Here is a 204266-nt window from a genome sequence, read left to right on the forward strand (position 1 = left end):
TCCTCATATGAAAGTTGTCCAACCAATACTGGAAAAGTTTGCTTATAAATTACATTGATAGACCAGTGGATGTGTTTTATGTGGCTGAGGATTGGGAAGTAAAACCCCAACTTTACCTCAAATCACTGGAAGAAAGCAGTAAACTTTTAATGTGAGATTGTTAGCTAAGACAGAAAGCCTAGCTATTATTTTCTAGTTGCCTTACAGTGAAAAGTGTTGTCTACTTGTTAGAGTCTGAGTTTCTTTAACTAAACAGAAGTTAACTTGTTTAATTTGCTATCTATGGTAGAGTTTCCAGGACATGGTTTACATACATTGTAATTTCATGGTAAACCTTCAGAGAATGATAAATTGGGCTCTTTCTTCTGATTGCTTTATATGCACAACATTGTTTTGGCCAAATTCTTTAGTCATAATTACGATGCTGCTAGGTTCTGTAAGTAAATGCAATCTCCTTCTGTCTCCCTAAATAGACAAGATGGGCAGTGTTACATGGAAAATATGGTTTCTTTGGCAGTTCACTTATTTATGTATACTTTATTGTATAGAGCATTGGAAGATATTGAAAATACATCTTTACATGTTGCTCCTTAAGCGACCTTTAAATCCCAAATTCTGTTCTTCACATCACTATGGTTGGCAAATGCTGTAAGTGCAATGATTGACTCTGGCATGATAATCACGTTATATTCAGAATAATGGAGTTGCTGGGAAATGTGTCACATACACAGCAGAGTTCCCAGGATAAACCTCCTGCTAAAGCATGGCTGATGTTTGTCCTTGTGGCCTTTTGAAAAGTGGAAACTCTGATTTTTGTGTTTCATGAATCTACCTGTATTTCTCACTTGCAGATGAAGATTTTTAATGTTTGAGTTTACTGTGGTTATGGGGTGGAGGGAGGGACATGTGCATGCTGGGTTTTGCCACTAATCCTTGGAAATCCTTTAGTGCCTTAAGGAGGCAGAGGGGTAACAGGCCCTAGGATTACAGAAATTTGTTCAAACCTCTTTCCTGCTTTAGAAAAATTCCTTTAAAATATATTGTGCCTTTGGCTCTAAATATATTGCATTAGAAATCAGTAGCCATGGGATTATGTAGAAATGCTAGGAAAGAGTATACTATTTCATGTATAGGATATCATCTAAAAATATAGCTAACTTAAATTCTACCATTGGGATCCATGCATACTAAGAATGTTGCAAGTTACAGTTAAAGCTAGAAAAAAAAAAAAGGGAAAAAAAAGGAAAAAGTTTAAATATACTGGATTAAATGCTTGTATCATTGAAGTGACTGGCAAATTTCCATGAGCTTTCCTGGGACCAAGATTTCATGCTTGCTTCTACTTGGCTTAAGAAATTCTCACATGTGATAGATATGTGGGCATCATGTTCTCTTTAATGTTATAGGGGAGGAAAAGAGAGATTAGTAGTTTTGGAGACCTGCCTTGATTTGGAGTTGCTGGGATCTGTGGTATTAATCTCTGTTCACTATTGTTTCTCTGTGTAACATCGACTCTTGCTTTGGGAATATGAATATGCAAATGTAAATTCCAATGTGAGAGGTTACTGTGCAGTGTGCACTAACTGATGCCAAACAACTACATTTCTCTACGCTCTGAACTGTGGTCTTTTTGAAAAAGTGGGAAAATGTAACTAACAGATGAAAACCACTCCAGTGCCAAAAAAGCCTGCATGAGGCAATTCATGTATCACTTACTGATGGTCCTAAGCAGCTCTTAGGAAAAGTTGAATAAGCTTTTAACTCATGAGTGAATTTTATCTTCTAGGAATTAAGAACAATTTGTTGGTACAAAGCTAAATTAAAAAAAAAGAAAAAAAAAAAGAAAAAAAAAAAAAGAAAAGAAAATGAAGGCCTGGAAATCAGACTGGTGGTGGTCTTCTGTTTTGCTACCTGTGATGACAACCAAGTTTTAAAGAATTTGTAAATAGTTAAAAGAAAATCATTATGTGGCTCGCAGTATGTAAGACAAGGCCCAGCATGGAACAGATTTTTATAGCTTATTTATAAATTATGCTTCTGTCTTTTGGAACTTGAAAAAGGAAACCGTGTAAATTAAATAAGGAGTGAAGACTTACTGCACACATTTGTTGACTGAAACAAAAATATTTCCCCACCTCCTGAGGTATTTATGAGTAATCTGGGATGAATAATGTATGGAGCTCTAGTGCTGTACAACTATGTAACACTTCTGCACAGCCAACAGAGGAGTGGTAACCAGAAGTCATGACGAGCAGTTGTAAGGGCCACAAATTTGGATCCATTTGAAGAGGTACCAAAGAATGCACAAAAAAGCTGGGATTGATGATGTGATACTTATTAAGCAGGTGTAGCAGTTGACAGGGGAGGGAGGGGTGTTTGTAAATAAATGCAAAAAGTTTAAACTTTGACCCATGACCACCCTGTCACTGGGTGTCACATTAGTTTTGACTATGTGAGAAACTTCAATAGTATAAAAGAGGCCACTCATATTTTAACTGTTCCATTAAAACCTTCTGGATAACTCTTCAGCAAAGATTTCCACTCTAAGACATTTGCCATTGATATCAACTGTACATATGTATTATTATTCAGTGTAACTAGGCGGATACAGAATTGTAATGAAGTCACAAAGTCTACTTGATGATCACAGATTTGTAACTCTCACAAATTATGTAAGATATGTTGACATTTTATCTTGTTAACAAGATGTATTTTTCTATGTTAGCTAAATGTATAATTTGTATAATTTTGTATATTAAATGTATGCATATTTTAAATTAAAAACATTATAATTTTATTATTTTCACTTTTAAGTGGTGACAGAGCTTCTGAAATACAGTTTTATTCAACTGTATCCATGGATAGCAACCTGGGAAGTCTCAGTTTTGAGGAAGGGGCCACATGGTCTTTTAACAGGGTAAGGAAATTGTTACACCTGAGCACTTGCTCCTCTTGGTAAAGGAGCTGCCATTCAGCTTCTGCTGACTTAGTGGAATTAATATGAGTTGGCAGAATAGTATGGGCTGTATCACTGCTCATGAAGTGGGTAACCTGAGCCATCCCCAGCTTGTAGCTGTGGTTTGGATTGACAGTTCAAATCACCAATACATGGGATGAGGTTTTGTGGGGGGAGGAGGACACTGCTGGCAGAGATACAGCAGTCCCACAGAGCAGAGAGAGAGGCTGACTCAGTGACTTGGCAACTCCAGTCACTCCTCTGGAAGAAGGAGAACTCGTGCTTCTCACATGCATTCCCTTTGGACCCTGAGTGTCTTTTTTTGTCTGATGATTCTGTTGTAAAATGCATAATAGCAAAAAATAGGTGCAAAATGTACACTGCACATTCTCCAAGGCCCCGCACCAGGGAAGTGCTGTTCTAGCTCGCTGTTAGAAGAAGAGCTCAGCTACAACCAAAGCCAAGCAGGTATGTGACACCCTTCTTGTAGGGCTTTTGTACAGCAAGATGTTGTAGGTTTTGTTGTGTGAAGCAAGTGTGCGCCTAGATTTTCTGCTATCACTCATTTAGACTATTTGGAATAAAGGTCCTATATAGGAAGAGGATGCACTTTCAATCATGTTCAGTCCTCTTTTCATCAAGCAATGTCAAAACAGGATGAGATGCACTGTCTGCAAAAGAATATATCAAAGTAATATATTTCTCCAAAGTTCCATACTTGTTTTTAGGCAAACTCACAGGATGCCAAGGTATCAGGATGCAATTAGGTTTGCTTCTGTACCACCTAAACCTGCAACTTTATCTCTTACTGAACAAAAGAACAGTATGCATCTGATGACTGAGAATAGTTTTTAGTAAACGAAGGGCTAGGGTATGAAAAATCCCCAAAACATTTAATTCTAAAGCATTGATCTGACATGCTCTCTGAGTCTTGTGGTCTCCTTATGTATCAGAATTAATATGAATCTCCTGGCTTAATACTTTAAAAAATAGCATTATTCTATTTTTATTTTAAAAAACCTGAGTATTCTGGAAACCTGAACTGTGTTATCTAACTAGATCCCAAGATGGATAGAGTCCATATTTCTTAGCTTTATTGATGATAAACAAAAGATGCTCTTTATTTAACAGATGTATGCAACATACTAAACCTACTATGGGACCTTCAGAAGTTTTTATTCTGGAAATAATCTCTTGATTGCAAAGAAATAACTCATAAAAACAATATTTTTCCAATACTTGCAAAAACAGGCAGGTCACACATCACACTCCATGTACCACCTGTATATTTCACTAACTGACAGGGTTTGGTCCTGTGGTGGAAAAAATTGACTTTTTTTCCCCCAACATGATCAATAAATCTCAATGTTACCATCAGGGAAAAAAAAAATCAATATTTGCCCACACAAGAGAAGACTTTAAGGAAGCAACAAAGCAATATCCTACAAGCTATACTTAGGTTTTTTCACATGCACCAGTGAAACCTCCATATGATATTAACGTGTTAATGTGGAAATAGGTTTTATTAAGTGAGCTGTATTATCTTGGGCAATATATGCTCAGAAATGTCAGTTAACTAAAATCAGTGTGCTGATCACTAATAATTAATGAAATTTTTACTATCTTACTAACTCCCCTCCTGTGAACAACACCAACAGTGCTGAAAGCATCCACAGCATTTAAGACAGCAGGTCCCACTGGATTATAAATGCAGAAAAGAAAGATGTTTTCCTTGGATGTATTTTGGCATTGCCCAGGTATGCCACATCAGTGCTTTTTCACATGGTTTGGGTCCATGGAGAAAGATGGTTATCTGGACTAATTTCTGAATAAATCCCAGGGCCCTCTCTTTTTACCCTCCTACTTTTCCTGATTTTGCAATTAGTAACTTGCAAGTTTTCTCGTGCTGGGACCACCAGGTGTGCCCGTGGACCAAAGACATCAGAGCAGTGTGGCTGGGCTTGTATTCAAACAGCTCATTGTGCATGAGCAGTAAACAGGCCTGGAGATTGATCCACTGCTTCAAATTTGCTTAGTCACCTAATTAATCCCAGACCAGTTGTTACAATATATTATTTCAGAGCAACAGAAAATGTCCCTTATGTAACCACTGGCGCAGTCAAGGCCTGTGACAATTGCCGGAGACCGGCTGTGTGTGCAGAGAGGAGTGTCCAAGGACTTGTGAGTGATTCGGTGGATGATCTCGGGCACCAAATCTCCGGATGATTGTAAGGCAGGGCTGTAAAGATGGACTTTCTGAAGCGGGCTGTACAGAGAGCTGAGGGGAGCACACTCTCCACTCCTCTTGCCCTTGGTTTTGGGAACTTGGATCCCTCACAGTGAAAAACTCTGCCTGGTTCGTCTCTCTGCCGAGGCCGAGTCAGGCAAGCCCCATGCGGGCCGGGAGGCTGCCGGGGTGCTGAAGGGACAGCTCCGGGCGGCTCTCCGCTCTCTGAGGGGCTCCGGCGGGCCACGCCCGGCTCCGCTCCCGCCTCCCGGGGACACCGGGGCCCGCACAGCCCTGCCCGTGGCGGGGCCGCGGCTGAGGCAGCGCTCGGCGCGATCACTTCCGTGTCAGGCCCGGGCCCCGCTGCCCACAGCCCCCGCCTGCAGCCCCCGGCCCGTACCCCCGCCTGTAGCCTGTAGGCCCCCGCCCGTAGCTCCCTGCCTGTGGCCCCCTGCCCGCAGCCCCCTGCCCGTATCCCCCCGCCCGCAGCCCCCCGCCTGCAGCCCCCCGCCCGTACCCCCGCCTGTAGCCTGTAGCCCCCCGCCCGTAGCTCCCTGCCCGTGGCCCCCCGCCTGCAGCCCCCGGCCCCGCGGCGAGCAAAGGCTGGGGCGCCCTGTCCGCCGCCGCAGCGGGGAGCGGAGCCGGGGGCGGCGGGGCGGAGCGGAGCGGCCGCCACCCCCGCGGGCACCAGCTGCTGCGGCAGCGCCGGCCCCTGCCCAGGCCGGGGCTGGTTCTGCTTCCTCCCACGCTCCCCTCGCCCTTCTCCCCGCCGCTCCCCCTGCGGCCGCGGCCCGACCCCGCTGTACCGGGGGCTGCCGCGCCCCCGCCCCGCCCGGGCCCCGCCGCAGCCTCTCCCGCCGAGGGGGCGGGGGCAACGTCAGTGAGCAAAGTGGGAGAAACTCCCTCCGGCTCGCCCGCGGGGGCTGGGGAGGTTTGGAGCTTTTCTCTCTTTCTTTTTTCCTCTCTTTTTCTTTTCGCCTCCGCTTTATTCCGGCCCCGAAGGCACCAGCTGCGGTGCCCGGAGCCCGCCCGGCCGCAGGGCAGGACCCCCGGCCCGGCCCCGGCCTGTGCCCGCGGGCCCCCTCCCCGCCCCCTCCCCTGCCTCCCGCCCCCCGCATCATTCCATACCGGGAGCTGTGCACTGCGGTCCCTGCTCGGGAATCGCTGCTGCTCTTCCCATTCGTCAGGGGCTTTCCAATCACCTGCCTCTGCCACCCTCTCCGCTCCGCTCTTTGTACTTTATTTTCACGTGCTCTTTACTAACACGGCTATTTTTAAATCCCGCTCGGATTTATTTCTCTCCCTTTCTTTAATTCTTTATCTCTTATTTTCCTCTTCTTTTTTCCCCCTTTTTTCTTTTTTCTTTTTTTTTTTTTTTTTTTTTTTTTTCGGGGGGGTGAGTGGGGGGAGGGAGGTTAACGTTTGCAGTTCCCTAAGGGAAAGATCCCACCAGCCAACCCAGCTCCGCCACTGCTGCATCCATCCGTTCATTTTTATGGTCACTAACAGCCTATCCCGATAGCGGAAGGTGCAGAGAAGTGGGAGGCAGGGAGAGAGATAGAGAGAGAGAGAGATCCGGACAGCGAGAATGGCCGATAGAAAGAGGAACTGGAATAAAGAAGATGACCTGCCTGTGTATCTAGCTAGGCCGGGCACGACAGCCCAGACACCGCGGCAGAAATACGGGGGAATGTTCGCCTCCGTGGAGGGGGCCTATGAGAACAAAACCATCGACTTCGACGCCTACAGCGTGGGGAAGAAGGGGTCCCGGACCCCGCGGAGCGGCAGCCGGCACGACATGCTGGACGGAGGGGACAACTACAGCGAGACCGCCAGCGACATCAGCGAGATCTCCGGCTCCGTCATCAGCTCCCCGGGAGACCGGGAGGACAAGACCCCGGGCGTGGAGATCAAATACCCCATGGGAAAGGAGCTGCTGCAGGGCCAGGACAATGGACAGGTGAGCGGGGCCCGGCCAGGGGGGAGGGAGGGAGGGAGGGAGGGAGGGAGCCGCCGCCCCCGCTCGCTGGGCGAGCCCGGCCGAGATTGCTGTGCCGAGCCGAGCCGTGCTGTGCTGTGCTGTGCCGAGCCGAGCCGTGCTGTGCTGTGCTGTGCCGAGCCGAGCCGTGCTGTGCTGTGCTGTGCCGAGCCCGGCCGAGATTGCTGTGCCGAGCCGAGCCGAGCTGTGCCGTGCCGAGCCGAGATTGCTGTACCGAGCCGAGCTGTGCCGTGCCGAGCCGAGATTGCTGTACCGAGCCGAGCTGTGCCGTGCCGAGCCGAGATTGCTGTACCGAGCCGAGCTGTGCCGTGCCGCAGAGCCCCGCTCGCCCGCGCAGGGGGCTGGGGGCCGCCTTGGCGGGGGAGTTTGGGCACGGCAGGTCGGGGAGGCGCGGCCCCCTCCTCCTGGGCACGCTGATGCTCCGGGAAGAGCCCGGCTGGCCCCTAAACTACCTCACTTGGCAGAGCTTAGCGGGGGCGGGAGGGGGCGACCCCAGAAATGGTTTTCTTTGTAAGTGATGGCGATGAGTTTTCTCCGTTCCCTTTCCTGCCCGTGCCGGGTGAATGGGGGGCAGCTCGGGTCCCCCAGCGCCCCGGCCGGCCCCCGGAACAAAGCCGGGGCCGCTGCCCTCCCGAGCTCGCCGGGGAAACTCCGCGGAGCCTGTCCCAGGCACAGCCCCAGGATCTGCCCCGACCCCCGCCCTGACTCTGCCCCGGCTCCCTGTGCGCCTGCATTGTCTCCCCGGCAGGGAGCGCGGGAGGCCGGAGCATCGGCCGAAACCTCTGCCCCGGGGGCCCCTTCGCTGGACCTGCCGCCTGGACTCATATTTTTTAGGCTCAAGAAGAAGTGAGCCGGTGGGCTGGCCGGGCCCTGGCGGCTGTGTATCTCCATCTTAGCCCTGTCGGTGGTATTCAGGCTGGAGGCAGACCCGGGGGGCTGGCTCTCATGGGATCCCGGGCTGTCATTGATTGCCCCTTAGAAAAAATGCGGCCTTGCAGTGATGCCTCTGCATGGATACACCCTGTTCCTTTTGCACCCAGCCTGGAGCCTCTGTAGCTTGTCTGCACTCTGCTCTTTCCACAGGCTGAACTGAGAGTTTCCACTCTCTTCACCCCTTTTCAATTTGAGCATGAATGGGATGCTGGTTTGCTCTGGCCTAGGGATTTCGTGCAGGTGTCACATGGCCTCCCATGGGTGTTTGCTGTGGTGGGACACTGGAGTGAGCAGGCAGGGCTTGGTGGGACACTGTGCTTGGGATGCTGCTGTTTTCTCTGCAACAACTCCAGGGTTGCTTTCAGAGGGTGCCAGCTACAATGCAATTTTCTCTTTTCTAGCTCACCTGAACTCCTGAGTTTTTTTGATCAGGACTCTGGGGCAGTGGGAGGGCCCAGCACACCCTATCTTCTAGCACATCCATGGTGCTGCCTCCCCATTTTCCCTGCTTCTTAATTCAGCCTGGGACTCAGGGTAGTGAGCACACACTGCACACTACCTCTCTAGATCCCACTGTGCTTGCAAAGTTGACCAAAGCGAGGTGAGGATAAGGTAAAGCAGGGGCAAAGCAGGCAAGATTTGGCCACTGGCTTAGGAAGGTGCACTGTAAGCAGCAGGTGCCACATGTGACCCCTGTGCAGTAGCATCCAGGGTTTTTTACAAGCTTTAAACAATGATTTCTGGGAAGATGTGTCAGGGATGTGGCCTGGGTGCTTAATGTCTTGTATCTATGTGTGTTTCACAGGGGTGGGTGTGCTAAGAGCCCCAAAGGGCTCGTCCTTGGGGAGATGAACTTGGGCACAGCTTTGCAGTGCCTTTTACCCTCAAGCACCATGGGTGGAGGGAGGCATTCTGTGAGACAGAGAAAAGACAGAAAGGTTTCAACTGCTTTAACGCTCCAGCAGCTGCTGATACAGCATCTACCTGGCCTGGCCTGGCTGTGTTATCCCCCATGACCTCCACGGGCACAGGACAGAACAGGTGCGTGACAATGGGGCAGTGACAAGGAGGGCAGAGAAGGACAGTGCTGTTGGGGTCAGAGGTGTTGGTGAGGACAGAGCAGGCAGTGCCATCAGGGACAGGGACATCAGGGGCAGGGCAAGGCAATGCCATCAGGATCAGTGCTACGGGGACAGCACAGGGCAGTTGCCATCGGGGCAGTGCTATGGGAACAGTGCTATAGGGACAGCACAGAGCACTGCCATCAGGCTTCATGCCTGAGAACGGGGCAGGCAGTGCCATTGCCGTGAGCAGCACAGCAGGACCCGCCGCCGGGGGTTTTATCCCGCGTCCCCACCCTGCGGCAGCCCACGCGTGGGATCCCGCCGGTGACCTCGGCGTGCGAGCGGGCGGCGGCGGAGCTGCCGGGGCGGCGTTTCCCAGCGCTGCTGCGGGAGGGAGGGAGGGAGGCTCCGGCTGGATTGATGGGCTGTGAAGGGGGGCTAGGCGGAGGGGTGGGGGACAGGAGGGAAGGAAACGCTTCCTGGGTTGCGCTGAGCGAATCCTGCTCCGACCTGCAGCCGGGAGGGCGCTGCTGCCGCCGGCAGAGGCAGCGCTCGCCGACCCCCCCGGGAGCCGCGTCCCCGTTTGATTGCAGCCGGAAAAAAAAAGGTGCCGGGTTTGCCGGGCTCCCCTTCCTCCGGGCGACGGAACTTGGCCCCCATTCCACCGCTCCGCCGGGTCGCCCCCGCCCCGCCCCATCACCCGACCGGGCTTCGTGTTATTATTCGTCTCAGCACCGCCGGTGTTGTTCCGCCGGGCTCGGCTCGCTCCTCGGGTTCTTTGCGTGCTCCCGGCGCTAGGGAGAGCCGACATGTCTTACCAGGGCAAGAAGAGCATCCCCCACATCACGGTAAGCGGCCCCGGGCGCTGCCCGCGCTCCTTTGTTGGCGGGCGGGGAAGGGCGAGCTGCGGGCGCGGTGCCGGGGCCGGGGGCAGCCCCCGGGCTGCGGGGCCGGGGCTCCGGGAGCGGCGGGGAAGGGCGCCGCCCCCGTCCTCCTCCCGCTGGAGCTCTGCGCGAGGGCTGATTTAATTTCATTTTAAATTTTCATTGTTGTATTTTTATTATTTTTTTAATTTATTTTCTTGTTATTGTATTCTGCCTCCCCTTGCTCGCCCTTGCCCAGCCGGGGCTCGGCGCTGTGCTGGCTCCAGCCGGGGCGGGGAGGGGAGGGAGGGCCGGCCGGGGGCTCGTCCTGGCGCTGCCGGGCCCGGGGGTACCGCCCTCCCCAGGAGCCGGGCCCGGGGCGGCTCGGCCGCCGGGCGAGGCAGAACAAAAGAGGGAGGGGACCACCGCAGCACAACGTGCCCCCGCCACCGCCCCCCGCAGCGGCCAGGGGCAGCGCAGCCTCGGCCGGGCAGGGGGAGGCACGGGCTGCGGAGAAATGGGAGGTGGGCGAGCGTGGGCGTCGGGGGAAGCGTGGAGAATCAAAGAGCGCCATGATGCCAGCGCCAGCACCTCTGCGCGCTATTAATACAGCAGGCGTGGTGGGAATCAGAAGTCAAAGAGTTAATCATAACCATCCTCTTCCTATCGGTGCCTGTCTCCCGCTAGATGCTTTTGTAGCCGAGCAGAGCTACAATAGGGTGCGCTTTCCGTGCCGGAAAGAAAGGACCTGGGTCGCTTGATACAGTATCTGCTTTCCCTTAATAACACGACCTAGGGATATAGGGGCTGGGATAAAGAACAGGCAGGGCTGGCGGATTGAGGTGTGATGGGGAAACCGCACCCGGAGCTGCTCACACGGCAGAGGCTTTGCCCAGCGCCCGTGCTGGTCTCCAGGTTGTTGCTCTCCTCTTGCGGGGCTGGATCAGTGGATGATGGGGCCACAGCTGCTGTGTCACCTGGGGCAGAGAGGAGCGGGATGAGCTCCAAGACTGCTTTGGGTTCGTGGAGCTTTCCCTGGAAGGCTGGCACGGTGCGACGCGGGGCAAGTTTCGGTGGCTGAAGGAGCGGCTGCCTGGTGGGTGTGGCACCTTCCTGAGCAAAGCCGGTGTTGAACGGCATTAGTGGAGCCGGTGTGACAAAGCTTGTAAGCTTCTCACGGTTTTCTCCGTGTACAGTAAAAGCATCCTTTGGTCAAAATATTTGATCAAGAGGGGAACAATCTCCTTCTAAAAGCTGAGTTTTATGATACCAAAGTGCTGCATTTATGCAGGTTTCCACTATCAACAGGCAGCAGTGCCTGGTGGCCAAGGCTGAGGTGCTGCAGTGGCTACCTGGATGCTGCAGTGCTCCTCTTGCCTTGTTCCTCAATGCGTTGTGTGACTTACTCAGGGCATGTCTGGGTTGGGGGAGGCCTCGGTTACCCTCTGGGTGAGTGTCAGGTGCTTTGTGCATGGCTCAGTCTTCATTTGAAGCTGGAGTGTAACAGGGTCCCACCCATAGCTCGTTCTTTGCTCTCCAGTTTGGAGTAGAATGAGAAACTGGAAGACTTACAAGTCTCTGCCTTAGAATCAACAGTTCCTTTTAATTTCATCACTTCTCACAAAATTTCTTCTCTGTGCTGGGGAGAGGATTGCTGTGAAAAGGAAAGCCCAAACCTCAGCCTTTTCTCTTTGAAATGGAAGTACTGAAGCTTCTATAAATGAATATTCATTAACATTACTGTTGAGTTTTGTTACCAAATCAAAGGCATAAATTAACATTAGTGAAGTTGGCAGGCATCAGAGCTGGACTGGTTTTTTTTTTTTTACACTTTTGGCCCTTCTTCTCCTCCAGCAAAAGCAAATCAGGCACTTTGTGTCAGACCTTGTACACACTGCCTGTCCCACAAGAACCCACAGGATCTATCTGTGTGCATCTTCTGAAGCCCCATTCCAGTGTGGTAAATTGGATACTTCATCTGGCCACTAAGGAAATACATTGTAGCTTCAAGTTTTCTGGGCTGTAAGGAAATGTGATAGCTCTGTAGAAGTATACAACAACAGTGATGATGAAATAATATAAACATGTCATTTGTTACTGTTCTTAACATTTCCCCCCAGTCACACGCCTGCTTTTTGGAGCTACACCAGCTCCTGGGTTCATTGGAGAAGTGAGAAACTAATTTCTGACAGTGTCCTGGGTGCTGATACTTTGCTGTGGATTTTCCAGTACCAAGCCTGTGTTCCTTGTATGCTGTCCTGAGCACACAAGAACAACACCCAGCAGCAGCATCCAGCCACAGGCACTGCAGTCAGCAGTCAGCACCTGGCCAAAACTTCCCTCTGGGATCAGATCTGCAGCATCAGGAACTGTGAAGGAAGAGGCAGCAGCTGGTTTCACCTCTGATTGGTGTAGAAGCAGATACCACTCTTGAGAGGACAGCCCTGTGGTGTCCTATCTGGGTTCCTGCTTTTGGTGCATGTGGGCATAACTTCTTCCTTGTGCTTAGTCTATGCCTCATCTCCTGACTCCTTCAGGCAGCAGAGGCTGACCAATAGCCCCTGCACTTCTTTTCCCCAAAGCAGCTTTATTCCTGCTTTCCCTTCTCCCACTGCTCATGGTAAAGACACTGCTGCACACAGCCCTCTTTGGCACTGAGCATCTCCCTGCTCTCATTTACTGATCTGCATATGGTGTGGGTTTTTTTTGTTTCATCTGCCTTTTTTCCCCTTTCCATTTCAGCTTGTGAAAATACATGATTCTTGCATTTTATCTCATTTGTGGCTGTCCTGCTGCCTGTTACGCTTCCCATGCAGCATCCAGGCTTGCTGTTAGTGGAGCATCAGCACTGCACCAGTGTAAGGTGTCATTCAGTTGTGAGTCAGACTGGAGAAACTGGGCCCTTTTGTGTAACTACTGTGGGAGGGGAAGGACCTCTGTATTTGAAGCACCAGACCAGTGGGGATGTATAAAAGAAATGCATTTAACCAGTAAGCGTAAGCATTTCAGTCACGTCTTCTGCACTGTGTTGAAGTCCTTGGCCAGGTGGGTCTCAAACCACTGATTCAGGAGTGTTAGCTGGGGATAGAGCAGGGTGTGCATAATGTAAGGGAGGCCAAGAGTGCAGGAGCACTTTTCTCAGCCTTTGTAGTATGGACAGCCACCACATCCATTGCCGAGGTGTTTTTCTGCATGAGGTGGCAATCTTTTGTGCTTCGGTTGTGCAGGATGTTCTCATGCAGACCAGATTTTCCAGGATATACCCCCCAGCCCATTGCTTTTAACATCACTGTTATACTCCTCTTGTGCAGCATATTACAGAATGGAGGATCAATGGAGATGATGACAGGGAAATACCTGGTACAAATTATTTTGGCTTCTGTGTTTTGGTAGCGGTTGGCAGTTTTCAAGCAAGGCCTGAGCTTAGATGAACTCAAAATTGTAGCAGGGTTTAAAAAAGGCATGTGGCATGTTAAATGCCTGTGACAGGACGTGTTTGCTCCAGCAGCAACTGCAACCATTAAAACATCATCTGTGTGAGCTCAGTGAAGGGGAGGTGTGAACACAATTCTACTGAGCAAAGGCAGAATAGCTAGTCACCAAAGCAAATGCAAGGAGGCATTTGGGAGAGGAAAATGGTGCCTGAATCCCTTGGAAAAAAAAAGGGAATCATCTTTCTGGGTATGGTCCAAGGGTTGGCATATGAGTGGGGAAAGGCACTGCTGGTCCTGAGCTGACAGACTGTAAGGCACAGGGAGACAGAGAGCACACATTTGTGTTACAGAGGAAGGATCTCACTACTGAGCATAACAAGAAAAGAGAAGAGAAGATCTGGCACAACATGAGAAAAAAAAAAACCAAAAAAACCCAAAAAAAAACAGATGCAGAAAAATGGAGAGACTGAAGAAATTCAGAGGAGTGGGCACAGAGAATAATTTTACTTGTTACCTTTAGAATTGGTATGAAGAGAGATGAGAAGCAAGTAGGCTTCAGTTGAAGCCTACTTGGAGAGAGAAAATACTTAGAGAGAGAAAAAGTACATTCATCTGAATGTTTGCTGTGTGACACACTGGTTCAGGATGAAAACTTTCTGTTTGGTCTGAACAAAGTGCTGGGGTAAATGTGTGGTGTTCTGGTGTGAGACAACAGCAGTGTGAGAGCTTCCAGCCAATTAATTTTGGATGCCAGGGAGGACATATCCTACAGATGCAGGACATGGTGAGTACCTGGAATGGTGGACCAAAGTCCTTCTCTAGGTTTGGATCTATTCTATATCTCCCCTGACTATGCTTTTTTTACCACCCACCTTTGTTTAACACAGTGTATGAAGCTACCCTCAAATTGCTCTGTCAGTTGGCAGAAGTGTTTGAAAAGCCTGCTGAGTTCTGGGCATGGGAACACTGCCTCGTTACTGTTCTGCTCTTGGTGCAAGAATTTGGCTGATTTGGACAATGCTTTTTGTCCTGTTTTAAAACACCAAGGCTTGGGACTTCTGGATGCCCTCTTACTCTTGAACATTTGCTTAATCATCAAAATTACATGTTCCCATATGTGTGTGTTTAACAGACTTGTCCCCTCTCAGTTTACTCATCTGTCAGTAAACGAATTCACGTTGTGTAGAGGACTGGACTTCAGCCTGGTAACTCTGGAGATGCTTTAGCTGCTTCAGTATGAGTTTTTGGACTTCCAGCCACCACTTCCATTATTCTGTGACGCATCTTTTCCTTTCTTTTTTTCTATAGGAGAAAAAGTGGCCACTTTTCCATATGTCAGTTCCATATGGTGACTTAAATTACGTTCAGAGTAAGTCCTTCTGGGGACATTTCTGTGGAGATTGAAACCTTTGGCAGAGGGACAGAAGGAAGGGTTTGGGGCAGTGATTCCTTTAACTGCCACAGCAAGTTCATCAGTCAGTGCCCTCAGCAGAGCATCAGTGTTTTCAGCATCATAGCTGGTGCCACCACAGAGAACTGAGCTGTGCTTTGCTGGAAGCTGGGCAGGTTTGGAAAGGGGACAGTGGCTGTCTGGGAAGACATCTGATGCAGTGAGGTGCTTGTCTGAATCTTCTTGCAGGTGCTGAGAGCAACCACTGCCAATGAACCACTTTTGTGATGAGAGATCAGCATCTGTTGTCTGCTTTGCTGCCATTTCTTTCAGAATCAAGAATTATTTGAGTGGTAAAAGTGTGAAACTTCCATTTTCCTTTGAAGGAGCCATCAGAGGCTACTGGCTTGTGAAGCACTTGGGAGTTAGTTGAGATAAACTTGGTTTTTGTACATATGAGAGAGATGAATGCTTTTGTATGTATGAGAAAGAAGGAATAGAGATGAGCAAAAAAAAAAAATTTGCAGGTTTCTAGTCTTGCTGTGTGGTGGTGGAGATGGTGGCCAAAGATGGTCGCCTTGTCCCCTGAAGCAGAGATAGTTTGGGTTTGTTTGCTTGTCACAAGACAAGTTTTCATCTGTAGTGCATGTCCTAATGAGTTTTAAGATGTGAGCTATTGTTTATGGATAATAAATGTTCCTACTGACTTCAGTGGAGTCTACAGTCAGTGTAAAATCTCCTGTGTGTAATAGTGAGGACCCAGGCAGGTGCAGGTGGCTGGCTAGAGGAGTAGGCAGTGCTGAGTGAAGAGGCTGTGGAAGGGGAACCAAGGCTGATACCATGTGGGGTGAGGCAGCAGGCAGAAAAAAGTAGATGCAATATGACAGCAAAAAGTGTCTGAGTGCAAACAACGCAAATGGTATTCACTTTATTCAGTTGATCATGAATTATCATTGCTAACATGATCTTAAAGGCATTTTCTACTATTCTGTTTCCTTTGCATCCACCTGCTCTGTCAGAGAAGGGATTCCATATGGTCTTAGTCGGATTTAGACTCTGGTACCAAGTCAGATATGTCCCAGTAACTGATGCAAGTTTCTGATTAGAACTTAGATAAAACACATGTTCAGTTCAGTGGCCCAGAGAAGTCAGCCATGCTGTAAATGACTGTTATTTTCTTCCCAGGTTTAAGCTTTCCTATGAATGGCTTGCTGGGATTTTGAGATCCCCTTTAATTGACATAACCTGCATGTAACCCAAGGGATGGGTGTAGCAACATACGGTACAATGGTTTCTACCCTCCAGTCCCTACTTAGCTGAAACCCCTGCTGATGCCAATGAATATTGTCATCAATAAGATGTTTGTTGTGCTGCCTTCTAAAAGCAAAGCAAAGATGACATTTACAGTGAAGAAATCCCCATGGAGTTGGTAGCTGTAGGAGTAGCCCCTTTAGAGTGGGTGATTAAGCAATGAAACTGCCAGCTGAATAGGAAGACAGGTCTCAAAAGGGGAAACAAAAGACCATCAGATCTTTTAAATGAATAAAGATGAATGAATACGTTGGCTATGGACCAAGATACAGCATTACTACAGTCAGCATAATCCTTCCTAAATTAATTGCCATATAGTAGAGTGCATCTGTTAAGAAAAGAACCTTAAAAGCAGGATTCTCCATTAGTGGCCTATTGGAAATGATGCCTCAAGGATGGAGTGTTTTACAAGAAATTCCCAGAGTTGATTCAGGATTCACCCTAGCTAAAAGCCACTTCCTATGGAGGGTAATCTAGATGTGAAATTTAAAAGGAGGGATGCCGCTGATTAAAAGCAGATCTTCTATAAGCAGGCAGTACTTCATGAAATCCCATTTACAGCTCTTTGATCATTATGAAATGATTTTAAGCAAACATTCCTCCTGGGAAGGATATCTTTGTTCTTTTGCCATTAAGTTTAAAATGTCCCTTATTTGTAAGTACTTTGCTAAAAGTGAGGTAATTTATTGTATCACAGCTGGATCTGAATCTGACCAGCTCTGACAGAAGACAACCAAATACATCCAAACACACACAAAAAGATAAAATCTCTTGTATATTGTGGGAAATAAGTCTGCAAGAAGGAGCTCATGGAAGCACAGAGGAGCTCTGAGTGTCTCCTTCCACTGTTTGCCAGTGGGTCTTCAGCCTTTGAGAAGTGGCTTCTTTGCAAAGAGTCTTCTTGTGGAGATTTAGATAATCAAGAAGAACACAAATATCAGACTTTGTTTCTTGTACCTTCCCTCTAAACTGAATTCTGTGTCTTTTGTAACTCTCAGTGGACTTTTTAAAACCTTAGTAACAAAGAATTCTGCCTCTAATATGCTAAAAAAGTAATGTCTTGACTGCAAGTGTGATAACAGCTTAATGCCTTTTTATGTCTATTGCATTTGATCTGATGTCTTTTAAACCACATGCCTTTATAGAATAAGAACTGAAATGCAGGTGGATTTAGAATGTAAACTATTTTCGAATGGCTATTTAGCATAAAATCCTTAGTCATCTTCAGGGCTCTTGACTAATCTGGGTTTTAAAGAAAACAGCCATTGTTGGTCTGGAGAGGTAAGGACAATGCTATATTCTACTAAGTCCTTACAATTACACAGAGGGTGAAATCACTGCTGAGTGTTTCCTCATCCTCTAGGCGTGGAAAATCTGGATTTGAGTGTTGTAAAGACTTTTTTGATTGGCAAAAGCTGCAATACAGCAATTATAAAGGTCCAAACCAAGAATTAAGCAGCACAGCACTTAGACCTGTATGCTAGATAGGTTATCTGAAGTTAATTGTATATTAATGGTAAAGCAAACTGTCAAGAGTTAAAAATATATGATTTACTTGATTTAGAGATGAAGATGTAATAGGAAAACGTTCCATTTTTGGAAGAAAAACAAAAATGTAATAGCATATATTGGGATTGCAGTCTGGACAGATGCTGGTATTTGATGAAAACACTATTCTTGGTATCTCCTGGAATCTTTTTGTATGGCTGGAATACATAATGGCTTTAATTTTATTTTTTTTAAACTCCATCTTGCATCACAGAAGTGTAGTTTTCTCTGCAAGGTTCCTGCAGGTGCAGTGCATAGGTATGGATGCTGTAGAGAAGTGTGTGGTTTCTGTAACTAGTGCTGCATTGTATTTTGACACACTGCACCAATTTGAAATAATGTTTAGTAAATCTTATGGCAGTTTTATTTTTTCCGTTACTGTGTTTTAGTAGTCCCAAGAAGCAGATTTGAGAATTGCATGTCTAAAAGCTATTTGAATTTTGTTGTGTATTTTTAGATACCTCTAGCTCTGAGGGAAGTGGGTGAATGGGAGAAGGCTAATTTTAAATTTCTTTGCAACCGTTCTTGCTCTAACATTTGGTTTGTAATTTCGAATAATCCAGAGCAAAGCGATTTTCCGCTCAAGGGAATTTGGTTTCGTTTGTATTTGCACAGAGCCCTGTGCAGGACTGGGGACCATGGCAGGGTTCAGGCTCGTGGTCCTGAAGGTTGGTTCAGATGCTGCTTCTCTCTGCTGGCCTTTTGCCATTGGTGGCATGAAAATGTGGACACGCTCCACAAGACCTGAGCCAAGCTGATTCAAAGCCCAGCAAAACAGGCAGTTTGTACCAAGTGTGCCAGTCACCAGCTTACAGATGTTTCGTGTTGCTCTTGCTGTAGTGGAAACAATGGTTGTGAGGGAGCGACAGCCGCCGCCTCCAGTCTGAGCATCAGGCCCCTCCTCCTGCAGCAAACGAGCCGAGTTTGTGGCATCTCCTTCTGCTGCCGTGAAAATTGCTGTCATGTCACAGACTAAGCTCTGCAGCTTTGCTGCCAGGTTAAGCAGGAGAAGCTAGACTGTGATTAGGAAAAGATCCCCGAGGAAGCAGTGTGCAGGGTTTGAAGGTGAAGGGCTGGAGTAATGGGAGCGGCTGTATCACACCAGGCAGTGGGCTGAGCTGAGAGGTGCCGGAGCGCCTGTAAAATGGAGCTGCAGGGGAAACAGCAGATATGCATCGTGGCTGAGCTGCTGCTGTGTCATGGCCAGGCACAGAACTCAGAGGCAAACAGCATTGCAGCAACGCTGTTGCATCATTGCAATAGTGATGGGTGGAGAATAAACACCTTGGCTCCCACACCCTGCAGTGACTGCAGAGCATGGATTTACCGTGTGCTTTCTGCATCTCCCATGTCAGTGAGAGCAGGGTTTTTAGCTCTTGCATCTTGGCATCTCTGTTCAATGTAATACTCCCTCTCTGTTTTGCCATGTTCTTGCTGTCTGTCCTTGGCAACCTGGAGGGAGGAGAGGGTCCTGGCAGCTTCTTTTGGATTGCACTGGGAAGAGGTGGGCTGGCAGCTTGTGCCAGGAAGAGCACTGAAGGGTTGTATGGAGCCCTTGGAGCTCAGCAGGCAGGGCACCACTGCCTGAGACACCTGTCAGCTGAATAGGAAAGTGGCAGCCAGCCTAGAAAGGCTGACAGTGTTGCCACCACCTGAGCTGAGTGATGAGCCCATTGCTGTTTGCATTGTGAGAGCACCTGAGGGTCAGTGCCTGGCTGAGGGTACCTCTGAGAGCTGGGTATTATTCCTCATGGAGATTACAGCTGGGAAGGAGAAATACAGGCCAGCACTACTGGGATTAGTGCAGGAACTTCAGGTCACTCCTCCCTTCATTCACTGCTTTCCCCAGGGCACTGCAGAGTCTGTCTCTCCTCCAGCCTGAAACAGGGAGAAGAGGACTCTGGTCCCTAGTTTACCTGGACATCTGTCACTTGGTAAGAAAATTGACAGCAGTCTGCCTGACATCATGTCCCTGGTAAATAATAAATGGCCCCTTGTCACGCACAGCCTTCTGCATGGCCAAGGAGGCTAACCCACTTCACAGAGCCTGTGTGTGTCAGATTTCTGTCCATGATTTCACTGCAGCAAAGACCAGTGACCTAAACCAGTGCAGGATCACCCAGGCTCCAGTAACTGTTCCTGCAGACTGTGCTTAGGCTGTAGCAGGGAATGGATACTCCATGTGGACCAACCATTTGTATGAAATTTTGTTTCATGAAGAATACAACAAATTGCTTGTCAGTATTAATCTGTGCCTCCTTTATAGTAATTTATTTTTGTGTAATTTTCCCAGCCTTTTAATGGAAGTGCATCTCTGTGATCTGTGCATAGAGGTGCTGCTGCTTTGGCTAAGGACAAGCCAGCCCTGGTCTGGAGCAGGGTGTTTGAGGCAGTGCTGGTTTGCTTGGGCACAGTGTGCTGCTGAGGGGCACCCAGACCTCACTTGGGCTGTTGGTGCCCATTGACACCATCTGTCTCAAGGTGCTCTGCTTTGCAGCAATCTTTAATGTGTCCTACACTTGACAGATCAAACTGGTTGGGAGATGTTCCAACAAAACTCTTTTTCTTCTGAATTTGCTGATATGCTGGAATGGAAGTGTGTTAGAGAAGTTTCCACATCTCTCAGATTCTGATGAAAGGTGGGCAAGGCTCCACAGCACTGCTCCCAGTAGTCTGGCAGTCTACCTTGGGTTGTGTGGCTTTTTGGCAGCCTAGTCTTCCATGACTTCCTATATGCAGCTGGAGAACCTTAGACTCAGGTGCAGGGCTGCTCTTGCAACAATTCTGAATTGTTTGTATTTTCTTCTGAGGTGTAAAGAATAAAAATTTTGAAAATCTCCATGAAGTGCATATTTTATTCTCTACCAAAATTTCTTACACCCTCCAAAATTCTGAACAAGGCAAGACTTTGTAGCTGAATGTTCAGTAATCCTTTACAGACTGAGGTCTAATTTAATGTCTGGCTCCATAATTGAGTTCTTTCTTAAGACTGCGTTTGTATTTTTTTTAGATTAGCTTCTTCTAATACCTAATTTTGTTACTTACATATGTATATCTATATGTAAAACCATATAAAATCCTTATGTCTACAGTTATTTTTCTGGATCTGAGCTTCAACTTTTAGTCTGTTTTATTTTCCTTGTCTGTGACATTTGTTTCTACTTACTATGCATCTTCTCCTGTTTTAAAAGAAATGAAATGTAGAACTTCTTGATGAGGGTGCAGATTTTTTGACTCCTTAGCAGTGACAGATGCAGTGCTCTGGAAACACTGCCTGCCTGTATCAGTAAGCTCATGCCTCTTGTAATTGGACAGTATTAATGTTTAGGAAGGTAACTCAATGAGCTTAAAAAGAGGTACAAGATGGTGGTTCCTGCAGGTCAGCAGGCAGTGTAGTAAATCATCATAGTGAGGAGGTGCAACTGCCAGCACGTGACAGAATAACTTATTACTATTCTGGCTGCTGATTCACAAGTCCTGCTGCAATTACAAGTGACAGGAGAGAGGCTGGGGAGAAAACAGGGCGCCTGCGCTGGCGAATTCCAGATGGAGGACTTGCATTCATCTCCCTTCTCTAATGAGAGGGTAACAATGTCTGAGGCAGGTCCTGGGGACATATGCCATCATAGTTCTGTGCCTTGGTTCCCCCCCAAGGTCCTGTTGCTACTGCAGCACATGGAGAAGAGCTTCAAACCTGCTGAGTACATACTCTTTATAGTTTATATGCCCGAGTCGTGCTGTAATTACAGCAGGAATTGAATCTTAAGTGGCATAAAACATGGACAAACTGGAGGGTCTGAGTTATTTTTCTAGTGAGCCAAGGAAATAATTTGTAATAAATGGCTATTCTTATGTATGAGTGGGAAGAATGGCTCTGACTGCTTTAAGAGTTTTCCAGCATTTAGAGTCACTTGGCAAAATTCTTTCCAAAAGTGTTACGTACTTGTCTTGGTTTAACCCCAGGTGGCAACTTGGTCCCACACAACCACTTGCTCAATTCTCCCCCACCCCACTCCACCCCACCCCACCCCACTGTGGGATGGGGAAGAGAATTGGAAGGGTAAAAGTGAAAAAAACTTGTGGGTTGAGGTGAAAACACTTTGATAATGGAAATAGAATAATCATAATAATAGTAATGGTAATAATGCAATTGGTAGGAAAATAAAAAAGAGAGATTAATAAAACCAAAAAAGGACAGGTGGTCCACAATACAGTTGGTCACCACCCACTTATTGATGCCCAGCCAGTCCCCAAGCAGTACTCCCCCCATCAACCTCCCTATGAATTTTATTGCTGAGCATGATGCCATATGGTATGGAGCATCCCTTGGGTCAGTTGGGGTCAGCTGTCTCAGCTATCCCCTCTCCCAATTCCTTGTGTTTACCCAGCCTCTTTCCTGGTGATAAGAAAAGACATTCACTCTCTAAGCTCTGTGCAGCAATAGCTAAAACGTCCTTGTGTTATCAGCACTGTTTCCAGCACAAATCCAAACAGCCCCATACAAGTTGTTGTGAGGAAGATTAACTACCCCAGCTAAAGCCAGAAGAGCACTGAAGCTACAGACTTGCCCTGTATTTGGGTGGGTGGTGAGGGGCTGGCATTTCCAGAATGACTTCTTCAGTGGGAGAGTTTAAATACTGGTTCTTGGGAATATGCACTGGTAAAATTTGCTTTCTATAAAATGTAGTTTTTGAGAACAGAATGTAACTATTTAAATAGAGAAGAATATAAGCAGAGAATTGTTGTGAACTCTTGTAGACTTGGTATTTTGAACAGTCCTTCTTGGGGAAAAAAAGTTTGCTTCGTGGCACCTTAGAAAATACTGGAGGTGGTGACTCTTGGTGCTCTTTGTGTGATGTTTCAGGTGAACCAAACTTTGGAGGCTGCTTTCTGTTCTCATTCATGCAGTGAGTGAGATATGACATGGGCAGTCTCAGCACTGAGTGCCCCTAATACATCAACAGCCTTTGGCCTGCAGAAATCACAAATTGGTTACAATTAATTCTTGATGGCCACTGGAAACTCTGTTCAGCTGTGGGTCTGTACCACAGTACAGGAGACACCAGCTATGGGCCACATTCCTTGGCTGCTGTGCAGGAGTTGCTCCTGATGAGCTGATGTTACAGGAGCTTCCCTGGTGAGGAATTTCTAGGTGACAGGTCTAAGCAACCTCTTATGACCTTGTTCCTCCCCATTCAAAGCTTTGTTACTTTTCCAGGGGTGCCAGGGGTGCCAAGTGAGCTCAGCTTGGCCATTGCAGTGCTGGGAAGTTTCTTCTGGGGCTTCTCTTTCCCTTTTGGCCCTTATGTAATGAGGTGGTAAAAGGGGATGTAGTGGCATTTCAAGTGTTTCCATGTGCAGTAATTTTGCTTTGAGCAAAACGAGCTGTGATGACAATGAGGTCTTGTGTTCCAAAAGTCAGGAGTAAACAGTCAGTGAAACTGTCCTGGCCACTGTCTGTGTACCCACATGAACCTGCCTTTATATAGAGTAGTGTTTGATATTCATGGCTTTCTTTATAATATGAGCATATTTGTTACCATAAATACATCATTATGTTTATTTATTTTGACAAATGTACATTTTTCTTTTTTTTCCTCCAGAGTGACCGACTACTCATTAAAGGTGGAAGAATTATCAATGATGACCACTCCTTCTATGCAGATCTATACCTTGAAGATGGACTTATAAAGTTGGTTTTATAAAATATTGCTTTTTTTGCATGCGTGTTAGCATAGACCACTGTGATTTCTTGATCATGCTGACCTGAAATCTTTTGTGGACAGAATCTCAGTTACCTCTAAATGTGAGGCTGTAGTTGAAGAGTGTTTAATTATTAAATTCTGCCATTTTGTTTTCACTAAGATTAGATGAGTAGAACATTTCTTTGCTGTAAATTGAAGATACTTGCTTTTTGAACAGTTTAATCACAGTTTGTGTTTGAATAGTTAAGGCAAGTGGGCACTTTCAAAAAAAAGAAGTAATGGTAAGGACAATGGAAATCTTTTGAGTCCATGAATGTCAGAAGGCTCTCTATAGCTTTTTCCCCTGTACATAGTCAGTGCAATTGCAGTCATGCTCTTAAGGATTGTAGGGCACAGAAATCTGAAATATGCCATGTTGCATGGTGCAGATGAGGGCCTGCTACTTTTCATTTGCCTGTTGATTAATGCTGAACCACAGCATGTTCTGTTCCTATAATGTTGTTATGCATTGTCACACAATTGGAAAGAAAGTCCTGATTTATCAGGCTATAAAATACAGGAAGTGGGAAAGTACTTCTAGGTGAAAAACTTGAAACGTGTCACTGATAGCCTGGGAAACTGTAACAGAGATGTGTGTCCATGTGCTCTGCTGGTCCTGTCTTGGCTTAGTGGAGATGAGGGTCTCTAAGGTTTCCAAAGTGTGTATGAACACTCTGATTAATGTGCACAAGGATCAAAGCCTTTTTCATGGTTGCTAAACATTTTCACTAGTGGCCTAAGAAGCTGGGTCTCCAGAGACTACAATTTGATGCACAGAAATGTAATTATGGTTATCTGGTAAATAATTAATTGCCTACTTGTTTTTAGAGCTCTTTAAGAATATAACATCAGATTAAAAGTCCGATTATTTATATATCTGTGACTGCTTATGTTATTATGATTCAGGTTATTATAACAGAAAAAAATCTGAATACTTTCATCCATGGACTATGCGGTTTACTTTTTAATACTTCACTCTGCCTTTCCATTTGTAGTGTTACTTGCATTGCAGAAATGGCAAAAGTGGAGAGGACACAAAATTTTGAACATGTATCTATTTTTAAAGCAACAGTTAACCAAGTTGTGCTCTCTTTGATGGGTGTTTTTGTTGAGTTTTTCTGTGGTTTTGTTAGTTAAGATGCAAATCTTCTGGTGACACTTGTAAGCATCAGAATCATTTAAACAACTAAATGCATGAGACGCTGAGAGCCTGAAACTGCTGTGAATTTTTGGCTTTGATTCCAGAAATGCAGTGGTAGTTAGTAGGCAGGTTAGCAATGCCAAGCTTTCACCTGCCCTTGTTAAGTAGGTAGACTCCCTCTGAAATCCGTGTGTGGATCTGTACCTCCAGGAAGTATCTCAGCTGTCCAAGTTAATTAGGATTAATAATGAACAGACAGACAAGATCTTATTTTTAAGAGGCATTTATCATTGCCTAAGGAGGCAAGTTCTCTATTTAGCACCCTGAGTTATGCCTGGCTCCCTAGATTTTGATGACCCAAGATTTTTCTTTGTAAAATGTGCAAGAAGTCCTGCTCTGAAATAATTTGTGAGGGCAGCCTGCTGTGAGATGAGGTTGAGTCCTTACTGTGTTCAAATGATAAATTTTTCAGCCTAAGAAAGCGCAGGGTTTTTTTGATCTCAGTTTCTTCAGGTGGAACTGCCCATTGTGTCTGAATATTTAACATAATTGTTAAACGTGGCTCAAGCTTGTTTGGAGTTGGACCTTGAAACTCAGGCATCCACATTTCAGTTGATGCTATAACTTTCCAGCTGCAGATCCTGCTGATAATACAGAATTCTAATACAGAATGGAGCAGACACCAACCCACTTGGCCCAGAATAGGCAATAGTGTCCTGGTTTTACCGGGCTATAAAAGATCTGGGTTATTTTTCTCACTCTGAAATGAAAACTGATTGGAAAAGAGAGGGTTGGGCTTCTCTTGCAGGCTAATGAGAAGATTTGGGTCTTTTAATGCTTTAAATGCAGATCTTTCTGCAGAGAGGAAAGCAGATGTAATCTTGAGTGTGTTTAAAGATCAGCTGTAGTTTGGAGGATGGTAGATGTTTCTTCCTGCCAATCAATGCTCAAACTGGCTCCCTAGGTACAAGGAGCAGCAGTGAATGTGGATTTTTCCTACCTGAAACTTAAGCCCTGCATGCTCAGATGGCAGCTGAGAGGCAGTTCTCCAGTATCTAAATAGTATTTTAAATATTTGGTAATTTAAATTGGCATATAAATAATATATTTTGCCTACATCTCTCCTGCCTCTGTTATCACATGAGGAAGTGAGCCCTGTGCTAAGTGACAGGTCATGGTCTGGTGCTTGCTGTACTCTGCTCCATCCCTGCCAAGGGGAAGGGCTGGAGGAATGAACAAATGGCAACATCTCCAGACCTGGGCAAGTGATGAGTCAAGTTAGGGCGAACCTCAGGTGCCTAAAATAGGTCTGGGCTTGATGACCACAGAAGCACCACCACAGAGTTCTGGGGGAGGTTTTCAGCTTCCTTGGATGAAACTTAGGAAGAGCTGAAGCCTCCTTCTCTCATGCTTTAATCAGCTCATGTACAACAGAATTTACCAGCTTGTTCAACTGAAAATGGCAGACAGCATCAGCTTTCTGTGGGTCTGAGTTTTCTGGTTGCTGATATATGAGGAAACCAGTGCAGTCATTGGTACAGTGTCTAGAATGCAGTTAGCTGCACTGTTGTATTTTTACACCCACAGGTAATTGAACCCCATTCTTACTCACATACACTTTGCATTAATGAGTGAGCAATTCAGGAATCCTGTCACATTATCTCCTACTCTCTGTTCTACTTAGTCAGAATAAAAATAACCTTGAGCACCAGTGAAGATCAGACTTCTTCCAGCCTTAATCTTGATGCCAGGGCGAGAGATGAGACAGGTTTCTGACAGGTAGTAGTGCAGGATCATCCACAAAGGCTGTTTGGTCCCATGTCACTTCAACATGGATGATTTCAGCTGAATAAGATGTTACTGAACCATGCATTGAAAATAATGGGCATTGAGTCATCAAAAAACTTCAGTATATAGTTGGCACACTTTCGCTTTGTTAGTACATGTGTCTTCTTGAAGAGGAAACTGGTAGATACTGATTGTGGAAGAAAATAAAAATTGCTGGTTTTTTTTTTTTTTGTGAAAGTCTTCATCAATACTATTCTCAGAAGGTGCATTAGTCCTTAAAGTGCAGTTGCTCCTTGGACATACTCAAAGGAGATGGATCACAGTCAACTTTTTTTTCCCATTTCAATTTCTTAGCCACATAAATGCTCTACAGAGGTGGAGGGTTGTTCTGATTAAAATTTTGGGGATAGATTTGACTAATGAAAATTAGTGCAATACCATTACTACACATGGAGCTGCCTAACTTTATGCAGGCATTGAATCTGCTTATGGGTGCAATGCCTTATGTTATGCCTTTGTGAGGCATATTTTAAAACAGAGAAGCTGCTTGCAACTTTTGCTTGTGCAATTGGATGTGCTGGGCAGCTGCTGGTTTTTGCATCCACATTGGTTCCCTGTTTGTCAGAGTGTTGTTTCCACTGTGCAGCTGCACACAGGTTGTGACAGGCTGCCAGTGCTGCACATGTTGATGACTCTTAGGTGCCAGACGTGGAGGTGCCAACTCCCATGAGTAAGCCCTCCTGGATTTGTTCAGTGCTGGGCAGCTGTGACCCCATCCCAGGATGCCCATGAGGAGTTTGCCCATGGAATGTCGGTGCTTCTCTCCAGCCAGAGCCCAGGGCAACAAGGTATACAGGTTGCTGGAGGTGGCATTTTTACATAGCATATGAAGCAAATTCTTGACCTCCTGGGGCTATTTATTAACTCTGTCAGTTTGGCCAGATTCCAATGTGAATAATTATCCCTGTTCTTTTTATTTTTCCCACTGGTTTTAATGAACAGTTATATTCATTTCTGGTTCTACCTTATCACAGTCGGGTGTTAATCAATCACTGTGTTTTGAGCTGTAGGTGGGAGCTGCATTTTAATATAGGGAAACAGATTCAGCAGCTCAGATGTCTGAGGTATTTATTTAGCTGTGGATAAATGTTCTTTTATCCAGATGAAACTCTGTGTCTGTAATATGAGATAAACTGAGTGAACTTTAACTACCTTACAGTTACCTCTAAGCCCAAATATATTGTGGTGTAACAGTGCAGAGACATGGCTTCCACACAGACCCATACCTCTCCCTGTTTGGCCCCATACTAAGTAGACAATAAAAATGTAGTGTGGCTTTAAAAGTTAAAGTTTAATTTATTTGTAGTTGATTCCATGAATAATAAAAAGTATTTTGATCATAAGTATCTGGAGTTTGATATTGGCATGGGGGAAAAATTAATATTTTTAATAGTGAAAAGAAATATCCTGCTTTGAAGACCTGAAGGGAAAAAGATGGCAACAGCTAATTATAATTTTTCCACACAGTTATGCAGAATGTTTCACTGACTTTTAACTTCAAGAGGAGGATGAAGAATATGGGACATGGTAGATTAAACATGTTTAGGTCTCTTAGATATGTATTTCTGTATCTTAGGTTATTTAGATTTCTTTTTAAGGATAAATTTGCATTGCGTGATGACAAAGTAATTATAAAATTTTCTGATACGCCTTTTGCTTCTGCCATATATTTACAATTCCAGCTTGTTCCCATATTTGATCTATGTTTTCCTATTTTCATTTAAGAACTTAATATACAAAACTGGAGCCCCCAAGAGAGCATTAAGTGTACATAATTTGAATTGTTTAAAGATAGAAATCATATAAAAAAATAATCAATTTTTAATGCTGGTGCATTACAGCTCCTTTATTGGCCACTAGAGCCATGCAAAGCAAACAGAGCTCATGGCTCAGTGAGGCAGCTCTCCTCTGCTCTGTTCTGCTGTGCTGGGCAGGACAGAGGGACTGTGTGCTTGAGCTTCACCTTGCCTTTGGGGACCCACCTCCTTCTGTATGGGCTCCCTCTCCCCTACATGCCTTAAATAGCTTTGTCCTCTGTGCTCGTTCAAATAAAGTAATACTGGCTTTCCTTGCTGTCCAGGCAAATAGGAGAGAATCTGATTGTCCCTGGAGGAGTCAAGACCATAGAGGCTAATGGGCGCATGGTTATTCCTGGGGGAATAGATGTCAACACTTATCTGCAAAAGCCCTACCAAGGGATGACTGCTGTTGATGACTTCTATCAAGGCACAAAAGCAGCGCTAGCAGGGGGCACCACCATGATCAGTGAGTACCAGCAGTGCTACCCCTTCCCATGCCAGGCTGAAGCCTGTGTAGTGTGTGTGGGCATAGCTGCCTGAGGCTTCATTGTGATTTTCTGAGATTTTCTGCAATGAATCTCCAAATTTTTGGGCACTCTGTTTGAGATCCATTCATCATTGTAACCCAGGGTTGGTCTGAAAATGAACCTGCCCTCAGAAAGAAATATCAGCATGGGGAATTGTCTCTTGGATTTTTCTCTGAAATACAGAGCAAGCACTGAGGGATAATGTATATGCTTTTGGGATTTTTGGAAAATTGCATAGGTAGTGCTGTAAGTATATGGCACAGAAAATCTGACAAAGATTTGTTGTTCCCACCTACTGCCATTTCAAGGGCTTTGGAAATAACAAGATGCTGATTTATGAACTTGGGTTTGGCAGCAGGAATTGAGGTAGTTCTTAACCAGAGGTGTCCTGGAGGAACATCTTTGTTGGTGAAAGAAAGAAATGTTTCTAGTTGTTAAAGACCCTTCTTCTGTCTATAGATGGTGGGACAAGATTTCTCTCTTTCTTTCTGGCCATGACTTGACTTTGGCTAGATGTTGTAAGGCAATTGTTCAGGTAACATAAATTGTCTTAGCTTCTTTGTGGAGAGGAGCTTCCCAGTGGAGTTTGACTCACACTGAATTGGTTTTTGGTGTTATTTGTTACTTATGTTCAGCAGCAGCCATCAGCTGAATGACTCTTTGGCCACTGGCACAAAATGCACTGCTGTTCATTCCTTTTGTTAATAGTTTTTACTGTCTGTGTTCTTCAGTTGAGTATTCCTGTGCAGAGTTAGGCTTGCAAATGGCACTGGTAAGCCCATCTTGATTTGTTTCCATACTGACTTTTGACCTAGCCCTGCAGAGAGAGGTCAGGCCAAGGGTTTACATGCATAAGCAGTCATGTCTTTATGTCCTCCGTGGATGGTGTGGTACCATCAGAGGCAGAAAGCCTTGAGACAGGGGAGAGGCAGGGCATTCAATGTACCATATAGTGTGACTAAGTGTTTGTGCACAATGTCACCCTGTTCAAACCTTTGGCTGTATTCCCAGTTTTGGCTGCTGAGAAAACATTGAACATCTGCACTGATGTATTGGTAGAGCAGCGTGGGTCAGTTCAGTGACTATGAGGCACTGGGTTAATTACTGTGCTTACTGTGAAATACATAGAAATGGACACATCAGACAAGAAACACAGTGAACTACAGAACCTATGGTCTCTTACAATACAGTAAGGGAAAAGACAAATGTTTCCTAAGCTGTGGGTAGTTTGGCTCCCACTTTGTGTGTCTATTGATGCTGCACCACGCAGGTTGCCAGACTCATCTTTAGTATAGACTGTTCACCAAGTCTGCTGCACCTTGGGCAGTAGGACCTGGCTGACACCCCAGAGTCACAGTCAGCACACAGACTGCATCCAAGGGGGCTGTTTTGGCTAAGGTGCTGGAAGACTGCTCACTTCAGGGAAATCTGAGCAGTGTCCTGCTAACAGGCACTCCATCTGTTTTTCAGTTGATCATGTGCTTCCAGAACCTGGATCAAGTTTACTGACCTCCTTTGAGAAGTGGCATGAGGCAGCTGATACCAAATCCTGTTGTGATTATGCTCTCCATGTGGACATCACCAGCTGGTATGATGGGATTCGAGAAGAGCTGGAAGTACTCGTGCAAGACAAAGGTTAGTGAGTGAAATGTAGTAGTATTTTTTGGTTTTATTGAAATCTATGGAGGTGAAATTCTGAAATATTTTAATGCATAAGCACTGGCTATGCTGGTCAAGGTTCTTCACTACCTTGAACTTGTTGCTGTGTAAAATGGACCTTAAACTTTGTGTATGTATACGACTTTGTCCAGTATAGGCATGGAAGATTAAGATGCTTACGTTGCCATAAAGAAGTGTACCACTTTATCTTTGCTTGTATATGTGGAAGTAGGCTCAGATATTGCATAGGTAGGGTTTTTTTGAAGGTAAAACTCAAAGATGAGTATTTAGGATAATCGGCCCGATCACCTTAGATCCTCTCTTTAATGAATGGAACAAAAATACCCATTTCAAAGTAGTGGTTCAGATTTTAATTGGACTGAAATCTTTGAATCAGCTGCCTCAAATTAAATCCAAATATGAAGAGACCATGGGGCTGTAAAAATATAACTACAGGCTAGATCTCATTTCTCAGCAGTGACTTGGAATAAACTTGCTGAGACTTGATTTTGTAAATAAAACATGCCTGTATTTTTAAAACGGATTCCAGTTACTAGAAAAGGAGATGCTAAAGTTAGGTGCCTAATATTGAAAAAATGCCCTGATTTTTTCAAGTGTTTCTCTCTAGTGGCTTTCCCTGAAGTTACTAGAAGATGCCTTGTTTCAACACTTGCAAAAAAAGGTCACTTATTTAGGAAACTAAGACACTTCCATGGGTTTGAGTCTGCTCAATTAACAGGCCTGCTGTCATGTGAGATGCTAGAGATTACCCTACCTGGACTTCAGCTACCAATTCAGAGTAGCACAGGTGAAACCTCTTCCAAATGCATTTCCACACATGCAGGCTCAATGTGTCAGTCTCATATATGGAGGGCATCTTGGTGGCACCAGACACCTCTGTGTGAGCAATGGCATCTAGCCTTCAGAGGAGCCTAGCTTAGATCTTGTTCCTTGAAATTGTGGCTGACAGCATGTATTTTCTTTTGAGTCATATATTTTCATGTGTTTTTCATTTTCAATTTTCTTTGAAAATATATGGATAATAATTAGAGAATATTTTCTAAAATGGCATATGGTTTCCAGAGGCAAAACAAAACGACTCTTCTGTTGGGAAGCCTAAGTGATATGTGTATGCAGCATCCTTTGTAATGTGTAAGGCTAGTGTTGTTAGATGTGAAAGGTTCTTGTTAGAGGAAGGTACTATCAAAGTAGAAAAAAAAAAGCACAATGCTATTTTTTGAGTGAGCAGTTGTTTGCTGAGATGCCATGGAGGTGCAGTCACCTGTGTGAGTTTATTCCATGTCACAGAATGCTAACAGTACATGTTCTGTACAACCAGATTTCAGACAACAAAACACTTCCATCAGCAAGACTGCACATAATTAGAGAAACTGCATCTGGTCTTATATAGGTCTCTAGTATAAGTGATTTTTACAGGGTGATGACATCTGTCATCAGGTTGTCCTAAATCTGTGCTGTCTCCCTGCTATCAGCATTAACATGAATCTGCTGCTGTTCATTAGCTGACTGTACTCTCAGACAAGTATACTGTACCTTCTTTCAAAGGTTAGATATTATTTTCCAGAGCTCCTAGACCACAGATGGCTCAGCACTCCCAAATTTGCCTGAGGGTTTACATTAAAAGCCTGGTCCAGAGAGTTAGGTTAATAGTTTTCCCAACTATTGAAATGTGAGTTTTCTATATAAACCTGCCTTTGAGTCATCAGGAGAAGCAGAAATCTGTTCATTGGTTCCTGGACTGAGATTTATGATGGAGCCTTGGTGGCCGCCTCAGTGGCGAGAGCATTAGGAGGTCACCTTTGTTCCCATGTGTGTCTCAGGCAGGCAGTGTGAGTTACTCTCATGTGTTAGGAGACACAGGGTAAGGGCAAGTATGAATGTACAAGCACAATAGGAAATAATTCAGCGTGGCAAGAGCTTTCAAATTAACGGGTAATATTTCCTGATAATTGGAAACATTTAAGCCAGCTGGTGCAAATAGACTTGATGTCAGTGGAGTGACCCTGGTTTTCATCAGCTGGGAATCTGGATTGAATTGGTTCTCTGCTGATTGTGGGTGAGTTAGCTGAGTGACAGGGCTCAGCTCATTGTGTGTCAGTGCTACATGTGCCTAATGCAATCAGCATGAGTAACAGGGAAGCTCACAGAGTGGTTGTTGTGGTGCCTTGTCATGAGGTGTAATTGAACAATTAATTGGTTTTAAATCAATACAAAGTTAGTTAAAGGAGACACAGGCTTTGGCATGGCCTGAAGGTTTTGTAGAGCCAAATATTGATTATAAACACTCAGGCTTGTAGCATTTCAGCAGCTATTTTGGGATTGAGCTTCTTCAGTTATATGCAAAGAAGCAAGAGCCTGAAATTGCTGACAGGGACCTCACTGATTCCTTTGGCTTTGTCACTGTTTAAAAAACCCTGTAGTCCTGCCTAAAATTTGGACAGGATTTTGTTGAGTAGCCCTGGTGTGAGAGCAAGTAGGACATTAACAAGAATGTAGTGTGAACAGATGTTAAGCATTAAGGTCAATAGGCCATGGGCCAGGGCTTTTGAAAAGCTGCATAATTCCAATGAGTAGGTCAAGGAACCAGGCCAGGGCAAGGAGTCTAATCTTGGATACCTGTATATGTAAATTTGTGTTATTTATCTTGGTATCTGGTATAGGTGCTCTCTTTGCAAGGTGAGATTGTTCACACCATCTCTTCTCTTAGCTCTGAAGGCAGGCCCTGAAATGCTCTTCTGCTGTGTGTGTATCTGGTGGCAGCTGAGGATTTGAATGTGTGTTTGCATTGAAGAATCTGCTTCTGCACTGTGATAAGGAGCAGGCTTGAGATCCCATGGCAGGATCCCTACTGGGATCCCTTCTGCTCCCATTAATTACAGGGAAAACATTAAACAGAGTGAGAGCAAAACTCAGTCATTTTATCAAAGTCAGAAGAGGGCCTCAGAAGATAGCAAGGCAATGAAAGAGAAAGGATGAAAATATGTATTACTTGGGTCTATGTATGCCTCCTACCGACAGTACTCAGAGAAAGCTGCCTTACCTCCTGCAGGACTGTGATGAAATGAATTCCCTTTGGCTAGAGCCTGGTGGATAAGGGAGAGCAATAGGTGACCCTGCTCTTGGTTCACAGAGAAATGTGTCTGAGGGGTCAGCCCTGTGCCATCCCTGAGGCCATTCAGCATGGCCTGGCCCAGGCGTAACACATCCTCCTTGCTTTGTGTGTGCATGGGAACCCCACACAAAGGTGGCCCCTGGGTGCAGCTGACACATGGGTGGGTTTGTGGGGAGAAAACTGATCTTTGCTGTGAGGCAGGCAGGATGGGTGTGCTGGGGGCTGCTGTCAGCAGTCACAGGGAGACTCAAGGGTGAGGCTGGAGACACCAGCCTCAGGGAAGGCTCAGCCAAGCTTCGGTTTTAAAATAGGAATGTACTGAGGACTTTGAAATTGTAATGAGGAATAGATGGAGGGATTACAGTTAGTAAATGCTGTATGTGTTTTCTGAGAACATGATAAATAGGAAAAAAAGGAAGAAAGGATGGGCTTACAGGCTGACAGGGTTCCATGTTTCAGGCAGGATTTGCTTGGTGTGGAAGTCGAGAAGGAGGGGCCAGCTCCTGCTTTGTGCTTGTCTCTGAGCTGCCTGAACTTAGCAGGAAGACATTATACCAGGGATTATTTCAATATTTTATCCTGGGGTATTTTAGATCTGTAATTGTAAGTAAACTAATTCTGTGTGTGTGTGTGAGCAGTCATACCCTCTACATGAGGATGTATTTGCTCATTCTAGACTCATGAAGGAGTTTTAATTTCATCAGAGAGCTTTATTCATTTTGTGTAAACAACATGAATAACATGAACAGATCTTTTTCTTCTTGCCCCAGGAAGCACAGTTTTCATCACAGCCGTTTTGGAATGCAGCATACACAGCTTAGGTTGCTTAGAATTTACTTGTTTTTTAAGCTGGAAAACTATGATACTGGTCTTTGCACCAAACTGGGGATCATGCCAGTAGACTGAAGAGTAAGACAAATATATACACTAATATGAATTCATATGTACAGAGATTATGAAGACAAGGAATTTGTAAGTAAGGCATTTGAAGTCGTCCTGTAAGAATACAAAGCTATGTAAATAACCAAATCTTTGAAATAAATAGCAACATTTTTTGGGATTTGAATACTGGGGGTTCTTGACTGCTGACACTAGTATTTCTTATGGATTTCTGAAATTTGAAACTGTCGTCTTTTTTGGTTTTTTTATGACTGCCATCATAAATTCTTCCATCTTTGGAAGGCAGAAGGAGAAGTGTGGTGAGCTGCGTATAAAACTGGTTTCAGGCTTTGTTTCCACTCTTTCCCAGTGTCTACCATCAGCTAATCTTAGTGCTTTGGAATGTAAGGTCAAGAAAAAGCAAGTCTGTATGCACATTCAGATACACATTTCCTACACCTTCTCAGCACTTTGGGGGAACCTAACCAGAAGTTTTATCTACCAAAAAGCACAATTTAGATCAAGCTGAAATGTTTTCCTGATTAGCTAAGGAAACCTAAAAAGAAAAACACTAATTCACAGAACCTTACACAAGGTTTTTTAAACTCCATAAACTTTACATGCTTGCTTTAGCCACCATGGCTAGTCTGATTTGGCTACAAGCAATCCTCTTTGCAGTGGTGGCTGGGTTACTCCAGGGATGAACAGGCTACCCACAGCATCCAAAAAATTCCCCCAGAGAAGAGGGCATCCAGGCTTCTAGTCCTGGCAGCTGTAATGCAGCTGTGAAGCCATGCTTGATTTTTGGCAATCACTACTGAAAAGCCTCGTCCAGACATACTCTTTTACTTTTCCTGAAGTTTTTGTTCAAATACAATTTAAGAATACACTTACATGGCAACACCTTTGAATTTTGTCTTGGAACAGGTGTGAACTCTTTTCAAGTCTACATGGCGTACAAAGATCTCTACCAAATGTCCGACAGCCAGGTATTGCTCTGAATGCTTTTCATTGCTGTGATCTCTCTCTCTTTCCTCATCTCCCAACACTTGAGTTGCTGAGGTTGAATCCCAGAGAAACATTCTCACTGGCCTGATTGGCACTGGGAGAAATGTGCAATGGTGGTTTACTCTCTGGAGGGTCAGTGCTGAGCTGTGTAGAGCACCTGCAGATGTTTCTTCAGGTGTATGACATTTGCCTTCCGTAGAGGTCTTCTGGTATTGCCCAACAGTCAGCTCTGTTCAGGATTTCACTCATTTTATTTTGCAGTAACCTTTTGAGGACTTTATGTCAGAGAGGGAGAAAAAGATGAAGCACTTGAGGCAGTGGCAGTTCTGATGTTTCAAGAGTTTTGTGGTTGCTGTAAGCAGCTAAATGGAGTTGCTGTTTGGGGGAGGTGGCCTTTTCTCATTAGGGCTGAGATAACAATGAGCTTGTTTGTCCAGAGCTCATTACAGATTCCAGACTCTTCAGCTTTCCCATTCATACATATCAGGCCACTGTAAAGGGACAATGGCATCTGTTAGTAATAATAATGTTTGCTTATTCAGTTGATAAAATGTTTCTTTCTTACTTATTCCCAGAGCTACAGCTCTTGGTCTCTTAAATAACTGTTGTTACACCTCCAATACATGTGGTTTTAATTGGAATTTTAGACATAATAATTTATAAATATTCTCAGAGAGGCAGTGCCTGTTAAATTCAACTCTCTGTTGGAATTGCCAAGAGGAATACATCAAAATGTTTAATGTGTGGCTGGACTAATGGCTGTTACCTTGTTTAAATGTCCCTGTTGCAAGCTGTATATTGCAGTTCATCCAATGCTGCCTGAAGTGCCCTAGTTCAAAAGTAGATGCTGAAGGACCATTGTCTTCCATATTTAATCTGTGTTTGAAAACTGGGATCCCATGTTACTGAAATGTGGTTTTGAAAAAGGGACACATAAGCTGAATACCTTTTTGAAAGGAAACTGCATTTCAGTATATGTGTGCTCAGAAATTACCAGTAAAAGCAAAAGGATCAACTTACTGCCCTTTATGGATGGATGCTGAATCTTAGAAAGCAATTAAAAAACCAAGGATGCTCTAGAGAAAATATTTCAACTTTTAATATCAGAATTAAAGATGTTGCTGAAAGCTCAACAATGACAGCTCTAAGAAGATGGAGCAGAATGCCTACACTTCAGAAAAGAGATGTTCTAGTCATACTAAACATGTCTGTAGTACATGGCAATAATTCTATTTTACATTTGCTAAAACTACAGAAAAGAGGGCCACTAAACTCAGCCCTGTGTGGGAGGGCATGAGGAGGGGGCCCTGCAGTGCAGGGACTGAGGATGACTCTGTGTCTTAGGGAAATCCAGCCCTGCTTGGGGCTGTTGACCCTGTCTTGGTGTAGCTGGTGTGTACGTGGGTGAGTAAGTCAACACCAATCAGTGAAGCTCAAGTTCTGTGTAGAAAACAGATCATTTACTATTCACCAATATGATTACCAGCATAGAAGGTACAAAACTGAGGTGAAGAGGGAGGTCTGAGTGTTAAGTAACGTGTTTTCCTTATTCAGCAGTGTTTCCTTCTTTGTACTACCTACAGCTTTATGAAGCCTTTACCTTTCTAAAGAGTCTTGGAGCTGTTATCCTGGTCCATGCTGAAAATGGAGACTTAATAGCTCAGGTGAGTGAACCATTGTTTGTGCTTCAATTTGTGAGATGGTAGGTATAAGAGAGAAGAATTTTAATAGGCCAGTCAGAGAATGGGTAGGAAGAAGGGAATTCCCTGGAAAGAGCCTTAATTGAGCCTGATGCCCTGCACATTGCTGGTATAAAGCCTGGGATAAGAGAATGGGGGTCCTTTTGCATTAATTGGCAGAGCATTCTTGAGACAGGGCAATGATGGCTCCTTGCCTTGGCAGTAGGTGAGGACTAGATAAGGGGGGCAGAAGAAAGCAAGATTTCTTCTGAATCCAGCAGATACAAGTGAAGCAGAACAATGTAAATCCTTGTTCACAGATTTTGGGTACAAAAAGAGGATCTGAAAGTTTTATACTAAAGTCTTTTGCTGCAGCTATCAGCATAAGCAACACAGTTAGTTTGGAGCAAGTATTAAAGTTCACAGACCTATTTATTTTTGAGAATATTCTTATAAATCTCTGATGTTTGAGAATAAGAACTACTGTGATCTTGTAGACATTTCAAAAATGTGTGTTTAAGTATAATCCATGCTCTTAGAAGATGCATCTCAGAACTGAGAAGCTGGGCTTAAGTTCAGAATGTTCCATTAAAGCACCCGGGATTTCCAGTGCAGTCCTTGCAGGTCAGGTGCCCTGGGAGCTGCTGTCCTCCCACTGGACTGATGGCTCTGATCACTGCCAAACACATGGAAACATGGGAAGAGGAAACCCAAGGACAGCAGTTGATAGTAAACCTCCCACTGGTCTTTCACAGGCCAGGGTTCCTCTCTAAAACAGAAGGGGCATGTTTGGGTGGGGGTTGTTTTGATGCTGCATGTGTGACAGATGAATCTTTGAAGGCTGTTGCAGAGATGTCTCACTCCTCTGATCCCTTGTATGTGCATTGAGCCCCTCTAGGTCGGTGAGGCTCTGAGTGAGCCATCTGATTTATCTGCTGAGCTGCTTATCTGCTGGCTTATCTACTAAGGACTGGGCTGCAGAGCTGACAAGGAAATTACAGCAGCTAAAGCTGTCTTTGAGATCTGGACAAGGCAATCCACCTTGTCTCACATCTATGAAGAACCTCAAGGGAATGTTTGAGTTGTTGGGCAGTGTCTAAGAACTCTTGCCTTGAGTGTATTTTGTTTTGCCCTCTGTGGGAAAAATATATTTCCATCTGCCTGGTTAGAATTACCCCCTTTGAGGTCTGTCTTTCACTTTTAACTCTGAGTTTGACCAAAATAAGAACCGGGGTCAAAAGTTACTAGTAAGGAGTCAGCAGGCACATGCAATGCAGTTGTGTCCTTCCCCCACTGAAACTAGGTGACAACCCTCATTTGAATTCAGGAGAGGAAAAAAGCTGATTCTTCATGAAGTTTAGCATGAATAAAAACTACTAAATACATAATTTATGGTTTTAATACAACATAAAATATCCAGTAGAATTAAAATGACTAATGATAAGCATGATTAAGTCAATATTACTGTAGGAAAGGCAAAATAAAACGAATCAAATGGCATCTGTGGTGTTTTGATACATTGCCCATTAAATTCAAGGCACACTCATAGTATTGCATTTTGAAAGAAATCTGTTTCAGTTACATTTTTCTCTGATCAGCCTTAATATACAGCCATTGAATATGAACAAATAGGACAGAAAAACTATTAGGAAAAGAGGAAGTGGTAATTAAATGTAAGTTATGTTATGCAGCAACATACTTGTTCATCGTTGCTGTGTTCCATAAAATCAGTCTTTCTCTATGCTTTTATTTAGAAGAATTATTTGGATAATGAAAACAAAGCTGCCTGCACATATTTTCTTAGGACCATCCTGTGTGAAAATACAAATTTGATCTTGACAAATAAATATTCTAATTAATTAGCACTATTAAGTCAACTTACAGGGAGTAATTTATCATATGATCTGATTTTAGTAAATGCAAATCTTTCAAAATACTTTGTGTATCTATTCTGTACCAACTTGCTATTTTTTACATGATTGTAGCTTCATTTTATTGCTGTATTTTAATTATCTGAAATCTTTAACTTGCACTGTTCAGAGACGGTGCATTAATGATCCAGAACAGCTGTTTTTAAGAATACCTATGAAACTTTTTGTTTTTCTAACCAAAATATTCTTACACAGTCAGATTAATACACTCCTGTTAATGCCTCTTCAGCCTTGATTGACTGCAGCAAAGGCTAAAGTATATATGAATGTTAACTTACTCAGTTTTACTGGATTGTGTTGGTAATGTGTGAGCTTTTCACCCTCAGGGACTTGGGATCAGATATTTATTAGTTGACACATTCAAATATGTTCAGTAACTTCATCCTGGTCTCTAGGGGACATTTGTCTGTGTCACAGAGCCATTACACCGTTGAGCTGGGCTCATTAGAGCCCTGTGGCAGGCCAGGGCCAGAGATACAGCAGCAGCTCTGGTCCCACTTCTGCACTGCTCTCAGGCCTGGACCAACCTCACATGAAAAGAGGTTGACCACCAGTTTCTGTAAAAAAGGAAATTTATTCCAATAACATTGCTTGACCTTAAATTAAGTGAAGTTTTTGTCTATTAAAAAAAAAAAAAACAAACCTCACTGCTACAAAGCTGGATAGCACAGATTTTTTTTTTCTGACAAACCCCCATTGGTCCTGAGATGGGCTCTTTGATGAGGACATGGTGCCCTTGCAACTGGAGGTCACTGTTTTGTTTTATAAAAGTATATATATGTGTATATATATATATATAAGTTTTATAAAATTTTAGTGATTCACTGTGTAGGAAGAAAGCATTACAGAAAACTGAAAGTGTCAGCAATGCTGAAAATTTAAGAAGGTGCTTTGTGGATTGCAACCAGAAAGGAACTTGAGCAAGTAAATAGGAATGGCAGGCTGGAAGTGCCCTTAATTACCATTTAGTGTAGTGGTTGAAGGCCACTCCCTGAGCTGATGTCGTGGTGTCAAGTAAGACTTTCTGGAGGGCAGAGGAGGTTTCTGATGGTGCAGCCAAATGGCTTGGGGCACAAATATGCTCAGTCACACAACAGAGACCCCTGCTGGCTGTGCTGGTGTGATGTGGGACCAGTTTAGAGCCAGTGTTTCAGTGTTCAGTGGGCTTTGAAGCTGTATTTACACTGACACTGAAAAGGGCAGTCAGGCCATGTGGCTGTTCATCTCCCTGAAGATTCTGGGTGCACAGGCCTCATCCTGGAGCTGGGTCAGCATTTATCTCTTACTTTGCAGGAACAAAAGCGTATTCTGGAGATGGGAATCACTGGACCTGAGGGACATGCCCTGAGCAGGCCAGAAGAGGTAAGAGACTGTGCTCATTTTGTCATTTGTAGATGTATTTTGTCAATCACATGCTTGTCAGAGCTTGGCTTCTGTATGTGCAGACAATGGATGGGTGCATAAGGAAAGGCAGACATCTGCTTCTCCCACTGCCTTTTCCAGTATTAATCGAAGTCTGAAAAGTCCAGGTCATTTCAACTTGCTTGTTTGCCTGGAAAGCCCTTTGGATGCTGCAGCAGGTGCATTCCCTTAGTCCAGGGATAAGCATATCCTTGTGCACTCAGGAGTCTCAGCTCCTCTTGCCCCAGGCACAGGTGTCCATGTATTTTTTAAGTGTGACCTTTGTGTTTTGATTTGTGGTGACAAAAAAATAGGCTTATCAGGCTAAAAATCAGCAGCGCAGCTTGAGAGTTAGTCCTCTGAGTAACTGCATTTATTAAAATGCTTTGGCTGAAAACCTCCTATAAGATGCCTGTCCATATCTATATTGTGAATATGCATACACCCACATATAGATCTACTTTCATGCTGGCAGTGTTAGAAATGCAGGCTGTAGAGATGCAAACACATGAGAATGGAAAGATGCTGTGTGGCAGCTTGTTTTATGCAACTCCCTTATAATAAAATCTGGGCTCTGGTGCGGATCGTCTCAGGCATCTGGAAAGGGTTTATTTAATGCCAAGGAAAATGTGGAGACGTGAGAATGTCCCCTAAAATACACAGCTCAGACCATTAATGGGATGTGGAGGGCGGTAGTGTGAAGTGACTGCTTTCCTAGAAGACTAAAGAGATGAGATCCTGGGGATTTGAGGCTGAACTTGAAGAGGCTGTTGTGGTTTGCAGATCTTTATTTAACTTCTCCCCAAGGCAAAAGGAATCAGTTTAATTGGTCACATTCTTCTATTGAATTGTTTATATACTTTTTCATTTTGCTGTTCTTCTAAAATTATTCTAAAAGGATTGAGTTGTTTCCCCTTAATGAGAACAGGGGCCTAAGGAAAATCTGCATTTGCAGTTTCCAGAAAGGAATTTTGCTCAGCTCTAGTGCTGCAGTGCAGAGGCCATGCCTCCTTTCCTGCTCTCTAAAGGTGCATTTGGGGTTTCCAGAGCAAATGTTTTGATACAGGTCCTAGCACAAGCTGAAGCAGTCTGATTTAAGGAAAAACATTTTACAAAACTGTAAAGAATTAAGCCATGTGGTTTTGGAAGGTCTAAGTTGCTCAACTTTTCTCGCAAAACTCTTGCATAGAAATTTCTGTACCACTGAGTCACTATTTTCAGTTACAACAGGGTTTTTCATATTAAAATGCCAATACTGTGAGTCCATCTGGGAAGGATCTGGTATAAAACTGATGGCTGGGGAAAGGAGTCTCCAGAGCTGCTGGGAAACACTGCTCCTCCATCTGAAGATGCTTGCTTTGTGTGCCTACATCCCAGATGGCTCTCTGGGAGGAGATGGCTTTTACGCTTGCTGACAGAGGGGACTTACTGGGCACTGCTTCAAAGGCTTCTGTGGATTATGGGCTGAATTCACTCCATAGTGCTGAAGTTGCTGTTTGAGAATTCTTTACATTCACTGTCACCATTATGTAAAGATTAGTGTAAGCTGCCATGGGGAGCTCAGAGGTTGTCTTTGAGCAGGGGCAAAATTTTCTTGCTTTGTTGTCCTTTCAGCTGGAGGGTAGGAGTCTGAAACAGGAAGGTGGGAGGAAGGTAAGGAGGAGCTGCATCAACTGCTTGGACCTGACTTTTTCTGGGGTGCAGGGACCCAGGGAGCTGTGTTTGTGCTGGGGCAGCTGTACCCTGCTAGTGAGTACAGCCTGGCTGTGGTTACTGCTAGTGCCAAGTGTTTGAGGTTGAGTTAGCTCCCTGTTTCTCAGCACTCTGACTCTCTCTATGGAAAAAGCAGAATCAAGCCCTGAAGAGTTGTTGCTGAACAGTTAGAAATATGGTGCAGTCCACCCACTGATTTTTTCTTCAGACTGCATTTGCAGTTAACTTTTCCCTCCTTGTTTTGCTCAGCTTGAAGCAGAAGCAGTATTCCGTGCCATCACGATTGCCAGTCGAATAAACTGCCCAGTGTACATCACCAAGGTGATGAGTAAGAGTGCAGCTGATATCATTGCACTGGCCAGGAAGAGAGGTAAGTGACTTACTTCCTTTGCTCCCCCAAACTCTTTTGGTTTTTTTTGTTGAATAGAAGCTCAGTGAAAAAACCTGTACATGGTCACCCAAATGACAGGCTGCAGGGAGAGGTTACGAAAGAATGGTAGCACCATCACAGACTAAATATTTATGGCTGGGAAGGATGAGGGGACTCCCCACAAACTGTCCTCTTGAAGACTGAATTGTAACTCTTCTGTATCCTGTTTTCCCTGTTACTTTTCCTTTAGACTGCTATATCTTTTTCATGGGAGGGAGATACTTTATTCCTAATGGCACATCCTCCATGCCAGTATTTCAGGTTGTCACCCTCTGAGATGTGGTTTGGGCAGTGACCCTGCTGTTAGAGATGTGTGGAGCTTGCTCCTGGCCTTGCTGCTGAAAGCTGACTCCCTCTGGTGTGCACTGCAGGTTGGCCCTGCTTGCTGGGGCCATGGTGGGACCCAGGTTACAAAGCACCCAAAAGGGCCTTGGGAGCCTGCAGGCAGCTGCTTCCAAAGCTGTGTTTGCAAGCCAGGACTGTTCTGCTGGTTGGGACTACTCATGAGCAATATGGAAAAGCCAAAGAGCAAATTATTGTCTTGATGTTTGTATTCTTGGGGACTTGAAGTGTGGTGCGAGGGACCATATGCTCCTATCTGCTGGTGCTGTGCCCAACCTGAGAGTGGTAAAAAGGCATCTGCCTGCTGGAGTGATCCACCATCCAGTGAGCTCTGAACTGCAGCAACAGAGAGAACATGGCCGTGATTAAAACAGTACCAATTAAAAGCAGGTCTGAACTGTCTCCTTCTGGATTAGAAAGAAAGATTTGTAAATAGGCTGATCAAAAGCCTGTAGAGCTCAGAGAGACTCCTGATTAATTTTTTATCATACAGACAAAGCCAGGGCTGTTTAATTTCCTGGGAGCTGCACTAGGCATGTAGCACTGCCTGAATTATACATGGTTGCATGCAGCAAGCAGTGTCACGTGCTGAAGAGAGAGTGAGTTGTAACTAGTTCCTGTATATCCTTGCTTTCTCCAAGGTCCCCTTGTTTTTGGAGAACCGATCACTGCCAGCCTGGGGACAGATGGGACACATTACTGGAGCAAAAACTGGGCCAAGGCTGCAGCTTTTGTGACCTCACCACCTCTGAGCCCTGACCCTACCACTCCAGACCACTTAAATTCGCTCTTAGCATGGTAAGACTTCATTTTTATTTTTTTTTACAGGATGATGCTGAGGCAAGTGCAAAAGCCATATGGCATGAAGCATCTAGGGATCAGCCTGGTTTCCTTTAGACCAGTCTCATACATGAAACAGCAGAGAAGGGACATAGAAAACCTTAGTTAGGATAGTTCTATCCTTATACTTAGGCTGTCAGTCAAGTGAGCAGTCATGGACATTCCAGTTGCTGGTTGGCTTGATAGAGAGGCAGTTGCTGGCTATTCAGGAATTAGTTCTTTTTCTTTCTGCTTTTCAAGTGATTCCTGGTTTTATAACTAGATTGTCAGGACTTCAAACTGGCCTTCTCCCGAGTTTTCAGTTTTCTTTAACTGAATTGTTGATATATGATAGGATGGCATCCTCACTGTCCAGCATAAACAAAAGCCTGGTGGTTAAATCCCCATCTTTGAGAACAGACTCAATTTTAAGCCCCAGTCATATTTGACAAGCACAGCTCCTGAAATCAGGCCTGTTCCTGAATGCAGAGATACCTAGAACCATAAAAATTTCTTAGAGCAATTTTTGTCAAAGCTGATGCTGGGCTCTTAGCTGTGAGTTCTGAAAATTAGCTTGTCCTAAACTAACTTGTGCTTGTAGCAGAGTTTGGTGGGTTTATCTCCTGCATATTGAAAAATTCTGACTTGGTAGTTTGCCTTCATCTGGGAGGGACCAAAATCATACAAGTTTCCTTGTCCAATTCTTGCAGGCTTCTTATTTTAGCTTGCCTTGTGTCTTTATGGGCTCTGGGGTTCTCCAGCTGGAAGAAGGCAAAGATAAGTGGTACGTGTAGAGCAGGTGTGTCAGGGGAAACAGGCCAGAGTGGATTACAAAGGAGACTGTGAGGGACTTGGGTGGAGACAGCTGGAGACTGAAGACCAGGATAGGGATGTGAGCTGACTGCCTTCAGGTTGGCAGGGAGAGTTTAATCACTAGGCAGGTGAAAGGAATGTGGACAAAAAAAGAAGTGTCTTTCACATACAGAAAAGAAGGCAATGCCAGAAACCCAGACTGTAAATCCATCTCTGAAAGTATTTCCTGCCTGTAGCCAACTGGGTCTTCTTCAGCTTAAGCAAAAGACCATCTGCTCTAAAATGATATAGAAATTCACAGCTGAAGCCCCAGCAGGACAGATTGCTAGGGCTGGAGTGAGGAACCCAACTTAACATTCATATCCTTATTTACCTCCATGTGGTGGCACCCACCTCACCTCCTGCCTCCCCTTTCTGGGGTTTCCAGTCCCCTAGACAGAGCAGTGAAATTTGAACCTTGAAAGTGACCATGTTTAGAGAAGCTGCCTGGGAGGTGGGTGGGCACACACATATGACAGGAAGGTGCCACCAGTCAGTGCCACATCTCCCCTTGCACACGATGGGTCAGGTTGTGCAGCCCACCAGAGCCCACCAGGCTTTAACTCACCTGCTCTAAAGATGCTGCATTTGAGCTCTGAGTTATATGTGGCTCTGGTAAGAATATGCAGCATTTCTCTTCTGACAGTCTGATGGCAAAAATGTTCTTTCCATAACTGAGATTTTTTGTTCTAAATAAGAGCTTAGAAAAAAAATTACTTTCTTGGTCTGATTCATCACTATCAGTAAATGGTGATGTTCACTGTGTAAGGCTCTTAGCCAGCACATATAAATGTGTATGAAAATGTTTGACTCCTTACTCTGTTAGAGTGGCTATATATGCTTTCTAGAAGAGAGTCCCAAAATAATAGTATGTGGGTCAAAGCAGATTAGATAAAATAGCAAGAACATTTTTAGAATTGGAATCCAAATAATGACTTTTTTAAACTAACATCAGAAATAAAAACTGAGGACTTACAGAAGTTTTCATTATTCTCCAAGCATGCAAAAATGGCTTTTTTTTTCTAGTGGCTTAAAATCCTAGATCTTAAATGACAGCAGCTTAGCCTGCTTTCAGTTTTAATACTTCAAATCTATACTGTGAAACTAAAAAGAACTGTATACTTTATCATTCTGCTCTGCATTCATAGGGAATTTTATGCAAGGATGATGGTAAAGACAGTATTTCACGTTTGTATTGCACTGTTGATTTGGATATCAGTATTTTACATTCATTAAAAAATCCCTACAACATCTTCCTTTGCAAGCATGCAGCATACTGCTTGTGCTCTTTTTCACAGAAAAGCAGTTGATTTTCCACTGAAAAGCTGAACGAGTAAAACTCCATCGTGTCTCATGGGATTTGCAGATTGAATTTGCCTCATGAGATTAGGTCCTTGTGTCATCTGTGGGCCATGCACTTGAGTTAGCTTTGATCTTGCAGGGTGTGCTGCTGCATTACTGCAGCTGTGATGTGCCACCTCTTGTGAACCAGAGATGTGAGATCTTGGTGCTACACAGAAGATGTAACTTGCCATGAAAGCTTTGTTTAAGAGGAATAATAAGGTGACAGTGTATTGATCTGGCATTTATTTAATGATGATCTCTTCCTGTCTCTCAGGTTTTTAGCTGATGTGATGCTTTTCCCCCATTTGACAGTAAGAGTACCCGTGGGTTAACCAGGGATGGGAAGCTCTCAAGTGACACGCTTCATTTTCAGAAGTCTTCTATTGATTTGACTGGGGAGTGCAGTTCGTATCAGTAATGGCATTAAATGTCAGAGGAAAGGGGATGTGGAGTTACAAAAGCAAGCCCTTCTTGTCTTTCAGGTGTAGGAATCTGTAGTGTGGTGTTAGAAGCACAGCATAACCTCAGGGAAGCAGGCAGTGATACAGGGCCTGGCTGTGACAGTCAGGTTTTCATGGTTATATCAGTGTGCAGAAAGGACAGACACCACAGGAAGCTTTGCTGTTTAGAAGAGCATCAAAAAGGGAAAAAATGGCATTGCAACCTTCTGACTTTATTGTTGTGTTAAAACAAATGAACGTTCAACTGATGAAATTGGCTTAATCCTATGGAGTAACACTAGGCAGTCATTAATAATCAGGAGCAGCTAAAGCATAGTGGCCTTGTCTGTACTGAATTCATGGGTTTGGCTTCTGCTAAAACTGGATGAATGGCTTGTGAGCATGGTGGAGAACCAGAAAAGAGGCCAAAGACTCTTCTCTGTCAGTAATCATTAGGGCTGGACGCCTCGAAAATGGCATTAGAATTACTATGTGTGACACTTTTTTCTTTTGTACTTGGATATTTTTTAGCTTGTTCGATCTACATTTGTGGACCAGAATCATTCAGTTGTTTCAGAGCTGGAATTTACATTATCAGTTAAAGAAAAGGATGACAGGCTCTTGGGGACTTATGGAGTGATGGAAGAGAAATCATAGTGAGTTCTAATGTGCTTGCCTCCTGTAAGCCTAATCAAGAGCTAAAAATATCACATTTCCTGTGGATATTCGAGAACCTTCTTTTTTGTCTTTCTATTTTTGCAAGATTCTGCATATTGATTATGTTCTTCCTCTTATTTCCAGGAGCAGCTGTGATCCAGTTCTGCTCTCTGCCAAAAAAAAAATTTTTTCTAGGCTGAAAAACCCAACCTCTTAAATAAAAGCGTTATAAATGGTAGTTCTTTTTGCATTTTTCTCCATGCCTTTTTCTGTGTGAGACCCTTAAGTTAGATAAATCCAGAGCATGTGTTTGACTTGCACTATGCCTTTTGCTGTTTAATTAGAAAACTACCTTTTAAAAAGCTTTTTTTATTTTCTTGGTTCTGTTTTGGAAGGTCAGATGAGAAGTATTCATGTAAGTTTTGCAAGAAAAATACATGTGCAGGAGAGAAATGCAGGGGAACACGTTTGTAGCTCATGACTTTGCACTGTGAAATTTGCCATACTTTTTTAATGTGGTTGTGAATTAATTTATCTTGAGAGTGGCAGACATTTCATACAAGCTTCCGATCATTTCCTTAATCCTGGAGTAATCCTTTGTCCTGGTTAGTGGGCTTTTGCCTGATCTCTGTCCATAAGCAGCCTGGAACCGGAGGGGGCTGTAATCCAGGAGTTCAGGGTGCTCCTGGGGGAAAGTGGAGATGTCCAGTGCCATTGTTGCTCTCAGTGATCTGTAGCCAGCCTGGAAAGGCTGCTGGCATGATTTACAGCCTGTGCCTCTGGTGTCTTGAAAGGCTTGGAAGGTCCATTCACAGCCTGTCTGAGACCAAGGTCACCTTGGTGATGCCTGGTCTAAACCTTCTGTGTGTTAACTCCACAGTGGGGACCTGCAGGTGACGGGAAGTGGACATTGCCCCTATAGCACTGCACAGAAAGCCATTGGAAAGGACAACTTCACTATGATTCCTGAAGGGGTCAATGGCATTGAGGAAAGGATGACTGTTGTCTGGGACAAGGCTGTAGTAAGTAATTACTTACTTTTATAGACTAAAAGGAAATTGAGTGTTGGCTGAATATTGAAAGCCAAGAGATTCTTGGCCATTGCTTAAGTGACTTTCTGCTATATTTCTTAGAACTCCCTGAGAGAATGCTACTGTGAGGTGAATTGCTTATTTCAAAACCTCTTCCAGTTTTTTAAACTCAGGGCTGTGTTTCATTTCTGACACTGAAATAGTGTTGTGCTTTATTAGAGCTGAGGCTTCCCAGATTCCATTGCTCTATTTTCCGTTTGTGTCAGAGCGGATGTTCCGAGAGATGTGGTATCTGGAGCAATTTAATGGTTTTGAAGTGGACCTCATATAAACGTGATGAATGGATTGTTTGAATTTGGGAAGTGTCTCATCGTTTTTGAAAATTACAAATGGATGGCAGCTGAGCCTGAGGCTAAATGATGAAATGCTTTGAAGGAGAGCATTGCACGTAATTCATACTGGCATACTTTGCAGTGGAGTGCCGGTATAAGTCAGGAATTTTTTGATGGTTCCATGGATTTGAATGTATAATGATATCCTCCCTCTATTGTCTATCTCCATATGCACACCCTGCACTCTCATACACAATCACTGCATTGTGCTGGAATGCACATTGCAGACTGGGAAGTGGCAGTATTTACAGTGCTCTGATGAGCACTTCTCCCAGACTGTATTTCATAACCACTTTATTCAGGGACAGCTATTGAGATTCCAAGCACAGAAGCAGCTTCAGATACCTGCCATGTAGGAGCAAAGTAGGGAAGCAAGCAAAGAACAGCCAGCTGCTGGTATTTTTGTTACTCCCTCAGTGGAAAGGAACTCAGTGAGGGGCTGCCACATGGGATTTACAGGTGGTAACATTCAGTCCTGCACCAATGAGTAGCTTATTTTTCAGAAACCTTCTATTTTACCAGGCACTAAATAAGTGTTTTTTTAATATTAAAAGGCTTTTGTTCTTCCTTAGAACTTGTTCTTGCTCATTGCCAAGGAAGACCCCAAAATACTCTAAAGAAGTCAAAATGCTATTATGTACAGTTGCAATTACCATCACTGCTTGTATGCCAAGTTCTATTGGTGATGACATTTCTCTAGGCAAGGATTTTATAATTGGTTGTATTACTTAGATGTATAGATCTGACAATAATGATAATAGAATTGACTTAATTTGCAAGAAATATTCCCAAAAGTGTTGGAATCTTGATCTTTTGTTACATCTTGTAACAATCATATAAATTTCTCTGATTTAAAATTGCTTAAATATTTAAATAAAAATTACTAGGACTAACAACAAAACACCTAGGCCTCAGTGTGTAGAGAAAGGGATCCCAGATAGCCGAGCACCTTGGTGGTGCTCAAGGTGCACCAAGGTTTCACTGGCTGTCCTTGGCAATACGTGGAGTAACATACTCATTTATTTGAAACTTCTGGGTAAAGAGCTGTATACAAAGTCCTGTGTGATTCAATCTCTGTTTCATTCAACATTACCATATCTATAAAGGAATGCCTTCCAATATCTCCCTGACCTTTCAGTGCTCTGAATAGCAAATCCTCATTTCATAAGGGTGTTTTGCTCAAATCACATTGTTTTTTAGGCCACAGGCAAGATGGACGAGAGCCAGTTTGTAGCTGTCACCAGCACCAATGCTGCCAAAATCTTTAATCTGTATCCAAGGAAAGGCCGGATTGCTGTAGGATCCGATGCTGATGTTGTCATTTGGGACCCTGATAAGGTGAAGACTATAACAGCCAAAAGCCATAAATCGGTAAGGTGGAAATGAAAACCAGCAAGAAAAAAGAAATGTCACTTGTTTTTCAGCTGTTGACCTAAATCATGTGAACACCAATAGTGCAGGATACAGAGGAGTGGGGTAACTGCCTCCTCCTGTATTGAAATGGGTAAATGTTTCAGGACATGAGAGTATTGCAGACTTGAGTGTTGGAACCATTGTGATCAGGAAGGATTTCTTTTCTCTCTGCATATACCTTTGCATTATTTAATTTTTTCATGCTTGTGGCAGACCTGTAAACAGATGTGAATCAGCAGCTCTGCAGCTGAGGTTAATAAGGCTGTGAGGATATATTTAAAACCAGCTTTTTTTTTTTTTTTTTTTTCTTACCTAAAAAACACCTGAAATTATAAATATCAGGATTAAATTAACAATATTTTAAACTATGACAGATGATTAAGTGCTTTGATAATACAAATGTTTTGATAATGTTTTGAAGCTCTAATCAGCTGAGTGGATGGAATTTTCTGTTTAATTCCAGAGCTTTGTCACATATATCTTTGCCCTCAGTGCAGAGTGCCAGTGACTGACAGTTGCTTTCATTTTCACTCTGCTGGGTATTACCTTATATGTTGTCTATCCCAAAGTTATTTTACTGTTTAGTGCTTTAGCACTTTGTATTGGGGAATTCTTCCAAAAGTTTTACTGAAAATCCAGTATTGCATTTTTATATTAAAAAGACCAAAACATTTGTAAAGCTTTAAAAAGTAAATTTGGGTGATTCAGTTTCTCTGTCTTGGGATCTCTCTGTATTTTCAAGAAAGTTATAACCACCTGCCCTGTCATTCCTATTTAGATTCAGACCTTCCTGGGCTTTTCTGGGCTTTTTCAGACAGAAGTATATCTGCTGGCCTCTTTGAAATTTGCTTACAGAATCACAGCAGATGCACAGAGGGACCATGTCCTCTGGGTATCCAGCAGCTGAGTCACAATTTTTCTTCATATTAGGGCTATCATTCTTCTAAATGCTCTGATGAGACACAGCAAGCTTTCAAAAACAAGTGAAATCCTTGATGGAAAACGAAAAAAAGGAAATGGCTCAACCAGGAAAGCCTGATCAGAAAAATCCTTTAATTTCATATCAAAATGCATTGCTTTTCCTTCATACAAAACAATTTTATACACTTCTTAATGTCAGTTGTCTAAAACTATGACTACAAATGTACATGTTGTAAGTTACTAATGGAAAGAGGTCTTACAGTGAATATATGGGTTGATCCTCAGGCCATTGAGTACAACATCTTTGAAGGAATGGAGTGCCATGGTGCCCCACTTGTGGTCATAAGCCAAGGGAAGATTGTGTTTGAAGATGGAAATCTGCACGTAAATAAAGGCATGGGCCGCTTCATCCCACGCAAACCTTTCCCTGAATATCTTTACCAGCGCATTAAAATCAGGAATAAGGTAATGTCAGATCCTATTTAATCTTCTTTGTAGCCAAACCCTCTTGGAAGCACAGTAGCAACTGTTTTTAATATTGTTTTGCTATTATGAGTCCATATCAGACAGACTGTGTATGACTTGTTCAAAAGACAACCACGAAGCTGGTTGCAGTTGTGAACTCATCTAACTTAGTATTAACACTGTGAGCTTCACCAGGTAGAACATATAATTGTCAGTTGGCATAACTGCCTTATGTCCAGCAATGCCTTATGTCAAGGCTTGTGAAGAGAGGTGGAATAGTGATAGAATTTACTTTCAGTTAAAATTCAGGAGAAGAGAAAGCTTCTTGTGAGGGGGAGTTAGGCAGAATAAAAACAGAATTTTAAATTGCATACTGAACTGCTACACTGCAGAGAAGAAAAGCATGTCAGCCAGAGATTCTCATTATATTGGGCATTTCTGAACTGTTGTTAGTGCATTTGCTGGGCTGTGTATTAGCAGCATTAATGGCTCAGAAAAATTGTCTCTATTGTTTAATAAAAAGCTTGGGAAATGACCAAGATTAAGGCTGGGTCCCCTCTGGTTTTGAATTATATCAGTGCTTATCTGTTGAAAAAAAATTGGCTGGACACTAATTTGGAGTTGTTTGGAAATTACTTCTTGTCACTGAGCAGGAAAGTCACTATGTGTGCACAGGTAATGAGAAAAATGGACTAACCCTCATGTTTTCTTCAGCCAAGCATATACCATAGGCTGTGATAGTGGCAGCTGAAATTAAGCCTAGAAGCAAGTTGATAGTTTTTTATTTTTCATCATTCATTATACAAATTCAATCAAGATGCAGAAGAAAAGACATTGTAAAAAGCAAATGCACCTGCGAAATTTTGCACTTTAGAAACAAGTATCACAGATTAGTGTCTTGTAGCAGGAGTTTGAACAAAATTACCTGGGCTAAGTAACCTGTGTCTTGCAAGTGGGCCTAGATTTTGGGAGACCTTTGATCCTTGGGCAAGGTCTGCAGACAAAGGGACTGATATTTTTGCTCCTGCAGCTCCCTCTGCTGCCTGCAGAGAGGGAGAGCAGATTCATGCCCACATTTCTTTTTCCCACTATCAAATTTGATCCACTGGAAATACTTAGAAAAATCATTGATGGTTTTATCAGCTGCTGTATGAACATGCCAGTGCACAACAGAGGAATATAGAAAAACTTGTCAAGCACGGGACTGCAAAACTTAACTGGCGCAGGTTGGCAGTATAAACTTATCCCTGGAGCAGGGATAGCAGTATAAATTCGTGCCTTTGTGTGTCTGGAAGATGGATTCATTGCTGTGGTTGACAGCTGCTCGCTTCTGGGCATTAGTTTTGGCTCTCCCTGCAAGACAGTGGTTCTTCTGAGCCTCATGTCCCTGTCATCAAAAGAAAGGGAAATGCACTGATTGCTTTGAGAGCTGGATCAAACCTCTGTGAGTAGAGTACAGTATTTTAATTTCACTTTTAACCTGTTGGGGAAATTTTTCTGAAACCATAATTGTGTAAGACACAGATTTCTGATCTTTTTGATGAGCTTTGCATTCTGCAATTTAATGGCTCCATGCTCTCTGTAAAAACTGGAACTGTTCTTATTAAAATATTATTTCCTGGATTCCTATGATTTCAAGGCCAGTGAAGTTGTTTTGCTTGTCTTTTCTAATATTTCCTGCAAGGACCATACAGGAAAAAAAATCTAGAGACTTCAAACTGATATCAGAGCTCAAATGACAGATGCATTATTGACAAATATTGTAAGATAGATCCCCTGCCACAGTCCAGTGTATAATCACTTTTCTAGTTGATGACAGGAAGTAGAACCTTTTGAATTTTAATTTAAAAATTGCCACTGCTTTTCAATGAGTTCTAAGAAAGAGAATGAGATCTTTGAAGAGGAGGAGCAGAGGCAATACAGGTAGGAGAGAAATTGCTGCAGTTGGTAGAGTGAGTATCAATTGTGCTACAACACAAGTGTGACTCAGCAGCTGAATGGGGAGAGAAGAGGTGATTGTGACAGATCTCATGTAAAATAAACAGGTCATACCTGTTCTTTTGAATCCTACTTCTCCCCTTTGATTGTGAAGGAAGCCTCATAAGAAACTCTTTTGTAATTTTTATATATATAGAAATGGAGAGAGCAAGCTTTATAATTTCCTTTATATATAAAGCAAACTGCACTTTATATATAAAGTACAGCTGTGTTGTTAATTCAGCCAGTGCAGTGCAGAATATAGCTCTGTGCTCACTGTTCTCTTCCTGCAGTGATTATTAGGCAGTATTATTTGAGCATTCAGTGTCTGGATTTTTACTCTCCTCTTGTTTTAGGTGGGAGGACTGCAAGGAGTCTCCAGAGGAATGTATGATGGACCTGTGTATGAAATCCCAGCTACGCCAAAATATGCAACTCCTGCACCCTCAACTAAATCCTCCCCTGCCAAAAACCAGCCCCCACCAATCAGAAACCTCCATCAATCCAATTTCAGCTTATCAGGTAAGTCAGCCTAACTAATGAAAAACCTTTTAAAGCCAAGAGTATGGATTACTGGTGATAAATTTCAATTATAATTATTTCTTTAGTCAAATATAAAAGGACTGTATATTTTCATATACATGCATATACTTACATATATTTAAGTATAGACATGCTTTTATGCATTCATTGCCTAGGGATATTTTACATATTGCCAAATATTCAAGGTGTTTGCAATCTGAATTTTTCTTTGTGTCAATCTTCTAATATTATTTACCTGGTCCATTGCAATTAGTTGAGTTCTCTGGTTGATGTGACTGAAGCCCCTTGATGGTGTGCAGAGCTGATGGGACTTGGGTGTGGTGCAACCTGTGAGTGTCAGACATCTCACAGGCTGTTTCACCAGCAACTGCTGGACAGGGAAACCTCAACTGTCCTTGTCCATGGTCATAAACCATGTGCAGAAGTTATTAATAAGCAGATTGGAGTATTTCTTATCCTTTGCTCTTGGTTCCCAAAACATTTTCCATGGTACATAGGAAACAGATTGGAAAATCATCCTTTGGGGTTGCTGGAAATACTTCTTGTAATCTGAAGACAATTACAAGTGTGTCAAATCCTTATTCTTCAAAAGTCTACAGCCCCAGTGGTGAATAATGCATTCATATGATGTTATGAAAGTCATTGGATTTTCTCCCTTGTGGGAGCTGATGGTGGAATTTTCCTACTTTACAGACCCTCTCTTTAGAAACTAAATGAAACTTGTGTAAAAATGTCCTAGGAGATCAAATACTTTAAAAACCCTTCTAATGAGGTGAGGTATATTTTTGCCCATACACTTGGGGCCATGGTGAGCATATACATATATATATATATATATATATATATATATATATATATATATATATATATCAAAGCTATACCAAACAAAAATTGCTTAGAAAGTCCACTTAGTAGTAATAACCAATAATTGGGATTTTAATAAGCATCTGAAGCTGAGGTTTCACAGTGCACTGCTGGATCTGGGTACTACCAAGGCATTTAGTGGTACAAATTTGATCTGAATGAGGCAAACACAAAATTAAGCAGAAGCAGAGACTATGGTAACATTTTAAATGACCCCAGGCATTTATTACATTGCCTTTAGGAAACTGAGTGTGATCAGGCAATATTTAGCCTGTCAGAAGGCTTGCTGTCCCCTAAAGCTTAACCTTTCAGCATTTAAAATGCAGTCTGAAGTTTGCATCAGCTCAGTGCACATTTCCTCATGGATTTATGATTGCTAACATCAGATTTACTGAACTGTTGCTCCATGGCCTCAGTAGGGACATATATTCTAAGTCAGTGAGGCAGGTTTGTAAAGTTGACTCTGCATATATGTGTTTTGGGATATTTTTTGTAGTTAGTAATACTTTCTGAAAGGTCTGATCTCACAAAGGGAACCCAGTCTGTAGGCTGTCATCAGCTCTTCAAGTAAGTGGAAAATGGTGGGTGACCATTATTCTGATCCTAAACATTTAATCCCACACTTCTCATTGAAGACAGAAATGTGCCTTGAAGGTCTGTTCTGCACTCCAGTCAGGCTCAAGAGAAACCAGCTGATGGTGGTGTGAGGGAGGCATAGCCAGGTAAAACCTCACTCCCGTTCAATCCCTTACAAAGCATTGTTTCCTCATTTTCTGTTGTTGCAGGAGCTCAGATTGATGACAACAACCCACGCCGTACCGGCCACCGCATCGTGGCACCTCCCGGTGGGCGCTCTAATATTACCAGTCTTGGCTGAAAAATGATGATGGACAGAAACACAAGGATGAAGGATCATGGGAATAATGTCCATTCCCTTCAATATCTGTGTTACTGAGCCCACAGTTTTATTTGGTACTAACAGAAATAAAAAACAAAATGTCTTTTTTTTTTCTTTTTTTTTTCTTTTTTTCTTCTTTTTTTTTTTTGTATAGAAAGAGGTGATAATAGTGTGGTGTGTTTGCTTGGAACTACTTGCCTCACAATTGTGCTTTCATGCCATAGTCACCTTAAAGCATGGTGCTTCCATTGCCCCTTTAGTGACTACCGGTTTTAGCTTTGTCTCGTAACTGGATGATGGTTCCTTTGCACCTTTTCGCTGTATTAGAGTAGTTAATGCATGTTACTGAGTTATTTATGCAAGTTGCATTCTGTGAGTGAGTCCCTTTAGAACACATTGCCAACAACTGACTAGACACAATGCCAAGATTAATGTCTGTATTTGAGAAACAGCACCAAAAACACTAATGAAGGAAGAAAATGGCCATCTGGAAAGTAAGCAGTAGAGTAGTATAGGCAGCTTCTGTTTAATCTTTAATTTATTATAAGCCCAAGAAGCACTTCTCTCAAGACACAGAAACTCATCGGGACACGTAATGACAAATGGTCTCCATAGCACCTGTTTGTTCCCACTCAGTACATTCCAAGTCTGTGTCCTTCTTGTTTCCATTTTAGACAGAGCCATAATTTTTACATACCAATGCCATTGCCACCCCTGCAGGGATTTCTCCACCTGGGCAGTAGTGCTCTCCTTCTGCATGAGATTTTTGGTACTTACAGATAATCCAAGTTGCTGTCGGATTTTTAAAGTTTTTTGTACAAATTTTTTCCTTTGTAATCACATGCATTTTTACTTACTCTACCGTATCAAGATCTACTAGTCGTGGTTCAATTTCTGAATTCAAAGCTTGTGAAATAAAGGAAATTAATTGATGGGTAAGCGTCTTCCTCTGCTTTCCAGTGCTGTGACTCAATGACTGAAAATTTGGAATGGAGGAACTAGAGAGAAATTGTCTTTCAGGTTGACATCATGCAGTAGAAGGAACCTCCTTAGATCACAAGTGTTGATAAGTGTATAGGTGTGCATATGCATACTATAGCATTATATAGTCTTATTAAACAGTGCTCACAGTAAAAATTGTACTTACTATTGACTAAAATGCACTTAATAATGGTTGGATTCAATCTTAGAGTTCTTTTCCAACCTTAACAAGTCTGTGATTCTGTGATATTGCCTCAGTTTTGCCCTAATGAGACACAAATTAACTTTCTCCCAAAGACCTTCAGATCTACATCTTATTCATCTAAAGGGGTAATTCATTACCATCATCTTCATCTGCAGTACAGAACCAGTACCCAGTGCTGCAGTTTGACCTAAGCTATATTTTACTTCATTTTGATTTTCTCTGCTGACTGAGCTGTGTCCAGGCATGGCAGGAAAAGAACATGCTGCAGGTAAGGTGAGGGAAGTGGACTTGAATTCTCTGAGAGTGAAGGAAGTATTTTTCCTTGTCTTTCTGATTCTCTCACAAACTGTTCAAAGAAACCTTATCTCCTGTCACTTTTTGCTTGTCTGATGGTGTTGCAGATGCTGTGGGAGGTGTGGGCTGCAGTGGAAGTGGGGTGCTATGAGATCAGCAGGTCAACAAACACCTTCCCTTGTGCTACTTTGCCTTTATTCACTCTACAAAGCTGCAGCAGGAAAAGTCTTGCAGCAGTGGATGCCACTGGAGTGGTTTTATCAGCTGCACTGCTTGACCACTAAACACCCATCCATCCCACTCATGCAGCAGCAATGTGTGGTGGCACAGCTTGTGTGGTGCATGCCAGGTGCATGTGAGGTATAAAAGTTTTGGGAAGTAGCCTACCTGAAGCCTGTCATTCTGAAACTAGTATATTGTCACCTCCAGCTTGCCTGGGAAAGGAACTGCTACCCTGGAAAAATCCATTTTGGTCAGCTTGGTCTGAAGCCTGGCAGCAGAGCTGGTCTGAAGAGCCAGCTTTTCCTTTGGCTTTGAGCTGAACTGCAGAAACATTGCAATGCAGTCTGCAGTGAACTGAATTGGTTGCTCCCAAAAAAAAGAGGAAAATAAGGCTTTTCAGGAGCAATCCCTTCTGCTAAGAGTTCAAATTCATGTTTCCTATTGCCTGGAGAATGCCCTCATCCTCAGGCTTCCTTGCTTGTTTTGTGGTTCAGATATTTTATATGATATGAATTAAAATAAATTGCTCACTTGGTGGTTCAGGTTTTTTATGGGAAGTAAAATAACAGTAGCAGAGAAGCCTGAGGACAGTGTGCCCTGGAATAACCTACAGCCTAGCAGGTAAGGCAACCCTGAAATGCCAAGTCTCCATCTGCCTTGTCCTATTCCAACCCATTTGCTATGAGTGCTGACAGCCAGCAACAGTTGCAGTGATATAACCCTGACAGTAGAAATACAGCTGGTTTCTGAAGCTATGCGGCAAATTTGACAGCATGAAAATTTTGGAACTGCTGGTTACAATCTTCTTACTGCATCTCTTGCATGGTTTTTTGCAAGTAGCAATGGTTGCTCACCTCCAAATAAACTTTCACTCAATGTATGACTCAGGCTTGTCACACTTGAGGTAGCAGAAATGATCACTGTGTAACTCATGTTGAGATTCCACTTTTCCTGCACACTTCACAGCATCTTAAACCAAAACCCCTTTGCCTACAAGGTGGTCAAAGATTCACTGTTAACATGCATTTATTTTTCTCAGTGAAGTGTCTGTGAATAAATACATGTGGGTGTTTTGAGAGGAATTTTATAGTTCAGTGCTCCTGTGTGAACAAGACTCTGCCTGTCAGGTCAATGTGACTCTCCTGTAATGATTCCAAGAAGAAGTAGCCTAAGCCCCTGCAGCCTGGCTGCTCCTGCCATGGCACTGCTGAGGGGCAGCCTGCAGCAAGCCCATGGATCCTGAGCTGTGCCACCCCAGGTGAGGTGAAGGATGCCTCACCTGGATGGTTACTGTGATTCCATCAGAGATGGCATGTGCCATTGCTCATGGACAGCAAAACAAAGCAAGGTAAGGGGTGCTTCTCTTACCACCTGGAGTCTCTTTCATAGCAATGTCCGTGCCCCTATATCACTAACCTGTCCTTAAAAACTAAAACACTACCAGTAAAGAAAATAGGGATTAGCTGGTGATCCTGAGTGCATCCTGCAGAATAGGAAACTGCACTTGAGTTTGCTCCCTTGCAGGAACACCAGGCTGGGAGATGATGTGAACTTGGTGAGGAGCTGCTGTTACCTCATCTACAGCTGGAAGCAGTGCAGAGCTTTCAGGCTTTCTGAATAGCCAAACTTCTAAAAACCTGCAGCAGGCTATGACCTTTCAATACCTGATGTAGCTCTAATGATGTAAAACTGCTCTTCCCTATTGCTATTTGCACTAGTCTGCTTAAAATTAGTTCCTATGACCTGCCTGAGAACTATCTTTGTTAATCAAGTGATGCGAAAGGGAACGCTGGATCCATGAATTGTTTTCTGAGTGCATTTTGGACCAGTTTGTCTCATGTTACAGTTTGCTACCAGAGCAACGCAGTTACATGTTTAAATTCCAGTGTTTATAGCAAAGCCTGTTAATTATGATGCTAAGACTGTACCAAAACTGACAGCTGTCCCAGCCTCTAAGTGTTTTTCTTGGCAATATCCTGGTCTTTGTCCTCAAGAACTAAAATCTCAGACTAGACCAGGTCAGATGACCATCTGCTCTGGGTTTCAGCAGCCAACAACACAAGCTTGAAGGAGGTCAGAAGAGCAAGCATATAAACCTAATCCTCCTCGAAGTGTTTGCTTAATTTCCTATGTTTTGTAATTTCTTGAGAAGCAGCAGCATCTTTGTACGCTGTAGCTTCCAGTGAATTTGTTTGCCCTACACTTGCTAAGGTGCATTTAAACCCACGTGAAATCCTGCCACTAAAGGCTTCCTGGAGCAAGGAAATGCACAACTTAATGCACAATGGCAAAGTGTTGATCTGGTCCTCTTGGCACCAGCTATTTCTTGCTATTTAGACCTGGAATGGTTCTCAAAGACCTCACATGGCAACAAGCCTTACAGACCCAAGGGAGTGACAAGCAGAATTCACTAGCTTGCCTTGATTTCATCTTCTTGACACATTTCCTTTGTCCAAGGAAAACTCTTTGTGGTAAAAAATATCTACACAGATATTCACCCATCTGTGTATCTAAATATACAACAGCACTAATAACACTGTAGGTGTTACATTTAAAAAAAATTAAATATTAGAAATACCATAAATCTGCATGATAGAGAAAACTGCATAATAGAACATCAGTCTGGAATAACAGTGATTTAATTCAAGTTGTATCTTAATCCTGTTTAATTGTCAAGGATCTCTAGGTACAAAAAACAAAAAACAAAAAACAAAAACAAAAACAAAAAAAAAATCAAGCTCAACAGAACACTGGATTCTGCATTTTTTATATTTCAAGTCAGGAAGTGTCCATGACTTCAGTGCTTGCACCTGAATTTTCACCTCCCTTAAAAAATCAGAGATGTCTGAATGCACCATGCTCTGTTCCTAATTTTCTTCCCTCTGCACTTACTACTTAAGCTACCAGTCCTTGTTCATCTACTCCTGGTAAAAAAGTAAATCTCACTCATCTAAACAAACTGACTTTAGGACAGTCATTCATCATGGTTGTGATGAACTTTTCCACAAACTTTCCAGATAAATTTCAATGATGGCAGTGAGAGCCATTGGGAGGGGGATGTATGGGAGATGGAATAATGTTACCCTCAATGTTTAAAAATTGGAAGAAAAAACCATGACATTTTCCCCTAAACTTCTGCAGTGTTTTTTTATATGTACCTGTAAAGCATGATCAAACCTCCATGTTATCCTTTCCAGAATAAAGAGGGTGATTTATAGATTTACACTATAAACTGAGTGTTTTGAGCTGTGACTGGTGCCTAGGTATCCCATTTTCCCCTAGTTCGAGTCTGTGATTCTCTAACATAATATGAAAGTTCAACAGTATTAACTGCAAAGCAACTGCTCTGAGCTTTGTTTGGCATTTTCTGCACTTTTTTCTTGGTCCAGTTAAACCCTGTCTTGTTCAATATCTGCCTCACTGACAGACAGTGATGGCAAGTGTCACACAAGGCCCATCTGCACATGGCATCAAACAGGAACTCGGTGTCTCCATGGGGAAACTCAAGGGGACCAAAGGCACTAACGAGGACAAGAGTAGCGGGTGTTTTGACAGGATAATGTTAATGTGACTGCGGGAGAAAAGAGAGGTCTGCAGAAACTCCATCCCAGGACAGTGAGGCAGATGGAAGGTTGGGGCACTCGGGGATCACACGGAGCACAGGGACGCTCCTTGGCGGAGCTCCCTGCCCGCCTCCGCCAGCGAGGGGATGGGAACACCGCGAGATGCCCGGGAGAGGGCACTGCTGCCCTGCTTTTGGGACAATCTCAACTTTCTTCTTTCTTATGCACAGAAAAAGCCATTTCAAGGCGGTCTGGCCAAAGCACAGCACAGGGAAGAGCCCGCTCGGGTGATTCTGCTGCACCCTGAGTGTGGCAGGAGCTACTGCTGCCCTGAGGGGTTCAGGGAATCATCAGCTCTAATGGTGACAGCTCCCTGTGTACAGAGAGCACTGCAGAGTGAAACCTGTGCAATCCAACACGAATACATTGCTTCTGTTACCAAAAAACCCCAAACTTACCCAACCCAACAAAAATACCACAAACAAACAAACAAACAAACAAACAAACAAACAACCCACCAAAAAAACCCACAAGAACCCCTCCCCAACAAATAAACAACAAACCAAAAAAAAAAAAAAAAAGCAAACAAAAAGAACAAGTCCCCAGCTAAAATGTCTATACTGGGAAGGCAGAGATACCATAGAGCTGAAGTGCTGAAACACCAGAATTAAATGCTTGAAAGGGTACAATTTAGAATTTTTTTTAAACAACTGAGATGAAAATGAACCATTTAACACACATGTGTAACAGGCCTGGTGAACTCATTTGTAAGGCAGCACTTTTGTCTGAGGCAAACTGTGTAACTCATGTAGTACTTTCCATCCTCCACAAAAGGACAACCTTTTCATTCAACAAAATATATGTTTATTTTTTAAAAAGGCAGAATACTCCCACTTCATGAAAGCTGTAGGATTGCTTAAGTGGGGCAATTTATTACACAATACAGGTGCTCTGTACAGCCAGTAAGAATTAACTGTTTTGCATAACAAGAATTTCCCATAGGAAAGATAATCAGCATAGCAAAGTACATTGGAAACAAAAGGGTGCACTTAACGGAAGAAGAGTAGAAACTTTAATATGAAAAGGGAAAGAGTAAACCAGTTTTCCCTCATTTTCTCTAAAAGTAACAATTTGAATTCTAAGACAAAGGCAGAGAAATACATATATAAAAATCTCTGTACAAATTTTAAAAAGCATGCATGAGACTGGAAGCACAAAAATTTAACAAAAGAGAGACCAAATGTCATCTTTTGATGTACCAGTACCATCTGAAGCCTGTTTACATATTCTCTACACTTTTATCTCTTTTTCTTAGGCCAAAGTAACATTCAAAAAAAGACTCAATATACTACACCTCGGGCTCAAAAGTAAACAGTACATCACTATTGTGATGAAGCCTTACTGAGGTACACTGACCTGGGCCCGGCGTGCATCCGTTCTCCTACAAGTGCACTTTCCTCAGGTTTATTCCATATCTAAAACTGTCTCCCCAGCATATTACTCAAGCAATCTCAAAGAGCTTGTATTAAAGACTTCCTTGTTCCCCCTTACCAAAACCAAGAAGGGATGCTTTATTAACAGCTAAAGGAAGTTGGGATTGATTCTAGATCTGCAGCTAAAAAAGATTTATGGGTTATTATTGATTTTCTTTGTTGTTCCTCAGCAAAGCAGCTCAGTAAGTACCTATAGCTGTTGAGATTCCCCAGAAGAATGTCCTGGTACACTGTGTTCAGACAGCTCAGACAAAGGCTTTTACTACCTGCTGCCTTTCTTTTTTAACATCTTTGAGTTTTTCCTTGGTTCAGTCTCCCCTTCATGTGAACTCTTTGACGTCTCTCTGAAAGAATAAATAAGAAAAAGAAAACAAAATTGCAGACAGTTTTTAAAATGTTGTACTTCCCTCTTAAACTAAATTAATTTTGGTAAAAGAAAGGCACTTGCTATATAACTAGTGCACTCACTGGTTTCAGCTGCCTCTCTTGAGGCTGCCAAAACAAAGTTGCAAAAACATAAACGTTCCTTTGTTGGGTCCCTGTTCCCTACACACGTATCCCTTGTTGGCTGTGGGAAAGGAGTGTGTGAAAAGGGTTGATGCCATCAGGGAAAGGAGCCATCTCCTCAAGTCAGTCCCAGGCTGAGGTCACTCAGGGGATAAATACTTTTCCCCAAAGGCCTGTGGCTCCTGAGAACCGACTGTTTGCTTTGCCTGTCAGCAGGATTTTCTCTGCTCAATATATCAAGCCACAGCGACCAGCTGGCTGGTTTGATCTGCCCGTAGTAATCAGCTGGCATCTTTCAGGTTTGTAGCCATTTCTTCTCCTCTAGTTAGCACCCAGCATAAGCCTACTGAAACATCTATCAAGAAAATCAAGAAATTGTTAGAGCTGCTACCCTCATCAGCCAAAGACTGAGGCTTGCCTTTATTCCTGAAATAAAGGTGGAAGTTGAAAGCCTAAATACGACAGACCATATTTTGGTTGCTACATTTCAGCCTAGTTCCATTGAATTCACTTGTCTCTGCTGATTTATGCTGTCTGTGACTCAGGTTTAAATAAAACTAAAGGAAATTTGGAAGCAGTATTTCTCATTTCTCTACCTTTAATCAAAGCCATTTAAAGAATACACAGCAGTACAGACATGCAAATACAGATGAATTTCCAAACTTTAAAAAAATTATGGGGTAAAAAATGTTAAGTACAAGTGAGAAATAAATATTAAGGAAGCTCAGCTAGTGCAGGTATTATGCTTTGAGTTTGATTGACATACCTCCTTAAGAAGTAGATTTTGCAGTTTTTATATTAAAAAAAAAGGATTTTTTTCTAAATAGCTTTTCACATACCATATTTCTAGTTTCTAACATACCTGCATAACCCAGAAGTTATTCCAAGCTCTTGAATACATTCACGAGAATCATCTTTTTCTGCTGGTTCGGTTGACTGGAAGGTCTGTCTTTTGGAATTTGCTTTTTCACCTGAATTGCCAAATGCAGTGGATTAAAAAAAAAAAAAAAATCACATATAGTAGAGCATGTTTGGTTTTGATTAACCTAAAGGAAAAAATTACACTCCATCACTTCATACATACCTACATACCTATTATTATTGTTCCAAGGAAATCACTCCACTTTACATTAGCCCAGCATTTTCATCATTGGTTAGTTCTCACACAGCAGACTGTGAACTGCCACACTTACTGAACACTAAAGTAAGTTTCCAGGTGGTGCAACAGTTGAAAGCCCTATGATGTATTTTCTTAGCAAGTAACTGAAAATGGCTTTTTATTACCACCAAACAGAAAAAAAGCCAGTTCATATTTTTGATTGATTTGAATCAGAAAAACATGATGTCAAAAATTCACTGCTTTTAGGGCCCTGGGCTAAGCTTCCGCATGTGTTCACGCAGTCACAGTGCCTACCAAGGCAAACAATTCTGCACATCTGAGGGACAACAGCTGGGGAGAGACACTTCAAAACCGTGCAGGTGAGTGAGCTGCTTTTCTTTTTCAGGCACCCATCTTGCCTTTCAGCATCTTTCAAATGTAATGCCATGTTTCATTCTGATAATGACAGGAAGATTGCACAGCTGAAAGGATGACACTTGTACACTGCATCTGAAATGTGGACTAGGAAATACGACTGCTATTCTAAAAATTTGTCCCTAAGTATCTCTTGAAGAATGAAATAGTATAATTTGTTAAAACTACAGTAAATTAATAAAAAATAGATCAAGTTTCCTGATTAAGTGGCATTGTACTTTTGAGAACATGTGTGGGAGGCAATTCTTCCATTCTACCAGAATGAAAGCTGGGTGATTCAACTCCGCTGTTCTCCCATGGATTCAGCAATTGAGGTGAACAGTTTCTAAAGGACATGACAAAGACATGAAAAATGTTTTAGTTTCAGCAGGGCAAAGCCTTACCTCAGTGGGCACAATGTAATCTATCAGTTAAAGGCTGCTCTGGAGTGAGGAAAGGTGACACTTGTTTGTGGCTGTGCTGCTGAAGAACTGGGTGACCTTGATAGGTTTTTCTACATCCCAGTTAGGGAAATGGCACTGATGAAAAATCTCTCCTGAAACTCCAATGTGTTATACTGCAAAATCTGCACAGATTTTGTAATTATATGTTGGGGGTTTTTTAACAATTCAGGATAGTACCAACCTCCTGGCTTACTCCTTTTGGAAGGCTTCTTCTTCACAGTCAGTGGAACTCGGGTCAGCGCAGCCAACTCACTCATAAAGTCCTGCTCTGCTTCCTGCATGCAAGGACAAAGCAGCAATCACTCAACACAACACAGCTCACTTCTGGGTTATGTTATTACAAATGGCACAACAAAACAGACAGGTCACTGCAGAAACACAGGAAACAATATTGGAACAATCAGGGAAGTGTTCCTACAAGACAGTGATGAATCTCAGCACTGATTTCAATAGGGTAGCAAAGAGACCCTTAAAATCTGTCCCATGTTTTCCCATTGAATGCTTCAGATCCAGGAACCATTTTACCCTGATTTACCCTTAGCTGATTCTCCAACTCAGTTTCTAGGCACTGCAATCCCAGCAGCTTCTGTTTCAGAGACTCCAGACGAATTTGTTGCTGCAGTTCAAACTGAGCCAAAATCTTGTTTTGCTGTAGCACTACCCTGGTCAAGAGAAATGTAAATGTATAGATGTTGTTCAGTGCAAGGGAGGAATACAATCCTGTCAAAATCTATTTAGAAGATTTTGTAGAAAGAAAGGCTCATTAACAGCCCAGCCAGCTTCTGCTGGGACAGAAAATTTCGTGGTAGATTTTTTGAATTTACTTATTTTAATAACATGCCTTGTCTGTCCATAGGATGTAAAGTCCTTTTGGAAGTAGGAATTACAGGAGTTCGTAGTGTCCATGCCTGGACTTTGGGAGCTGGAATTCAGCTCTAAAGTTGAAGCCTGCTTTCAATACCATTGCATGTTCTAGGGTCAGTTTTACTGTCTGCTTGCCAAAAGGTCAAGCTGTTCAAAGATCAGGTGTGAGGATAAGGTATTAAGAATTAGGCATTTCATACTTCATACTTTCTGGTACTTTCATACTTCAGTACCAGACTGAGCCATCAACATGGTAATTCAAAACTTGGCAACTGAAAGCATTAACAACTGTATTCTTCATTTGCTTTACTTTTATGGTTAAGGATTATTACTAATACAGTACAAACTAAATGGCTGCAACTTTGCTGCATCTGTATTTCTTCTGTTTTCTTGCCTGATCTACCTTAAAGCAATGCTGCCAATCACCCACCAAATTCCTCAGGGAAGGAGGTAACACAAATTGTTTCTGACATTTACATTTAATGAAGCTGCTATTATAATGGTTACTGCTTACAGAGGTTACCTTTCAACATATACTTTTTGAACTCACACTCCTAACCTTGCACCAAGCGCAAAAAGAAATAAAAAAATTAAAACAATGTCCAGTTCATAAGATTTAGACAAATTAATGTAAACTTTGTAATTAATTTACAATGGACTACACCATAAATGAAAACATAATGGCAATAGGAAAATGGGTTTGATTACTGATGATTATGAGATTAGCTTAGATGCTGCATAGTTACATTCTTCAATACCAGACTTCTGCTTGTCTGAAGGCAAAATTCATTGTATTTTGTTTTAAGATATTAGAATAGATTACAGGAGGAAAAAAGAATGAGACAACAGATAGAAGTGAATTTGTGTATTCCAGAATAAATTATAAATTTGATAATGAATAGCTAACAGATCTTTTATGAAACCCTTTATTACATAAATCCATTTCTTTACTAACTCAAACAGGGATGAAAAAGTGGGCAATGATATCTTTCAATTTATAAGAAACAGAACGTCTAAAGAAAGATTTAACCTCTTTACAATGTCAAAATTGCAGCTGTTGTATTTTTCTGGATAATAAACTAAGAGTAAAGACATAAAATGATTATGAAAATGTATCATGTACATGACAAGCCATAGAGCTTTTTATAACAACTTACTTCTGTGCTTTTGCTGTGCTTTTCATCTAGACTTTTAAGTTTCATTAAATCAGCAATTAACTAAACATGATTTTTATTTGACTAACATTTGAGGGATTCCACTCTAAATTTAGTGCAAGTAATCTTGATTTTTCAAGGCATTCACTGAAGCCTTCTTTCTATTCTGAGTATTTTTTGGGCTTCAAACATTTTCTCTTCATTATGGTGTATGTTTTCTCCACAGCAAACTAACACTTTTGATGTTCAAAGTATAAAGGATGGAATGTAATGAATTACATTCAGCATTGGTTCCCATCCTACATTTATGTTAAATTTCTTTTAAAATTTGGCCTGTTTTTTGGCACTATATTTCATTCTCTCTTTTCAAAGTGCCTTAGTATAGTTCTCCAATCTGTAACTAATGACCATCAAAAAGTTTATTAAATAAGTAATTTTCTGAGATCAAAAGGCAGACATCAATTGGCAATAGGTATTTCTTTTCCATCAAAGACAAGTATAAAATGCAAACTCAAGACATTTATTCAGCTAGACATTTATGTAGATCTGCAACCACTCACAAAGTTTAAAAAGACAGCAATGCTGCTGCCTGGTCTAACCTTTGGTGGACCGTGGATGACACATTTAGGAGGCCTTTGGTGTGTTTTTCTATCAATGCCAGTTCATTCTCTTTATTCTTCAGTTTGATCCTTTCATTTCTTTCTGCTGAAATAATGTCTTTGAAAATTTTTAATTCAAAATTAAAAACACTGAGTTGTGACAACCTTCATCACAAATGAATCCTGATTCTAGGTAGTCTTTCCAAATTTACTGCTCCTTAGGGATATCAAGTACTTCTTATACACTCTGCCTCACACTGTGATCTGCTGCAAAGACATAATTTGTACATCATTAAGCTGAGATAGGAATGTCACTGAATTCCTGTTTACCTAATTCTCCCACTAGCCTAACTGATTAACATGGAATTCAAAGCAGAAATTTTCTAAAAAACCTTGACGGCTTAAGCGAGAACTGAAATACCTAAGCAAAAAATGCAATATAAAGAAAACCCTCCACTCAGAGGTGACTTATTCCTGAGAATACCCAGCTTCACAAGATGTCCACTCAACTGAGAGGAAACTATTCTGGTTACTTTTGCATATGCTCACACTCCGTGACTGAGTGTTTACTTGCTGACCAGGCTCCTGACTGTTGCCCCTGAAGTCCTGCCGGGCAGCAAGGCTTGGGCACATCTGACAGACAGGACCTTGCACCACTCTTTTTAAATTATACAAGAGGGAGATGGATGGGTTAGTAACAGATGAGGAAATGTAACCTTTGTCTGGGGAGCATCCAACATTTTCTGAACACTCAGAGAGGATGACAGGCACCCTTCCTACTAACTGCACCATCAGGAAGCAGTTACTGAATGTACTCTGGGCTGGGCTGGCCGTGCCAAGGGAGGTACTCTCCACTTTGCTCTTGTGGCTGTGCCAGGCAGACTAAATTCAGATTTACTAGGCCAAGGGATGCCAGAAGAAGCAAAATCCTCTAGCCTTACATTAAGCACAGTCACTGGGAGACAGAATTGTCATATGTACCTTGTAAGGATTTCAGGTGCTGAAGCTTTTTTCCTTCATAGCCTTCTGTGATTTTTCCTAATTGCTGGTAGTAGTTTTGCACCAGTCTATTGATATTATTGCTGGTCCCATACACACTTTCAACAGCAGATTCCACCAGTTTCTCCTGTATCACACAGTACAAGTCACAAATCATTTTCCAAGCCTAAAACTGTTTTGATCTGTTTAAAAAAACTCCTTACCTAATTTGGTACGTGCACACAAAATTGTGAATTTAAAATATGGCTTTAAAAATAGGACAGAATGAGATACTGAAAACCATGCAACATTTCAACATGAAAAATTGCAGCAAAATCTTTCTAATTTGCCTCATCTCCATCTGGGAAGGGGTAATTTCCCCATCCATTCAATCTCTACAGCCCATTTTAACAGTCAAGCCAACTGCCAGCAAAGCCAGCTAATCTATGTGTAGCTCCATTGTGTAGCTTTCCATTACACAGAAAATCCAAATATTTATTTTGGAAAAAAAATTATTAATCTATGATGTAAGTTTTAATTTTATTTAATTATTTATCTATGAATTAATATTAAGCTGTCAGTATACAAACACTATTAATTAACCACAAACTATTTATCAGTAGATAACCATCTCCATTTCTTTCTTCTTTTTGTTATTCTCTGCCATCAAGAGTTTGACAACTTTTTTCCTGTTCCAGTGTTTGACTTAATAAACCTGTTTTGGCTGCTGTAGCAAATACTGAACTGCTACATAAGTTTTAGCTTGTAAATACTTTGCAAATTATGCTCAGTTTTAACACAAGTCCTAAAGGTCTTCTTCTGATACTTCTAGGCATAGGTTAATGCATACATTAAATTGCCTTCCATCTGTGCAAGGTAGCCTTTGTTTTGTTTGGAAAACTGCTATTGACCATTTCCATACCTTGAAGTCCTGTCCATCATCTGAACTCTTTTTTTCAGCTTCCCCTCGGGCATACTGCAGCAGTGTCTGCCCAATCACCTGCTCCATGTGCTGCTGAAGAAACTGAAGAGCTTCTTGGATTTCTGTGACTAGCTGCTGGTGAAATTCTAAATGAATTTCTTGTGTTTCTTCCTCAAGCTTCTCCTCCTCCTCACGAATGTGGGACTCCTGGTAATCAGACAATAAGACAGCACTGCCACTTAAATATGTTAATAATTTAGCCAGCTTCACTTTGAAACAAAGTCCTGCATCCATTCAGAATGTTACAGTTTTAGTAATTACAATAATATAATTTACAGAGGAAGTTTGTACAGTCATTTAACACATTTGTCTTTGCAAGAGAGTTATAGCCTCTGTCATGGTATGTACAGTAAAAGTTGTGTCCTGTCGTATTTGTCACTTCTAAGTGATGTATTCACATGTATGTGAAATATCCTGAGTCCAGTGAAGGATAACCATGGATGCCTTGATAAATTGCACAGGACCAAGGCAAGCACAGTTATACACCAGGAATACTTGCACAGTTTGTGTGGTCTACCTGAGGAAAAACTTGGTTTGTTGGTACTTGGGAGTACCAATGCCCTTGGGACAGGTCACGAAGGTGTGTAATAACACCTGAAAAGCATTTGCACAACATCCGCTGGTGCTGAGGTCTAAAGCTTCTCTTATTATCTTATTATATTTCTTAATTTTGAACCTGCCATCTGGTAGCATTGCTAGATGCTCTCTTCTTTCTTTAGAAACATGTGAAAAATGGTTCTCTATTCACATATTTCATGCCAGTTTTAAAACCTGTGATATTCCAGAAGACACCTATTTTTTAGGTTAAAGTATTTAAGTCCTTTTGAGGTCTTTGGACTGTTCTTGCCTCCATTTTTGTGCATGAAAAGTGCACACTTTTAATCTAAGCTCTCTTATATTATACAATGAACAGTAGTATCTGCTTACCAGCATAGCCTGTTCTGTCATCCTTAAATGTAGCAGTCTGACATAGATGGCCTTCTATTCTGTTGTTGATGTCTTTCTGACATTTATATACTCAGTTAAGGCTAAATAACATTAAAATATTCTGGGAGATGTGATAGTACCTATTTGATGCCTTCTTGGAAATAAGAAATGCAAGCAGAAAGAAACATTCATCTGTAGAAATATTCTTATTAATGCTGGGTTGTTTTGACGTGTTATATTTATAACAAAGACATATGTTTTTGAGGTTTTTGAGAAAGCTGGAATGACATTAAACTGTTTCTAATTTTTTTAGAGACTCAGTGTCGTGTGATTATGCCCAAGTAGGATTCATTAGTCATTCTAATGACTAATGAAATCAATGGATAGACATGACATTCTCCACCAGTATAAAACTGGCCCAAGCAAAAATTAAGTTTGAGTAAAAAACCCCAAATGTCTAAAACAACCCAGTATGTCTAAAAATCTGGTTGAGTGCCTGTAAATTAACCTCTTCCTGAACTCCTTATAGATTGGTTCTAGTTTTGGAGGTTGTTGGTAACATGTTTTTTCTCTCTTGACTTTTCCCAATTCCACAGCTGTGCCCTATATTTTCAGCAGTAAGAATCTTACACATGTAGTTTTAGGCACTTCCTTGTGAGATGGGTTTTAGCTGGACTTGGAAAGAGGCTGTAATGGAGAGAGGCCAAAAGAACACTAATACCTGAGAACATTTCATTTGCATTAGGGAACCCAGTGATTACATCAAATAATGTCTCCATGTTACCTAAGTGAGAGGAAGTAGTGGAAAGCAAGAGGAACGCAATGATGCGCATTTGTATTTTATTATTTCAATTTTAATATAATAATAAATATAATTATTTAAAATATAATTATTTTAATTTATTTTTAAAAAAATTCTATTTAATTTCTTCTGAAGGTTAATGAGGTTTACAGATTTTCAAACTTAAAAGAAACTGCTTTAATTGATGTTTTTCAAATATGAAAACAGCAGGACATGGATTTTCCTCATTCCTCATTCCTCTTCCACATTAAAGGGGTACAGAATTTTACCTCTCAGCTAATTACACAGTGCCCTGGATTGTAGTGTAGGATGTACACAAAGTATTTATTCTATCACCATCTTCATGAACTGTTAAAACCAAGTGGGGCAGTGCTCTAGTTTTGGGCTCTTCTGCTAATGGCCCATCAACACCTTGCCCGTGACTCACAGGTAACTCCCTCCAGGAGTTTCCTCTGTTTTAATGGGTCAACAAGGACCCACTTCACACTCATCATCCCATTGTGAGATGCTCCGCCCAGGAGGAGGAGCCAAGCATTCTCACCTGGGTATAAGCTGGTACTTGGAACAGTGCAAGGAGCCCTTACCTACTGGATTCCCAGAGGACCAGAGCTACCAGACCTTTCTACAGGATCACTGCTTCAGGAAGGGTGCCTCACCTGGACTGCTTCCACCATCCTGCTCAGGTTGTATTCTGACTCTGTCAGTGGTCCTTTGGGTTATTGCATTTATTTTATTTTATTTTATTTTTACCTTTTTACCTTTCTTCTTATTAAATTGTATCTCTGACTTGGAGCCTCTCACTCGTTTTGCTTTCAAACCACAACACACAGCAACAGCATGGAACATAGAGCTGCAAAGTGTTTGATGGCTTCAAGTCATATGTGCAGCAGCAGAGGGTTGGGCTGAGCTATCACTGACACCTGCTGGGAGGGTTGTCTAAGGGTGAAATATGAAATGTGGTGCTGTTCTACATAAATATCCCATGTAGGTAATTAAATAACCGACAACACTTAATAAATCAACACTAAAAACCAGTCATGTTTTTAGTGATGTGAAAGTGACCTATGGGAACATCATATCTAAAAATCCTTAAAACTTTCTTTTGCCTTGACCTACAGTAACCAGATAATTTGGGAGGATTGGGAATGGATGCTTATTTCTTATGGAGAGAGAGAGAGAAAAAAGAATGAAAAATTGTGACAGTATAGAAGAACTTGCTTGGTGTGGTACGAATAAGAATTTCTCCTAATGCTCCAGCAAGAACTTCTCAAGTGCATATTATGATCCCCAGCAGAATTAGTAGAGTTTCTCTTACCCTGAAGCAGCAGTTTTGCAGAAGTCCTTTATATGTGTTGGCATCTTTGCCTTCTTGCATTAATATTTTTATATAAATAAATTGCTAAATAAGCTTGCTAGGATAACACATATCACAGATGGCTATACACTCAATAAAATTTAAGGGATTTTAAAATTCTGCCCAAATTACAACAGGCACACTCAGAGACCTCCTATGCCAGCACTGTGCATATTTTTGACAGAGGACATTTTTCTTTCTCCTTGGAGCTTGAACTTTTTTTGTGGTTTGGATCTGCCGTAGCTACTTCTAATGCAAATATCACAGCATATGAGACCTCTGGACACAACCCACCCAGACACTGTACCTACCACTGCCTTCTGTAACTGCCACTGGTCCTCATCTTGGCACAGGGAGGATCCCTTCTGCAGAGTATGTTGCTCTCTCAGCTCCTGGAGTGAGCTCTTTTTCCTGGCCAGCCGCATGCGCGCCAGGGCTGCCATTCCCACTCTTCGGAAGGTTCCCCTTCTGAGCACTGAACACAGGAGAAGTCGGTGCTTTTGCAATATATACCTAACAGACCTGTAAAAAGGACCATCAAAAATCCATCAGTGAAGCTGCTTGCTGGTTTGGTATATCTGTGTTCAGCAAAGTCATTGCTTAAACGTGACAAGAGTTATTCTTCACTCTGTGCAATGTCTGTTTGTACAAAGCGTGCTTTGGAAAGCTGCTCAGGCATAAACAATGGCTAGTGCTGTGTTACACTTCTAGTTCTGCCACGCTGAACTTAAATTAAAATGAAAACAGAAACAGAATACGTTGCTAAAATAAAATATTTATATATTATCTAAAAAAAAATCTATAAAGAATCTTTATATATAATATATTATATATATATAATAAAACATGCATATGTTGCTGGAATTAACATTTTATCTTGCAGAAAATGCAACTCCACTGTGACATAGGAAGTGCCGAGAGAGGCTGGTTCAAGACTGGGAACCACAGCCAATACTCACAAAGCACACCAGTGACAAATCATATAAGACTATTTTTTCTAATTTCCAGGAGTCATGATGTGTCTATTTTTTTTAATTTGCTTTTGATACTCTGACAAAAGTCTGGAGCAATTGCCTCTTTGTCTGAAGCTGCTAATAATCCCTCAACACTGCTTTCCACAAGGTAACGTACACAAGTTTTTATTTGAGCAGGCATCAGTGAAGTTTTACTCCACTGATCAAACTGTGCTTACTCATCACTGAGGAATCCTAGTCTGCTTACGACACCTTGAATTATCTTCTCTTGTTTCTCAGACAGGTGCTTTTGCATCACAGCAGACAGAGCATATTCCGTTATCCAGAGCTAAAAGTGGGGAAAAGAATTACAAATATAAGATATGCTGATTTCCGCCAGTCACTGCATAAAGAAACATCAGTTTATTTTGCTAAAAAATCATCCCTTGCTTTCAAAAACAAACTCATGCTGAATTAAAATTATTCTACTTACTAATATTTTTTTCAATTATCAAAATCTTAAACAAAACACACTGGAAAGAAGAGCTTTGCATTTGTTTGGATCAGCCCTGAGCTGCATCCCCTACAGATTTTTTTGTTTCAGCAACAGAGGAACAAGAAAAAAAAACAATATGGCCAAAATACTGCATTGACTCTTATCAGCAAGTTACAGTAGGCTTTTTATTTGTTTTTTTTTCTTTTCACTAATAGAGAATGTAGTTTTTATTTTCACTGAACAAAATAAAGATATCATCTTCCATCATACTTCTGCCCTAGTAAACAGTGCTAATAGTTGGAAATGGAGATTACGTGATTAGGTAAGCATATGGACTGTACGTTTACAGCTCCTTCGCAGTGATATTTATATTGAAGAATTTAATCTTTAAATGAATTTTGATGGACTTGCCATTAGACTGTAAACTTGAAGATATGGTGTTGGGAAAGATGAATCAGGGGAACCTTATAAATATGATTGTTTAGCAAAAGATTCTGAAAATATGAAACCTGTAATCAAAATGAAAGCGTACTTTGAGTTGTAGGATACCAAGTCTTAGTTGCTGTATAACCTGAAGACAATAGCCTAGCCAGCTGAAGGAGAATCCCTTTTGATTGAACAAGACCTTTCTGCTGGCTAAGGGATCCAAAGGTCAATGTAGCAAAACAGAAAAGTCTAAAGAGTAGTTTTTAGAGTTTAAAATATAACACATGGTAATGTAGTAGTTCTTATAGGCTGTGTGTAGATTCTATAGGGTTTTGTGTCTTGTATTGGTTGGTCACTGTAAATTAGAATATTCATCACAAAAGGAGATATAATGTATTGTAACCTGGACCTCGTGCTCTTGGTTTTCCTCTTCGCCCTGTCCCCTCTTCTCTTCTCTCTTCCCCCTGCACTCTGACCCCTGCCACGTTTCTCTAGCTCTCTCCCCTCTTCTTGCCAGCTTACCCTCTTGCTCTCTCTCTCGTTCTCTCTCTGGGACTTCCTTTCAGCCGAGGCTGGTGGCTGAAGGGAAGACCCTTTCTACCCACGACCCTTGCAATAAAACCACGTATTCTAGAATATCTCAAGTTTGCAGAATACCTTGTCCCTGTAAGTCACGGATGCTTCTACATATGGATTTAAGATTTTGTTTAGTACAGTGCCAGTATTTAAGGAATAGTAAGTCATAAGCTAAAATATTTGCAAGGCTTCAACTCTTACTGTTAGATGAAGAGTATATTTTAGGCTACTGACAGCTAAATAAAAGCAGGTTACCTGCGGATGTATCTAAAACCCTAAATTAAATATAATACCCAGGGTGTCTGACAGTTTCACTTTGTGTTCCAGCATCACTCAGAACACGAGGGACTAAATTTTCAATTACGGCAGACAGGTTGGTTTCACTAGATCAGTATGTCCAGCAAGGGACTAGATGTTGTCCTGGTTGCAGGAGGGGTGAAGCTTAGTGCAGTGTGGGCACATCCAAGTTGTTATTCTATGCCACCCACACCATAAATGTGGGGATGGTTCTGGGGTGAAAATGAGCACACCCCTCACAAAAGGGCATCATTTTGCCTCTCTCTTTCCAGCAGGAAGGTGTCAGCATCAGCCCCTGCAGATCCAGCCCCCATCAGCAGCCCTACTCCCCATCCTGTTTTCTCCAGAACACAGGACTAGGTGCTGAAAGGACAGCAGCAACAATGCTCATCAACAGCAGGACTGAACCAACAGAGCCAGTGCAGAGGCTGCCATGGGGGAAGGACTGGTGGGATTGAACCCAGTCCAGCTGAAGGGACCCCCACTGACAACAGCTGAGCTGAGCCTGGACCAGCTGAGCTGAGCTGAAAGGAGGTGGCAGAATGGTTGGAAAAGTGGCAGTGACCTGCAGGACCAGCGCAGTGGGGCGGAAGAAACACCCCATAGACACCTGTGCAGAACTGAGCCCAGCAGAACAGTGGCACAGCCTGACTCAGGGGATTTATTTATCACTGGCTTTCATTGTTTCAGGCTGAGGAATGTGGGAAATGTTAGCCATAGGAGTTCTCTTGCCATCCTGCCTTTGTTCATGATGGCCACATGGGCAGTGAGTGGGAATGGTCCTGCATTTGTCTGGGGAAGCCAAGTGGACACAACCTACAGGGAGCATCAGCCATATGTTTGTTTATTCCCAGTGCTGAACTCCTTTTTGCTGGATAAAACACCTTTTTGCATACCTTTGCTATTAATAGTGCTTTTGTTATAGTGCATTTCTTACTCCATGGCTTTATGCTTTCAGAAAGTTGTTATCCTCCCTAACCGGAACAGGTGGGGGAAGGGGAGTGGCTCATTTGCAGTTTAATTTCCATTTGGTGCTAAAACCAGCACAAATGTATAATTGCACAATTGTTGTTAGAAATTAGGAGTAGTACTGGGCCTCTCTGCTGGATGAGTTTTTTCATTGGGAAGCAGTGATCTGGTCAGGAGAGAGGCTTTCTCTGTGAGCACAGAATGAACTCCCCTGGGAAGTGCAGAGAACATCAGAAACTTTGTCATCTTTGGCTTCAAAATAAAAATGTATTTCTTTCATGGCTAGTGCCTTCTCTGTAGAATACCTACTCTGTAGAATAGTGAAACATCTAACTGACCATTCTCCATGTAGAAAACCTTACCAAAACGTATGTTCCTGAGCAGGTTGCCTGACAAGGATGGGCAGGCAGTCAACAACAAGTGACAGATGGGAAGAGTGCAGCTGAGCATGAGAAGCACAGCCCAGAAGACTGCATGGCACTGGAGACCCACTAGGCTGCTCCCGGCAAGAGCCTCAGATGTACCTGTGTAGCCAGATCTCAACTGATCTGAGTCTAGGTAAGTCTGATAATCACAGAGGACAGCTGAGCACAGTATCTTCTCTGATTGCATGCTGCAAGCATCAAATTAAGGTCTATCAGGTCTCCAGGTGTCATCATGACAGATGGCAAAGACTTGCTTGAAGTAATAATTGTTATCAGCATTTCCCTTTAGCAGCTCTGTGGATATAGCCCCCAGTGTTTCACACCTCTGCACACGCCTTGTAGATCCATCACATTGTGTACTTTAATGTCTCTTTCAGCAGTTAAAAGTCTGAAAACGACCTTTTTACTTTCTGGAAGTAATTTTATTTCCAATGAGAGATTGGCTGTGGTTCAGATGTGGGTTTCCATCATTTTTGGAGACCTGATTATTTACTGAGAAGTTGCTCTTGAAGGGCAAGTCAAACAGCATGAGGGTATATATTACCAAGAGACAGAACACAGGAGATGATATCTGAATTACAATTGGAATGCTAAATGATATAATAATGCAGCCAAGAACCCAAAATATAGCACCTCACTTGTTATCAGTATATCCTATCCAAAAGTATATCCTATCACTGTCAGTGATAACAATGACAGTGCATCTTGTAGTTGTTCTGTTTATGAAGAAGCAGCCTAGTTCTGTAGTAGTGAAGAGCTCCTTCTAAAGAATGAGTCACCTTTTCCATTAAGAGTGCATTTGAGCTAATCCATATGCAGAATTTTCAAAATGTTTCTGCGCTTCCCTGAGACCAATGGGAAACTGAGAATACAGCAAAAATTCCTCCAGCACACAGTTATTAAACTGGATAGTAAAAGTACCTCAGTCGTGTAAGCAGATAGAGAAGAAGAGGAAAGGAGGGGGGAATTATAACACATTTATGATGAGAGGATAAATTAGTAAGGTTGAGAATTAGACCAAATACTAAATCAGTGTCTCAAAAAGGCCATTAGGAAGATGATTAAGATAGAAAGGATCAGCTGGAATAAACAGGATATTGTATGTTTAATTGGAAACAACACCTAGACAGCTTACCAGGATGGGCTAACAGAGCTGGGTATTTTCCACCTCCAAAATACATGAAGACCTCATACAGAGAGGCAGAAATGGGACAGCAAAGATTCTCTGAAATGTTGAGAGTGCTGGCTCGTGGCTGAAAACCAGCAAAACAGAGACAACTACTTCTTCAGGCCAGGTGACAAGGTCAGGCTTTGTGCTTGCACCAATACTCCAATGTTGGGTCAACTCACCAGGCATGTCTCCAAGCTTTCCTGTTCTTGGGAGCAGCCTTACTTTGCTCAAAGACAGGTCATATGGAGAGGACAAACATGCTGCTGCACAGACTTAGCTGCTGGAACAGAGCTCAGGCTCTCTGATCCTTGAGTTCAACCAGTAAAACCAGCGACAAAAGTATGGTAAATGGGGAGTAAAACTCTAAAGGATGTCTGGCTTCTTGAAGTGTTACTCCAATCACTATGAAAAAATAAACCAGAGAAAGTGATAAAATGCACACCATGTCAAAACTGGTAGGCAGCTGCCAGTTCAGCTTTCTGGGTGCCAAGCCAGATGGGAATGGATGGAAATCTGATCCCATTTTTATTCTGTAGGCTTTCAAATATTTTGCTTCTTGGTCACAAGTCCATTATAAGATCTTCTGAAGCACTGCTGAAGTTAAGTATTACTCTCTGGCAATAAAGCTGAGGAATATGCCTCTCCTTTCTGTTTTGACATCTTTAGGACAGATTATTCAGGGAATGAAAGGAAAGGGATTTCTCTGTCTCAGCCTGTAGATGGGGTGCAATGCACACTGACTGCCAAGTGAGAGAGACTCAGCCTGCTGCAGGAGGCTGCTCTCTGAAACTGCTCTTGACAGAAATCAAGGGACTATGTGGGAAAACGCTCAAATTTTTTTTTTCATTAGTCATTTATTTCCAATTCCCTCACTCATATCCTCAAGCCTACAAGGCAAAGTTATACATGAAACTGACTTTTTTCTTTTCAGTTGTAAAAGTGATTCTTTTCACCCAAAGGACATCATATTCCAGACACGTATAAATGCTAGGAAAGATCATCTAAAAAAAGATGGTTCAAGTAAAAGGGAAAAATGTCTTTTAGAGCCACTTTGAAAAGCACATATAAATACCCTGGTGAAAAGTCTTCTGGTGTTAAGACGTCCCAAGACTGTAAAACAGGTGACTGTGTAACACTTAGCATAGCACATTTATCAACAGGCAAATGAAAAACATATCTTCTGCTGCAAAATGCCTGACAATTTAAGTGGCCTATCAATATAACTGTTGATTTACCTTTTGTCAAACTCAGAACTCTAACATCTGTGGGATCTCCCAAATGACATAATCACTTGGCACAAGTGTCCAATATCTCTTCTTAAGGTAGAAGCCTTAAGAAGTGTTCCTTTTTGTAGAATGCAAGTGTCAGCTTATTGCTTAGATGTTCATGCTGCTGTTTTATAGTAGGAAAGGGACAAGAAATGCACTTTGCATTTGAATATAATATAATGGGTTGTGATATTTTTCAGACTGATGAAAATTTGCCAGCCTAGCTTTGGTGGAATAGCTATCTCCCTGCATGCTCTCTTTGGAGATAAAGCAGATTTCTTTCCAGTTCAAATCCTTTCCAAAAAGCCATAAGCATTAAGTTAAAAAAGGTACTTAGTCTCCTGCACAGAATATTGTCTTGAGGAATCATAAGATGAATTTCTCACTAAGAGAAACTATTATCTCTTTTTAGAATTTATCCTGCAGAATCGCTTGTCCTTAGGACAACTCTGTCTGCCATTAAGGAAATTTTTGTATTGAATAAAGCCCAGCTGCAGTGCTGGTGAGCCAGAGACCAATGAGAGAGCTCTATCATTGCTAATTCCTCTGTAGCTCTATACCTCAGTAATTACCGTTAATGATGTCAGCAAACACTTTTTCTTTTTTTTTTTTTTTCCAGCTAGTAAGTCATCTGCTTTACATTATGCATGCTAGGGTACACAAAGTGATGGAAAGTCAATTTTTTAATTTAAATAATCTATGCTTGAGCATGACCAGAACATCTGAATTCACATACAATGAATCCACCACACAGTGCTGCCCAAAGACCTATTATCTAGCAGCTGAGTGCTGGAGATGAACTAATCCTTTAAACCCTTTGAGAAAAGTTCCCAGAGTATAGTTTCTCCACTCAACAGTGTGCCCAATGATAGCAACAGAGGAATGTATAAACAGCATTTTTGGACCAAAACATCAGACTTGAGACATCCCCCCTCTGTGGTGAGTCTCTTATTTGTTAAATGCATCCTCTCTAGCCCTGAACAATAGCTAAGGTTCAGTGAGACACTGAAGGCCACAGCAGAGGTGCCCTAATGTGCACTCTGATATGACATTACTCATAAGTTGCACACCAGAACCTCCTGCTTCTCCTGCTTCATAAAAAACCACATTTTTATGACAGTGTTGTGCTTCTCTGTATTTTTTTAATACTACCATGTAGCTTAGGGCTCTGTGTGCTATGAGATATGCTCCAGGTCATGCACATACAAGGACAGGGAACTTGTACACCCTTGATGAATGTGAAAATGAACAGCAAGGTTTAAACTTGACAAGTCAGCAAGTCAGGTATTCAATTTAATCCTTGATAAAAAGGGGCAAAAAAAAAAATTGCGGTTGGACATTGTTTCATTAATCACCAAAGGTACAGGTATGCCAAAATCAAACACTAAATGCCAGCCAACAGTCCTGGAAAATACAAATATAACTAAGCATGTGAGTAGACCCACTGGCATCACTGGTTGGTCCCAAGCACAATTTAGTTTAGTTTGCTAAGTTTGCTAGATGGCCTTGTGACACCAAAGCAGAAAAACAGAATTGTTTCTCAAAACAGGTCAGTTACAATAAAGGACATATAAAAGATCAGGGAGGTGCACGTTACATAACTCCAGATTAGGGAATATATAGAAGAAAAAAAAACAAAAGGGAAATGCCTCAGATTTTTCAATGAAAACTTTTACTTTTGTATTTCCAAGGGTGTTCTAAACCCTCTGGTTAGCAAACAACTCTACCAGATTTAGTAGGAAGCCCAGAGTTTCCTGAATCACTGTTTTACAGTAGAATCCTAAATACAGGTAGGTGAAAAAGTTGAACACCTTAACACAACTTACAATAATTAGGGACTTGCTCAGCACCTCATTAACAATGAACTGGATTGTCTGGGCACTTTGGAGAATGAGGGCAAGAGAAAATATGATTCTGCCAGGGTTAAAGAAATATGCCAACCTTTTATTTAAGAAGCTCCAACTACTCTACACATTGCAGCACACACTTAACATTTAGGAAAGGACACACCTTTGAATAGAGAAGGTCTTTCTTTGACTAAGCTGTGTTAGAAGCAGTGTTAACAGAGACACAGCACTGCATGAATAAACTGAAGGTATATTTGAGCCCCAGTCTGATGCCAAAAACACTTGTCTCAGCATTTGCACTTGTCTTCTCCTCTGGTGTCAATGCCCCCTATGGTGGGCACACAGAGCAGGAAAGCTGGATGTGTGTTTTTTCCCCTTCTCAGAGCAGAGTAAATTTATAAAAGTACGTATCATATCTTTCCAGTTATTATAGTATTAATGCATAAAAATTAGTAAGAAATATTTATCATTGCATGGCTTCCTTGCCTGTAAACTGTATTTATACATACCCTCTCCAAACAGACCCAGTGAAGGTTTTTTTAACTGTTTCTGTAGATGCCAAGAGTTGAGGACATCAGAGAGCAGCCTTGCCAGAAAGTGTTTATGCACTGACAAAGCTGTCAAACACTGTGGACAGATGTTCAGTAATTACTCTCTGACTCGTCTATGCAAGCCTACATGCACAGCATATATATTCACTCCATGCTGCAGGTAAAACTGCTCCTCCTCAGCCTAGAGCTGTGTCTGGACCAGGCTATATATTTATACACTAGACATTCTCCACAGTAAGTATCTTGATAATTTTTTTTCTGTATCCCATTTTTTAGACACTGAGATCTCAAAACGTAACATGGATCTTACTTCTTTTTCTTGCAATAGCTGTTCCTGGAAAAGCTTCCAGCATCTCTGACGGTGGTTCTCCCATTTCTCCAGCTGAGGGAGCAAACTCTCCTGCCATTCCTCTTTCAGAAGTTCACATTCTCTTAAAGAGAGGCTGGTCACCACAGGAAGGGTCTGAAGAAACAGCTCCGTCACCAACTCTGCTAAAGCATTGGAAGCCTTAGAGTACAGCTCCTAACAGAGGGACAGAGAGAAACAGGTGACAAAGTGAACCTCCAGCCCTTCGGCGTTGCTTCCCTGCATGTTCCATGATTGATGCAAGTGAGGGAACCATGTGAATACACTGGGCTGGTGACCAAATCCTACAGCTAAAATCCAATGCCACTAAGGCTTGATTTAAAAAGATCAGGTTTTGTAGATGGAACAACTTAAATGTTTTAGTTCAAGCAACACAAGACATTTCAAATGCGACACTGGCAGGAGTATGTGAGACCCTGTGCCCTAACTGTTGCTCACATGTGACTGCAGTAGAAAAGAATATCTTTTTTTACTGGCTATGGTGATGTGTTATAAAAACACCTATTTTGAAAGTTGCTGTGGAAACAGTCCAGCCAGAGGCACATTTTCTCAGGTGCTGATATAAAATGAATGAAGAAAGTGGGAAGAGTTAAAAGGGATGGTATGGCTTTTAGCTAGACAAAAGTAACATTAGTAATGTCAGTACTTCAAAGTATGACACTTTTTAATGCCTGAAGAACAGAATTGTTCAAATTCATTCTGATGCAGAATAGTTTCAAGCCTAGGAAAGCAAACATCTTGCAGTGGTTTTAAGGAAACTAGTCCCACATGAACAGTTTTAATTGCTGAGGCTGCTTCACTCACAAGAAGTGTTTGGGTGATTTAGTCAGATGGCATCCAAGTTAAAAACTCTGTTCTTGTTTCACTGTCAAATACACAGTGGTGATAGGAGCTGTGTTGGCAAACTTGGGGCCATTTGAGATAATTCCTGGGGAGAAGGAGTGGGGACAGGTAGCTTTTCCAGCTGAAAAGGGAACAAAACGACACTGGAAAGTCACATGGACACTGCAGTATTTCTGCAGGAAGATGAGCTATTTTTGTGTGGGCTCTGCATGATTCTACCAGTCCAAAAAGCTTTACTGCCTAGCTGGGCTTGCTTTCATTGTAACCAGCGTTAACCCTCTTTAAAACACATACATCACTTTCTTTTCTTTAAAATACTGATAATATTTTAAAAACTCTTTTAAGAATACCTGTTAAAAGAACAAATCAGGTCTTCTAGATGCTGCCTTCCTTTAAATACAGGTTTAATTACAATTTTCTAGATGATAAAAATCTAGAACTTCTCACTAGAAACACAGGGATATTTATCTAGATGTCAAATATACTTGTCTGCAGCTAATAGACAACAAAATTTCTACTGGAATTTGGGAGGGCATACACTGCTATAATGTACTATTATGTAAGAGCTCATTCCAACTGCTAGATATTGAACTATTAAAAAAAAAAAAAAAAAACAAAAAACCCAACCAAAAAAAAAAACAAAAAAAAAAACCCTAAAAAATAAGAATTTAAACACTCCACAAACCCCAGAAGATAATGTTAAAGTGCAAGGACATGGACTCAGAAATAAAGACCAGAATTTAGGCTGAATGTGAAATATAGTTCTGTGCCCCCATAATGATGCACTTGGGGTTCATCTAATGTTTCCACAGCACCTTTATCTGTTCCATGTTTAGGTTTATAAATACCCTTTCTACTGATTGATTTCTGAAAAATATTTTAATATTTCTCATTTATTGTAAAATATACAAGCTGTGCACTGAGTACTAAATTATTATTTTCCTCCTATGATCCCTCTAGGATGCTAATCACCATATTAATTAGCTGTTTCACAAACAATAAATAGCTTAACAGCTCCCTGCAGTAACCTCTTCTTATGGATAAAATTGAGGCACAACACTGCAAAACATGCTCACTACATCTTTAAGATGAGCTGTCTCGGCTCTTTCCACTCTCTTACCTGTTTAAATAAGGCAGGATTTTCAGAATCCAGCTCCCACTGGCTTTCTTTAATCTCAAAGTATTTTGAATTCTTGAAAATTGGACCACAGCTTTTTGAAAATGAGTACTGGGCATAAGTATGAGAATTAGTAGTCAAAGACTCAACATAATATCTAACTTCCGATAATACTTTTCCCATTTCTAGTGATTGCTCATAATCTAGATATGACAGTATCACTAATGGACACAGGTGCATCCTGTGCTGAAGGATTATTGCTCCTACTCCTTAATTATTATAGTTACAAGCTCCTGTTACAACAAGAGGCCTGATTTATACCATCCTAATCATCTGTGCTCTTGTGGGCCTGGCTTAGCTCAGCAAAAGCAAGGCCAAATGGTTTGCCTGCATTCCCTCTTCCGCTGTTATTTTAAAATCCGAGAGTGTAAGTTCTCAGATTTAACATAAACTCAAAGTTACTGCATTTCTAATCTACACATCACATAGAACATTTAATGAATAGTGGCTCTATCTCTGTAGACCATCTCTCCTCTGAGCTTTAGCAGCCTTTCAGGACATTTTAATTCTCCTGCCTCTACTGGGTGTTCAGTGATATAAGCATTTCTATTGGGCCTGAAGTAGTTCAGGAGTCTAGAGGAGTCTGTGGCATTTCTACCGCAGCAGATAAGATCTCAGGCAGGGTGTTAAGGAATTATATTCTTAAACAATGGCAGCTAAATCCCTTTTGAACACGTTTTGCTGTGGAACTGATAGCATTTCCCTGGCATGCTCACAGCTCTGTGTTATTATTTGCTATGGAATATTTTGCACAGAACAAAAATACAGCATTTTGTTCCTTGTTGTCAATGCCATTTTGTTCTGCTTGTACTCCCTGCACCTTCAAATTATACTGTATGATTACCTTTGGAATATCACAGTGGGGACAGTTACTGAAGAAAAATGTGATTAGTTCCTGTTCCCACAAAATTCCTTATCTATATAATCTTATTAATGTGATGATCACACGGACATCAGAGCCCAGGCAGTCCTTGCATGCCAGACCTAAGAGGACAGCATGCTGTACCCAGAGGCCATACCACAGGGACAACACAAGGCCATGCTGTTGAATGCAGCACTTGAAAAAATGTGGCGGAATGTCCTTTCAAAATTTGAGAGAGGAAATACTAAGTCTACATTTAGGAAAGACTGCAGATGTGATTGAATTCTACCAAGTGACTCAAGCTAAGAAAATAGTTCAAAACTATTTGTAGTCTAAGGAATGTACTTGATTTCAAACTGCAATAAAGTCTGTCTGTGAGCAGGACTGGCACACTTTGTATTATAAAAGTTATTTTCCACAAGAAAGGAAAGAAAAATAAGTACTGCTTCCAGGATCTTATTTTTGGACTACAGCCTTTACAAATATTTTTTACATGCTTCCTGATATGCCATCTCTTGTTTTCTAGGTTTTGACTTAATGAAATTTATTCAAATTGATTCCATTAATAGAATAGCTGATTGTAGTATTGAATGAACCTGTTTGTAGTACCTGGCAGTCAATCTCAAAGCTTTTCAAAAAATCCCAAGAGAAATACATCAAGCATAAAGAAATACCATGGGGTATACACGGAAAGAAAATAGGCTTAGATTAAAATGCTGAGCGCATCTGAGTTTTAAACAAGGCAGTAAATATATAATTTTGTCAAAAAACAGGGGAAATACATAGCTTATCAGATTTCACTCAAATAACAATATTAATTCTCTTCCCTAAACCTAAATGATTAAAAGGTTCCTACATATAGATGAGTGAATAATGAAATTGTGAAGCAGGGAAACGTATTTAGAAAGACTGGTTGTAGTTTATTTTACATGCCAGCCACTGAAAAGTAAATATTATCTCAAGGAAGGAACTGCACAGCTATTTGTTAACTTGTGATAGAACATTTTATTAAAGGAATTGAAGTAACTCATCAAAGCTGCAGAACACTGCTGCATGTGCCTCCAGAAGCTCAGTGGCTGGGACACTTGGTTAGGAGGTAAGAGATTCATCTCCCAACCCATATTGTATCTTACCAAGGATAGAGATTCAATGCTCAGATCATACATCCCATAGATACAGCAAAAATTCTGGGACACTGGACACACACACCTCTGGCCAATAGAAGATACTTCACACACACTCAGAAGATAAACTCACTCAAAATCGGGAAAGGCTGATTGCATGTACTTCTAGGTGAAGAATTCTGGAAAGTCAATTGGAAAACGAAAATCACACCTGTTTTTAGGCATCCTAACATCAATAAAGCACAGTGACATTGAAGTCATCCTTAGCACAAGTTAATAAAAAAGCCCCACTGCTTGATTTTCATACATTTAAAATGGAGGTTTACTGAAATTTCAGTCTTGCCCCCTGATTGGTTTTTGATTTATTCAGGAGGCAGTTTCAATCTTGTCTTTCGGTACTATTTTTTAGAAATGTGTCTTTGTGGATAAAGTTATGTGTCCTTCATGAGCTCTAAATACTAACCAATTTTGAATCTCTACAGTGGTAAAATACATTTTCTTATGCAGTAAGGCAAGAGGAAAACTTCAGAATGAAGTCTACCTCATCAGACATCTTGTATCAGCTTTGACTGAAGCAACCAAAACAAATCTAATAGAGCCCAAACCCAGAGTTAGAATAGGCTCCCATGGTATGAGTTCACAGATTTAATCTGTTACATGATGCTGTATTTTTGGAGTAAGTCACAGGGCAAAAAATTCAAAAGTGAGCCTTTGAGGTGGAGGTCTCTTAATAGGGATTTCCACCTGAGACAAGGTGAGTGATTAACCTTAAAAAGATGCCAAATCTTGGTACTCAAAAATGCAGTCCAGCATCCCATACTATATCTCAGGTTAACAAAATTACATAAGGAAAGTAATGAAAGATTAAGTCCCTGAGAATCTGTACTTTTTGTCAAAAAATATTTCCCCCTTTTTATTAACAAAGTAAAAAATCAAATACTTTTTCTCAAACTTTATGCCTACCCATCCATAAAACGCCTACTGCCTTGCCCATTGAAAACACTCATGACTTAATAGCTTTTAGTCTAAATCCTTGTGCATTTCATTCCTGCGTCAAGCCAAATGAAATAAGATTCTGGCGAACTGCTATCAGCAAAGGGGAATTATAAATTACAATAAATTGTGTTTTTATGGTTTTGAAATAAAGGCTGAGGAAAAAGACCTATCTTACCACGTACTGTGTAATTCCTAGCTGTTAAGTGATTTCCTTTGTGCAATCTGCATGTCTGTTTTCTTAATAATGAACTGTTATCCCCCAACCTCTTCAGTTCTCCTTTCCCTACTGGAAAAAATGGGTTGTTCACACAACAAAAAGAGGGAACAACAACAAAAGGAGGGAAAATATTAAAGGTTGGTGAGTATCTGATATGTTAAACTTGAGACAGATTTTAGATAACCATTCATCTGTTCAAGAGAAACAGAGCTGGATGTATTGGGGCAGGGAGTGGGGTGGATGATGTGTTATTGTTGCCATGTAATAGAAAAGTATGGTAAAAACAGCACAAAATCCCTTGTATACAGGATAACTCTGCAGACTCTGTTCATGAAAATATTAGGCTGATCCATTCAATTAGCTTTGCACGATTTTTCCCTCAGTTATGATATACTGTGATAATCAAAATCATTCACCCCCATTCTTCAACACACATTTCAAAATTTAGTATGGAGCCTGTGTCTATACACAGACTATTCACTTACAGCACACTATTTTAATCCACTAGTGTGGCAGAAAAGTCCTACACTATTCTCCAAATATAACTCATTCATTCACTTCAGGCATCAACAGATTCCATTGACCTTGGTTAAATAATTTTAATTGATTTATTCATGCGTACACAAAACAAACCTACTCAATTGTTCTATACAAACACAGTCAGCTTCCAGATCATTGGATTTTTACATATTTATTCACCAATTTGGATAATTCTTCCATTTACTGTAGCAGTACAGACTTCCCTAGTGCTAGAGAGTTATATAAATCTATCTTGATCTGTTTAAAAGGCGAAAAATGAAAAAATGGAAAAGGCATATAAATTTGATAAGGGCTTAGAAGAACACTGCAAGAACAAGCTAAGGATCTTCCACAAGGGAGTGTCACTTACAGGTCAGTGACACCTTTTCTTCTGTCCCCAGAATACTCACTGGTTCCCTGTTCAGTCACATGGTGACCTCTTCCTTATATTTTAATATCACCTTTTTTCATTGAGATCATGTTTTGCCTTCTTCATTTGCAAGGCAAATGACTAACAGTTAAGCTTCAGGGAGTGCAGATCTGAAAAGGCAACACCAAGCTTCGCAGTGTTTACAGAAGTCCCAAACTAGCTGGTTGTACAAAGGACTATGGTCCAAACCCAGTGGGGACATAGGTGTTGTAGCAAAGAGCTGACTGCTGCCATGTGAGGCTTGCTGGTACCCAGCTTGTTAATGCCTGCTTGTTTAATTCTACTTGAGCTGCAGTCACACAACTGCACTGTGGAGGATCTCAAATCCCAGTCATCTTCCCACTGCTACCTTGCCTTCCCCATCAGTAGCAGCAGCTTCTTTGACAAACCTGGAGCAGCTAAATGAAGATGAAGTCCTGCTGCCCAGGGAAAGGCTTGTGATGCACTTCTGCTCTGGATGTGTGGTGGAGCAGAGAGAGAAGCAAAGGTATTATGTTTGTGAGATGAACCTCCGTTCTTTAACAACAAGTCTACTTTTGCTTTTATTCCCCTGATTATAGAAAACATGTAACCACTGCACCGTCCTCAGCTGTAGAAGTCAGAACAGCCCCATTTACCTTCAGTGGGGCTATGCTCATTTGTATTATCTCTTCTTTCTAGCTTACAAAGTATATTCAAAAGCAGCCTCCTCTCCTAAAACAGTTCATAGGATCTGTATTTGGGGTTAAGGGGAGAAAGTGCAGCTGTTCACTATATTAAATATCACAGTAAAAATGTTTTATTACAGAAAAAAGTTAGAAATTAAGATTTGTGAACCTTTATTTAACAGATGCCAGTTGGATCACAATACGTGCAGTTTTTGATGTCTGGCAATATTTGGGTATTGCCATAGGGAGAGCAGCTGTAATATGGAATGTAATGGCCTAGAGCTGGGTGAACTGGCAGAGCTCAGGGTTGTGCCGTTCTCCTGGCAACCTGGCAATTCTAGAAAAACTTAATTTACCCAAATCAATTTTTCTTTAGTAGGAAAGAAAACTTAGCTTAGAACTGGAAGAAATAGGATTTTCAGTCTGGTCTTAGTGTTACTAAAGCAGAGTACACAATAAAGGAAAGCAATATAATTTCACAAATGAGGTGGAATTGTGTAAGATTAAAAAAAAAAAAAATTGCTTAGTCTCCAGACTTCATATGAATTGAGGAAGGAGATGGAGAGTTAGTAACTCTGGATGATGAACTGAGCACAGCAATATCAGCAAACATGTTGACTTTTCTACTACATAGCTTTGTACATTTAATCTACTCTGATTCACTGGTATATCCTTCCAAGCAAACCCTTCCTGTCTCCAAAGCAGTAATTTTTCTCAAATTGTCTGTTGGTTGCACTATTACATAAAACCACAGCAAAACTATTTGTTCTAAATAGAATGGCTTTTTCTTTTTATCAAATGCATTTGAGAAAGTACATGTTGACTACTGCTAATTAAGATTGTACAGGTGTATTATCCTTATGTGATAGGGACCACAAGCTTCTTCAACATCCTGATCTGGCCATAATTAATCATGACAAGGATCCTGTTGAGCTGAAAGTGATTAGTTCCAGCCTAATTAAAGGTCACTACCTACTATGGTTTTGAACTTCACTAGATAGATCATTTTATCGTATTTTTTCTGCATAGACAGAAAATAATTAAAGATGATGCAAAAGCATGAAGCACCTAGAATTTTCCAAATCAATAACAAAAAGAATTGTAGAGTATTATTTACACCAGAGATCTGAACCTATTTCAGGGAACTAACTACAGCAACAAAAATTTCTCTGTGAGAAATGAATGAAAAGACTGCATTTGGAGATGTAGTGAAGTTCACTTAGAATAGCATCATTCAGCAACAGTGCAGGAGAGACAATTACTCCACATAAATTAAATCTCCCTCCTGGTGGTAATGACAGACATTGTATGCTCTCAACGTTACTGTAACCTTGTCAGCCACCTGGGCAGCATGTTTTGGCAGACCATGCAGGGGTTTTCTGAAGTTATGTGAAGTTAGGCAACATAGTGCTTTGGGAAGATAACAGAAAAGGCAAGCTAATATGGAAGACTGTCCTGCCTCCATCTTCTGCTTTGTTAGCCTATCTTTCTGGAGCTGATCCTTGCTGCAATCCCCCAATCTTCCCCAAGGCCTGACATTGCAGTGGGGTTAGGTGATCTTCAAAATGAATTTAGCAAATGACATTTATCATTAGAAGTGGCACCTTGTAGAGATCAGTGACAGCCTCTGTGCTCTCACAGTCATCCTCCTCCTCCAGATCCCACTGTGCTTGCCAGTGTTTCTCCATCAGCTCATGGTAAGCCTAAAAGAAACATAGTAGGTATATTTAAATAGCTGAAAAGATCTTAATGGTTTCTTGTGATCCTTCTCTTTTCTTCCTCAATGCTCTTCCCATTTATCACTACAACAGTTATTGTTTACCTGGAACCATGAATCAGAGGGAAATGAAACTTGCCTTACCACCTTAATTCCTTAGCCTTGGCAATATGGGGTTAAATGATGCGTACATACTACTACAAAACGTGAAATGATCTGATTTGAAATCTGCTTTCCAATGTATGAATATCATTACATCATAGCCATTACTATGAGGTGCAGAACAGCCATCTGACATCATCATGAGATACCTGAGTTACAGCCAGGTATCACACTGTACAGGGCTTTTGCACTGGGGTTGGTCACCATGTCCCATGGTGGTTCCTAAAAGGCTGATCTTCTGACTTGGTCCTTGGTCACAGTTTTAACAAGTATGCAATTTTTTTCTTCAAGTGAGGACTGTGACTGTGGACATGTTGGCAGGCTCATGGAATATTATATTTCACAGACAAAGACTACCTCAATCTACAGACTAATGAGTAGCATTATACATAAATATTCCATATTTGGATTTAATCTGCCAAGTACTCCCTTTCACTCCCATGGTAAATACAGGTTTCTTCATTAGGTATGTCAATAGAGCTCTTCTAAAGAAGACCAAAGTGCCCATAAACTCTTCATCATTCTTGTAGAGGTAGACTTGAAAGTTCACACATCTCATGGAGTCATACTTTATGACAGAATTTGAGAAGTTAACTGGTATAACTTCTATGTCCCACCACAGGTAGGCAGAGCCAGACTGAACTATTGTAACTGGCACTTTATGGTTTGTGTTCTTCATTGATCATTCCTGTATTCCCTGCCAGTAAAGGATAAAATTAAAATGCTCCTTTTCCAACAGAAACATAGATGAAGGAGAAAAAATGATACAGCAACTCTAATCTTTACTATACATCCCATTCTATTTTTAAAAAAAATCGGATCTGCAGCAACTCAATCATTACCACCCTACTTGTGTTCAGAACAATCTGATGTGAATAAAGTTTATAGCAAAATCCGCCATCATAATTGGCAACCACTTAAAATTCAGTAGAAAGGTCAGTTACTGGCAAGGCTGCTACCACGGTGGTGTGAGCCCCTTGATGAGATGAAGGGGGAAAGGCAGAGAAAAGAAGTGTTTTTGATGGGTACAGCTCTGGGCTCATGGTGAGGCTTTGGAATCAATTCCTTTACTGGTGGGCTGGCTGTGAAATCATGAAACGAACTTAAAACAGCTCCTCAGTGCCAAGTGGATTGTTCTCACAAAATAATTACTGGACTATTTAAGCAAAACCATGGGAGCTGCAGGTACGGATTTTTCTTATTCTTCGAAGAGTTTCTGCACTTAAGACCCCATCTGTTCTGGGACAAAAACACTCTCCCACTGTGCTGCAGAAAGGCTTACATTTCTGACTTTCATAATTTGTACACAGGCACTTCATAATCCTAAACCTCATCTGTCTTCTGTCCTGCAGCATGAAATGCAAGTTGCCCCTCCCTGCTCAGCCTGTCAGAAAGCTGTTGAGTAGACTTAGTTAAACTCTAGACTAATGATCTGCTCATAAGAACAGAGCATCTCTTGCACAAAGCTGTGTGACTCTACCTTTGTAGGGAAGGGGTCTTAATGCAAAATTTTTAAACTTTGTTCAATGAATCTGGGATACTGGGTATGTCCAAGGGTGTCCAATGATGTGTAAAAGGAAAATACATTCACAAGTGCACATGGGCTACAAAAATGTGTGACAGAATTATTTGTCTCAAGTTATGAAAAGCTAAAGATGTAAAAAGTGCTCCAGTTGTTTTGAAGTGAGGTATTGCCAGGTAGGTGTGCATACAGGAACAGTAACTGCATTATCCAATTCATACAATATAATTAAAGAATATGGCCCTGCAGTGCAAAATTGCAGTATTAAGATCAATAAATTTTGACAGCTTGCTGCAGTTTGAATCTGGGTTTCTCATACAGTAATTTTATCTAAGTTATTAGATTTCATCAAAAGTTTAATGTTGCTGGATGTAACCACTTTTACCTTAAATTATTTCTTTTCATGAAAATTGAGGATTGATTTTTTTTTTAATTCTTAATAACTTGGGATTGCAGTTCTCAGCAGTTACTCAAATTTTGCAGCTCTCAGCATTTGCAGCTAAGAACTCTGATTTTGTATATTTATTTCAAACAATAATAACAAATCTCTATAGAAAATATGACCATGAAAACATTACACTGGCCATTGTATAACATATTAAATTATCAATTGCAAACCTTCTCTAAGGCATTCTGCCAGGGATCATAATTAGTTTTTCCTCTACTTCTCAGAAATTTGGTAAGTCTTTTGAGCCTCAGTAACCCCACTCACAGAAAAGCAATTAGATCTGTGCAGACTGTTTGCTTCTGTAATGCAGGCTGGACACTTTACCTCCAGATATTTCCTGTCTTGAAGCAAACACACAGTATCTGAGTAAAAGATGTTTTCAACAAAACATGCAGTTTTGCATTAACCCCACTGGAATTCTGCTCCAATGCAACAACACCGAGACTGCAGGAGAAGCTATGGCAATGGGGGTTCTCACCCTGTCTACCTGTGCTACTGAACAGGATTCTCATGAAGACACAAAATTCCCAATTTCACGGAACTGGGAGAAATCTGCAATACATTTGGCCTTTTAAAAGCTAATAGAACAGGAAAAATAAACTTTTACTTATTCACCTTGAGAAAATTATGAACATCTTTAGTAAGAAAAGTTTTCCTAAGAAGACTCTCTTGTTCAGCTTCCCGTCTGCATTTGAACTCTTCCTTTTTCTTTGCACGGCACTCCAGCCGTTTCCAGATCAGGTCTTTACTTTGTTGCATACATTCTGGAACATAAACCACAAACAATTAGGCACCACAACTCCACAGGGAGAAAGCAGCATCTGCTACTGTCACACAACATAAGCTCACCGAAATCTGTTAGTGAGTGAAATAGACAAGTAATCACCATGCAAGATTTGAAATTTGCTTCTTATCCCGCTGGCCTTTTTAGATGTGAACTTCTAGATTGTTACATGGCACTCAGAGCTGTCAGGTTTTTGGACTGCTACCATCCTGCACCCTCCCTTTCGCTGGTGCTGCTGTTTATGTGAAGGCAGCGTGTTAGTTCAAGAAACAGATTCCCCCATGCAGCATCCCAAACCTCTCCCTCCTGCTTCAGGAAGGTCAGTAAGTGGCTCATTACCTAATTGCAAATATGCAAATGCTGCTGCAAGGACAGGGGCAGCAACATATGGTGGGGAGAAAAGGTCTAAAGCAGTGCTAGTTCAGATTAGCTTGAACTGGCATGCAGCCATACATACCAGACTTATAAAGTGACTCATCCAAGAACCTGCAGTAAAAGTTGTCAAGGTCCCTCCAATTTCTTGCTACTAATGTGAACTATTTGGGACTAAGTTCCTCCCCTCTTCATTCCCTCTGTAGCTCCAATTGATATATAAATTCCTGAGTCTATTTGCATCCTGGGCTGCTGAGTGCAATTGGTGCTTTAAATGTTCTGCCACTTCATGTCTCATTGCCTGTCCACCTAAGAAGAATTTTATTCATTTCCCTCAGTTGCCCTACCCCAGAGCAGTACTTCACTCCTGACACAAACAACTAAAGAGGAATGCAAAAGAAGTTACCTGTGGCTGCTGTTCTGCCACTATATCAAGCTGCTTTAACTACAAGAAATTATTTTGTAGAGAAACAAAAGGAAGACAGTACTGCAGCACCAAGAATGTTATTTATTCTCCATGCTAATATACTGTGCTTATCCATACGCTGATGATGCACTGACAGAACACTTGAAAGTGCACCAAAAGCCCAGGAAAGCCTGTAATGAAAATATCCCTCAAATAAATGTAGCAGTGTTTTATTTTTAAACACTATTGATTCTTTGCTACTTCCTTGTATTCTAGGAGCAGTCTTGCTGGTTTTATGCTCTGTTTGTCAATTATAGGTACAGTTTAACTTTTATATTTAGGAGCTCATAAGAAAGGTCAACATAAGACTCAATTGGAATAAATCCTCCACTCCAGATAATTTTCTTTTAAAGCACTTTTCATTTCCATCTAAAACCAGGAGGTTGATAATGTTCTTCTGCACAGGATGTACTATAATATGCAGCTATATATAACTATAAACATCTACTTTGCATAAAATAAAGGTCTTGACAGAGGTATTTTTGCTTTAGAACAAGTGAAAATTGACAAAAAGAAGGAAAAATCACCCAGAGACACCTATTTATGCTTAAAGAATGTTAGTGGCTGAACCTATGCAAAAACAATGAACTAGGCATAGACAATTCTAGAAGCAAACATCCATGAACGAAACTATATCACAATATACATGTATTCGTGAACATCAGCAAACTGGGCACACAGCTGGATGTTCTGAAAGAGGATCAAGTCTGCAGCACTTTCTGTGATGAAACAACTGGCTCAGCAGATGACAGGAGAGTGGTGGATATTGGCTGCCTTGACTTCAGGTAGGTTTTCAATGCAGTCTCTTGACAGATCCTCACAGAGAAGAGGATGGATGAGCAGGCAGTGAGATGGACTGCCAACCTGCTCCAAGTCCACCTGGAAGCCAGCACCTACTGGTGTACCCCAGTGGTCAATACTGAGTGCAATCCTACTCAGTAGCTTCATTAATAACCTGAATGATGGAGCAGAGTGCAAATTTAGCAAGCCTGCAATGGTCACAAAAATGGAAGGAGTGGCTGATACAACACACGTACTTCCATCCATAGGGCACTTGATGAGCTGGAGAAATGGGCTGATGCAAATCTCCTGAAGTTTAACAATGGGAGGTGCAAAGTGCTGCACCTGGGGAGGAACAACGCTGGGGACACACACGTGCTGGGGACTGCCCAGCTGGAAAGCAGCTTGGCAGGAAAGGACCTAGGGGTTCTGGGGGACACCAGGTTGAAAATAAGCCAGGGAGGAGATCCCTTCCCTCTGTTTAGCTCTGGTTAGGCCACACCTTGAGTGCTGTGTCCAATTCTGGACTCCACAGCCAAGTACAAGAGAGACATGGAGATACTGAAGAGAATTCAACAAAGGGCCACAAAGATGATGAATGGACTGGAGCATCTCTCCAGTGAGAGGAAGTTGAGAGACCTGGGACTCTTCAGCCTGGAGAAGAGAAGGCTCAGGGGGGATCTGAGCATGTATATAAACACCTGGAGAGTGGGTACAAAGCAGGCAGAGTCACTCTGTTCTGTTGTGCCCAACGAAAGGACCAGAGGCAGCTGCCAGAAACTGAAACACTGGAGGTTCCTTTTACCATGAGGATGACTGAGCACTGGAATGGGTGGCCCAGGTGGAGTATCCATTCATGGAGATAGAAGCTGTCTGGGCAACCAACAGTAGCTCAACCTGCTTGAGCAGACAGGTAGACCATACAACCTCCAGAAGTTCTTTCCACCTTAACCATTTTGTGATTCTGTGAATTTATGACTTTGAGATAAGGCACAAATTATCACCACCAAGCCCAAAGTGAGTGAGCGGCACTGCAGCAAGAACATACTGCAACAAGACTGCATTCATTCTGACTATTCAGTTCACTGAACTCTAAACCTAATGCCATTTTGCTACAACAATTTTCTTTAAATGTGTCCAAAAGTAGCAGAAATGGTTCTGCAAATTGTGTTGAAGTAGTTCTCATTATTTTCCTTCTGGCTAAACGTTTACCGTAATTTTCTGTGAGTGCTGATGGGAGGCACTGAGCCCTGAAACAGAACCTATCAGAGAAGCTGGCGCTACATTTCTCAACATTGGGCATTAGGTAACATACAAAATGACACAAGGAGAACCTTAAATCAGTGGGTCAGTCAGCTTAGACTTTATTATAATTGTGTACTTTTTAGATAGGCAATATGAAGAGGTGTAAAAGGAATAGGAAAATACTTCATTTTAAAGGTAGCTTAGCCTGACATAATAAAAGAGAGATTTATAGGAGGCTCATAAGCTTTAACATTATCCTTTCAAAACAGTGATAGCACAACTGCTTCTGGCATTACATGCTAGCAGGAAATCCTATGACACTGTCTTATGTCAGCCAATATCACCAGCAATGCCAAGTGTGTGAACAGTAAATGGAGAAATATCACAAATACTTGTAGCAAGTGCGATTCTTCTATATTCAAATTAATGGAATTAGATTATGTGAACTGTAGAGTAAGTACGTAGTATGTCTGGAACAAGACATACAAGGCCTAAAGTCAAAGCTCCCCTTCCAAACATACATCCTCCAGAATACAACTAATCCTGGCCAATGCATTAGTTATCTTTTTAAAACAGATATATATATATGGCTGGAGCTGTGATTTTTTTATTCTTTAAAACAATGAGAACTCATGTAAGGCTTGAGCTCCAGTCTAAGTACTCACCATTACTGTAATGTGCCAGCTGTTCCCAGAAGGCCTTGTGCAGATCTGTTAGAAGTTCTTCCTTTTGTCGAACTGAAAGATTATTCTTGACAGTTAAGTGGTCCAGAATATTTGACACAGTATTTAATCTACACTTACACTCTTCTGGTATAGAGGACTTCAGTGAATCGATCATTTTCACCATAAGCTCCCAGTTGAATAACCTTTCCTGAATGTCCTAAACCAAACAAAAAATCCTGTTTAGAAACCAAGAACGTGTCTTTGGTTGTGCTTTCCTTTCACTGAACTATTGATTCCCAAACCACGAAGAAAGCCACTGAGGCTTCTCATAACCATGTGAATAACCATCTTCATGTACTTAAATATTGCTGAAAGTCTTGATCAGTGCAGGCTAGTAGTAGGTTTATTGCATGTTCAGCTGCAAGAGCTAATCTAAAATTATGGGTGTTTTTCATGATTTGTAGCTGTCAAGAAGAAAGACATTAAGTCTGGAAAAGATAATAACAGCCTTACAGAACAAACTTAAATATTCAAGGAGGATAGGTGGACAGAAGACAACATGGAAGTCCTGGAGCTCTTTTCAAGATACTATATGGCACATCAGCACAGGTCTCATTTTGAAATGAGGACACATAGCTGATTCTGATAATGCTGTGATCCTTCAAATACATGGTCAGACAGAGTTCAATACACATACTAAAAATTAGTATAATTGCCTATGGCCTAGCAGCTTTCATTGCACTATTAAAGAAGCAGCCCATGTTTACAGTAGGGAAAGATTTCCTGGGTGAAAGTGCCACTGCTTTAAATAATGCTGCAAGGTTAGAAAGAGTTCGACAATGCTGTGCCAAGTTAACAGCTGGACTCAATCTCAAGAGTCTTTTCCAAACCAAATGATTCTGTGATTCTCTGACCTACTGTAATTAATAGAGCTGTACCTACAATGACCTCTACAATCAGATTTCAGCATCATAGTAGTGACTTCAGGCAGGAGTATCTCCTGTATCTGTATCCAGATATCTTATCTGCAGTCTGCCCATCTGAAGGAACTTACTGTACAGTGGCCCAGTTTGGGTCTAGTGCAACAAGCAGCAAAGACTTTTTTCATACCTGGCCAGCTTAGTCTACTTAGCTGCTCCAATGCAAAACTAACAAGCTAATAATTACTGTATCTGTTTATACATCAAATTACTAATAAATGCAGTGATTCCAACTGTATGTTAATCTATAAATTACATGTAACTCTTTCAGTATGTCCTGTGCAAAAAACAATAAAGGATCTGTTAGATTTAACGCAACATAAAGCACAGTGCTGATGCATTTATGAACAGAGTTTTCCCTCTTCAGACCATATCCCTAAGACCCTGTAAGAATTTTCAATTCCAATTAAAGTCATTGAACACACAGAATCACCCTCAAATTTACACTAGGATTTGTCAGTCAAAGCGGAATAAATATTTTGAAAAAAAAAGAAGTTTTGTAATGCCCACAGTAATAATTCTCCATCAACTAGATCTAGTGTTCTCGCTCTTGTTTCACCAGCTGCTTTAACAATACTTTTTCCTTATATGACTACCTAAATGGTATTCTGAGAATTGGAACTCAAGTGCAGAGAGTTCACCCTCTTGTGAATCTTCCTAAACTGTAATTGAGCTCTTTGCAATAAAGCTCAAAGAGACAACTGGATTAAGTAGTCTACATCACTCCTGAGGCAGGACTGACAGATTCTGTGCATTGACATAATTCTTTCTCTTCATATTGACTAAATCTGTCTCAACTTTTATTTCCTTTTTACTTTACCATCGCCTGCAAGTCTTGAGATTCACTTAACAAGCTTTCTACTGCAATCATCTTCTCAGTCAGATCCATCATTATCTTTGTTGCTTTGGCACTTGAGCATTTTGATTGGTCCAAAAAATCCTGCTGGGCTTTGTCAGTCTGCTTCCAGAAGGCTTCCATCTGTGAATATGAATCAAAAAACAACCCATGTTCCCTCATTAATCATCTGGTATTTCATTAGAGAAAGAGGCATATATAGGAGTCTACTGAAATACAAGTCACTGGGATTACAGACAGCTCTTAGTATTAGTTATATTGAACAATTTGCAAAGCTAGAGAGACTATTATATATTTTCTATATTTAAAAAAATATATATATATAATACATTGGTGGTGGCACATAACCAGTTGGTCAGACCTGACCTTTTAAAATAACTGCAGTCATTCTTTTTAACTAGCTAAGAATTTGTTAAATCTCTACACATTGCATCTATAAGAGCCTATAATGTTTTTAATGATATTGATCACATAAAAAGACCTAGAAGATAAACTGCATCCCTTTTATACTGGGAATTTTATTTAGCTGTAGGAGCAGGTATTCTAGTCAAACACCATTTTTACAAAGAAAAAAACAAAACTGAAAATTACTACTGTTTTACACCATCAAAGCCTCTCACAGCTAGATGCTACATAAGCACTTTAGTGGCTGGAATTAAGCACTTTATGCAGTGTCAGCACACTGTATGTGGCAATTCTGATAGATTACTGTATGGAAAATCCCTAGTTTTAGATTCTGGTTCCACAAACACGACTGCACACAACTGCCAATATGCTGTGCTCTGTGGGATTACTCATATACATAAAGGTAAAAAATGCATCTATCATCAAGATTTTTATTCAGTATCCATAAGTTTTTTGGGGAAAAAAAGTGATTATGGCATCTGTAAGTATGGCAAAAACCCCTTTATATTCTCAGGAGAAGAGTGGATTAGTTCAACGTACTGATCTATACAAATCTGCATAAAGGGAAATTATTTTCAATACGATGAAAAGCATCTGTAGGCACAAGAGTGACAGACCCACTGAAGGATGATTGCTGCTGGTGAATAAATGCCTCATGTTTCTCAGCACGGCTGCCAGCAATTGTTTTTACGTGACTAACTCTGGAAAACTCTAAACAATCATTTTTCCACTGAGCAAAGTTAAAGTGCAAAAGAAACTTGACACAGATGTTCCAATGTTACCAGGATTTCCACTAAAAAGTGAAGTGCTCAGGGAACCAAAAGAAAGCTGAGAAAATTCCCAGTGAAGCATTTAAGCACCAGACATTAAAAAATGTAACTCCTGTATGAAAAAGACCCAAGGCTGAGGTGATGGGCTGTTTGGTCCAGGGGTGAAGTGCCTCAGTCAATCAGCACAGGCAGCTCACAGAGGTGTCACTCTATCATTTTCATCAACAATCAATTTGCTCAAACTTCAAAAACAGGACTAGGAAGAATATTACTCAGTTTACTGCAAAATAAGACATAGAATGTTCTTAACCTCCAGTTTTCTAGTCTGAAAGCTATACTGACACCATGAACCTACTTTAGAGTAAAAAAAAGAAAATCTTTACTTTGAAAATTAAATGCTTGCTATCAAATTGTATTTTCACATCAAAAAAAGTAAATATATTCTCACGTGGAAAGTTGCTAAAGAAAAGTGCTTTGCTAAAGTAAATGCACAAAACATACTAAAACACTGCCCAGCAACTATATTGTTAATTATATTCTTAGTAACTATATTCTTAGTACTTTCAGCTAAAAAAAAAAATTGTAGTCTTTTATTACTCTCTTACTCAGTTATGGGGATTGATAAAAGCAAGGTGTTAGGATAACATTCCTAAAAGTCAGGCTATACATAGGCTTGAAATAAATCTTATCATCAGACAAGCACTAGACTTTGTTTACCAGCTTTCTCAGCTGATAAAACAGTAGTGTTTTACAAAAAACATTAAAAATGTTTTATCTATAAAAACATATTGACACCCAAAGGTAGTTGGAAATATTTTGCTGAGGCAAAGTAAAAATATTTTTATGACTTGTACACACATAATATACTAACTGTGGACTACTCAACAAAACCATTGCACTTAAGAACTCCCCACCAAAAGAATAATATTAAAATAATTTTTTTTAAAAAGTTAGAAAGTTACATTATCTATTACGTGCTCAGAATATTCCCTTTCCCTCCTTTCTATGTCTTCTAGAGTCTGGAACTCTGAATTATGGGCTCCTGACATTTCAGTATTTTGGAGTCTAGAGTCAAGTTGCTTCTGTAATTCTTCAAAATCCTGCGGGGAAAAAAAATCAAGTGATTTATTAAACAGAAAAACAGACATAACTTCTAAATTTGGGATTGAATCTGTATGTCAGTTCTGGCTCATGGGTAAGGAAGTTTTCAGGAAGTTCTGTCTCTTGGTAATGCACCTTCTGTAGCAAGCAAGGAGATCTCCAGATATATGGTAGCTCTGAACTAAACTTAATACAAATACATACATTTCCACTAGGATGTGAGTACAGTCAAGACCTTCATCCGTCTCCACTTAATTCAAGTCTTAGTAAACACTGTTTCATGAGCTTTTATACTAATAACCCTTGGAAATTTATCTAGGAATATTTTTATTTTAGTGCATGTGCCTCATCTTGACAGGCTGCATAATTACATGAGGTTTTACAGCTTTTCAGTCCTTTAGAAAGTAGGGTGATTTTTTTCTAAAAGCTGATGTTGCTGACTAATATTAGTCTGCTGCCACTGCTTAGTAAGTTGATACTGAAAAGGGCAATTCTTCCTTTGCTACAATATGGCTTGCATAGCAAGCACTGACTTCTAATACCACCCTCTTTTGGCTGTCAATGCATTAACTTGATATCCTTATGCCTTAAAGAAATGTAAGTAGAGTTTGACAAGCTTCACTAACAATTTCATCAAAATCCCATGAATTTTTATGATGCAGAATTAAAAGAGGAAAACGCTGTCTGCTATAAACCATGTAACACTTCTGCTTATTGCCAATATCTCTTTTACATGGTGGTCATAACCAGCCTTGTTCCTTGTAAGATATCCCACCTCTAAGACTGTCAGGTTTACAAGATCTTTCTCTCCATCATATAGCACACAGAAACCCCATACTGGCACTTAAACAACTGGAGTTCTCTGGCAATTATTGCATCTAGTTATTCAGATTTAGTCCTTGTGTTGCAGCAGCATGAGGACACCAATCCCATCAAACTCCCCTGAGGATTAGGTTTTATCAGGAAATATGACTATTCTAGATTAGCTCTGTTTATAATTTGAAGTCATTACCAGAAGACCACCAGTAAAAGGATTTTGCACATCCAATCTCACTTTTCATCTAGTAAATACAAGATTTAATACTAAACATGAGGATTTAAGGCAAAAGAGTGCTTTAAGGCAAAATACATAGGGTACAACTACAGAGATTCCTTACAGTAATTCACAGATTGTGAGACTACACAAAGTATTCAACGACTAGAGCTCATGAGGTGATAGACTAATGCCTAGATGTGAAATTCCATCTACAGGTAAGAAAAGCATAATCAGTACCATCATAAGGCTGCTCTCAGTACAAACATTCAAGATTTGGACTGGCAGGGCACTGGATAACCTTATGTAAAACAAAACTTCCTACAGAAGGCTGGCCCAGACAATCTCAAGATGTGCTTCTCAATCCAGATTTTTCTGTGACTCTAAACTGGAAAGTGGAACCAATAGCTCTCCTATTTTCTATAGTTTTGTAAAGCTTTTTGTTCCATCTAATAACCTCAAAAATAGTACTGTGACTCTACCTGAAATGCACATTGACTGTCAATGTATGTCTTCCAGTTCAGAAATGGCATATGGACTTACATGCAAGTACATGAAAGCAAAAAGGATGATGAGGAAAATAAGTATATTTTCCCCTGAGGAAAGCCTTGAGCTTCATACTGCTACTTTATTTCCTGCTATTTTATTCTCAGCAATGATACCTGTGACCAAACAAAGCCCCTGATAATTAGAAATTATTAAATCTGAGTGAATAAGGCTCAAAATGTTCTGTTTGCTTAAATGGATTCAACTACAAAATATTTTATCTTTAACAGATTACACAGATCACTTCATACAGCAACAAAGAGGAAAAGCATACAAGGTAATGGAGAAAATCAACTAACAAGAGAGTTTCTTTGCATTTTCTTCAGAAATGGATTACAAATGACATTTCTGTTTAAAAGGAGTAGGTGAAATGGCCTGCTGTGGTAATAAGGTTAACTCTTATTTTGTCTGGTCTTAAATACTAACCAACAAAACCACTTACATTTTCCTGACTTTGAAGGATCTTCTTCAACAAACCATCAGTAATCTTCTTTTTACGATGGAAGTCTGTGAGGTATATCTTGAAAACATGACTAAACATCTGTTTAAAAGGAAGAAAACAAAACCCAGGTTAAGTGCCTGTTCATCACTGTAAGAAAATCTCTGTGATAACTTTTGCTGACTTAAATCAATTAGGGAGATTATAGCAAGTCATAAGCGAAACAACAGATAAATTAACAGGTAAATCACCAGCGACTCTCCAGTACTTCCACCGTGAAAAATTCTTTGGTTTTAGCTACAGTGAAATACTGGAAGATAGTGTTACACATAATCTCATATATCCTTGTAAACAGACAGACACATTTGAAACTATTTGTGACTGGAGAAAATGCAGATCACTTGAAAATACAAAGTCCATATTTCTAAAGTTTAATGAAGCCCTAAACAGGAAGATATTAACTATTTGAAAGATACTAAAGACTCATTACTCTGACTTCAACTGTAGTCGGCTACATGATACATCAAACATTTTTATATACAATGCAAGAGAAACTATTTCAAGTTCCATCTAGCTTGTCTTGCAAGAAAAATACTTATTTTCCATTTGTGTGTCTTTTTTTTTTTTCTTAATACTGTAATACTAGTGTCTTCAAAAAGATGGTTTTGAATTTTTTTAACACTGGGAAAACTCTTCCCTCTTGCCTCAATTAGAGTTTCAGTGTAAGGTTAATTCACTTCATTACTAACTGCTGCAGCATTTTCCATTTATTGTGGAAATAAAAATACGTGAAATTTAACAGACACCTGCCTGTTCCTCATAATCTTGAAAACAAGCTGACACAGAACTTGCCTGCCTAAAACATATAAAAACATAAATTAATGCATATATACATATAGAAACAGTTATTGAAGCCAATATTGAAGCCAATATGTCAGGTCACCAAAATCTGGAAAATATATTATAATTAGAGCTCAATGGAAGAGAAAACCATATAGAGTCATGTTTCAGATCTCACTAGCAAATGTTTTGGACAGGAGTTTATCAAGTTTTGAACGCACTACCAAGATACCATATACAGTAAAAAGGAAAAAAAGGGTTCAGGAGAAGACAGAAAGAAAAGGATATATTTCCTTACACCTGATGCCAAGAAAGACTGAAATCAGAGAAAGAAGACCAGGAAATGAAGAAATTATTCTCAGACTGATTTATTTTTTCCCTTTTTTTCCTTCTAGCAAAAATATAAAGCTATTTAAATATTCAGTGAAAGGTCAAAGCCATTTGTGGTGATTTCTGGTGGGCTACAAAGCATGTTAAATGCCCAATTTCTCTGTGTTTCTGTGATTACATCACTATGTTGCTACTTACCTTCCTCTAGAAATTGATGATTGACATCAAGTTCAACCTTCTATAATCAAGCTAAACCTCCTTCTGGAATCTGATCACAAGTTTCCTTTCTCATCTAACTAGCTGTAAATAATCCATCAGATGAGAAATTGCTTCCCAGATTTACTTTCCTGTTTCTTCCTTTGGGTTGTGTAGAAATTTTTTCAGAAAATCTCACCCTTGGAAATATGCTCAGTGGATTTAGTAAATTATAACAGAAATTACCAATTTGTTTAAACAGAGCCTGAGAAAAGAGGAAAGAGCTATAGACTTTATGTCCAGATTCATATTTACTGAGCTAAAACTCAGTAGCAGTAACGGTGCTCTACTCATCATAGCTAGTCACCACAAACGATCATTCCTGAGTATCTTGTGGCTTTAATTGTACTTTTTTTCCTTTTCTTTTTATTTTCTTTGTCAGTTTTCAATGCTGTGATCTGATGTAGGTAATTATCTATGTTTTAAATGGTACCTTAATCCCTCAGTCGTACAAAATCACAACTATTGTACTTATCACAATGGTACTGATTCAGTTAAACTGAATTTTCAAATTTATTCCAAAAGCTTTAAGTCTTTGGAGTTACAACACACAAACAAGTAAGTTTGTCCTCAAGACAAACTCATCTATTAAATAACTTATTACCTCTTTTTATGAGCCTCAAGTGCTGTATGTTAGTCTCTGGAGTAATGTTTAAAATCAAATTTTTGTACTTGCTATATTGGTATTTCACAGACCAGTATATTTCATTATACTTTACTTCTTTAGAAAGGAGATATATATGCAGAGTAGGAGGGAAAAAAAAGACAATAATGTGGAAATGCAACTCTGCTACACTACATCCCATCTAGCCAGCTGTTTATGTTATTTCCTAAACTGATATTCAACTAAGATTGACAAAACAATGAGCTATAAATGAGATAAAAGTACCTACCACATGTTTTTCTTTTCTGAGTTCAGTATCAAGAAGCCTGAGATCTTTTAAAGTAAGACTGCAAAGGCAGAGCTTAACATCAAAACTAAAACAAAGATAAAAAATGCATTATTAGCAATCTAAATAATGGCTACACAAAAAGACAACATAACAACATAAGTTTCATTTAACCACTAAATTCTCCTAAAAACACTGCCCCAAAACAGAAATGAAGTTGCTTTATTTCTACATTGCCTCTTTTTCAGAAAAGATTTCTGTATGCAGAAGTAAACAAAACAAAGTAGTGTTTTTAATAAAGTTCGCATTGCAGTTTCCTCTAGAAAAAGACAAGGTAAACTTCTGCATGAATGGATACAACCAGGGAAAACACGGCTTTAAATTCAAACAGTCATAGTAAGAGTGTTTTGTAACCATTCTTCATTGCTAGAACCTACCCTTCCCAGTCCCCCTGACACAAATATGATTTTCTTATTCTTGCTAAGTGCAGAGAGTGCAGACACATATATTCATCTAGGGGTACCTCGCCATGGTGCAGCTGAAAGGAAATCAGGATGACAGTCCATTTCAATTACCTCTACCTGCTCATCAGCAGTGTCAGGGAAGAACTGTTTTCCCAGAGTAAGACATGAGTAGTTCCCATTAAAAGAGCGAGAACACACCTCCGAGTGCTCTCAAGGCGCCTGCAGTGTGAGATGGCATTGCACAGTGCAGAGGTTCCATCCCCAGCACAGGTGAAATCAGCACACGAGACATAACAAAGACATCTCCTTATGCTAACAGTGATATACCTTTTATGAGACAGCTTTGGCCAGTTCTGATTCCTGAAATTTCACAAAGAACAGGATGACTGCCTTAATGTGTCAAGGAAGTGTATTCATGTGTGCTTAATTTAATTAAAGTGCTTAATGTATTAATCTCCCCAACAACGTTTTTAGGGTTATAGGCAGATAACCCTGTCCTGATGTGGCAACTGTGTGCAATCATGCCCGGCCTTTCACCTTTAGTGACTGTCCTAAAAAACACAGGAAATGATAAAACAAGGGCAAGGTTACTGCTTACCTCTCACATGTCAGCACTTCAGGGAAGCTGGCCACCTTTAGGAAGGCTCGAGCCTGAAATCTGTCATCGCTTGTTGTGGAATGTATTGTTGTGGAGGAACTACAGTCCTCTTTGTCTCCCTGGCTCAGGGATCCCAGGCTGCCTGACATAGATGTCTCCACCACTTGATTAGGCAGACCTGCCTGCTTTGGATTCTCATGCAAAGATGGATTGGATGAGCCATCCGCCAAAGGCTATAAGTCAAAGGAAATTCACAAGGTCAATTAATACAACACAATAAGGAGACGAACATCACATCAATTTTCAGTGTTTACTTTTAAGAGAAAAGCCAAACAGTATACACAGCAAAAGTGTTTCCATATACATGACGGGCTTTTGCATTGCCCAGGAAAGCATTCTTCTGCTGTAGTTGGCTTCTTGGTGCATGCTTTCTCTCTTCCTTTTAGATCCTTGTGGTGTTTTTCTTATGGCTCCTTAGACAGATCCAATTTCCATTAATGTTAAGGGGAAGCCAAGCTCTCTTAAATACAGTGAAAATTGACTGTTCACCATGTAAAGCATTGCAGGTTTCAGGGGGAGCTCTTAACCTTACAAAATAAGCCTTGAGTCAATGGACTATAAAAAATACAAAGATTCCTATTAAGCAGATTGGCAGTAAATTTTCTTCCATTACTTGGCTCTGCAATTTACTCTGACACAGAATGATTGTCATTAATTTTCACAAGTACAATCTAAAACCTTACCCTAAATTTCTGGTTGATGGGATAGATCACTTTTGCCTTTAATGCAAATGCTGCGATGTTACTGTTCAGAGGAGACTCACCTTCCTGTATGGAAAAGAACAGAAAATCATTTGGGAACAGCAGCAGATCTGGCAATTATTCACTGTAAGTATCATGTGCTCCTTTTTGTTACACAACTTAAATACTCCTATTGATAACTGTTTATTGATTGTCTCTGCTTTGGTGGAGAAGTCTTCTCATAAGGCTCATTCCAAGTAGGAAAACTTTAAAAGGGAATTCTCATCATTACCACTGCTACAAAATATTTTTAGTTCTCCAGGAGAAAATAGTAGTATCTGGTATTTGCAAGGTATTTTCATTTTGTGCTTTGTCACCCACCTCCAAACCCTTAGCAACAACTAAAGATTTTACAAATGAGACTGATAATAAAAACTACTAAAGGATAATAAGCTCCACAGATATCATCATAGCTATAAATTCTGTCTTTCAATTTAAATAAAGAAAGAATAAATTGGGCAGAGCCAGTCATCATTGTGTCCCAGGAAGAACTTTCATAATACAACACTTATCCAAAATCTAGAGAAAATAGCAATGTTTTTCCAAAGAACTTTTAATAGATACTGAATTCTTTTCACGCAATTTTCTGTATCACATAATCCGACTTTCTGCTACTGCCTTTTTCTAGACACTGCAACAATGGGATCATCATTTGTTTTGAAAGGTTAGGTAAGGCTTAATAAAAGTTTGGCTATAAATAGCAAATGAAATGTGTAAATCCAAGCACTAGGATTTCCTATTTTATCTCTTTTGGTTTTGACATATGAAATGAAAGACTCTGATTTGTCAAAACACAGGGGTTTTCATACAGTTTTTCTCGGAAATATCAAAGCACTAACAGAGTCTAAAAAATAGAAATGGAAAGAAAGAGCAAACTATGTAATTCACTAGACTTCTACCATTGGACTTTTTCATCTCCATTTAATTTATTTTCATTTTTGTGTTTACTGATGAAGTGTAGAACACTTGTCCGTGACCATGACTATCCCTGCAGGATCCAGCACTGCAGGATCTCATCAGGGATAGGAGTGGACGGAGCTACTGCTCTGCAGTGGCTGGAGGCAGAGCAGCCAGTACAAAGCTGGAAAGCTGTATTGCAGTGCACTAGAATAAATACCTCCTGCTTCTTAACAAACATAAGTAACACACAATTGTTAATAATACATATTATTAATTGTGGTATTATTGCAATGTGGAAAGTCTCAGAATGAAAATACCTGTTTTTCTGAAGTGTTCTAACCTAATTAAAAGCATTTTCCATCTATGCTTCTTCATAAAATGACAATTTGATGCTAGTAACAGCAAAAGCCTTTAGAAATCAGAAAAAATTAATAGGAAAAAAAAATACATACAACTTCAGTAGTCAGACAAATAGTAGTCAGACAAATAACAAAGTTACCTCTCGATGTCTTATAAATGAGCCATGAGTTATGGAAATGGATATAGTTGTCAATGATCACCTTTAAAAGACTATGATCCCATTTCAAAAACACTAATAATAAGCATAAAGATGTAAAATTTTGTAAGTTCTCCTGCAACATTTACACTTCAATAAATAACCTAATCCATGTTCATTTGTTATACTCTACTTTAACTCAAGCAAAATGACCAAGCATGTTTTGTCACCACTCCTAATCACAAAGCTGAAACGAAGATTCATTACTTGTCAGGAATCAAACCAACAGTTTAATAACAATAACATTTGCTTGAAATCAGTTCTTGATACAAGCTAAGCACCAGCCTGCCGGGTTTTGACTGACATTTTATGCATATATTTAATTTATGTATAATAAACTGAATGAGTCAGCTGAACTGCATATTTTTAAATGAGCAGTTTAAATCATAATCTTTAGCTTCAGCAAGTGCAGTCAAATCAGCTTTGGGTGAAAGCCAGTGATCTAATGACTGCACAACAGGACTGGTTCTCCAGTTTTTTTGGGATTATTAAAAAAAAGTTACTTAAGTTACTTGATGTTTTCATTGAGGGTGGGTTGTTAAGTTTATATTTCTACTTTTTTCACAAATTCTCTAATTGTCTTTGAATCTCAGCTCACCATAGTGGTCTTTCAGTACTTACAAACTTTTTCTTATGTTAATAGTGTTAACTTATCCCATCAGCCTTTTGAAACTAAGGATGACATAGAGATGAAAGCAAAGAAGCTTCTGTCCAAAAAGAACTCCAGATCTTGATTAAAATATTCAAAGAGTGCCCCAGGAGAAATGGTATTCATAAAGGGAATAAGTGTTTGAAATGGTTGCATTCATAAGCAGCAATCAACTCCCACCCTCCATCTTACACTTTTTCTGAACACTTTTTAATGTCTCTCTCCAAAACCACTAAAATTAAGAGAATTGGAGCAGGCCCTGAACATGCTCACTGCTACATGCAGCAAAATGGACATCCATCTACAAGAGCAGAAGTTTACCTCCAGCACCATTTCCTCTTTTGATGTATAGGGTTCTGCTTTACTTTTCATGAGTGTGTGCTCTTTTTCATCAGTGTTGAAGCTTTCCAGAAGTCTTTGAGAATCATCTTTCTGAAAGAGAAAACATAAAATGTTTCCAAAAAAAACATAACATGTAGCACTTGCAATCCTGCAGATTAACTGGAAACATCTCAACAGCAGTCTGGATACATTCATGTTTCCATCATGAAAATTATTCCAGTATTAGTTGAAAATTCTGAAAAAAATACAATCTGAAAATAAATGAAAATTTTACATATTCAGAAAAGAATAATTCAAATTAATGAACTTTTAAAATTTGTCATTCCAGAAGTAGAATTCTAATCTAAAATGTTTTAAGAAGCTGTGAACATGTCAAATCAATCCATCCGCTCTCAAAATGTCACACTACGGACTGGAGTCAACCTCATGGTCTGAGCTCAAACACCTCAATTACACAGCAAGTTAACTGAAATTGTCTATAATTAGCAGCAATGAAGAGAATGCTAAGTATTTTTGCTCCCTGTCCATGAGACAAACTTCCCAAATGAAGCTTTCTGTGTGTGGAAATCCCTGTGAGGGAGAAGTAACTATCAGAAAATGTTCATCACCTTCATTCCCCAAAAGCAGCCCATATTATTGGCCTCACATCACAAACACAAAAAGCCACTGGTAGGGACACAGATACTGTGTGGAAATGAAATCTCCTGCTACACACCACCTTCCCTTCACACTACAGAGATCAGAAAACAATACTAATGTGCCTCCCTCCAAACACAACATTGGAAGGATTTTTTTTTTAGTGAAGGAAAAGATGGCAGCCACACTACATGGACTACTTTTTAAATTCTTCAGGTTTTCAATCCACTGACTACCTTTTGATGTACTACTTTTTGATGTAATCTAATGATACAGCTGCAGCCACTACGCATGTCACTGTCTTATGGAAAGGTTCACCTTAAATTATTTGGCCACTTGGTATGTAAAGTAGTCCATTTTCCCAGAACACAGAGAACAGCCCAGGTTTGGAACACACTTAAATCCCTTATGACTTGCCTCTATCACCTCTCTGGATCTTAGATGGTCCAATAATTCAGATGATATTTTTGGATTAGCCTTTTAGATGTGCCCCAGTGCAGATGTTGGTTCCTAAAAATCTACTTATGAGAAAAGGACAGCTACAAATCTCCCCCAACAATCTTGTAATTCATTTGTTACTGTGATAAAGATTTCTTCCCAGTGTATCCTATGTACAAATCAACATATAAGGGACTTATGCACACTCCATGCACAGATGCAGGCTGGTATCTATAAAACAGGGATTAATTGAGGCTGAGTGACAAATGTGCTTGCTTACTGTCGTGCTTAAGGCTGCTTCAAACTCCAGGTACTTGCCCTACTACCATGCCAAGGATAATTTAGCTGCTTGGAATGGAACACATAATACTCAGGAGAGCTATCCCTGCTTTTACTTTGGATATAGTAAAAGGCAGTTCAGCACCTGCTTGCTCCATAGCACTGGTGGGGCAGATAGTGGGAAGAAGGAACAACCTCAGGTTGCCCTGTTCAATCAGGGAAATTGGACCCACAGGATACAACCTTCCTGCCCTGTGCTCTGTATGTACCAGCAGGCAGTTTATTTTTCTTTCAAAACAAATAACCCTTTTACGACAGCAGCATTGATTTTAATGGCATTTAAACATCTAAATGCATCTGAAGATCCAGACCAGGGAGAATTGACAGCTTCTATTCCCTATTGACATATATGACATAAAAGATAAAATTGTACACGACTACATTAGAGTTGCTAGTGGCAGTACAATAAAGATACACCTATTAAGGCAGGAAAAATGAGCAATTGAATCAGAAAGGCTTTTACTTGCACAGGATGCATTGATCCAGCACTTGAAGTGCCTCTATTACTAGGGTAAAGTCTGGCTTCAAACAGAGCTTCAATCCTCCAATTTAAAAGCAGTTGGGAACTAGAGAATTTGTCTCCTATGTCATGTTTAATGATGATCAACACTAGCAGATACACACATACAGCAGAGCTGTTATAGCTCAAAAAAGGTGTGGCGAAAAACCAAGCCAGACCAGACTCCCCACTTGCAGGCTGGCAGAACTCTCTGCAGGGCTCCAAATCCCCCAGCTGTGCCAGCACCAACCACTGCTACATCCATCAATCCAGCATGACCTGGGTCTAAGGGTGATGGGAGAACAAAGCATAAATCAATAACAGTTGTCAGACAATGTATCTGCCTGGTAGATGGGTGCCTGCTTGGTTCGGTGGGTGCCCTGCTGCCTCTGCAATCTTTGAGTCCAAACAAACACTATGAAATAAAGAGACACAAACCACAGTACTTAAAAGAGAACAGCAAGTATGTTATTAACAAAACTACACACTTTAGAAAATCCTGCTAGTTTGGCATCAAGCGGTTTGTCAACAGCGCTCAAGGTTCTTTATTTATTTAGGTATCCATGTGCATACCCTCAGTGCAATTATTGCTGTGTGTTAGTACTCACACTCTGTGCTGTGCTGTAACACCAACTTTGGAAAAGTCTGTACGATACTTTGGAAATAAGATTACAGGTTTAGGATAATTAGGAAATTAGCGTTTATTTTCAATTATCTCATAAAGCTTCTGCAAACCGGATACATCTTCCATTGTCACCAAAAGCAACGCTGCCTCCCACACGAACCGGTGGGTGCGAGAAGCAACTTGCAGCTCTCCCATGTTAGAGATACAGGCCGGGGGCAACATTCAGAACACGTGAACACTTTCACCGGCCTCCTCTTAGAGCTAGTTCGTTTCTTTCAGTAACTATTTAAAGGAAGGAGTGAAATCCTCTCCAGCAGAGGCGTGGCTGGAATTACGGGCTCCCCGCCTCTATCTCCGCACAGAGCGCCCTGTGGCGCGGCTCGCCCCCGGGGCGGCCCGAGCTGTCCTGGGCAGCGGATCCGGCCTCCCGGGCCCTCCTCCCTTCAGAGCCTGGCAAACCAAACCCACTCCGGTCCCCCGAGCTCTCCGGCCGTGCCCGGCCCGCGCCCCCCTCCCCGCCGGCCCCGCGTACCTCTCCGCCCCGGCGCGGCCCGAGCGCGCAGCGGCAGAGCAGGGCGGCGGCGGCGGCGCCCAGCAGCAGCCCCAGCAGCACGGCGGGGGCCAGCAGGGCGGGCAGCGCCTGCAGCGAGTCGGCCCAGAACTGCAGCCCCACGGCCCGCAGGCAGCCCCCCGCCGCCGCCATCGCACGGGCCCAGCCCGCGGCTGGGAGAGGGCCGGCCGTGAGGGGAGGTCCCGCTGCTCGGCGCCCTCCGCCCCCGCCCTCGCCGCCGCGGTGGGAGGAGACCGATGGCGGGTGGATGCGGCGGCCGAGGCCGGGCCTGACTCGGGGCAGCGCCTGGGAAATCTCCACGGCGCCGTCCGCGCCCGCGGAGGGTCCGCTGCCGCCATGCGGTGGCCACTGGCCGCGCTGCTGCTGGCGCTGCTCCCCGGCGGCCCCTCCGCGCCCGCGCAGCCCCGAGCAGCCGCCGCCGGGCGGGGCCCGCCCCGGGAGCGCCGCGGTCGGACGGCGGCTGCGGTAAGCGCTGGGGTGCCCGCCGTGCGCGGTGGCGAGCGGCCCCTCGGCGCGGCGGTGGATGGCGGGCTCTGGGCCGGCCCTGTGGCGGTGCGGAGCCCCCCGGCGGGCTGGGCTCGGAGCGGGGCCTGGCCCAGCAGCCGCCGCTGCCCGGGCACTGGGGCCGGGGACAACGGCCCGAAAAGCCGCCGGGAGCCGGCGTGGTGAGGCTGCCCACAGGCTCTGGACAGGGTTCTCGGTACAGAAAAGATAAGGACCCGCTGGAGAGGGTTCAGCAGAAAGCCACGAAAACAGTGAGGAGTGTGGGGAATCTCTCTTAGGAGGAGAGACTGCGGGAGCTGGGCCTGTTTAGTCTGTAGAAGAGAAGACCGAGAGAGGATTTCATTAGTGCATATAAATATATCAAAGGTGGGCGTCAAGAGGATGATGCCAGACTCTTTTCAGTGGTAGCCAGGGACAAGACAGGGAGCAATGGCCATAAAGTAAAACACAAGAAATTTCACCTCAACATGAAGAACTTCTTTTCATTGAGGGTGGCAAAGCCTCAGAGAGATCTTGGAATATCTCTCTCTGGAGAATTCCAAATGCACCTGGATGTGTCACTGTCACCTGCTCTAGGTGACCCTGCCTTGGCAGAGGGTTGGACTGGATGATCTCCAGAGGTCCCTTCCAACCTTGATGATGCTGTGTCTTTGGTTTGCTGTGGTTCTGAGTAGAGCTCCTTGGTCTATCTCTAGTCACAGCACCTCTGCTCAGTAGTGTCAGTCTCCAGTGAGGAGTGCAGTAGCTTTTAGGGTGGAGCTTTTATGTTAATTCTTTCTCCTTATCTAGGTTTGTGTCTGTCAAGCCATCTCATAATGTGTTGACAATAGTTATCTTTTGCCCGTGTGGAAAATACCTTACTGTGCAGTGGGGATTAGAGTGAGTCACAAATGGTAGTTTGTGGTAGGATTACAGAAAGACTAATAAACAGGAAATAGTATTGCAGGAAAAAAAACAACACTCCGCACCCCCCCACCCCGCCCCCCCCCACCCAAATACCAACAAATAACACCAACTTTACCAGAAGAATAAATGAATGTAAAACTTGAGAAAAGTTTCCTGACAATACTACTGCATTAAATTATTGATACTTTTGAAGCATGATGTGAGTGCAGGTCCATGGAATTGGCACTACTTGCTGATGTGGAGCCCATTGTGATGTCCTCTGGCATTGTGGATGCACTCTGCAGCAGAGTGGAAGACACCTGCTGAATACTCAGGCTATATTTTTCACTGAGAACTAAATGCCAGATATGGCAGAAGGAAAAACAAGGAGTGCCATCATGTCTTTTCTAGCTGACACACATGGTCATACAAACTCCATAGATTTTGTCTATTGGCTGTTGTGAAACCACACAGGAATAAAAACCTGGAGCCTGTGGAAATCAGGAACCAGTTGTGTGCTGATTTCCTAGAAAGTAGGAAAGAAAGCTTGTTAGCTAGAAAGCTACATTTTTAGCATGGCTTTATACATGCTTAAACCACAGTCTACTTTAGCAGGCTCACAATGCAGCTGTTGACATCTAACATTGAAATTCATATATATGCTGATTTAATGCATAACAGCAGTTTTGATCCCCTTACAGGCCATTCATTCAAGAGTGGGACACAAAGATCTGTGAGGGTCCCTCCACCTCAGAAGGGACTGATTCTGTATATAATAATAATAATAATAATAATAATTATAATTCTGTCTGATTTATGCACCAGACAATTTTTTTGTTTCAGCTTGCTGTTCAAGTTTCCTGTTCTTTCTGTGTTCTTGAGGTGCTTGGTTGCTCAAAATTCATGGTCATGCAGATTGTTTAACCAATGAAAATAAATTAACAATGGCATTAAAGAACTTTACCATACCTCAATTTGTGTATAAGAATTCTGGAGACCAGGAAGAGCTGTACAACAAGGTATTTGTAAATAGCCTCTAATAAAGAGCTCTGTGGCTGGGATCTCCCAGAGCTGTGTCCCAGAGCTGCTCAGAGTTTGCTGTATGTACATGCTAATGTTTGTTTCTAAGTCCCTGCTTTCTCTCAAAGAGTTGCTTCCAATCCTGTATAAATAAACATATTTTCCAGAGGCTCCTTAAACCCCAGGGCTTCTAGTGCATCTGAATTTGTGAGATACCTTGCATTTTCTGTTATGTTGAAGGAAAGTGCCCTGTCTGAAGTGAGAAATATTTTCATATAGGGTAACTAAAGTTAGAGGTCTAGCAATAGTCAGTGATGGCTTCCCTGAGCAGGAAAATGAGAAAATTGCCCCTAACATGCTGTACTGTAACAGTGGTTGTTGACAAGTCAGTCTTAACATTAATCATATGCAGTGCTTGGTAGCAGACAGAAACAACAAGTGTGGTTGACGTCACTGGGCAGAGTTAGATCCTTGTTAATCAGCCCACATTCCTAATTCTCTATTAGCAAGGAAGAATTTTTGATAAATGAGAACTTGCTTATATGACTACTGCATCTTGATCAGAACACAGGGCAATAAAACTCCTTAAAACCACCAGTTTCTTCTACTAATGTTTTGAGCTGTGATTTCTGTAGCAGTCTCTGTGCTCCAGGCACAGGCAGGAGGTTGTCACAGATTGCCTTGCAAGCTGCAGTTTTAGCATGTGGCACCTTTGAAAGGCTCTGTGTAGTTCTTTGGAGGGAAAATGAGTGTAATGTCCATGGACTTGATCATCAAATATGGACACACTCCTGCTGCCTCCTGGTGATCAGATTTTCCTGTGTCCTCAAATATGCCTATGAAAATGGCAAACAAAGATTATTTAATGAAAGCAAACTAATAGCCAGCCCAGTTCCACTGTTGTGCAGGGACTCATCCTGATAATGAAGTGTCAGTACAATTTGAGCCCCAAGTGTGTGTATCCACACTGGGCAGCAGAGTCTCATAATCCTTAACAAGCTGTGGGAGACTTCTGGAGCCATGTTGTGTCTCCTCTGGTAGGTAATTTTGGAGAAACTTGAGGCTTTGTAGAATGGGGTTCTGTGTAATTGTGTAACATAAATTCAGTGTAAAAGTTCAGTAGTAGATATTTATGAAAAGAGTTCTTTTTTATAATTGCTCTCTTCCAGGTTTTTGAAGATGATCTGTGGCTTCAGAAAGAGATGGGATACCTAGGAATGGCAGGTATGCAACTGTTTCCTCTCTTTTCAGCATTGTGGGGGGTCTCAGGATTCACACAGGGCATGGCTGTGAAGGTGAGCAGGGGCCTGGAACTGCTCCCTGGTGGCATACTAACATCAGTGGGACTCTGAATCTTGAGCTACAGGGGAGTGTTTGCACAGCAATTAGGAACAAGGGTGCTTTAGGTTCCCTAAAGGGCTCATCTAGAGTGAAGCCCTTGTGAGAAGGCCTCAGTTCATAGCCTGCTTTGAATCATTTTCAGGAGGAGCCCTTTTTCAGTATTAAACATAATGATGTAGGGGAGCACCCTCTGATGTCCAGAGTTCCCAGGTTTGTGAAAAACCTAAATTACTTAAAGCTGATCAAGGTGATGTTAATTTTCAAAGGCTAGCTTAATCCCTGTGCATTTACTGGCAGTGTTGCCATACCTATTCTTGAAGCTGTTTTTATAGATCTCTGGAACTGCAATGGCTAATACACTTTGTTCTGGACCAAAGACTGATTATTAAAGACTGTTAGATGCAGTGGGTTAAAGACTGATAGAGACAGATGGTCTAGAGGTACTGCTGGGGTGCTGGTACTCTTCATGGCACGTATCAAGTATTCCTTGTCAGTGATCTCAGGTATGGTGAACATCTCCAGTGGTAGTTGCCTAATCTAATCAAAACAAGGTACCCCAAAACTTAGAGAAGTCACTTTGAGCTTGCAGTACCTGCATCTGAGGACTGACTGCCACAGGCTCTTTGTGTAAATCGGAGAAAAAGCAACTCTTTTTTTCTGAGTCTCTGGTCTTTCATTTCTGTATATGTATTATAAATCGTGTTCTACTTCACCTGAGTGTGGTAGAGATGAGTATATCCTGAAAGGTTAGCATGTTGTCATCTAGCACCTTAACAGGGTAACTGTGTTAAAATAAACCTCTCCATCATTATGGTTCCCCAAGAGATGATTTCATGACATGCATTTGCCAAGAAATTACATGCTTTGAAGCAGTCATCAAGTGAGATACTTCTTATTTCTCTGCCCTGTACCGTGGCTAATTCACAAATGAGTTTATTAATTTAAATATGAAAGCAAGTAATTCAGATTTGCTGAGCTTGTTTATTTCCAGTATTTATGCAATGTTATCTTTGCTGTGTGCATCCTGCTTTGTGATGGGTTGCAAATTATTCATATACCATCCACTGAGAGAGGAAATGAGTGTGGTTTTATACGTAAGAAAAACCTTCTGGCCCTAAAAAAAAGTTGATGATTTTGACATGCAGCTTAATTTTTTAGTGGTTAAAATAGTGTGGTGGCCAGCAGGACGAGGGAAGTGGCATCCCTTTGAACTGGAGGCTGGAGAGGCTACACCTCAAATCTTGTCTTCAGTCACAATAGGAAAGACATTGAGATGCTGGAGCATGTCCAGAGAAAAGCAACAAAGCTGGTGAAGGGTCTGGAGAATGAGTCTTATGAGGAGCAGCTGAGGAAGCTGGGGTTGATTAACCTGGAAAGGAGCTTCTGGAGGAGGACCTTAGCACTTTCTGTACTACCCAAGAGGAGGTTGTAGTGAAGTGGGGCTCAGCCTCTTCTCTCAGGTAACAGGTGACAGGATGAGACAAAATGGCCTTAGATTGTGCCAGAGGAGATTTAGTTTGGATATCAGGAAAAATGTCTTCATGGGAAGGGTTACCAAGCATTGGAAAAGACTGCCCAGGGAAGTGGTTGAGTCGCCATGCCGCCCCTGGAGGTATTTAAAAGATCTGTGCTTCGAGACGTGGTTTAGTGGTGAACTTCACAGTGCTAGGTTTGCAATTGGACTTAATCTTAAGGGCCATTTCCAAACTCAGTGATTGTGATTCTGTGAAATTCTGGCATTTTGTTAGTAGGTAAATGTATGCTTTAAATGAGGTGTTAAATGACCACTACAAGCACTGAATTATATGCTTGATTTTATAACTGAAAACTCTCCCATTCTCGTAAACATCAATTTTTAACGTATTTAAAACTTAAGGTTTTAGTGATTTGCTTAATTAGAGTACTAGATTCTTTAGTTTTTACTGAAGAAGTTCCTGATGAAAGCAGAGAGATGGTAACTTCTGTATAAAACCTTTGTCATTGAGACTGGCAGTGTGCTGAAGTGTGAAATGGTTTGTGACAGCACACTGATTTCAGTGTTTCTGTTGGAAGCTTTTTCAAGTTTTTTCTGCATAAGATGAGAAAAGACAACCCCAGAATATTCCTGTGACTGGGGAACACAGTGGGTTTTTAAAAGTTATATTTGAGTCTGCTCTGATTTATTCAAAACAGACCTGGAAAGTAGATTTGTTTTTTCTTGTTGATGCACATAGTTTCTTTGACATTGTAAGAAGAAAAGCTAATGGCAACATTCAAAACTGAATACCCTAAATTGCTACCTTTGCCTGTTCATTGTTGTGTGTAATTGAAAGGACTTCAAATTGGATCTTGTATCCTGGATGGTTTTCAAGACAGGCAGTAATTCAGAACAACAACAACAAAAATATAGCAAGCGAGTATATTTAACTCCTTTCTTCCCCACTGAAATAAAGATTGTTCAAAGCTTTGCTGATAAATTTGTGGTGGGTAAGTAACTGAGACTCTGGAATCTGAATTGAAATATTCAGCCCTTGAGAGCCATAAATTAGAATTAATATCTTAGTTAAATTGCTTTTTTTTCTCTCATTTTTAATTCTGAACTTGAAATTTCATAAACGTGTCAGTGTCTTTGCTTTCCTACTGTAATTTGACATTCTACTGCTTAGAATCGGCTGTAAAGGTATGAGAACCTGAATGACATACGGGAATTTTTGATGTAAACCTATTGTAAGACTATTTTAATTTTCTGTTATCCTATTTAATTGCTGTAGCCAAGACTTAACCTTCACCTTAACTTCTCTCATGTGTGTTATTCTAATGGTGGCCTGTCAGTGCCACTGACACGTTCAGGACTCAGCCCCTTGAGTCCAGTGGTCAAGGCTTGTGCTGTGCCAGGCCCGTGTCTGTACACAGAACTAATTTCAAAGCATAGGACAGTGTGATCCATGATCAGGAGACAATTTCTTTTCTTAGAATACCCATCCTTGCACCCCCAGTCTGTATGAACACAGACCCACTGCCACCACACTCTACATGGCAGGTGCCTTTTGTACCAGGTTGGATCCTCAGTATTTGCACTCCCTGAGCAGCAAGTGAATGCAGTGAGGGCTGGCAGTGGGGAGCTCTCCTTCCTAATCATATTGCTTGTGCCTTGAGTGTGGCAGCTGGAAGCCCAAAAGAGCTGGAAGCCCAAAAACAGAGCACCACCCAAGGCAATAATATACAAAGCTGGAGTGAGAAGTAACTACCTAGGGAGAACAGCAAACAAAATTGAACATTAAGTAGCAGGGACTGCTCTGATCAACTGTGCATTTGTCATTTCATATGGTGGAATGGGCATATGGGGGACTGAGTGAATACTACAGGAATGTGAGAGGTAAAATGTTACACCAATATTCCAGCTGTTGCAGCTATATTAATATTTATTTTTGTGTTTTCATTTTGAAATTCAATATGAAGTCTACCTACCAGCACTGGTAATTAGCTAGGAATATGCAATTTAAGACAGGGTTCTGGCATATCTTTTTATATTGGGTTTATGTAGAATTAAATAACATTTTAAACATTTTACTAATGCGCTAATTAAAAGTAAGATAAAATATTTAACAGCTTGATAATATCTTGTGAAACTAGGGAAATTTTAATTTAAAAAAATAATTTTTTTCCTTAAAGATTGTGATACTGTCTCACATCTCAAAATAAAGTGAAATTACTGTCTTTGATGAACAGTTTGATTTGGCATCTTTGGAGATGTTTACAGGAAAGCCCCAGATTAAGCCTCATGCTCTGCTCCTTTGCTTGCTGGGAAGTGTTTTGGCCTGAGGCACTGTAGTCCGGGAATGCCTGGTGGCAGCCTGGCAGGCCCAGCTGAGAGGAGGCTGCTTGGGCTGTGTGGAAAGCTGAAACTTCCCTTGTGTTGCAGAGGTTTTCTTTTGAAAAGGAGTGGGAATCGTTGCCATTTAGAAACCAATGAAAATTATGACCATGCAGCCTGATAATGGCTCTTCTAAAAAGTGCTAGAAAAATGGCAAAGATTGAAGCTGTAGGAAGAAAAGAGTGGAGGGAACAAGAAGACCTCAGAGTCACTGTCAGAACTGGGATGCATCTCTGAAGGGGGCACTGTTGATGGCACCATGGAAACAAATTGCACTTCTGAGCGGCATCCAAAAGAAAGCTCTATGCTTCTCGGTGAAAGGTTTCAGCAGTCAAGTGTTAGTATTTTCCAAGGTCAGATGAATCTATTTGTTAAAAAAACCCCAATTTCAGTACAGAAATCTAGAATATATGTGAAGAAGACAGAATGTATTATGTCTGTAGCATTCTTTCTCAGATATTTAGAGTCCAGCTTTTCAAGCACCCAGCAGATATCTACAGTCCTACATCTACAATAGGAACTTACCTCAAAAGAGACAGCAGGTGAATTGATAAGTACAATGTTGGCTGATGCTGAGTATGCAGCAAGTGACATGGAAAAGCAGTTGAGTTCTTGTAGATTAGCTGTTTCAGTGACAGTTAAATATGTGTGGATCAGAAAAAAGTTATTTAACTGACTATCAATACTAGGAACAAGAATGCTACAGAAAAGTGCAGCTTTACTGGTAGTGGATCCAGGATATTATAGAACAGCTTATATTGTTAAAAATTAATAGGAAGGGTGAGAAAAATTCTGGAGAAAGGCAGTGGCACAAGTTGCTGTGTCAGCATGCGTCATACTGGTTGAATCTGTTTAAGCAAACCTTCCACTGAGTACTGGGAAGATACAAGTGGATTTGCAGAAACATCCTTGTCATGATCATCAGTTGAGGCTGCTTAACATAATGTTCAACTACTTCAAATACTGATGATGGAGCAGCCAAATAACATGCCTGGAGACTTCTGCTGGGAGTTGGGCACATTCTCTTGGGATTGTAAATTGTGACAAAGCACGGCTTGAAAACAGACTCATCTGTGTAATTATTAATCCAGAGATTCATTCAGAGTCAGGGAACATGATCAGTTAATTAAATTGGTTACTTGATACTCTCTAGAGGGGGAGTATCAGGCTTTGCTGTCGCATGTAGAGTGCAGTTGGGTGTGCTCATGGAGATGTTGCACTGCACAGGACACAAGATCAAAAGATACTCCATGAAGCAATTACACACTTCTTGTTGGCTGACCGCCCTCATCCAAAATTCAGAAGGAAATGATCTGCTAAGCAAGAAGCACTTTAAAGGTAGTGGTTGCTCAAGAGAGTTCATACATTTTGTCATTTTGACTTCTGATCCTTACAAAGCCCTACAAAGAAGCTCATTCAGGGTTTTGGTTTACTGTGAAGGAAAGTGCATTTTCTGTAGTCAGGCAAGAAGACAAAAAGGGGAATTGGTGCCCCACCTTCATAGGAATGGGATGACAATTGCATTAATGTATGAGAGACACAGCATATATAAAATTAATCTTTTTCAGTGTATGAATATAGTTATACAGAGCTCCAAAGAGACTTGATTCAGTAGTCAGAAACAGGTTTAGAGGCATGGGAGGTGAGAAACACTATATTTGGATCTGTTGGGGAGTGCCATGGCTAGGTGAGCTCAGATTGCTATTTAGCAGGTTTGTACAGCATTGAAAATTTAGCACTGGTTTCATTCTGAGAGATTTGGACCATTGCTTAGTCTTGAAATAGAAATAAGCCATGCATGACTGTCTTGAAAAAATTCCAACCCCGAAGATCGGCGGACGTTTGTTGTAATTATACGTGGTCCTGTTCTCACCAAGTTTCCCATGTTGGTTTTACAATCCCAAAATTAGTTGGAGTCTGTTACGTTGTTTAACAGTGGTTTAAGTATTTAAGTAAAACTTAGATAAATGAATTGAAACTGGTCATAAAATATAGACCCTAGCTTTCCCTGGTCCATATATCCACAATTTTGTCAAGTATAAACTGCTCCCTTCCAAATAAACATGGAAAGATGGACAAGTGCATGTCCACCTGGGTTTTGTAAGCAACAGAATTGCATCTCGTTCATTATGTTAACAGAATTATTTTCAGTGATTTGTGTGCATTAATGCTTTAAGGCTCCTTTTAAGGGTCCAGTTCTGAATGCTCTGTTCATGCTTTTCTATTTGCAATTAATTTTATTTCCTTATATTGTTCTTCTTACAAAGCAGTGGCTTTTCAAAAAAAGTGCTTCTCAGATTAATGAGATTTTAGTGTCTTCAGCTTTTCATATTTTATTAATATGTAATAGGCTTTTTCATAGAAAAGTCATTTCACAAAATTACTTGCCTTTTTAATGGGAGTTTTTGTTCATATTAATGTATATTGCTGAAAATTGCTTTAAAAATAAGTAATAAATGAGAATAATATTAAGTAAAAAAATGAAAAAAGGAACTTCATTGAGCATAGACAACCAGCTATCATTGTAAGTTTTCATAGCAGTTTTCTTTCAAGCCAGCAACTTTACCTTTTGGCAATTTAACATATTAAATTACCTATTTTTAGTATAAGCATCTTTTATTAATGTCATAGGTGCTTTTACTTTCATAGATCAAAGCGATATGATTTCAAAACTATGCCTGTTACTTTGTGTAATATCAATGACTAATCTTAAATAAAAATTTAAGAGTATAAGCTAACATTTATATTGCTCATTACTAAATTTATGAGCATTTGATTTGATGGCACTTTAACTGAGATGTAACTGAGACTCATCCTCAACTGAGAAGTATTTTAGTTCTGAATATGTATCGGCAAGGTCAATGCTTAATTGAAAAACTGTATTTTTGAAGCAGAACACCTTTAGCACTGATGCCTCTCACACTGTGGATTGTTTGAATTCTTTATTCTTTGCTGAAAATTTCTTTGTGTTGAAATTATTAACAGTTGACTTATGGCTTAAACCTTTTAATTCATGCATTAAGTGCTTTCATTTAAATGGCAAGAAGTTTTCTGTGGGGTATACAGGAGTTCCTTGGGGAGGAAACAGTTTTGTTCTGACTCCTGCTGGGTTTTGTAGGACAAATTCCATCTCTGTTCCCTGGCTGGCCTCAGTCTCTGTTGCTTGTCATGATTTTGAGTGCCTGGACAGAGAGTCTCTCTGTGTGCACACAGAGCACTGGTGCCATCCACCTCCTCCCTGACTGTACTCTGCACCTGCCATGCAGGACCCAGCCTTAGCTCTAATGCTGAATGTTGCCTTGGCTTTCAGGAGTGCCCTCACCTGTGGTCACTGAGGCCAGCAAAGCCCCTCACCAGCTCTTGACCTCTGCAGCCTCGGACAACCAGTGGAGCCATTCGCTGTTTGCCTTGGTGCCCTCATGGACAAAGAAGGTGTTGTTCAAACGAGAGTCTGACGTCAGCCACCTTCTGGTCAGTAGAAGATGGTTTGCCACTTTCAGTATTTGTGAGGATTGTAGAAATTCTGTAAAAACTGAATGTTGGGAATTTACTATCCAGTTAGTACATTTCTAGTCCTGTCTCTGATGATGGTTTTCATTTGACATGACTTCAGCAACACCAACTAGTTTTGGGACTTCCAAAGAACTACTGTGACAGGTGTGTGGTTGCTGTGTAAATTCTGATGGACACTTAATAATGAAAAGAATCTGTACAGTCTGATGAACTTTGTGCAGTTTGGGTTTTTTGTGAATTGTGATAGTTAAAAGATGACTATATCAATTAAGAATCTAATAATTACTTGTGGGAATAAGTAGTTTTTCCACATTTGGACTAGAAAAAAGGTTTAACTGTTGGGATAATAAAACTCCTAAATTTGAAGGCAATAAGTACCTCTAAATTTTTTTAATATTTTCTTTATTTATATAATTTAACTTGTTGCTGAAGTTTGTGAATTATGTTATCATACACTATGTATATTTTCCCCCTTTTTCCATAGCCTGAAGATGTGTCCAATATGTCAGTGTCTTCTGAATTTGGAATAACCCTTCAGAAATGTGGTATGGTAAGTTTTCTTAAATTTGTCTTGTTAATTTGGTAGAAAGTTTGTACCAAATGACCTTTAAAAAATGGGGACCTAATTGTGCCCATGCTGAGTTCTTGGGAGTGTGTACTTTTTGATGTTATGGTGGTCACACTCTCTGAGAGGCACCATTTTGCTATGTTGATTCAAAAAAGAAGTCAGTGAAATCTCTCAGGGTTCAGGGATTTTTGGATTGTGGTTGAAGTAAAAACCTGACTATGAGTTTCTAAAACTGCAAATAGGCAAATCCCAGTGAACTCTGGAGTAATCAGCCAAGAGTCTGGGTAGAGATAGAGACAAATTCTGCAAGATGAGAGAAACCTTCTGAGATATTCTCCTGGCCCAGCCATGGCTGCCCCACCTGGGTCAAGTGTGCACTTCTTTTGAAGGATGAAGCACTGACCTCTGTGTTGCCCATTGTGTGTTGGGTCATCCTAATGCACAGTCATAGAGAAGCCATTGATTCATAGTCTGCATATTCACTGGGACTCACCTACAGCACAGTATTTAAGGTTTTATTTGACTTGTGTAAATGCTTAGGAGGAGCAAAGACCTCCCTATTGTAAGAAATCTTTTAACTTCCCATTTTATTTTTACTAGAGTGTTATTTTTTCTTCCTTTTTTTTTTTTCTTCCTTTTTTATTTTCCCTTTCTTTGCACTGGATGAAGCAGCTATGAATTTTTATAGTTACAGTTAGTTCATCTTAGCTGTCTCCTGGAGGGAGAGAGCACATCCAGCTTTAGGACCAATCTGAATTCAGCCACTGAAATGGTGCCTATGAGGGTACAGGATTCAGTAACCAGTATAGAAGAGGTGACATTATAACCTTCACCAGATCAGCTGTGTAGAGAAGAATGAATAAGCATCACATCTCATGGTGCTAATTACCTCCAATGTTGTTATTGAAATGGCAGCATATCATGATTAATGAGGCTGAATAGTGAGCATTTCAGACATAAGAAGTAGTAACAGAATCTTCTGCTTTTCTGTATGTGGATTCCCAATTTTTATACCAGAACCTCTCAGAAACAGATTTTGAAACAGTCCCATGTTGATTTTTCTGCTGTTTACAACACAGCTTCACACAGGATCATTAAAAGCTGCAAAATAACTGCTGTAGAAGATTAAAGGTAATCTGTTGTAGATGCTGGCTTTATCAGAAAATACTTTTGTAGTGCTATAAGTTGCAAATTACTGAAACTATGCAATTATATGTGATTGTCTTCCACCTGCAGATGCAGTTCACATTTAATTTCCCTTGGCTTATCTTGTCTTCTGTTTCAGTCCTATTTTGGGTGAATAAATGCTTTCATGCTAAGAGACAGACTGGCCATATGGTGCTCTTTAGCTGTTTTAAACAAGTGAATTTTGCACATTTTCCTCCTCCTGCAATGAGTTGCTCCTCAGAGCATGGAGGTGTTGTATGTTTGCTTCTTGGAGTCAGGATTTTTCCAACATCTTAATGTAGATATAGTCTTACTGAAACTGAGGTGTTTAAATTTTACCAGTGCTTCTAGCACTCACTCTCTTCCTTCTTTCCAGAAATGTGTTTCTTTAAGAGCTTCATTCCATAGTATGATTTGACCTTTTTTTAGTAGTACTTCACAGTGACAATAATCCATAGCAGAGCTGAAATAAGTCTTTACATTTAACTGCTTGTCTTCTAACACTTTTACTTGTCTTGTTTCTTAACCTCCTAAGCATTCATGCACTGGAGATCATCAGTTATTCTGTAATCTTTTTTTCTCCCTCCTTTCCTGTATCTAGTTGTTCTAACTTACTCTCAAGAAAGATCCTCCATTCCTTTCAACTTCCATGGCAATTCCTTCCTCCTCTCATTCCTCCTGTCATGTCCATGCTCTTGCTGTGGTTCTCCCAGAAGTGAGATTGCTTGCAGGGAGTGATGACACACATGAGGCACTTCAGTAGCAGAGAGAAAATAGAGTAGGTGCTTCTGCATCATCAGTGGCTGCCATTGGGTTTGGTTCCTGTAGATGCCTGGCAGCCTAACCATCTGCTCCAAAAGCAATAAAAAGCATCTTTGGACAAATTTAAAGGAGTAACTTACCGAGTATAACCAGTGGTCACTGATCACAGTGGCAGCACTGTATAGAGGAATTCTTTCTGGCAGCAGTCAAACCATACCTGTTGCTTGATTCTCACCTGCTGATTTCAGGGGGGAAAAAAAATCCAAATTCTTTCAATCCCTTTGCAATTGAGCTTAAGTCTGATTGCCAGTCAAAAATAAGGAATAAAAAACATGGATTTAATATTAATGAGAAATGTGGTTTTGAGACTTTTTTACTATTTTGTTTTGGTTTTGCTTTTTAAAGCAAGTATGTAGCCTTTGTGATTGCACATGAAATGTTGAAAGTCATCTTGACTGTTCAGAAACCAAGAGAGAGAAAATCTGACCAAAATGTAACACATTTTTAATACTTGATGATTTTAACTCTCAGAAGTTGGAGTGTAACTCATGATACACGAGCATATGAAATTGGTAATGGTTTCCTCAGAAATACAATTAAGCCTATTTTTATACACGTATTAATGCATACATTTTTATACACTGTTTGCAGCTTCTAGTACAATAAACAGTTGGGAATTTTGTCACTTAAATAGAGAAGTGTAGACTAAGCTGCAATAATTTCATTAAGCTGCTTCTTCTCCTTGATTCATATAATTCTAAAACTATGACTGGTTCTATACTGAATTAGTATGAAATGCAGCGATTAGTGCACAATGAGACTGTAGCTAGATGTATTGAATCCTGTGACTACCATGAACTCATGGTGTGGTTTCTGAAGTCTATCACACTTCATATTTTTAGAACTCATTTCTAGTGCACAATGAGACTGTAGCTAGATGTATTGAATCCTGTGACTACCATGAACTCATGGTGTGGTTTCTGAAGTCTATCACACTTCATATTTTTAGAACTCATTTCTAATGGGGACTGTGTTATTATTTTATATTTGCTGGTGTCCAGATACAGTGTAGATTTTTCCTTAAAAGGATGATCTAAAAAGAGAAAGGTTCGTCCTGAATCATAATTCTGTCAGTTAAGGACTATTAATTTAGTGTCATTATTTGAAACCTTATATAGATCACCATATTATTATAGATCCTATAAAGATTTAGACAGTTCTGTTTTAATATGAGTTACAGAAGGAAGAGGAAGGTGAGAGGTCAGTAAGCAATTCTGTGCTCAGAGTAATTTCATTTAGAGGGTATAATTGCTTGATAAGACTTAAGGGCTTAATGGAATAAATAAATAAAATCGCATGAGCTCATGTTGCTAGAGATTGGTAATTAGTGTATGACCTTCACTGCTTAATTGGAAGCCGAGCCATGAACTCTCAAGTTCACTGGTGGCTCCATCGGCCCTCACGTGGGAAGGGCAAGTTGAGACAGCTGACGTCCTTCAGAGAATGGGCTTGCTGTGAAGAAAAGGGAAATAGAGACCAAAACTGCATGGAGAGAATTACTTTGCAGTGAGGCAGCTCGCAAAAGAAACATCCTCATAGTACAAAGGTACAAATTTAAGAGTTTTCCAAGCTCTGGTTATAAAGTTATGATCCAGTTTTGTGTTGTATGCAGTATCAAGGGGATATTCAGGATTTGATTATGCTTCTGGTCCTGTTTGAGCTGGGTTTCTGGCTTTCTGCCACTGTCTCCAAGCAACAGCTTGACATACCAAAGATTAAAATCTCACTGGGAGTGTGAGATCAAACTGAGTGTAGTTTCATTTACAGATAACTCAGAATACCTTCAGAAATTAAGTTTACACATAAAATGAAGTTTTATTTGTAATCAAGGCTATGATTTTTTCTGTTAAGATGCACATACAGCTGTCTTGCACCATTAATACTAATTTTTCTGATTTCAGGTGGATGTTGAACGTGACCCTCAAACTGCACATATTACACTTGTGATTAATAACACCAACACATTGCTTTCAACAAACATCACAGATCTTATCCTCTTGGACAACATCACTGGTCTACATGTTGAAAAAACCAGTGGGAATAAGACCACAGATGGCATACAGATTTACAGGAAAAGTTTCTTGCAAGGTAACAAAATCTGCAGTAATATACTCCTGATAACACATGTCCAAGTGCATCTGTTAAAATCACCGTATTTATTTATTAATTTAATTAGTTAATTAATTGTAGTGGTGTAAAATATTTCACTATTAGTTAATACAGGTGAAAAGGTCTGGAAAAGGTTTTAGGCTGCAGTTTTCAGTTCTGTCAGCACACTGTTAACTGTTTTGACTCCCACCTTTGAACTGCTTCCAGTCTTCCAGGCACAGAACCGGGCCTCATCAAAAATTAAAGGGAGTCTTTCACAATTGTATTTGTTCATTTTTGGTGTTTTTAAAAACTTCTGCAAAAGGCATTTTAATCATATTTTGAGCCTTCTTTAGCCAAGTGTGGCAGCTGAGCTTGCTGAGGTATTGAGGTGCATTGGAATTGCAAAAGCCTGTACAAACAGGGAAAATGATTCATTAGAAATAAGGCACCTCAGTATCTGTTCTCTCAAAACTGAACAAATTATAAAGTAAAAGCAAGTAATAGACAAATAAACCTCTTCGAGTTGTGAAGTCAGTTTGTTCCTTTCCTAATTGGTAGCAGTTCAATCAGTGCACAAGCATTAAATTTTATCTTTCTTGATTTCTTCATCTCCTTTTTCCTAATCACAAGCATGTCGAAAATTAGCAGCTTGCATTTGGGAGTCGCAATATTTCCCCAGCAGCTTCAGAAGTGTTCACTGATTCCTGTTTATGATTGAAGTATCTCTGGTTATGATAGTTTTATGGTGAAAGATTTCCACATAGAAAAGGGAAATTAAGTAGGCTTGGGGCTGCTGTCTGATTGCAATTGGATAGCCAAACTCCATTTCTGATAACAGCAGTGTGAGCAGTGGTACTGATTGCAGGACTGGTCTTTTTGGAAATGTCACAGAATTGCTGGCTTTCCACAGAGATTTCCTGGAAAAAATTATCCCTGAGAAATAATAGAAAAATGGCTTGCATATATGATCTAGTAAGCCAAGTTGGAGCTGCTGCATAATTTATTTATAATTACTGAATCTGGAGTTGAAGTTAGCTTTTCCAGACAAATCAGTGTGAAAAATACTGAAGTGGGAGAAAATGCAGCAGACAAGATTTCTCCATAGTTTGAGGTTTCATTACTATATTAATCCTGAAGTCAGTCCATAGCTTGCCACTGGGGCTGGACAGAAAGGCTCTATCTACACTGGCCTATGTATTGTCATGCTCAATGTGGGCCATAATAATTTTTCTGTACTTCAATGTATTGTGAATCACAATTCACCTGAAATCTGTCAGATTTCTCTTTGGTTTCAACAAGGGGAGAATCAGCAAGTTAGTGGTTAAAATGTAGGTTGTCCATTTTATAATAAAATATATTTTAAAATAATCTCATGTAGAGTTTTGGTATCAAAAAATAATGCTTTTGGGTAGGTCAGGGCATCATTTAATGCGGTTTCCACATCTTGGGCTGAATTTGCTTGAATTCTCAGAGGCAGCAGATATGATGGATGTTTCTGAGCTCAAGTGGCCATGAACTGTCTACTCTGGGTGTGTGACATCTTCTGTGTCAGAAAGGAAAAGCTCCAGTGCTGTCCCAAGCCTTCCCCAGGAATCTTTGAGAAATTTTCATGAAACAGAGCGAATCTATCCCTATCCCTCTTTTAATAGGTGGAGAATGTTTTGCAGTCAACTACTCTGCACTTCTTGACACAGAAGAAATGTGGCATGGCAGGGTTTTGACACTGCCTGTGAAGCTAACTTTCAGGAGTTCATCACAGGTATTTTTTCAAAATTTTTGTAGAAAACCCAGACTTCAAGGTGATTCTTGCCTGCCTGAACAATGAGGCCATCATGTAATGAAATGAAAATTTTAGGCTCTCTGATTGTTTACATGAGTTTATAAATGCATGAATTATTCTTCATATCTTAAGAAGTCCTAGGGCTCCTTAAATAAAGTATTTTTGTGTGTTGTCTTGTAGCCTTTCTTTATACTTTTCATATTTCTCTTCAGTTTATTGATGTGTCCTGGAAATAAGTGTCCCACATACTTATATGTGTATTCCTGAAGTCTGAGATTGAAAGTTTAGCCCTTTTTTAATAATAAAATAATTTCTTTTAATTGAAAAACAAATCACAGCAGAGGAAAACCTCATTGCTCACAAGAAAGACACCTTTTAGTATAAGAGTTTTCTGAGTCCGAAAGATTTTTCAGAGAAGCTGAGAAATCTCCGTCCTTGATGATTTTTGAGAACTCTTGCATCAGGCTCTGAAACAACTGGTGTAATGCTAGAATTAGCCTGGATTTGAGTAGGAGATAGGACAAGTAGTTTCTGCCAAAGTAAAATTTTTCAATTCTTAAATATGGCTTGATGGTTTTTCTGTGGTTTTCATAATTTCATGTAATTATAACGTGCAGCTGTATTTTCATTTCAGTTCCCTTTCTCCTTGGTTTTGGAGGAAAAAAAATGTTCCATGTGGTATGGGAGTGGTACTAAAGGGGTGGAGAGGAAAACTTAGAAAACAGGGCATGGTAAAAGTAGAGATTTTTATGCTCACTGTGGCTCCTGTTCTTGTTCTGTGCATTCTCAGTCAACCCAGCTTTTATAAGCAAAGAAAAATATAATGCTTTGTGCATTGGGATATGGGGAGTGTATCCCACAGAGCAGCTGCTTCCATGTCTTTTAGTGTTACCCCTAAGTATACTGCATTTTCCTATCAGATTTATTTCATCTTTAAGCTTTATGAGAGGTACAGCTAATCTTCCAAGGAAAGGCTTTTCTGAGACTCTAGGCTGTTTGCCAGTGGATTCTACTTTTTTTTTTTTTGTAAATACAGGTAATGTTTTGTATCTCTCTCAGAATGAAACACATCTCGTATCATTGACAGCATCATTTACCATAACGGAAGAAGAAAAGACCAAGGTAAATTCTATGATTTGGTATTACATTGACTCTCCTGCTTACACTTGCTGGACAATCTAAAGTAAATTCTAGGAGCTAAGGATGTACTTGTATACTTGTGTCTCATCACTCAGCTATTGACTAGTAATCATACGCAAATTCTGCCTTCTCAGATTTTAAGAAGAAATAAACAACTCAACCTAAGGGTTGTTGTTTTTTTTTCTTAAACCAGCAATATTTAGTATGGAAAATCTAAAAATGCTATTATGTTCCTTGCCATGTTCTTTCATTTGAAAAATTGTCCAGGCACAGGAGACTGTGATGAGGATTATGCTCACCTGCTGCTTTGACTAACAACCAGGAGAAAGCTTTTTGGTTTTCCAAAAGGGTAGATGTATCCTCCACTGGTTGAGAAAAGGTTTCTGTATGATGCTGATACCCAAGTCTGAGAAATAAAACTGCAGAAAGAGTGGCATAGTTTATGCTTCCTTTTATTTTTTAACTAGTCATTCTTCCAATATGACTTTTTTTTCTTGGCTTCTGAAGTAATTCTGAAAAGTAGTTTTTAACAGGCCAAATAAACCATCAAAATTACACTGATTGCAGCAGTATTATGCTTTCTAGATAATTTTTTAATTAAAAAACTTTCTACTTCATCCATCAGTTTCATTCTAGAGTAATCCCTTTACCAAACTTATTTTTCTCCCCCAGCCTCTCATTAACTTGACAGGCTGCAGTTACAAGGGGGTCGTTTTTGAAGAAGCTGTGGCTTGGTTGGCAAGATGCTGGGGTTATTTGTGTTCAGGCAGAAGCAAACAGTTTGTTTCACCATAGAACATTTTTGCCATGTCTGACACGTGGATAGGGCTTGCCTGAATAGGTCCTGAGGACTCATTTCTTCCATGGACTTGTCCCATGAGTTTCTCTCTGCCTTTAGAATAAATAATCTGCTTGGAGATTGGGCACAGAGGCTTCTTGTTCCAGTATTCTCTTCTGCTGGGGATCTCTGCCTTCTCAGCTTTTATTATTGTAATAAATACATGTCCGGATGGGGCTTTCTTGTAATTGAAGATCAAGTGCCCATTCTGTTAAAATGAAAGCCATGATTAAACATGATATGAAGTAAAACTATGCATAAGCTAAAGAACTCATTGTCCCTGGATAAATATAGTAATATTTTAAAGGGTTGGACATTTGTATAGCTAAGAATTGCAGATGGACTTGCCATAAATCTATTTTTTGGAAACTTTTAAAGGTGTAAACCATGAAGTAGCTGACTGGGTTATAAAAATAACTTAATGAATGTTTTTTGTAAAATTCAACATGAATTGATTTGCAGCAGTGGTTGATGTCTTAAGCCAAGACTGTAAGCTACACTGGTCTCAACTGACCATGAAAATTTCTGCAATCTGTTACTATACATAAAACCTTTTTAGTGTGCTTATTATTTTTTCCAATTTGAATTTGATAGTTAGACCTCAAAAAGTTCTTGTGAGCTATTCCATAGGTAGGTAAAATTAGCTCAGCTGCATTTGAACTTAGTAAATGAACAGGCTTTGTAACTAAAATGTGTAGTAAAGATGTGTAGAAAATACCATAAATTTTGGAAAAATAAAGCTTAGAAATTATTTAACACATCATGTTTCACATGCATAATATTTGACTTTGGGCTGTGGCCAAGCATAAGGTGTTTTGGAGTGAAACCAGTTTGTGCAAGGAAATTAGGATTAGCTGGAGAAGGTGTGATGTATTTTATTGCATACATATTGTCAGTTGTCATAAATGCTCTCCATCTCAGATTTATTTTTCTAAAATAATTATTTAAGCCTGTTCATGGGTATGTTAAAGCCAATATGTGGCTAAGTGGACAGTAGATGTTGACTTTGGGAATGAGAAGTGAAGAATTAATTGTGTAGTCATGGCAGTGTCATGCTACGTTGGTCCCATCAGCTTTCACATGATTTGATTTGCTTGAACACTTAGATACTATGCTGTTCCTTTAAAGTTTTACAAACCCCTGTGGATTTCTCTTCTATGCCACTGGAAGAAAACACTTGGTTGCCTAGATCAAGGTAATTTTGTGGGTTATGAAAAAAATATTGGTGTTGCTGAGTGTCCATGCCAGATGTCATCCCACAGCTTTGGGGTCTGTGAGTACTTTGTGCCTCTCCCTTGGCTGGGGGTGTCTGGTGCTGAATGGGGCACTGGTGAAAAGGGAAGTTCTCCCATCTAAGCATGCTGCATAAGAGAGATGATAATAATTCCTTTACATTTTTATGAGGCTTGCTCCCCTCAGCATCATGCAAAGCAGTGGGAGTACATCAGTTCTTGAAGGAAACTTGACCCTGTAATGCCGCTTCCCGCTGTGGGGGTGGTTTTAAAGGGTGGCTTAAGGAATGGCTCTTGAGGCCTGCTGATGTGTCTGTGGTTTGAAGGTTGATCTGCAGGGCTAACACTGGTCTTGATGTGAGCCAGGGCTCTGGAATCTCCCCTGCACCATCCACTGCGGTGCTTTCAGATGGCGTTAAGCACCTGTTGTGTTCTGCTTGGACTGACGACTTCCCCAATGACATTGACTGGCCTTCCAGAGCCCATTTTCTTTAGGGGTAAAAGCACAGGCAAAACTTCCTGCCCTCATGCAGACTGACTGTCCCACCATGGGGCTCACCTTTTACTTAGCACAGAGTCATTCTTATAGCCAGTGCTTTTTCTTCACCAAAACTTATGCTTTTTTCGAGCTTCACTGAATCCATAGCCTCACCAGATCCTTGCTTTCCCCAGAAGCCTAGAGAGATTCTTAAATTTCACAGAGTGCATGCAAATTAGACAAATGCAAGTGGGTTCAGATGAAATGATGAAATGGCTTCAAAGCAGCTTTTTTTCCTTAAGTGTTGTCTATGGCATCTCTTGTTCCCTGAAAGTGGAGGGATCTCAGTCAGTGTCCTGATGTGACAGAGATGTTAAATTGCAATAAATTATTTTTATATTGTGGGCCATGTTTGAATATTGTTTCCTATACAGTATTACCATTGACTCTATGGAATGCTGTCAGGTTTCTGCTCCAAGAAAAAAACAAACCCAGCTTGCAAGAAGCATGTTAATTATTTACAGTTCCTAGCCCCAGCAGAGTGATCAGTTTGTGGTGAAACATTATACTAATAGCTGTGCTGTTTTTTTCACTGAAAGATCTCATAGAACTAAACAAACACTGAATTAACTTTTTCTACATAGAGCATGAAGTAAAAATTAATTTTTAATGCAATTCAATTTAAAGATTAAGTTAAGAGCTAAAGTGAAAGGTCTACAAAGTTGTTATCTGGCTCATGGTTCCAGTGCTCCTGGCAGCCTTTTCTGACTCAGGCTAATGCAGAAGCTGCAAGGTTGCACAGATTGGGTGGGTGTCAGTTGCATGTTTATTCTAAACTCATATTGGTACTTTCTCCCTATGGTGTTTACTCAGTTTCATTGAATCAAGAAATGGCCATTAAATTAAAGTAGCCAACATCTGACTGACCTTCCAGAGCCTATGAGCAACATCAAATGCCAGAAATTTCAATGAGACTTCTTAGAAGAGTGGCAACTTTGGAAAATAGGCTATTAAGTACAGGGCACCCCAAAGTCACAGCAAAAAAATTCAGTCTGTGGAGTTCTCTTGCTTGAATTACACAGGAATTTGGACAAGGTGAACATAGCAAAATGCTGACTTGGAAACCTATTAAAAATACACACTTGTTTGAAAATGTTCATTAAGATGTAGTAACATAATGCTGAGAAATCCTGAAGTTGTGAAGCCATTTAAAAATTATTTATTATGTTTTCTTACAGTTACAGTCTTTGAATTACAGTTATAATCTAATCTTTGTATATATTTAAAATAAAATTTTAATTAAATGATCTTTTAATTTCAGATTTTATTCCACCATGCCATCAGTGCATCAGGGTTCTTCATTGCTTTTTTTGTTTCCCTTGTGTTGACGTGTGCTGTCTTTTTCATTATGTACCGAACCCAAATATTAAAATGGAGTTTCTGTAGTAAAAAACAGGTGAGTTGTACTGTCTGTCAGGGTAGGTTTTTCAGGTTTTTTGTGGTGATCATATGTGGTGATATAATTTGCTAACTGAGATTGTCTGAAGAGTTTTTGAAGATGAATAAAAAGCCACCAAGTGATGGATTTAGCTCACAGGTAATGTAATCTCTACAGCCTCTAAACTTTAGTGCAATCAGATTTAGAGGTAAGAATGATACCCTGATCAAAAAAAACTGCTGTCAATACCTGGATGTTGGCTCTAGATCAGAGGGGGATTACCTTTTGCTTATTTCTTTCTAAATTCCTCTCTTCCTCCCCTCTGTCCCGGAATTAGAAGCAGTTATCTCTCTGGGTTATAATAAGTTGCCAAGGGAGTAGACAACTTACCTTCAACACAGCAACTTGGGTGCAAATTTCTTTTCTGATTATTAGGAATAGGGATTTGAATTTTGATCTTAGTTTCTTCAATGTGCAATAATGTCTTCAGTGATTAAGCATCTGAAAACATAGGATTGAGGATGAAGTATTTTCATTATTCTGTGCCACTTTGAAGAAAGTATTTCAGTAAATATTGGACCAAAGAAAGAAAATACAGAATCTGATAAATATTAATCAAGTTGGTGCAATTCCAATTGTTACTTCTATTAGTTATTTTTGTATTTATTTAAAGTATAACAACTTCATTGGGAGGAAGCTAGAGACCTTAGTGAGAATATTACAGCGATTAGAGCAGTCTTAGGAAAGGTATGTTGAGATGTTTGAACCCCTTGTCTGCTGAAAGGATGGGGGATCTCTCACTGCTCTGGACTGACCAGCATAACTCACAAATCGCTGACAGACTTTCTGCAGTTGAAAATTACACTATCAGTAACTTTTATTTAGCTTAGGCCTGAAAAATTAATCTCTTTAAATAAAAAAGATGTGACTTGTTTCTTTTTACAAAAGAAATAGTGATAATGAATTAGTAAAAAAGGTCCAGCTTGGTCTAGCATCAGATATTTATAGTGGGGTTTTTACATTACATTATTAGCCCTCAGTCTGAAGTCTCTGTGAACTGAGTCACTTCCATCATGGATAGGATTAGTTTTTCCATGTTGTTCACCTAAAAATACTGTAATGTTACCATATGTAATTTGTATACAATGGCAATTTCTAAAAAAATTATCTAGGAAGTTTGAAGTGGAAAACAACTTCCTAGATGACTTTTCACAAGTATTCTGTGTTCTCCATTTCTTCATCCGTATTCCAGATCAGTTATATACTAAAAAAGATCAGTCTGAAATGAAAGTAATATATTTGATTTCAGATACATGTCTGAATTGCACAACCTCTTTATATTCTTTCCAGCTTTACAGATAGATGATAAGTAGAAACCTTCTCACCCAGAGTTAAACTGCAATAAAATTAGATCAGACACTCATTATACAATTTTTTTATAATGTAAAATTTGCTTCTTTTTCTCTTTTTTTTTTTTTTTTAGGAGATACAGCCTGATCTCAGCCAAAATCACAAACTGGAGCATTCTCAATTTAATTCCGGTGCTCTCTTTAGTGAAGATATAATTATGAATGACCAAATCATTGATATTCTATCCTTTGAAGAACCTGGGAACATGCTTCAGGCTTTAGAAGAGTAAGAATTCATTGCTATTACATCACAGTTATTATTTTTTTCATCAGTCAAATCTTTGGATATGTTTTGAGTATCTCCTCTTTATTGTTTTTTTATAGTGTCTGTTTACACATATTACTGCACTACCTTAGGTTTTTGAACTGTTTTAAACAAGCATCTATGGGAACAGAAAGCCATCATATTTCATATTGATTCACTTGTAGAAGTCACAACTCCATCTAGGCCTTAGACATGCAGGTTTTCCAATCCAAATAAACACCTTGCTTTGTCTCTCTGTGGTTCACTGTGAGAAGGGAAACTTCTTGGTGTACAAGAAAATATTGAAACACGGTATTCTACTATTGCTTAACACATTCTGCTTTCAAAACAGTGGCTTTTGTCCTAGAAAAGAGAGCCCCTGCTGAGTTCCAGCATTACTGTTCAGCAGTGTATTTTGTAAACAGCTGGATCAGTCTTAGGGTGTGACAGTTTGTAGTACTGCCAGAAGGATACCATATACCTGCTTGGTGGGACCACTTGTTAGACCACAGAAATGCTCCTGATACTGTTGAAAGGCTTTTTGACAGAAACATGTCACTGTTAAAATTCATCTGTTCTTCAGCTGAATTTTATGAAAAGGTCTTATGTGAGGATGAGCAGATGTTGTTTATGCAGTCCTACCATTACCTCCTGGTAAAGTGAGGTTAAAGGCAGTATTATGCAACTGTAAAATCTGTAGAAGCTGGAAAGTTACAGGATCATGGGTGGAATTTTCTTTCTTAAAAGGGCAACTAACAGCATTATTATTTTTTGCCTTTCCCTGATAGTTGGAAACTTATCTCTGTAAATTGCACATTGGTCCTTGCTTTTATACCTGTATAGCAACTCAGGCTTTGAGAAAGCTTATCCTGACAATAATTTTGTGAATATTAAGAAGAACGGGATCAAACTTTTTTTTAAACTCACATTAGTATTAATTTATTTCAGGGATAGTTAGTATCTAACTAGGTTGAAAAAAATTGCTGGACTATTTTCAGATATATTATGGATAGAAAGGTAAATATTCTTGCAAACCTTGGAAAGGTTTATTTTTATAACAGGTTTATTTCAAAACCTATAAAACAGGATTTGTATTTTAATTTGAATGTGTGTCCAGGGGCTAAAGTTTTTTAATATTTTTACAAAGTTAGTGTATATGTCTCTTGCTTCCCTTTCTTTCCTCAGTTTCTATTTTCTTTACCTCTACAGAGGTAGAGAATTGCAGTGGATGAAGTGGATGCCCATTAGTCAACACTCACTGACCTGTTTCACCTTCTAAGCTATCTTTTCCTTTTTCCAGGGTGAGGATAGTAGACAGACCACAAAGGTATCCAGAGTTACAGTGATTGCTGCTATGAAAGATGGTTGAAAGGGTGATAGGTATTTTCAGCCAACCAACATCATCTTGCTTGTATGCTAGCTTGGTAATTCCTTCTGCATGTTTTGGTGCAGGTATGTTTCATTTTTGTCTATGTGACACACATACAAGCTTACCAGCATAATTGATAACATCCTGTTCATTGCTCTGTCATGGTTGGAATCATTCTGGTCTTTCAGATACAAACAAGAAAAATACACTGAAAAGTAAGAGCCACATGTTGTTTTCTTCTTTTCAACATAAATCTGTTTTGTCTTTTAAGAAGTGACAGTGCCAAATCATTTAGAAGATACATCAGGAGCATGTGTTCAATATTTATGGACAGGGAGAGCTTTGGAGTGTAGACAGTTTGCAGTGTCAGGAGGATTGGCTAGAGAACAAAACATACTTTTAATGTTTCATGAGGAAGTTTCTTGGTTACTCATTTTGTGAATTTTGTCTTAATAAGTCATATCCTTGATGTACATTATGCAGCAAAATAGCTTGGCTTTTATCCTCAGTAGGTTCCTTGCTGTGTATATTACTGAATATTGGCCTCTGGGCAGTGAATACTAATGAGGGGAAGCTATATGATTTGGATATTTGATGTGCACATTAGAAGATCATGTTCCAAAATGTGAGTCTCTTTTTTGTATGTCTACAGGAGAATATGAAGAAAGCTGAGCAATTTGGGTTTGTGTCCAGTGTGATGGAGCTTGACCATTTTCATAGTCTCAAAAGATACAAATATGTTAAAGGGAGCTTAATTTCTTTAAATGGCTTTTTGCTACTACACCTTTTCTTTTTAATCTTCATTTTGTACAGCTGTGCTTCCTTGAGTTTGTCAAAGCTCCAGCTGAATTTGAACCTGCTTACTGATTCACAGTATGTTCTGCCAAATTTTTTACTAAATGAGTAACTAATATGTGTACATTGCAACTGATTTTGTCCTGTGGTAGACGACACTGAGGGCAATGTATTAGAGAGCAGGATCAAACTGTTTCCAAAAATGTTATGAATGCTGCTAGAAACTTTACAAGTGTGTAAACGATACTTTTTTTTTTAATCAGAGCTCAAATGCTTAATATATGATAAAAGCCTGTAAGACTGGGGAAGCAAACAAGCAATTCAAAATTGATGAATATCTATCTTTTTTCATCTTAAAAACATCACCTTTCTTTGATGTTGGCCAACTATGAAGTGTTTAGAATTATAAGTGTCATTTCTGCTGTCTACCTGGAACAATTTATCTCATCCAGAAGAGAGTCTCCTTTTGAGAGTTGTGCTGTTCCTGATGCTTTATTATTTATTATTTTTAATGAAGATTGATATCTCCTACCATTTCTGTCATCTGAATACTTATCCTGCCTGGATAGGTCGGAAGAATCTGAGGAGATCATAGCAGAGTTGGAAGCTCCTCAGGCATTAAATGCATAATGCATATAGCAATAATGCTTATTTATTATTTTGTTAGTATCCAGGCTGAAGTTGGTGTTTTTGAAATCAGTGGTGAAATGTGTGATGACTTCAGCAGAAGGAGAATTGGAATCTTTCATACACTCTTTTTGCATAGTCACTTTTCTGAGCAAAATAGTGAAATAACCACTTTCTGAATTCTGTTGCAACAGCAGTATTGTAGATAGATGTATTTTTAAAATTGATTTTCTGAAGATCACTGATTTGTCATATTTGTTATTTTTGAAAGCAGTGCAGAAGTTCTCAGTCTCTTAAATGCTGTATTTTTAAAATGTTTTCCAAACAGATAATTGTAAGAATTTTAATACTCTACTTTCTGTGGAGAGTTAAAGGAATTTGATCTGACTGCTGCCAGATCTAATGTTTATACTATCAGGTTTTCATGAATCATTGTTTTCTGAAGAGCTTCTGTCTCTCAGGTCAATTTATTATATTTTTCATTTTTTTATTTAATTATTATTTCTTGGCTGTATATCAGGAATCCTGTTTTTGGTTTTGTCAGCATTCTGGCTTCTGGAAAGCTAAACTTAACCTGTGACTCATCCATGTGAAAGCATCCTTAGACGGTCTTCATGTACCTTTCTTAGCAATTTCATTTACTGATCTGATGTCTTGTATTCTCTGTGGGCTGCTGTGTGAACTGTTCTGAGTTCCCACTTGGCTGTATAAGTGCCACAGGACTGATGGATAAACTCCCCCAGCTCAGAGCTGGCTGCAGGCCAGTACAGTTACTGGTGTATCATAGAGCATCTTCAGGCCTTGCTAACACAGCCTGGCAGCAGGCAGGGACCAGGGGAAGGCAACACATCCCCACTCTGGCACAGAAGGCAGAAGAATTTGGGCTTGGGCAGTCAGTAGCTGTTGGTGGGCGTTCAGACCTCATGCCATTGCCTCTGCTTCTACTTTTTAGTACAGTTTAAGTCTCCTGCAAAGGTTTGTGCCTTGTTGTGCTGCAGCTGTGTAAATCCCTGCCCTGAAATGTTTACAGTCTCTGTTGAGACTGGACCCAGCAGAAGAGTGTGGGATGCAAGGGAAGGTGTTGAAGGGAGGAAGGTATGGGGCTGCACAGAGGGATCACATTGGCATGGTACTTTTAAAAACTACCAACAAAATGGAACAAACTAAACAGACAAAAAACCAGAAAAAAACAAAATACAGCCCAATTTACTGATAATGTATTACTAACCCCTCAGTAAATGGGTAATTTGTGAAACAAACCACATCAGCAGCTTTTGAAGCTCTAATGCCCATTATGTTCGAATTGGCTTTCTTTGCTTACTGTGACTAAAGCCAGCACTGCAGGAACTGCTTTCTTTGTGATTCTTCTTGTCTGACTCTTTCTCCATCTTCACTCCTCTGAAGTGTGACAAGGCAACATGGACCATAGTGCCTGGATGTTGTTCTCCCATTTCCTTCCTCTCTGCAGCTGTCCCATCTTGGCTGTGCCTGTAGGTACAGACACACACTGCTCTGGCTGTAACAGTGGGTGCCACTAGGCTGGGGTGCTTGTTTGTCTGTGTCCTTCTCTCTTTCCATTTCCCTCTCCCTCAGGAGTTGGTGCAGCTGCTGTGCCTTGGGGTTCCAAGTCACTGCTGAAGTGGGAACAGTGCCTCTAAATTACTTAATTACATGCATTTCAGGAGGCTTGTGTATTTGAAGCAATACTTTTACAGAAACAGCTACCAGGGAGCTCCAATCTCCCCTGGATACTCTTGTAATATGTGTGCTCCTAATTGGCTTCCATTGGTAAAGGAGAGATGAGCCTTCTGAGAACGACAGGCTTTTCTGTTTGATGAGAAAATGTCACCAAAGGGGAACTTGTTTAATGCTTTTCTCCCTTTTAGACTTCAGAAAGTTGTGTCACAGTAGTTTCTTATCTTTATAAATTCATACTTAGTTTTAAAAATGTGTTTGAAAGCCATTAGTTATTTTTAGGACTGTTAAATTCAGCAGCTATTAGTTCTCCTGTTCAAAAAATCTCTCTGTGGGCCTGTAATTTGAATAATAAGACTTAAAGACACAATTACTTGGCAGTTAATGAGAGGTTTCCTTTTTTTGTAGTGTGTTGTGGGGTTTTTTCTGGGTTTTTTTTTTAATTAACTATAGTTGCTTTCCTGACCCCAGCTGCTTTCCTGTGTTCTTTCATTAGGTCTATGGAGGACATCAGTTGCTCAGGCACTCTCTCTGCTTCTCTGTGTTTGGCGTCTGGGATTCTCCCCTTCCAGATCTCTCTGACAGATTTTTAAAACCTCTTTCTCTTCAAGTGAGTGGAAAAGTTTTACACTTGCTGTTTGAAGTTTCATTTTCTATGTGTCTGTTCACCTTTCCTTCCTCCACCCTTTTGTACCACCTGTCTTCTGTACTGTCCTCATCCTCTCTCTGCATGCTTTGTCCAACAAAAGCTTTTATCTTTTTTATCAATAGGTTGCCAACAGCTACCTGTACTTCATTAGCTTTCATGTTTCTATGATGCTGAATATGCTCAGGAAGTGAGGCAAGACCTTTTAACATCAATTGCTGTAACGAGCAGAGTGCAGAGCATTTAAAGCAAATTATTAAACGTACCTTGGCTTGAAGAGACACAGAGTGTCAGGCTTGATTTTTTTTTTCCCTGTGTGACATGAAACATTTAATCTGGTTGATAGTAAACATTGTTCTTCTGAGGGACTTGAATGAAACTAAATGAAAGCATTATTATATGTACAGGATTCCTGTGTTTTACTGGCTGTTGGTGTGATGCGGCATGCTGGGGATGCCCTCAACCTCTCTGTTTTGAGTAAAGAGCTTGAAGCAAGGTTTCTGATGTGTTATGATGAACTTATTTCTGCTGGCTGTTGTGTGAAGATCACAGACCAGAAGTAGAGCACATCACAAGGAAGGGAGCTTGCAAGTTTTTACAGACACAACCTTTCTTCAGCCGCCACTGCCAAAAGGTGATGGTGTGGCTGCTATCTTTGAAGATGTGACCTGGAAGAGCTGTGGCTTATAATTACTTTTCTCTCTGCTGTTACCCTTGGTTTAGTGGAACAGTTCATAAACTTCTCTTCCATTGCCTTCTTCACCAATGAGCTGACAGGAAAGTGATAAGTGTGAGTTGCAGATTAAATACACCTGAGATCTCAAGACCCTCATTATTCACTTGATGACACACGAGCATCAGGTGATTATTGTCATCTCTCCTCCTGCATATTACATCCTGTGGCATTACTGAGGTACTGTAGTTCTCACTGAGGGTGAAAAAGAACACAGGAATCTTGCTTGAAATGGAACCAGGTGGAGTCTATAATGACTTTCAGCAAGTAGGAAGAAGTGCTGTGGGAAGACTGAGGTAAAGAAGCAAATGTTCTGATGGTGTTTCGTTTTGGTTTTCGTTCTTGGGATCACTGATGAAGAAGCATGGAAAAGTAACAGGCAGGTGGTGAGGAATAATAGCAGTCTTCTTTAAAGCATGCTTTAAAAAAACCCTGTATTTTTGATAAGGAATAAATTTTGTGTTATGAACTATGTAACAATGTGGTAGAGCTGTGTTACTTTCCAGGGAGAGAGATGAGGAATTCAGTCTTTCACATCTCAGTAAGAAAGGGTTAGTAGGTGCTGGAGCGATCTATCATTGCATGCTTGAAGAACAGAAAAATAATGACTCAGGAACTTGTTGTTCTGGCAAACAAAGAGGGTTGAAAGTTGTAACTAACAATATTCTGAGGATGAGGTCACCATTTTTTTGAGAAATTATCTAGTGGAACAATTGATTAAAATGTTTAGTTCTTTTTTAGAGGATGCTTGAAAACCAGGATGTTTCTCACAGAAGACAGATAAGCTTCAGTTAAATTAGAGCTGCTAACCTTAAAACAGGGAGTAGAATAGAAAAATAAATCTTGTGGTTTGGATTTTACAGACTTAAAATGAATTGGTGAATTTGTGAAGGAAAGGCCCCTACCCCTGCCTCACAGTCATTAGAGAAATATTATAGCATGAAGCTCCCATTCTCTGAATCTTTGTTTTTGTTTAAGTGTATTTACACAACTGTGAAACACTTCTTTTTTTCAAGTTGTCACAAGCAGCTTGAGAATAGCTGCCCGTGTCAGCAAAAGTCCTGAGACTATAAACAAAATGACTTAAGAGAAAACACACATCTGTATCAGCTGCATTACTTCATTATCCTGTTACCTTGATCCTGCCATCACCTGCCCTCTGTCCTGGAGCAGGAAGGACTCTTCCCAGGGATCAGTGACCTGAGGTACTTTGCCAAGAATGTAGGTGAATGTTACATGAGAAAGCTGTGTACCTCCAGCTGTAGTGTCCATCTGTAGACAGGATAGAGAATCTGGATGCTTGTGTTGCCTTGGGGATATTATAGGAAATATTAGCTCTTACAGGATTCAGTTGCAGGGATTTCTGTTCCTGCATATAAGGAAGAGGGGGTAAAATGGAGGAGGTTCAGTAGCTGCAACCAGCCAGCCCTGCAGCAGATTGCCGAGATGAGGACAGCCATCACCAGTGTGTTTCTGTGGTTTTGAGGAATTGCAACAGAAAATCAGTCTGTGGGAGATAATTACATTTCAAAGCTAGTCTCCCAAATAACTTCAAGTATTTGAGTTATTGTAAGAAATAATTCCCTCCCATCAATTTCAAGACAGGAAGAATACATCTCTTGTGCTATCAGGGAGGCAATGATGATATGTCAGTGGTTTACTTTTAATTAAAATTTACTTGCTTACATAAGGAAAGTTTGACAAAAAGAGCAAAGTGGTTTTAGATTTGTGTGCCTTCATTGATACAATTCTGAATGTAGTATCATTCCACTCTCTTGCAAGTCTTGCCAAGATCTTTGCTATGGATTTGAAATTTATTCTGAGATTTTTCTGTGGAAAAATTAGACCAATAATTTATCCTAAGCGAAAAAGTGAATGGGTTTAAGCTTCTAGAAGTATATTTTGTAGGTCACAAAGAAATTAATGTACACATGGTCCACACACAGAAGAATACAGTGTTGTGTATTCGTGTAATTTGACATGCAGGAGCAAAACTCACTAAATTTTTCAGTGTGGAATTGAGTTTAGGTGTAGAATTTAGAGTAGTCATATGTATTATATGTTAGTTATATGTATTATATGTTATAGTGTTGTATATGAAATTAGAATAATTATAATTCCAATGTAACTCTAAAGGTAAATGAAAAGGTATTTATATGCAACATGACATACTGCATTTTCTGAAAGCTCTTATATTTCCATCTGGTTGTAATCTCTTTTCTAGAACTCTATTAATGTTCATGAGAGACAGATCCCAACTATTTTATTTGTACCAGCACCTAAATGAAACTCTCTCCTCTTCCCTGCAGAGAAAGGAGTACACCAACCATGAATATGAAACAGTGATGTATCAATCTAGATGGGCCACTGAGTTTAGAACTATATTACAAAGTCAGTAAAATTTATAGTCTATTCAGGTGTCCATTTGATTTGCTTCCCAAGAGAGACTGTGGGTTTTCTTTTGGGAGGGGGTCAGACATTCTATTGGCCTTTAGCTGAGGGAATGTTTTGAGTATTAGTAAAGAAAAGATTTTTCTTCTTCTGTCTGAAATGGAAATGGAAGTATGGACATACTTCATTAAAGTTGTTATAGTAGAAGTTGACTCACCCTGCTGTTTAATGAATGGTTACTATCATGATTAATAAACTAATATACTGTGACATTCCTGCACATCGCTGACTGCTGTTTCATTACCCAGTATGGAGTGAATCTAGATGCAGTCTAGAGGTTGAATGCTCTAGATACAAGGATCTAGTTTTCTGATAGAAATTTCCCATAATCTTTGATTTCTGACAGTCCTGATTACCTTTGTACAGTTTGGAGGTTGCCAGCCTGACACGGGCAGATGCTGATCTGGAGGCCAGTCGAACACAGATCTGTAAAGAAGTGATTGCTATGATGTTGAAGAACATGGTCTTAAATCACAGCCTCTTTCCTCACGTGGAGAAGAAGATAAGTTCAGTTTTTGAAAAGCGGTTTCTTGCAATGGAGAAAGAGATCCAAGAGGAGTATGAAAGGAAGATGGTGGCTTTAACAGCTGAATGTAATCTGGAAACGAGGAAGACAATGGAGGCTCAATGTCAAAAAGCAAAAGCTGCAAATGAAGAGGCTGAGGAATTAATGAAGAAAATTAATGAAAAGGTAAACTTGGTTTTAAATCAAGATATTTTGTATCATATGTAGTTTTATGGCAATGGTTTATCTTTTAGACTACAACAGCTTAGTTATCCTCCTAGAAAAGTAAAGATAAATATCTGAAATTAAATATGTTCAAACATTCAGATGTCCTAATTAGAGTAGTTATTATTAAGAAATTGTGGTTAATTCACCAGAAAATTAATTTTTCTCAAAATAATCTTGAAATTGTGACATCTGAAAACAAAGGGTTATCATTACCCTGTTTGTTTTGGGGGTTTTTTAATAATCACTTATACTATTGCAAAGTGGTGTATTTTTATTTACTGTATTTTACTGCAGCACTTTCTGTGATTTCAGCCACTGTGTGAAGTATTCTGCACATTCAGAGCAGAACAAACTCTGTGCATCATAAAGCTTCCAATATTTATATTCTATTTTTGAAGAAAATTAGAATATAAGCAAAACCAAAGGCTGATTTCCCTCTGAAATGAGTGAAGGCAAGCAGAACAATCTGTATTTTAGACAGGGCAAGTAGTGGACTTCTCTTGGAAATAGAGTCTTTATGATAAATAAAGAACTGAAATCAGAGTATGAATTCCTTACCAATGCCCCAGTCTTCCATGTCTTTTTTCAAGAGTATTGAATATTTACAATAAAACTGCTTCCCCCCACCCCTCCTTTTTTCTTAATTATTATTTTTAACAACTTCCTGTGGCTTAGAAGGATTCTGGTAAGTTTTGACTATGCCATATCTGTAAGCTTAAAATGCCAAAATGCCCAAGTTAATGTTTCATGTTTGATAAGAGGGTGACTTGATGGAACAAATAGTGCACTTTGTTACTTACTAGCGGGGCTTTGCTTCTGGACCACAAGCAGTATTTGCATGTCACATACCTGAAATTATTAAGGTATTTTATGACAATTCATGATTCCAGTTTTGACACAAGAAGCTTTTTTTGCTGAGTGTAACCCATTAAAGGTACTCCAGTATGTAGAGGCCCTCAGGAAGAACTTCATTTTATCAGGCTGTTGCTTAGAGAAAATTAATGGCACAAGGTTAGTGAGCCACTAGAATTTCTTTGATGTTTCCAGGTGAATTTTAAGTTGTGACTCTATGTAGCTTTCCATACCTGTAGAATATGCCTATCCTGAACTAGAAATGCTAGAAACACAGGGGGTGGGAAGGAAGAGATACTTGTGGATACCTGCTTAAGGATGAGGTGAACTGTACTCTGCAGGAGACTTTTTCCTTCTATTGGCTAAAGGAGTGTAGACCTCACTGAGAGAGGTACACTGCCTTTGCAGAGAGAGGGGCCTGACTGAAACTCAATGTGTGAACCCACACTAAATATACTCTCAGCAAAGTGGCTTTGCTTTGTAAGAAATGTATTGGTGTTGATTCATTCTGATTTGTACTGAAAATTCTGAATAGTAAGAGTCAAGCAAACAAGTAAGGCACGTCCAGTACCTGTCCTGATCCATTTACTATATCCTATCATGTTGCTGTTCAGTTTTTTTGTCTGTAGAAGGACCTGTTTTTATGGCCTGTGGTCCAGAAGGACATTCTGGAGTGTGAGGCTTGGCTCACAGCCATGCTCCTGGGCAGCAGGTGTACTGACACCCAAGGGATGGCAATGGAAAACAGCTAGAGCAATAATCTCCTCCCCTTCTCAGCCAAAACATAGAATTTATATTCCTTGCCTTTTTGATTAATTATTTGCTGCCTGCAGTGTGTCTCTTGAGAATGAGAAGTGAAGTGCAGAGGGCAGTTCGCCTCAAGATAATTGGTATGAAATTTGGAACAAAACTGACATAGTGACTGTTAGGTAGCTCTGCTGGCATAAGAAGTATTCTTTGCTCTGTGGGGCATGTGTGTTTTGATTTTATAATGAATTTATGCCATCTGAGATTAAAACTATGAATATGTAAGTCTTGCTAAAGAACTAAGAGGAAGTATTTCTGGCAAAGAAGCTTTTAAAATAATTGCTATTTAATTCTACTCCATGGTTGTAAATGTAAATCTGAAATTATGCTCCCAGATTAATTTGTACAAACTGATAGTTAAAGTAGGTCGCCAAAAAGAAAAACTTCTAGAACTTTTTAGTGGAATAGGGTTTTATTCTAATTTATATTGTTTTTAAAATTATGCTTGTTATTTCGTTGGTATGCATTATATGAGTCTGTTTAATTTTAGTTGGATATCAGGATTGATGAAACCTAAAAAAATAATTTAATATATAGTCTTTGTGTGGAATTTAATTTCATTTTATGTAATTAATCTTATATAAGACTTGTGAATTCTAAAAGGACTTCATTATGCCCTTGATGTGGTATCTGGATTAGAGACTGGCAACTGTACAGCCCTGCTATCCGAACAGGTGAAAACTATGGAAAGTGTACACTGATTCAGTGTTAGCCTTCACTTAAACCAGAAATGACAGTAACTAAAATATTTTTAAAATATATATGAGCTAGTAGCTTTAAAATACTGATACTTTAAAATATGTTGAATTCTGAAAATCACTCTGAGCCATTTATTTCTTTCTTCTCTGCAGCCTGCTATAGAATACAGAAGTCTTCTAGACAAACTTCACAGACTGGAGCAGGACTGCCTGAAGAGGTTCCTTTTTGTAAAGCAGGAGGAGTATTTTGCAAAGGCTTATAGAGAGCTGGCTGTTACCCAAAGAAAGGAGCTCCATACTATCTTTTTTACACAGATAACAAATGCCACTTTAAAGGGAGAACTGAAGTTGGAAGCAGCTAAAACATTAGTGGAAGGTTACTCTAAAATACAGGTAATAAGATGTTATGTCCATTCCTAACCTAAAGACAGAATACTAACCTGCAGTAACTTTTGAGAAATATTTCAGGATTAATGTTATCACTTTCATAACTAGCTTTCTTAGAAAGTATTTTAAAAATTATAATGCCTTTTTTAGCACATCTAGACATCTGCACAAACATATATTGAGGTATATGCACATGTTCAAACCTCCTAGGTATCAAATGCTCTTGTATACTTAAGAAGATGTACTGAGCCCCCCAGTTCAAATATGTAGGTTATTGAAATTGTGATCTGAAGTTCTATGGTTATGTACTTAGAGAGATTGAGTGTCTCCAGGTTACATGATAAAGGGATGCTGATGAAGAGTATGTTCAGGACTTTAGTTTTGCTTTTGGTTACATTTTAAACCTCTTGCAACATAATAGCTTTATTGCTTCCTCACAGGATTTTTTGTTGGTTGGTTGTTTTTTCCTCCATTTGTGTTGAAAGTTAGTGCTCTAAATTACAGAAATTCTGGGAATTGTTCTTATGGCTGCTTCTTGAGGAAGAGTTTGATTGTTGTAGTCCTGCATGTTAAAGGAGGAGGTTAATGGCAACATCTGGAAAGTAGGTGTCAGAGCATTTAAGGCCTACTCATAAAACCTAATGCACAACCTTATATACAGAATCTACATGTGGGTCAGAGGGAGATGCAGCAAGCACTTTGTGCAGAAGACAGTTAAGCAGGCAGGTTCAAAGAAGTAGAGCAAGTTGAGTGTGTTTTGGCTGCTCAGACAATGGGTCATGCAACTAGCAGACCTTGTCTTGGCTATTTATGCTAGTAGAATGTCTGTTGTAGAGCACTGTGTGCCTGACTGGTCTCTGCCCAGACCCATGTGTAGGTATCTAAACCTTTCCTGTCCTCCACTGTTGGAAGGGGGAACATCTATGTCAGCCTGTGTGCAGTGGACTTGGCTTTCCCTGTGCTATACTCAACATACATGGAAGAGTTGGCTTTGGAGACAACTTATAGACACCTCTGAAAATGTGACGCTTTATGTAATCATACAGTACATTGTAAAGAACAGTTCTGCTAACACTGGTAGGGTTGCATGTGTATATAATTGTGAATACCTGAGCAAATGACCTGTTAACTCAAGGCCCTCAGAAGGTGCACTAACTGTTCAGGAAGGTGCACACAGTATTGAGCTAATCAGGCCAAAAGCTCAGCGCGTTATTTATTTTGTTTTGTTGAAATAACCATAATCATTTGATGTGATCATTAGAGTTAAGTTGATATCAGCTTATTGTTTTAAACTTGTAGGAGTTTTTTAGCTTTGCCCTCTTAATGAAATAATCTGGTCTGATGCTCACAGGTGTTAGCTGAAATTAATGTTACATCTAATGAAATGTTCACATTTGTTCACATTCTTTCCTGTAGGGTGATGTTGAAGAGCTAATGGATTTTTTGCAAGCTTGCAAGAAATATCATCTGAATAAAAGATTTTCTTACAGAGAATATCTTATAAGTAAGATACAGTCAAGGGATTGTCATGTCTCTGCTCTTATAAATGCTGCAGCAGCCCAGATATCAAGTCTCATTAATAAGACAGAAAGGTAAATAACTCAACTGTCTCCTTGTCAGCCATTTGACCACTTTATCTCACAGACAACAGACTCTTCAAAAGTCTTTTTTCTGTGTTACCTAATAGGAGAATTGCATAAAAATATTATCTTTTAGTTAATTCTAAGAAAATATTTTGTAACAGATTTGCTTTGTTAATTAAATCCTGGCAGGTGCTAAGGTGAGATTTTGTTATCTGTGTCCACTTTGTACAGCACAGAAATGAATTGCTGGAAACATATTTCTTATATAGTACCTGTTTGTAATTGTGAGTTCAGTGGGAACCAGACTCATGTAAGATTCTCAATGTCTTTATACATCCATTATTTGTGTATACACTCACCAGTCATGTGAAAACTCATGCCAGAGTCCATTGCAACATGTACCAGTGAAGACATTTTTCTACGAGCTTTATACACAAACATCTGAATTTAACAGTAAAGAACAATTTTGATTCACTTGTGATTGAAGGTGTTTGAGGAACTGGATGCACAGTTTCTCTTTTAGAGCTGGAAATCATGAATATTTTCTAAAGAAAGTAGATTAAGTTTATAAATAATGTAACTGGAGGATTTTGACTTGAAGAAAATACACATGTTGCAGGGAATTAAAAGGTAGATGCCAGGGAAGTAAAAAGTAAACCTGGAAATGGACTGTTGTAATACATGCATTTAATTTATTTGGGATATCATACCAGACCTAGGCTGATGGAGTAGTCTGTGATAGGATACTCAGAATCAAGGTAGAGAGGTAGAAATGGTGACTCAGCAGACACACGGAGATGTAGTTATTTAAAATTGTGTGGCTGTGAGGAGCACTGAGAGAGACATTGTGCTGCTACCCAGGGAACCGTGTTAGTTTGGCATATGGAGACATTACTGAGGATCCTGCCAGGGCAGCAAAATATGTCAGTGTACAGGGAAACAACCTAGCACAGCTGCTGTTGGTCCTGTGCATGCAGCTTTATTTGTATATTTGAGATGTCTGTATTGATGTCAGTCACTGACAATATGTGAAATGTGCATTAAGAGAACTAGATGGACACTGATCTTTATGGTGTGTTTTTACTTCCATAATGTTAATTTAGAAGTAATTTAATATTAGGAAGCAGGAAGTCTGTTAAAAGCTACCAAAGATTTCATCTGTTGATGTGACAAGATAATTTATCTTGATATCTTTTATTGGTATCTTTTCCTTGCTTTTCTTTTTGATTGTTCTGTGTTCTTCCTCATTGGAATCATACCCTAAGTTTAGCTTGAATCACTCTGAGTTTAGCCTCAGGATTCATTGGTTGGAGAGAGTTTCTTCCACTGGTCTTGCACTGTTTTGCTAAAGTCTGCAGCTGTGTGGCTCAAAGACAAAATGTCCTGGAATAGGAAATACAATTCAGACACATCTTTCACAAAGAGTTCCCTTCTATCACTTCATGCCTCTCTTTGGATTTGTATAATAAGGTCTGAGATGTTTTCATAGAATATGTGGTTTTGTGAAAAGCCTTTGTGAGAACCTCGCTGTGTGACCATTGCAGTGAACAACGGGGACTTCTCGAGCTGGAAAAATTGGTTTCACCCATTGTTTAATGCCTGTTATTGCACCTAACAGTCACAAAACAAATCCACTATAAAACAGAAAGGAAAGGTGTAGTGTTAATCGAAGACCTCATGGATCTCATGCCCTAAAATGTATTAAAAAAATCTTCTAAACCCCCCCCCAAACTTCCAAAAGCAGCAAGCATTATTACCAAGTTGAAAAATTAATTTTTCTAGCACTCTGCTATTAAACTTTCAGAGTAGGCATTGGTTGGTAGTCTGTGGACAAGCTACACAGGTCAATAGTCATTTGAACAGAATCAATCCCATTTGGCTTTCTGGGTCTAGAACCAGTTATTCTCCAGTAACTTCCCACACCTGCTTCAGCAGTAATTCCTCTCAGACAAATGTTGGCCAAACTCTTATAATTCATTCTTTAGGTGGTGTGATTATAAAACTCCAGAATGTAGTATCTCAGTGTATTTACTGGTGTTTTATTTTCTACAGGCCATCTGAAATAGCCTAATATAACTCATGAGAAATTCATAATTACATAATGTAGGTTCGTACTTAAGTTTCTAACTAGAAAGTGATTTTGGGAATGTTTATAAATTGGGGCATTAAAAATTTGAGCGGCAAGATAAGTCTGGTGTGAATAGTACTTTAAATTTGTACCCATAGTGTCCTCTTATTTTTCACTTTATCTTTGAATAACTTGTCTAAATATAGATACAGCTCTGTCTAAATCTATTTTATCCAGCTTTATAATAGAGTGCCTTAAACTTACTGCTATAAATGGAATTCTAAAATACAAAACTTAAATGGAAAGGAGAGAAAATATATAAATTAGATAAACCACAGATAGATGCAGTGATAAACCAGCAGAAAGATATTGAGGGGAGAAGTCTTTTAAAAATGAAGCTTTAATAGTATGTTTAAAATTTATCAAACAGCAAGGCAACTTCAAATTAATATGAAAAGGATTCTGTGTGGCTAGAAATGAATGTTATAAAAAGCAAAGTAAACCCAAACCAGTTCTAGGGAGGGCTGTGAACATTTTAAATTAAATAGAGCGGCCAGAGTTTTCAAGCTGTATTTATTTAAAATGTCTCATTTGTCGGGACTGGTTTTTGAGTACTCATTGCCTTTCGAAAATCAGTCTGGACTACAGTGCCAAAAAGCAGGAAAGGAGAATTTAACATATAATCTGTAATCATGGATTTGAGGGATGGCCCATAGGTTCTTTATGTTTTTTCTTAAAGAATAATGGGCAAAAGGGCAATACTTGAGGCAGTGTTTATCTTGGGTTGTTCTTGCTATCAACAGAAGTGCAAGGTTCTTACAATTTTTGAACTATAACATCTGTAAAACATTGTGTTCTTTTGCCGTATCTTCTTGTTCACAAGAAATTTCTTTCTTCTTCAGTCTCTTAAAAATTGATTTCAGTTCTTGTGACTCATTAGGTACAAACAATTGCAAGCTCCTTTATAACTTTCTCCCAAAACTTAAGTTTTTTTAAGACCTCAAGAATTTCCTGTGTATTGTGTTTCTAAAGTGGTCACAGATTGAAGCAAGCACCTTAGGCTGGTCTTGTTCTTCTTAGTAGTCACCATTTATATGGACCTTGTCCATAGAAAGTAGTTTTCCAATGGTTTCTTGGCTGGACTTTTCTGGAAGTCAGCAGTAATGCATCACTATGAAGTTTTCTAATCATCTCTTAAAACCTTTTATGCTTGTAGGACTCTGCTGTGTAGGGAGGGCATTTATTGCCCTGAATTATTTACATGTATTACAAAGATGTAGTTCAGCAGGTGAAATCCTGGTGTAGCTGGAGTGGCATGGGCAGAATCCTGCAAGTTCTGTCTGTGTAGTTTCTGTATAGTGATGCAATTCAGCCTCCATGTACATTCAGGCCTGTACAGCCTTTCTGCTTCATATCTCTCCCTCTCTTGCTTTAGTGATGCTCCTCTTCCTTCTCTAGTGTTCATGAAACAATTTTCATTTGCTGAAGTCCAGCATCCCAGAACACTGATTCTCTGTAACATCAAATACAAAGTCTTACTTTCTTCTTCGGTGTTCTCATTCTGTATTTGCTTCTTAATTTGTTTGCTTTCATTCAATACAGAGAAGTCAAGGTCTCTCTCTGATTGACCTGTGATATTGCTGCTGTTGGCTACACATTTCACCTCTGTACCTTCCTTGGTGCTCACTGCCTTTGGGAGGGTCTCCCTTTAAACATCCTTGGTGTTACCACAGTATTGTCCTTCATTAAAATTCTCTTTGTTCAGAGACATGTGCCTGCACATTTCTTCAGTGATTAAATGTCTGGTATGCTGAGACCAGGCAGTTTATCATACAGTCTATACTGTCTCATTATCTTTATCCTCTCCTTTTGTTTTGCATTTCTATTTTGAGTCCTTTGAGACTAGGACATCTTTTACTGCTAATACTGTAATCGTTTTTATTTGTATTTATATGAAACCAGAAATAAAGGTGTCTTGCCAGGATTGAGCCTTTTAGGAATTACCGTAACACCGATTAATGTAAGTTGGCACATAAACTGACAACAGCTTCTGTGGTGGGATACTGCATCACCTGGGGTTTTAGCTGTGGGCATACTGGATCTCTAAATAAACCAGCTGAAATACCGTAGACTCCTTTTTTTAATCCTTAAAATAGGTAGCTATATATCATCTTCCTGTCATTCTGTGTTGCATGACTTTTCTTAAACTTTCATTTGCTGTGTGGTTCCAGCACATCTGTCTTTTTCTATTGCAGGCTCTTTTTACTGCTCTGGACAGGGATTTTAATTGGATGCAGGAAGCCTGAGTTTATTTCTTCAGTACAAGAAAGGATGAAGGTGTTAAAAATAATATCTTGATAATTATCTTTCCTCACTTCCTCACCAGAATTAATTGCCTTTATTCACATATCTTTTGCTTTGGGATCAGTCAAAAAGGATGGGCAGGACTTAGAGTTACCAAATATGGGCTAAAAACTTTGTGCTGGAGTTTTTTGACATAACACTGGATTTTAGCATTGATTGGTTTCAAGGCAGAAATTACCTGGCCAGTAATGATGCTTGGTGGGTTACCCTCAATATACTGAAAGGTATTTTAATCCTCTTTGCAGATTAAAGAAATACAATAGATAGGCTTTGAAAAAGCTCTGCAAAAGGAGGATCTCTTTTGTTGACACAACTGTGATAAAGCACATTAGAGTTTCTATCCAGCACATACATTATATAGGGGTGATGTTTCACGGCTCTCTCAAATAGTTGTGGGTTCTTGAGCAGAAGATGGGAAGGTGTGGATTATGGGATCTGGCCAGGCTGGTTACAGTGCAGTGTGTGCAAACAAGCTAATTTGATAATCTTCTGCTTTATTTTAGCTCTTATTTTGAGGATTTTGGTTGGAATTAAGTTGTCACAGTAGCAATAAATCCTAATAAACCTAAACAAGACTCTCCTTTCTGGAGAAGGTCTTTTTTGCATGTTTAGATGCTACTTTAATTTAGGAGTTGGGCCAAGTATCACACTGGAATGAAGCCTTGAAAGCCCTGGATTGATCTGAGTCCTGGCTCTGTAATGTTCATGTCTTTGAAAAAATGGGGTCTGGGTAGGTAAACTAGAAGATCTGTATAACATCCAGGTTCAGGTCAGGAATTGGTGTTTTCAATTCAAAGTTTCACATTGACCTTTTCAAGACCATATTTTGTAGGTCCTCTGTGCTTAATAGAAATTACAGTTCACAAATGTCTAGCAGCTTGGTCTGAATTAAGATGTTCTTTTATTCTTCTGTTGAGTAAGAAAGATTTGGGGAACTTGAAGTGTAGATGTAATAGGAGGTAAGTTCTGAAATTCAGTTTAAGTTTGTGGTCAGGGAGACTTTTTTAACTGTTGCAGGCACTGTTGAGATCTTGTTTTCTCTTTGACATTAAATACTGTAGCAACTGGAGGTAGACCATAGTCTTGAACTTGAAAGCACTGTTGGCTTATGACTGACAATTTGCTGTTTCAAATAATTGAATTTCACTATTATTTTGAAATTTTTATAATTCTTCTGATGTAAATTTAATAGGAAATATGAATATAAATTTTTTTGGATATGATTGCTTTGTCTAGTAAAAATATTTTTTTTGTTCTTTTTACTTGATTATATACTTCAAAGAGAATTTTGTTTTTGATGAGAAGTTGTAAAAGATAGACAAAATGGCATTCCAGGGTCATTGAATGAAAAAAAACAAATATGCATAATATATAAGGTTTAAAATGTCTCATTTAAATATCACTTACATTACAAACTGATGTGTAATTGGTTTTGCACTTGCCTGTCCTTCCTGTCCATCCTTCCCATCCATCCATCCTTCTTCTCGTTTCTTTTTCATACACCTTCACAAACTGCCTCAATTCTGTGCTCATCTCTGAGATTGTCCTTCAATTATCCCCTTCCTTGTTTGAGTCTCTCAAGTGTCACTGCTAGAGAAACAAAGATCATTCTGTCTATTTTGCTGAGCATTTTTATGGTGCTAATTGCCTCAGATATTCTTTTGCTCTTAAGAATTTGGGATAACAGCCTTCAAACACTGTTATTACAGAGCAGGTCATCTACCTGAAAGTCATTTGGGAATCCTGCTGGACCGAGCTGAGACTGAAATTAATTTTGTTAAACAGAAATTTGATCATGATTTAAAACAAGAAAAGCAGAAGCTTTGCCAGAAACTCATTACCAAGCGAAGGCGGGAAATGCTGCAAAAGGTAATTATTTTCAATGTATTTATTTTCAAAGGGCTTATCATGAATTAGAAATTGAATTAATTGAAAAATAAAATGTAGTTCGTACAACAGAGGTCAACACTGCCAGGAGCACGGTTTAAAATAAGTGCCAATTGGTTTTAGCTGTGTACTACCGTGTTCTGTATTAATCATACAGTAATTCACAGCTGTTCTTTTAGAAAAACCTTTAGAAAGTAACTTAACTTCATCTTAGCTGGAGAAACTTTTGAAGCTCCTCTGCTTAGTATAATGTGTCAAAGGGAGTCATGACAGGCTTCTGTAACACGGAGACAGGCAAAGCCAGCTCAGGTTCAGGAGATCGCTCCATTTCTGGAGTCGCCATTTTCTGTGATTTTCCTGGCCGTGTGTGACCTGAGTGAGTTCAGTAGCACAGTTAAAAATCAGCTACAAACCAAAACTATTGAAAAAATGCTTTACCTATGGTTGCTTGTGATAGAACTCATGTCATCTCAGCCATCTAAAAATCAAAGGTAACTCCAAAAGATACAAGTCATCTCATCATGTAAGGTGACTTGCAGGTGATCTGACAGGGAGTTGTTGTCCAAAGGTATACTTCAAAGTTACCTTTCTCTGCCTAAAAGATGTAAGAAAAACTAGTTTGGATTAAGTGGTAGTTCTTAAGATGACCCAAGTTAGGTGAGGTTGATCTTATGTTTTGCAGGATCTGTTTCACTGCTTTGTGCTCTAACAGATGAGCAGTGTGAGCATAGACAGCTGGCCTGGTGATGGTGACATTGTTATATTTATTCTCAGTGTAGGTTGCTTTGGTTTAGCTTTCCAATAAAACTGCAAGAGGGGGAAAATACAAAAAAAATATCAAAAAACACCCAACTTTTTTTTTTAAAATTTTTTTTTTAATTATTATTTTTTAAAATTCTTTTCCTTCTTTGCTATCTGATCAAGATTCACTTCTGGAAAACTGCCAAATCACTGAACTTCACATAGCTGAGATTATATTTAACTACACGATGATGCATTTGTTTAGATGTTAACTCTTTTATCTAGCAACAGTCCATATTATATACGTTGTTCATATGTGATAATTCACAGCCCTTGTATCTAACAATAGTCAGTTATCACAGACCTATCACCGACCACCTTAGGTGCTCACAAAGCCAATCTGTTGAGGGATAGGTAAGCTTCTGGGCACTAAAAAGCAGTTTTGAGAATGTGGAAAAGCAAAAGTATGTAATTTTGCATTGCTATGAAATTCATACTTAAGGAGCTAGAATTCGAGATGTTCCTTTTTCTTAACTTTGTTCCTCCTTTTGGTAAATGAATCAGCAGAAAGAGCATCAGAAGGAGCAGCTGTCACTAGGAGACCCCTTCAAAACTACTAATGAAATCTCTCACTATCTGAGACACTGGAAAAATCTTCTGAGTGATCACACCATTGAATTTGAAGAACTCACTGAAAAGCTTGACAATGAGGCCAGCGAAGAGCTGAAGGAGCTTCTATTTAGCCTAGGAGAGAAAGCCATTGAAGAGCTTAAACGTGTTCAGTGTGGAGTGTTTGTGCAAGAACTGGTCAAGCTCAATGTACCAAAGTTGTTCCTGCTAGAAGCTGTGGAGGAGCACAAAAAAGAGATGGTGGTTAAACAAGCACAGCTTGAGAGGGAAGAACGTGACAAGAGCATGGCCGCTGAAGAGCTACTTCAGCTCACCAGGCAGAAACTAAGTCAAGAGCTGGAAACAGGAATCTCAGAACAAAAAAAAATAAGGAGCTGGGAACAGTCAATATTCATGCAAGTATCTCTGCACTCTTTTCTTAGTTACTATGGCAATTAGAAGAAAATTGGGAGCTTTCACACCTGTCAAGTTGTAATTCTAAATGATGAGTTCACTGTTGGGCACTTAGGAATTGATTTTTTTTTTCCAAGAGCTCAGCCTATGCAGTACCAGTGGGTGAGCACTGCAGTGGAAATTCAGGAAGCAGCAGTCTTGAAGCTAAAAACATGAAATAAAGGTTTTATACTTCCATTCATTCCATGGGAGGTATCACTTATACATCTTTCATTGTTATTCTCAGTCTGTTCTTTGAAGTCCTGCACTTTGGAAATGCCAATTAGTTTGTCAGACCTAATTGGCCCCAAGTTTGAGTTCAATATAATCCTTCTAGCCACAAGTCAAGCCTTACTCATCAGGTTTGTTTTAAGCTTTGGCACAGTATTTCCACACAGTCCCTAAGTACACAGTGCAGTATCTGCATGTCCAGCTTATGGCTCTATGTGTCAGACTGGGCTGTTCTGGCCTGCAGACAGAGTGTCCCTGGCAGCAAGCCCTGAGCCATCATGGCACAGGCAGTGCTGCAGAGAGGAGTTCTGACCCCTGGAAGTGTTAAGGCCATTGCTGCCTGCTGCAGTGTGACCCTGGGAGGGTGAGAAAGCAGGTGGTGGCCTTGCCACAGTGGGGAGACCTTGCACAAGGAGAGCCCGTGGCTGTGACCAGGAGTGGTTGTGCCTCTCTCAGTGGGCAGCAAGGTCCCTGAGAGATCAGGGAATATTTGTGAGCATTTCTTTTTATCTCTCAAGTACATTTATGTCTGGTTGTTAGATTGCCTGAATATTTGCAGTACTACATTTCCTATACAATGTCTATTTAATAAGAGACATTGTTAGAGACATGGGAACATGAAAACATAAAATTGCAGCTTTAGGGGAAGCAGCTGGAACAGGCAAACCTATAATAAGCTGTGTGACTCTGAATAAAATGTACCAGGCACAAGAGATTGGACAGGGAAGGAGAAAAAAAAGAGGAAAAAAAAAAAAGACACTGGTAAAAGTTGCTCCTTCATACCTCCTCTTTAAGGCAAAGTAGATTTGTATAGGCAGTTTTATCCCAATAGAATCTGTGTAAGTTTTCCTCCCACATGTTGTAAAACCATGTAACAGGAAAATAAAAAGAAACTTTACCCATTACATTTGCTTTGCTAAAGAAAAAAATTCTGGTTTTGGTTCTAATTTCAAAGGCTTTGTATTTTATTCAGCATTTTAAATATTTTTCTGTGAGTCATTTATATGTATTTTCTAGCTTGTCTTAACTATCTCTTGTTCACATTGCCGAGAGCAGACCTGCAGGATATGGCAGATTGTATGGCCCAGCAGGATTTTCCTATTTCTGACTTAGAATTCCATAATAATTGTGTTCCAGCATGCGGTGTGCCTGTCATATTTGTTAGATGCTATCTTTATTTGAAGCAGCAGTAAGCTGTTCGGGTTTTTTTTTTCAGTAAAATACAGGAAAACATACACAAAAAAATGCAGCAACAACTGTCCTATCAATAGCCTCTTAAAATCTGTCACTGTCTTTTTTCAGTGTATTGTCTGTCATGGTATTTTGATGACAGATGCCAGCTCTCATGTTTATGTTCTCATCTGCTATCTAGTTTTCGTAAAACATTATTTTGAATGATAATTTTTTATTTTTGTTGCTTATCAAAGAGACCATGGGTTAGTCCAAAATATTTATGACGATTGTTAATGCTTAAAGTCCTGTTTAAATTTAAACATGGCAAAACTCTATTTGCTGTATTTTATTTCATCTCTCTCTTTATATATCTATATACGTGGATTTATAGCATGGGTTTTCTTCCATGAGTCTAAGACAAGATGACAAATGGTTAAGGATACTATAAATGATCATTTGGAGTAGTCTTGTCTTAAAGCAAACAGTTTTTTGAAGGGAAAAACCTCATGCATTAAAAGTATATTAACTGTTCTATGCTGAATCAGTAGAAAGAAAAAAGTGTTTCTAAACTCAAATATTTTAGTAAAATGACGAGGTAGTATAGGCCTGGTACACATTAAATAAAACTATCAGTACTAATGAAACATGCAGTATAATACATTTTTCAATGAAAAATACTCTTTAAAAAACATGCATTCATGTTTTAAATACAAAATTTCCAAACAAATAAAGGTACATTATTTTTTGCGAAATATCTTAAAGGAAAATAAGATAAACAAGGTAGGAAGATGAATGTAGTCTATGGTTAATCAGAACTGAGCATGCTTCATTTTTTAAGTCAGCTTGACCTGATGATCAGTTCCTTATTTCTACAAAATGGGAACTTTGAGTAATTCAAATTACTTTTAAAATATATTCCATTTTGCAGACTGCAAAGAGCCTTTTTACAAATAACAGCTGGAACCCTTGTGACCTGCTGATGGAAGGGGTGACATAATAAAGAGAGATTTATTTTTATTTTTTCCTTCTCCATAGCTGTGACTGTTAAGTGCTGAGAAACAGCACAGGGAGGCTTTATGGGAAGCTTTTATCTTGATTTCAGCTGAAGTTCAGAGATTATATTGTCTGAAGAGGTGGAAGGATTCTATGCATAGGAAATGGGCTAAAAATATTAATTTATTTTTAAAATATTTAAAAGCTGTTTTCCTTTGAAAATGAAATTTTATAGTCCAGGAAGCTCTGGATGCAGAATTTAAGGTATCCTTAAGGGTATGTTATACGTGCTGAGCAGTGAGCTGCTGTGTGTGGAATCACCAACTGGTATATGGAATAGACCAAAAAAGGATGATCACTGCTGAATAAATAAAGTGTTTGTGTGCATGTCTCTTACATTTTATGCAATATTGCCTAAATCACTGAACAACAAATGACTCTTGTTTCTTTTTAACAGGCAACTTCTAAGTTTACCCCTCTCACTCTCAGAAGAGGAGTTGCTTAGAATGAGGCAGGAGTTGCACTGCTGCTTCTCTCAGGTGGACAGCAGCTTGGCTTGGCCCAAGATAAGAGCAAGAACCTTGCTTCAGGCTTTTGAAGTGGAGCAGAGGGACACTGAGGTGCTGAAAGTTGAGCAGAATTTAGCAATGACCAGCAAACAGGTGGGAACAGTGTGGGATCAGTGTGGGGATGTGGAAGGGGTCCCTGGGGGTTCCTGTGGCTTCTGGTGTTGGCTGCAGATCTGGGTCTGTAGCAGCTTCTTAGGTGTGACAGCAGTGTACACCTTTCCTGTCTGCATGGACCAGTGGACTTAAAGATAATGGTTTGGGCAGCAGTTGGATAACTATTTTTTTTCACATACACCTGTGTATTTCTGTTGCTTTTGTGAAAGTTTTGGGAGTTTCTGAAAAAGAAACTTCTACATTGTGTTGTCTGTTTAGGAAGGTGAAGTTCCTGAGTTAGATGGCCTTTCTTGGCAAGAAATTGGGCATGATTTGTCTTTCTTGTTTCCAAAAGATTTAAGTGTATACAGGCAGTTTGGGGTTATTTCCCCACATCTAAATATGCAGAAGATGAGGCATCCTCAAAGTTAGAGAAGTATTTCCAACAAGGAGTCTATCTGCCTATCAAACCTAGCACTTCTTAAAGGACCCCGTGAGGGGTGTTTAATTCCTTCAGTAAAGTGTAAAAGCTCCGGAATCATAAAAGGTTTTCAGTTCTTATAAAGTACTGGGGCAAAAAATGCTTCCAGTATTAGTTGTGCCTGATACCATCTTAAAAAGGAGGACTTGCCCTTGCTTCATTTTGGTTCGGTTATGTTTTCTAAACATGTTAACTACATTGATTAATTGTACTAGTAATTAGCCTAGTTCAGAGCCTTAATAGTTTCTAAAGTACTAAAGGAGGGAAATGACTTTGCAAAACCTTACCTTTGAACAGATGTTATCATTTCCCCAAGAGTACATATACTTACTTGGTATTCTTGTAAAGAAATAGAAAGGTCAAGAATAATTTGATTACATGGAATGGTGCTTCTTAATATTATCATGGTTCATTTGTGATTCATAGACTGTGTGTTGAAAACAATGTAGATCTTAAATTAATATTCTTTGTTCGTTTTTAACTGTGCAGAGAAGACAGCATATCAGTTAACACCTTCTCTTATTATCACTGCTAAAGCTTCTTTAAAATCAAATTTATATGCCATGAGTTTTCATGGAAAGGATGAATATATAATTCTACTTGAAAGAGTTTTTTTAAAACAATTCTAACTTTGTCTGAATGTCCAAAATGAATTTTCTGGATGAATAGGCAGCATGTTCATTCCAGAAGTGCTTTCTCAGTGAAAATCATATTTGCCAAGTGTTTCATTATTTGGTAGATGTATCAATAATAACAAGTAATAATCTTAACATCAGCATCCTCATATACCTCTTAAAAATAAAGCATTTTTTGCTCATCTTGTTGCAGCAACATTCTAAAATGGGAAAAACAGGATCCAAGAATAGAAATAAGTTAGATATTCTGAAGAAATCTTTACAGGACAAAATTTTAATTTATGAAAACTCAGTGAAAGGTGAAAATTTGAATAAGGTAAGTACAATCTTTTCTGGACTGAGGTGAAAACTTAGATCTTTAGTAATTAAAGACTGGCAGTATTCTATCAATGTGAATAAGAACCAGAGAAAAAAGATATAAAGTATAGTGGCATGATGCATCTCCCTACTATTGCTTGCATTTATCAAGATGTTTAATTTAATGCTTAATAGTTTTTGCTTTGTTTTAATTTTTGCATCTTAGTTACAGAACTGGTTTCGTGTCTCACCTCTTTTTTTTCCAATGGTCCTGGGGTTTGGTGTGTGCAAGTTCACAAGGCTCCTGTAGATCCCGTGGTTTTCTAGGAAGACTTTCAAAACATGGAAGGTGCTTCAATGTATGCTTCAGCTGAGCAACATTTAGTTCCTGGACATCTGCTAATGCTGCTGAAAATCCAAAAATGAATTCTTAGATCCAAATGCTTTTTGGGTAGAGTCTGAGTTTATTTGTACAGAGCTAATTGAAAGGAAGTCTTGATTCCGGTGGGTAACTTTTAAAGACACACAGCTACAGTCTCAAGTTAATCCTTGAGAAATGAGTGGGGCCGATCTTAATACGGGATTTTGAAGGCTTTTTACTTCCCTGCTAGTTGATGTTCCAAGTGATCTTTCACACGTGTAGTCCTTAGACAGTACAGCTGACCTTTCTGGTGGTGCAGTTCATACCAACAGGGCAATGTAAGTCTTCATTATTTTTATGCTGGTAAAAAGGGGGAGATTGAGTACGTGTACAAAGAGGTGCCTGCTGTGTTAAGGTACTAGCCCTGTAGATATCCCAATTAAATAGTCAAGCTTATCTCTGCATGTTCTTTAAGAGGGAGGCCAAACTTGATGGGATAAATGCTTTTCATTCAGTAGAAGGCCAACGTATCTGCTCTCAGAGGGCATGGTAATAATAAAACTTGACCAAAACTTTAGAAGGTTTTGACATTCCTCCTTTGACTGTGGTTCTTCCATTCTGATACAGACAGTAATTATTTCAGCATTGCCGTTAAAATACATAATACTGTAAATTTCTGAAAATGCTGATTTCTGAAAATGGTTGTGGTTGGTTTGGGTTTTTTTGGTCTAATAGGTCCTGTGAAACCTATTAGATTAGATTTGTCTAGATGAAGAGAGAATTTAGAGATGGAGTGAGGAAAAACCCTGGGCTCTGCTATCCAGCAGTGTGTGTGGATGGGCATGTGGAGCAACAGGTGATATCAACACCAAGTAGTGGAGCTGGAGCTCTCAGGGCTTCATGTGCATTCTCTGTCTGAGTCTTCTCTCTCTTACAATGCAACTCTTCGGGCCCACATGAACAGTACAGGGAGAGAGAGTAAAACCAAACTGGTAATTTTTTATGTCTTTTGAAGATTCAGCTACCTAAATGTTAGATATGCAGTGTAGTCATCAGTATCTAAGCTAGACATCCTCCTTACATGTCAGTGGAAACCCGTATTTTAGGTTATGAAACCTACTGAGAAGGATCTTTTCATTTTCTTTGAGTGTGAAGGAATCTTAGAGTATGGAACTCATATGGAACCATTTAAAGAAGGTAATTGCAGCTGGCTGCTATACACATTGTCCCACAGCAAAATAGTCACAATCCCGTGTCCTTGCCTGTCAGTGTCAGTGGTACAGCATGGAGAGCTCTTCAGTCACACTGCACTGGATCGTGTGCCTGCACGTGCTGCACTTGTCTTTCACCCTTGAATAGTTCCTGTGGATGTTCCATCAAATGTGTGGCAGCAACACAGTTACTGAGTTTAAATCATTTTGATTTTATGCTGTTTGATGTTGATCCAATCAAGTTTTAATGTTATTTGAAATCCATTGCCAATAGACTTTCGATTTACAGTTTAACTTTGTTTTATTTAAGAGGATTTTTTGTTATCTGCCCAAAGAATAGTAGGCTGAATGTCATGTCAGCATTAACAGACACTTGCCAATATGAAACTAATACAGTCTTTCTATAAGTTTCATGTTTTTTCTAAGCAAAAGGGCCTATTTTATCTTTCCATTTAACCATAGGTAACGATGGATTTATTTGTATCTGTAGCTTTTAATTTTATTATAATGAAAATTATATAGACCTTCTGTTTTGGGATAGCATTCAATATTAAGGTTCTGACTACCCTAAAAGAAAGGCTGATCTCTTTACAGCATTTGACTGTACTGTAATTTTTTTATTATAGTAAAAGCTCGGAATTGAAGGTTAAAAGCAGTTCTTGAAACAGTGTACTGCATTATAAGATAACAGCATTGATTTCTTTGCTGTCATAATCCTGCTTGTTAATTACAGAGTACTAAAATCATCAGTGTACATGTAGGAGTTTCTGTTAATCTTTCTATCTCTTGTGCTTGGTTGTTTTTTTTTTTTTAGATTAAGTATGAGTTGCAGCTTGAAAAGGAGTGTCACCTGCGCAATCTGGAAAACAAACTTGGAGAGTATATTGCTTCTTTAGCCTTTCAAAAGACTGTTAAAAAGTCCAAAATGCTGGAGCTGTATACTGCTATCATAAATGTGCAAGCTTTGCTCTTTGAACAACTGAACACATCAAAAACCCTGTCAAAACTGGAATGTATTCAGATTTTAGAAGCACATAATCCTGTAAGTAATGTAGTTGTTAACAGAAAATAAATCCTGTTAGGAAACAGCAACTATTAGAGTATCTTTGATTTAGCTGCTGGTTTGCAGCTTCTGGTGGTCTAGACTTCAATTTCTGTGAGTATGTGCACTTTAATGCATTCAGTAAAGGACATAAAGAGAAGGACAGCCAAGGAAGATTGTGTATTATCATTTTTTGTTTTTGTTATAGTTGCATGCCATCAGAAAGGGTAGTATTTTGGTGGCTACTTAATATTTTACTGATTGAAAGAAAGACAGTTCAGAAGTGATTTGGACTCATGACTGGAAGAGTAAATTGTTGTGTCTGTCTTACAGAATTGCACATGTTATAATGCTGTCCATATTCAAAATCCATAACCATATGATATGCTTCAACTGTCAAAATTTTAGAAATTATCTATACAGCCTCCTACCTATCTTACTCCAGGCACACTCGTGCAGTTTAAATAGTAGAAAATCTGGAAAAACCTCTTCCCTTCACCATATTTATTACATACTTGATATGTGCCAATTTTCTAATCCTTTTTTAATACTTCAGTGCTCCCTTTTCACAAGGACTTTCTTTTTCTGCATCTGCTATTTGAAACCATCCAAGTGAGGCTTGGGAGAGCACTGGAGTAGAACAAACAAAATGGGTTTTTGAGAAAAACCTCTTTGCTAGAGGGCATCATTAGACAGCTATTGCTGTGAAAATTCCTTGTTAAATTTTAATGTGGTCATCTCTACAGAGTTTCTTATAGAGTGGCAGTTAGAATGCTTATATGCCTCCAGTTTTGCTTGAATTTATGTTAGATCTGTAAGAAATAGTGAAAGTTGTATGTAGGAAGAGCATTTTTGCCTTCTGTGGCAAAAATGTGAGGAGGCTTTTCAGAGTAGTTTTTACCTTCTCTGTCCTTGATCAAGTGAAGAAAAAGGATTGAAGAAGGAGCAGAAGTGAGATCTAGAATAGCTAACACTAGGTTAAATACAGCTGATGAGGCAGAGAAATAGATTAAAATTCAGCATTTTCTCCAAGGTACAAGTTAGGAAGTGGGGCTTCGAGATAGTAAGCAATATAAAGGTTGAGGTGAGACAACAGTGACATTGGAAAGGGTATATGAAACCTTCCTTCTGATGTCAAGTTTGACTTTTTGACCAAAGTGAGATCTTTAGCATGGGGGATCCAGTCCCTTGAAGACTTTGGACTTCAACCTTTTGATTTTCAGAGCATTTTATTTTAATCCTAACTTTATTGTGAATTACTGCCTTTTAACTTAAATCCCTTTGATATTAACTGTTAATTTGGTATAACTGAAACTAGTTAGTGTGAGTTTCTCAAGCTGTGTCAGTGGATTTATGCAGCTTACAAATGAATTTGAATGGTGATGTTCCTTAGTTTTGATCTCAGCCATGCTGGCAGTGGTACTTGCTGGATGTCCTCTACAGTGGAAGGTTTCAGAAGAGCATTGACTTTGAACACAATGAAAATTGAGTCATAGCTTTCCTCATGGTTCTGATATTCATAACGTGCCAGTCATGTTTACTGAAGCTGTGCACTGAATTGAAAAGTGTAATGACTACAAGTGGCTGAGTAGAATAAGAAATGAATAAAGTAATATCAGAAAATATGATACCATCATCTTTTTTTCTTCACTCTAAATGAAATTTGTTCTTTCAAGTTATAATTTGACTTCTTATCACCATGCATTTTCAACCTCTAGGAGATTGAAGAACTTGACAGGAAGCTGGAGTATGAGATGTTGCATAAGGAGTCAGCACAGCAGCATCTAATGAGTAGGCAGAGGTGGATTCTGGATGGTTTGGGTCTCTCAAATGAAGCTGTGGACGTGAATGCAGAAAGACACATGACAGTTCTGTTAAGACAGGCCATGAATAAATGTAGACAATTTATAAACCTGTACCAGCAAAGGTAAGTTCTTTGGTGTCAGGTTTTACTATGTTACTGCAGTTCATATGGTCCATAAGATATTGTAGAGAAACAGCAGGAGGAATGTTCTGCTGTCTTGGGGAGGGACCATGCATCTGTGTTTGAACTGTGCCTTCTTGTGCTGTGGCCCAGAGCATAACTGAGGAGTTGGTAATACTGAAATAAGAAGCATGAAATAATAATAACTTAGTAGCATATAAATTGTGCTGTGTGTTGCGTGGCAGTTACCATTTTTTTGACAGGAATAGTGCAAAAATAATGATACTCCTTAGCATTAAGGAAGAAAACAATTTTTTTCCTATTACTTTGTTTCCGAAGAAGATAGGGAGGGACTTCAGAGCAACGTGATATGCTGAGGTCAGAGGAAATAGCTGAGACAATTTAATTTCCATCTCCACTGTCATACCGTAGACTGAATTCCCTGGCACCCAATTATTTTTGATGACATGTATAAACTCCTCTTCAATTTCAGTTTTCCCTGGCCAGTTTTTAATTAAAGATATCGGTAACAAATAAAATGCCTCTTGGGAGGTATATAGAAATATCTATCTTGTCATAAAGGCTGACTAGCAAAAATGGGTAATAATTTGCAACATTGCGGCCTACTGTATTACTTCTATTGGAGTTACAGGAGGTAGAAATGACATTTCCATGTGTATTGCACAGTATTAAAATCCTAGCACATTTCAAGCTTCGTGTAACATCCTCAAAGTGTGCTTTCCATTAGAAAGTGTTTTCCTCAAAACCACTGATATTTTAAAAATGGCTGTGATAGTGCTAAGTCTGTTTTAATTCTGAAAAGGGCGGAGCTCTACTCAGTTTAGAGTATAGATATATTTGTAGGAATAATTTTCCTGTTTCAGAAGTAAAGAGTCAGTAGAGGATGAGATGAATTTCTGCACGAATATCCACAAGCTAGTAACCTATCAGGGAAGCCTTCAAAGAAACTGCAGCTAAGCTTTACTTGAAAACTTACTGGAAGAAATAAGTTTGGTACTTCTGTGCATTACATGATTTGTACATGATGTCATCATGGTTTTCTCTTGAAAAATAATCACCTGCAATGAGGAAGTTAACTGTTTAATATCATATTTCAGCTACAAAAAGATCCACAACTTGCCTTGAAGTGTGGTGAGAAAATTTAAAGTGGAGGGAAGAGGATGGGGACAGGTTGAATCACATTGCTTTGGAGTGATTCCAGATTTGAATTGTAAGCAAGAGCATAGCCTTAGATTCTGCTCTGATGTTTGCTTGGGGGTTCAGAGAAGAAGAGAAGTGAATTTGGCATATTTTAGAAGTTAGGCTGCTCAGAGCAGATTTGCTGACAGACAGATATGCTTCCCGAATGAGTGACCTTCAGATTTTGTTTCCTGTAATACAGTCATTGCACCTGGGAACATTTCAGTGTTAATTCTGTCTTTCACTTCAGCTTGAGAGATGAGCAGTGGAATTGCGTGGTGCTTGAAGATCTCCTGGAAAATATAGAAACAAATGCATTTTTGGCAATTTATAGTCAGGTAAGCATGAAATTGAACAAAGCTTCCAAGTTTAAATTACAGCTGTATCTGGATATCAGCTTTTCTTCTTTTTTGGGAACCATTAGATATATTTAGAGTTACTCTCTGCATGTAGTTGTTACCAGTTTGCAGCCTATACTTTCAGTCACTTCAGTTAATTCTGAGCTACTTTCAGCCTTTTGAATTTTATGGAGTTATACTTCTGTTTGTTAATTTATAAATCCTTTCAGGGTTTGCCCTGTTGCATTTGATTCTGTGGAGAGCTGAAGTGCCTATTTTTCTGGTTAACAGACAGATTTGCAGTTGAATTTTCATGTAAAGAAAACAGGGGTTTGTTTAGATTTTCATGAGGGTTAAGAACGATTTGCATTGATTTTGTTTCAAAATTAAATTGTAGCAGGACTGCTAGTTAAACTTTCTAGTATCATTACTCATACTTGTTTCCAAAATTCGTGTCTTGTCTTTGGGTAATTCGCTGTGTGTTGGCTGCTTGTCAGTCCTACAAAGGCCTTAACAGGGAATCTCGACTGACCCCAGTTTTTATCTGCAGACTGAGTTTGGTTGAGATATGTAGCTAGCATCAAAAAAGACCTGATGGAGCAGCTTTCTGCTTCCATGTATCTTGCCTCCCAGGGACAGGTGTAGTCACAGTCCCTGTGTCATGAATTGGGAGCTTCAGAGACCACCATGTCAAGGGAGGACCATTTTAGTCTAAGGATCTCTCAGCTCTTCTTGGGTCTTAGTTTGTTTCTGCTGAGTCACTGCAGAGGATCTGTTCCATAACCTTCCCAAGCACTGAGGTCAGGCTAACAGGCATCTCGTTCCCCAGATCCTACTAGGAATAGCAGAAACAGCTACAGAAGAAAGCAGTACTCAAGTCATTATGTATATCCATAATAAATAGCTGGTTTAAAGGTCTTGAGAACATTTAGCCAAAAAGAGCTGAATCAGTCTCAGAGATCTGTCATGTTTATTCTCACTTAATGTTGCATTTTGTAAGTTTCTAGAAGAGCCGTTTTTAAAGATCAGAAGTACAACACAGTACTATAGAAATTAGATTTAGGTCTCTGTATTAAGATTTAAGCTCTTATTTGCATTCCTCTCCAAAGAAGAATCAAATAATTTCTTTCACTAAGTAGCCTGAGCAAACATCTCTTTGGTGTTCAACTTTGGTGCTTGGTCAGACTGAAAATATTTTAAGAACTGTACCAATTTCCTAATCTCTCATCAGTCCTGGGATTTTGTCTTGTTAATTCTGTGTCATCTCAGTGCTTTCCATGGAAAATCTATAACAACACTGAAGAGGCCAGAAAAATTTGGAAAGTGACTAAATTTATTACCTTTTGGAGAGAATTCTCTGCTTGATGGACAATTATGGGAAAAGGAGGTTGATTGATTTCTTTATTTTGTGTGACTGTCTAAAATTGGTTTGACTGCCTTGTTGGTGACACATTGTTTCTTTCAAAGAAGAAGATTCAGTTAATGAAGCTTCAGATCCAGGGATCTCCTAGGTGAATTCACTCCTCTGAAAAGTTATGCAGAAAAAGAGGCAAACATTTGCTGTGGACAAAGAACCTGGCTGTCTTTCTGCATGGTGGGACCTTGTGGGGGTTTATGTGACAATGGGCTTTGTAGTCATTTCCTCCATCAACACTTACAGGAGGGTCTGCAGAGTGGTGATAACTCAGCTGTCATGAGTCATCGTGTTTGGCACGTCTTACCTAACTTCAGCTACCTGAGTTACCTGTTTGGCTTGAATAGACAGCTCTTTTTTTCTGGCATTCTTTGAGACATTTAACTTGCTTTCATTTGCCTTACTCTTTTCTTTCCACCTGGTTCCCAGGATATTGTTGACTTTTCATATTTGAGACATGAGAGATCTGCAGAAACACCCTGGGGATGCTGTATTTATGACAACAGAGTAGAAAATAGCAATGGAATTCTGGTGTTTGGAGTGGGGCAGGAAATGGGGCTGAGTGTCTATGGAACAATTACATTTGAACTCAATCTATCTGAACATTATATGAATATGCTTTACTACTGAGCTTTCGGCAAAAATGGGCAGGAAGTTTGGAAATAAAAGTTACTACCAAAAGAAAAGCAGGTGTTTTCCTTCACCTCCTAAGTAGGGTTGTAAGCTGTATCCTGAGCTTATCACAGAATCTGGTTTAAGAGAAGCCGAACAATGAAGAGTTACAATGTGTAAAGTTTTTTGAGGCTGTTTTTCCCTCCGTAATTTTACAGACCAAGGAAAGCCATATTGCTTCCTTGCTATCTTGAAAGGATTTGTAGAATCCATAAATTAGTTAAGCATTACATGTTAGAATATAATTGCCTTGTGATTTTTTAGACCAAAGGGTATCAACTACCTACCCTAAGCAAGTATGCCAAGGTGAACTGGTTATTTAGCATTTACATTGCCAAAATCCCAAATGAAACGGGCAACCATTATATACATCGGCCACTGTGGGTAGGAACAGTGAACCTGGAAGTGTGACCACTTGATACCAAAATTGTCACTACTAAAATAACCTTCAGTAATTTTTTTTTTGTTTCCATAATGACTATTTATCTAATAACAGTAATTAAGAATGGCTAACATTTATTTTCAATGCTGAATTTATCTGTCTTCTACTCATTTGATCCTCTAGGAGCTCCGTCTGGCAGGTTATTTAGCTAAACTGACAAGGGTGCCAATGGGGGTGTTGCACAGGGTCCTGAACTTGTTGCTGCCCTCCAGCTCACAAACTGAGGTTCTTTCTGTCCTCGATTCCATCAGTAAATATTCAGATGGTGGTGTTGAAAGTGACAGTAATGCAGATGAGTCTGGCAGCTGTAAGAAAAGGTAGGTATGATGTTTTCTGGTAGACCAGTGCAAGACAAGATTGTTGCTTTATGTGTATATGTATTTGCTGGAAATTAGATTGACAGCTATAGAAAAAACCACTGGTGCATAAGTTTTCTTTTGAACTATTTTTCTGGAGTAAAAATACTTTAAAACTGCTACCTTGTTTTGTGAAATATTATAACTACAATAAAATGATAAAAAGTATAAAAATTTTTGTAAGTTCATTAATTAATCAGTTATTTCAGAGATTTATCAATCCTGTTCTGATCATTTCCTTCCTGTTGCCAGAATTAGAGTTTGTTAAAATATTTCTCTTCCACTTTTTTTTTAATAATGTTTATAACACACTGGGTTTTAGGTGTCTGTAGCTCTTAAAGATGTAAAGGAGATCCTCCTTCCTAATAGTGGGAGTTGCAACCTTGCAGATGTCTGTCCCTTTGTTAATTACCAAAGTTCCAAGTGGCCATTGTGTTTCCCTGTTCTCACAGAGACTGGTGGACTCTCAGGGCCTTCATCACTCCCCTTTAGCCCCATTAACATGAGCAGAAATCTGTGCAGTAACACCAAGGGATGGTCCTGTACCTGCTCTCCCAACTCCCTGCCATGACCTGGGAAGGAGACAAAAGCGGATGTTGTGGCACTGAGCCCACTTGTTGGCTGATGTGGGTTGTCAAGGAACAGATAGAGTCCTTGGTACCATGCCCCGAGATGTGATCTTAGCTGATTTAAATAATTTGTGGCAGGGCAGCAAAAGTACTTCAGCTCTTACTGACTGCATTTGTGGTATTGCTGTTATGAACTTGGTAGCTAAAGTCAGAAGGGAAGAAAAATGTGTATATATGTGTAAACGCTGCTGGGAATTTTTCTTTTCTGCTCCTTCAGGAAGAGCCAAGAGTTGTGGCAAACACTGGAGAACAAAATAAGGCAAGATCTGATAAACAGAAGTTTAGAAAAGATCTCTTCCCTAAACAAGAGAAAAGACAGGTAAGGAGAGCCAGAACAAACATACCTGGGGATTTTTTGTTTATAGTTTATTTAATATCCCAAGATTCTTCCTACAGCTATTAGAAATCAGAAAATTCATAAGTATACATTTTCTAACACTGTTTTATTTAGTGCTTGTGTTTCCTGCAACATATTTACACATAATAAGTAGTATAGTAAGTATCTAAAAATATTTTTCTGTACATATTCACAAAACTCTCACATTTTACACATACGTTGCTCATCTTCCCTATATTTTTATATTATAAGATTACCTTTCCTTTTGCAATTTTGTATCTCAGAAAAGGATATGTGAATTATTGGGGATTAGAATGAAAACTGCAATCACTCTGTTGAAATACGATTTTCTTTAGCTTCCAAAGTCACCACTTCTGTGGCAAAGTATGGTATAGAAAGTTATGAATTTTTTTGCCTCAGTTTCAGTTCTAAACTCAATTTTTTTCCATTAATGTAGCTTGATAAAGAAGAAGCAACTTGCTCTCTTGGAAAAAGCAGCGTTCATTCATCTGGGATGTTCATCTGCATGTCCTCCTATGGAACAGCCTGATCCACCGGTTTCTCTGAGCTCTGCAACTGCTGAAGCCATAGAGCTGTTGGACACAGGGGAGAAGATATTTTTGTTCCGTGAGCCAAGTGATCCAGTACTTGCGTTGCGTAATTTTCCAAGAAAAAAGAAAAAGAACTTTCTTAATTCTAAAAAGGCTGTTTGTGCAAACATGGACTCATAAGAGCAGCTTCCATTTAAAGTATCAATTGGGTAAGAGGAAGTTATTTAAAATTCAGTAAAATAAGGAGGAAGAATGAAGTGTATGGTTCAAATAACATGTATTGTTTTAATCTAATTTGTCTGATATTGGAAAGAGATGTAATTTTAGAATGGCACAGTTAGTGACGTGCATCTTGCATCTCTTAATTCTTGTCAGTGCTTTGTTGCACTAGGTGAAATTTGGGTGTTCTATGATGCACATTCTGGCAGGCAGGATTCTGTTTTCCTTTACTACATTTTGGTAATTTTTGCACTGATTTTACTGTAGCTGTATTTTCATAATTTGTACAGAAAGACTATTTATGGTATATAGTAGATGCTGATTTACTATTCTTGTATTTATATTTTTGTGGTAAGCTGCAGTATAGCAGATGACATGAAGAGATGAAGTGGATGAACCACATATCCTCTGTTCTCTGATTTTATGTTAATCTAGTTAATTTACTGTTTAACGTTGTGTTCCTAATAGGCTTTGCATGTTACTTCTGCAGTCTGTGTTCTACAGTGACAGCTGGTAGTCCAGATCTTCAGCATATACTTGTGTACTTAGCCTTACATCCTGGAGTAACTTCAGCATTTTGCTGTTTCTAAACTTACTTCAGTTGAACTGTGAGTGTGGCTACAGTTCCAGATTGTTAAAAATTTACAACCTGTTGCAGTCATTTTCTTGGTGAAGCAGTGTCATTACATTTGCTCAGTAGAAAAGTAAAAAATGTAAATGGGCATATAATGCCTTCAGAAGCTCTTTTGATTGCAGTGCTGCCAATTTTTACATTTTTAGGTATTTTTGAAGTTCTTAGTCCTGAATTTCTCTAAATTGATGAGAATATAATTTTGTGCTTCAAAAAGAGTTAATTTTTAATCCTGTCTAATTGACTCAAAGAATCCTATAAATATGAATCCTGAAAAGAGGAACAGGAAAAAGCTAATTAAAATAACCACATGTATTTGTTAATATTTTATATTATTCAAGCCTATTTTGAGGGGGTTGTAACTGTATTGAAATGCTATGCTCTGAGGCCACTGTGATAATATATTTTGTATTTTTTCATGTACAGATCTTGTCTGCCTTTTTATTAATAGGGTGCCATGTTATTTAAAAATTAAAATGTTACAATAGACATGCATTTGTAGTTGGCATTTTTTCCCCACTTCTCTGACAAGTTTAAATATTCATCCCACAGTAAACAACAATTAGTGTTTCCTATTGCTACTAGCATTAGAAAATCTATGCAGTAATTAGACTGACAATCCTAATTATTATTTGATTGCGTTCTTCAATCTTTTCATGGAAATACTTGCTGTCAGAAAGAGGAGTCTGTCAGGGTTTTGGGAGTTCAGAGTTGCTGTTTTAACCATGTCTGGTATTTCATCCCCAAGGCACGGGTGGGTAAAGAGTAGGGTCTGTCCTGCCTTGGTGCTGGGCCAGAGTTGTATAGGAGAAGCCTCAGGTGTTTCAGAAAGAGGCAAGAAAGCAATTAGAAAACTCAGACAGCTCATGGCTGCAAGGAGCACTTGAAAGCTAAAGTACCTTCTTGAATGTCAGTCCCTTCCAGGATTTCTTTGCAAGCCCAGACTCTTCACTGTTACAATGTAAGAGGGAAATGACAGTAACTACTCGCAGATAAGAAATGGAGGCCAATAGCTCTAATAGGTTACAATAATAAAATGCAACATCTGAATATTGATTACAATATCAATTTATTATCCTTAATAGATGATCTCTATGTCTAGCAATAGAAAGCTGATTTGTAACTCTCTCACATCTCATCACAAATTTGAAGTGGTTCAGTGACTGTAAATCTTCTAGCAGGGGAACTCACTCCCTGTATGAGACACTCTCATATCATGCAGTACATATTCAAAGAAATGTCCAGATCTTAACATCTCTTGTGCCTTGTGAAAGAAGTACTAACTAGGAAATAGCCCATTTCATTAAAGAGTTGGCTTATATTTAGTTTTGAGTCACTCAGAGGACAGAGGGCCAGCTCTTGATTGTGCTGTTTTGTGTGTGTGCCATAGGTGTTACTACTATCCTTACTTCACAGCTGAAATCTCCCAAAGAATGTGTGTGCTGGACAAGCCATTCAAATTCATCCCATTTGGCTTCACAGTCATTAATACAAGAAGTAATATCAGGCCAAGTTCTTCAGTATTTGAAACATTGTCCAAATCAATTGTGTTCCCCTGGAAGTTCATTGCTTCTCCTGTTGCCTGTAACAGTTCCTTGTGTACTCCCATCTCCATTGCACTGTTGTCTTCCCTCAACATGAAGCATTAGACAAGAAACCAAAACATGAAGAACAAACAAAAGTAACTGTCCTTGGACAATGATGTTTTAATCCATACAGTAAATAAGAACTTACTGGCAATGGTGAATTTTATTGAAGAAATTATTCTCCGTGCTAGACTAATAAACTGTAGCTTTGTTATGATTTTTTCAGCATGTACTTCAGGAATGTTGGCTTGCAGCTAACAGCCCTTGTGCCCAGGGTTCAAGATTTTCAGGAGGCTTAGTTATGCACAGGGTCCTCATGATTATCAACAATCCACTTTTCTGCTCACCTTGGTGTATTTTTAGCTTGGGATATCTGGATACTAGATTAGCATGCAATACATATTCCTCACTATGTCAAGCTTTTAAATAAAATATTACATTTCGAAGGTTGGTGTTTTTTTAATAAAAAGAATCCCATGTGATGAAAAATATTTTAGGGAAGATGCACTAAAAATGTCCTGCAGTGAATGAGGTGAAAATGCTTCTGCGGTTGAGATTTCCTATCATAAATTTATATTTCATTTCTTTAATTTTGGTATTGTGTATTAATTTATTATGAAGTAGAATACACATGCTAAGCCTAATGAAGAATAATTCATACCAAGAGTGAATAACTGGATGTTCTGGGAGAGACTGTGTCGAAGTCAATCTGTCGTAAACAAAAGTGAGAATACCTATATGGACCTGGCACTTCACTACAGAAAAGTGTAAAAATGGAAGTAAAAGGATTGACACTTCGGTAGAAATAATTGTTATGCTTAATAGGTTTTATCTTCACTGATTACTGTAAGTGTTTTGGGTTTAGATGAATTTTTAAAGTGATAGTGTCTCCTCAATAAGGTCAGTTCTGCAAAATACTTGTCTGCCTTATTTGAACCTGGGGAGCTCATGCTGCTTTCTTTCATTATCTGGTATTTACCCAGCTGCTATTTTAACACCTTCATTTCTTCTAGGGAATGTTAAGTTTTTATGCTATTACCTTTGTACAACCCAGTGCCAATAATTACACTGCCTTTTGTCAACAGCTCCAGCTTCCCAAGAGACTGACAGTGGGATTTTCAAAGCATCAAATGCCAAGTTCACTCATCTGTTGCCCCATGCTGTGCTTATGCAGCCTTAGGTGTACCAGCATAAAGCTTATTTTCCTTGCTGAGTTATAAAGCTGTATTGTCACAGGCTGTTGAGAGCTGTGTGAGTTCATATGAATAGCAATGTTGTGCAAGTGATGAATGTTATCCTCCTAGCTGAGTGCTCCAGGTAGGATCTAGCCTTTTCCACATTCTGTTTCTCCACTCAAGATCTCTTGTCAAAATGACTGGCAAAGGCCACCAGCTTAGCTCTTTAGTAGTGTCTTCCTACTTGTTTTCTTGTTATTCATAGGGAGCAAGGCAGGGAAAGTCACTCAGACTCCACTCCTGTGAAAGACTGTACAGTGGGCTCACTGTTTGCCTTTGTGTTGCGGACAAACTGTGACCAAAATTAAATTTAATCTCATTAATATATTTAATGAGAACTGGTAGTGTCCACCTCTGTATTTGAGCAATTTCACAGTATAGTTATTGTTATATAAAACCACTAGTTAATTTTCTCACCTCAGCTGTGAGACCAGTAGTAACCACTAATTATTTTTCTCACCCAGAAGCTTGAGAGTCACACTGAGCAAAAGCAATTTGTTTTCTCCAAGGTTCAGAGATTCCTCTGGAGAGCAGAAGACAGACATTTGCAGGGAACTGAATTTTGAAAAAGTCAACATGTTTGGAGCATTAACTTCAATGATGCCAGAGAAGCTAGCTCAGAAAAGAGGCTGTGTATTTTCAACCACATTTGTTTGCAAAAAGATGACCAAATAAGAAAATAAATTAAAACCTGGAAGAGGCAGGTATCATTCCAAGCCAAAATGGCACCCAGAATCTGAGGGCAAAACTTGGTAGGTTTGAACATTGCTGATAGAATTTAGTCCTTAATACTGTGGAGTTGAGAATGACAGCTGATTACAATATGCGAATGGTTTTATAGTTACTCAGCTGAGCATAGATATCCCTATGCAGGGTTTCAGAAAAAGTAAAATTTTCCTTCAGGAGTATGAATTTAAAGACCATTACAAAATACCTTGAGTGGATAGATGTGCAATATCTATACCAAATGGGATAAATGTAGAATTGTTTGTCATCTTTTTCCAATATATTTGTTATTCTGCTTATGGCTTGACCATCACTAGTAATTAAATCTTGTCATGTCTGCCAACAGATTTTTATTCATTTGCTGTTGACTGCTAGTAATTCATCAGTCTACAGCTACCACTTTGGTCCTTGCTTTATCCTTTCTTTAACCTCTCTTTTTTTCCAGAATAAATATGTTAGAGATCGTGACGTTCCATGATGACTCAAACCCACATGAATCCTCACTTTTTTTTTTAATTTTTTTTTTTTTTTTTTTAATTTGTTTTGTCTTTAGTTGTAAGGTTTGATGATGGTTTAATGAACACTGGGTAGCTTTGTTGCTATCTGAAATGCTGGTGGCCAAGTCTGGGGAACTTTACATTGCTTTTTTGCCCACAATTTTCAAAAACGAATGTCGTATGTCATGTTTTAAAAAAAAATCTAATAAAACCCAAACAAGCTACAGAATCTATCAGTATGACTTATGTGGCTTTATAAAGAGATGTAAGCCTTTGAACAAATTCTAGAATAATGCAACTGTCTTTTCATGGGAGAGAAGAGGAAAAGTCATATCTAACCAATTTGATTAAGTGTTAGATTCACAATTCTGTTTACTAACTTTTCACCTTATTTACGTAACGAACCAGCATGCTCTTATCATGAATGTCTTTTTGAAAGGATGCAGTACTTGTTATAGAATATGTTCCTAGTTGCATAGATTGTGGAAAAATGGAGTGCTGGTTTCTGTGGACTGGTTTCAGTCCCATATCTGGGTTTCAGACAAGAGCTGGAATTACGTGGTTTTCCCTTGTGTGAGGAGAATGGCTCTGTGCATCAGCTAGTGAAGTCTGTGGCTTTCTAGAGACTCTGTGTGTTAAAGAAGGTAATTCTTGGGGAGGTGTTTGGTTTTGGTTTTTATTGTTTGGGGTTTTTTTTTTTGTTTGTTTTTGTTTTTGTTTTTGTTTGTTTTGTTTTGTTTTGCTTTTAATGAGGTCTAGGAGACAATGTATAAAATGTAGGTTTACTTTGTAATCTCTGAACATAGTCCCAGCTGCATCAGTGCTAAGAAACTGCTTATAGCATTGGGTTTTATCTTCAGTGTCTGCAAACCCAATCAGTCACTCTGTGCATCTCTGCTCAGAAAGCACCCAGGATGAAGTGGTTCCCTACAGATCAGCTCCTGCTTTGCCCTCCAGAGTCTCTGTCTTTTTGAATGGAGATGTGACAATTTGTCACACGTACTGGAGGGATCCAAAAACCTAAGAAAAGCTCTGGGCTTTTTAGTCAACTCCTTTCATTCAGTTTTAGTTTTCTGTCATGAGAGGGTTAAACAAGAAGCCTGTGTGAATCCCAGTCGTGGATGAATAAAGATCTGGGAACCGAGGCCCCGATTCACTTAATTTCACTTGTAAATAGAACAACAAGTGAAAAATCCTACCAGCAGTGGAATAAGGCAGTTTGCAGCCAGCTGTTGAATATGCAACATGGCCCTTCATGGAAATTCACTCCCAAAGAGCAGTGCAGTGGTGGAAAGGGGATTTGTGAGCTGTCTTCTCCAAAGCAGGCATAGAAAGGCTGTGGATTCAGCAGATTTCCTGTGGGTTTTTGATGCAAAGCAGGAATCTGTAGCACTAATGGTGCTTGTGCTGACAAAGATCTTTGAATGCATCTTGTATGTTGCTGTTAAGAGTTAAGTTAATTTCTTATATCAAGCCCAGACTGTGAAAGGAATACAATGAGGTTATGAAATTACTTTATTTTTAAAGTAACTGTAGAGTAACTGCCTTTCTGTCTGTGTTTGACAGGGTTTCTTCCTAATTGAAGTGAATGAAGACAGCACTTCATTTGGAAGTAATATTTGCTAAGGACATGTGATATGAAAATTATGATATGAAAAACTCTATAAATTTTGGGGAGAAAAATAACCCCTGCAGAAATGACTGGGCATTTTTCTGGCTTCTCCAATTTTTACACACATGAATAGTTCCTTAAATGTGATACTATTTACATAAATAAGGATGTCAGGGTTTGGTTAATACAACCCCTGCAGACAGTGATTCAGTGTCATATATCTCTAGAGAGTAATTCAGTGTGGCACAAAATCCTGCTAGCATGTTCTGGCTGTCAAAGCACGCTCTGGGCTCAGGGTATGTGCTGCAATTTGTTTTGCTGTATTTTGACCATCTAAATGTCATGGTGTCTAATCAAAGCTAAATGTCATGGCTTTCCTCATAACTGAGAGACAGGTACAGGCACTACCCCAGGATGGTTTCACCTTCCCTTGGACTCTTTTGCCATGTATGGCTTCTGCAAGGCAGAAGTGCATTTTCATTGTGCATCTCAGAACCTCTTTGCAGAAAAGGGACTGAGTTCCAGATGTCATGGTTAGGAGAGGGAACGACTATGTTTTATTGGATTAACAAATACATTTGGGAAAAGCAGAGGAGCTTTACTGCTATTAAGTATTTTTCAAACAAAATCAGAACTTTTCAGCTCTAGGCTACAGTTGCTGTGGGAACAATTTCAAACAGGTATGGTATTAGAACTGGTCAATGTTTACAATGAAGGAATGTCTTTCATTTAAAAACAAAACTTGTTTAGCACATATTAAACAAAACTAAATAAAAACATTTGGGCTGGTTTGTTTCCACTTTCAGTTTTCCTCTTTTACTCTTTTTAAATAACTGAAAATCATTTTCCCTTTTCCCTGATTTTAACTAGGACTTTTTTATTTTTTAGAGGCAAAACATATTACAAAATGCTTGGATAAAAGAGTTGTTAATTTTTAACCAGTTTTTAATGGCTAAATCCACAATCATGTGACCTTGTATTAATACTAATTATAGAATATTTATTTAGGGATCCAACATCCAAAATATGATCTTCAATGAGTTCTTCTCTGAAGACACCTACATTTCAGAAGCCTTGAACTGTTATTTTCCACAGTTAAACTAGATTTTAATTTGCAGTTATGTGCCAGTGGTCCCAATGTAGACCAGTCTCACTGGGACTACATAGCTTGGTGTCTGATTGATCCTGAAATGTGTCTGTCACCTAGAAATTAGGTGGAGGTGGCTCTGTGGAGGCTCTCCAGCTGTGTGCTGCTCCCAGAGCATTTTGTGTGTGATCAGTTGAGGGGCTGGGCTGGCCAGGGCATTGCTGACTGGCTGACACAGATCACACTTGCTAGAGGAATCACAGATATACATGTACTTGCTTAGTTAAGAGATGGGGTTTTTTCTTTCTAATGAGTCAGCAGGGTTTTACAAGGTGAGTGTTCAAAAAACACTTTACAAGGTGGATGTTTATTGTTTCATCCTCCAGAAACAGTCAAATGTATATAAAACCATCCTAGAAATCATGTGAAGATGCAACTTGCTAGCCCTCTCCTGCCAGTATGGGTGGAGGCACTTACTGTAAGCTTGAAAGCAGAGGTGTTCCCCCCACCAGGCTGAGTTGTGTTACTGCCAGAGAGGTAGGTTTTGCACTGTCTAAATCCTCCAAAATCTTTAATGTAGTTGTCTAAAGTCTGAAAATCCAGTAATTCAAGTGCCTTAATTTCACTTAAGGAGAAAGTGAGTCAACACAGTCAGCTGGGCTTTGCATTGGACCTGTTCTGGACCCTTGGAGCAGTCAGTCAGAAGGGAAGCTGAGTAAACTTCTCTTTACCTGCTGGTATTAAGCAACACTTTAGCCTGTCACTTCATAAGCATCATAACAAGATGTTTGAGTGGACAAAAAAATTCTGGCAAACAGTTGAATTTTGGCATTGTCCCACTGAGAAATGTTTTTGATGAAAGCATTTAACTGGCTGCTGCCAGTTTTCATGCCCAACAGCTCTTGCTCCTTCTCCAGCTTCTGTGAGTGAGGACTGGGGCTGAGCCCTGGGGGAGTCAGGTGCAGACACTTTACAGGAGACTGAAGGATATTATGAGGTCAATATGCTCAGGATGCTGCCATGCTCAGCTGTAACTCACCATGCTGTGATAGAGTCTTGGTTTTATTGCTAAAAGAGATTGAGACAATTGAGATTGTGTTAATCAAAATGAACACCAACAAATCTTTAGACTCATGACAGTTAATACCTACAGAGTCTGCAAAGGCTATCGTGGAGATAGATTTGCCTGAGAGTGAGTGCGTGGCTCCGTTGCTGAAAAGACACAAGAAATCTGCTCCCTCTCATTGAGGATGATGCCATTGTGTGCAGGAACTGCTGCTGCCTTGAGCTGAAATGCAAATAGTTACTCATGTGCTATGCAATTGCATTACAGAAATTAAGTGTTGATCATATCTTTCCATCAGTCCCAACAGGAAATTTTATGGTTTGGGTTGTTTTGTTTTGTTTTATTTTTTCCTTAGTTCTTTCTGATGCTTGAATTAAAAAAACAGCAAACTAAGAACGTGGATCTGCTTGGGGAAACACTGGTGTTATATTACACATCTGTGAAAGTTTCACTTGGAGTCAGATCTTGAGCACAGATCCACCAGTACTAACAGATGTCTCCTAATTGGTACCCCTTGAAGCTCTTTTGTTGATTCATATGTTTCTGCTACATTGTTGTTTTTTTTAAAAAAAATTCTCTTTCTGCTTTAGCATAAACATATAAATACAAGAAATAAATACATCTGTGCATACTTCCTGCATTTTAACTGAAAACAAATCCTTAAACCTGAAATCCATTTCTGCTGTATTCATCCTTGCATACCCTCCCAGTGACTAGGGAATTTTCATTCCATTTGATTCCCACCACAGCTAAAATGTATAATTCTAACTGCTTTGCGTTCAGCCTGTCTGGTAACACTGAGCAGCCTTGCAGGGCATAAAGAATTGCAGGTGGAATGACAACTACCAGCCTAGTGCTGCACACCGTGGGCAAGTACATCAGAACATAATTTCCATATCCTTCTTTTACTCACTTTCAGTGATTCTTATTCTTTTATAAAACAACTGTATTTTAGCAATATGGACTTCTCAATATTTCTATTCCCCCAGGATTTGTTTTGATTAAAAATGGTAAGGAAATACCACTACTGTCATTTCACAGAGGACGAAATGAAGCACAGAATAACTAGATTTAAGGAAAGAGAGAGTGTCCTTTCCAGCAGATGCTACAACATGGCATTTATTCCATGAACATTGGTTAGGAGTAGATGATGCCATCACTTCCCAGCGAGGGGTGAAGAACAGCTGATGCTGTTTCACAAGTGCCCTAAACACGAAGGGCTGTGAGAACAATTGAGGAGGAAAAACAGCAATATGTATTTCCTGAGCTTGCAACAATTTGAATGAGGGACTGAAAGTCTTTCACTTCAGATAATTCAGAGTTGTCATTAAAAAATAATATCTTTGTTACTGAGACTTTCAGTTATTTCTTGAGAATAATTTTCATTTCAAAAGTGCTTTATTTTCAATTTTATTGTGAAAGTAATCACTTAAAAAAGAATATGATTGCAAGAACATAGTGTGGAGTTAAGGGCTATCCAGCCAATTCTACTATTTCAGTGAAATGTGTGTGGGGAAAGAGATAGGGATGAGATGCCACTTTTCAGTGAATAGAAACCTGTTCACATTGCCATGAGGTTAAATGAATATAATGTCAGATCTAGAATTCAGGAGCGTGGATAGACTCATCAGGAAGGGTTTCAATCAGCATGCAGAGAGTATTACAGCTTGAAAAATGATGTGTGTGGATATGGATACAGCCCTCCTGAAGCTCTTTTTCATGCAGCAGCTCCTGAATACCAATGATTGTTGTGGCCTGGCAGAAGTAATCACTCAGGCAGGAGTAGCGGCTGGGTTCAGAGTCACTGCTTGCATTGGTTTGGATTAGTCACTTCATGTTTTGTCTGAAGATAATCATTAGTTGTAGTTGATAATAGGAAAATAGCTATTCTAGTTGCCTTTTCTTGAATCAAATCTTGATTAGTTTCCATAAAGATCACAAAAGTAGTATTTGCTCAAACTTCAAGTGTTTTTATTTAAAAATTGCTTGCAACCCTGATGCTGTTGCTCAGGGCTGTGTTCATTGTCCCTGTGCTCTGTGCAGGGCTCACTGACTTGGCAGTAGGGAAAAATACATCTTTAGCATTTGCATTGCATTTCACTGCTGGGCTGTGCATATCACCAAAGTGAGACAAAAGGGGTTTCTGGAAAGAGAAGACCTAGAGAGGCTTAAGACCCAAGCTGCCTGAGTTCTGAGTCCTTTTTCTATAAATGTTTCTGCAAGCAGTATAAACTTCTGAACTTGTCAGAAAAAACCAAAAGGCTACTGCTCCAACTAAGATCAAAAGTTACCTGGAAGAGAACATGAAAAAAATATCAAGGTCTGATTCAGGCTTAACTGACAGAAAAAAAAAGAGAAAACATATTGTTCCCTGTCTCAGTTTCTTCCCTTGGTCCATAATCTTTCAGGTGGTGTGAAGACAGGTGGATTGACAAGAGCAAGCCCATCTCTGGGATGTATTTGGTGATCCCCCCTGTTACATCTCCGCACCATCATTTTGCTCCTCAGTGGTGACTGAAACAGGCTGTGTGTGCCATCATCTGCATCCTGGCCACAGCCCTGGAACTCTGCTTAGCTGGATCATCCCTTTTTCATGTCCTGTCCCTTCCCTGCTTGCAGCATCCATCTCCTTTTGATTCCTTTTGCGAAAGAGGGTGGGGGGGGGGGAAGAGAAAAATAAGGAAAGAGAAATAAAGAAGACAAGAAAGAGGAGGGGAAGGGAAGGGAAGGAAGGAAGGAAATGGAATAAAAGGAGAAAAACAACAACAACAACAAAACAACCATAAAAAGCCCATGTATCTTTAGCAGCTGCACAGCCAGAGAGGCAGCAAAAGCAGCTTTCTCTTCAGTGCTCCTCTAGTCTGAGATTTACCTGGTCTGGACAAGAACTGAGCATCTCTGTTAGTTTTTTGTCTGCTCCCATTTTGTCCTTTGGGAAGCAAAAACAGCCTCAAAGAGCAGTGACAATTCTATTTCCTCTCTTTTTGCAGAAGAGACAGCTAAATGCTTTAATGCCCTTAAAAAGAGTGACAAATAAATGTATTTTTCATTCAATAGAGTTCCTCTGTAAAGGTAAAGGGAAAAGGTAAATGGCATTGTTAAATTTAATTTCACTTTGGCTTTCACTTTTCAAATGCTTTAAGAGTTTTCTTCTCCTCCTTTATATTTTTAAGAGAGGGTTAAAAAGATTTACTGGAGGCTGTTGCTATGGTGCTCATATCAAGGTGTCTGCATTCATTCCTCTGAGCCTTGGTTAGTACTTGTACATGTTTACATCTTTGTCTGTCTGGATCTATTTGCTTTATCGAAATTAACACAATGCAGCCCAGCTGGTAGAGAATGTGCTTGGTTTTGCCTTGAGAAGATGCAGAATAAATACAATGTGAAAGAAAGGTCTGCAGGCCTTTTTATAACACTTCTCAAGTTTTTTGTAAACTCAGAATATGCATGTGCAGAGCAACACAAGAGATGCTGAACTTGGCAATGTTTGCAAATTGGGGGACAAATTAGGTTCCTTTATTAATTAATTAATTTTAATAGCATGTTGAAACATTACAACTGAAGTCAAAGCATAAGATAGATACCTTTCCCAAACACACCATCAGGCCAGGGCTCAAATTAGCACTAATGAACTGCAGTGGAATGAAAAGGTGCTATTGTTTTCTACAGGATGTGTTGAACTACACCAATACATGAGTGAACACCACTAGCTGCAAGAGCTTGTGTTTCTGATGGCTGTACATCTTCTTTGTAGTTCTCTACTATTCCTCCATTTGTGAGCTAATGGCAGTGTTGTTTGTTTAGTTAGTACCATCAGTGGATTTAGGTTGTACATTTGTTATCCTCTCTCCTGAGGTAAATCTGATACCTGGACAAATACAACTCAGGAGGGGTTGTGTGGTTTGTGCATTTGTTCTGATGTGACCTGGCAGCATTTTTGTCTATGACATGGATATTTACATCACTGGGTAATCATGCCTGTTCTGAAATACAGGCTGTTTCCTATTGATTACTTTAAAAAATGTGTCCTTATGTCAAAGTTGAGGATGGCTTCATAAATGGAGGAGTCGTATTAGAGAAGAAAGAGCAGAACATCAGTCAAAGAGAGTGAAGGTCTCTTGGCCTTGGTGGTGCAGCCTAATCACATCACCATGAAGGATCTCCTTGAATCCGGGCGGGTTTTGGTCTTGGCAACAAGAAGGTGTGTCTGTGCCCTTGGAAGTTTATTCTGAAATGCCTTAAGAAAGGCTTTAAGTGGTCCATCTGAAAGTCTTTTGAGGTCAGTGTTGTGTCCCCAGTTCCCCAGTGATACCATATGGTTGCTAAGGCAAAATGAAGAACTGGGTGAGCGGGTCTCATCCTTTCCCAATTTGCAGCTAGTTTAAATCTTTGACAATGTAATGTGTTTTCTGTGTTTTCAGTGGGTTTCTCTTTCATCTATTTCTCCACCCTTGTATCCACGTAATGTTGGCACTTACAGCACCCTTTGGCAATGAGATCCACTGGTGTTTTTCCAAAGCAGAACAAAATTTTGGTTGTTTTATATAAACCGGGTTTACATAGGACATAAATGTGTGCCAAGTTGCTTCAGAGTCTTTTCTGCAGTCTGTCCATCTTTGTCTCCTACTTTTGCCAGATCTGTCCTCTTGGTGCCACATTCCTCCTCAGCACACGTTGATGCCAAAGGAAAGGTCTGAGTATGGATTCTGAGCACCGTGTGACATCACTCAGAGTTTACATATTTACTCATGTCTGTCTGCTTTCTAAGCTGTGTTTACTATGCTTACTGTACAACTGTTGTACAGTTGAAGAGAAAAGTGAAAGTTTCCTATTTTTAGAGTAAATAATATGAAAATGTCACTTTGAAAAACACCTCTTATGGTTTGGTGATTGACAGTACAAGTTTTATCTCACTATATTTTGTTTTTGTAGAGTGCTTTATCACCACAGTGTCTAAACCTCTCACAATGCATCATGACAACTGCTTTCTAGAGAAGGATCTAATGTGGAGGGAGGGCTGAGACATTCGAAGTCTGGTTTAGCACCCAAGAAAGCTGATGACAAACCTGTTTGCTAAAGGCCAAACCAGGAGTCTGTGGCAGAACTTAAACAGAGTAACAGCTCAGTATTTTCACCTCTGGACTTTTTTTCTCCCTCTTTCAATATCTTTGCAGTTTTTATGGGTATTCTCACTTGTCAGAATTCACTCATACACCTACATCTCTAAGATGATGTATTATTAAAATATTTTGGCACTTGATATGTATGATCTGCTTAATATTTGCAATCAGTTAGAAAGTGCAGTTTCCAAAATAAGAGATCAGTGCATGAAGGAGCAGTGATTCATTTTCTGGGGCAATATAAACCATTGGTAATATCAGACTGTTATTTCCTTTCCTTGAAGTAGAACTGCTAGGGTAACCTGTTGTATTTTGCTCTGCTTATATATCCTAAGCTAGTTGCAGGTTTTCTCCATTGATAAATAATCCTTTAACCATTTGTTTTCTGTGACAACAACCCATGTAAAATTGAGGTTTATATGTGACCAAGAAATGTCATAGAATAACTGTCCTCTTGTTATTATTTTAACTCTTATTTTGGATAGGGATTTTAGCAACCTCTTGATCTAGTCGAAGATGTCCTAGCTCATTGCAGGGGCCTTGGGCAGATAAACTTAGAAGGTCCCTTCCAACCCAAACTATTCCATGGTTCTATGATTTTGGTTTTGCAAGCACAGAAAGGTACATTTTCAAAGCTCTTATTGTGGCTTATTTTCTTTTCAGGGTAAGCAATTTATTTTTTCTGGGATACTGAATGAGATGTCATTTTTACAGTGTCATGAACTTTCCCCAAAATATCTCACAAGATTACTGTGAATTTACTTATTTTATCCTTTTTTTCTCCCCAATTCAATGAATAATCCATTCCTGTATTTATATTCAGTGATAAAAATTTTAGTAGCATAGACATATTCCTGAATTCCTTTTAAAAGCTTGATGCAGTTTCAGAGAAGCACAAACAATGTGGAATATGAGTGAGAATGATGGAGCCCTGCATGAATTTTGCTGGAAAAGTCAAATAGAGTACTCAGAACTTCCTAGGAAAAAAGGCAATCATGGACAGAGAGATCATAACTCTCAGCAGAGCAGTTATTGCTGTTAAATGGCACTGTGAGTTCAGATGATACAGCCCATGTATTTTCAAATGAGTGCAAGAGTAGGACAGAACTGATTTAACCCAAACTACATTTATGACAGTTCTGATAAAATCTAGGCAGAGTGAATCCTGAACAAAAATGGTCCTAATGAAACAAAATCAGTGTTTACCAAGACTTACTGCCTTCTGAAATGTGATAGACCACACACATTGCCTGAAATCTAATAGTGAAACAAAGATCCTGATTCCAGATTTCCTAACGACATTGGGAGGGTTTTCATTCAGCTCAGAGGATTTGGGTTCTAGCCTCTTTGAAGCACAGTTTGCCAGCCAGTCCAAAGGGCCTGGCAGAGAGGAGTGTTCTGACTGCCACCACTGTTCCTGGAGAGATTCTGGCCCCTGTGTTTATATAACTCAGCCATAGCAACTGCCAACAAGTGAAACACATCTTTCTGTCTTTCTTGGTCTCATAGTAAATCAGCACTGAATTCTTTGGCTATTAAATCCTGCAAGACACTACAGATATTTACTGTTAAGCTGAAAAATTTTTCACTAATCAATCAATTGCATAAAAACCTCAAACGGAGCAAATAAATTGTTCAGCTGAAGCTATTACAAAATCTATTACAGCAGGAAATTAATTTCAGTTCTTCAAATAATTTAATTAAGTGACTAATCCAATTAGTTTAGGCTTGTTTTAAAACCCTGATCTGAACACTGAATCTCCAGGTCCACATATTTTATTTCTGTCATTCTCTACTTCTTCCAGGTCCCCAAATTCCAAACTTGTCTAAATGGTAATTTCATTTAGCTTTGACACAGACTGCTCAGTATAAGTCTTGTATCTATAATTTTTCTGTTTTTCCTATATAGACTTAAGTTCCTGGGCTCAACAATCAAGATTTTTTTTCTGATTTGCTCTGTAACTAAAAGTTAATTTTTTCTTTCTTTTGTTCCAAGGTCCCCATAAAATATGGGGAAATGGCTGAAACCAAGTGTCATTTAACAGCAATTGGAGAATCACAAAGGAAAAGTGACAAACTTCCAGATGAATATGCCCCTGAAGAAAAATGTTGACATCCTAAATTTTTTCCCTCTTAGCACTAAATATTTTGATAACAAGAGCTGTGTTCTCTGTCAGGTCAGGTTGGGCTGAGGCTGCATTGACCTGAGCAAGGTCAGCAGTGCAGGTTTGGATGGCATCTCTAGAGGAGACAAAGTGATACAGAACACAATACCAAAACAACTTTGGGAGATATTTCTAACCTCCCTTTTATTACATTCTAATTGGAGGGGTATTTTGAAGTAAAAAAAAAAAAAGTGCATCTTAAGTACTTGAAGGACTGTTTATCTGCTCTCATGCACACTCTGTATGAATTGTTTAGCTGATGACTCAGTCTAATACCAGACCTTTTCCCCGTGTCTGTTGTAAGGTTTTGTGTAACACAGCCTCTGAAATTCTATCACAATACCAGCTATTACTGTCATTGGCTGGCCAAGATGGAGCCTGAAGGAGTGAAATACAGAAAATGAGCCTATTTTTTCCAAAGTATAGGTGCTTATGGAACCTGTGGACCATTGTTAAGCAACAAAGCAGTTAAATCTCAGCACAATAAATACATAAAATGATTTTAAAAGAGTGGGAGTTTTGTAACTATTGAGATTATGGAGTGAAATTAGTAAGAAAAAATTCTAACTGTAGTTTACATCCTATGGTATATTCTCCTACTTCAATAACTTTTTGGTTTTAATTTTGAAAAACTCTGGGAAAAAATAAAAAAAAGGTTTGCCTACATTTGATTTTCCTTATTCCCAAAAGACAAACCTCAATTTTTTTTTTTTTTTTACCAAAAAGGAAAAGGAATTATGAAAGTTATTCTTTAAAAAGTATAAATGAACTCTTTTTCTAAGAAATTTTGATTTCTGAATCTGCCAGTATTCTTCTATGAATTTTCTGAGCAATAATGTACTTGGAATTTCCACTAAAATGCAGAGATTTAATTCAGAACCATTATATCTGCCATAGGCCACTGCACATTCTCTAGCTAGTTTTCAGTCCCACATTCTCATCTCTATTTATAGTGGGGGGAAAAAGTGAATTTTATTGCTAGGAAATAAAACATTAATACAAAATTAATTTCAGTGAAGCCTAAGGATGAATATTATTAGAGTATGGCACATTTATTTAAATTTCAAGAACATTTTTGATAAGCAGACATCTGCTATTCCAAGAAGTCTTTAGAGAAGATGTAATAAAAAATATAATGACATTCTCTGATAGAATCTAGTTCCAGAACAAACTAGCCCAGGGATGACACTGATTCTTGGTTCTGCTTGGGTTTCATGCTCAGCATAACCTGACTCATCTGAATTTTTGCCATCTACCACATAACTCTGATGAAACATAAACAAAATTTTTATCTAGATGAGATTCCTATAGGAGACACATTATATTTGATAGAAAGTCTCTATCCCATAGGAAATGGGCAATTTCAAATTACATGCAATTGAATTTCACTAGTGGTGTTTGAACTGGATTTTCACAGTGTGAATGGAGATGCTGCTGTAGTCTCTCTGTGTAGGTGACATGTTTCTCTTTGACCACCAGCAGCTGGACCTGAAGCAACAAAGGGCTTTGTACTCCTAAAAATGAGTTCTAAAAGGGCTCTGGCTTCTTATGTGTCTGATCTCCAGGTGAGCCTTCTATCCTTGCCTGTTCCCAATTTCTAGCAGGCACTGCAGATCACTCTCTCCTAGGGAATACTGTAACCATCCCAGGGCCCTCAGACTTCAGGGAGGAGGTTACTAGGACACAACACACTTTCTACACTAGGGAGAGTGAAATCCTGGTTCTGTGGGAGTCACTGGTAAAACTTCTATGCATTTCAAAAGGATTACAATTTTCACTACAGCTTTATGTTACCCTCTTTTGATGTAAACACCAAAAGATCTTCAATGACAGCTGAATTTCAATTCCATCTAAAGAGAGCAGTTCCAGTAGAATGTATTAGGTTCCTGTTGACCCTAATAAGCTAGGAGAGAAAGTCAGTAGCAACACAGGTGTATTGTTTGGAAGGAAGACACATAACAAAAAATGTAACATGAAAAGGGTAGGATTTTAAAAGGAAGAATCAAAAATAGTAAACAATGTCTTGACATTAACAGCACAGGAGAATAAAATGTTTTTTGCCATTGCTTTCAGCTTCCGTTTATTGCACTTTAGAAGAAAGCCACAGACTAGAAATACTATCTGATATAGGTAAGTCTAAAGACTTTAGAGTACATGGAAGGACTGGAGAGTTGCGTCCATGTGCACTAAAAACCTACATATCTGAGAGTTCAATACTCCATCTGTTCCCTGTGCTGAGATTAGCAGGCATGTGTGATTCCAACAAAACATTCTATGCTATCTTAAATGATGATCTCAGGAAAATATTAAAAATAGAAAATTGGTTCTCAATCATTAACCTTTTCCAAGGAGCTTAAAAATTCCTTTGTAGCTGAATTTCCAAGTGTAACGGAACACAGGACAAGAATGAATTCTTGGAAACTCAGAAAACCAGAACAAACTATTATCGGGCACACAGGTAAGAAAGTTTTATTAATATTGGCTTACAGTGACAGTATAATATCAGAATAAAGCATTAGAGATCAGATCCAAGATGCCTGGTTTTGCGGAGTCATTCCCTGCTATTCCCTGCTGTGTAGGTCAGCAGGGACTGGGGAATGACTCTTCCCCCTCCTAAGCAGAATGTGTGCTGGTGGGGACCAGCATCAGCCCACCTGGGAGAGGAGGAGCTCAGAAGCCCTGGATCTCTTCTGGGTTTTCCTTCCCTTGGCCTCCTGGACTGCAATTCCTACACTGTTTTTTGGTTTTTTATGAAGTGTCAGCTCATTTTTTTATTTCAAGCCATACCCTGAATAGAAGACAGAACTTACTTTTGTTAAGTACCATTCACCTGGTAAGTTTGACATATCCCTTGAGCTCAGCCACACACCAGACATCTCCAACAGGTAAAATGGGACTACACTCCACATCTCATTTCACAGGTCTGTTGTGTGTAAAAGAAATAGATGATTTCTGAACCTATAGGTGTAAGATTTGGCTTTATTCCTACCCTCAGCTTTTCCTTATTGTTTGTCTCAAAGCATTTATGTACAGGCTTTGTGTGCTTGCTGGTGGGGCTCCTGTTACAAGTGACCGTATTGTGCTCAGAATCAAGGACCTCCCATGCTTGCTCCTGATCCCAACTGAGACATTGAAATTATCTGGTCATGCAATTGTCCAGTTCAATGTCCACTGGAACACTGGCAGTGCCCAGGAGTGTTTCCTCCTTGTGGGCTACTTTCCTTGTGCATGTCTCACCTTTGATAAAACTGTGTAATAAAGCAAGATTAAAAGGTGGAATATTTTTTCAGAAATGGAATCAAAATTAGAAGAAGACATGTGCTGAATACTTTTATAAAATATAGGACTGTAAGAAGTTAATCTTAACATGGATATACTTAAAAGACTCTCAATACTTACACTCTAAACCTCATGAAGTCACCTTGAAGGAAGATTAGAAAATCGGGATTTCTTTTGCTTCTCTTCCTGCCGAATCCACACGTTGATTAGAAGAGTATGAGAATGAAAAATCCTGTACTCCTGCTTTACTGATGGCATCAGCCAGCACAGTGCTCATTTCCTGTCACATCAAAGCTGGGTGCCTGATCCCTTTTTCCAGCTGCCTGTGGAGCCACTTCTCCCTGAGCAGAGGCACAGCCACTCTCTACCCCTGTGGTGAAGTGGCCACTGATTACTCAGGAGAAAATTGCTCCAAATCACTGTCTATCAACTGCTCATTTTCACAAGACACAGGACTCTCACACCTTATTGTGCAATAGTTTCGTGGGATTTTGCCAGTGTAGTTTTGTTGTTACATCTGCTGCCTTGGGAGGGACACAAGGCTCTGCTTTTGTCTGTAGTTTCTCTTTCCCAGCAGTATACATTAATGAAGTGGAATGTTGTTCTGTGGCAGAGTACCAAAGTCCCATGGCATTTACAGCCTGGGAATTGCTGGTTTTGACAAATGGTTTTTCTTGGGTTTTTTGAGACCAAATGGTAGCTATTAAAATAATACATGGTCCTAAACAAATAAAGGGAAAACTAGGAACATCCAGTCTTGACAGAGGATGAAATCAAAGATGAGCAAGCTTCATTTCTTTTCTGCTTTTTTTTTTTATTCAAAACTCATGTGCATTCATGACATTTCTGAAGTATGTGAGTGCTTCAGAGAACTTCACCTGAGCAGTGAGTACCTTCCACAGGCTTTGATGGCCTCAGGACCCCATTAATATGTGTTTCTCCTTCAAGGTTTGTGGCACTGGGGTGCAAGTAAGCAAGAGCATTTGTTTCTACCATGCAGGTGAGACCTTTCCTTTTAAAACCTTTCCTCTAAAGTGAAGATGGTGTTTCTCTTTCAACAACTCCACGATCAGCGACCTCACAAACTGTGAGGAGTTTGTTTGGTGCTCTCCTCTGCCTGAGGACTGTCTAATCCAGTCCCTAGGAAAGGCCCTTAAGCATGGACAGAGAGATGTTTTTCTCTGGCCCTGGATTTTACATGAATCTTTAGACAGTGTTAACTTGGGGTTGTGCTCAGGTGCTATGTGTGTTGGACTGTGCCTTTGCAAAAAAGCCCAAACTGTGCTGTGATGATTTCTTTGCATCAGTTTGCTGTGTTGGGGACAGCAGGTGAGAAAGGTGTTAAATTGAAGTCAGATTCCTTAAAGAGAATTATAGCAAGATACAGTTCTCCATCTTCCTTCTCAGTAAGGGGTGAATGGAGAAAGCTATATCTCTTGAAAATAAATCAATTTGAGTTATATACCAGACTTGGATAAAACATCAATCAAGGAGTGGCTAAAATATGAAGTGGTAGGCAAGAGACCAAAACTATTTCCAGTATAAGTGATGTTTTCCTATGCATTTGTTCACATTTAGTTTGTCTATACCTCTGTTCATGCTTAGCAGAAAGTAAAAGACTTGACATTTTCATTACTGGCCACCTTTACTTCAGATGGGCTGGGGGAAGGGACTCCTCACTTATCTAGCAGGCACTGATGGCTATTTAATGAGGTTAATATCAGTCAGGATAATTACCATCAACATATCAGAAGAAATAATTCTGATAGATTTCCATTCAGCAGCTTTTACCTTTTACTTTGAAAGTGGAAGAAAATGCTTCAGCTGACACTTGCTTTTATGTTGCTGCTTTGATCTTCCAATGGAAATGGATCGATAATAGCACTAGTGACTTCCCTTGCTTCCTTTAGAGTGGAAAGACCTTTTCAGTAACATGATTTCTTGATAAAAGGAAAAGGACATAGTGCTCCTTATGTTGGGTCACTACACATTCCTCTTTTTCCTCTAAGTTTCTGGATGGACTACTTCACAGGCTGGCTGAATGGTGTTCATGTGCCAATTTGTTTTTGCAGCACATGAAATGAATTTTCTTAGCCTTATGCACCCCATCTTCTCTCTGACACACATTTCTGTTCTTTTGGCAAAACAAATTTCTGCATGAGTGTTAATGAAGGCTCTTCCCATTTGTATTTTTTGTCAAAAACCCTATTTTCAAACTCACTGCATCCACTAGGCCATATTCTTCATCCAACAAAAAGGATCATTCAATGTAGTTGTATTTTGAGTAACATAAATTCAAAACCAAGTCTCACTTCAGGATATGTTTTCAATGTGCTTTCATAAAATGGTTGTACTTACCTAGAAAAATGTTTGACTTCTAAGAAAATGTTTGTCATCTAACGAAAGACAAAATCAAAAACATACAGACGTTAAGATATGTTGAAGGAAATAATTTTCTTCCAACTGATGTGGAAAAAATGCCTGAAATACATCAAAGCTACCACTGAAATGGAATTCATTCTCATTTTAAAAGGAAGGAACTGAGAAGTATCCCAGTCTCCCAGGATTCTGAGTTACAGTTTGAACACTTTCATATGAATACTGATTAGAGAGCAGTAACTCTTTGTCCTGTAGTTGATCTTGAGAGCAAGTGATATAGACGTGATACTTGAACAGAATGTATTTGAGATTTTTCCTTAATTTTATGTTGTGTACAGCACTCATTGTGCTCATCTTTACAGTCCTCTATAAAAGGACATCATGTTTTCTTTCATAGCATTTCCCCCCTGAATTGAAGACTTGTAAAATAATCTGGGATTCCTCAGACACTGTGGAAAAAAAAAAACACACAACAAAACAACCCACCAAACCAAAAAACCCCCAAAACCTATTTCTTTCTCCCATGAGGCCCTCTCTCCAGGAAGTACATATTTTAAGTTCCCTGGGCTTTGGAAAGTTTCAAATGAAAGGTTTTGAATTTTCTGGATTAATTTTCTCAATGTTAAGCTGTCCTGGTAATTGCTGGTGTAGGAATATATTATCACTAGGACAGCTGTAGAGTTGAGCTAGATGGAGACCTCATTCCTTCAGGAAAGGTAGGGCTTGTAGACATGTCCCAGTGCCTAGGACATGTTAGTGGTGAGCTCTGTATGTCTGACACAGCTGTTTGGGCCCTGCAGAGCTGTGAGGTCTCCCTGGGAAGTAAAAGGCAGGCTCTAAGTACAAGGTTCTGGATTTCCCTGGGCTCTGTGCCTCAGGCATCTAAATTTATGGCACTTGAATATTTTAGCCACTCAAATCCCTCATTAGGGCTACCTCATAATTCTGCATCCAGAAGATCCAGAAGGACCCAGCTAAGCCTGTTTCTAAGAAGGACTGCCACAGATGACCTCACATTCCTACAGCACAAATGATTGCTGTTGCAGCAGCAGGTAGAAACGAGCCAAGACACAGACTTCTTGTTTATCACAGCATGAAAACAGTCCTTTTTCCAGAGGACCCTTTTCATGCTGTGATAAACAGGAGGGCTTATTCCTCTTTACAGCCTAGCCACCCTGATTCCAACCATTCACTTACTCTGGCTGCAGCAAGCTCCTCCTGTAGGTTTCCCTTGCAGCCTCTAACTGCTGGTTATTTCCTGCTGAACTATGACTTCAGGTACTAGTTTGCAGACTCTGACTGCAGGCTTTTCCCTAGATAGACTGTGACTGTGGGTTCCAGCAACAGGCTTTAACTGCAGACCCAGACAGACCTTACAGCAGTGAGTCTCTCTCCCCAAAACCCTTCTCCATAATGACCAAAGCTCCGCCTCCACAATCGTCCTCCTCCCACCAGCTAAGCCACTCACTTTTATCACACTTACCTTTATTGGATACAGCTGTGAGTCATCGGGGACAAGGCTGAATTGGGTAGTTAACACAGCTGTTACTTATCAGGGGCAAGGTCACCCGTATTCCCTTCTCCCACACAGTATGGTTAGAGAAGACCTTTCTTTGAAGTACAAAAATTACTGTCATTAAATATTAAAAAAAAGTTATTTTACTTGAAGACAAGACATGGTGGGAAACAGAGATGCTCAGTTCAGAGTTAACTGGAATTTCTTGAGAGGAATTCTTAAACACTTGGGCATTGAAAGCTGGAAAAAATGGAGAGACGCAGAAGGGAAGTTTAAAAATCTTCATTAAATTCAGATGTAAACAGATAGAAATTTATCTGATAGCATGAGAGAAAGCTCATCATGCTGCAAAAACCTCTTTTGCTATCAATAAAGTATATCCAAGTAACAATAAACTATGGCTGGAGCAACACAAATGTGTTTAAATGCTTTTTTTACTTAATATAAGCCAGTCTTGCTGGCTTATATTAAGCAAAACACCCTTTTTTTGGAAGCTACATTTTAACAACAGAATATTATTAGATTCCAAATACTGGGCCTGGGTGTTTTTTCTGTCTCCTAGAAGCACTCCCTTCTCTCCAGCCCACTCTAAATATATTTCTAACTTTTCCAGCAGGAAATCTGCAGCTCTCAAATCCCTGGAGAGAAAGCAAGATTTTATTTTTGAACACACTTGTAGATGTGTCTGCATTATGTCTCATTATACTTTGACACATTATTTACCTTGGAAGATTGAGGCTTCTGCTACCCATGGACAGGAAAAATCTGTTTTCCATGTAATAACTGTTATCCTATGTATGTTTTCCTGTAGGTGTGGCTTGTCATTTGTAAAGGGATATATATTCCAAAGCTGTTGATGAACATGGGGCAAATGAACTATCTCTCACAGCCACCCCTTTTAATTATAGATTAATATGTATATGCCATATAATGAGCATATCACAGTGTAAAAGATCAGAAGGATGACTGCATTATTTTAATGGAATGAGTTTTGGAATAAATGTCTTCAAGAAAAACACGAGCATATTTTCAGCACCTTTTAAATCTCACAACATTCATTTATGAGCTGATTTAAACAGTTGATAGGAAGTGAGAAAATTATTTTTGAAGTGTACCAAATGGAGAAGATTTAATTTGGTCTTCTCAGCCAGTACAAATAAATATTCCTTCTTCAAGGAGAAAAATACAGTCAAATAATTGGTTCATACATATGTATGCTCTTCAAGAGCAGCAGGGCTGTGTCCCTGCTATAGATACTGTCTCAGTAAACCAATAACCTTGGTCCTACCAAGAAGAATGGTAGCACTTTGGAGTGGAAGGTGAAAATCACTATTGACACATTCAAGGTGGAAAAGAGCAGGTTCAGGGAGTTAAACACATTGCTGTAGTATAAACATGCTAAAGCTGTGCGATAAAATACCCAGAGCTTTGCTGTGTATTTAGATGTTGTGCACACACACACTTAAAAAAAAACAAAAAAACTTTAACTCCAATTTCCCCAAGATCCTACAATATTATGAAACATGATAGTGTGAAGTATTACCAACTTCATGCATTTTAAATATGATAATGCAACTTCATATCAATTACTTACAGTTTACAGGCCAATTATATACACTCAACATAATTCACACAGAAGATTTTCCCAGAGAGGGACAGCACAATGTCTTAGAGACACAGAAATCTTCATTTGTGTGGGAAAACTGAAAATATTGTGAGGGAAAAACAGAGAAATATGTTTGTGGTGTGTGTTACCAGGGGAATGTTTGTTTTTAAAGAGGACACAAATTACAGTGAGGGTAATATGAAGTAATGAAGGATCCAGAAAAGGCTTATTGTCTGGACCTATTCGTCTTCAAAATAAAAAGGAAAAGTGGGACAAAATTATATGAAATGGTATTATTTTTAAGATGTAGTTCCCACAATTTGACCTGTAGGATTCAATATTGCTGCTACAATCTTTAGCAGATAGTTAATCTTGAAGAAAATAATGAGAAGAAGGTAATGAAAGTTAGTACTGAAGTCTGAGAGCACGCTGTCAATTACATACATTTTCTCTGATTTCTGCCCACACTGTGTGGTTATGCCTCCCATTTGCAAAAAAATAAAAAGAAGGTATGACACTTACTCAAATAGCTGTGCCTATAAGATGGGGAAAACATTTCAGAAATCTCTTTAAAATGTATGTTAAAACACAAGACAAGCAGTCTTACTTTATTTTATTGGCTGTTCAGTATTAATGTGTACCTCAGAAAATATAACATTAAGCTCAATAATGAAGTGAGAGGAATGCTGGCTACAGGAAACACTTTGAAACACCCTGGTGAGACTTGGTGGGGCTTCAGCAGACTCTGAGCATTTCCAAGACCTTTAATTCCTGGAGTTTGTGACTCAACAGTAATAGGGGTGGAAAGCCAGGTGTTTTGGATGACAGGTCATGGTTGAGGCAGGGATGTGTCTGGGGGTGGCATTTGGCTGGACTTGGGAAGGGCTGTAATTGTTCTGTCAGTCAGAATGTTGTGGAGCAGGGGTGGATTTCTGTGCTGCAGTGCTCACATGCAGATGTTTGCACCCCACACCTGGAGCAGTGAGTGCCCTGCCAGACCATGGGGAAGGCAGGATTTATGGAGAACCATGCAGGGTCTTGACAAGAGGGTGCAGAAACAGCAAACCAGCTCTGTTGAAAGCTCTCACCATGTTTACATACTTCTTTTCAGCTCTCCACATCTGCCTGCAGGTGGATTCTGCAGATGCAGTGATCTTCTCCTCAGCAGAAGTAGCCTTGTGTGCACCTGCTGGCCTGAGCTGGGCTGAGGATGAGGCACAGGTCACAGCTGCTGGTGTCACTGCAGCAGGGTCTGCCAGCCATTCCTGTACTCTCCAAGATTACAATGCCAGAGTGTTCAGATATAAATGGGAAATTTATGGCCTTAAAGGAGATGTTGAACATAATTGAATGTAGAAAATAATCCATGAATCTGCATTATATGGGTGCTCATTGCATTTGTTAAGCCGATTTCAATGTTGCCTGTTGCCCCAAATACTTTTTCTAGTTTATCCCTGGTTTCAAGGTATTGTCTTACAAAGCTAGTTCAAATTGTAAATTCATTGCAGAGGTGTCTGACTTACCTTAATGTGTGCATATAGCATTTATCATGATAGGATTCAGAACTTAGAGCAGACTTAGAGCATTCTCCCATTACTAATTAAACACAACAAAATTGCCTCAATACCTTTGCATGGAGGTTGGAGAATATTATAGTCACTACAAAACTGTGTAGAAAAGTCCTATTTAAATTGTATAGTACTCTTCCAAGAGGGATTTTTCAAGTACAAAATTATCACTGTGGGAAAATTCTAGGGCTCTATTGTAGCACACATCAAAACAATGGATAGTGAGAAACAAAAAATTCTCAAGAGCACTAGTTCTAACATAGTTTTGCCCATGAAAGTGTCTGTGGCTAAATCTAATTCCATTTAAAGTGCACTGGTTTTACATAACTGTATTCATGGGCATACATTTTAGAAGGGTTTGTACTTTGCGATTGTTCTCAGTTGTGTTTCTCTTAATGGATATAGAAAGTTACAGTAGTTTTTATATGCCTGCTTTATTATTTATAATGGACTTAAAGAAACCCATAGACATCGAACAGCAAAGCTCTCTGCCCTATATTATAATTTTGATTTTTTGGTAAGACTCATGAGGACAGTTGGGCAATTTTGAAAAAAATGGTTTAATTGATTACATATATTGCTCCTTTCCAATTAAAAGGGACAAAAAAGAGGAGTTTGTGACTCTGAGCCAATTTCATTGATGTATAGAGCATAGCTAATATCAGTCATTATTGAGGTCCTGATTGTAGTGTGTGTTTGCTCACAAACATGATTATAGGAAGCTCATTTGCATTGCTAAATGAAGGCTAAAAAAACCAAAACATTTTTCCCTGCTAGCCAGAGCATAGCTGATTCAATCACTAAAATACAAATAAACAGAAATAACTACTCTGATGAAAGCTGAGATGATGAAGCACAATGTGAGTAAGAAATTAGTCATTTAGCTACTAGTATGCTTTCCAGAAGAAAAATCATGAATCTCCTCTTTAAAAATCACACCAATCTATCATGGAAGGTTTTGTGTGGCAGAAGAAGGATCTCTAAAAGCTTTACATTATCTCTCACTCAAAATTTATCACAGGGCGTGTTGGTAGCGTATGCTAAGGGACTGAACTGCAATGGATGTATAAGAAAAAGCAATTCCTGCTTTCCCCAGCAGGACTGATGACTGCAGCTGTTTCAGGGGCTATAAGCTGTTGCCCCTTTTGCTGCACCAGAAGGCAGAGTCTGAGCAGCCCAGCACTGCTGACAGGGGAGAGTCTTTCCTTCCTTTGCTTCTTAATCAGAGTCTGCATAGAATCTGCATCACTTTTTCATGGATGAAATCTGCATCAAATGTAGAAATAATGGAGATTTCTTGCAGGGCAGTGGTTTGTTCCAGGTCTCCTCTTGGGCCAGGTGCTAGAGCAGTGAGGCTACCAGAAGCAGCCTATTAAACCTGTAGCTTTTTTAATTAATATGCTTTGAGTATCTCCTTACTTTCCAGCTTCAACAAAACCGTGAATGTACCTGCCCAAAACCTCTAAGCTTCTCCTAGGCTGGCAGCCACATTTTTCATAGCAGAAGTATTGGCATACCTAACCATGTGGAAAACAGAAAAATACTTTGGGTCTGATTCAGCCAACTTCACCTTCTCAGTACACCCCATTACACCAATATTTAGGTTTACTTTAAACAGTCAGAAATAAGTTTGAAATTGTGATCACATGTTCCTGCAAATAGAGAACATCTAAATGACTGGAATGGATGGATCAGTGCCTATTTTTTCTTCTGTAATGTACTTAGCTGTCATTTGAAATAATGTGCCAAGACCTACAACCAACCCTCCAATTCCCTCAGATCTACAGGAAAATCTTCTGGAAATATTACATTAATCATTTTTGTCAAGGCTACTGATGAAAGGAGCCATTTGTACTTTATGACAGTTGGTAATTAAACATTTACAGTACTGTGCCAATATTTAATACACAATGTAGAAGGAGTAAACTGAACAGAAGGTAAATCTGGCAGAGTTTAGTGTGGAGTGATACTGTGGGAATGTGCACGTGTGATTAGAACTGCAACACCACTGAGCAAGACGCATTGCACTAAACTCTGGTAGCAGCAAACTGCTTTTCCAGCTGTGTTAGTCTTCTTCTCTCTTCCCTGGAGCAGAAATGAGAAAAATATTTTTATCCTTTAAATGACTTGGAGAAATCAGATGAGACTTTGGGAGAAAAGATCACTGTCCACTTTTGCAATACAATAAAGCTGTATAGAAAAAATGAGTCCCAAGGAGTTTCTTCTGGTTTTATGACTGCCTTGCTTTCTTTTTGTCCTCCATCTCTCTGAGTATATTGTAAAAACCTTCTATGTCTTATTTAGGACTTCCCTGTTTTCATTTCTGCTCAAACAAAAGACAAGAGTATGTTTGTGTATTTTCTTGTTACTCTAATACCACTTCAGAACTTAAGGATGAAAACTGCTTAATGTCTCTTACTCCCATTGAATAGATGCTATCAGAAATGATCCCATTTTTTCATAAGGATTAGACTGCAACTCGATAAATTATCTGTGTCATCACAAACCAGATTCATCTGACTAAATGTCAGTGCACAATGTGCATGTCCACATCTGAGCTGTGTGCACTGATGTTGTGCTCCACAGAGGCAGAGCTACAGGGGGAACCATCTGCTAAAACAGACAATCAAGACAGGGAAAGTGCACCACATCCTAAAAGCATTTTTTCCCTTTTTCATCTCTATTTTTGAGCCTGGATCTGGCTAATTCATTTTTCTTATGTCACAAGTAGGAGAGACAAATCTCAACCAAGCATTTCTCAGGCATGTTCCCAGGCTTTGCTACTTTTCTTGCTGTATGTGTTCTGTCCTCACAAATTATATTCTATTAAAAACAACCTCTCTTTGTTTTCTGCTGCACCATTATCAGAGCTTCCCATGGCAAGACGTATCCTTACAGTTATGTTGGTTGAAAGGAAAGATGAAATAAGAGTGTAGGCGTTCCAGAGATCTGGGGGTCCATCCCTAGAAGCATTCAGGACCATGTTGGATAGGGCTCTGAGCAACCTGATCTAGTTGAAGGTGTCCCTGCTCACTGCAGGGGAGTTGGACTGGGTGACCTTTGAATGTCTCTTCCAACCTCAACCTTTCACTGATTCTTTGATTCAATAGTGGGTCTCCATGGTATAGCTGAGGGCATCCACCGATCTGTGTAATAAGTTGACACAGATAATTATATGCAGCAGAAGGTACAGCTTGCAGTTAGTGGAGTGCCATGGACTGTGGATAAAGCTGATTGGTGCCATGATTCCATTTTTTTTGCAAGCAATACGGTTTGAGAAATGATCGTGTGGCAACAAGCGTGAAATTAAAGTGTCTGAGTGAACTTGCATTCATGCACAATTCTCTGTGCAAATATATTCAAGTAGATGCAATCTATTGAATAACCAGACTCCTCTCAAAAACAGCTCTAGTAAAGCACTGGCAAAGACACTCAGCAACAGACAGATCAGACTGCAAATATTTGGTAGAATCCTACTGCTAATTAAATTCTATCTGCAGTAAACTCCTCAAATTTTTAATGCAGTTACTGACGATCTTACACTATGTAGACCTTTCATTCTACTCGCTTTTCATTATATAAACCCAAGTTTCTTGGGGGTTGTTTGTGCATTAGCTGGCAGTACAGCTGGAACAGGAGAGGCTCTGCTGACCTGACATCCTGAGACTCATTTTGAGAAGTTCCACCTCAGATTTTCTCTCACCTGTTCCTGTGGTCTACAGGCTCAAGGCTGGGCAGATGGCAGTAAATGCTCTCTTGGAACACATCTTCTGGTTTTGTATCATTCAAAAAGAATCTGATTTAGGTGCTAAAATATGTACCAAAATGCAGTAGGGTTGTAAGGTTGGGACATTTCCTTCAAAAATGCCTTCCCAGCCTCAGTTAGGGTGCTACCGCAGTGGCATCCTGTGTGGTTGATGTATAAAATCACCCAGAGGAGTAACCCTAAAATAACTGTAATCAGAGAAAAACAATCAAATGTGCAATTGCCTTTTTCTACCATGCTTTTCCAGTTGGAAAACTTTACATGGAAAATCTCAGTGAATTACTGGTTCTCCTTATAAACACTCCATATCTCTAGTCTATATCATCTGATACATCATGGATCCTGCAAATGTCTTCTTATTATATTTACCTAGTACCTTTAATTTCTGTAAGATTACTCAAATGAATAAAAGATTTCCTTTCAGATCCAGATCAAGGTCCAAAATCCCCATGCATTTTGATTGGAATAGAACAATAGGTGTTTCCAGAAATAATGTTAATTTTATCTACTTTGGTCTTTCCTGATGAAAATGAATATCAAGGAGAAAAAAAAGAACAAAACAAAACAAAACAAAACAAAACAAAAACAACAAACAAACAAACAAACAAACAAACAAAACCCCACGATGGATAGATGGTTAGGAAATAGTTTATTTTGGGCAGTGAAATCTGTCCTCCTACAACCAGAAAAAAAAATTGCTCCTTTGCCTCATTTGCTTGATCCTATGATTATTTTAGTTTATGACCAAATTAAACAAGTAAACCAACACCATGCTCA

The 204266-nt window shown here is 39.9% G+C and overlaps 3 protein-coding genes across 7 annotated transcripts; 2 read left to right on the forward strand and 1 right to left on the reverse strand.

Moving 5' to 3' along the window:
* The first annotated feature begins 6322 nt into the window (after nt 1-6322).
* CRMP1 (collapsin response mediator protein 1) lies at nt 6323-56507 on the forward strand. Of its 2 annotated transcripts, none has more exons than XM_083861723.1 (14): nt 6323-7143; nt 23329-23417; nt 28539-28723; nt 30255-30419; nt 35383-35444; nt 37047-37127; nt 40367-40435; nt 42437-42557; nt 43601-43757; nt 47952-48093; nt 49695-49865; nt 51114-51293; nt 53627-53792; nt 55463-56507. In XM_083861723.1, exons 1-14 carry the CDS (start codon nt 6772-6774, stop codon nt 55552-55554), a joined length of 2052 nt encoding a protein of 683 aa, XP_083717849.1. In that variant the 5' UTR covers nt 6323-6771; the 3' UTR covers nt 55555-56507. The 2 variants fall into 2 exon arrangements, with proteins under 2 accessions (XP_083717849.1, XP_083717850.1); XM_083861724.1 differs by lacking the exon at nt 6323-7143 and adding an exon at nt 9863-10027.
* A 5185-nt stretch (nt 56508-61692) lies between these two features.
* On the reverse strand, nt 61693-112793 carry EVC (EvC ciliary complex subunit 1; the record flags this gene model as incomplete). Its single annotated transcript, XM_083861410.1, is given in 22 exon segments — nt 61693-62628; nt 62631-62677; nt 63703-63811; nt 64999-65092; nt 65353-65479; nt 67435-67540; nt 68416-68560; nt 69335-69541; nt 72789-72999; nt 73670-73779; nt 81767-81979; nt 90243-90341; nt 93103-93251; nt 96800-97016; nt 98600-98758; nt 100773-100910; nt 102933-103031; nt 105248-105332; nt 106307-106539; nt 107050-107133; nt 109533-109643; nt 112623-112793. Coding segments are annotated over 22 exon segments (2964 nt in total). The 3' UTR covers nt 61693-62578.
* A 204-nt stretch (nt 112794-112997) lies between these two features.
* On the forward strand, nt 112998-174785 carry EVC2 (EvC ciliary complex subunit 2; the record flags this gene model as incomplete). 4 transcript variants are annotated; one of them, XM_083861406.1, is made up of 22 exons in its annotated part: nt 112998-113126; nt 116240-116294; nt 123575-123735; nt 124262-124327; nt 128236-128422; nt 130075-130184; nt 131265-131327; nt 135215-135349; nt 136815-136966; nt 145667-145991; nt 148544-148783; nt 150194-150369; nt 156502-156661; nt 157985-158445; nt 161337-161541; nt 162851-162973; nt 165341-165568; nt 167287-167495; nt 168943-169030; nt 171682-171875; nt 172761-172862; nt 173338-174785. In XM_083861406.1, the coding sequence occupies 22 exons, from the start codon at nt 112998-113000 to the stop codon at nt 173609-173611; spliced, it is 3843 nt and encodes a 1280-aa protein (XP_083717532.1). In that variant the 3' UTR covers nt 173612-174785. The 4 variants fall into 4 exon arrangements, with proteins under 4 accessions (XP_083717532.1, XP_083717535.1, XP_083717533.1 ...); XM_083861407.1 differs by having other exon boundaries at nt 113076-113126; nt 157988-158445; XM_083861408.1 differs by having other exon boundaries at nt 113076-113126; nt 123578-123735.
* Between the last annotated feature and the right edge of the window lie 29481 nt (nt 174786-204266).

Source organism: Zosterops lateralis (genome assembly GCF_965231275.1).
Source record: "Zosterops lateralis genome assembly, chromosome: 5".
NCBI lineage: Eukaryota > Metazoa > Chordata > Aves > Passeriformes > Zosteropidae > Zosterops > Zosterops lateralis.

Coding starts and splice junctions, on each gene's coding strand:
- CRMP1 (XM_083861723.1), top strand. CDS start 6,772: ATGGCCGATAGAAAGAGGAACTGGAATAAAGAAGATGACCTGCCTGTG. Junction 37,128..40,366: donor ATGGAGACTTAATAGCTCAG/GTGAGTGAACCA, acceptor CTTACTTTGCAG/GAACAAAAGCGTATTCTGGA. Junction 48,094..49,694: donor TTGTCTGGGACAAGGCTGTA/GTAAGTAATTAC, acceptor ATTGTTTTTTAG/GCCACAGGCAAGATGGACGA.